General features: G+C 44.0%; 15 protein-coding genes across 21 annotated transcripts in view; 7 read left to right on the top strand and 8 right to left on the bottom strand.

Annotated features, from left to right (window-relative positions):
* smad5 (SMAD family member 5) overlaps nt 1-8,146 on the bottom strand; it is a 9,147-nt gene extending 1,001 nt beyond the window's left edge. The window contains exons 1-7 of one of the 2 annotated variants that reach the window (XM_076162787.1): nt 7,985-8,146; nt 4,022-4,955; nt 2,427-2,744; nt 1,541-1,648; nt 858-1,079; nt 255-511; nt 1-104 (exon numbers count right to left, since the gene is read on the bottom strand). The exon at nt 1-104 is cut by the window's left edge and continues 1,001 nt beyond it. In XM_076162787.1, coding sequence (XP_076018902.1) covers nt 1-104; nt 255-511; nt 858-1,079; nt 1,541-1,648; nt 2,427-2,744; nt 4,022-4,424 — 1,412 coding nt within the window. In that variant the 5' untranslated portion in view covers nt 4,425-4,955; nt 7,985-8,146. The remainder of the gene's footprint in view (nt 105-254; nt 512-857; nt 1,080-1,540; nt 1,649-2,426; nt 2,745-4,021; nt 4,956-7,984) is intronic. The other variant, XM_076162788.1, reaches the window with a different exon arrangement.
* A 1,477-nt stretch (nt 8,147-9,623) lies between these two features.
* ap1ar (adaptor related protein complex 1 associated regulatory protein) lies at nt 9,624-17,388 on the bottom strand. Of its 2 annotated transcripts, none has more exons than XM_076162810.1 (10): nt 17,181-17,388; nt 16,046-16,094; nt 15,936-15,962; nt 15,484-15,509; nt 15,274-15,370; nt 14,901-14,999; nt 14,046-14,110; nt 13,349-13,425; nt 12,735-12,857; nt 9,624-12,188 (listed from the first exon to the last, which is right to left on the bottom strand). In XM_076162810.1, exons 1-10 carry the CDS (start codon nt 17,249-17,251, stop codon nt 11,917-11,919), a joined length of 906 nt encoding a protein of 301 aa, XP_076018925.1. In that variant the 5' UTR covers nt 17,252-17,388; the 3' UTR covers nt 9,624-11,916. The 2 variants fall into 2 exon arrangements, with proteins under 2 accessions (XP_076018925.1, XP_076018926.1); XM_076162811.1 differs by having other exon boundaries at nt 14,046-14,107.
* A 12,834-nt stretch (nt 17,389-30,222) lies between these two features.
* On the top strand, nt 30,223-42,309 carry gabra4 (gamma-aminobutyric acid type A receptor subunit alpha4). The gene is made up of 9 exons (XM_076162707.1): nt 30,223-30,347; nt 30,513-30,631; nt 31,378-31,445; nt 31,524-31,744; nt 32,240-32,322; nt 34,922-35,065; nt 35,829-35,981; nt 38,383-38,639; nt 40,358-42,309. Exons 1-9 carry the CDS (start codon nt 30,259-30,261, stop codon nt 40,889-40,891), a joined length of 1,668 nt encoding a protein of 555 aa, XP_076018822.1. The 5' UTR covers nt 30,223-30,258; the 3' UTR covers nt 40,892-42,309.
* A 7,162-nt stretch (nt 42,310-49,471) lies between these two features.
* Nucleotides 49,472-77,159, top strand: gabra2b (gamma-aminobutyric acid type A receptor subunit alpha2b). Of its 2 annotated transcripts, none has more exons than XM_076162862.1 (10): nt 49,472-49,728; nt 52,672-52,753; nt 54,786-54,901; nt 61,480-61,547; nt 62,695-62,915; nt 63,452-63,534; nt 64,098-64,241; nt 71,313-71,465; nt 72,796-72,998; nt 75,101-77,159. In XM_076162862.1, exons 2-10 carry the CDS (start codon nt 52,686-52,688, stop codon nt 75,401-75,403), a joined length of 1,359 nt encoding a protein of 452 aa, XP_076018977.1. In that variant the 5' UTR covers nt 49,472-49,728; nt 52,672-52,685; the 3' UTR covers nt 75,404-77,159. The 2 variants fall into 2 exon arrangements, with proteins under 2 accessions (XP_076018977.1, XP_076018976.1); XM_076162861.1 differs by lacking the exon at nt 49,472-49,728 and adding an exon at nt 51,732-52,142.
* A 2,374-nt stretch (nt 77,160-79,533) lies between these two features.
* On the top strand, nt 79,534-85,632 carry guf1 (GTP binding elongation factor GUF1). Its single transcript, XM_076162710.1, has 17 exons — nt 79,534-79,909; nt 80,085-80,196; nt 80,679-80,827; nt 80,946-81,026; nt 81,103-81,180; nt 81,263-81,346; nt 81,424-81,488; nt 81,589-81,792; nt 82,011-82,150; nt 82,235-82,358; nt 82,858-82,990; nt 83,542-83,685; nt 83,776-83,909; nt 84,285-84,386; nt 84,917-85,036; nt 85,135-85,171; nt 85,275-85,632. The coding sequence occupies exons 1-17, from the start codon at nt 79,718-79,720 to the stop codon at nt 85,407-85,409; spliced, it is 2,034 nt and encodes a 677-aa protein (XP_076018825.1). The 5' UTR covers nt 79,534-79,717; the 3' UTR covers nt 85,410-85,632.
* Nucleotides 85,633-86,504: 872 nt separating this feature from the next.
* Nucleotides 86,505-127,715, top strand: pigg (phosphatidylinositol glycan anchor biosynthesis class G (EMM blood group)). Of its 2 annotated transcripts, XR_012964801.1 has the most exons (14): nt 86,505-86,950; nt 87,372-87,577; nt 91,517-91,726; nt 92,328-92,516; nt 95,429-95,567; nt 98,607-98,819; nt 101,921-102,138; nt 102,326-102,610; nt 108,831-109,234; nt 110,984-111,175; nt 118,693-119,002; nt 120,482-120,645; nt 123,842-124,134; nt 124,372-127,715. XR_012964801.1 is itself a non-coding variant. In XM_076162771.1 (13 exons), exons 1-13 carry the CDS (start codon nt 86,797-86,799, stop codon nt 124,065-124,067), a joined length of 2,910 nt encoding a protein of 969 aa, XP_076018886.1. In that variant the 5' UTR covers nt 86,505-86,796; the 3' UTR covers nt 124,068-124,324. The 2 variants fall into 2 exon arrangements, 1 of the variants encoding a protein (XP_076018886.1); XM_076162771.1 differs by lacking the exon at nt 124,372-127,715 and having other exon boundaries at nt 123,842-124,324.
* Nucleotides 127,716-135,472: 7,757 nt separating this feature from the next.
* On the bottom strand, nt 135,473-136,264 carry tmem271 (transmembrane protein 271). The gene has a single exon (XM_076162723.1). The coding sequence runs from the start codon at nt 136,262-136,264 to the stop codon at nt 135,473-135,475; it is 792 nt and encodes a 263-aa protein (XP_076018838.1).
* A 5,063-nt stretch (nt 136,265-141,327) lies between these two features.
* fnta (farnesyltransferase, CAAX box, subunit alpha) lies at nt 141,328-285,366 on the bottom strand. The gene is made up of 10 exons (XM_076162884.1): nt 285,356-285,366; nt 144,186-144,341; nt 143,708-143,793; nt 143,446-143,560; nt 143,188-143,292; nt 142,922-143,048; nt 142,675-142,823; nt 142,321-142,383; nt 142,022-142,202; nt 141,328-141,932 (listed from the first exon to the last, which is right to left on the bottom strand). Exons 2-10 carry the CDS (start codon nt 144,311-144,313, stop codon nt 141,786-141,788), a joined length of 1,101 nt encoding a protein of 366 aa, XP_076018999.1. The 5' UTR covers nt 144,314-144,341; nt 285,356-285,366; the 3' UTR covers nt 141,328-141,785.
* On the bottom strand, nt 145,148-149,812 carry aup1 (AUP1 lipid droplet regulating VLDL assembly factor). Its single transcript, XM_076162812.1, has 12 exons — nt 149,559-149,812; nt 148,493-148,630; nt 148,247-148,397; nt 147,915-148,102; nt 147,697-147,769; nt 147,444-147,517; nt 147,168-147,234; nt 146,785-146,887; nt 146,540-146,677; nt 145,990-146,126; nt 145,693-145,781; nt 145,148-145,543 (listed from the first exon to the last, which is right to left on the bottom strand). The coding sequence occupies exons 1-12, from the start codon at nt 149,597-149,599 to the stop codon at nt 145,498-145,500; spliced, it is 1,245 nt and encodes a 414-aa protein (XP_076018927.1). The 5' UTR covers nt 149,600-149,812; the 3' UTR covers nt 145,148-145,497.
* Nucleotides 150,113-151,632, top strand: pin4 (protein (peptidylprolyl cis/trans isomerase) NIMA-interacting, 4 (parvulin)). Its single transcript, XM_076162813.1, has 4 exons — nt 150,113-150,446; nt 150,574-150,641; nt 150,928-151,047; nt 151,254-151,632. The coding sequence occupies exons 1-4, from the start codon at nt 150,401-150,403 to the stop codon at nt 151,410-151,412; spliced, it is 393 nt and encodes a 130-aa protein (XP_076018928.1). The 5' UTR covers nt 150,113-150,400; the 3' UTR covers nt 151,413-151,632.
* faf2 (Fas associated factor family member 2) lies at nt 152,135-155,850 on the top strand. The gene is made up of 11 exons (XM_076162729.1): nt 152,135-152,249; nt 153,495-153,563; nt 153,676-153,810; nt 153,897-153,973; nt 154,061-154,199; nt 154,283-154,368; nt 154,466-154,557; nt 154,711-154,888; nt 154,995-155,166; nt 155,261-155,404; nt 155,495-155,850. Exons 1-11 carry the CDS (start codon nt 152,187-152,189, stop codon nt 155,675-155,677), a joined length of 1,338 nt encoding a protein of 445 aa, XP_076018844.1. The 5' UTR covers nt 152,135-152,186; the 3' UTR covers nt 155,678-155,850.
* rnf44 (ring finger protein 44) lies at nt 157,447-168,484 on the bottom strand. Of its 3 annotated transcripts, none has more exons than XM_076162731.1 (11): nt 167,753-168,484; nt 164,950-165,140; nt 163,754-163,982; nt 163,185-163,352; nt 162,544-162,717; nt 162,234-162,395; nt 162,016-162,131; nt 161,788-161,875; nt 161,267-161,388; nt 161,082-161,181; nt 157,447-160,991 (listed from the first exon to the last, which is right to left on the bottom strand). In XM_076162731.1, exons 2-11 carry the CDS (start codon nt 165,051-165,053, stop codon nt 160,929-160,931), a joined length of 1,326 nt encoding a protein of 441 aa, XP_076018846.1. In that variant the 5' UTR covers nt 165,054-165,140; nt 167,753-168,484; the 3' UTR covers nt 157,447-160,928. The 3 variants fall into 3 exon arrangements, with proteins under 3 accessions (XP_076018846.1, XP_076018845.1, XP_076018847.1); XM_076162730.1 differs by lacking the exon at nt 167,753-168,484 and adding an exon at nt 166,084-166,515; XM_076162732.1 differs by lacking the exon at nt 167,753-168,484 and adding an exon at nt 166,084-166,515 and having other exon boundaries at nt 163,233-163,352.
* On the top strand, nt 170,989-179,950 carry cdhr2 (cadherin related family member 2). Its single transcript, XM_076162737.1, has 30 exons — nt 170,989-171,043; nt 171,129-171,188; nt 171,286-171,422; nt 171,534-171,587; nt 171,673-171,762; nt 171,980-172,063; nt 172,149-172,271; nt 172,474-172,617; nt 172,801-172,876; nt 172,966-173,075; nt 173,243-173,464; nt 173,548-173,697; nt 173,939-174,100; nt 174,186-174,247; nt 174,352-174,595; nt 174,730-174,969; nt 175,079-175,148; nt 175,238-175,825; nt 175,913-175,984; nt 176,069-176,118; nt 176,550-176,701; nt 176,789-176,882; nt 176,976-177,064; nt 177,219-177,281; nt 177,713-177,848; nt 178,261-178,382; nt 178,464-178,577; nt 178,663-178,734; nt 179,022-179,076; nt 179,195-179,950. The coding sequence occupies exons 1-30, from the start codon at nt 170,989-170,991 to the stop codon at nt 179,345-179,347; spliced, it is 3,843 nt and encodes a 1,280-aa protein (XP_076018852.1). The 3' UTR covers nt 179,348-179,950.
* Nucleotides 185,091-185,842, bottom strand: adirf (adipogenesis regulatory factor). The gene is made up of 3 exons (XM_076162736.1): nt 185,755-185,842; nt 185,576-185,629; nt 185,091-185,194 (listed from the first exon to the last, which is right to left on the bottom strand). Exons 1-3 carry the CDS (start codon nt 185,840-185,842, stop codon nt 185,091-185,093), a joined length of 246 nt encoding a protein of 81 aa, XP_076018851.1.
* On the bottom strand, nt 186,790-193,874 carry sncb (synuclein, beta). The gene is made up of 6 exons (XM_076162852.1): nt 193,756-193,874; nt 192,628-192,761; nt 190,094-190,123; nt 189,777-189,862; nt 188,107-188,193; nt 186,790-186,981 (listed from the first exon to the last, which is right to left on the bottom strand). The coding sequence occupies exons 2-6, from the start codon at nt 192,746-192,748 to the stop codon at nt 186,952-186,954; spliced, it is 354 nt and encodes a 117-aa protein (XP_076018967.1). The 5' UTR covers nt 192,749-192,761; nt 193,756-193,874; the 3' UTR covers nt 186,790-186,951.
* Nucleotides 285,367-287,381: the final 2,015 nt, after the last annotated feature.

Genomic DNA, 287,381 nt, shown 5'->3' with positions numbered 1-287,381 from the left:
TGTGTTAGAACCTTATCCAACCACTGGAGGGGTCCATGGAGGTGCACTTCAATCCAGCAGGGGGTGCTAGTGACGTCCTGTCGGTGGTACTCGGCTCCCCAGCCCTGTGAAGAGGCAAAACAAATGACAGGCCATTGAGACTGATGAAGATGACGACGGTAACAAATCTTCAGTTACAAGTGAGTGATGCATTTCAATGGCAAGTGTTAATTTGTTTTAATCCATTTCAGTACGTTTATCTTGAACTAACTTACCTTAACAAAGCTCATTCTGATGGTACACATCTTGGTAAGCTCATAGACGGCCTCAAAGCCATGGTTGACTGATTGAGCCAGAAGCTGCGCAAACTCCTGATTATTGAAGATCTTAAGGCTACAGCCACTAGGGATCTTGCAGACTGTGGTGGGGTGGAAGCCGTGGTGGTAATTGCAGTTACGGCTCTGGACAAAGATGCTGGTGTCACTGAGGCACTCTGCATACACCTCACCACCCACATAGTACAGATGCACTCCTGGATAAGAACAGAGAGACAGTTGATAAATGCTGTGATTGCAAATGATGAAAATTTTGCTGAATGCTAAAGAAGTGTTTGAAAAATTGGAGACTGAATGCCTGAAAAAAGTTTGAATGATTTCTGTGCATAAAAGTATGAAGCAGCTGAATTTTGAGTGTGAAGCTCTCAGGCAATCAGCTTCAACTTGCACTGCAACTTCAACTTCAACTGCACTCTAACATGATGCAATACACACACACACACACATAGGGAAGGCTGAGAAATCTTTAAATGATGAAGTATTTCAAACTTGCGACAGCCGAAAAACCTACAGAAGAACAACACATATTGCAATTAGTCCCACCTTTGCCGATGTGTCGTCGGGTGTGCTCGATTGTTGAGTTGCGGTTGACATTGGACAGCAATCCTAGGCAGAAGCGGTTCTTGTTGTTGGAAGGGTCAGTGAAGCCATCTACAAGCACACTTGTTGACGAGGCATGGTAAGCCTCACCCACACGATTGTTGAGTTCATAGTACACAATAGAGCACCAGTGGCTCGGCTCTTCATACTCCACGGGTTGCACATCTGGGAAATGACCAAATAGGGCAAGATAAGAGCAAAGAAACATTTTGGGGAAATAAATGATGAAAAACTATTGACAGAGCTCACAGCCCTGACCAATCAGCAAACACATATGTCAAATGTGTCAAATTTTGGCTAGCTTCCCTTAATGCAATGCAAACCAAAGGTCAGATTCTAGTGCAGACTCCAGGTGTGAAAACAGTCTATAAGTTACTGAATAGTAACATGCAGTCAACAACAGTGAGCAGTGCTGCTGTGGATCAATACAAATTGACTTGTCTAATCACCACTGAAATGTTCACATGTATAATAGAATTTATGTATCCGATTTTATGTCCTGATGAATATAGAAATTGAATATGCTTCAATGCTTTTCTGAGGATGATTTTTGGCAACCGCGGTTTCAATATGTCACTTTAAACACAAAAATGTCAATGGGACGCGGTCTAACATGTAGAGCTCACCTCCTCTGGGCATGTTCTGAGGCACTAAGCTGCTACTGGTTTCCATGGACTGGCTCTCCTGGCCCAGCTGCTCATCAGGGGGCATGTATGCGGGGGGTGGGGTGTCAGCTGAGAAATCAAGAGAGCAGTTATTGAGGATGAGGCCAGTTGTTGCTGCTGGCAAATGGTCCACACACACACACATACACACACACACACACACACACACACACACACACTTCCCAAGACTGGAACAATCATCACAGGATCTGTACACCGGAAATGGTGTCAGATTTCACGTATCCCTTACTTGCTAAGCGACATGGTAAACCAACCATTCCCGACAGAGATGCAATATGAGCTTTCCAACCCTGTATTGAGGGACTCAGGGAAAAGAGCACCTACTTAAGTGGCATTGAGATAATTAGGTGATCACGATTCCTAATTTTATGACTACAATCGGGGCTTTTCAGCCCAATTAGCTGTGCTTCAACCTCTAATTGCTGTTAAGACTTTTTTCTGCCTGACTGCAGACACCAGATGTGTGTGCACGTGCAGATTTGGACAAGAAGAAAATGCAGAAGCAGCCGCCAAGTACACACAGTCACATCCACACGAAAACACAAAATTAGATAAGGGACTGTTGGACAGGCCAGGCATTCTTGGTTCAGTGCTGTGTGTTCACTTAAATAGAAATGTTTTGTGTTCAAAACACTAAAAATAAACACAAGGAGAAAGGTTGTCCTATCCACTGTATTCACCCATTGTTCTGCATAATTTGCTTTTAAATTGAATCATAATGTCAGCATGCCTCACTGTGGGCAGCAAGACGGGTAAGATAAAGAAAAGCCCAGTAGGTTGGACTCCTGCTGAGGCGTATGAACACGTATGCATGTTTATGGTTTACCTGGGAGCTGGAATGGACTGGAGGGCCCCGAGCTGGCAGGCGAGTTAGGGTAAGTACCACTGCTGGCTGGAGATGGGGGGTAAGGAGAATTGGGCGAGATGGGAAAGGAACCGCCGCCGCCGCCGCCGCCGCCGCCCCCTCCACCACCGCCGCCTCCACCACCGGTGCTGCTTCCACTGTGCGGTTGCTGGAAGGACTCTGGAAAGGTGGCGTTCAGGGGCATGTGTGGCTCATTGTGGGTGAGGTTGCGAAACTGCACCAGTAAGCTGTGTTGGGGGTTGAACTCGCTGTGCCGTGGCACCAGGACGGGAGGCAGCACTGGATGCAGACACAGAAGACAACGGAGGGGAGGGAAGATGATGGTTTAGTGTTAAAGAGAGACAGTCAAGGAGAGAAAAGCAACTATTAAAACTGAAAACTAACTTCAGAATATGGTAAGAGACAAAGAGTGGTTCTCTTTGGTAAGCACGTCATTTCCATCGACAAACAAGGAACGCCAACTTAACTACTGCAGGGCTAAAGAATGCATCATTTCCTTTTAAACAAGTATAGTAATTATTTCTTAATTTGACAAGCGATAGCTTTCCTTCATGTTATCAACACTGCAATCAGCTAATGGCCTATTACGCCCAATTTTGAAGTAATTTTGATGAATATGGCCTCCATCGTTAAGAGATGGGTAAATTATTCGCACTAAGGGAAAAAGTGCAATCTTATTTGGAGGGCTCATTCCAGCACAACACTGAAGCCGCCTTAGACCTTGGTTCAGATACAACCACAGACGTCACTCATATTTATTTTCAATTTTGTCAACAGGATAGTGTGTGTGTTCCCCCAGCCTTGACTTAAACCTACTGGCTTTAAGCGCCGCGTCTCCAAGGCTGTCCCGCTACAACTACCCAGAGAGCATTGCTTTAAATGATATGACACAAAGTCTCTCCTGACCGACACGTGATCCCTCGCCTTGAACGGGTCAATACGGACCTGACAATCCAAAGCAGGCTCGTCTCAGAGGCTCTGCCCGGGCCAGAATCAGGCCCGCCCCATTAGGGTCATCGTTTAGAGTGTATTTAATGTAAGGTTTGAGTGACAGAAAGAAAGACCGTGGGTGGTGGTGGGAAAGTGGTGGAGTTCAGTCGGAGTGGTTTATGCATTTAGCAAGGCACTCTCTGATGCCACACCCCAACTGGAGTGCCTGAGCCATATAATCTAATAAGACTCCAAAAGAGCTAGTGATATTGATTTTCTGTGAAATGGAGGGGGTGGGTGGAACAGTGCTGTATGATGACAGCCTCCTGACCTTTGTGGATTTGTTTACAAGCTCCATGGTCGATTCTGGGTTCAAGCTAGGATGAGCAGAGTTCCACAGTGCACTGAATTATCTTTCATTTGCTTTTAACCCAGAAAGAAATAAAACCACTGTGTGATACAAACGTTCAAACATTTGCAGAACTGGTTAAGCCATTGCCCAATTAGGTAAATTTGCTTATGAAACACATTTCAGAAGGCAGTTTAAATTGGAAGTAAATGTTCAAGTCAACCTATCTGACAGGTGAACAAAACATGCAGCAGTATGGGAGAGGAAGAGTACCTACCAGGACTCTCCACTCGCTTGTAGTGATATGGGTTGATGCAGACCTCCTTCTGTTTGGAGCCAAACGGGTATTCACACACCTCCAGAGGCTTCAGCTCGTGATGTGACTGGAGGTCTGGCCAGCGCCACACACGACAATAGATTACATGTGGCAGGCCTTTCCTGTGGGAAACCTGTAGTCTGCCGTCCAGTGATCTTGGGATGGTAACACACTTACTGGGCTGCCCAGGGCAGCTCAGGGCTTTCTCCAGGTCCTCCATGGCACCCTTCTTCTTCTTCAGCTTTTTAACAAGTGCGTCCACCGCCTTCTCTGCCCATTTCTCCTCCTCATCTCCCTGTTTCCAGCCAAGAAGGCGTTTGACTGCGGGACTTGTGAAAGAGAAAAGACTGGACATGGATGTCATGTTGGAGAATGTAGCGCAGAGAAAAGGGAGGCTCTTTGTGGTGGCTACTCCAGCACAAAGACCGACAACAAGGCTACAAGCAGAGCTCCCTGCCTGAGGATTTTTTTAATCTAGTGTCAGTAGCATAAAATGCTGTGTAAGCATGTGAATATGCTTCCAAGTATGAGAAGCCAGCAGGGATGAGGGGTGGGATAGGGGAGAGGACACTTTAGCCTTGTCTGACCAAGGACAGGAAGTGAGGGGAGGGAGGGGAGTCAGCAAGCAGGACGCAGCTGCTGCTGCTCAGGAAGGGCCCTGCAGCAAGCTGTCCGGAGTTGGGTCACCAGCACTGATGGGGGAGGTGGGGGTACAGTCGAGAGAAGGTGAGATCACGACTGATGTCACACACACTGCAGCAGGTCCCACTGTTGCAAGGTGACAGGTTAGGAAATAAAGATTGGGAGCACTTCTCATCCACTCCCAACTCCTCTGCGTCTTGGCTCACCCACCGATGCAGTCAGTGCTTTAGTCCCCTGGCTTTATGTAGAACAGCTGAAAGAGAGCAGGTATATGTGGAATTTAGCAACACGTTCATTTTTGCTTTAATGCAGTTAAACAGTTTTAAATGCATTTTTAACCTTAACCCAGAATGTGAGCAACACTGCCTTTATCTAGCAGTAGGATTTTTTTCTTCAAATAAGCTATGTGTTCCCTTTGTGGGCATTTCCATAGGGGACTCAATTCTCCATTATCTCCTTGGTGAGGTAATTCATCTTTAAGACAGTAGTGGATATGGAGAGACAAATGTGACACATGTTCAAACAAATGGCACAAAGAACGAGCCAAAAATGTGTCTATCAAAAAACTAAAATTGCTACATATTCCCTTAGGGACGATGGGAGGGGAAAACCCAAACAATTGATTCAGCTATGATTTACTTTTCTATGTATGCCTCTTATTTTCAAATTTGAGGTATAAAATATGTTCACAGGAACGTTCAAACGGGACAAAAACAGAGAAAGCTAAGTGCAATACAGGTATTTGTAAACATCATTAAGCCAAAGTATCAGCTCGTCCTAAAACAAGCTGCAGGTTCAGCTATCTCAGTGCTATCTGGTGATGACCTGCCTGTAAGAATAAACAAGTTAACCTGTTGCTTTATCTCTCTGACCTGCGTTGCACAGTTTATGCTGAAATAACAGAAGTAACACGTCTCTCTTTTGATGTAAAAGAATGCCGATAACACACCAATATAATTCTACAGAATGACATCTCATCCGTGCCAGTTACTGGACAAGTAAGACTCATTATGATGTCACAGCTCTATACAGCTAGAATGATTTCACCATCAGGGCCTTGATGAGTCTTTGTCCTCATCCCAGACCTTCAAAAAGGCGGCCCAAACAGATGTAGACACATGGAGGGCAGTCAGCCTCCAGCAGCTGTTTGGGGGCTCGTGAAAATGGCCCGAACTGAAAAGGATGTGACCACAAAGAACTGCTTCCTCTCTCATCCCATCGCTGCCCCGATCCCTCCCTTTCTGAACACAGCTGTCCAGCAGCACTGCGCCCACTTCCATGGCTCATTGTTCTAAATTCGCATGAAAGCCGTCGGAAACTTCCTTAAAGTAGGACATACGGCCCAACACTAAATTAATCAGCTTGTAACTGTGATGGGTTTTTTTTTTTTTGATGCAACAGACTCCAGCATGTGTTTCCACACAGCCGAATCAGCCAGAGAAACAGATGCAGCTGTGCCTCTGTGACTGCATCAGCAGTGATTCATCAATTCATTTTAGGGGATAAGGAAGGACAAGTAACACATTTCAACATGAAGACACGTCCCACTGCATAAGACAAGTAGAAACACATTGTTAGATCAACACATAAAAGATACTGCTGGTCTCAATGAAGAACCGAAGAAGCCAATTTTTAACAAAATTATCACAACATAAACACTTCACAGTGGGACCTACGCTGAAGGACACCATATTCAGTTTGAGATCATTTAAGAACTTCATTAATCTAAGGAGATGTTAAGGTTCATGCTTTACCACATTGTTCATTTTTTGACAACTTGTGGCGTTAATAGTAAAATATTGGGATCCACACGTCCCTGTAGCATCTCTACATCAGGATCAAAACACTTATATACGGCCCTATGTTGAGGTTTTACAGTGGATCCAGCACCAAAAGTGCTACAGCTGCCAAAATTAACCGATTCTGTGATTTAAGATACACATGAGGTCACTCAACAACAACAACAGCCTCTGCCTGTCCCCCCTGGATCCCTGAACATTAGTGCTGCATGAACATTCGCCTTTATTATGGTTTTCTTTTACTTTTGATACTTCCCTTGACATGTATACATCCCGACTGGCTTGTCATGAACAGATTGTATTACTGCCGCTGGAAATATCCACATACTCATTTAGGACGTCATATACTGCAGTTGCTGTTTACATGTTTGAACAAAGAACTACAACGTTTTTAGTCCAAATCAACAAATAAATGCCACGATCATTACAAGCAAAAACTACCAGAGACGACGCCTCACATAACTGGGTGACAACTTGGTAATGTGACATGATTTCAATCTTTGAAATGGAAGGATTATTTTCCCCACAACATGAAGCCGAGATACACCTCACAGAGCTCAGAGCAAAGCCAACATCCACAGCTCAAACCATCCTTACGAGGTGGAAAAGGAGGGAATCTGAAGAAGAAGACATGTCTCTCCAAACCTCTGATGTTTCGATTAGCTTCATCCCTATTTGGCCTGTTCCCAATCTTAGCAGTCATAACAGCTCTTGTTTTGCGTTAACAAGATATCCAAACCGCGCCAAAACAGAATTTAATAGCACATTATGCTTAAGTATGTTAAAAAGTATGCAGTAGTAAAGCGCTTGCTGACAGACAAGAAGTAGAGAGAGGGAGAGAGAGCAGACAATATGGAAGAACGACTCGATGACTAGTGAGCGAAGCGCCCCTCCACCCAGAGAGAGAAAGGAGATTTGGGAGACGCATCTAACATTACACATTTTCCAAAACAGCTGGAAAAGGCACATACAATTAACAACTTCTTTACGGCGTTAAAAGTAACACGTCAAGAACAACAACACACGGGCGACTTCAAACGCCTCCATGTCCGTAGTGAGCCAAGTATGTAGCTAATGTAGGTGAGGAGAATTGGCTAACTAGCTTAGCTCGCGGACCATACAGCAATTTACATTTGCTTACATTTATCCCGTCGAACAGCTCCTTACGACTCTAACTATACAATTTGGAATGTTTAAAGTTTCCGGCCATGCTTTCAAGTTCGGGACTATTCGTTTGTAAGTCCCAGTGTTCTCCCTCCTGAGTGTCTCCGTGTCTCTCTTCTTCATTCCTCCTCCATTCCACAAACTTTTACAACTTCGCTCAGCTAATGCTAAGTTATGCTAGCTAACTGTTAGCCCAGCCCTCTGAGGGGAAAGTAGCGACCCGAGGTTCCCCTGCTGAAGAAGCTACGAGTAGTTTCAATCCTAACCCCTTTTTAATCGCCATTCTTTACGTTAATCAAGAACGCGCTTAGTCACACACCTTCAGCGGTTGACGGGTGGTACTTCAATCCATTTTCTCGCGGCCACCCGGGCTACAGTTCCTCTTTTCTTCAGGATTGTGAGACTCACTCTCTCTTGGTCTCCGCCGCTCTTGCCCTCCGTCTCCCCGTGCCATGTCCTCCAGAGCCGGAGACAAGTAGACTGAAGAGGCGGAGCGCGTATCCCTCCGCCACACAGACAAAATAGTGCTCGTCTTGGCGTTGATGCCTTTAGTTAGCGACATTTGAACTTTAAAGCTGTGGGCTTTAAAAACAGCGTCTCGTATTTGGTAAAATACTATTTTGAGATAATAAAATAATGGGTTGTTTTCCTAAGATTGAGTCACTATCCTCGCGTACTTACAGGGAATGCTTTGACTTTAAATACTCTTCCTAGTTAGCTCTACGTGATTACAGTCCTACGCCTTAAATCTTTATTAAATTAAAAACAGTTGTAATTGTTGTTTTATACGTTTCTAATGTTTCAGCATAAGAAGTTGGAATTCTTACAGTGGTCGTGATGCGGCTTGTGGAACGTCTCGCAAGTTGATGGCTCCACTCAGTCTGGAGCGCCGCGGCTTTTGTATATTGTAGTCCTTTGTAGTCAATTGTTCGAAGTCTCATCTGTCATCCGCGTCGTCAACTCTAACATGTAATTAATCAAAGAAAATTAGCATTTCAGCCCTATTTTAATGAGAAAAGCCTCTCTCCGACAAGACAAGAGTTCATTCAGCCTTCTTGATTGCGTTAATACATTTCACAGTTTCTGCCACTAGGGGGCGACATACACTCATGCTGTTGGTCTGTCACATGCAGCCTGTGATGTGGTGGTGAATAAAGGTTGCACATACTATGACCTCAACTTGGACATTACAACAGCAGCATCACGAAGATATCATTCATAATCATTGACATACTTAGAACGTAACTAACAAGTTTTACCAGATGGAATTCATACCTGTATACTAAAGACTGGCAATTGACAAATAAATACAGAAAGATAACATAAGGTACCAGCTGAAGTTGTCAATTACAATTAAACACAAAGTGCTACATGCCATTTATATGACATAATGCTGTACCAAAATAAAGTATTGTCTTTGTAAGGAAGAAGTACAGACTGACCATGGAAAACTGGGCATGTATTAGTGTTATATTCCCACTGGTATCTGGTCAACACGTGATCCTTAGCTTCAGGCAAAAAAAAAAAGGAGATAATTTAGGTTCACATTTCTGTTTCTTGCATCATTCTTACTATTCACATATAACCAGCAGATCAACTGCATTGATTCAGTGCCATTTTAATGATATGGTAACATAAGCAGTCGTGAAAATCCTAATGCCATGTTGCCGCAATGCAGCTAAGAATTGATCTAATGAAATATTCACACTACAGATCTAATTCTGGAAATTACACCCAAGACAAAGTATCTTAATGGATTAAACCTCGGCACCACTTAAATAATAATTTACTCACTCCTCCCACATCTTTCTTTCATATTGCAGAAAGATAACTGAAGCTTGGCTATTGGAAAGATAATACAGAAAGGTACAAGCTAAGGTTGTCTGTTGGAATACAGAAGGAGCACAGTGAGGAATCTGACACATTGTCCTTTGAAAAATCAAACAACAATTTAAACATTTGATTGATTTATTTATTGATTTATCAAGTAAAAATGGCAAGCATTTGCTGGTTGAAGCATCTCATACGTGAGGATTTGCTGTTCCAGTTCCATATCATGTAACTTGTATCCTTCACATTTTTAAATTAACTTAATAGATAATAGAAAACACAAACAAACAAAAACCCCAACAATTAGCAGATGATCATCTCTATGGAAATGTTTGTCAGGTATTGGTGACAGTGATTTTCAAATTTCATACTGTAAATGATTAATTCAGTGAACATAATCAATAGGTGACATAACAATAACAATCAATTAATTGCAGCTTGCAATCACAGCAAAACATAATAGTGAGATGGGTTATAAACAATACTCTTTTAAATTATACAAACCCATTTACCTAGAAGTGAATCAACAGTGATGTAGAGTTTCAGCAAACCAGCTCGAGTCGACTCTACAAACTCAAACACTAGTGCACAACGGTCAGATCGGTTTTCTTGTAATACGGAATGTGAAATAAAATCTGCAGACTTCAAACAATATGAACAAACACTATTGTCCCAAGTTAGGCTCAATCCTGTGAAACAAGAACGATATCACAGTAAACAAAAACAAACGTAGGAGTCTTATTTCATGCACACTGGGAACTGCAGACTCTTTGGAGGGAAGCAACGGATCAAACTGGAACAGAACCGTTTGGGCCAGAGAGCTCTGTGGTTTGAATCGGTCATTCTATCCCCTGAACCAGTGATGTCATTATGTGGAGTACACAGCAATCACAAGAACGTTGAACTCTCTTTTGAAAGGATTTATTAATGATATGTTTCTGTATAATCAAAACATTTAACAAAGATTTGTCCCCTTAAAAATCCCACAAACCAAAGAAATGAGCTCTGCTTTATTCTGTCACACCCGCTGAACCGGGGTGAGTTTCATTTCTAGGTGAAGATTGTCTATGGTTATTCTTCACAAATGTTGTAAATAATCCATATTGGTCTCAATAGTAGCCTAATAATTACACCACTAGTATGGAATCATAGCATAAAGTATAGTTATGTATGCAAGTATAGTTGGAGCTGAACAATGTGTAAAAGAGGAAAGAATTTGGGATTTCATGATAATTTTGGTTTCAGATTAATCTTCTAAATTATTTCTCAAGAAAAACAACATTTGCTGTTTACGGCGTATTGAATGCAAGAATTAAAAAATTTCTAAAAATGTTCGCACTTTCCAGGTCCATTGTAAAAGAGAACCATGTGAGGAAAATAATAATAAAAGTTTCAAGAGCAGTCGATCAGCAGATGCTGGAATCTATGGATAAGGCGTTAAAAACACAGAAGTTCTAGAATGACATACTAAGCTAAAATGAAGAGGAGGCTTAGCCTGAGTCATTGTATGTGCTTCTTTGTTTGTGTTGTCCTGTAAAATGTGTTGAATTGTGCATGTTTACAATATATTCGTACTTGTTTTTGAGTCTAGGTGGCATCAAGAAAATTCTGAATACAAATCGTTTAACATTCAGATGAAGAGAAAAAATACAAATGTTCTTTATGCTATCAGGGAGGTGCAGAACTCTTCTTCTGGCTGCTGTGTACAGTAGGAATTGATTGCCATGATGTGTTTTCCTAAAGCCAACGCATATTATCCTGATTTTGGCCATACTGTTGAATTAAATGTAGCACATGGAGAGGTATATTATTAATGTACAGTATACATATAATAGAATGCATTCAATATCAGATTGACCACAACATTTCAGTCGGACATACAGAAGAGTATGTTCATCATCTTTCTCAGAAGGTTTGAGTTGAGTTGAGTTCATTCGTTGCCATGTTGCGATAATTTTACAAAAAACAAAGGGTGTAGCTACAACTACAGTGTGAACAATGTGACTCGTGTCTGCATTAACAAAATGACTGCATTACCAAAAAGTTGCTGACTGCCCGGCCAGTGAAAGTGTTGATTTCTGTTTTAAAGCTTTTCTCATGCGTTTGCAATAGAAGGTTTGAGTTTACAGCAGATTGGCATTGATTCCGTCTTATTTCCTGGGCACTCAAGCAGATGTGAACTGATCTATTCAAAGTTTGAAATCATCATAATTGGTGGACTAATTGAACAAATAAAGGCACTGAAAACATTTTTAAAATGCCATGACACTGTATTGTATCGTAGTGTAGACAAACACTCGCACAGTGGAGTCCCATGAGACAGAAAATGAAGCAATGAAGTAACTTCCGTCTGATGAGACAAAAAGCTGGTGAGCTTTGACATGACGAGGGCACGTGGAACAGATCCTTTGGTGCGGGACACTATCTGTCCTGGGTTTCCAACTTGAGGCCACTGTCTGACGTGTCCTCAGATGGAGTGTCTAGGACGGGATTGACAAACCCTTCGAACTCAGTGTCTGCGTTGTCCTCTGGATGAGTACTCACAAAATCATTCTCCCACTCCAGAGCGTTGGAGTCCTCAGAGGCTGAGGTCGGGCCGCTGTTGATTTGCTTTCCTCCGGGCCTCAAGGCTGCGCGCAGGATGTCCTCCTCTGTCCGAGACCTCTCCCAGGCGGGAAGCGCGCGGTTAATTCCTACACAAGAGAGAATGATCAAAGTCACAACAAGAGAAAAGACACAAACTGGGATGGGAAAGAAAGAGAGAGTTTCCAGACCTCTCTCCTTTATGTTAGATATGAAGAGAAGTTTGTTTAGCTGCTAAGGTGTTATACATGAAACACTCCTTAATAAGTGGAAACCCAACACTAAATAGTAGTAGTCTCTTTAATTTGACAGGAGCTGCAGCATTATGGAACCAGTTTGTTTCCGCATTTGCATAGGACCTTAAATATATGCAATATTACATCATACAGCACAGATGGGCTGCTCTGCTTCCTCCTCCTCCTCCTCCTCTTCACTGCAGTGTCATTGAAAAAATGTAAACAACTTTATCTCGAGAACAACCACAGCTGTTGGAAGGAGGCAGACAAAGAAGCAAAGCAGGTCTCTTGGTGAGATCAAACTACTCAAGAGCAGTCAGAACGTCCCAAGCACCTGTGTTTGATCGGCCATTTGTGACTGATCAAACACAGCCTCATCTGTGCTCATCTGTCTAATCTGAGGAACAGATAGACTCCCACCTTCCTCATCCTCCCACTCCAGATCCAGCGAGGTCCCATCATCATTGGTGGAGCGGGTCTTAGTGGTGAAATCCCAGCTGCACTCTGTGTTGGGAGTCACCACATTCGTGTCGGAGGGCAGCCCTAGGCAACAAACACAGCCTGTTACTGCATGGATGGAACTCATTAACCTCCAATCAGATGTTAACAGTGAATCAGGTGACAGTGTGAAATGTAAACTATCACCCAAAACTACAACTGTGGATAACTCTAAACAATATATAATTATATTTGTTTTTTTTATTTAGTTTCTGTCACTGGCCAAAGTCAAGCATGCACAAGACTAGATATTGTTGACAGGAGTTTGTGGAAAGCAAAATGGAGCTGACAGGCCGGTGAATATTGCATTTACATTCATCAGGCAGACAGAACTATGTCTCCTGTGTTGGCTAATGTTTGCTAATGTTCGCCTATACAACATGATCTGCCTGAGTGGGTCTGGGTTGTGTGTTCATCAGTATATTCTGTGTACTTTTCTGCCCTCTAGTGGCCAGAAAGTTGTAAAGGAATAAAATACACTTCTGGTCACACAAGCGCCTCAAAAACAGTTTGGAGGTAAAAACAGTCCCACTCACTGTTGCTCCTGAAAGCCTCTGATTGAGCTTTTACATTCTGGAGGTAGGCACCAAACTCCTCTCCAGAGGCTTGAGGTCTGAAACAGCCAATCAAAGGCAGAGATGAGAATCAACACAACAATCACAAACATATACAAATACCGCACTCAGCAGGAGCCAGTGTGATGATTGTGACAGGAATGCCTGAACCTAAATCATCAACCACAGCAGTCCCGCTGGGAGAGAAGCTTTGTTAATGTTGCCTCTATGGAGCAGCGAAGGAAAGGGAATCATGAGTTTGTTACAACTAAGTGGGAAAGCAATTAAGGGTTTGGGTTGTGGGATTGCATATCTTGTTGTGCTTGAACATCTGCTCTCCAGCCGACACACAGCACAGCATGGCTGGAGAAACCTCACTGCACGCATCATTAAAGTAATAATTGTATTGAGAACAACAAGAGCAAATATGCAAACCCCCTGTTGCCCCCGACGTCACACCACACCGCATCAACCAGGGGCTGATAGAGTTCCTGATAAATACGACTTATTTAACACATAATTGTCCAGATGCTTCACTGTATCTTCAAACTGAGTTTACTAATGGACTCTCAGAACACACAGCGCTTTAAAGAACATGGTACTATACGTCTACTAAAGCTTCTAGGGGATGTTTGAGCTCCGCAGCTCTACTGGTGTGTGAGGAACTGAAGTGACTCACTTCTTTTGCTGAACTTCCCAACCGGCGCCGTCAGCTTTCCCCCGAATCCTGTGGGCAGGCGGCTGCTGGAATAAGATCACAGTTCAATTTGAGTAAAGGCAGAGACTCCAATTATCTAAATTAATACTTAATAAGTGACCCCCCCTCCCCCCCCTGTTAATAAGAAGTTGTGAGTTCTTAGAAACTTGTTAGTGCAAAAAATAAAGCAATGGCAGAAAAGCAGTGGAATGTGGCACAGGATGGAATAAATGAATCACTGCCACAGCGATGTCATCTGTCTCATCTCAGGTTATGGAGTCACAGGCGTTTACTTACAACACTAATGAAGAGATCATAACGCCGACCTGCTACATCACTGCTGACTACTTAAACAGCACATTAAGTCTCTTCCTTCATCTGTCGGCCGTGTACAATAATGTTGTTTGAAGGAAGGAATCAGCTTGATGAGACGGATACGTTGTTTTGTTTTTGTGCGGACGTGTTGAACACTATTTGGCAAATGAAGTGCTTGCAGTTGTGAGAGGTCAAACTAAAGCAGCACCTTCATGCACCTTTAGGTACATGAAGGTACGTGGCACAAGCTGATCAGAAATGAAGATGAAGATGAGGTGTTGTTATTCAGGCTAACTGTGGTGCTGACACAGAAAACATGCGCCCTGACTGGATGAGAAGAAGAAGAAGAGGGTTAAATGAGGACAAAAAGCAGAGCAAACTTTGGAAATAACAATGTCCCTTTAAGTTAAAGTAGGCCAGGGCCTTGGGAATGCTGGGTAGCTTGAGCACAGGGCCAATAGGTTAGAGGAGAAGTTGTTTAGGCAAGCAGTAAGCAGAAGGGAGCGCTCAGTGCCGCCTCACCTCCGTCAACTTTCGCTCACGTGCCAGCCTGGAAGCCTCACGCTGGGCAGCGTTTCTAGCCTCCTCTTCTAGCCTCAACTTCTCCTCTTGTGCCTCTAACTGAGCAGAAATAACAAAAACCAAACAAACAAAAACACAGAACAGAAATAAATTACAAAACAGAAAACACAATGCAGCAAATGAAAAAAAAAGCAAAGGAAATTGAACTAAATCTAAAATTATAAAAGGAAAACAGTGGTGGCTTGAATCTTTATGACATCACATGTTAATCTAAGCAGGTTCTCAAACTGTAGGTGTGAAATTAGATAAACAAACGTAAGCTACATTCCTCTATTGTTCCCTCTAAAGAAGCTTTTTTGTAATGATCCCTTACCTCAGCTTGGATCTTCTGGTCGATCACGAGCTGTTGGTCAGAGATTGCAGCATAGCGGTGTTCTTTGAGGTGATGGAGCTCATCTTCACTGATGGGCCTGAAGGAGAGAGAAACACGTCAAACTGGCAAGAGAAAATGTTGTATTAACTGAAAGAATACTCTAAACTAATCATCTCCGTTCAATCTGAGACACACCCGTTGGTCACATACCGTGGGCAGGTCTGCGGGCTCTCAGCCTGCAACCAAACAAAGGAGAGCAGTTCACTATACAGCAATGCATTCCAACACAAACACATCTACTACTCTGCTGCACTATTTGTCTGCTTGGCCCCAGACTGGCAGCACTGGAGTCAGTTAATGGAGTTACACCTCCAGAGAAGTGGAATACTGCCAACGTTACAATAAGAGGGTGCACCCATCATTTTCCATCCATCATGGTAAGAGGACGGCTATCAGTGGGAATCTGATGGGTGATGGGTCGAGTGACAGTGAGAAGGATCCTGAGCACAACGCTGCTTTTACTTACACTACACACACCTTCCAAAACAAATAACAGACTCAATATGTCAGAGAGATCAAAGAGAAACGGACGTTTCTCTTAAATCTCTTGACTTTCTTGGATTAACTCATACTAATATAATCAAAGTGACGGTCACACTTACGTCATCGCTTTCCACCAGATTTTCAAACTGGAAAAAAAAAGAAGAAGCCACAATTAGATTAATCAAGCTAAACAACTTTAAAGATGTAAAGAAGGCAAAGCAATCCAGACCTCTATTGTGTAATGTTCCCCTGTGGTGCTGCTCCGGAAATATTTGGACCTGTAAAGAAAACAATAAGAAATAAGAAGAAACAGAGTCAGAAGAGGAGAGCGTGACATCATCCAGACTCACATCCAGCACACGTAATGGCAGTGAGTCACAACAAGGGCCTGTTACCGTGGCAGCCAAACGGGTTGCGGCCATCGTTAATATTATTAGTTACATTTGTGTAAATCTAAATCTCCGGAAGGAAATCAATTGACATAACTGGATGATAGATGAGGGTCAAACCTGAGCGGACACCTTATTTTAATCTATTACATTAAAGCAGTTTGTCCTCTTACATTAATGAGGACGAGATAGAAGACGATCAATTATATTGGCTTATCGTTTTGGGTGATGTCATTAATGTTTCATGCTTTAATGATCCAGTATTTGATGTCTTACTGTCAAGCTGTGGCCTCAGACAAGTTTGTTTGAGTGTCGAGTCGACCTTAACGCCGCCAATCATCAGCTCTAATCTTGTGTTAATGATAAAGATGTTTATCATTTTCCAAGATAAATTCTCAGGGGAGCTTTTTCCACAGAAGTCAAGGAAGATTGCACAAACACAAAGCTTTCTATCCCAGCCTGCTTCACTCCTCTGTATTAACCTGATGTAGTCGTGACAGTGGGGGGGTCACATATGTTTCTGGACCCAGACTGTAGAAGTGACTGAGCTACAGGATGTGGAAGGAAACTTTACCAAAGACACTAAGACTAAATAAAACACCAAATTCGCCTAAAAGCTGGTGACTCTCATTGCGTTATGGACCGGATTAAACACGGATCTGTTGCTGATCTGACAGCAGACAGATCCCAGATGTTGACACTTGGGGTGGGGTCTCTGCTCCCTGGAGCCCAGACAGCCTGTAACAGCTCAGCCACTCGCTTACTGACCGCTTATTATCTTCCAATTACGCAAACACCAGCAGACAAAGTGACAAAGTATTCCTGCCGCATTATGGCTCCAGTTACGGGGCTGAGAAAGCTGTTAGCTGTTAGCAGGAACCGGATCCGACGGCTCGGATGATGCTGCCCCCGGCTAGCTCAACTAGCTCACCTAGCTCACCTAGCTCCCCTAGCTAAGCTTTGTGTCTCACTCACCCGCCGCCTCTCTGGATCCTGCTGGCTTCTTTCCTGAAGAACCCGACGCAGTAGCCCCAGCAGTTACCCATCGCATTGTCAAAGTAATGACTATGATCTCGCTGCCCAGCCGGTGGTCTCCTCCAGGCTGAGGGTGCATGAGAGGAGGCAGAGGAGGCAGATGAGGTAGCTACATCTCTCTGAAGGCTGCTACTTCCTCAAACTACTTCCTCTGCGCCTGCCATGATGGCACCGCGGCCGAGCCTGCTTAACATCGCCCCCTACTGTTCACTGTACGTCAGTTCAGTTATTTAGGTTTATAAATGACAAAAAACTCTGTTTTATTTGACACACAATTTAATACAATATTGGCAACAAAATGTTTGTTGTAAAAACAATACAGCTTTTACGTCAAATCCATTATTCATATATGGATGAACAAGCTGCCTACCCCATTTGTTGATGTTTGTGAACACGTGAAACAACAATAATTCTCTCATGTATTACAAACATTTGACAAAGCTAAAGGAGTAATTGCACTTTGCTCATCACTTCTGTGAACCAGTCACATTAACTCCCCACTAGGGGGCACAGATGGATCACAAAGCTTCTCCCAGTATTGCTCAGAATTTCCTAGATCACCTTGTTCAGCAGAAGAAATGCAGATCTTTCAAAAAGAATGAAAAAAGAAGGTACAGGATGCTAAGATGTGTAGATTTGGAATCTCTGGGTTTTGCAGATAAAGAAGTACTCTGAAATAATGAACTTTCACTCCATGTGAATAACACTGAATCTCCTTAAAACCTGATGTTGTACATTTCCTCCCACAGAAGTAGACATGACCCTGCACATCTCAGCTCAACACACACCCACACACTACTTTTCTACAAGCTTGCTTGTAGGAAATTCCAGTGTCAGATTGTTAAAGTCATGCACACACTCGGGGGAGTGTTGCTCTGACAAAGAGAAAGAGAATCTGACAAAAAATGATGGTGTTGTCTGCAAACTTGATGGAACAGAGAACATAGAGCAAACATAAACATTAGGATTTCTATAATTATACATATTTTCTGATACTTCTAGAATTAATGAGTGGAGAAAATGTGAGTGTTTCGGTTTTGTGCCCCTGTTGTTCTCATTTTGCCGATGTCCCAGCCAGCACTGAGTTTAGATTTCCTCACCTTCATTTATCATGCCAACATGTTCCCATGGAGTGTGGACTTTGCTGGAGAGTTTCTTTATTCTCAGTGCTGCAATGGAACTCATACAGATACAAATATTCAAACAAAGTATTAGAATGAACAAGATGCTTTGGTAGAGTTTAGAGTTTAGAGTTTAGAGATCTATGTATAATTTTCAGGAGATCTTCATGCTTATTGAGAAAAGCTAAATGTGTTTCGGGGCTCATTATCCAGTCTGAAAAAGAGCTGCGTGTCACAATTAATATTAAATATATCTGCACATCTCCAAGGAAGATCTGATGAATCATGAACGTATGGCTGCCCCTCTTTACCTCACCTATCCACTAGAACTGTATGGGGAAAGTTGTAATTGGGGGAAAAGTTTTCTAATCTCTTCTAATGTCTTCTAATGAAATTTGCACCTCAATTTGCTCTTAATAATTGTTTGTTAGGAAAAATGATGAAAGCTGGCAAAGCCTCAGAATGTAATAAGTATTATTCTCAATTGGTTATATTTGGTATTATTAGTCTCCGTTCTTGCTCTTAATATTCAATCCATTTAATTAAACAAAGTGCTGCACTGCGAATTGGGAACTTTGAAAGACATTTGCTAGATTTAGGACACAGAGAAGCATGTCCAATCCCAGTTTACATTGAGTAATTATTTTCTGAATTTCCAGCTTTGCGTAAAAAAACACAGAAACAGAGATATTATTCAAATTATTCAAATCCTTCAAATCCTCGTCTATCAGCACAAGCAGCCAGAGCTCAGAAGGTTCAATTAAAGGTCCCACTGTATTAGCATTTTAATTTTCCTCTCCTCATCCGAATGTTTGATGAAGACTGTTTAAAAAAGGCACAGTTCAAAAATATTTTCAGTTTTTCAAAAGATGATTGACTGCACTGCACTTAGTGTAGATGAGGGGTTGGAATTAAATCTTGCCAAGTCAAGACAAGCAAACCTGTTTAATGTCCTTGGGTAGTTCAGGATGGATGAAAGGTGATTTTGCTCATAAAGTAACTCACAATGATCCATCTGGCTGTGTGGAACATCTGCAACATTCATAATAACAAGCAACATTCACAAGCCACTCCAAACACTGACACATCTGTCAGTGGGAGTTGATTGTGTCTTTATTTAGCAGGTTTGACAGATGAGGACTGAATGGCTTCCTATGTTAAGTGACACACAACGTCGCACTCACGCTGCTTTGCTTCTCACACGCTTCATCTTTAAAGGTCTTTTAGTGTTTTATTTTAAAATGACACATGATTGTCAGAGTACAGAGAAGCAAGAAGTTTCATCAACACGGTTCAAATGGACGAATATACCACCAACTTTTCTTGTTTGTAATGAAATATGACGACGATGCACAGACAGCCGTGCATGAAGAGCTCAGATTCTTTACTTAAATCCTTTAGTTAAGCGCAGTTTTGAGTAAATATACGTAATTACTTGCCATCTCTGCAAACAAGACAATGCAGTCAGATGGAACACGATAAAAACCTTGGATTTAACTTTCCAGTAAATATACATTTCTGTTCTCTCAATGCCAGCTGACAAAGTTTTTAATTATGAACTCTGACCTCACCTTCCTTTCTTCCAAACACAGCGCCCCCAAGCATGAGCTGTTGCCATGCAGTTCATTTGTTTGGACCATCAAGCGTAACTAGTTACAACAAAAGCAAAGCCTATTGTTTTACATTCCTTTTCATGAAAATTAATTGCCATCGATCCTACTGAGACTTCCTGGCTCCACCTCTCAGACCAAACCACTAATGACAAAGGATAATGAGCTCTTTCACCTTGACCCACAAATTCGCTCCATTTGATCTGAGTAATCTCATTGCTTTGCTCAGAGAGGAGGACACTAATCTTTTCTCTTTCCGTATTTGTGTTTCTCCTCGCAGGATTCGGATTTTCCTGTGTTTTGGTAACGTGCTGCTGGAACAAATGCAGCCTCCCTGACATTTGACTTCATTTACCACCTGCTGCCTCCATCAAGTGTTTGTAATGAGTTTTGCTTGGTAGCCACAGGATAGTGCAAAGCAGTGTACCAGCCCCGCCTCGCCTCCTACCTGGATTATTAATGAGGCAGCGGCACTTAGCCTAATTATGCCTGGACTAAAAATGTGTTTAGTTCAACCTCTTCATCTAAAATTGATTTCAGTTAGAGGACTCACGTTAACCTCTGGTTTGTAACAGCCGGCTGGTTTGTCAGCGTCTTGCGGGTGGCATGGTGGTGCGGCTGGCTGTCATCGCTCAGCTGTATGGATTGGAGCTGTACGTCCTCGGGCTCTACTTAAAAAGAGGACTTATAACAAAGACTTTCATCACTGAGGTGTAAAAATAGATTAGGATTTAATCAGAGGACAATTGCATGCAAATCAGTTTCCCTTGAAGTGCTGTGCCACTCAAGGGACGGAAATGAGGGAGATTTGGGTTAGATTCCTTTTCAGCAGCCATTTTCCTCCTCTGATATTGAATTGTTTCCTCGGTCTCTCGTCAGCATCACAGTGACATTGCTGGCAAATTGATTCATCATTAAAACTGTAATTATTATGGATCACTTTGCAAACAGCATCGATATCACTAAATGAAATACTGAAAAATCAAAGCGCCTTTTGTGTTTGTGGTGATAATTTGGTGTGTGTGTGTGTGTGTGTGTGTTTAGCATTGGTGGGCCATTGTAAATTCATTTGACGTGATGATTCTTCACAATGCCTCCGTGTCACACAGGGGCCAGGCAGCGGCACAAACACAGCTGCAAACATGACATCATACATTAGAGTGGACGTGGTCACGCACTGTCACCGTCTCATCAGACTCTGGGCACTTGGATGAGCCGAGCCGTCTCATCAGGTGTCGGATGTGTCTTCAGCTTCAACAGTCGTACAGCACCACGTCTTCCTCCCCTCTAGAGATTTCCTCACTAATAACCGAACATCTACCGCAACCTGTCAAATTAAATTCACGTCACAATCGAGAAGTATCATTGGGAAGAAAAGAAAAAAATGCAAGGCACGTTTGTTTCCTCAGCAGTGATACCCAGGGGTTTGGCCATCAGATATCTGTAAGACATGGCAGGCTCTTGTTCATTCATTAGCGCCTTGCAAAGCTTTGGGGAGAACATGTCTCTTCATGTAAAACATAATGACAACAACATTATTCAAAGCAGGAAAAGAGAAAGGAACAAGGCTGTTAGTAAACAGACCTGATTACGTCAGACTGAGGATGTTTAACAGCCATGGACACGCTGACACACAGGAAATCAGGGCTGGAGTTGTGAATGATGAGTGAATGAAGACATGTTTTGACTGCAGGAGGAAATATTATTTTAGTAACAAACTCATTGTTTAGAATCAGACTCTTTAGGTTTCCTGCTTCAGAGATGTACTGTATCTGCCAGACGTGCTCATTCAAAACAAGACACAGAGGGATTCCACAAATCATGGGTCCAAACGTCTATAATGTTCTGGCCTATATGTAAGAGTGAGGAGCCTGGCCGTGGGTCCGGGCCCTCTCCTGAGAGGCTCCTCTGAGAGTGAAAGGCTATTTCCAGTGAGCCTATTTATACAGCGCCTGCCTCAGAGACGCAAAATGAAGAGAGAGCTTCCCGGCAATCAGGCCAGGAAATCTGTCAAACTAAAGGCTTCAATGGATCCAAATCACCTTTTCAGAGTAAAATGGGAGTGTATTCCCAAATTAGTGCAATCAATGCATGAGTGCAGGTATGGCAAGAGGATAGAGCTCATATACTTACACTTACTTAATGTCCACACTCTAACTCACTGTTAATGATAATCTCCAAACACAGTATTCCATTTTGGCTGAAGGTTAATAATACAGCAGGGTCATTATAAGCAGGATATTTATGTGATTTGGTGGAAAGTTGACAGCTTCAGAAGACGAAAATATACAGAATAATTAGTGTGAGGAAGAATGTTTCTGTTTTGGCTCTATGTCAGTGTACCAGTGGCTCTCAAACTGTCAAACTTCTACCAAGAAAATGTACCACAGGTGGGGGTTTAAACGCCCCCTGGTGGCGGCTAGATTAAAATCGGTTTCACGAAGACGTAGCTGAGTGTTTTGGTTTTTTTATTACTCTTCTTTTTCTGTGGAAAATTGCCAAACCTGTATGCTCTTCTGTTGTATGTGGGCCCCACTTTCACACCCATACTGTGGAGCTTTGATGTTTAGGTTTGCAGACCACTGATCCAAACAGAATTGATGTCATATACTGTATATATTTATGGAGCTGGTGTGTGATTGCGGTTGAAGATTTCACATTAAACGAACGGAGGAAAGATTTAACTGAATTCATTATCCTAATCTGCTGCTCCTTCCACACTGTTTAAGTCTCTAAGTGTTTCATAATATGTTTGCTCCAGGCTGCTGTAGGAATAAAATGCTCAGAAAAATGTGTGTTTGGCTTTTATTCGCAAAATTTGCTTTTAAAAAGGACACTCCAAACGATGTGATGTAAAGAGGTGAATCTGTAACCTGAACTAAACATGTTCACACCTCCATCAAACCACTATTATTTATCTTCCTTTTATTATTAATTGCTTGATTAATTTATTAGGAAAATCTATGTCAATGTCAGATTTTTTATATATTTAGAATGAGCCTATTATTGAATAATGCGGCTTATGTAAGCACCAGAGCCCCCAAATTGGCACCCAGGCTGAGTTTCGTGACTTCATATTGCCAGCTAAGATTAAAATGATGACACAGTTGCCATAGTGACATGCCAAGTTTGTCCTTGTGTGTGTGTGTGGGTATACGCGTGTGTGTTGGGTGTCAGTGATAGCAAGGTTATCTGGTGTCACCCTGTTTCCGTGGCAGTTGTCATGGCTCAGCAAAACAGCTCAGTAAAGTGTTGTGGCTACATCTGCTGCTGCTGGCGGGGGGTCCAGGCTGCCGTGGAGAAGAGTGAGGAGGCGAAGCAGGAGCACACTGGGTCTGTGTTTCCATCATGTCCTCCTCCAGAAGAGGCCATGTGCTTCATCCCCAGAGCCAGATTTGCTCATTTTGCCTGCACAGAGAATAAGATATGCCTTTGGTAGGGTTGAGAGGAAACTAAGGGATGTACTTTTCAGGGAATATTGATTTTTAACTAAATGAACATCCACATGCTCAACACATAAACCGTCTTCTGTTTTATCAAGACATTAAGATTGGCTCCTGTTTGGGGTTCACTGGTATTTGCAGTGGATTCCAGTGATCTGTTATACGACTCAAAGCTTTAACTACTGGAGGTAAAGGTAAAGGTAAAGTAACTAATTGGATGAATGTACAAAAAAAAGTACATTGTTTTCCTCTGAGTAAAATAAAACAAAATAAAATACAAAGTACTAACACCAAATGGAAATTCCCAGATAAAGTAGAAACACAGTGGAGTAATTCTGCTGAGCTCAGGGATTTTCCTCCCTCTGCATTCCACAATTGCTAATGAACTGCAGTAAATTCAGAGCGCCACTCTTTCTCACTCACGCTTACCTGTTTTAAAAGCCTATGGGAGTAAACAAAGGGAATGTGTCTTTAAAATGAATGATAATTATCAAATTTAAGATGTTTTTAATGTCCGTCTCTCCCTAACAGCTGCAGGCCATCGTGGCGTCTTCAGCTCCACTACAGCTGTTTGCAGGGGAAAGTTGAGAAAGATTGTAGGAGGAGTATTTTATTCATGAAGACCATATGCACATGGAAACATGCATGTAGACACACACACACACACACACACACACACATGTGCACACACACCATTAGCTCCAGGGCAAAAATTCTCCCACCAACACTTCCGCCTCTTCTTGCTTCTTGCTCCCACAGGCTTCGTCGCCCTACAGACAGATTTAAAATCATCACCAGAAATGAGCTATAAATGTGTGTACGGCTCATTTCTGCAGCATTTAAGAAATAAATGCTTGCACGCCTACAACAGCTGTGCTCCTCTGTGTGCTGGAAACTGTGTGTATGTTAACACGGCTTTGGTTTGCAGCAAAGTCTAGATAAACATTTAGTCGGGTATTTTCAGATGAATAAACTCTGTGACAGATCAGACTTCATTTGATATCATGGTTATCTTAATTAGCTTGTGACTGATCATTTTTTGGTTTATTTCATTCCCTTCTGTATTCGGGAGAACCACGTTTGAGACACACAATCCAATACAACTCAGTATAACAGCTCTGAAACAGCAGCCAGTGAGTCGATCTGACAGGTTCACAGACGCTCTAAACGACTGGATGAAACATTTGAACCCCAGAGGATTGAAGATGAGACTTTTTGAAAGAAAACACCAGATTACATGATCCCATTATCCTTCTAAACACACATTAGGATCAGTAGCAGCTGTGTTCAAAGGGAAAGTGAGGTTAAGTACCTACGTAGCTTCAAGTTCTGGATTCTTCACCCAAACATGTGAACTCCACGTAGATGAATTCCTCTTCTGGCACTTTTATCCCAGTTAAAGTTTTCCACAGCTTTTTTTCGCTTACTGATTTTTGCAATGTTAACTTAATCAAAAGAATTATACTTGTACTTTATCATGGCGTCTACCGTCTGTCTCCACGGGCTGTTAGTATGATGACGGTAGATAAACCACCTGCTGTCTGACGCTAACAGCCCGCAGCCACAGACGGCAGGCGGCTTTTCTACCGTCAACATGTGAATCCAACATCCATCAAAGCATCGGAGACAATCTGGCAGAGCACAAAGGGAAGTGGTTGGCGTGTAGACGTATACTACAAGGCTGGTGAAGCCATCAGGAACAGGTGGGGGAGTCACGTGACGTAGCAGAGGTGGGAGACTCGTGAGTGACGGCTGGTGGACAGGTGGGGAACAATGAGGCGACTCCAGGCTGATGGGACTTGATTCTGTAGATAAATGTTACTTGAGGTCAATTCTTGGCAGCTTTTGCAAACATTCACTAAACAAGGAGAAGGAAGAAGGAGTCTAACTATTTATGAAAGACGCTTAGAGGAGTTTGATGCAGAACGCTTCAAACTGAAGACCGGAGCTCATACATGAAGATCATCTAAGAGGCAAACTTGTCATCGTGACATCACAGTGTCCTGGAGTACGCAGGACAGGAAGGCATTGGGCAACATCAATCAGACACACAAGGAGTTAATGGCTCTTAACCACGCAACTTCATTTTTCTTCTGCTTGTCGCCAGCAGCAGCACTTACAGCAGAAACGTCCTGCAAATGGAACAATGTGTGAGACTTAAGATGCTTGGGCGCACTTCTCTAAAACACTTCTGCGTCTTAGGATCACACTTTTGATGTTATTATGTCAAGAACGCGAACAAAATGCTCCCCAAAGTTGGAAACGGTGAATCCTCATCTATTATCTCAGGTAAAACTTGATTAGTATGTGTTCCCATTTGTTTCCACATAACTGGAACAATGTGCTAACCAGAGGCCCTGAAGGAAGAATAACAGTCAATATGTTTCCTTCTGAGCAGAGTCGAGAGGAATCTGTTGCTATTTTTGTCGATTCTCATGTCAGTGAATGGGTTTGCTTGTTTCTTATCGATCGACGAGGAGAGATTCTTCCTTTGAGATCAAAGGTCAGGGGTCAGCTGCTGAACAGTCTTCCAGCTGCAGGCTAGAAGAGAAACTGGGACCTCCTTTTTCCTTTTGCGAGACGTGGACCTGGACCTTCTGGGCTTTCAGAGGTCGTGTTCCCCAGCAGTGTAGCAGGAGATGAAAGCTATGGTTCCCTCTCCTGCTTGAGAGAAACTGCCAACTACTAAGAAAGTGTTTCAGTGCTGGTTCCAGTGGTAACGCAGGGCTTTAAATAACAGTGTGAGATGGACCCGTCACACGTGGACAAACCTTAAAACAACACATTTGCTAAATTGCTGAGGGATTTTATTCTCAAAGGCCAAGCGGAGTCTGCGTGCATAAGCAGAGTGTCAGCGGCTTCAGCGTCCTAGTTTCTCACTAAACCATTGTTTGGGACTTTAAGTGTTTCACTGTGGAGCTAGGACTTCATGGAAAGAGGCGGAAGAAATTTGCTTGATCGGAATTCACTTTTGAAATCTGGAATGTCACATCTGAAACAACTGGAGTCCATTTTTAGGCAAGATTACATCAGAACAAGCCGGTGTTGACGTTTGGGGTCATTCTATTAGCCTTCACCAGGTCGCTCCATTAATTCCTTGACCTCCTTCATACCCAAAGAACAATGTAATCCAGACCCAGAGCCGAAGTTTCACCTCGACCTGAGCCGGACTGCTTGCGAGGTGGCAAGAGTTCATTCGATTTCTAGATGGGAAAGTTCATCCATTCACCTCCAGCACGTGAAGGCAAGAAATCTGCTGTATTGTCAGATTAGGGAACCGTAATCCAAAATGTATCTAGTCTCTTAACTGCTATATCAAGTTACTTCCTTTCTGAATGGATTGTGCACTTTTATTTACTCTATCCACCTCCATAGTTCCATATTCCAATGAAAAGTCAGATGGAGATTTGTGCACTGAAATGGAGTTGAGTTGAAATAAAGAACAATCTCTCCTCTCAGTTTGTCTCTGCCTCTGCTTTTGTTTAGAGTTGAAGATGTCACATTGAGCCTTTTTTTTGGTGTGTGTGTGTGTGTGTGTGTGTGTGTGTGTGTGTGTGTGCGATTTCTCGACAGCTTGACTCGTGGTTCTGACTCATTAGCTTCCTGCTCTGCCACAATGAGCCTCATCAATCGTAACCCCCAGCACTAAAGAGTCGCTCGCTCGCTCCCTACCTGGCCATTACATCTCCCTTTGCTCGCTAACACGGGGCAGGAGAAAAGGCTGCACACACACATACACACATACACACACACACACACACACACACACACACACACACACACACATTTCTCTACATTTTGACAACCAAGGGAGTGTGTGTGACTGGAATGTGTGAGTTGTGATTCGTGTCTCATTGTTATTGCTTGTTGATTTATGCCTCGGGCTTCTATAGAATTACAGAGCTTGTGTTACAGTTTCCCGGGTCCAGAATGAACGACCCGGGCTGAAAAACACAACAGAACACACACATACACACACAAACACACAGGTGGATGGTTTAAACTCAAAGCTAAAATCACTGCAGTGCGTTCATGTGGTCTGGTGTTTTGCCTGCAGTTTTCATGTGTGACTGAATCAAACACGCTGTTCTGAGGGATTTAGTGTTTAGTGAATCGATGGGTCTCCAAATGAGTAAGTGTTTCTATTTCTGCTTCCTGCTGAAAAAGAGGCTTAAAAATGAGGCTTAGCTCGCTGTCAATCCAGAACTCACTACCTGCTACGTTCATGAGATCTTCCTCCAACTTTATCTTTCATGTGGGCTGAGCTCCAGCTAACAAGCTCCACTACAGCATCGTATGTGTGTGTGTGTGTGTGTGTGTGTGTGTGTGTGTGTGTGTGTGTGTGTGTGTGTGTGTGTGTGTGTGCTTGGGCTGTCTGAAGCCTGTCAGTGGGTCTTGCTTGGAGCTTCCAGGAGGCAACATAATGACCCTCTACTACTGCCATGCCCCTCAACCCTTTACAACACACACACACACACACACACATGGGCAGAGCAACTCTGCCCGTTTTCCTTCTGCCTGCACACACACAAAAACACACACACACACTCACAACGATACAAAAAAAACTAGGTTATCATAGCAGTTATTTCTGCTGCAGGGCATATAGCTTACAAAGCAGAAGAACATGTTTCAAGGAGTCTCGGGACAAAGTATAGCACAAACACACACACACACACACACACACACACACACACACACACACACACACACACACACACACACACTGTACTCAAAGCCTCAACAGAGTGCAATAACACAAACTTAATTAGACGCCTATAACAGTGAATCTGCCGCCCTGCTCAGTGAGGAGACGTGCCGCGTGTGTGTGGCGTGTGTGTGGTGTGTGTGTGTACTCCATGTGTGTGTGCCGCATGTGTCTGCAGGCCACGGATGTTAACACGACGGTGCATCTTGTAAATGAAACGCAGGGCCGACCCGCTGGGAAAGGTCAGCGTGGCGTGATAAGGTCAATGTGACTTCTCCTAAAACTCTACTTCCGTATTCTGACATTTGAAGACATTCCTCTCCAGGTCTATGCGTCTGATTACAACATCTCTGTACAGTACGCCTTAAGTGCTTCCATTAAAAGAGCAAATTGTATTCAAACGACTAGAATAGGAAAAAACAACAACTTTGGACCGAAGCCTGCCCCCACAAAGAGCACACACACACACACACACACGCACACACACACACACACATTACTCATCCCCCACAGAGCCGCCTTGCTCTAGTGGACTGTGGGTGGACTGTGGTGGGCGGCTGTACAGGGGATTGGGAGCAGCGCTGTACGGCTACAGTACACAGCTCCGGCTTGCATGTAATGCATCTACAGATTGTTTCCTCTCAGCGTGCAGCGAGTACACGGCTCACCTTCTCTCCACACTAAGTGGCTCCTCTAACAGCCAAGGGTGTCTATACTGTATGTGCCTGCGTGGCTGTTTGCACTTCAGAAACTAATCAGGAAAGCCAGTGTGGTGGAACCCAGACATCTTGTTTATCCTGCGAGGTTTACCCGCACTTCACCTTCAGAGCCACACACATGCTGCCACTTATAGAGATGCACGGGCACGCTCACACACACACACACACACACACACACACACACAGACACACACACACACACACACACAAACACTCTCGGTGAAGGTCTTGCGCTTGTCCCAGGTGCAGAGAAATCTGTGAAGCAGCATGTGGCTTGTCCCAGTTCCTCTACAGTACCTGTGAGTGTGTGTGTGTGTATGTGTGTGTGTGTGTGTGTGTGTGTGTGTGTGTGTGTGACTGCGTATTGCGACAAGACTGACCCATTTGAATCTTAACACAGGCGCTCACCAATGCACTCCTGAAACTAGTTCAGCATGTAGGCTAGGCTGCTTATAACAGCGCTCTGCCACTAAGCAGTCTGAGTGATGCAGCGCTGCAGTGATGAACGCTGATTGATGCTGAGGTCAAAGGTCACACCGGGAGTGCCGCTAAATTTCTGTGACACCGCCGCCCGGAAAATAAGCTTTTAGACCACACACTGGAATGTAAAAAAAAGGTTTTGTTCCCTATCATGTGGTTTGGAGAGTCAGGTCAGGTCAGCGTGTCGGCGACCCCAAATGTGGAGACGGGCGTTGAGGCCTGCGCTTCCTGCTGCTGCACTTCCTGCTGCTGCTGTGCTTCCTACTGCTGCACTTCCTGCTGCTGCTGCGCTTCCTGCTGCTGCGCTTCCTGCTGCTGCTGCACATGCTGCTCCTGCGTCCTTCCTTTCCCACTTCTGACAGAAGGTGAAATGGCGAAAGAGGAGATGTGGTGTGACGTTGGAGTCTTTTTCCCGAAGCGGTGCACGTCTGTACCCTGACCGGGCCAGGTGGATGTGTGTGTGAGACGAGAGAGAGAGAGAGGGAGAGACAGAGAGAGAGAAAGAGAGAGAGCGAGGGAGAGAGAGAGGGAGGCAAACAGAGGAAGCCAGGGTGGGAGAGGGAGAGGATTGCTGCTTCTTCTTCTCTCTGACAGGAGTGGGTGCCAACAGCAGCTTGTATCAGTTGGAGAGGTGACCCGAACTGGGCTGAAAGGTGTGCGGGTGAGGGTCTCTCTCTCTCTCCCTCTCTCTCTCTCTCTCTCTATTCCTCTCTCTCTCTTTTCTCACTCTCTCTCTCTGTGCGTGTGTGTGAGAGCGCGTATGTGTGCGTTGTGCGCGCGTCCCCCCGGCGGAGAGACTGCGGGAGGAGAGCGGCTCCACTCCGCGCCGCGCCGCGCTGCGCCTCTCCGTGCCGCCGCGCCTCTCCGTGCCGCGGCGCCGCTGCTCTCCGTGGGACAAGGTGACATGTGAGGAGGCTCGGAAGTATGGCATGCAGACATGGTCTCCGCCAACAAGAAGGACATGGGGACAGCGATGCGTCCCACTTCCATTCTCACTCTCTGCTACTTTTTCTGCTTGGCAACTTGGTGAGTCCCAGAAATGTGTGTGTGTGTGCAGGGGCGCAGAAAACCCGTTCGTCTCCAAATCCCCCTGAACTCCTTGATGGTTTCCTTCTTCATTACCCAGCAGTGGATTTGTGGCTGAAACTGGTCCTGAGTGTGTTTCGGTGTGTTTTGGTTGATCTGTTCCAGCGTGAAGAGAATCTCCGCTCACAGCAGGAAGGATGAGAAGCTCTACCCGGAGAATTTTACGCGCATTCTAGACCGACTACTGGACGGATACGACAACAGGCTGAGACCAGGGTTCGGCGGTATGTTGTGATATGAAACCAAATAAAAAAGATAGAAGAAGAATAAGAGGAAAGAAAGGAAGTTTATTGCTGTGTTTTACTTTTACTTTATGTGAGGGAGATTGAAACGTCACCAAATCTACTTTACATGAAAAGATGAGGTCACTCCATTCAAACACGTTGCCTGTGATATTTCAGACTTGATCCCGGTTAGTTTAACGATGTGAAATCAAGCCTCTAAGCTCGCACGGATGCTGTTATGTAATAGCGTGTGTGTGTGTTTGCGGGAGGAGGGCTTAATGCAGTTTAAGAGGTATGAAAAGTGCAGATTTGGCTTTGGTGTATTAAAAAAACTCAGCCATTTGAAAAGAGTCGTTCTTAAAGAGAAAGCTAATTGGTTTACTGTGCAGCTCTATAACAACAACAACATCAACATCATCATCATCACTGCCCCAGGATACATGAACTTCCCATCTTGCCTCTGTATTCATTAGAACACACAAATTGGATTATATTTCACACCTCTTAAGATATTTGTCCTTTTCATTATGCAAATGCACCCACGGTCCCGGATGAGATCAGCCATCGCATGTCTAAATGTGGGGCTGAGCCTGATGAGCCTCGGCCCTGACAGAGTGTTCGCAATCTGTGACACATGTGATGGGAATAAGGCTGGATTAAGGGAGCGGAATTCGGATGGTTTGACGTGAAGCAGTGAGCAGAATCTGACGAGACTAAGTTTAACTCTTGTTTGATTGAGTCAACAGTTTCGGTGACAGAAGTCAAGACGGACATTTACGTGACGAGCTTTGGGCCTGTGTCAGATGTTGAAATGGTATGGAGCCAAACTATAAACAAGCCGTATTCTCCATCTAAATCGACTATAAATGTCTTTAAACGCATCATCTTTCAGGAGTACACCATGGACGTGTTCTTCCGTCAGACCTGGGTGGACCGGCGGCTGAGGTACGAAGGCCCCATAGAGATTCTGAGGCTCAACAACTTGATGGTGACCAAGGTTTGGACACCAGACACCTTCTTCCGGAACGGCAAGAGGTCTGTGGCCCACAACATGACGGCTCCCAACAAGCTGTTCCGCATCATGAAGAACGGCACCATTCTATACACCATGAGGTATGACATCACCACAGAACTATACACTCCTGTTTAAAAAGGCTGTATGTTGCCTCAGACACCCTTTTTTGCTTTTTCGCACAGGTTTCACATAATCTAAAGTCAATATCTGACAATGGATTATGTGAATATACCAGGAGTAGTCTATATTTTTGTGATTTAGTGAATGCGTTCTCATTTCAGTGTTTGTTTTAAAGTAAATGAACCGTTAAAGAGAGGACAGACTTTACTGGGTACAAAGCCATCCAGCAGATTCCCCATGAAATCCCAGCCAGATGCTCACGAATAAATACAATGCAAAAATAGAAGCAGACTGAGTGCAACCTCAGTGTTTGAGTGTTAATGAAGAAGAGTTGTAAAGATGGAGTTTGCACCTCCCAGCAAAGTAGAGATTCAGTAGACAGAAGAAGACATTTATCAGAAGAATCAATAATAAATGAGGTCACTTCTGCTCATTATGACATGAAGTTGTCTTGTTTCTCCTCCTGGCAACAGATTGACCATCAGTGCTGAATGTCCCATGAAACTCGTCAACTTCCCCATGGACGGACACGCATGCCCCCTCAAGTTTGGAAGCTGTAAGTATGTGTGTGTGTGTGGGAGGTTTCATACTTCATGTACTCACTCAATGGCAGAAACCATCTCAGAAAGATTACATATGCACCATGACTTGACGTCTTGGTAAGCTTCGGCGATGTTGACGAGGAGGTTGGGCCCTGACAGGTTGATGCTCTCCAGCTGTGCTGTTGTAACTGAGCTGATGAGTGGTAACAAACCTTTTGCTGTCCCCTGTGACTGCCACAGCGCCTCCAGACTCTGCAGGGAAGCTCAAAATGCTCCGGGGACCTGTCATGTTTCACTCCGACTGTTTGAGTGTGACGTGAAGTGTCAGTTGTGTTTGTATATGCAGGTACAGGAGAGACAGGCAGGGAAAGCAATTTGCGAAGTATGAAACGGTCAAAATCTTCAAAGGGGCATATTGGATAAATGACTCATGGTCTCACTGAGATATTGTATTTAAATCCATCATTGGATTCAGTGTAAGCAGATGAAACCTTTTGCTGTGGAGACTGGCAGCCTCTTCCTGTCGCCACATTGCATTTTTACATTTCCTGCCACCGGGTGTCATTCCACAGGAGAATCTACTTAGCAAGTGAAAACAAGCAGTTTGGGAAGTCGACCAGGAGCAGAATTCCAACTTCTCATTAGGTTTGCCGGGTGGGAATGCAGATCGGCTCTTATTAAAAGCTGCAATTGGCACATGGAGCCAGACATCACTGAGAGGGCAAGAGGGAATGAAAAGCTGGGCCCTCTTTTGGAAATGTGTTTTGCTATTTTGAGAAACACAAGCAGACTCTGCAATAATCCAGAGAAAGCATACGCTCTCACTGTGTGTGTGTGTGTGTGTGAGTGTGTGTGTGTGTGTGTGTGTGTGTGTGTGTGTGTGTGTGTGTGTGTGTGTGTGTCAACCCATTTAAAGAAAATGCTTTGTGTCGTCCCTTTGAAGGAAAGTTTCAAAAAGTTTGAGATTGAGCGTATCCATCCCTGAGTCGTCCTCTCCTCCGTCACACGGCTGCTCTCTGCTGAAACAGAGCGACAAGGAGCTGAGCACACAGAGCGGCACAGAGCTTAATGAATGCTAATGCTATATAATGAAGGATTTCACTCAGAACAACAAAGTCCTCACTCAGCACGAGTGTGTCTAGTCAGCCCACACTGGTCAGCAGAAATGACTTATCTCAAATAAAGCAGTTTCTCCAATGCAGCAGCTCTGTCTTATCAAAGAGGAACAGAGATTTGCCGATTGCGAGAGAAAGAGAAGGAACGGCGGTTTGGCCTCACACACTCACAACGCTGCTGTCAATTATCCAACGTTTTGACATTGCAGAGGACAAATTTCGCATTTCTGGGTTCTTGTCGTCCCTCCCCTCTGATGAGATGCGTTCCTCCTCGCCCTCCTCCTTTTACCCTCCTGCTGTGCCGCCGCGTGGCCCCGGGCAAAGGAAAGGTCAGCATTCCTTCCTCTGCCTGAGGATACATCAGACCTATGCTGCTACTTTCCATAGCTGGTGCGTGTGAGCGGGTACGTGAGTGTGTGTGTGTGTGTGTGTGTGTGTGTGTGTGTGTGTGTGTGTGTGTGAGTCTGTGTGTGTGTGTGCGTTAATTTCCTATCCGTCTGCTCTGCCTCCGTTTTTCTCTCCATCACTCTCTCTCTCTCTCTCTCTCTCTCTCCCTCTCTCTCTCTCCCTCTCTCCCTCTTTCTCTCTCTCTCTCTCTCTCTCTCTCTCTCTCTCTCTCTCCCTCTCCTTTTCTCTGTCTCCATCTGGACTTGTGTGCACAGGCATTGCGTTCCACTCCATGACACACAAGAGTCATTTTCATTTTCTCCTCACAGTTGGTGCCCCGTCGCTGTAGAGTCCCATAGGGAGTGGCAGGCACAAACAACTGGCTTTTTTTCTCTGCCTCCACAGTCTGGTCACCCTCAGCCATTGACAGCAAATCACCGTGAGGGGTGGATAATAACACCACTCACTATTATTTATCACAAATTGTTGCTCCGTCAGTGCCGCAACGTTTGACTTAGAGGTTGAGATGGCGACGCTGTGACTTTGTGAGGGAGGTCAGAGCGTCCATTACAGATGGCCGGTAGTAAGTAACCATGAGGATATAAAAACACCTTCAAACTCAATTTCCTGGTCCTTTCTTTTCCAGCTCAGTGTTTCCTCTCCTTTATATAGATGTGATGGGTCACTCCAGTTTAAAGACCTGATACCCTGAAAAGCTGTGTCCTGGTTCTTGGCGGTGACACACTGTCTCTCTGCATGTTGGACTCCAGATGGATCCACAGATTAGAGTTTTGAGGTCAGTTTGCTGACCTCAGGGATTTGATCTCTGACCTTTCACGGGAGATGTTGTCCTTGTGGAATGGACTTTGCAGTGGACTGGATTGCAGCAGAATGTTAAGTAGGTGGGATGAGGGTCAGCACCTTTAAATCTGAGGCATTAGCTCCCCGTTGGTTGATTGTCTACCCCGAGTCTGCTCATGAGGGTAAGATGGAGCGTGAGATCGATGCATAAGCGCCGCTTACGTAAACAACATTTGTTGTGCTGCCGTCTGCACATATTGTCTGTTTACATCCTAAATGACTCACATGTGGTGTTTCTGTGCGCCCACAGATGCGTATCCTAAAACAGAGATGATCTATACGTGGACCAAAGGCCCTCAGCATTCTGTGGAGGTCCCCCCCGAGTCCTCCAGCCTGGTTCAGTATGATCTCACCGGCCAGACCGTCTCCAGCGAGACCATTAAATCCATCACAGGTAGGCGGGCTCGTCCTTGTACTATTTTGCATGAGCAATTGAATTATGGGCAGCACTACCGAGCAGAAAGGGAAGGGAGCGGAGTGAAAGCACTGAGTTGAATCAGTAACGTAAACACGGCAGGCTGGAATATTTATATCTCTCCCTTCATTCAGTTTGTGCTATGAATTCATGTAAGTACAACATTAAATCATGACTGTAAATATATTCTCACCCTGCATATTAAACCCTGTGGAGACTCCATGTCTGACTGGCCTCAACCCCATCAAACACCTTTGGGATGAACTAGAACAGAGAGTACGAGCCAGGATCTCTCATCCAACACCAGTGTCTGACCTCACACATGCTCTTCTGGATGAATAGGCAAAAAGTCACACAGACACACTCCAAAAATTAGTAGAAAGCCTTTAGAACAGGAAGTTATAAAGGCTCCTGTAGGTGTAATGTGTAGGTGGCCCAATACTTTTGTCCATAAAGGGTCAATTCCAGCACAGACATGATAATCAGACCACTGGACCTTGATGGACAGAAACCCAACTGGGTAAATATTATAAATCTTACAGGTTAGGTAAACACAGAGGGGAAATGGGATTGGGTGGAGTGACAAACAAGACAGAGATTTGCTGTAACTGCATTGGTTGCTTTGAATTCTTCCTTCTAAATTGTAACAAACGTACCACCAGGTGGTCAAACTGCATTTTCATGTCAGTCTGCGGCTCTTTGCTCATCAAACTAATTGATTGTGTGTCATTTGCGCCTCCAGGTGAATACGTGGTGATGACGGTGTACTTCCACTTGAAACGTAAAATGGGCTACTTCATGATCCAGACGTACATCCCCTGCATCATGACAGTCATCCTCTCCCAAGTGTCCTTCTGGATTAATAAGGAGTCTGTCCCGGCACGCACAGTTTTCGGTGCGTATCTCTCATTCTGCCTCTCAGCTTATTCCATTTGTGTGCGTCTACACATCAAGGTTATGTTGTGACTGTGTAGAATATAAAGAGATATTGTAATATTATGCATGGAATACTGGAGGAATACTGGATGGATGAATGAGGAGCATTTCAGGAGGTATTGTTACGTTTGTTTGCTCTCTGTCTTATAATGAAGTGACACGTTTCTGCTCAGACAGACCTCATGCCTGTTTGTTAATGTTTATATTGGGAAGAATCGTTTTCAAGAAGCAATTATCACTAATGTTAATGAGAGTTCAAAGTAAATGATGAAAGCCAGTGCTGAGAAGACGACGGAGTGTCTCAAAGAGTGAAACAGTGCCCCATGTGTTGATTTAAACAGTGTTAGGAATAATGTGAGATTTTGGAAACGATTTGTGTATCAGCAAAACCAACCAATCAGGCTGCAGCGTCAGTGTGTTTGTAACGCAGTGTGTATCTGTGGTTCAGCCTCTGTGTTGAGTTCTGAGCGTTGTTGTTCCTGCGTGTGGGCTAAGAAAGAAGACGTCATGTAGCGGCCGATGGTTCTGACAGACCGCCTGCGCTGTCCCCCCCCCCCACACACACACACCCAAAGTGTCCTCCATATGACAGCGCTGTCCCTGTTGTCGCACCGGGTTCGGCTTCTGATGCAGCAGATTTTCACGCTGTTATCTGCTGTGTTTGGCGGATGAGCATGTGTAGCTGTGACGGGTGGGTGTGTGTAGGGGGGGGGGGGGAGCTGGCAATAAGGCAGCGGTGGTGGGTGTCATGATTCCTTTTTAACTCCCTGCCAGTAATGCCCTGTTTTTACTTCCTGCCGCGGTGAGTCAGCCACAGGCCCCGGCCTCCTGCTGAGAAGGTGGAAGATGACGACAAACAGATTACAGGCAATGACGAGGCCCTCTAGTGGCTTCAGACGCTGGCAACTGAGGCCAAATGTTTAAATTGAGACGTCTTTCATTTCCCAATATTGTGTTTAAGACCACAACATCCAAATGAAAGTATCACACAGCACATCTCACCTTGAAATATGCACCAACTATGGCCAACTTTGGGTTTAATTACAGGAAAAACAAAAGAACACTGCTGCCATGCTTGTATTGCTGATTGTGATGCATTCAGAGTTGCATGTGAACACGTTGAATGCTTCTATTCATGTTACGGGACAAAGTCACAGCATTCTTGTGTGTGTGACCATATGATTGAGTTGTTGCTGGTGGTGAGATCAGTTTATATAAGAGGTTCTTATCCTCCGCCTGTGGCCTCGAGCCGCACTTCACCTATCAATGTCATCCAGTCATGCCGCTTTTGATTGACAGGTAATTATATGGCGGTCACGTCCACGCGCGAGGGATAAATTTACGTTGTGCAAGGACTCAGCGCAGCACAGATTGTTCTAGATCTCCGACGTAAAGGGGATTTTCTCCAAATCACATTATTGCCAGTGGTTAATAATTCCAAGGACGAGTTGTGAGCCGGGCGCTGATACGTCCCTACCTTCTGTTACTGCGGGAGAACACACACACGTGACCTTGCGTGCAGATTGGTGTCTTGTTTTATTTTTATGATATCTCTCCTGGTAATACGGCAAAGACCGAGGGAGGGGAAGAGACGACATTCAGCCCACAGATGGACTCAAACTCCTGCAAATGTTTAACCTTAATCCAATGTGCCTTTGAGCAAGGCGTCCCTGTCAGGTCCCCCGGTTGATGACATGGAGTCCCTGATGTTAATGTTGGGGAAATGTAAGCAATGCAGAAAATTGGGAGTAGAGAAGCTGGGGCTCATCTTTGGAGATCTATGGAAATTTGTGTATTATTATTAGGAATTTGTACTTTATGATGATTAAAATAATTCTGTGTCCGTTCTGTGTGAGTTTAAGTAAGGTTGGGATCTCATACTGACTGTAATCAATCTTTGTTTCAGACACACTGAGGAGTTCCTTAAACACTGCAGTCATACTTGTATATATTTCCCATTTCCCAGTGCCAAATGTATTTGGTTCATTATCCATCTGCATTCCGATAATGAAATATGCTGATGGAGAGCAGCGTCGCGTACACGGGCGATTGAACACTATGCAAATGAACATCATCATTTATTTGGCAGTGATATGTAGCAGATCCTTTGCAGGGCACCTTTAATCGCTGCTTATTTTACTGTGATTTATGGTGAGATGATGTAGCATGCAGTGCCTGCTGATCTGTGTGAGAGTTCCTTTAAGGCAGACACACACTGTGACTCGCAATTTACTCTCAGTTGTTTCTCCTCAAAACACAAATTGTTATTGTACTGAGTGAAGTGGAGAGTGAAGTGCAGAGACCTCCAACCCAAACAGCAAAAACTAACTGGCTTCTCTTTTTTTTTAAACCCCCTGAAGGCATCACTACTGTGCTAACCATGACGACGCTCAGTATCAGCGCCCGCCACTCCCTCCCTAAAGTCTCCTACGCCACTGCGATGGACTGGTTCATCGCCGTCTGCTTCGCCTTCGTCTTCTCGGCTCTCATCGAGTTCGCTGCTGTTAACTACTTCACCAACGCAGAGATGGAGCGGGCCAAGAAGAAGCCGGCCAAATGTCCCCCGGTGCCCCAAACCACACCTGTCAAGGTCAAGGACGGAGAGGAGGTGCTGCAGGTGATTCTGTCTTCTCTTCTTTAAGTGTCCATGGGGAAGAATAGTATAGGTCTTTACTACACAGCATGTCTCTTATTATGTCCTTACTGCGTTTGTCCTCAAGATCTCAAGCTGGTCTCCTGCTCCTCAGGGCTGAAAGGAACTGAACTGAACTGAAACCAGTTTGGATCTAAATTAGGAGCTATTCTGCCAAAAGAAGTATAGTTTTGGATCTATAACCTTACGTAGCCCATCAGATGAATCAGACTGATATCAGCCCCATATTGTCATCAGGGCTTCATACAGTTCCCTGGTGCCAGACCAGGCAGGTTCTTGAGTTGCTGAACAGGTTCCTGTGGCACAGAGATCCAGTTTATCTTGTGTGTTTGGAATGTTGTCAGTTCATACAAAATGTTAACAAAATATTTGCTCATTATTTGCACAACAATGGCTTCTTGGTATGACTTGTACACACACACACACACACACACACACACACACACACACACACACACACAAGCTTATTGCCTCAGCAGCGTTCATGAATCATGAAGTCATGAATGTTATTTTGAAGCAATGGATGTGTCTGTGTAATTATATGAACATATACCTGCTATTTTGTTGTAATTAATAGCTGTTAAGTGGGCCGATCACAGCGATCCTAGAGTCAGAGTCACATTTCAGTGACTTGCTGATTGAAGATGACACAACCTGCAGCTGAGGTTCATATATCAGCTTTACACTAACGACTTCAACTTGGCCCCCCAGTCCAAACCCCAGTGTGGTGTCATCATGTCTGAATGCAGTATGGTGACAACGGCACTTCAGTGGATTAGAAGGTTGCCACGGAAACGCAGCATGGGCACATCTGTATAGGTTTCGGAGAGACTGTGGCACGGGGGGTGCATGATGGCACAACCAGAGCCTGGCACGGGGGTCAGGATGTGCTGAGGGTTGTTTTTAAACCTTTTACCTTCACCTCATTACATCACACACACACATACACACACTCTGCTGCACATGGGACACAATAACACTGGATCCCTCAGCTCGGGGGGGGGCAGGGGGGTATTATTCTCACAAATGCCTTAGTACCATCATCACACATCTCCCTGCCTGAAACATCAGCTCTGTAAGGATAAGCTCCTTTGACGCTTGGCTGCATTACGGCCCGATGCAGCTCTACCTACTTTCTGTCTTAAGCTTGTGTGAAATGAGTGAAATCCTGGCTAAGTGACATCTGTATGGCACACGCCGCGCCACGCCTACAGATGAGGCGGCCATCTGTGTCAGGAGGACCGTAATCAGATCAATATGACAAGATTTATATGAGCCAGGCCCAAACACACTGAGGGATTCTGTCGGCCCTCTGATACAAACACCTTTAAACGCACAGCGACCACATGAAGAGACATGAGACGGATTGTTAGAAAACACTTTCGTAAAGGATAAATTATTCAGAATGAGTCATTAGACAGTTTTTTACCTTATTAAAAATTTGGATGCATTTTCCTCTTTCCATTACTTAAATAAAAAAATGAAAGAAGGAAAAAAAAATCATAATTAACTGATGAATTTAGTACCATCTTATCTAATCTTATCTTATCTTGTTTTATCTTATCTTATCTTATCTTGTCTTGTCCTGTCTTGTCTTGTCTTGTCTTATCTTATCTTATCTTATCTTAAGTCAATTTGAGTGCTTCCTTTGTATTTTACATAATTTTCTATTTCTTTCACAGCAAAATCCTGATTCCAACGGTAACTTGAGAAAGCGAATGAATTACATTTCCCAACATCAGGCACGTTTCGCCCAGCGAGCCCAGTCCAGCACCAACATCACGGCGGCAGGGGCCAGACACCCGCGGCCCCTCGCCAGCGTCATCAACGGCAGCTCAACCACCCTGTCGCGCTCCACTCCCAAATCTCTCAGCCAGCTCAGCGTGGCCTCTTCCTCGGCACAGCTGGTGAGGAGCATGCCTCAGGCCGCCGTGTCCACGCCAGACGTGATGGCGGGGACGCCGTGCAGACAGAACATCAGCACCTCGTCTCTCCAGCATCTGTTAGGCCCCAAGCTGGAGCGCATCCAGATGAGAGCGAACAAAATGGAGGTGAAGCAGACGCCGTGCTCGCAGCCCACCACCGCCGGGATGGGCGGAACCAGCAAAATTGACAAGTACGCACGGATCCTGTTCCCAGTGTCCTTTGGGGCGTTCAACATGGTCTACTGGGTGGTTTACTTATCAAAGGACACCATGGTGGCTAAAGGGGGCTAGGCTTTTGTGCCGGCGACCCAGTTGAAGAATCATTTCCTCCAACATAGAAGGATTATGGGAGTTTGCAAACAATAAGAAACTATAATCTTTGCCAAACAGATGACGAAAATGTGCTTGCCGAGCACTTCTTGCATCCTGGAGGACAAACTATGAATAAGTTTCTATTTTTCTTAAGATCCTCGGACAGCAAGCACAGGAACAGATCCGCCAAATTAGAACTATCTGACTCAACAAAAGAAGAAGAACACCTGCACTCTGGATTACGCTCCCGTCCTCTTTACATCTCGCTTCTTCTGACTGATAAAGGTCTTCATCGGCTTCCACCGTCTCATGATCCCTTCTGACCTGCAGTCACGATGATTTCTTTTTTTCCTTTCTCCTATTTTTGTATCCTGCACCCGGTGAGATGTTTGGATGTGTATACCAACTCCCTGAACTCAACCCAACCCAAACTTATGTCAATATCGCAATTTACGATAGGATTAATAGATTTATATATAATGATAACAGTATAGTACCATTTAAAGCTAATGTACGGTTTATTATTTGAGCTCTGATTCTGCCGAGACCTCCAGTTTTGTTTTACTGAATTGCAAAAATTCCTGAAAACTGAAGCTGAGAGGAATCAACACATTATGGTAAGAATGAATGTCTGAGCCAAACCAGACTGGGTGAGGCTCCGCCCCCTGGGTGAGGCTCCGCCCAGCACCTCTTCCTGCCCTGAAACATCTCGCTTGTACAGAACCTAAACTCAAAGCATCTTTCTCATACAGAATGGTTTAACCCAGAACAAAATACCCCTGGAAGTACAGAATATGACGTTTGGGGAGCTGTCTAGTAACAAAGTAGTAAAGTCTATAGCAACAGTAGGATTTAAGCTTCTCTCCTGCCATAATGGGTTTTTTCCAAAGAGTACAGACGAAGACTGTTCACGCAACCAGAATGCAGGCCGAGCGTGAAGACATGGAAAAGAAAGCCATGGACACTCGGTCAGTAGATCATTGCAGCAATAAGATAGGGAGTGGATTTGATGGGGGAGGTTTAGGAGTGTGTGTTAAAAACAAATGTGACTGAACTTTTCTTAGGCGCAGCAGTGGACCGATGTCTCACACCTGCACACTAACCTGCTTCAGCTCTCTCTTGCTTTAACGCAACGCTAACGACACATATCACAACCTGTCCACTTCATTTCTTGTTGGAAGTCTGGAGGCCATGACAGGAGAGAGATGAGTGACGGCCCTGCTTTGCGTCCAAGCCTCAACTTCTCTTTTAATTTCTTGAAAACAGACAGCCGCACACATCAGCCGTCCGTCCTCTAATCAGCCACTGTTAGTTAGTAAGCTAGAGTAAGGTTCATGTGGTTTAGTTATTTATTCTCCACACATATTACCAGCAAGAAGAATTCCTAATAAAATGTTTTGAGAGCAGCTTTGACTCCAGCTTTTATGAGTTTGTAACCTGAACCAAAGAAGCAAACCTGTGATCACACACTTACATGCATGATAAGACTTCAATTCTACTCTGAATAAGGAAATACGTCGATTTGTTTTAATTGTCACGCAAATACCACGAAATTGGCATAAATCCATGTTCGTCCAATCCCATTAATGCCATCCTTGCTCCATTTTTGTTAGAAGACCATTTTCACATATAGAGAATTTGTTATAGACGTTCCTCCTATTGTGACAAAAACAAACATAACCGACTAAATAAATACGTAGATTCTATTTTAAACACATTTCCCTATTATCCATTGGAGAGCTGGCTCAACCCAGTTCCACAGTACACCTCTGCAGTGTGTGTGTGTGTGTGTGTGTGTGTGTGTATGGAGACTCTCGATGCAGGAGCTGCCTGGTTTCTTGCTCTAATAGCCGTATCATCCATGCAGTCATGCTTGTTGGCCCTGGCCGCTCTTTTAGTCTAACAGGAGTTATGTTACTGCCAGAGCGGCAACAAACATGCGGGCTGATGGACAGATCAAGACGCCCGCCGCCACTCACCTCTACTAAAGGCACTCATGTGTGAAATTGATTTTGCCGTTATTGCGTCCCTGATGGTCTTGTTTCCCCTCACTCGCCTGTCACAACACACACACACACACACACATACACACACATATTCTGTGCGAGCAAGAAATCTCTCATCATAAAAACACGGGACATCCATGTACTAATGAGGACCTTGTCAGCAACAGATTGATGTGGAGCGTTTACTTGGCTCCTCTGCAGCTCATGATTGATGGAGCTGCCAGAGGAAAGCTGGGGTTTTGTTCCTCCTCCAGTTTGTTTTCTCTGCTCACTCCGGGTGAAAGACAGTTACAGATCCTCCTCGTGCTCAGCTTGACACACGGCAGGTTTATGCAGAGTTCTGCCATAGCCCGGGTTCAGTGAAGGTATCATGTTTGTTCCAGGTGTTAAATTAGTTCAAGAGCTGATTTATCATTTTTAAGATGTGAAACACTTGCTGCAGTGAAAACAGGGCATTTATTGTAGTTTTAGAGCCATTTTGAGATAAAGATTGATCTTAATGCTCCCTCTAGTGGCTCAAATCAAATTATTATGGCAGGGCAACAAATCTAATGGGCCTGTTTGCGGTCATGTATGCAGCTGTAGTCACCCTTTGCTTTACTTATTGGCTGATAAGGAACCAAGACGGTGTAGAAAGTGTTTGCTTCACACTTATCAAAGTGACACACTCTCATATTAGAGGTGCAAGAAGAACCTCTATTTCAGAACTGATTTAATTTGTGGGTCCTGTGGGATTTGAGAGTGAAGGGGACTGGACTGGATCAGGAGCTTCAGCGAGTCACCTTGTTTTTACAGAAATATAGCATTTGTCCTTATAACACAGCGACTTTGCAACCTGTGGGGTTTTTAAATGCGGGAGCACATTTAAATAATGACGTCCTAAAAGAAAGAACTAGGAAGAGTCACTGGGTGTGAGGTGTCTTTAGTACAGTGAAGTAGAAGGGAATCATGAAACCACTAGAGGGAGGCAAACGCTGTGCTGCTTCCTCACACACGCACACACAACACAGCAACATTTCCATCTGGCACGTATTTGAGTGTGTCTGTGATTGTTCATTGACAGAGCTGCTGGTGAGCCTTTTAGTTTGATAGTGTTTTTGCTTGCACTCTGGGGTATCCAGGGCCCTCTGGAGTCCCGGGCAAAAATGAGAAATGGGTTGAATTCACGCTCCTGTGGCTCTCTGGAGAGTTGCACGGTGACAGTATAGAGACCGTATGTAGGTCTATCCTCGGTGCAGATATGGAGTTCTGGAGTTCCTTCAGGCAAACTCTTCCTAATTAGCGTCCCGGGTTATATGCAAACTTTTCTTTCTCCACAACATCAAAAGCATGAGAAATAAAACACAGAGAGCAGCGGGCTTCCCCTGTCCTGCCTCCATTCCATCAGCAATAGACCAGTCTGACCCCGTTTGCTGTGCCGTCATATTTGTAGGCCTACTAATACTTGTGAGATCCTGATTCAGCCAAGATCATTCATATACTGTAGGCTCTTGGCACTTAGAAGGAGAATACACAGTCATTTCCATTGTACAGGACGTTTAGGAGGTTATTAGTTTTGCCAGTAGAGCATTTACTTTGTTAAAGGTCATAACATCTAAAGAATCTAAACATCTACATCTTTGCTACTGATGCAAAGATGTGCAGGGACAAAGACTTCTCCTGATTAAGATCTGATGATTCTCATAATAATAAGTGCAAGTAGGACAAGAGGACAAACTCAAGCAAACACACATTACGCAACCTGATTCCCTGCAGCATTATAGAGTCTAATTATCATGTAAAATCATACGCTTTATATGTCTTTAATATTCATGACCGTTTAATGTATGAAGTGTGTTTCTATCAAAGTGATGCATGATTGTAGCTTCAAACATTTTGTTTCTGAAATGCAAGTTTATTCGGCCCTGCAGAATCAAACATCTTAGATATATTTAGTTTTTGTTATGTAACAGTCAATGGCGTAAGATGAAATGGGTTCTTTGCACTGTGACTGTAGGAAGCCTAGTTACTGTGGTTACGTTTTATTAAATAGAAGCACTCTGATTGGCCAACAGGAACACACACCACCTCAAATCAAATCCTCAGTTTTCCGCATTCAAAATTAACTTTGCAGGAACTGACAGCAAAAATCTTTATTCTATTATCTGCAAAACTGCTGTTAATGTCAGCGAGGATGCTGGCAGCTTGATGTCATCATATGATGAAGCAACCATCACATAAGCTGCTAGCAGCATTTTGCTAAAAGCATGCAAGATAAATAGAGAGCTAATCTGATAAGCTTGCAGAGTCATGAGGAAATACAGAATACAGTGTGTCTATGTGTGTGTGTGTGTGTGTGTGTGTGTGTGTGTGTGTGTGTGTGTGTGTGTGTGTGTGTGTGTGTGTGTGTGTGTGTGTGTGTGTTTTCATGGCCGACACTGCAGAAAAAGCACAGGCAAAAAGTTGAAGAATGGCAGTGATGCAATAAGGTGTGTCAGTGCTCAGGTTGACTCTTTCTATGAGCTTCATGTAATTTTGACATCTGTAGGAAGTTTGGAGGAAGAGAGTAATTCGTGGACTTTGTCTCCCTCTATCGGCAAAGTGTTGAAATTGCTAGACATTTGCTGCTGAATCTGAACAAATCTGAACAAAATAAAAAATACGACAAAGGAAAAAAGGAAAAGCATTTTGCACAATAATATATTCTCATATCGAAAATGAATATAGTTGAAGTTTCCTCTTACAGGAAACCTTTCAACCACTGTGTGCAAGTACCAAAATACAGCTTAATGATGCACTGCAATTTGGGCTTCTTCTTCTTTAATTGTCCCATCTTGTCTGGTTGCAGCAGGTAGTAATGAATAGGAATCACATCCTTTGAAAATAGCCCATAAAATAGTCTCAACCTGGCCAAATAACACAGAGAGGAGCTGCTCCCTGTGAAGTTCAACACAGGAACAAGATGTTTTGGTGCAAACACTAATGTGTGCAAGTGGAGAGAAACCACCGCAGCCCTATAAAGCTGTAATTAAGAGCTGATAAATAATAATCAGGCTCCTAAGATGTGTTTGTTAAATAATGAAGATCCCACTCACCCACAAATAAAACGGAGTGTAATTATAAAACATTTATGGATATGTACTTTTGGTTCCTGTGTGGATCTGAAAATAATGCTGCAGTTTGTATTCAAAGTTCTTAAAAGTGAACACAAGAAACTTCAGATTTATTTTAATATTAAATGGCGATGAGGAAACTAACAAACACATTCGCAATCACAAAACCATAAATATCCTTTTTACTGCACTGGGAAGGGACACACACACACACACACACACACACACACAGTTTACAAGTATTGCTCAGAAACCTGTCGAAGCTAATAGATTATAAGCACATAAGCAGAAATATGATCCACCATTGAACAGATCAGTCACTGTAAGATAGAAGCAGCGATGCATCTAAACAGCACACAAATGCCAATAACAGAGGGATCAAATGTTGTTCTACTTGAATTAATGCTTTAAAGGAATGTGAGACGCTTTCATGTATCAACTCTCAGCAACAATCCTTAGTTTCCCCACAGAGGCAGTGATGCACTCTGGGAATATGTAGTGTAATTACATAATGAACACTGCTGTTACAGGGAGAAAACAAAATAACAGCTGAACCAGGAGCAACTTCAGAGAGGACAGAAGTGTGTGTGTGTGTGTGTGTGTGTGTGTGTGTGTGTGTGTGTGTGTGTTTGTTCCAGTCCCCTGCTCATTCCATACTTTCTGAAGTAGATTTGTTTCAGTCATCAGTTCATCCTCATTTGCTCACAACAGAGACGACTGTTAGAGTTAACCTCGTTTCTCTGCTGCCCCCTTGTGGCTGTTTGGATTTTGCAGCAGGAGTTCTCACTATATGCCCTCAGTGTCACCAGATTAATTTAGTGATATTTAGATTCAAACACCTCCAAAACAATGTATCCATAAATTCCAGTCTTACAGGGGGGCCGGGAATAAATGGATTTTGCTCCAGATCTGGATTAAATTATACTTCTATCTGGGTCCACGTGTTGAGAATGAGGATACTACTTGATTTACTCATGTGTGTGTATAACTATTACACTAATAGTATTCTAGTAATTCTGCCACATTCAGTGCTGGCACCGTAGAGCCGCTATCCTCAAATGTCAAAAGCTGACAGCAGCAGCGTCTCATCAAAGCAGAAATGTTGAAAACAGAGGACGAGAGAGTGAATCAGAGGAAGCAGTCGACTTCAAACACTTACTCACTCATCGGCTCGGGAGGAAGAGTGGAAGAGTTCACACCGCATGTGTTATTTATGTGGAAGTATGCGGCTTTGGGAGCTTCGCGGTTTTAGTTCCAGTTGACATCCACAAGTTCAGAATCTAAAATCTCAGTTGTCTTTACAGTCTGTACAGCATGTTGTTCTCTTTTTAAGGAATAATCTGTGTGTTTATGTGAGGCTGAAGTGTTTTCAGAGAGAGAGAGAGCGTCCATGTTTAGCTCTCTGGTGTGTGATCAAGCTTAGACGATGAATTTGGTCGTGGATAAAAACAAAATTATAGTTATAACTCTGGAGATGAGGAAGACTTTTACAACACACCCATTCATCTGTTTGGCCTTATAAGATAGATGCGGAGGTGCAACTTTAACAATCTGTTACTGTGAGATCCTCATGAACTCTAAGTGAACTTGTGTGTGCTTCCATCTGTGGCGCTCTTGGCGCTCTGGGCCGTAGTCCGTCTGATCCCCCATCAGTCACTATGATGTCTGTCTGCTTTGAGTCACATTCAAGCCTTTCTTTTATTTATTCAGAGCTAAAATGGAATCATGTACTTCCAGCCAAACAAACCCACAGCATGAGCAGGATCACATCATGCATTTCTTTGAATACAACATTATATATCACATTTTATGATGTTTCTTAAAGTTGATGAGATAATTAACAACGTTCTAAAACAAAAATCTGTCTTCCCAATAAAAATGTGAAACAAACAAACAAACATAAGACCTCAGTCGACCATTAATGTGTTATTTTCTACATCTTCACTGTCTCTCAGTCGTTTAGAGGCAGATTAAAGCCACACTCAGCATAATTATATTTAATGTGAGGGCTTGGATCAGGTTCATCTCAGCCTCGTTTCCTTTACATCCACTTACCGAATGAACCGAGCCTTTATTTTGTAGGATCTCACCTGTGTCATGTAAGAGTTAATGCCCGTGTTTTCCTGGTTTTCACCCTGGATGTGAGTGTGTAGTGTTGATGAAGCCCGAGCAGGGATGTGGAGGGGCGACCTATCACTTTAAGAGTGTCAAAGCCCCTCGACAGGATCCTCATCTTTTCTCTCCCACAACATATTCCTTCTGCCATGCATGGCTTGTTGCCGAGGTAACAGGCCTGAGAATGGTTTAGCATTTCCAGCATTGCCTGGTGAATCAACTCACGCTGACACGCCGCTGACAACCACGTCTGACTGGCTCAGGTATTTTCTCCCCCCTAAAATGTCACCAGAGTCAATAAATAATCCCTCTGTTGTTTTTAAAGCCACATTCCAACAGGTGGTGAAGCGTTGGAGGCGTCGTCTGCACGGCTTCTGATTGGCTGCCGGAGCTGCTGACGCCCGGTGACAACAGCAAAGACGCTGGCTTTCAAAAATCAATCCTGCCGCTGGAAATAAGTGTGTGTGTTTGCTGCCACTGTCACTTCCATCCATCTTCTCCCTGTTTTGTCTCTGAGGAGCGATTTAAAACATTACTGTGATTCTCCAGCAGAGGACACTGTTTATAATATGTGTGTGTGTGTGTGTGTGTGTGTGTGTGTGTGTGTGTGTGTGTGTGTGTGTGTGCAAGGGGATATCTAGATAATCAAATAAATAAACTAAGAAGGTAGATGTTAGATTGTTGTCTGAATGCGCTGCAGCTTGTGTTTCTGTTCTCATTTGTAAGCTGATGTTTGAGCGGCTTAATCATCGACCTGCTGCTGCTCACTTCCTGCCTGTTTGAATCACTCCCCTGGCATTTCTGTTATCGACACACACACTCGCGTTAGCAATCTAGTTTCAGGTTAACAAACCGTCCATATCGATTATTTTCTTTATTTTGATCACAGTGTTCCTGCTCGGTGTGTGGCGTTAAAGGAAATGACATAATTCAATTACAGCCGCGTTAGTGTGTGACGTGTTTGAATGCCACTTAAAGAGCTGGAGCGCTGTTTCTCGCCTGATCATCACAAAAAAACTACACACAAACATGAACGTTAATCTCCTGGCTGGAAGGATTCTCCTCATAAAGATGCACGGCTCCTCCTTTTGAACTTGAAAGGACTTGCTTCACATTTTCCACGTGGAGTTGATGAATATGCATTGTCACTCATTTGACTCAACTGGGACACACTCAGGCCTGGCAGCATGCTGGGTATGATGCAACACCTTGTAATAAACACCGGTGCTGTAAGAGGATGTAACCCACAGACAGCCGGCGAGAGCCCAATTCAAGGAATTCTACAAGGAAAGAAAAATAAGGGGAAGGAACGCAAACACAAAAGCATCATCAGAGCAGATTAAAGGAACACACTGAGCAGATTCTGTCCTCTTTGACTTTGCTCTTTGTTTCTCCTCTACCTGTCTGTTTAGTTGTGCCTGGGTGACCCGGCCCCCCCCGAGGGTCGCGGCTATTGAGATGACCTACCTAATCGATCACCTGTCACCGGTATGGATTAGAGCGGGGATCAATAAAGCTGCCTTCTGGTCTGAAGAAGCAATAGGAGGCAGTAAATGTGCTTGATGATGGTCTGACCCCTTAAAGGTACAGAAGGAAGTCGCAGGTAAGTAAACTCATCGCCTGCTGCTGCTCCGACCTCTAAACTGTCACGTCTTCATAAACTCAGTACCTTAACGCCAGAAATATAAATAAAGGTGAGATGTATTAACTGTATGATGATGTTCAAGTTCTTGTCTTGTAGGTCTGATTGAAGCCAGATGAGATCAATCCAGGCCCAATGCTCCTCTGATGTCACAGTTTCAGACTTTACCATTGAACTCAGAGGTGTAAAAGCAGATTGACTGATGCAGCAGCAGTGTGGCCTTCGTCTTCTGCCGCTGTATTCATCACACAATGCTGGTAATTGCATATTTCATCAGCTGTTTATGTGCTGCCCTGCCGTATATGGGACCCTTGGCTGTGTTGAGTACATACTGTATATTTCAACCCGACCCGATGCGGATCAATATCTGCATCGGGGCTAAACTACAAGAAATCCTGGACATTTGCTTCCTTATCTCATTACTTTCTCTCTTTTTTATCCTTGTAATAAACACACTGACACTTCATCTGCTTGGTGGTGGCACAAAAAAAAGGCAAAGGTATAACTGATGACAACAGATAGGAAACGTGGCACACACTCCTATAGATGACATCACACCCCCCTCTCTCCCTTGATAACTCAGCCTCTTCCTTTTCTCATTTGCTGGATAATGAACTGGTGGTTACTCGAGTCCTCGCCTACCTGGTTGTTATTGAACCAACCGGGGCCAAATTGAACAAACCCTCCAATCAGATCAGTCACACCAGCTCATCCTTCACAACAGGCATGGAAGATGGCGTCTCCAGCAGGGGGGTTTATCCTATATGAGGGACCTTCATCTTCATCTTCCATCTATGTCTCCTCACAAACACAACCATCTGCTGGCTCACCACGGCAAATTATGCGAAGCGATTTTGAAATACGGCACGTTTCTCTTTTGTTTCTCAGCTTTTCTCATTGTTATTCTGATTTATTATTGAGTTTTTGATTTGAGGTGAGCCACAGAGAGAGAGAGAGAGAGAGAGAGAGAGAGAGAGAGAGAGAGAGAGAGAGAGAGAGAGAGAGAGAGAACACCTACAGACTGTAAACACTCTAACTGCAATAGATGTTTGGAAAAGCGGCAGGCTATTCCTAAACACAATACACAATCCAAGCTACAGCGGCGTGTCAAGAGGGCCATCCAATCTCTCTCTCTCCCACACACACACACACACTAAAACATAAACACACACACATCCAATTTATGCTGCACCCTATTTGTATTTGGTGACATATCGGATCAATACCGCTACATTATAGATACCTGCAGAGTGCAACAGAACGTTTTAAGGTTCTACACGTTTCTCTGCAGTGTAACAGAAACATTAAACTGTAAATTGATGTCATTACTCTGTATTTTTGATGGAGTTTGGAGAATTTGCGGTGATTTGCTGTCGTGAAAGAAAAGAAAAGAAAAAGCCAAATGCGGACCAGCAGGGAATTAAGCAGAGGTCAGGGAGGTCAGGTCATTATCTCAGAGGGGAAAATAAAAATGGGCTTTATAACTGCATAAATCAAGGGGGATGAACATGTCTCATTTGAGAGTCTGCCTGGCAGCTGTGTGTGTGTGTGTGTGTGTGTGTGTAGTCCATAGATTACACCGATGTTCACAGAAAGGTAATAAGTGTGTTTGTAGGTGTTGTTGTTCTTCAAAAGGTTTTAAATTGCCCAGAAATACAGTAAATTAACATAAATAACCTTAAATTTCTCCAACATGATGGTGTGTGTGTGTGTGTGTGTGGTGGGGGAAGGAGGGGGGTGGTTGAAGTGGGGGGGTCTCCGTTTCCTCCATATCGTCTCAATCCCTGGCTGCGTCCCTGCATACCAGCACATCACCTTCTTCCCTACCCAGAGTGATGAAGCCATATCTGCGTAATCAATACGAGTCCATTTATCGACTGAAGGGAGAGTGGAGACAATATTCATTAACGCGCGCGTCTATTCCTGAGAGTGTGTGTGTGTGTGTGATTGAATACCAAGCTGCCTTTAGGACCCGGAGCGCCTCCTCTTCCTCCTCCTCCTCCTCCTCCTCTTCCTCCTCAGCCTTTGTAGTTTGGTGTGAGATGAGGGAGACTGAGATGTGCTTCTTGCTTATCACGACTCACATCGAGCAGCTGAGCGGATCCCTGTCAGCTCTCACTTCTTCCTCTTTATTAAGCTTGATTTCATTTCACTTCGCCTCATTCCTGTTTTCTTTTTTTCTCCCATTTTTTTGTATTTTATTGTATGAACTATGACAGCATTTGGGGTGCATTCCATTCAGCTGGAGGGACTCTGATGTATCAATGCTGTGCAGCTTTGTTCTCATGACACACTTGCGCTCATTTGGTGAATTGCGCTTAACTTTCTTGCATCTTCGACGATTCCAGCAGCAGCAGGTACTTTCTGCACTTGAGGTGAGTCTTCCCCCCCCTCCTCCTCCTCCCTCCTCCCTCTTCACACACACACACACACACTCACACGCACACACAGAATGGCTGCGTTTGTTTTATTGTTAGTTATTCCCTGAGGAGACGCTGCTGGGAGAGAAGATGCGCTTCTCCTGTGCGTTTTTCTCCGGAATATTTTCGTTTTTACGCAGGATTTTCTTCTTTTTGTTTGAATCCTTCGTCTTTGTTGCTGCAGCTCCGGATCTGTGGATTGACTTGAGCAAATATTTATTTGCTAACAGCACTGTTCAGAGAGTGTGTGGAGGCGTGGGACGTGTCAGTGAATACTAATTATTGTCAGTTGCTCCCTCCGTTTCTTCTGCTTCTTCTTCTTTCTCTCCGTCCTCCTTTGCGCGCCCCTGAAGGGAATCCCCCCCCCCCCTCCTCCTCCTCCTCCCCCCGATCCAGGCGCACATGGAGACGGATCCAAATGTGCGCATCGGTCGCATAAAAAGACCCAAATGACGGCCTTGCCTTTGTGTTGTGCTGTGTGTAGGTGTTGAAGCAGCCATGTGGAGCAGAGAGAGCGCGTCTCTACTTGTGATCTGCTTGGCGCTGGCAGCTCTCTGCACAACCAGGTAAGAGAAGCAGGAGCGTCTGTGGGAAGATGGGAGACGCCTCGAAGCGATGACATGAGCTCAGATCACTCAGCCTCTCCGCGGAGAGCTGGGGAATGATTGATTCCTTTATCAGACTGGACTCTTAATCCTGCCCTGTATGCAAAGTGAAGACACGAGGCGCATGATGTATGGCAGCTTCCCGCCCTGAGTCACACCGGGGATGTAAATAATTAGGCAGCGGCAGGGAAGTACAGTGAGAGTGAAGGTTTGATGGAGCAAATAAGAGAATATTGAAGAATTCGTGACATTATTCCATCTGTGAGAGAGGAAACATCCACATGATCCCACATTCAGATGATTCAGACAATCAGGTAAAGCCACACTGAGGAATATTCTCCTATGGCCAAATACACTTCTTATCTATATAATAAAATAAAAAATATTATCTTATCACGGAATTTTGCCCATTAATGAGCCTTAAAACATAAATTTACTGGAATTAAGAGTCAATACTCCTTGATTTCATGCAGGGATTTCCAGAGAATTCTTAAAACTATTTGAAACGTGACACTGGCAGATTTTTACCTTGTAAATAAGACTTTTTGGTGTCAGCTATAAAGACTAAAGGGACTTTTGCGATGTGTCCTGGGAGATGGCATGTATGGATTTGGGAAAGATATAATCATGTAGACTTTTAAGCCTGAACTGAGGCCAAGTGCTCACTGGAGAACATTTAACATGATCTACCATAAATTCTCCTCTGAGTTTGGCCTGAGACTCTGGATCGGGGCTTGACCACTCACACTAAGAGTACCGATGACATCAAGCATGTTTGATAATGATCGGGACGTCTCAGACAAGGTCAGCAGAGGCACAGGAGGGCAATTAAACAGGGGCATAGCCACAGTAGGGAGGGATCATGCTGATTAGCAGAGAGCCTGAGCAGTTATCTGGGCGGTTACATCAGCTGTCTCCTCTACCAGCGGGCGCCTGGCCTCTGTGCTGGCATCTCATCAGCTGGTGTCAATGTTATATGTAATATTGTTATTGCCTTCATAAATCTGTGTCCCTACTTTCCCTTTTCAGCTACAATTTGATATTTAAATTATTGATAATCCCATTACAGCACCAACACATTAATGAATGGATCTCACTGGCTGCTATTGTCAGCCTGAGCTTGATGTCACTTATTCCTCTATTTCCTCCAATGTATTCCAAAAACTATTAAAAACACATAAAGGAGCCACACCATTGCGCCAGGCGACACACTCCTTCATCACACTGGAGCACTTCAGCATGCAGGCAGACTGTATTTCTTACTCAGATTCAAATTCATTGCTGATTTGAGTGTTTTCATGGGATTTATTGATGTTATACAAATAATACTCCAACATAGCCTTGTTAAGTATTCAAACCAACCATGCAAGAGCTGGATGGGTGCGAATCAATCAACATTAATGGTCAGAAAAGTACAATTAATGAACAAATCCTGATTGCCTTATCATCGGTCAGTTTAATCTGCAGTCTTGAACATTGTTAATTAAAGGAAAGACCTCCAGAGATTTACTGTAATACCCAGATATGATATGAAAAAAGACCTTTAGGATGATTTATCGCACACTATTGTACATTCATAATGATGATAAAAAAATCCATAACCCGTAGTGGAGTTGGAGAAAAGCAGCGCTATAATGTAACACTTTATCTGAGTTTATTTACCATGAATCTCCAGCTCTGATTACATTTGCATATTCAGTTGTGTTTTGGCTCCAAGATCAGATGGCTCACAAATGTTCAGCTTTGAACTGGGTCATCCATGTGGATGAGAAATGATGGTGTGCGTGCGTGTGTGTGTGTGTTTGCGTGTGTGTGTGTGTGTGTGTGGGCATGTATGGAATCTCTGCCAGATTATAATGACCCCCTTTTCTCTGTAAATCAAGCCTCCAAGGAAAACAGAATTATGAGTCGAACACATTAAAATTTAATCAGATTCCTCTTTGTTGACGGGCCCCTTAGCCGGCCATGTTATGATTGTTTGTCTGTCGACTAGATCTGTGAATGCTGATGCCGCATCTGATGCCTTTCAAACCAATATAACCCTGTTCACGCGGATCCTGGACAGACTGCTGGATGGCTACGATAACCGACTACGACCTGGACTTGGGGGTAAGGGAGACATTTGGCTTTGTTAAGTTCATCAACAACATCTGATTGAGGGTAAAAAAAAATTGAGGAAACACACACAGGTTGTGTAACATTTGATTCCCTGGACAGTAAGAGAAGTCAAACTGTCCACATGCATGCTGAGAGGTGTGTTGTGTGTTTAATCATCTCGCTTGAGTGTGTCTGTAATACGGACGCTGAGTCTGGACCACAGGGATGCGACCACACGTAGAACGTCACAGCACACTGCTCCTTAGCACATGAAACATGATTAATCATGCTTGAGCGTGGAGATGTGCTGTGTTGTCTGTAACGCTTGTGTGGCTTTAATGGACACGGTAACAGAGCCAGAGTGACACGGGAACGCCTGACTGGGAATTTAGATGGAGAATTCATTCATTCACCATATTGCTGTATATTCTTCTGCAGATTTTTTCAGCTTCTTCATTCATTTATACACACACACACATCACATATAATGTCACAATGCATCACATCCATGCGTTGCGGTGTTGAGTCCTCCTGAGCTTCAGAGAGGTTTCTCTGTCACGCTATAATCACACCAGGCTTGGATCCTTCAGGAATCTTTTCACTTCCTGCTCTCTGGATTTTTGGGGGATTTTGCTTGTTGAGACGGAAGCATTACATCTTCTCCTATAGCCTCAATGCAAATGCCAGGGCTTCTCCATCCATCCCCACCTCTGCGATCATCCTCCATGTTTGGCATCTCATTTCCAGCTGGCCCCTCACCCCAAAGCCGAGCGCCTCCCTCAGGATTTGGTGCCATTTGAAATTCAAATTCATGGGCCATCAGGCCGAGAGCTGCCATATGGGGAACAGACCTCCTTTAGCTTGGCAAGCTTCAGTCTGTACAACTGGACCTCCAGTAATAGGGCTTCAATCCAGTGTGATTTATAGACCTTTCAAGCCGTCTTATAAACATGCAGTATGGATCTATGCAGTATGGATCTATGCGTTGACATTTTTAAAGTGTGCTTAAAATTTACGTTTTTCAATTATATTTAGCTTTTAAAATATACATTCACTCAAAGAAAAGGGCAAACAAATCTGTGATGCGAAGAATTGTTCAAACATTGTCTTTTAATAAAACATTGAAATCAAATTGGACACTTTTACACATTTTGATTTGGTGGGACTTGAGTTTAAAGTGTCCCTTACTCCCCCCATTCATGTCTACCACTGTAAGCTTATGGTGCATTATGGGACATCAGATGGAATTTTCCACATTGTAGAGACATTAGATCTGTACTGTTTGTCTCATCTGTGAGGCAAACATGTCAGCGCCTCACAGGCTTTTGCTTTATAACACATTCATGATGCCTCGTCACAGCTGCATGAGTGTGTTCATTCATACATAGATTCACAGATACACATTTAGCTCCTTTAACGGCTTTCGGGATTCAAACAGATTGGCAATTTTAAGAGAAACTGTCTAAATGTTATTGTATTTTTGTGTGTTTGAATCATTTAGACCTTCACCAACACCATATCTATGGCAGAGCTACATGGTGTGTATTTTTAATAGATAAAACACAGTTTGAGTTAGAGTGTTATTATTACTTCTAAGATGTTAAGTTTTCAGCTTTATCTGTTGGCATGGCAACGGGAAAAACATTTGACCAATTGATTGTGCCTGGCAACCTACAATACATGCTCACACACTAATGTAAATGCTGTATTTGGTATGAAACGACAATCACTAATGTGTAACTGAGACCCTTTCGCTATCTTTAACAGGAACAGAAGTATATCCAGAAAAATTAAACATTTACTGTTGCCTCTTCGTCTAAGGGCCAGAATATTATTAGAACAAGACACATGTGACCTTGCCACCCCTGTATTTTGTATGCATTTCTAAAGCTCTTGGTTAGCTTCATCTGCATCTAGTCTGAGCATTCTACTGTGTCACTGATAATCAGATGATGAAGATGAAAAAGATGAATCTAGGACAGGAGGTTTTTGAAATGAACCCATGCGTCCCCTTGGGGGCTACTAGAAGGTTTCACAGGAGGGAGAAAAAACAACTATAATCGTTCTATCTTTGAATGAGTTATTGCATGGATGTGTGCTGCACATATTTCTCTCCTCTTTATTTATAGCATGTGCAGCATAACCGCAGCCTGTTCGCCGGCTGAATCAGTCTAATGCTTTTATCATAGAAAGAACCCAAACTGCTTTTTGCCCCCCTAATACACAGCCGATAAAATAACTATTGTTGACTTTAGATTTTACGCGCAACTGCAAACTGTATTTATTTTCCACACTGCTCCTCTGTTTCAAGTGCCGAGGCGACATCAGGCCTTTTTTCAATTGCTTTGTGTCAGATTCGCTGAAATCAAGCTGGGCTGCAAACAGTGAATGCAGAAAGCACAGTTGCTCCCACATCATCATTAGTGTGACTGGGAGGCAGCTCACTTCTGTTCATATTCACACTTCTGCCGCTAATTTGTTTTCCAACCAAAATTTGTCATCTAACTATGACTTTTGGCATCGGGCTATATGTTTTGATTCAGCTGTAAAGCTTTAAGCAGGTTTATATGTCAGAATCTACCTGTTTTTCAACTTCAACATGGAGTCGTAACATTCAAACCACAAGAGCAAAAATAAGCCATCCATCCATCCATCCATACACTCAAGCCTTCTTCACTGCTCTTAAACGGTCTTCCTCCCCATGACTGTGGTTGTATTACAGTTGTTGCATTGTTCAGACGCATAGACCAATTCAGAGAGGAGATAAAGGTGACAACAATCGATCTTTACCAGAAAATCAGTTTACAGCAGTACTCAAAGACAGGCAGAGATGGCAAACTCCTCTGAAAACCAGGCAGAAGGCAGCCTGGCAAACAAATCCCCAAAAAAAGAGGGCAGCGGCAGACACTCAGAGGACAGAAGTACAGGTGAAGGTCAGTAACAGCAGGCAGGCTGGCAAATTTACATAAAGAAGACAAGGACGTCTGTGCTGCAAAGACAACCGGGCAGAGGATTAGGGAACCTGGCTGGTGTGTAAAGTGGGGAACTGTTGAATCTGTGCTATTTCCAGAGAGAGGGGAGCAGCAGATGATGCATGAACCTCCCATTGTGATCCGATCTCCATCACATCTATCCAGGTGTAAATGCAATCTGCCAACAGGTCGCCCTCCCAGCTCGACTTGCACTGATTCACAAGTTATTTTGAATACGAGTCTCATCACAAAGGGCTACCTGCACCAGATTGTCCTCTGCGTCTAGCTGAAGATGTTTGGGGATATGGATCATGTTGCACACATGTGTAATTTAGGAAGTGGATTGAACGCTGATGTTTTTCCTTCTTGGCTCTTTGGGTGCCATGGTAACTATTGCTGCCTCTGTTGTACCCAGAATCATAAAACCCATGGCAGCCCTAGAGATGCATTATCCAGACACCAGGTGAATTGAAAAGCCGTCATGAACTTCATTGAATCCCTATTATGTTGGAGTAATCGCTAATATAGCGAGAGGTGAAATGGATCTTTACTTCTATGGAAATTTCACAGGTTGTTAATTTAAATGCTTCTCATAAACCCCATGGCTCTCCTGCGATAATTATGCTAATGATTCCATTGTGCCCGGCTCACAAAGATGGCAGCCTCCTGACGTCATCCGCTCCCCCCGGCCCGTCTCGCAGCATTTGGTGTATTTTTATTTATCTATTTATTCTCAGCAAACTGGCAAGAGTTAAGATGACATTTGGGTAGCGGCACAGCAGGACGCACAGGCCCCGAACGCAGGCAGGTTGCATCTCACCAATTAAACATGGTTCACCAGCCCCATCTGCACCAAATGATTCAGATTATAGTAAAAGTGTGTGTTTATGACTGCTCTTCCTGAATAAATGAACTTTAGGTATTGTCCTATAAATAAGTGTCCTAGCATCCCCGAGCGTTAAAGGCACTCTGGTTATTTTTGAATAGTAAACAAGTATTTTCCCAGGGGGCTGTTCTCTTCTGCGAGGAAGCTTCGTATGTACGTCACGACAACTCTGTTCATGCTATGCAAACGGGCTGCAGCTCGTCCCATTTATTGTTCATTTGTGCTATGATAATAAAAAAAATGTTCAGGCCGAAATCTTTATTTAGCACATATTTTGAAATATATATCCTTTTTGGGGGATTTTAAACATCAAATTCAGCTTATTGTTCTGGTTCAGCTGGAGATCACGACTGCATGCGGGCCTTCAGAGTGAGCTGTGCGAAGGGGAAATGTCCTCCATCTATGACATCAAAAGGTTGTTGTTAATCAAGGGCATTTGTAGTTGGAGATAGATCAGAATCTAAGCAATATTGCCTCTAAAAGCCACTTGATACACATGTAGAAGAGCTCCACATGGATGGTCAGGTGCTCCCCTGTGTAATCACGCTCCCCTGACACAAACACTCAGCAGATGTTTGTATCATGCATCGTCTGCTTTTTTCCAATCTAAGACTGAATTTTTGCCGTGAAATCACGTCAACTGACATTCATGTTTTACACGACAGCTGGAACGTCAATTTAACTGACCTGGTCTTAACTTACCAACAAGAAGTGACCCTTGCGAGTCATTAAGTCAGCTACCCAGACTGTGCAGAGCGCCCCCTACAGCCACAAAAGCCCCCATATATCTGGTTTCGGCATGCAGAATACATTTTGGTGGAGTCCCCCTTTTTAAAGTGCAACTTGCAGGTGGGAATTTTTCTGGAATTTATTCTTCACGGTTCATGAAAATGATCATTTCAAAAGAAAACAGATGTTTATATGTTTTACAAGCCACAAGGTCAGAGATAGAGAGAGAAATACGCCTTTTGTTTGCCTTCGCTGCCATTAAAGCTATTTTGTTTAACAGTATTTCCTTTATAGAGCAAATGTGGAGAGAGTGGAGACGTCGTTCTGGCTAATGAGTCTGAAACTTTTATCTTGCAAGTTGCACTTTAAATAAATTAAACTAATGGAAGCTTCTGTGAATTGCTTTCCGGTAAATTGTGATTGTACCTGGTTTACATACATAAATGCAGCTCACTGTATGTTCCACTAAATGGATTTCAGCTCTTACAGCAACCTGCCACCTCCTGCCGATTTACATTAGCTCATCAATAAGAGAGCGTATCCATCATGCTGCATGTGTTGTTGCTTGTTAGAGCGATGTGGGCGGCAGCTTGCTTTGCCATGCATGAGAGCGCTTTACTTTTAGAGCAATGATCTCTTTACATTATATGCGAGACGCCGTTTGCTGTGTAGTACAGAGCGTGGAGTAAAACGTAAAAGCTTTCTGAATTGGCCGAGCATGAGAGATCGAGCTTCAGTAATTATTGAAACAGACAGAGTGAAGAGAGAGCAAATGGACCTGATGCAACCTGCCGGCACATTATGGCTTCAGCAGGAGGCTTTGCTTCTCGCTGTCTGTCACGTCACTGTGAACATTTAGGACGGATTTCATACGCTCAACATCATGCCGGACATGTCTTGCTTAAAATGAATGTTTGGAGAGATGCTTTGAGATGGGCCACACACACATTCAGGTCACACAGTGCTGAGGTTCAACCAGAATGGCAAACGGGGGGAAAGAAAAGATGATGAACCCTTTCATATCTGTGATCGTAACCTTACATACTGGTCATGGCGTTTTTAGATCTGATATTTAGTCTTTCTCAACCACAAATCCATTTTATATCCATTTGTTATTGGTGAAGTTATTCTTAAATGCTGTTTCAGGGAGTGGGGAGGGTGTAAATAATTTACTGTCCCAATCCCAGCATTCTATTTACCTTTATATTTTTCTTTCTGTGTGTCTGCAATTTGGGTCAATTTAGGTTAGAAACAGTTTAATTCTACCTGTTGGGTGGTTTTGGTTTGCTTGGTGTATATTTGGTGCCTGGAAGGTAGAATTAACTTCAGCGTTCCTGACACACTTTGCACTTGCACTCATAATTAGACGCAGACACTTGGTTGCATTTTAGGCTCTGGTGTGTGTCATGAAGTACAACATCAACAACAGCCACATTTCCCTGTTACTTGTCCTCGAGGTGCAGCTATGTGCAGCATGTCGGCCAACTCATCCATCAGGTGTGATTCTTTGCATTTTAATCATGTTACTTGTACCTGAGTCCTCCATGACAGCACAGGGCTCTAAACACTCCCTGCTCTTTAATGGTTGCTTTGTGAGCCACTGCCAGTGGGTAATCGTGTTCAGCATGTCGCCATTAGCGTACGGCACACGTGTCGAGCAATGTTTACATCCAGCTATTTTATTCACATTTACCCCCCTTGCTGCAGCTGCAGTTCATTCCAAATCCACAGTGGTCCCGTTCACCTCCCACTCCCAGTCGTCAAGTCACCGAACATGCTTGTGTACTGAACCAAGACAACTGCAGTACACATGTGACTGTACCCGTCCCTCTGACCTACATGTATCACTGAGAGGACTGCTACTTTTAAAGTCTAGACAATATGTCATCTGTGACCAATGTTAAAATCCCATGTTAGTGCACAATCAGGATGAAACATTCACACATTCATAAATGATATAAAACGTGATATATGTCTTATTTATTTTCTTATTGTATTTCCAGACAGAGTGACTGAGGTGAAGACAAACATCTACGTCACCAGCTTCGGCCCAGTTTCGGACACAGACATGGTGAGAAGAGGCAGCCGATCTTTATTTATTCCATTTTCCATTGTTCATGCAGATCTTCATTTTTTCAGCACACCTATACTCCAGAGGGTATCCATGCATCATTTCCTGTTACATTATTTGTTCTCTCTCACACACACACACACACACACACACACACACACACACACACACACACACACACCACACCTCAGTGCCTGAGCTGAGCCAGGTATTCCACACTACAGCATGATCGGTCTATTCATCTGACAATTTTCACCTTATAAATTATGGAAAGTCCGCTTGTCATTCCAGTCACTGCTTTGTTTATCCGGGGCTTTTCCTCTTTATCATTCAGAAACACGCGCCCGCCTTCACATCCTATCATCGGCATCTCTCCTATTTTCGAAAGGCCCATTTTCCAAGTCATTGATCTAATGATTGTTACAGTTATGGTGTTAGAGTTCAACGCAGAGGCCTGTGAGTGATACATTAACGAGAGCGGCTGCTGCTGCCTAGAACATAAAGCGACATTTACAAATAATAACGCCATTAAATGTCAGAATGTCTATATTCAGGTCGGCTCCCTAATGGAATCAAGCACGACATTCAACAATCTGGACAAATTATTTAGGTCAAACATACAATCTGCTTTAGATTCGGAGTGATTTATAGAAAGTAGCAGAGTTGTAGTTTAGGTGTTTGGCCTGAATTTAAGGTTCCCAGATCTTAAAAGGATTTTCAACCCTCACGTCCCTTTTTGTTAGTCCTCCTCGCCGTCTGTAGCTTCACACTCGTGCACACACATTTTCCAGTGCGTTGCTCTCTGCCCTAAATCCCGTTTTGTGTGCGAGTTTCCTTTGACAAGAGGGGTTTGTAGGTCAAGGAGTTGTTGTGGCCTCAGAGCCAGCTTAGGAAAACACACGCTCTGAGAGTTAATAAGAGCATACAGAGCTCGGATGGAGCTTTTACAAATAGAAAAGCCCTCAAGCTGCCTCAAGAGGCCAAGGAAGTCAGTCGGGAAGATCTTCCACGTTGAAATTGGACTCATTGACATTCATACATTAAAAAAGAAGAAATATGTTAACAGAATCCTGCATAAAAACTAACAAAGTTTTCAGACTGTGCTTGTTGTTTGAGTCATGGGCTCGTTTATCTCTCGTGCCTGCAGGAATACACTATAGACGTCTTCTTCAGGCAAAGCTGGAAGGACGAGAGGTTGACATTTCATGGCCCCATGAATATCTTGCCCTTGAACAATCTGATGGCGAGTAAAATCTGGACGCCGGATACGTTCTTCCACAACGGGAAGAAGTCCGTGGCCCATAATATGACCATGCCTAACAAGCTGTTGCGTATTCAAGACGACGGGACGCTGCTTTACACCATGAGGTAAGCTGGAGCTGCGAGAAGACCACCCTGAAGACAAAGTCACACAGGGTTTTGTTTATTTATGCATGTTTGATGGTTATCTGAGATGGATTTGAACGGTTGGAAATGAACAGAGCACGTATCCAGGGGCAACACAGACAAACTCATATTTGTGCAAATGTCTGATACATGCAATCTATTTTTATGCAACTATGCATGAAAATCTATTTGAATATTAAAGCGTTGCCAAGTTACTTTTGCTACGCCAGCCACAATGCAATTTCTTATCAGGGAGCTAAACTGCAATATCGCCAAGGACATAAAGCAGCGTTTGGATTTCTGCTGCTTTCGGCGTCACCTTGTTTACTTTGCTACGGTGAAGATGAATTATTTTCTGTGTGGAGGCTTTACAGATGGAGAGGATGTCATAGTGCACGAGGCTTATGTGGTTGTTGGTTTGTTTTTTTTAGACCGTGCCTAATCTGTACTGTTTGCTTTTCATGCATTTGTAGTGGGTTTTTTTTTTTTTTAAACCACTTTGTGTGAATTGGATGCAGGTTAACTGTGCATGCGGAGTGTCCAATGCATCTGGAGGATTTCCCCATGGACTTTCATTCCTGTCCGCTAAAATTTGGAAGCTGTGAGTAACTTTGATGATGATAGTGCCTGCAGGACACTTTGAGTAAATGTTACTTTACCCCACACACAGTGGCATGAGAGCAGTCTAGACTCCAGAGTGGTGTTCATGTATGAAACAGCAACATTTTGATTTGATGATTGAATATAGTTCCTTATTTATTGACAACAATCCTGTATATCCATAACCATAACACTAAAATGGGCCTTCAGGATGGCAGGATTGGCAGAAAACTTCTCAAATCCACTGTACTGGCTGACAAACGTGATGAAAACATCTCCATTCTCATGCTAGCAAACAGGCTTTCAGATTTCATATTCTGTGGATGCTGTGACGGGCTGAAAAGGCCAAAATGTCACTGTGCATCGATTGCTAGTTGAGACATTTTACAAATCAAATGGACAATCACAGAGAGTTTTTCACTCAACCAACATCAAACACATTGTAATGAGCTCTATTCATTTGGGTCAGAGAAATGATTTCTTGAACATCGTCAGTTAGCAGCCACTGGCCCACATTCGTCCCCTAAAGGTTTACCCCCTTGTCTGTTTTATTTATTTATTCAGATGCCTACACAATTTCAGAAGTGACTTATTCTTGGACCCGAAACGCTTCAGACTCTGTGGTGGTGGAAGGAGAAAGCTCACGTCTCAACCAGTACGACCTGCTTGGACAAACGGTCGGGCAGGAAACTATCAAATCAAGCACAGGTACGTTTTTGAACATCCAATAATATACATATATGTTGAAGTCCATCAGATCCAGAGTTCGTTTTGGAAAGATACGTTTCTGATATTTTATTTCCGCCTGATATGGACAAAACTATGGATATGGAACATTGAGTGGGCTCTTCTCTGGACCATGTAACATCCTTTTGTCAAGTTTTGTCCCAATCAGTTCATCATAATTGCTTCATTTTTCTGAAGCCAGGAATCCAAATATATGCACATCACCATGCTTTACCACTCAGCCGCATCATGCTGTGAGATTATTTTGTTTGGGTGGATGCCGAAATTGACCACCTCCTACACATCGGAGGAGGCAGCCATTGCTTGCTGTCAGATACTTTGTTTTTTTGTCATTTTGTTATTGGCTTCATAAGGCTGCAAAGCACAAAGGGAATTTTGTCCTGCTGTCCCGACAAACAGGGATTTTTGTCCTTCATGAATCTTGAATTTGCTGCTTTGTTTCATGTTTATGTTCGGTGTGGAAACCAAAAACGAGACAGCATGACAGGTGAGCTGCTGCTGAGCCTTTACAAGCTCTCTTTGGAGAACACAGGCAGCTCAGAGGCAGGATGGAGACCATTTGGCATCTGACAAAAAGGAATTTATGAAGATGAAGAATGAAGAATGACAGAAAGAGAGGGAGAGGATGGGAGATGTTGAAGCACACCTGGACATAAGGGAGCACATCTGTGTGCTGTAGCTGTCAGAGACACAAACAGAGGAGCTGGAGGAGGAACGAAAGCTGCTGTAGTCTTCAGTGATTCACGTTTGTGTTACGTTGGTGTTCAAAGACAGAAGCATGTCTCCCCAAAGTGCAGTGGGCTGTGAAATGACAAAGAAAATGTACGTTCTGAGCTCAGGATTGGAATAACTTAGTGCGCGTTGGAAAACGGCACATTTTGCTCAAATGGAGCTGGAAAGGAAACATTAGCGAGTGAATTCAATAGTGGCAACCTCATTAGTTGACAGTATAATGAACTCAGGTATGACTTAGAGGAGGGGGGAGAAGAAAGGAAGGTGTCACTTTAGAGCACTGAAAAGCCGTCCATGTTGTTTTTCTGTCATTTGTAACAGGAAGCGCAAAAGCCAACAAAGACAAAAATGTGTACAAACTGGTTTCATAGGACGAGAGGCAACCTCATAACTCAGAAAAAGAAACGTGAATGTAATAATACGTGTCGCCTGGAAGCTTCGCTGCCTCTATTAGAGGCCTGCACAGAAACAGAAACGTGGTCTATCAAAGCAAGTTGTCAGTTGTCATTACAAAGAATACTGTCACAAAGTTCAATGCAGAAAAACAAAGGCTGCTCAAGAACGCGCCAAAAATAGAGCCCACACACACACACACACACACACTGATACAGATGCCAATGATCTATACTATAAGTGTTTCTGTGTGTGTGGCTGTGAGAGGGCTGAATGGCACCTGATTTCCAATGACAGAGAAAAGGTATCAATGAAGAGGAAAAGCTGGAAAGGTGAGATAAAATTTAGGCTCTAAGCTGCAGCAAATAAATGGATCTGGAGTCTGGATGTAAATGGAGAGACGGCGCGATCGTCTGAGGCCAGGCGGCTTGTTCTTAAGAGACAAGGAGAAGGCTGACAGCTGTATTCACTCACACGCCGGGAGTGACAAGCAATCTGACATCCTGCGACTGAAGATTATATGGCGGGGGGTAAGCAAATCACCGAGGTTTCATGACACAAGGGCCTGTGATACTTTGGGAGTCAGAAAGGAGACGTCATAATCAATACGCACATTTACAGAAAGCCACTGGAGGCCAGAGTGCGGCGCCCGTGATGGGCTCCTTCCTCTTTCCTCGCGGCTTATTCGAGCACGAGGACCTTTGAGATAGAATTCACTGGATAGCTCAGAGAGTGTAGATGGATTCCGCTGAAGTGCTCAGCAGTATGGAAACGCTTTGTCTTTTGGAAAATAAAAGTGTAGATCACAGACAAATACAAAGTTGTTGTTTTCAAGTGTAATTTAGGCAGGAAACCTTTATAAAAATGGCCATCTGTGGTCCATCTATAGAGGAGACCCTGTGTATTCTTCCAGTGGTTGTGTAATTTTAGGAGGAGATTCCCATCAAACAAAACCCAAAGGTCCACTGGGTTGAGGCTCTGAACTTTGCAGCCTCCGAAATCAGAGCGAGATGGTAACGAGTTCTTTATTGCGAGGGAGAAGAAAATTGTCGCCCACCTTGAGCTGTCTAGCATTCATTTCCCATTTCTATCTGCTTTATTATCAAATTCTACTCTGTGAGGAAAGCCCGTGTCACAGAGATGGAAATTGAGATGGAAATACAAATTAACTCCTGGATGTGGTTGTGGTCTCGGGGATGCTCCCTGCTGTGATGATACAGCACAGCAGCATGCAGCACGTAGCAGTGTGATAAATAACATGCAGGGAGCATTGCAAATAATCCCCCATTGGTTATTAACTTAGAAATAAACCCCCTCCAGGGTGCAAACGGAGCAGAACCAAAGCAGGTGGAGGCTGGGATGGAGGAGGCTTTTGTCAAGCAGCGGCAACAGCGGCAAAGCAAACATCAGCATATAGAGTGAATAGGAACGCCGAGCCCTTTAAATAGGCCGCCAGATCAATATGAAGAGATGTGGCGGGAGTGTTTGTGGACGGTTTTACTCTCGGCTGACGCAGCAGAGGTGGCCGCCTTAAAATCGCCCATTAGAAGTGGTTTATGTTAGGACGATACATGACAAAGATCTCCTGAAACGCCACAATGCCAGTGTGGCGTTTCCTCCCTCCTGTCAGAACGTCTTGGAGTGTATTCTTACTCTCATGCTGTGATCTGTGTCATCCATTTTAAAAAAAGGGACATATTTTTCTCATAAAATAGTGTAAAACATGTTGAAAGTTGTCAATTTGCAAAATTTTAAGTAGTGTAAAATGCATGGTTCGGTCTGCGTTAGAAATTAGCTCTGTGATATCAAACACACCCACAAATTATAAGCGGAGTGAGTGAGTGTTTAGCCAATGTCCACAACATTACAGCTGGCCAATAATAAAGACCTGCAACACACTGTTTCCACTCAGGTGTGCACAGCGGTCTTGTCAGGGAAAGTAATTTCCGAAAGTTTCAAAATAAAACGCCTAAATAAAAGTGACAAGATGGAAATCTGCCTAACATCTCCACATTAAAGCGCGCTTCTCATCCATTAAACCCCGATCTGTTTCACCAGTGAGATTTACTTGGAGCATGGCAAGTAGCAGATGTTTCGTTGCTATGGATACCTGGCATTTGATATACCTGCGCATTGATTTCCATTTGTGTTTAAGCTGTTGATCAATCAAGGGGTTTGTTTGTGGTATAAATGATGTGTGTGTAGTAACACAGTGGTAGTACAGTGAAAGACAAGGACCCCAAAATACACCTGAGAGATTCGCCAAATAGAACAAACACCCACACCCGAGTCACCTCGCTACATGTTACCATGGTAACACAATCCTGATCACAAACTATTTATACAGCTCTTTTTAAATAGATGTGATTAGCAAGCATGATGTAAAAAGAAACGATGGCTCGAGACGTGGTAAAGAAAGTGTGTGAAGGAGCCAGGAACGAGGCCTCGGTGAGTCAAGATGAGAAGATAGGAAAACATGCACGAGTCTCTGCACTCCGAGAGACAAGGCTGATCTAATTTTAGTCATACTTCTAATTTGGAGAGAACAGTATTGAAATAGATTTTTGAAAGACAATACGATCACACAACCATCATAATCGAGAGGGCAACACCAGGTGCTTTTGTCGTCCATTCACTTTGTGTTTTCTTTCCCAGCCATTGGTTTTCAGTCTTTACAGATTTTAGTCACCTTCTAAGTGACTTCAACGTGTATGTGAAAATACATAAAATAAAGTTTTATGAAAGGGGCGTGTAAGTTTGGTAGCCTCTCCCTCTAAAAAGCTTGCATGTTGGGAGTTTCCTACAGGCATTTGAATGCATCACCAGGAGAACTGCATTACCGGCAGCATTTCTTCTGAGGCGTTTTAAGGCCAAATCCAAAGAATGAGGGGCATTAGATGTTGCTGAGAGACACCAAGAGTTGTAGAAGTTTGAGGCTGGTGGAGAACACTGACCTGGGGTTATCGCCTCCACTCTTTACCTCTAAGTAGAAGGCGGAGTGGGTGGTTTGTGAAGCACGCTGTGGCGTTTGAGGTGTTCTTTTTGTGCCTGAGCGCGCACAGAGTCACACTTTCTCACATGCTGCTCCAATTTTCATCCTCAGAACTTGTTTTTTAGTACCTCTGTATGTAATGGTAGATCGGGTGAAAGCATCCAATGTGTCAAATCTAGACCCTTTTTTTGTACCACGGAAATCTTTCAAACACCACATTCATGAAATGAAAAGTGTGATTTTCCCCCCTGTAGCATCTCATCTCTTAATAAGAAAAAGCTTTACCGTCAGATCTAAAGCTTCATTTGGGTCCACAGAGACTGAAAACTCTGCAAATAAAACCTATAGGTTGAGTACAAGTGAGTGTTGTCATCGCAACTGCAAAATCATCTCTGAATCCAAAATACATGGAAAAGGTTTAAACGATAACAAGGATCTTTATCAGATACATTTTATTTTGTACTCGTTTGGCTTTCGCAGTCTAGGCTGCCTTTTGAAAAACTGGCCATTTATAACTGCACCCCTGAGCGTAGTGCACCACCAGTATTCCCAGTAGGTTGAGATTCCAAGTGAAATATCTCCCCAATGGGTGCATCCCACTATCAAGGGAACCCCTGCTTCAGTTTCATTGAGTCAGAATATCCTTTCATCTGCACTAAATGTTCCTATCTAGGTTAAGTGCTGTATGATGTCTGAATAGAAGACAGAATGGCTGTTTCTCATGTTTAACTGGTCTACATGGCCAGATTGGCTGACTGTAAATTAATCATTCATTATTACTGTGTCAGTGTTTGGTGTAGCATTCTGGCAAACTGGGTCATGAATGAATGTGCTCTCAGGCTCCACGTCTTACATCAGCACATCAACACAGTGTTAGAGAAATTCTCCGATTGAACAATGTACACATTTCAACATTAATATCCAACTTAAAGTAAGAAGCATAGAAAAGTAAAATAAGATAAAAATGCTAGTAGTCTTTTTTCTTGCTTTTTTCGCTGTTAAAAATCGGGTGTATTTAGATGCAAAAACCCTGTAATATATTTAGTATTTACGCTCTTCATCAAATATATACGCATTTTAATGTTATATAAAATACTCATATAATTTATATAATATATATTAATGTGTATAATTTCTTAGTGTTTTCACCCCAAAAAATCAATACTGAAAAAAATACATCTTCAAGACCAGCACATCATTTTTCCAGTTCACTTCTGAAACAAAAAAAAACAAACTAAAAACATTTAGCCTAGTTATCTTGGTACAGGTACTTAGTACAGAGATGAAGCTGTATACATCTTGTGAATTCCAGCCTGATGATATGATGACAGATTGACTCCATATGACATGTGTGAAAAGAAGGATTTAATCCCTTTTCAATTCAGCTGTGCTCAGGCTAGCGTCAAGATAAAACAGTGCATGACATTTCAGTGTTTGCTTTACAATGATATCACAGACATGCATCAGGTATTCATAACAATGAATAGTGTCTAGCGGGCAGAAGCTGTTATAGGCGATGTATGAGTGAATGTGGTTCCCCATGAAGGCTCTATTTGCAGAGCTTGCTGTCTGCTGAGAGTCTGTGCCCCCTGTTGGACAGCTCATGCTGTGCAGTAAATCCCGTGAGGCTGAGGTACTCCAGTGGTCTTAGCAGGAAACTGAGTTTCCTACATCTGTGACCGTGACGCGATTATCATCTCCATGCTGTAATTACTGTCTTCCCTCTCAGTGAAGTGACCACAGGCTTCTCTGGAGAAAATTCAGCTTCATCTCATGCATTCTGCTTGTACATCCTTCTCCCCCATCCACAACACAGGCATTGGGGCTGGCATGCAAATTGAATTACAGAAGATATAGAGCTCCATAGGGTACTGAGAGTGCACTCGCTTAATTTATCTGAATTCCAGCGCCTGGGAGATTGTGTGTGTGTTTGTGCAACTGACTGTTTGTATGTATGGTGTGAGAGAGAGAGAAACAGTCCACATAGCTGTTAAAGATGAAGGCAATACCACTACAGCGCTAAAAAAAAAAGAGGGAATGAAGAATCTTTCGGGATTAGTCCTCAGAATTGACACCCCACCCCCACCCACGGCTGAAAAGGACTTTCCTTTTGCCAAGTGACAGCAGTGTGTATCAGGGCCTTCGTTTCAGAATAGCAGCAAATGAGCTATGTTTCTGTGTTCTGTTGCCATGGGTAACACATATTTTTCTGCTTGTATCTAATCTTGGCTTCTCTTTGAGATATCTTCCATTTGGAAGGCCTGACTGCAGTATTGACACTGTCAGGTATTCTACTTGTTTTTAGGTTGGAATATTGTAAAAAAGAAAAAGAAAAAAAAGAAGAATAAGTATTTTTACCAGGACTGTTCTAATTTCATCTGAAAACTGGTCAAAATGACAAAACTACGAAACACGCTCAATTACAGGAAAGTCATTGTTCTAGCTTTAAGTATATTTGAGTCAAAGGGGTTTTGAAACTCTGCTTTTTTGTGGCATGTCAGTGTATATCAGGCTAACTGGACGGCAATAAGGTTTCCTCTTAAAGAGCAGAAATTGTGTGAATGGCACAGAAAAGAAGAATGATCTGTTTCTATGAACAAACCCTCAACATGCTAGAGAGAAGGCCATGCAACATTATATGCTGGATGAATCATGGTGATGTAACATGAAAGAGTTGTTTCTGAACAAAGTCTTGAATGGGATTTTTCAACCTTTCATGTGTATTTAGATTCCAGTTCCTGACAGCTTCAGGCCACTATCAGTACTGATATGACTTGAAAACATAACTTGGATAAGGGGAGGATTGTAAGAAACAAAAATTGCTTTAATTCAATGCACAGCAACTACAAATAGTCAGATGTCAAATCTTATGAGGTTGTGTTGCTTTAACGGGACCCTGGCTCTTGTCTCCGCAGGTGAATATACAGTCATGACAGCTCATTTCCATCTGAAGAGGAAGATTGGATATTTTGTCATCCAGACATACCTCCCCTGCATCATGACTGTTATTCTTTCCCAAGTGTCCTTCTGGTTGAATAGGGAATCGGTGCCAGCCAGGACTGTATTTGGTAAGTATCTACCTTTTCTCTGCCTGTGACTAACTAAGCACCAACCTAAATTTCAAGCAGGTAATAAACCTGGATCATATTCGCTCCTACCAGAACTTAACAGAATTATGAACATTCACCCCTTTTTTGTTGTTGTCAAAATCAGTTTAGTCAGCATGGGGCCTGAAAATGGATGACAAATGGTGTGTGCATGAGGGAACACGGCTAAAGAGAAAAAGAGAACGTTTCGTTTAGGCTTCAGTGGTTTTTCAATCCACTTGGACAAGCTATAGCTGAACCTGTTTGTAAGCCAAGTGGAACTAATAACAGAGACCCCAGAGTGGTCAGCTTGAGGGGATAAACACAGGCACAGAAGACGAGAATAGCCTGTCATTTTGGGCAGAAGAATAACTCAAGCATTACCGAAGATCAGTGGAGTAACAGAACGCAACTCGAGATGATTTCACTGTTTTGCCATTTTAAAGCCATACTTCTACTATCATTACAATGAATTCTGATGTGTATCTGATGTGTATGCACCAATGTCTGGCCTAATTTACACCAGTTTGCGTTCCAACGCCGAGCCAGAAAAACATAGAAAACACCCAAATCAAAATATGACTCCCAAAACATACAGTCTGCAGCCTGGAACAGTTTCAAAACTTGAGTAGGACTGAACTGGTAGGCTTGAGAAATGGGAAGGCAACCCGAGAGAAAAGGAGAGGGAGACAATACCTGTTTCATCCAAAGTGACATCACATGTATACAAACATAACGACTGGTGAAAAACTCTTTGGTGGATGTCATGAAGACACAAAATGTATCAGAGGCATCTTAACAAAAAATTTGTTTTGTCACTGGAGAGCTTTTCATTAGCTCCATCTGATGAATCACATGTATAATTTTAAACAAAGTAAAAACACAGACTCGTGGAGATGCTAAATGATGAAAGCTCTTCAGGGCCCTTCTAAGGAGATACACTGGTCTGAAAGCATAAACGGTTCCCATGGTTTCAATATAGAAACATCTGCACCCATTTTGCTAGAAACCCTTGACGCATCACTCTGTACTCGACCATTAAGCAGAGTAGCCCCTACTAGTAATCATGCCTTTGTTGCCCCTTGCTCTGTTCGCTTCATTACAGTTTTTAATTTCCCCAGTGAAACACAAACAGATGGACAGCACAACTGAGAAAAAGAGTTTTATTACACACAAAATGTAACAATTCCCAGCTGGTATTATGTGTAGTGTTCAGCATTCATGTTGCGTACACAGTAACCACCTTGAGCCCAGAGTCATTCAATGTTTTAAAAGCCGACTAACTGAATGTTTTCTTCCTCTGTGTTTTCAGGCGTGACCACAGTTCTCACGATGACAACACTGAGTATTAGCGCGCGAAACTCCCTCCCTAAAGTTGCTTACGCCACTGCCATGGACTGGTTCATCGCCGTCTGCTACGCCTTTGTCTTCTCCGCTCTGATCGAGTTTGCCACTGTCAATTACTTCACAAAGCGCGGCTGGGCTTGGGATGGCAAGAGTATAGTGAATGACAAGGTAATGAGGAAAAAAGCAAGTCTTTTTGACAGGATGCATTTTCGTAGAGAAGCCATTAGCATTGTACTGTATGTTAAAGAAGGCAGCGCTTGCAGAGTGGAGCTTTAGTTGTTACACGCACTCGTCGGAGGCACGGCCATAATGGAAGCAGTGACAATCTTAATGGCTAAGTTATCACTCCAAAGAGCCGAAGAGCAACAATTATCTTTGAAGCTACTTAGCTGACTGGCAGGTCATTGTGCCAAAAATAGGTAAAAATCTGAAAAGTACAAATTGGCACAGCTCTCCCTCTGTTGAGAATGTCTTTTATTTGGTCCCATTTGTTAAAAAATATCTATGCGTCAGCCCTTTTTATAAACCTTCATCAAAGCGTGTTACAGCTTTCAGGCTGCATATTCTTATTTAATTAACAACAGCTGAATCCAATCAAGCATGAGGAGCCAAGGCTTTCTCTCTCAATGCCGCAATTTGCTTCATGGGAAACAGCCTCTCTGACTCCACCAGAGCCCCAGTTGGATGGTAAACGCAGTTGAATGCATGGGAAGGTGGAGCGAAAAGTCTCCCGTCTGTGTGCGTCCTTGTCTTTGTAGCCAAATCGTGATTAATCATTTAAACGAGGGAAAATTTTCACTTTAGGAGAGGGGATGGGTTCTTTACAGGAATTCTGTGTCTCCAAGCCATAATAAACGGCGCATCAACCAAGTATAATGGCACACTCTCAGTTTCACTGCTCTCTGTGGACAGAGTGTTGGAGAGCTGGAAAGAGAAGTTGAACCCTATTTAACATTCACAAGCAGCCATGTCATTAAAAAACATTTAAAATAGAGCATAAACAGAACAATGGTGATGGGTAAAATAAACAAAATAAGATAAAAATGCATTCCTTCATTCTTCATTCGTCCCAAATTAATATTCCCCCTGTATCTTCTTTGTCCTGAAATGATTCCTACAACAACTCTGTGGGAAGACAAAAAAAAGATTTTCTGCCTCCAGAGCAGCTGCTCCTCCGAGAAATTTTGTTACACCTTAAACTCCAACCTGTGCGCCAGTGTTTATGTATTGCTGGCCATGGGAATATGGCAGTCATGACAGGCTGGAGGCAAGCTTGAGACCGGAGATAGGAAAGCCAATGATTAGACCTCCAGTTCTGGTAAAGAAAATTTGTTTTAGGCCTGAAAGCGGCTGTGGAAGTGTCAGCTACGCACTCTTCATATAAATAACTGTGATGTGGCTCGGAGCAAAGCACTTAACCCGACGACTGCTCCAGGGGGGTGACTCAGTGTCAGACGCTGCCTTAAATACAGACACAGATTTCAAACATGGACGCATAAACCAAGCAAAAAGTAGAACAAGCTACAGGACCACAGAGTAATGTAGAGAATAGCAATGATTTCAGTCATTGTTACTGCTTATTTTAGGGTTATTGTATGGCTCTCAGTAATGTAACTTCTAACTAATCTTAACGTGGTAACAGAGCGGTCATTCAGGCAGTGTGTGCTCCTCTTTTACATAACTGTGCTACTTTGTATCACTACACAAAGAGACTTATTCCCGGCTAGCCATGAAGTAGCGTGGCCTTCTGGTCATTACCCAACAAGAACATGCGTCAGGCTTTCAATCTGAAAAGGGACAAGATGTCAACAATGTCATGTTGACTACATTGCATTTGACAGTTAATGGAACTGCAACGTAACTAACTCTGAATAGGCTGCTATTGTGTAGCTAGCTAGTAGGTTTGACTCTGCTGTTCTTGCTTACATAGCAAAGCAGTTGCTAGGCTAGCACGGAGTGACAACAGTAGGACTATTTTTCTTGGTGGAAGCTTGTAGTGAGTGACTCCAGTCAAAGTTTATGTCTTGTATGATATTACCTTTTTCTTTGGTAGTGGCAGTATAATAAGTGAACCCCGATAAAGTGATCAGGACACAGAGGAGCAGCCGATACGTCATCCCTTACATACCTGTAGCTATGGATATACTTATTCTGCATCCTGTCCCTTACTGTCTACCAGTAAGATACATTTAAAGATACATTCACATGTGTCTTTAAATTTGGCTAGATAGTGCTGAGTAATCCTCCTAATCCTTGTCCTCTTTTAACAGAAAAAAGAGAGAGCATCTGTCATGAAGAAGAATAATGCCTATGCCGTAGCCGTTGCCAGCTACGCGCCAAACATTTCCAAGGACTCCGGCACACTTCCAACCATAGCCAAAGGTGGCACTCTAGAGCTCAACAAGGCCAATGGCAAAGCCCAAGAAGCCAAGAAGACATTCAACAGCGTCAGCAAAATTGACAGGATGTCAAGGATTTTGTTTCCGGTTCTGTTTGGCAGCTTCAACCTTGTCTACTGGGCCACCTACTTAAACAGAGAACCTGTCATAAAGGATATGGTCCCATCTAATTAGAAGCCGGTTTCAATGGGTTCTGGTGTGGGGACTAAAAGACATACCAAATACCTCCAGCAGCTGCATACATGTTCTTTTGCAGAGTCAAGCCCTGGACAGTCTGATCCTGTATCCTCCTGTTTTCTACATTGCTGCCTGCAGCACTTTTGGAAAGCCTGGCATTTGTAAATGTGTATGTATATTTATATTCATGGTTTCATGGTGACATATTGTGTGATTACTTCTATTAGAGTGCATATTTCCTTGAAAGTATGTTTCCAATGATGTGACCACTGTACATATGAATCAAATGAAGACTTCATCAGCATCAGCATTACCACACAAATGTTATTTCAGATTATTTCTATCTGTGTTGACTTTTGCTGGTTAATTCCCACTCTCTTGATATTGCATTATGACGTTTTCTTTTTAAAGGAAGGGGACTGACTGTATCATATCATATTTCTTTACCATTTAAGTGCAGCCTGACTCTTTTCCTGTCCAAGCCAATGCAAAAATACATATGTATAATATTGTGTAGAAGTTGGTTTATATGTGACTGTGGATATGGGGCTGTATGTACCACTTTTGCCAAACCTGTCAAGACACAAAAATCCTACCAGTTTCACTCAGCATATCTTAAAGAAATATGTAAGATTTAATTACAATTTTAATTGACAAAAGTCAATGCATTAAGAAATCAGGTGTTAACAATTACATATGATGAATGTAATCTCATGATGGGTGATGCACCCACCCAGGTGTTTTCAATCATTCCAGCTGATTAGAGCTCTTCTAAGGAGGGTATAAACTGACATCTCTCCGCCTCGCCTAATAGGTTATGGTCGTGTTAATGCAGGCAAACTCAAACCAGGTGTGCACCACCTTGATTTAATGCTTTAACTATTGAAGCGGAAACTTTGATATTGGCTCCGAAAACCCTCACAACTTTTTCACACCATGTGCAGCATAAAAATGAAACATTCCTTGCTTAGTTTAACCTGTGAAGGAACAGAAAATAAAGAATAAATAAATGGGAGTTTTCGTACTGTATGAGTTATGCAGGAACACGTAAGGGTTTAGTCTTCCAAAATATTGATTGATTATTTTTTACATAAAAAGCATCATAACAGAATTAAAGAGCATTTGACTTAATGTGTTTCAAAGCTCTGTGTTAGTCATTACATGATCAATTGAAATAATATATTTCTAGACAAAGTACTAATCCAACCAAAATAAGTTTGTTTTGAAAAGATAAAAGGAGTGCTTCCTGAGTTAAATAATAATTGTTAGTAAAATAATTGATTCGAATAACACACATAATTGCTCTGTGACAGTCTGGTGACTTGTCTAGAGAATATCCTGTCTCTACTATTATGTGACATGGAAACGGCCTATTTGTAGATGTTCAACCCATAGTCATGATTGTTTTACAGGCACATCCTGGGTAAACCATTACAAACTACAAAACTGTGAATTATGATGAAAGTAGTTTGGAGATGGTTGCAAAACTGAATGATATTCAGCCCCATATCAGCAAACACGTGTTCTATTACGTGAGATGATTTTGCTTCACGTCTGTATTTTTGTTGAATCAGATCTTGCATGGAGATTAAAATCTAGCTCTTGTTTTTTTTACAGGTTACTTTTTGGAAAATTCTTTATTTTTAATTGAAATTTTCTCCAACATCATACAATATCTTAAACATTCCAAATAAAATGATTGTTCACAAAGTGGATGCTTGATTTGGTGCACAGTTTTTAATAAAAACATGTTATTTCAGTTCTTTACATCTAGTGTGTTTCTTAGAGTTGTTGATTGTAACTACATTCATCTAATGCAACATTAGTTTGTTGTGATTCTGAGTTTCAGAGCTGCCATGCATCAGCAAGGGCTAATGAAGCAATGTTGCCATTACTGTTAATATTCTCAGGACCTGCTCGGAAATCTTTGTTTTAACTTAAGAATAAAGAGGATTTTTTAGGATTGTATTTTTTAGGGAAAAAAGATAAAGTTACAGAAGATTTCCCCTTGCCAAATTACAATCACAATGCTGCAATGACATTCAAGCAGTATTCCAATTACCGTCCAATAAAAACAATAATTAATTTCCTGATATCAGTTCCATGTTTGTAAGATGGTATTCCGAACATTCCAGTGTTCAGGTGTGACCGAACAAGTGAACAAGTTGTTGACTGAAGAAAAGTAAAATGTTGGAGTTTAAATTCCCTCTTGTTACAAACTAGCCTGCATTCATGGTCATAAATGCCATGTTCATGGATGTATGTGTGTTTCTGTGGTCATTACTATATTTGGTCAGAGATTTTATTATGGCATTTAAGTTTTACAGTAGCTGTGCATAACATATAACGTTTAACACAACCAAAACTCCACTCTGCAACTGCACAGTAAAATCATAGGAGCCATGAGTGAAGAGGTTTAGCAGTTATTCTCCTTTTTCAGCAAGGGTGGATGTGATTTTAAAGCTGTCAAGCATCGTCCCAGGCTGCCAGTGACTAACATTATGACTGGCCTGGTAGATCCCATGAAAACTGCGTGGCACTGTGTGCAAAGCTCACTGAGGTTTAATTTCCTGGCCTGCTCTCTACCACTGAACGGCTGTACAAACCCAGTGTAAGCTCCAGCTCCTCAAAGCTCCACAGCTATTCCCTATTCATACCCCCCCCCCCCCCCCCGCCCCAAGACTGTAACCTGACAGAAATCAATACTGATGGATGTGAGGTATCTGCTGGTTGGAAGAGCTGCCATGATGTCTGCAATCATCATACCATCATGATCCTGAGATGATCATGAATATCATTAGAATTTATTTCAACGGTAGATTGGAGCAAGAAGTCTACATGTTTCTCCCATGATCCTCCGTTTTACAATCTGATCTGATGCTGCTTAAACAAAGAAAAGCCTTCAAGCCACTGCTTCAAATGAGACAGTGACATAGAGCCCTTACATCTTAATGTGATTTGTTTGATTGCAATGCAATAACGCAAGAAATGCCTCTGCGCTCATGTAGAATCACCCTGGGAACAGCTTGCATCAAGCCCACAAAGGAACATTGTGGACTTAACGGTACATGATTTGGACCTCCCTCTCAAATTATAATTCTAAAAACTAAGCGACAAGAAATCTATAAAATGTAAACCACGTGTCTCTACTTGAGACCAAATTGTTTTGATACCTATGTAAGATAATAAAGGCTTAATCTCTGGTTGCAGGGGGAGAGAAGCAGTGATCTATTCTTGTACATGAGGCAGCTTCGTTGTCATAGTAACCAGCCTGGACCCATTTTTACCCATCATCTGACAGGTTCAGTAGGCGGGACTTCTGGCTGTCTAGGCATTTCCAAAGATTATGATACGACAAGATGATACATTCCACTTGATGTCTTTGTGTTGCCCTTTGCCAAAACTGTATAATAAACTGTATAAACTATTCATGTTTTCATCTAACAGCGTGTGTGCTTATGAGGTGAGCGATTATAGGAGATGTACTGTGCTCCAATGATCAATGAAGTAGGATTTCACTGGAACAAAACATGTTCAACAGAAGAGGCGTGGGGGCGACGGATGGCAGCCTACATTAATTACTGTGGCTGTGACTCTGAATCTGAATTTTAAGTGGTCGTGGCCAGGTGTTCTTTTTTATTACAACAGAATGTTTCCGCTTTCAAAACCGTTTCACTATATTTGCTTAATTGAAATAGTTAGTAATCTAGGCCAGTGGAACATGGATAATAATTTCTTACACACCATACGTTATAATGAATTCACTTGTGAGTTCTGTACAGTTTGTGAACACGTTGTTATCATCTCATTAATTATTGTGTCATATCAGCCCCCAGGTCAATATTGTAAACCAAACATAATTGTTACACTGACAAATTAAAGACTGTCAATAAATTAAATTCTGCCTTTTGCAATTGGTTTAAATAAAAGCGTCTTTTAAAAATCAAATTACTGTAATTGCAGCAGACGTCAGGGTAAATTCGATCTTAATTGTCATCCTATTTTTGTCATCTCTTTTCGAACGGTTGACATCGGAAGTTAGAGTATCATTTTTCTTGTTTATTTTGTCATCTCCGATTTGATTTGATTCAACTACATTTCCCAGAAGTCGTTGCGGTTAACCTGTCACCCCAAAATGGCAGCGCTGTAGCGGCTCATGGACTCAGGATTCTTCTAGGACTTTTCGTGTTTTCTGCATCTTTTTGACAGTCACTTTATGTGCTACATTAAATCGTTGACTGATGTCTTGACAGTACAGCCTTCAAGTTCTTTCCGACAACAGTTAACGTCTTCTAACATTGATTCGTAAACATGTCGCTCTCTCTGGTCGGAAGGTGGTGCGACACGCCGATGGTTAGACGCCTTTTACAGTTCAAAGCGTACAGAAGAAAGATACAAAATGCAAATATGATTCATAGCGTGACAGTGTTAAGACACCGCTGGATGAAAAGGCTGCCTGTGTTCTCCAGCTTCTCCACAATGTACAGCACACAAAGGGACAAGGTAAATAACAATGAGCTCAACTGCTACACTCACAAGTCCACCAAAACAAACCAGGAGCTCAAACTAGCACATAAAAAAAGAAACCAAACTTATGTGTCCATAAAGTCGTAACATGTCATTCACAAATAGACAAAGCAGTTCATAATTTGTGGAATTCTCTCCTTTTGTTTTGAAGGACACTGTTGATATGTCCAAGTTCCCTGTGGAAAGAATCAGGAATTTCTCCATCATCGCTCATATTGATCACGGAAAAAGCACTCTGGCTGACAGGCTGCTGGAGATTACAGGTATGATGCATGTTCAGTAGAAAGGATACAGTGGGAAAGCTTGTACATGTGTAGCTATGTGAAAGTGAAAAGACAAGTGGATGTAGGCTTTATCACAGAGTTGTAACAGAACTGTACTGTAACCGCTGTTGTTCCCACATTCTGCATTTGTAGCCAGACTGATCATAGTTTAGACTCTTGATTGATGTAAACAAACTCAGCCTTCTTCAGAGTTCTGTCTACGATCAACACACAAGACCAATGAACAACATAACATTAAAATAAATAACCATTGGAATTAGTTTGTGATCTGTGACTCTTGTTATCCAAATAGTTGTAGTTTTTGGTGTCTGAATCTTTTCCTTTCTCACTCAAATAGGCAAAAAAAAAGTGTTTGGATTAATGTTGTGGATCAAAATAGACAGATTTACTGTTCTGAGTAAACCGCCAATAACTTTAAATCACACGAATAAGGCTGAGGTAAGACTTTTTAAATGTCACAGGTGCCATAGCAAAGACTGAGAAGAACAAGCAGGTGCTGGACAAGCTTCAGGTGGAGCGAGAGAGGGGGATAACGGTGAAAGCCCAGACAGCCTCCTTGTTTTACAACCACCAGGGGCAGCAGTATCTGCTGAACCTCATCGACACCCCAGTAAGTCACTGACTATCTGAAGTTGGGTGGAGTGTTTGGAATTGTTTTGAACAGATATTGCACAGCTCCCGTGTTGCAAATTCTGTTTTGTTAATCAATTGCTTTTCCTTGTCCCCAGGGTCACGTTGACTTCAGTTATGAGGTGTCTCGATCAATTTCTGCATGCCAGGGAGTTCTGTTGATTGTGGATGCCAATCAGGTACTTAAACAGATTCACCGTCTTTCTTACACGCATCTCTGCACAATGTAACCGCTAATATTTGATCAATGTTAAGGGAATTCAAGCACAGACGATGGCAAACTTCTACTTGGCTTTTGAAGCTCAGCTCGCGATCATCCCTGTCATCAACAAGGTACATTCAGATGTTTTCTTGTTTGGTGTTATGATGTCTGATTGTCTGGCGAGTGATTCCAGTCTGTCATGTTCTCCTATAGATTGATTTGAAAAATGCTGATCCTGACAGAGTGGAGGCACAGATCGAAAAGGTGTTCGATATTCCCCGGGAAGAATGCATTCGGGTGAGTTGGAGCACACCCGAGCCTCTTTTTGTGGTACAGTAGAACGTTTCTGAGAAATGTCTCTTCATCTCTTTCAGATTTCAGCTAAACTCGGAACAAATGTTGAAACAGTTCTCCAAGAGGTTGTGAGCAGAATTCCACCGTAAGTTCACTCAGTGGTTTTTCATTTCTTCTGTGAGAGATGTTTGACTTTGATACATGAATTTGACATTTCTTTGTTGTTGCTTTCTTCACATTCTCAGGCCCATGGCTTCGGTCGATGATCCATTTAAAGCTCTGGTGTTTGATTCCAATTTCGACCACTACAGAGGAGTGGTGACCAACATCGCCGTGTTTGGAGGCCAAGTCAAAAAAGGGGACAAGATTGTGTCAGCCCACCTCGGCAAAACCTACGAGGTCAACGAGCTGGGGCTACTGCGGCCACATGAGCACCCAACACAGAGGCTGTACGTGACGTTTATCCTGATCTAATCTCCTTTTGGTATCTCAACTTATTCACAGTTATATGTTTAATGATTCAAAGAGGACCAAATTCCTTCTCTATAAATTGGCATTTGTAATGTAATATATCCATACACTCTGAATCTAATTGTTCAGCTGTTCATGGAGAGATGATTGTCCTCATTGCATGTAGTGTAACCGCCTGAGTTGGTGTGATGTGTAGGTATGCAGGCCAAGTGGGTTACATGGTAGCAGGGATGAAGGATGTGAAGGAGGCTCAGATTGGTGACACGCTGTATCTCCATCAGCGCCCAGTGGATCCACTTCCAGGGTTCAAACGTGCCAAACCCATGGTCTTTGCTGGTAAGGGGGTCGTCATTGCTTTGATTGCTTTTTCAGATATCGTGACTGAGAGACATGAGATATGTGTGCACTCTTTTCCCTCAGGTATGTATCCCATGGACCAGTCAGAATACGTGGGCCTCCGCAGTGCCATTGAGAGGCTGACGCTGAATGACTCCAGTGTCACATTGCAGAGAGACAGCAGCATGGCTCTAGGAGCAGGCTGGAGGTAAGGAGAACTCCCTCAGGTTGAATTTAAATACAGTCATCAATATTCATCATATGCTCATGTTGCAGTGAATAGAAAACAATGTATGCATTTGCAAGAACGCTAGTGGTGTTGGAAAGTTTGTGTACATACCAGAATCTACAATCCAAGACTTCCCTGAGTGATTTGCTGCTGCAGAACAGCTCCCCACTTTTTGATAAATGTCTTTGATTCCTATGATGTATTTTCATCTTACCTTGTTAATCATTATTCTTTTGGTGTATCTTGCCAAGATGCACAGCCAAGTAAGAGTTTATTGCCAGTTTGTTTTATACACTTTATTCAATTACCAATGCAGGTCGTATTTTCATTCCAGTCAATGCAAATTTGATTCCACTACTGTAGCTTAGTTGGGAGAGGAAGAAGTGCACTGGGGACAGGAGTTAGTCCCTAAACTGCCTCTTTGTAATTAAAAACATGGTTATCAATTGTGAAGTCTGTTGAACCTGTCGCTGTGCAGACTTGGCTTCCTGGGTCTTCTTCACATGGAAGTGTTCAATCAGAGGCTGGAGCAGGAATACAATGCGTCAGTTATCGTAACAGCGCCCACGGTGCCCTACAAGGCCGTCCTCTCCTCAGCCAAACTCATTAAGGTAAGAGCCGTTCCTGCTCACATATTTCTTAAGGTAGAGCTGGACTCCTGCAGTCATTTCAGCAGTGAGGAAAAGTTTAGACTGACTTGGAAATTTGATGATAAATGAGTGTTTTCAGCTTGTGCTCGTGTCGCTGGCATGCATTCTGGCAAAGTGAAAGGAGCTACTTAGAGGACAATTGTCACAAGGTGTTCCAGCGGCACAGCCAGTTTCATTCCCTGATGGATGATGAGTTTTCTTGTAAACATTTCTAGTGTTTGTTCACTAAATTACTGCGTGTAAAATAATAAATAAGTTAAATTCTAACCATCTTTTTTTAAACTAATAGAAAACTCTGTATACTGAAACTTGAGTTTGCGAGACTGTTATTGCTTTCCTGTGAAGGAAATCAATACTTTGACCTGACAAAATCTTTTCACCTGCCATCCCGGGCATTTCAAGGCTGTGAGTTTGTACTGTGGGCATTCCATTAGTATTGAATTAAATCCCTATCCCTGAAACTATGAAAGCTTTTGGAAAGCTCTACCAATTCCATCTGCCTGTCATTCCAGGAGCACGGCAGGGAGGAGATCACCATTGTGAATCCCGCTCAGTTCCCTGACAGATCGGTTGTGTCTGAGTATTTGGAGCCCATGGTGTTGGGCACCATTCTTGCTCCAGACAGCTTCACTGGCAAGATCATGAGTCTCTGCTTGGTAAGATCTCCCCTTTATTCATGTTCCTAATAGCAGCTCTTCATAGATTGTTGATGCAGTTGATAAAACCAAGACTTTGTGTTTCTACAGGACCGCAGAGCCGTCCAGAAGAACATGGCGTACATTGATGACCAACGTGTTATGATGAAGTTTCTCTTCCCTTTAAATGAAATTGTTGTAGATTTCTATGACCTCCTCAAATCAATGTCTTCTGGGTATGCCAGGTAGGAAGCAGCTTGTGCTTTGCAACCATAGAGTAATTCACAAATAATGAATTTGCGGTGTGATTATTATTATTATCATCCTGCTCTTTTGCAGAAGCTTTGAATATTGTATTCAACAAATATTTTTCTATGCATTAATGGAATAAAAATGCAGTTTACCAAAGTCAGTTTCAGTGGATAAATAGCTCAGGGACTTAAATGTCAGGGAATCAGATAAACCAAGATACACAGTCCAGTTCAATCGTTTTCCTTCTTTGCTCAGTCGTTCACAATTTTTAGATGTCAGATAAAAGATTTATGAATACTAAATGTTATTTTACACCCAATATTAAACTTTTGGCACATTCAAATGTTTATAATTATATCTTCCCACAGCTTTGATTATGAGAATGCTGGCTACCAAACTGCTGATTTGATAAAGATGGACTTTCTTCTTAATGGGCGACCTGTGGAAGAACTCACCACAATTGTACACAGGCAAGTTGAATCATCAAACGTATTCAACACTCAGGATACCATTTAAAGACAAGGCCTTTGGCAACAGTGTTAACATTATCTATTGCAATGACTCCACACACTAGACAAGGACTTCATTCAATTTGCGACAAGGACAGAAGAGTAAGACGTAGGCAAAACTTGACCAACGGTAAATTTGTACTTAATGTACTCACCAAAGCCAACGCTGTCCTGGGTAATTGAAGGGCGTTGTGCTTCACCACCGATGGACGCTCTCTTACCATTTATACCGCAGGCCTTGGAGTCTGGCCGAGCACAGCTGCAGTCTATTGTTTTCTAAAAGGCATTGCATTTACAGCAAAGCAGGTCATATTAAGGTTGATCTCCAGATCAGTTAGTGCCTTGCTCGATTTACTTCCTCGCTGAAGGGCTCAGGAATGTGGCCCTTCAGTGACCTTGATGAGTCTGTTCCCATTCAAACTTTTCTACTTTCTGGCAATCTTCTTGTAGTTTGTGTTTTTGGTTGAGTTACTCCTGTTTTTTCATCACAGAGACCGGGCATACAGTGCAGGCAAAGCCATGTGTGAGCAGCTCCAAGACTCCATACCAAGGCAGATGTTTGAAATTGCTGTACAAGCGGCCATTGGGAGCAAGGTGATTGCAAGAGAAACGTAAGTACGAAATATGGACTGAGGTCAAAGTTTATGCATGGATTCATGTTTCAGTCTACAGTGAATAGGAACATGATATGAATATGTGCCTCTTTCAGAATAAAGGCGTACAGGAAGAATGTGCTCGCAAAATGTGTAAGTAAATGTTTTGTGTTCCTCATTTTTGTTGTGAGTCCAGAAATGTACCACAAAACCTGAGAACTAACTTTGTCTTTTTTCTTTTATTTCGTCTTCTTAGTATGGAGGTGACATAACACGGAAGATGAAGCTACTCAAGAAACAGGCAGAGGGTAAAAAAAAGATGCGGCGCATCGGCAATGTGGAAGTCCCTAAAGATACCTTCATCAATGTTCTGAGGAGAAAGAATAAATAGGCAGGTATTCTTGTTATTAAATTATTATAAAATGTACAGTTAGTGCTCAACATGTCTTTGTTTTGAGGCTGTGAGTTCTAAATAATAAAGTTGCCCTTGGTGCAAACTGTAATAGTAGCAATGATGTAATTTAATCACTCTGTTACATTAAATGAATTATATGTCAAGTGAAGAATAAAGATACAATGTGCTCAGTTCCATATTTATGAACCAATAAATAAATCGTTTTGAAGGTTAAATCAATACATCTGCGTGTTGTGGTGATTCACATTCATTTTTTGAACTCAGTTGCCTTATATTTATTTATATTTTGTACAGTATCAGTCAACAATAAGCAATATTTAGTAATAGTGGAAAAGTAATTTGGCACTGTGCTGTATTTAATGTTGCCAATAGATGGCAGCAGCAGTTGAAACGCCACAGAGCTGAAAGTGAGTTAAGTTCCTTCCTTGGCCAATTTCCAATGAGACCGCATCAACCTCCGGCCAAATAAATGTCAGAGGTTTAAATCATGTGAAATGTGTTCACATATCCTCCACCGAGCAGTTTATAGCTGCTTGATAAAATGTTTCATTCTTCCTGTGTGCTGCCCTGTGCACCTGGAATATCTGGTCAGGGCCTAAACCATTTTTATCTCTTGTCATCAGATGTCATATAACCATCAGATCGGACACGCTGTTATGTTTCCTTTACCTAAATTTGAGGTGGATATTGATGTGGACAACGTAAACAAAGGCACATGGCTACTACATATTCATAGCTACTGGAACCTTTCTGTTCAACAGCCATAAACAACAAATAATAGCTTAACCATCATGAGTCACACTGATCCCCAACTCCTGTTCTACTGATCTTCTCCTTACATACCGTATATACGTTGCCATTTGTTATTTAAAACAAAAATGATTTTTAGGACGACAGAATCTTTATTCACTTTTGTTTTTTTTGTGATGCATGAATGTCAGTTATAATTTTATTTATCGAAATCTCTTCATTATTTGTGTTGTTTCAGAGTAAAACCGTGGTTTCTCCAATCAACATAGGGTTGTGTATAAACGCGGTTTGGTTATGTTTGATCCTCCGTGCTACCCGTAGTTGAACACAATCAACCCGGAAGCCTCGTCCCCTGTCAACTGGATATTTATTTTCTTACGCATAATTACGGGCTTTAAACAATGTTTATGAAATTACCCATCTAATATAATGATATGTGGCTTCGGGACATATTGTGTAGCGGTGCGTCCATCTGAAACGGGGTGTTATTATGGGGTTTTTTCGTCTCATATTTTGTCATATTTGTGTCAGAAGCTCCAGGTCTGTTGCTAGCTAACGAGTTTGAGATCTCAATTCGTGTTCCTTAAATATTTTGTGTTTGTCTACTAGCAAGATGAAAGTCCGTTCTTCTGTTTTTGTTTCGTTTATTTTAATATTTGAAGTCATTGGCATTGCCCTCTTCCTTCGGGGATTTTTTCCTGTACCCATCAAGTCCTCTGTGTCATCGAACAACAAGCTGTCAGATGTACCTGCGGAGCCGCTGGCAGGTGAGGTTCAGGATCACCGGGTGTCTGTGTTCAATGGAGACCGGAACCCGCTCGCGCTGTCAACGGCTTAGTATCGTCGTCCATTTACTAAACATGTTAGCTTTAATACAACCGTGAGACATAATGACGACAGCTGTGCTTCAAACTTTCCTGAACCAGGTCATGTTGTAATATCAAAGCGAACAATAACATTTGTCACCACAACCATTGACCCATGGGTTCACTGGATAAGCTCTGGAAATCCATATGTCAATGAATTAAAACTATCATTATCATTACTATTTACTTATCTGTTATTGTCGCAAATTATGCACATATAGAATAATTGATAATTGTACGTGCGTTGTTTTCATACCAATTTCCATTTTCCTTGTCCTTTTATAATCTGTTCTAACCCCTACATTGTTTTCTTAACTTCCAGGGAGCTCTCCAAACTCCTCTCACCTACCCCAGCCTCTGTTTAAAAGGCTGGTTATCATGGTAGTCGATGCTCTCCGGGAGGATTTTGTGTTTGGTCCCAATGGGCACATGAATATGCCTTACACCAGGCATCTGGTTGAAAAGGGCTCAACCCACAGCTTTGTGGCTAAAGCAAGACCTCCAACAGTCACCATGCCAAGGCTTAAGGTAAGATGCTGCTCATTTATCATTGATGTAATGTCTGTCCGTCATGCTGTGTTAGCATCCTGTCATCAGTCTGCTTAACAGACCTTATATTGGAGGGGTGAGTTATGAGTTGTGGAATCATTTTTATAGAGGAGAGTCAGCAGCTCGTAAAAATATAGAAAATTTTGCTATGTCACTTAATACTTAGAAGGGGAAACGGTTGGATATGTCAGACCCCTAAATGAGGAATTACCTTCACATTACCTTCAAAAACACACATTTGTGAGTGTTAAACTGTGCAAAGAAAATGTGAACATGAACTGAACTACATAACTGAAGATGTTGTTCTTGAGAGGACAGTGAAGAGAGACACAGTACTAACGTCTTGTGAGTTTTGCGTGTAACGTCGCAGAGGGAAAAATATATAAAAAGATCAGGTTATTCAAGCTCAAATGACTGATGGGTTTGTACTCAACTGAAGGTGTCAGGTAGGAATATTTTCAGCCGTGATGTCAGAGGGCAGAATAAAGATGATCACTGAGTGCCATCATGCTGTTAACAGTGCTGGGAGAAACTGGGATGTGCTGACAGAGTGGAGTCATCTCTTGTACAGGCAGAAGAAGAGCGGAGCCTAAACTTGGCCCTAGAGAACTGTCCATAACTCCTTAACGATATCAAGTAATTGCGGTCAGACAAGTGGAATGTGTACCATGAGTTAAGACTCTCATGGTTGTTCAGGTCAGCACGGGTGGGAATAGCATGTGGTGGATGTCAGAAAATTAGTGCACAAGAGGAAGAAGCAGTTTTCATGAAGGACAAGATTCATTAACAAGGAGAAGACTCTCAATAAAAAAAGGCTGTGCTGAAGCTGACCTAGGTAGGATCCCGAGCAACGCATCCTGAATGTCAACTTTCTCAATTGTTCCGGTTGGTAAGGGAACGCAGGAGGAACTGATGAGAGAGGAGAAGGTAAAATAGGGTCTGTCTGAGTTCAGCAGCATGGGCCTGAAGGGTTGACGTGGACACAGAGATGGATAAGGGGGAGGAGAGAGATGGAAAATAGGAGAGGTCATCGGGCAGCCTGGACCTGAGCAATTTCCTCCCTGCTGTCCAAAGACTTGTACATTTGATTTGCAAGGTTGTGTGCAGCCAAAGGGATGGCAGAGGCAGACAAGCACATCTGTAAGCCCTGTAGAAGGGCCGGTTAATCACATTTGCGGGTCGTTGGGCAGTTACAGTAGATTCAGAGCACAACACCTTCAGTTTTGTTGCCTGTACTACACAGCGAGAGTGCACTGTGTAGTTATGGCATTTGCAAAGCACTGTGACAGCCGAGTGCTGCTGTTGAGTTGCTGGACTCACTCAGAACTAATGACATTGTAATATTTCATTCGGAGGATGTTGTTATCAACTGGAACGTTTTCTGACCCGTACCAGAAAATAAGAGAGTTGGTGTTACACACACTACTTGATATTCTATACTCAACAGAGTCCTTGTAATAGAGTTTGGAATTGGAGGAGAGAGTTACAATATCAAGGGACTGACATCGACCATTTAATCATAAACATTTGTATTTTTTGGCAAGCTGTCGCACTGCGGCTGGCGCATAGAAACGTGAAGAAGCGTGTGATCATGAGGTTGAGAGAAGAGACGCTGTTCTATCTGTAGTATCAGTACAGGTTACTCTATACCTACAAGTACTTAGGAATTAGTGATCCACGGAGCCTTTGTAACATCAGAATGGAGCAGTTGAATCGTTCCATTCCAAGTGTTGAGATGCTGTGATGTACCAGTAGGTGGCAGTACACAACAACTGACCACCATCACTGCATTGCACCCAATTAACTGGTGTGACAGAGCCAACTAACCTATATCATCTCTCTCAGTGGCCCAACCATTCATTTACAGACATTACATTTACCTTTCCTTGTACTTCATACAAAAAGTTACAAGCTTCATACAGACATAGTTGGTGTTGGGAGTTTTTTTGTTACTTTTAAATGCAACCAGACAAGTGAGAGCTCCTGTATTGGAAATGCTTCACTCTGGTCTTCTAAACTTTCTTGTCCGAACTAGATGTTCTGTTGTCCGGTTCTTCTGTATTCTCTTGTGACCAGCTGAACAGAGGTCTCAAACTGACAGCTAAGTAAGTACACATCACTGATAAACTGGGCTTTAACAACAGTTCACTTCATCATGATCACAATTGTAGCAGACACAACACAGAAAGTGGAGCCAAGCCTGCCAGGGAAATGTCAGCACAGCAACCCAATATATTCATTGATCTTCTGGATGTATAAGATGAGATAGAACATAAAGGAATCCTAGAAATATCTTGTGTCAGAACGCAAAATGCAAAGGAAATGAGAGATGCTTTTCCCAAGGAGTCTTCAACTGATTTTGGTGCGAGTTTTAATCACTGTGCCAGCGAGCATCTGTAACCCATTAATACAGTATATAACACTTCAGCAGTGGTACATCACAAAGCATAGACATACTGTGGGCTTGTAATTAGTTTGTTGATGAGTCGCTGATTCATGTGGGCAGGAGCCTACTGTTTACTCTGCGTCTGGGGAAATTTTAGGCTTTTGCATTTTTAAACAATTTATATTTCAGTCTGTGCCCCGTGTCGCGCACACAAAGGTTTCCCTCCTCTGTGAAATATATATCTGAGCAGTTTATAATATGTTTATTATAGTACAAGACGGAGGTGTGCTTCCATTTTGGCAAAGGCTCATTTTCTTTCAAACTGCTGGTTTCATTACTCAGACTGTGTCTAACAATAGAGCGAGGAACCTCACTGTGTCTGAAGCAGGCAGGGCGAGAGGCTGAACCAGCTGTAGCCTGAAACGGGCATCTCCATTGGTCAAAGCAAAAACAGTTTGAAGATGTTTTAGGAGGCGGTAATATTCTGGGGCTTGTGAATGAGTGGGCAGAGGAGAACTTTGTGTCAGGGGGAAAAAAGTATTTTAAAAATCAGTGCTTGCACATAAAGACAGTGAAAACTAATTCTTTGTATAAGATTGCAGCAGTTAATCGAGTGTCCTCATGTGTTTGTTGTGGAGTGTTTGGCTTTATTGCTATCTGTGGATGGAGCCTTATGGCAATCATGAAAACATTTCTCCCTACAGTGCTTTGCCCATCATAAAACACCAATAGGAGAGCAAAAACAAACAAAGAAGATGTGAATGGAAAAAGCAGGGTTACATGAGGACAACGCGGGCAAATAAAACAGATAAAATTGTGTTTTAACAGCTGATTTAAAAGATGACTTTGAATTTGCCAGTGCAGTTCCCCAGGCTGGATATTCTAACGCCTCTGCTCTCAGACAATAAAAGGCGGTCACCTCTGATTCCAACCTGGTCTCTTGAATGTCCTGCAGGACTTTGCATCTTCCATCTCAGGCTGTGCTGACGCTCATATGGGCTTTAAATAACAGTGTTTCCTGCCAGCAGCTTCAATCTCACGTCTCCTTCAGCGCATTAAGATGAGGCCTTTGTATCTTCCCTTCGCCATGCACCAGACTCTCTCCAGACTTAGGAAATAGGCTGCATTTTTCTTGTCAGTCAAACAGGGGCTCTGTGTTATTTGCTTTCAGATTTCCATGATAAAATTGGTAGAAACTGCACTTCATAGATATCATCTGTGTACCTGATTTATCTCTCCGTCCCCGTATGTGGCGGCAGGTCTAGCTTTGGGGAATGTATAATCCTTAAAGGATGGAGAATCAAGGCATTGCTCGTTCCATATATGGATCACTGACCGCTCTGTGTGCTACAGCTGAAACTGTTTGTGTTGTTGTGAATATTATCAATACATAAAAACTTTTTATTGACTTCTGTGTTACAAGCACAGGAGCTAGTCAGCTGAATTAATAAGATGAAACTGTGAGGTTGTATGGGACCATTAAAAGACAATTATTGTTCAAAGGACAATGACACCAACGTATTCCTCCCCAGGCTCTTACCACTGGCAGTATCCCAGGCTTCATTGATGTGGTAATGAACCTGAATTCTCCTGCACTGCTGGAGGACAACCTCATCTGGCAGGCCAAAACAGCTGGGAAGAGGATCATCTTCTACGGAGACGACACCTGGGTACGCCTCTTCCCCAAACACTTCATGGAGTACGACGGCACAACGTCCTTCTTTGTATCGGACTACACTGAGGTATGTACGAGTAAAAGACGCTGGTGACTGATGGGTAACATGGTTGGCAACTTGTTACTCTCTGCCAAGGTTGTTTTGGATTGTTTATTTAAGTTTAACCTGGGTAAATATGGGCCAGGGTTGGTTATAAACATCCTACACAGTGATAAATGAGATTCATTTTGTAACCATTCGCAGTATCAGGATTTAAAAGTGCATTTTGAGTTTTTGCAGCACTTCTTAGAGATGCTAAACACGATGTCGTATACCTGGTGACGCATCATCGCACTCAAGGATGTTATATTCCCGTAAGCGGATACGTGATGTATCAAAGGCCGCCTTTTCTCACACAGAGGGAAATGTGCAGAGGTTTTTGTCCCTTTTCTTGTATTATTAGAAAACAGACTATGAATCTATAAAACACATCTAGTCCTTTGTGGGCAAATGACAATGAATGACAGAACAATAGATCCTGCATCCCCGGTTCCTGAAATAGTCATTTGCACGCGCTGTCGCCATATTGTGAAATGTAGTTGCATGCATATTCATACACACGTATACAATAGAACAAAGACAGCAGATACTTTCTCTCTCATCCTCCATGCACCTTCTCTCTATTCAGGTCGACAATAATGTGACCCGTCACTTAGACAGCACCCTTAAAAGAGACGACTGGGACGTTTTGATCCTCCACTACTTGGGCCTGGACCACATCGGCCACATCAGCGGACCACACAGTTCTCTCACCCAGCCCAAGCTGCTGGAGATGGACGACGTCGTCAAGAAGATCCACAGCTCCCTCATTTCAAAGGTAAATACACAGCTGCATCTCTGTTTATACACCGAGTTGTGATGTTGTGGGAATTTTAGAATGATGATGTCATGATTCTCAAGAAGAAGCTGTTAACACTCTAAACATTACCAGGCACTCACATTACACACATTCTCAGCCATTGTATCAAATTGTGTGTGTTTTTTTTGGCTGTTGCATTGCCTTTGAGGTTCATCAGACCCATTTTGCCGAACGTCTCGTGCTCAGTCAGCTGTTGTGTGATTGAACTGTCTCTCAAACTTACAACAGGTGTTTTGTATTAGATGGCCCCCCCCTCATGATTACTTCAGGTTACCTTTTCATCAGCCTTCTGCTTTGTCTGTCAGGATGTCTGAGAAGGTAATGGACAAATGTTTACGAAATGTTGTGAGGCAGAGTTGATGAGGTTTGTGGGGGAGATTCTGCACAGGATTATTTTTGCTCCCTTTCTTCAAAATTGCCGGGGTATTTGTTGACATTTTTCCCTGGAAAGATAGAGCCCCAGTGTCATTGTTATTATAAATAGATTATGCAATCTACCTAATGATTTTGATTGGGTTGGGTTGCAACAGCCCAAGAACTTTAACAACCTTTGCAAAACAAGCTTGTTATCTAGCTGTTATGTCTAATTTAGTCTTTGATCTGAGTATTTGTGGCCTCTCTTTCCCTCTGCGTACTCCGAGAATGTTGTGCATGTTGTGTATTCCCTGTGTGCCCCGGTGCGTGGGTGCTGGGGCTGTGTCTTGGCTTTGTTGTAACTCTGTATTGAGCCGGTGAAGTCATGTCTCCCTGAGCCTGCAGCCCCTCTCTCTCTCACCCTAGGTACCTTTCTGGGAACGATGGGGGCAGCGTTTTCCTGACTCCCCGCACTGTTCTCCTGTCGATATTCGTCTCGTCGATGATTTGCGTTTGAAAGTCTCACTTCGGCTTACGTTAGCGAACGCTGAGGCGGTTACGGCAGCAGCGCGGCCTAAATATAGAGACGGCCCGGTGCTTCCTCCAGGAGCTTTTAGAGCTTCAAACAAATACAAAACAGTTTTTACACAACAGTTTTGTCAGATCGCTACATGCTTTTAACATGTTGGCAGGTGTAGTGACGCTCAGCACTCTCTCTTTGTTTGGAGCTGCGTACCAAAATCAAAGAGGGAACGATGAGCGCCAGAGCAGAAAAGCGGAGTTGGCATTCAAATGACAGCTCTCAACGTTTCCCTTTGTGATGTGATACGAGTAACCCCATTTCCTGTGAGCTCGTATTAAGGGCAGGTTCTTGCTCGACCTGCTGAGCTGACAGAGGTAACGCTCTCCATTAAAATGTGATTGGAAAGTAGGACACGATGTTTAGAAGGACCTTCTGCAGACCTTTGCGTTAATGGAGAGCACACCGCCTCAATCTTCTTTTGGAGATGTTTTACATTTCAAGGTCAGGACGCTGATTTTGCTGTTTTGAGGGGCAAAATGTTTTAAACTGAACTCACCAAGCCAGAATTTAATTGGAGAAACTCATTTAATCTGATTAAATTCTAAGGGAGTGTAATTATTGCAAATGTTTGGACCGTTTTGTTTCTTTTTCTTGTGTTCTTAGCTGGTTCACTGGCAGAGAGAAAGAGAGCGATGACTTACCACCTGAATCAGCACAGTGCCTTTTGTGTGCCGGTTAAAAAAAGGTTTCTCATGAAGTGGAGGAAAAGGTCTCCCAAAAGTGTCTCCTTGTTCTCATCCTCAAAAGGTGGAGAAAGCTGTGAGCTTATTCAAGAGGGAATAGAGGCTCGCTGTGTGTGTGTGTGTGTGTGTGAGCGCGCGCGGCTCGGTGGTGTTCACTTGGTGCTTGACTTGATGTGTTTTTGCCTCTCTTGTGTCTACTGTAGTGCCATTTGCAAATATTCAAGAAGGAAATGTAGGACAAGGGGTTGACTTTGTTCCTTTTTGTTGTGCGTGAATAGCAAATATAACTCCTCAGCTTAGTACATGGCTCTGTATGGACTCACATGATGTTCTCATTAAGAGGTTAAACAGTCGTCTGAAGCGACACTGAAAATTGGATTGATGTGGCCTCTCAAATGCAGAACACAGACTTTATTCCAACAAGTTAAGTAAACTTTGCTGTCACTTTGACTTTCTTTCAGTGTCGCTGTTGTTTGATGGTTGATGAATGCAGCTTTCAGGCACAACAATGTACCTGTATGTCTTGAGAGTGGAATAAAGTTTATGTTAGAACATATACTGTATCTCCTCTTTCGTACTTCAGTCTCATTTTCCGGATGCTGTTCATCCACGTATGCGGCTTTAGTCCTGTGCAGTTGAGCATGGCACCTTTTGTGTTCAGAGCTCATACGCTACACAATAGTCTTTTGAGGGTCTCGTAGTGCGTAGTAGGATTTGGCTTTGCATTGTTAACATCTGTAGTCGCACTCTGAATCAGCCCCTGTTGCATTTCCTCCGAAGGGGTCCCTGTCAAGTGCATCATCCGTGGCAGGTTCTCCCGAGTGGAGTTGAAAGGGAATCGCTTAAGGAAGAAGCCAAGCTTGATCAAAGTGTCCCATCTTTCACAAATGTTTCATCCCCTGTGTTTGTTTACTGTCACTATTGAATTAATTTAAGCAGGAGATGAGAAGGAGCAAAAGTCTTTACAGGAAGTACTTTGAGTAGAGGAAGGACTTCCTCTTCACTGGTGACAGTTTCATGCCGGTATTAAAATCACCTCTCAGTGTCAGGAATTCCACTGAGATTGGAGACACATCAGCTGATTTATCCTTTTACTCACAGTCATCAGTTTATATGATTGTTCTGTTCTGATTTCACTTGCTCATATCTGGTCTGATGCCAAACTTCAATCTTTCACAGCTTTCCGCACCGTAGGGGTTCATAAAGTCTGTGGCCCTGAGTCCATTAACCTCTGTGTCTGCTTCCCTCAGGAGGCTGAGGGATCCTTGCCCTACCTGCTGGTGCTGTGCGGAGATCACGGCATGTCGGAGACCGGCAGCCACGGAGGCTCATCAGAGGCTGAAGTCAATACAGCGCTGGTGCTCATAAGCCCCACCTTCAGGAGGAAAGGTACTGTCTAGTAGGTTGGCTGAGGGCAGAAGCATTTTTATTAGTGGTGAGATAGTCTCACCTCTGCTTTTTTTTGCAATTTGTTTTTATTGAAGCAGACATTGTACATGACATTGTGCATACAGGTGTAGGATATTGTGGAGATCGTTTTTTTATAGAGAAAGAGGGGAAAGAGGAGAGAGAGAGAGCTAGAGAGAAGGGAGGAAAGGTTGTGATATCCCTACTATTGTTGTTGACCTTTATACGTAGATCCTGAGGTAGAGTACAAGTGGACTGGAGTTGCAATGATGTCATAGGGTACATACAGAACTTACAGGATGATGTCAAACAGCGATGTAGGCTAGTACATATCGCATCATAGGTAGTGATGGAGAGAGAGAGAGATAGGGGAGAAACAAACAGGAAAGAAAAGATCCAGAGAGAGGATGTCCCACCCGAAACCCCACCCAACCCCACAGTCACACAACCCCGCATTCACACAACCCCGTCCTGGACTGCCTGAAATGCAAAATAAAATGATAAAATAAAAATGAACTGGTCTGTGTTCTGGTAATCAGTCACCTCTGCTTGGTCTGACAAATCCCACCAGAGCAGGCAGTAAAAAGGTGTTTGTGTTTTTGTGAAGGCTGTGTCGGTAAATTGCTCCACTCTACTTGAGAGGATGTGCCTGTTGACTGAAAGTTGTGAATGAACAACATCATTCAAATCGATAAAGCCATTAAATATCAACCGTTATCGACAAATGGTGTTCTTCTATGCACACACGCATAGAAGAACACCATTAGCCTCACTTTGAGCAACACTGCGGTGTTGGAAGGCCTCAGATTTGAAGCCCTTGATCGGAGCTTGATGTCGGTGTGATGAATTCGGATCAGTGTGAACCTGTGAACGTGATAATTGCTTCTTTCTCAGCCACGACTATTTTTGAAATCTTTTCTAGCGTTGATTTATTTTTAAACCATTCATGTTAATTAATCATTTACAGTGCAGTGAGTTGTTGCTACAGAATTCGTGGCATTTCTTAGAGGTTAGATCTTTCACTTTTGAAAGAGGCTGAATAGCAGCAGTAGTACTTTTCTTAATGAAATTCACTTAAAGCCTGTTGCATAAATGATGTGTTATGGTGAAGATTTCACTCTGTGGATGTGAGAGACGGCCGTAGATGAGCTGAGGCAGAGTATTGATCTAATGCAGATGCACCAGGTCTGAGTTTCTTATCCAAACAGAAGTAGGGGCAGTTGCACTTCTTCTAACAAGTTATCCCACGCTAACCATCCATCCAAGGCCAGAAAGAGAAGTCTCCACTGCAGGGGACAGACCAGATGTAAATGCTTTGAGGCACTGAATTATTACTCTATATATGAATTATTACTCCAAAAGGGAAGCAAACAAAGCAATGGGCTCCAGTGGGGGAAATATTTAGAAAATCTGCTCCCTAAAGTTCTTTAAGGGACTTCGGTTGCTCTCTTTACGAAGGCCCATCAATCCAGATATTTGTCTGAATAATGGCCTTTTTGCCCAGAAACTTAACTCCCAACATCACAAGTGAGGCGGTTTTAAACTTGGTTACTATAGAAATGAGTGATGAACCTTGTGTGTTCTCTCGTTGTTGTAATTGCAGCAACTAAATCTATAGATGAAGCATTTGTATTTGTGTTCATCTCCAAGTATGATATTGTACCAAGCCTGGAACATCTAGGAATCTTCCTAACATTATTGAAAATCGCTGTGGGGACAATACAGCAAAATAATAATCTTTGTCTCCTTTTAAGATAAAAGGGAAAACTGTAGCTCGTTTAATTGTGTCCAATTTTCAAATTAGCTCATAGCTCAGGGTTTTGGCCAAGTCTTCATTAGTGTGCAACTGTCTCACTTCCCCACACATCTAAGTTGTATTGTTCCATTAAAGACAAAGGCGGGTTCATTTCTGAATGTATTATACATCAGTGTAGGCTATTATTACAAACTGAATCATTCACACACAGAGACATTTCTGGGAATGATTCCCACTCTCTGCCTGCGTTCTGGAAAGCTCTCGATAAGAGCCGAAGCGTCAACACATAAATGCCAGTTTACTTTTGAGGAGGCAAGCTTTGAAAAAACGGAAGCGTACATTTCACACGATAACTTAATTCATGAATATCTTGTGTTGTTGTGTTGTGACATCTTTCCCTGTAGTCTTACCCATAGGCATTAATTAAAAAGTAATAGTGAGGCTTATTAGTGAGGCTTTTATGTTCAGATGCAGTCTTTGTATGTTATATTTACAAATACTGCCCTGAGTTTCAACAGCAGAAGTGCCACGAGTGCACTCTGCCGTGATTAGAAATAAAATCTAGAAACGACTCGACCACAGAAGGGTTCCAGCTTCTATTATTACTATATAATGTTCCTCTTCACTGTCTCATCTCCCCATGGCCACAGTTTGTGTGTCTTCAGGGGAATGTGAGGCAGGACTGAGATGTTGTAGCTGCTCTCTTTATACTGTCCAAGTAGAATATGTTTAATTTCATTTGACTGCTAACTTCTAACAGGAGGAGGGAAACAGATTGTTGGGGATTCTGAAATTATTTGCGATTATATTGTGGCACTCAGTGAATTGCTTTTGCGTTTGAAGTCACATTTTTCCCTCTTCGGATACATAAACAGTCAATTTGCTGCACTCTATCACTAATTGATATAACGTAATTGCAAATCAATACGGACGCACGTCCTGAAAGCTTTTCTTTGTTTTCTAGTCGTAATTTCCAGGAAAAAATCCTCCAGCACAGAGACAGTAGTCTGGTTTAAGTTTCTGATATTTTTTAATTCAGTGAAGAACCTGTTAGTTGCTTAATGGTGACCATAGCAACCATAGCTGAACTACTTTGCACTTCTTTATACAGTAATTTCACAGTCCCCCATTCAATAAATAGATTTACTGATTCTAAACAAATGCATTCATTCTTCTACTGTACTGAAATGCTTAATTCACATTTACCACATTTTGCAGGTCCAGTGGATGATTCTTCTGCATGTGTTTGTGTATTCATACGGCAGGGGGGATGGAGACGCCCGGTGTAGTGGAGCAGGTCGACCTGACTCCGACACTTGCCCTGGGACTCGGCCTCCCCATATCTCAGAACAGCGTGGGTCAGGTCATCCCCGGCGTCTTGGAGGAAACTTCACTCAGAGACCAGCTGCGCTTTTTGCATCTCAATGGACATCAGCTCAGCTGCCTGCTCAAAGACAGCATGGCTGAATATCAGAAAGGTATGTTATACATTTTCTGAGTCACTCCTCTAGAGCCCGTAGAGCCTGGATTGCCAGGGTCCGCAGTTACGCTAACAGCAATGTGATTACTACCAATTGTAACATAATGGGCCATTTAAAGGAATAGATGAAAATGTAGTCATTATCTCCCCGTGCCTATATCCATGGAGTTGAAGGTAAAATCAGGCCCCATTATGCCTTCTCAGCCCTCTCACAGACAATTGAAGTCAATGAGCCTGTTGTGTTAATGTTCCCAAAAATAGCAATCCGTGTCCAGCACATAGAACATATTCTAAATGTTGTAGTCGATATTCAGATTAGTATCAGTGATGATTCCCTCACAGTTTGTCTCCAGATTACTTTGATAACGGATCCAAGTAGTAGTAGTAATAGTAGTAATTCTGAAGCCAATACCAATTCTGTGGTATGTGGCACTTCAACTTCAACCACCCAGGTGATTCAGGAGATTTGTACAGGATTTAACTTGACTTTTAAAAAGTAAAACGCTGAAGTATTCACAAGTTGCTGAACAAGTCAAAGGAGCTTTATTTAAAGCATTTAATCTAAAGCATTTCACAAGTTCAAAAGATTTATCACCTAATTCATCAGCATAAATCCTTTACTTGAATGCAGGTTTCTGTAATGTCATTCTAAACCAGGTGATACAAACATTATGTCTTCTTTTGGTCATTTGTTGGTTGTAACAGAAGCCTGGCACTCGTGTTCCTTCCATAAAGTTCTCTTATGAACCCATTGGTGTGTATTGTAACTCATGGTTAGTCAGTGAATGACGTTTCACTTGTGAAAAATCAGTATGACAGAATCATAAACACTACATACTATCTCACATAAAACCCGGTCTTTGTGTAAATGTGTGTGCAGCATATCCTGTACATACACACTTTTGTTTCCCATGTAATCTCATGGTCACACTCAGGTTTTTCCATTTTCCTGCTTCTACAATTAATTCTTATGTCTCATCCTGTCTCCATCTCAGTGATTGTCCTTCACTTTCACAAACATTTGCTTTACGTTAGCCTGCAGTTCCCATTGCTGAAGCTCAATTGGTTCTCCGTCTTATTTTAAGCGAGAGAAAAGGAAGGAGCCGACAGAGAAAACGCCTTGATTACCAGCTTACTTGCCAAATAATTTGACGTGTCACATTTGATTTAAGAATTCATGATCCACACAAGAGGCTGTTTCCCCAGAAAAAGCAATCACTTTTAAACTGTGGTGCTATGAAAACGGAATGCTCTCCAGTGTGCAGACAATGGTGCTAAAACAGCTTTAACAAATTTGATGGACCATCAGAAAATGAGACGATGCAAGCCCTCATGTTCAAGCAATCCATAACAAGCTTTCAGAACTGAATTACAATTATCATCACACTCTGTAAGAATACAACTCCATTCTAAATGTAACAGTCAGAAAAACTAGAAATAGTAACGACAATGAAGCTATTGTCAACACATTTATATGCAGTTCCACTTCTTATAGCCTCATACTTCATGTTGATGGCAATGGCGCTGAACATTGATGGCAGTCAACATGGACACAGGTGTTATGGTGTGTATCTTAAGTTGAAATGTAACACAAATGTCATCCAAAAGAAGACATACAGGCGTCAACCCATAATCAAGTTCAGCAAATACTGCAATTACAAAACTTGATTAGAAAATAAACTACTTCCTTGCATATTACAACTTAGCGCTTTGGCAGCACATTTTCACTCTATTTTGGTCTCTAGTTTCCATAGTGATGTGGATGAAATGGAAATAATTTCTTCAGACCTACATTTGGACGTGTTGATTTTTGAATCTGTCCACTTGGGTAATCATGAGGCTGTTATGCAGTAGAATATATTAGTTGTCGCTGCTGGGAAATGAACCAGGAATGAAATTTTAAGGGCGGTGATTCTTGGGCACCTGTTGGGGGCAATGTTCAGATTTCAAATATGTTTTTTTTATCACCGAAGGGAAACGGGGGGAAAGAAAGGAAAAAGGCAAAACAGTAAAGTTGTGTGAACCTCATCACTATGTCTCAAATGAAAGATAAGATACAAAACAATGAAAATTTCACATTTAAAATCTGAAAAGTGATATTTTCCCTTTGTATAATCTTGCTTACCTCACTCTCGCTTTCCTTCCATCTCTGTGCCGCACTGTCTCCCTTCTTTCAATCTTCATTTTGTGTTTCTGTTGTGCTTTAACCTCAGGCGTCTTGGACAGCCATTAACCAATCCCTGTTCTTTCAGACAGATGAAACACGGTCACGGCCATCGATATTGTATGATTCATGCCTGTGGCTTGAGGTTCTAATATTTCTTCAGACTCCTCTGTCTGGCAAAGCTGGAGTCACTATTTATCACCTCAATGCCTATGCTGCTGAGATAGGTGTTACACTGCAAAATATTGTTTTTAGAAGTGTGTGTGTGTGTGTGTGTGTGTGTGTGTGTGTGTGCAGTCACGAATCAAAGCTCAACATTGCTTTGTCCTTGAACAAGCTCCTAAAGCACTGAAGTAAATTGAAAACAGGAATCATTTGAGCTGCTTTCAGTAAACATGTAAATCGATCATGGTGCAGATCCTGACAAACTACAGTGTGTTTCAGCTCTACACATCTGTTGCAATGGAATATAATTGAATTTCAACACAGGAGGCCAAAAAAGAAAATGTCAACATCGGAGTACAGTGATTGAAAGTCAATAACAGGATTACCTTACAGCTGTTCATGAACACATGCATCTTTTCTCCCTAAGATGCAGCAGGATAGGCAGGCTGGAGCACTGGTCTGCTCAAACTTTCTCTGAGATGAGATGCTGAACCTGTCCAACTGCCCTTCTGCAGTCCCTCCAGGATGCTTCAGTCAATAGAACGAAATGGGCAGACTGTGATTAGCTTTGCACAGCAGAGAGAGAGATTTCACAACCAAGCAGAGAGCTCAAATGGTCCAGTTTCATTAGAACATTTAATAGTCTCACCATCAGTATGTAATAAATGTATGAAGAATCTTCACCAGTAGGCCTATAAGCTGCAATATTCATCATATAATGCAACTTCTAGATACAACTGACCCTTCCCATCTCTATCTGATCCTTATAGAGACTGGATTTGAGCAGTTTCGTGTGGCAGAAAAGGCTCATGGGAACTGGATGAAGCTCTACCTGGAGGGTAACACCTCCGAGGTGTTGACCAACATGGGCAAGAAGGTCCTGAAGCAGTACCTGGAGGCCCTGGCTGCCATGAGCTCTGCCCTCAGCAAGCAGCTGGGCAAGTACGACATGTACTCCATGATCGCAGGCATGGTGTTTGTATTTCAGGTGAGCTCTCAAGTGGTTGATGCTGCTGGGTAGATACTAGTCCCTGGATGACGGTTGAGAATGTTTGAGTGTTGTATGTGACCAATAAAGTGGCCACTGAGTTCATGGTGGAGTTTGGTAGATTGAAAGTTTGAAACACCTTCCACACTCACCTTTACCTGCCTCTCCTGTCTCTCGCCCCCTCCAGCTCCTTGTGGTCTTACTCCTGGCGATGCCCGAAGCCCTCAGTGGCGCAGCAGAAGTGGACCTCCCTGTCCTCTCATCCCTGCTCTCCCTGCCTTTCTACCTCCTGTGCCTGCTGCTCGCCTCCGTGCACGTCTTAGTGTGCACATCTGCTGAGAGCTCCTGTTACTTCTGCAGCCTCTCCTGGGGTCTGGTGTTTGCTGCTGTAGCCTTTTCCTCAGCAATGTTCTGTGTCCTTATCTCCATGGTAGCAAGACGACTCCCCTGGGAAACACAGATCCATGGCAAGGTGAGCAGTACACATAGTATTTACCCACCAAGCACTGTGACACATTGCAATTTGATCTCATACAGTAGATGTCCACGTCTAAGTGCTTTAGCTTTGAGTTGCGTGTTGCTGAGTGTGCTTGTTTACCGGTGGGGGCCATTCTGTTCTTGCTTGACAACAAAGGATACAGACGATGTAGTTAAGGACGGATACTCTCTGTATTCAACTGTGTCGGCACGATCGCGAGGAGGTGGGGAGGTGGGGGTGTGACTAGTTGTTGTAAAAAAAACGCCAGGGGACAAAACCTTGCAGACCTGTCTAAGCGCTGGCTCGGGCTGCCACATGAGGATAAATGCTGTTAGACTTTCCCCACACTAGTTAGGAGTGAAGATGCCTTTCAGTTGAGCAGTGACATGTGTTCAATCTAAATAATTTAGTCCAGTGATTCCACTTTACCTCCCAGGCAAAACATCTAATTAGGTAAATCCAGTGTTCTCTGTAAACAATAATAACTCACTGCTGGTTAGCGAACGGACACTTTTATTTGTCACTTTCTGCGGGTAGAGAAATGTTCATATAAGACATAACAACTTCAGGCAAAGTCGTCGAGTCTACTGGGCACACGTTGTGATTCAGCAACATTGACTTTTCCCAACGCATCTTTGATTCAGTTGAATGTAACTGCATTGTGAAATAAGACCTGAGACCTGAGAAAACAAAATCTCCGCCAACGCATGAAGCATCGTCCTGGAGGAGCAAGTGCCTCTTATTCAAATGGAAACATTGAGCCCATTTATATTACTCTAACACTATTTGGCTGTGTGCATGCAGAGCATGTCATGCGTTAGACTCGGTAATGAAGGGTTTCAATGAGCCTCCTCATTTAGCCTGCAGTGATGGATTATAAAAGATACTCCTGTATTCCCCATGTAGTGTAGACTCATTTTTTTTAATGTTGACATATTGTCGTAATAAAGGCTTCTATGTTAAAATCCCCAATCAATAATGATTTAATGTTAAACCATATAAAAATGGTAGTTAAGGATTGTCCACTGTGGCTGTGAGGTGGTTGCCAGGTTTCCATCCTGAGCTCACCTGTTAATGCTCCACACATTGAACCTGTCCAGTATAGTTTTATTTCTGCCACACATACTTTTACTGTCTGCTGCACTGCAGATGTCCCAGAAGGCTCAGATTTCCATCAAACTCGGCTCCTGTTTGTAAGGCACAGTGCATTTATTAATGTAATTCATCATTTCAAATAGCTCAGGTGTAGCATTCACACCGCTCCACAATGCAGCCATCGTCTCTCCATCATACCCAACGGAACCTCAGCAAATCATTTTGTGTGTCCAGCTAGATGGACACACACAGTAGCTGTGTGTGTAGACAATAGTCGGCCTTTACAATATAAGATAGTAGAACTAAACATGGTACTATTATGCTAAAGTTAAAACTATACTATAAAACTATTCTATTAAAACTGCATTGTTAATTAAAACTGCAGTGCGAGTTTCTATTTAGCATGAAGTCCTGAAGTAGTCACTGTGGGGCAATCACTGAACATTCAACATTTAAAAAAGCCTATCTACACATACATCCTTTGTTTAAATGGGAATAAGCGAAGAATGTACTTGCAAATAATCGCCCAATAAATAGCCAGCAGATGCAGAGCAACATTAGTAAGCCAGTGGATGGATGTTTCTGCACAGCTGCTGATGATTTACTCTCTTGTTGTGGTCCACCATCTTCCGAGATGTTTGACTTTCTCCTGTAGTTGGTTGTTTACTTCATGTCTCTGTAGGATGAACTCATCTCGTCTGAGCTCAGACAGCTCTATGGCGGGGGGGGGTTGGGAAACTTAAGGTCAGGTTTAAAGATTCATAGACAGATAGATATCATCAGTGCTCGCCTGCGTTTCACATTGCACTGAGTCATTTGTTTTGTAGCGATTATGATATGCTTAATCTAGCTTACTGTGTAATAATGCCGTAACAATTGCAAACGCTGCAACAAAGGCAGGACATATTATGTTACATTCTCAAACCAACAGCGAGGCAAACTAAATCCTCCGTGCACAAACTGCTGGTGGACAAATAAACTTCAAAATGATTCTGCACAATTTAGGGATAAATGGAGGAAACCATGACAGCATATGCTAGACAGATGCAAAGAATAGCAGGGATTACAAACAAGAAAAGGGTTCAAATAGGACAGTATATAGGCTGCTGCTGCTGAATACTGCCGACCCACTATTGTCATTATTCTGTCTACCTCCTCTATTAGCTATATTGGGATTCAGCTTAGCAAATAAAAGCAAATGCCAGCTATATTTACATTGCACTTCTGCTTTCACTCTTTGTAGAAATATGCCTATATGTATGGGTTCTTTTACTTTTGCGTACTGTACTTGAGAAGGTGCTGATAGGGTGAAAAGACAGGAAACCCGTTCAGACCTTTTTTTTGAAGGGCTAAGAAATAAAGGGAGACAATCCTCATATGTACACTGAGGCATGAAGACGTACAAAAACGTCCGCCGCCCCTTAAGTAATGAAGAAGCGTGGTATAGTTATTTTTGATTGATTTATTTAGATGTCACAGGTTTCAACACATGTACACATTCAGCTGATGGGGTGGGACTGGATTTGGAGTGAGAAGTGTCTCATCTCATCCAATTTAAGATTCTGAAGAGTTGTGTGTGTGTAGTTGCTGTAGCTGGAAAGGCCACATTCATAGATGGAAGCATATCAATGTATTTTACATGAACATCATTTAAAAACATTTCCAAAGCAGCGCTACATCCAGAAAGCATAATGAAAAAAGAAGAATCCCAGCGTTGGATCCTAATTGGGAGTGAAGAGTAGCGGCCCGATCATTCAAAGGACACAAAAAAACTCTGTTTACTTGCAGAATGTGCAATTTAATGCTGCAGTCGCTCCTGCCCGGTAGACAGCGTTTCAACAGCTGATTAGAGTGCAGCTGCAGATCCGACAGTGCCATGTTGTGATGCATTACAAGACGATAATGTTAACTGCCTGGAAGAATGAATGCATTTTTTATCTAATATGAAAAGTCCCAGTCTTTACCCACAGGCTCCCTAAGTCACTTAATATAGATTTATTGACAATTAACTCCGACTGTAGTCTCTCCTCAGCTTTAAAAGGTCATTTGATTCATGTTCATCTAGTTCAGGATGCAGCAGCTGTATTTTAACTAGAACTAGAGGGATCACATAAAACACCACTTTCAGCTTCCTGATATTGGTTCCCAGTAGAAGCTGGAATCAATTTTAAAATCTTATTGATTACTTTTAAAGTAATAAATGGATTTGCCCCATTTGCACTAATAGGGCTTATAAGTCCCCATGTACAGAAGAGCTGTCTTACTGTCACACTGTCTTACTGTCTTACTGTATGTGATGATGTCATGTTTGATATCATTCCACTGTTCCAAAATATAGGGATTGGGCTTCTTCACTCCCAATCTATATCCATCTCTGCATTATCCTGCATGGCTGAACATAATTAGTTTCATAATTCATTTCTGCTTAGTCGAGCAAGAAAACTAATTTTGAACAGAATGATTGATGATGAACATGTGTGAACTTTCATTTTTATTATTGTGGGACGTCCATGTTTATTTTTTAACTTTTCCTCTGTCTGGGCTAAAACAAATCTTGTTTTGCCATTGAAGGTTCGATGGGAAGAATTTAGAGCTGCATTTTCTTTAAGAGATGCGGTGCTGCTATATGATGTCACTTAAAAAGTTGGGATGAGTCTAAGTGCAAAGCTGCGCTTGGCTTGGCTTGACAAATGACTGCATTATGGGAGGCATCCAAATATGTTATTAGAGGTATCCTGATTAGTTTCTCTGCCAGCTAGGGCAAGGTGGAGAAAATAGAAGATTTAACACAATGAACGAGAAACGTACAAAGGACTCCAGTTCACCGGTCAAACAAATATGTGATTTGAAATTCAGTCGGAGTCATTTTAATACTTTAAAACTGTGTGTGCTTCATCAAGAGTCATTTCTGTGAATGAAGGAATAGATGGGAACAGAAACTAGCGAAAATGGAAATGCCCTAAAGTCTCACAGAACAATGGGAATTGATCAAATGTCTCTGTTTCATTTAATTTAACTACATTTAATTTCTACTCTGGTGATAAAATATTGAATACTTCAAATTAGCAGGTTAGAAAGTGCCAAGGTTCATAATTCAGACGAGAGAGAGAGAGAGAATGAGAGAGAGGGAGAGAGAGAGAGAGGCTATTTCCCTGCATGAGTGAGAGTTGGCTATATGAGACGCAAGAAATGCTGAAGTTTTTCCAGCATTGCAACTATTTTTGTTTCATTTAAAATGGTCCATCAGCACCGGTGCCTCATACCCACAGAAACATTATCAGTGTGAACGGCGTGGATGTGGAGATGCTATTAGACCGTTTCTCTCTATGGTGATAATTAAATAGGAAATTAGACCCTGTGTTATTTGTGGTAATTGTGAATCCAGGAGTCTAACCAATAAGTTCTGGTAAATTGATTCAAAAGCCGGCACCGACCCTCTCTCTCCCTGCACTTTATATTTAAGCAGAGACGGCCTTTGACAGGGCAGAAGAGCAATATCTTTAATGCATCTTCAGCACTTTTGGCTTCACTTCAGGTTTTGACAGAGGGATTGATGTTCTGTATAACGGCCCCCAGGCAGCCTTGGAGAAAGAGAATTCTTTGGCCTATCAAATTTGACACAACACAGGGTCCTATCTTTCTTTCATTATTTGGTTGTCTTGCTTGCTGTTTAGGGAGGTAACGTCTTAAATGGCACAGGGAGCTGCTGTTTTATATGGAGATGGTATTTTGCAACTTCATTCCATAGAATCTCCCCTGTTTTGCCATTGTTGTGCCCTTTAAGTTCAGATAATGCTAACATAATTCAGATCTCCTTGATGTGTGGCTCTCCTTGTAAATGGGCAAATTAAATATTTAAAGTATATCAACAGAGACTGATTCATTCAGCAAAACTGTTTCTTGAGCTATTTCAGTAATGACTTGTGTGTTTACCCCATTCATTTTTAAGCAATGTCCAGAATAGAAATTAATCTGCGTACAATTTATCCGCTAAAGCAAAGTCTGAGAAGTTGTGGCTTTTGAGATTTCCAGATTGGCCAACCAGTGGAGCACAGAGAGACCAAAGCAGAGAGCACTGAAGCTAAAAAACATGTAACTGCTTTCTTCTCAGCCTTGACATGTTTCATCTTAAGAACAAAGATGTTTTGAGCATATTGGAAATCAATCTTATACTTCAAGTCTTCAAATGTGACTTACTGAAAATGTATGCCCCGGAAATATGCATGGGAAAGTGTCGGCGGATGTCGGGGGAGAAAATTATTAACATTATTTAACCTAAGAGACACGAGTTTGATGAACTAATAGAACCTTGATGATAATATATTGAAATCTATGCAGCCTAGAGGTGTGTATCCTAAATTTGTACTTGTGAGTTTTTTTCCATTCTTTCTTTAAACCAATATCATTTAATCTCACTGAATATTTAGAAAGTCTACATGGTTATCGGCGAAAGCTTTGGAGAGTAATGGCCGACTCTCTCAGTAGAGACGAGCATGAACTTGTCTCGTCTCACATTGTGTCAATAGACACTGTACAATATGTCGTCAAGGTGAAGAGCTGAGATGCATGGGCTTATTTTCTGGGTTGATGTGTTAGACTGGAACATTCCTCTTTCAACAAAAGGTGAGACACAATTTTCTCAAGTGCCTTTCAAAGCCTTGAGACGATACAGCAGCCACACTCTTCTGTAAATCACAATGTTTTATGATGAAGTATTTGTGTTATACAATGAGTGCAGCCAAGGTTTTTCATTATGAAATCAAGTTGGTATGAATCTCTAAAGTGGTCATTTGATCGCACTAATTATCCTATAGAATTCAACAATGAAACCATAGCTACTGATGCATCCACGCCACAGTGATGCTCGAGCTAAAATGAGGTCGAGGTTTTTAGGTTGAGGCTCCTGAGGCTTTGCTGATTGTGATCAATAGATTCTTGAACTGAATCAGTTCACCATCTTTTGGAGATCTCTTGTTTCAGGCCCTCAAGCTGACAGACAGTCCAAATAACTTTCAAACTTTTTTGAGGTATTGACATATTTTGTAGAAAGTAAAAAATGAAGTCCAAACAAAACACATTTGACGCTTTAGTAAACTTTCTTTGTTGAATTCTTTCACAGTCGCCATCGAGTAGTTGGGGCAGTGAGTGGGATCTGTCCGAGCTGGATGTTTTGCTGCTGGCCGGCACGGTCGGCCACACACTCAGCCTGGCAGCCAGCAGCTTCGTAGAGGAAGAGCACCAGACCTGGTACTTCCTGCTCAACACCCTCTGCCTCGCCGTCTTCCAAGATGTCTGCCGGAAATACTTCAGAGAACGCAGAGGCTCCGGAGACGAGGAAGAGCATATGCTCCCGTCTAAAGATGGTCATCCCTCTGCTTCTCCCAAGGCAGAGATTTACTCAGAGAAGTGGCTCGCATTAGCCACTCCACCCTTCACTCTGGTCTGCTGTCGGATCATGCGCTCCCTCAACCAGACTGGGGTGCAGTGGGCTCATCTTCCTGATGTTGGACATTGGCTGAACAGGTAGATCAGTTTTCTAAAGTGCTACACTAAACCAAATAAGATATGCATTCAGTAAAAGCTCTTTACAGGATGAAAGCTGTGTTGCTGAGCCATTCGTCTGTGTTAGCAGGTGACAAGCCAGTGAAGGTTCCTGTCCTCGTAGCTGCAGCAGTGACACTTATTGGTTGGTGGAAGCACCGAGGATAGCATGATTCTCCTACGCACTACTCCCTCCTGGTGAAACAAAATAGTGGCAGGTGAAAAGAGGAGAGGTGGCTCTGTGTGTCACAGAGGTGGCAGGTAGACCCTCCTAAGGCCAACAGGGTAGTGACACGGACTGCAAGAGCACTGGGAATTACATGGTCCAAATCAGGAGAAGTGGAAAAACCTAGCATGAAAGTGTGAAGTCTACAAAAAAGTGCTATACATACACATTCATACGACAATAATGTGTAGCCTCACAAGGGGTAAGACACTAGAAGGAATCACAATATATTCTGCATGTTTGAGGTTTTTTGGTATAGTTCAGAGGGCTTTCATATTTCCAACTGTAATGAATACAGGAGCAGAAAACAAGGTAGAATTAAAGGGAATCAGCATCTTCCCTGGTTCCTACGTCAACATTCAGCTGTCACACAGGGAGCTATCTGTTGTAGAAAAGACAAAAAAGGCACTCAATTGACAGAAGCCCCTGTAGACTGACAGAATGCAGTTCAGTGACAAGATTTTCACTCCGATTGGTCTCGCCTCCCACACATACAGTAAGAGCAGCAGCTGAATCTAACAAGTTCACTCCTGTTTGCTGGCGACCCTGAAAGCCACACTGTGAAATATAGGGTATCACTAACTGAAGTACACGTCGGACACGGCAGGTGAATAAATTCTGATCACATAACAGCTTTTAAACTTGTTTCCCTGCGAGAGCAATAGACACAATTCACTTCTTTGTTTTGATGTGATTGAAAATCTGAAATGAGTCCTTTGTGGTTAGTCAGGCTGTAGAAGAAAAGCACTTTATTGGCGAGGCGATGGCTGTTTCAAGGTCATTAACATTCTGTCAACACCACAGGTCAGGGAATCGTGTTGTTCTTTAACATGCATCACATTGTGGAATAGAGATGCGGACACTGACCTTTTCCCTGTCCAATCTCGCCCTTTCTCCCTACATCCACTTCCCCAGCTTGGATAATGAGTGCTGGTAGCGTTCCTCTTCATTTTGCCTCAAACTACTCGACTGCTTTGCTGTCTTACCCAGCTAACAGTAAATGCCAGACAGCAATTTAACTTTGATATGTCCTCTGGGCTCTTATTTTCTGTTTGTTCCAGTTTTAGAAATCTTATAGTCTTAAAACCAGTGACTATTGGAGATTTGTGTCTGTGGTGTTGAAGGATACCGAATGCTTTTCTTTATCCCATCAAAATGTTCTGTGGTTCAGTCTGTAGTCATCTTTAAACCGATTATAGTGCAGAATGCAATTTGTAGTAAACTTTGGGAAAAAAAGCCCTGAAAATGGGCTTCAATGCTGCTTTACTTCTGTTTCAATGCTTACAATGTATTTCAGATGTTAAATAGGATTCCTTAAAGCTGCAGTCCTGCCTCCATAGCTCCTCCCACATGAGAACATGATTGACAGCGGAGGCAGCGATGAGGGCTTCAGCAACTTCTACAAAAACTTGTGTCGAAATAGTTACTTACTGTAGCTGTAATATAACAATGCTTGGTATTTAGTTGAACCCATGTCTGCCTGTCTGTGTGTTTTCTCTCGTCAGCTCGGAGCACAAGCTCGTCCTCTCCCTGCTGGCTGCTTTCTGCTTGGTTCTGATCTATCTCCTGATTCAAAGACACTGCTCCTGGGTGTCGAAGATTGCCCTCGCCCTCGGACTTTTGGGTGTCTACAGCTACCGGGCAGCCGTCGGCAATGTGGCGTTTCCTTGGCAACACTCTGTTGGAAATATGTCAAAGTAAGTTTTTGTGAACCCCTCGTGACCGTGCCTTCATCTGACTGTATCGGCTTGCAAATTACTGTTTTTGTTTAAGGATCAGCAGTACTGTGTGTGCACTCTGATCCAGGCGAGTGTGGACTGTGCAGTACTGCTCGTGTCTTCTTTCATTTATTTGGCTTTCCGCTGCCTGAATGCCCCGACTCCAGGTTAACCCAGGGCACCTTGAAGAATCTTGACAGTGTCTTAATTTAATTACATTTAATGGGATCTTACACAATCTATAACGTTTGTTGACTTTGTTTGGCATCCAGAAGGAATTGTAATATCAACACTCCTATTCGCCTCCAACATAGTTCTCTGGCACAGTCGCTCTGCTCCACCTCACTCCTCCCTCCATTATCTATGGTGGCCAATAAACGAGACCAGCATCGTTTTCAGGCCTCCAGGCTTCTTTCAGGTTTCCTTCAGCATTTGCAGCCACAGTGCTTTTTCTTTGAGAAATGCATTTGTAGTTTGAAAATAATGTTGCGTCCTTTTTCCAAACATTTCTATTGACATCCCCTTTGCAAATCCATTAACGGACAGCAGAACGCATTCTCATCCAAAACAAAACAAAAAGTTAATGTGATGCACAGCCCTTGACTGCGGACTTCTGTTAGTCTCTTTAATCTGATTATTCAAACAAAAACTTGAACAATCACAAGACGTTGCCTCTTCTTTCTCTCCCTCAAACTGAATAATGAAAAATAATGCATTGTGTTTACCATAGAATATTCAATTAGATCCATGCCTCTTTCCAGTGTAAACACAAAATCCTTTAGCACAATCTGTTTTTAACAACCGCATTTACCTTTGTCCAAGGAAATCGACTACCGTGAGACCTCCTAACTATGGTAATTTTTCATCTTGTAGCCTGTAACTTGGCACAAAGTTATGTGCTACTAATCCCTGTCACAAAATAATGAGTGTGCAGGGCTGCACACAGTTCTGCTGTCTCGTTTCCCTGACCTCTCCTCGTCTAGCACCCGTACCTGGCCTTCCCTGACCTTCCCTGTTCTCCTTGGCAGTCTCTCCTACTTGCTCACCTAATTAAAAGCTGAACCTCTCACCCATGTCCGTACAAAGGCATCCGACTAATGTCTCACAGGAACCTGGTTTCTTTTGACGGACCGCGTGACTGACAAGGTTGATGGTTGACCCAAGGGTTCGTGGCTGTTTCCTCAGACCTCAAGGAGTGGATCATTACTGGTCCTCCAGTGTTATTTTAGAAATGCCCCACTCTATGAATTAGTGGCCAAGGAATTCAGACTAAGCTGATCCCTTGTCTTGAGCCTAACGGCGGTAATGTGCCGTCCATCTGAGGTCTTCCATCTGAATAATAAGAACCATTTGCCATAGGCCTCATTATTTGCATTTATATTTTTTTATAAGGAGTTATTCTTCATTATTATACATCCAGTACACAATCAGCCCTTTTACATGCTCTTTCCTATGAACTCTAATTTAAATGCAGGGTTCATTTACTTCTAATGATCCTTTTTTTTCAGTCCGATCCACACCTGCTGCTCTTTTGGATAGTTTTACCCGAGCAGAACCCTGATAACTCCTTGCTCACACCCGTCTCCTCTTCGTGCCAGCTACCTAATTGGACAGTCGTGAGCTCAAAACGGTTAATGGGGTTGAGAACAGCCAACACTGCTCACTTTAAGTGATTCAAAGCGTTGCTTGGATATAATGTCACCATATATACAGTTTATCTCTCTTTTTCTCTCTCTCTCTCTCTTTTTTTTTTGCCTGTTCGCACCTTTTCTTATGTGTCATCTGAAATGAACCTAAAAATAGAGAACCAGTCAACCAACATGGCAGTACGCTTTTTAAACAGAATCCCGGTGCAATATTAAGCAGCATCACAAATAACATGTTGTGAATATTTGTATCTTTAAAATTGTTTATTTCAAGATACAACTTCTTTCAGTGCTGTTGTGCGATTCTACTTAATTTGTTACTGCACAGCAATTCCAATAAGGTGTCCTCTGTCCAACCACTGCACATATTAATCCAGATAAACAGCGAGGACTCGTCTCTCATGGGATAAATATACTGGATATGAGAGATCGACACAGATATTGTAAAACACCCTGTTCAGAATTCCCTTTAAATGTCCCTGCACCGGCCCCATGGGTCCAAATCTGCACCTAAATGGGTTTCTTCCCTAGGCGACGCTCCACCCTTCCACTGGGTTTTGTCAAAATCACACCTGAACTTTTTTGCATACTCCCCACTCACACACAAACAAACACAACCTGTTTGATGGCGGTAAGGAAGCAGAGCGACATCAAAGCATCGGGCTAAGGGCCAAATACCGATCACAGCCAAAGTTTGCTGCCGTCACAACAATTATGGCATGTTTTCAGACAAATACAAACCACGGGTGAAAATGTTTACGTTTGATTCTGCCTGCGCTTCCCACCTGCACAAAACAAAACTCATTCCTTTGCTCCTTTACCTAAGAAGGGCTGTTGTGCAGGTTTCCTATTTAAAAATATTCATGCATTCAGATTCTGCTTAAAAATGGAAATGTATTCAGACTCCTCTCAAAACACCTGTGAACCCCTGCCACACACGCAAACACACACACACACACACACACACACACACACACACACACACACACACAGCATTCAGTTTTCAAGTTTATTACCCTAGAGGTAAAGCATTTTATAACCTCTTTTTCAAAGGCAAACCGGCGTAGGTACAATATATCTAAGGGCTGAAATTTAACAAATGATTATCCTCCAATGACTTCAGTGCACTGTTCATAAAAGTGCATTTCTCTGTGTTTTATCTTTCCACCTAAAATCATGCAACTCCATCAGGAATATCAGGTAAAGGTTGACTTTTAACCAAATAAAGCTTCTGTTACCAGTGCGGCGACCAGCAGGAGCAGGTGTGTGTGTGTGTGTGTGTGTGTGTGTGTGTGTGTGTGTGTGTGTGTGTGTGTGTGTGTGTGTGTGTGTGTGTGTGTGTGTGTGTGTGTGTGTGTGTGTGTGTGTGTGTGTGTGTGTGTGTGTGTGTGTGTGTGTGTGTGTGTGTGTGTGTGTGTTTGGGGGTGTGTGTGTGGGGGTGTGTGTGTGTCTGGGTGCTGGTGTCACGTCTGCAGTGATGTGTTAGGGGTTGAATAGATCACTGTGGCTTGCGAACATAATTCCCCCAAGTGGGACAATAAATTGGAAAGCAAAAGTTAAGGAAGTGCGCAGGGAGGAAAGCCGACATTTACCAGGCTTCCAACTGGAGCTGTAAGTGAAGGAGTGGATGACCTTGTGGCTCACTGGGTAATTAGGAGCTTTGTTCTTAGTCGGTTTTAATGTCTCCAATTTAGAGGCAGTGACATTTCAAAGGTGGCGACTTCAGGCGTGCTTTACGTTTACCCACAGCGTAGCAGAGGCTGAGACGGTGTCGGCTGGCGTTTCTAATCCCCCGGTGTCTTTGCTTTATAGCTTTCCTCGCCACTGAACTACCTGTTGTGGTTGATTAAAGTGCTCACCTGATGCAGGTGATGGAGTGGCTGTACTGAAAATGTTGAGGGGATTGGCCGCAGGCTTACCTTTCCTCACTCGCTCGCTGGAACACCAGAGCTTGTTTCCAAGGTAACACGCAATCCAGGGAGCTCTTCTGTACAGCAGCTTGACAAGAAGATGACGTTTTCTGTCTGCTGTTCCTGACATTCAGAATAGATCAGGTTGATGTGGTTAGTCGTTCTTCCTCGCCGAGCAGTATGAATCCGTAATCCACCTCTTTCACATACTTTGATGAAAGTCTGTGAAAGTCAGTGTTGGAGTAATGCTGTATGGACTTATAATAGATACTTGTTTAATAATCTCCATAGTAACATCGTCTTACCAAAGTCACAATATATGTCTGCTCTTCTCAGTGGTTAAGTTATTTTCTCCTTCTCAACCCTGATTTTAAGATCAGGATATTTTCCTCTTTGACTCAAAAAGTAAGATCAACAAATGATGCTGAAAATAACAAAATGCACTGTTTGCATTGTTCCTTATGATAAATCTGCTCCTCTGAAAGCCACAGTGGAAAAACCATGATCAGAACTTCGGCCTCTATTTTGTTACTCAGGAGTAAGCATATAAATAATAAAATTCAGAAATCTTCACTAATTTTCACCTTCACGTTGTTGTATACTCTGTGCTGAAATCTGCAGTTATATTTGTACATTACATTACCTTGTACCTTAATGAGATTACTTTTTATCACATTGGCAAGACTTTCAGGGTTTGTAACATTTTTCCCTAATTGTTACCTACAACACTAAACCAGGAGACATTTGTAATAACAACCTCTAATCCTGAGTCTTACAGATGCATAATATTGTTGGAAATTATATAAATGCTAATTTCCTCTGCAGCTTAGACAAGCTTTTCGCAATTTAGAGTTTGCGTTAGGGTCTTAAAATGTGAAATTAGGTAGAAATTAGTCGTAAATAAATGGTTAAACTTCAGGTTAATTCAATGCCAAAGCTCTTCTCAATTGAAGCTTCTGTTGTGTGAAATTGTGCACCAGCATCACATTACCCACGTGTTATTGTGAGGTGTGGTCTGGGTAACAACTACAAAAACCCACATGCTAATTATCCTCAACAAGCATTACCGCCTCCTGGTAGAAAAATGGAGACGTCAAAGCAGCAAAGCAAATATACGGTTCCTTGGAGCTCTGCATTTTAAGAGAGGAGGTACAGACTGCTTGGCAGAAACGCTGCAACGGCAAAACAAAGACAAATATATATCTGAAATATAAATCAGAGGTGTCAGAAACCAGTAAACAGCACCAGTGCTAACGAGAAGCCTGGCATCCAGACACCTCCAGGACTTACTAAGTTACTAATGCACCGAGTGGACTTTATCAAAATTAACTTATAACTAATTTGTGGATTGAATATTATCCAGATTTCACATCGGTTACATTTACACTCCATTTTTTTAGTGTTAGCAGCTTTGCCTGCTTGCAAATGAACAAATGCTGGAACCATCTCTACACAAATGGTTAAAAATCTGGCCTTGCCAGCTGTCACTCAAGTGAACAACTAAGCCTGCAAGCTCAAACCTCACCGTCCAGCCCGTCGAGTGCGATCCAGGCCAGGATTTCCACTTTTCCTTTGCATGAAATAATGATGAATACTATCCATGCAATATTGTTAGGGGAGTAGTGAATAATTAAGAATAGTGCTGGATGGCGCATATTACTGTGTTCTTCTGTTGGAACAGGTTTCCATAAAACACTCTGATTAATAATACATGTTCTATACTCGCTCAGCTCCTTCAGGGTCAGCTATTATCCTGTCGTACTCCCTCAGCTTTGACAACATCCTGCCGCAAAAAGAAACGCCCCTGTAGCCTGTGATGTGAGCTCCTAACGCCGCGCTCCTGATTCCCTAAATGTATGAATTGTTTTAGAGCTGTTGTGTTGTACAAATACGCCCCGAGGCTCACTGCAAACGCGTCTGATCCCGTCCCGAAAAGGATCTTAATGGGATAAAGTGCTCAATAGTGGAGTCTATAAAGCATTGCTGTCTTAATTACAGGGGGTACTTTCCATATGTTTGCTGGAATTATTACTGAAAGCTTATCTCCTCCAGCAGCGACGCCTCGGAAATTCAGAACCTCCCCAAACTCCATTACCTCTTAATGGGCTCTATATCCAATTTTTCATCATCAAATAGAGTAAAGCAGCCCTACCCCTCGCTCAATGATGGCTGGGATGAGATCCAGCGCCCCTGCGACCCTGAATAGCGGCTGTAGAGAATGGATGGATGGATGGAACTCTGTTTGGTCCAGGTTTCTTGCCACTGACTTGTCTCTTTATTATATTGAGGTTAATTTACTTTTTTTGACTCGTTTTTTACAATATAAGTCAATGGTAAGTTAACCAAAGAGCAGATTTGACAAAATGTTTCTAATGTAATGTTTCCTGGTTGAGAGCATATGCTCAATGCCTGGAATGGAAATGAGTCTAAATGGAATTTCCCTCATAATAAAAGTACTTTTCCTCTAAAACCTCAATTTTGGACTTTTTAAGCCAATATTGTTGGCAGATAGAAAAGGATTTTTGTGGAGGAAACCATTCAGATGGAAAAGTGGAAACTTCTTTTGAAGCTTCAGACTTCAGGGCCAAGTGTCAATCCATCCATTTATCCCACAGGCACCATACAGATGTAGTACACTGGAATAGAACATCGCCTGTGTGTGTGTGTGTGACCTGTAGACCTGCAGGACTCCGTGACTTTATGTTAAATGGAGCAGAACGTCTTCACACAATCTCCTGTTGTTTCCTTTTATTTTGAAGACATAGAAAGTCAGCAACGGATAAACAGGAGGTTGACTTCAGACATTCCTGTCAGCCGGAAAAAAAGTCCTATTTCACCGGGGTAATCCATTTCATATTCCAAATCAGTGGTGAAATCCCCTGGTGGCCCTGAGGAGGCTTACGCAGGTGGAGTTGCTCTCTCCTTCACTGTCTGCAAACATTTTTTTCTTTACTTTAAACATAGCGATGCATTGTTTCTCCAACCGCAGAAAGCACAACAGGCTGAGGGAGAGGTGTGAAAGAGCTTGTTTTCCTCAGGCGCTTCATCCGTCTTTGAGTCTCATACTTTAAATATTTATGTTGCATCGACACGCTGCATACTGAATGAAAGAAGGGTTATGAATTACCAGAAATGTAATGCACGCTGTCTAACAAGGGATTGGAGTTGGGAATTCATTATTCTGTGACCTTTGTCTGTTTTATTATGAAGAAGGATCTGCAATGGTCGTCACAGTATTGTTGCTTCATGTGTTGCATCATCAAATGGCTTGAGTCTCAGTGTTGTGTGCAATTTATGGTTCAATGTGTTTTTGTCACGCATAAATGTCACAAAGTCGGTGTACCTGTCAGGACACCTGGTCAGATGAAGTTCGAATTTAGTTGGCCTTAAAGAGACAGTACCTGAAATAACCTATTTTCACTCAATGTACACAGTTGTGCTGCAACAAGGGAGATTAAAGTTGATCAATGTGCTTTTTTTCACATTAAAGCACTGCAAAGATGTGGAAAAAATGTAAATAAGAACATAAATATCTGTCTATCTGCTATAATTTTGGACAAATTGTTCATCAAATAGTTTCCGATGAGTTACAAGCTACATCTGAACATTTTATGTGCTTTTATTTTTGATTTACCGAAAATCTAATGTGGATTTTCAGGATTGCTGGGATGTTTTTGTTTGACAGAAAATATAATTTATTCTCCCTTTGTCTGAGCTGTGTGCTCTCCTTTAAATTTAATTTTCTCTAGTTATTGTTTTGATTGTGTTTAATTATACTCCCCTCCATATGAGCAATAACTCAAAAGCAAAAGCAACAAAAGAGCCACACAGTTCATTGCAGGTTCTTTGAGCTGCAGTACTGCACCAAAAAGAAGTAAAGAAGAAATAATCTGCATAATGCCAGCGTGTCACGTTCCCATACACTCTTTGTCTTTTTTAGGGGCACTCTGGAGGCACGCTTTGTTTACGTCTTCGTCTTGGGGATCCTCTTCACCGGCACTAAGGACCTGTTGCGCTCCCAAATCATCACGGCTGATGCGAGGTTGAAGAGCAGGGGCTTGTGGGAGATTTACAGCGGCCTGGTTCTGTTGGTGTCCCTCTTGTTCCGCGCTCACAATCTGCCAGTTCTGTGCTGCTGCCTGTTGATTCAGACGCTCATGGCTCAGTTCATCTGGAAGAAACTCCACTACGACGCGGCCCAGACCACCATCATGCACTACTGGTTTGGTCAAGCCTTCTTCTACTTCCAGGTAAGGAACCCGTTAAACGGGTGTTAGGTTATTAACAAGACTGGCTATTTATGAATCAGGTACTTAGTTAGGACCTGAGCACGTCGTCATCAACACTAAACTTCCAGAAGACTAACGCTTTAATAACTGTCATCACCCTCAGGTCATTAATACCTCGACGGGCTCGGGTCCAAACCACCGCCGCACAATTTCCAGTTTAGGCACCCAGGCATGTAATTACAGCCCTGTGAGGAATATTCTCAACAAAGCTGTGACCATAATAGCAGAGATGTATGTGATTTCAATTTGTCGCGCCGAGACAAACGCAGCTGCCAAGAGAATCCAAACCGGTGTGTAATCAGCATTTTCAAAGTGAGGATTCTGTGCATTGATCTGTGAGCTCCGTCATTGCAAAATTGATCAACCAAAGCAGTGTAGGATGCAGACGCATATTCACTGTACACTGTAGAGGGTTTATATTATCAAACCTGGCACGAGGCTGTTGTTTTCAAAGTGTCCTTGCTGTGTTAACCTATTTTGTCTTTGGCAACCAAATGCACAGAAACTCAGGGGGAAGCATTATGGGAAATATTCCAGGTAGCTTCAGCTGCAGATATACGGCACTGACAAAGAAGAAGTGTTAAATTGAATCACATGATGAATGAACTGTCCCAGAGGGAGAGAGAAGGTTTGGCCGCCCGTATCTTCATCTGGAGTGATAGATGAGTTTAGACGCTGCGGTTGATTTTCTCTGGATTTCCCCAAAAACAGATGGTCAATAATGAAGCGATGAGACGGTCGTTCCTCTGAAATGAAATGCTTTGTGCAAGAGGCTGCTCAGTGTGAAGTCACTGTGCAACTTAGCTGCCTGCTGTAGAAAATATTAATCATAATAATGAGGATGATGATGAGGCTTTGATCTGTTTGTGTTCTGAGCTGTATTAAATGTTATAAACCTGAAAAGAGACTGGTTTTCCCAACAAATTAAGACAATTAAAATGTATATTGTGGATATTTAATAGGTAGATAAATGAGATGAAGAGGAAATGTCTGAAGAAGAGAGAATAGAATGTGTCTCTGTGTTTCACCTGTGTCCGCAATGCTGCAAGACATTTTCAAAGTAAAATAAGCCACAAACCTTCCAAAAATAAGGTTTTATAATGATGGCACAGGCTGAACACAGGTGTGCGTGATCGTACACACACAGACACACACACACACACACACAGACATACGCTGAAGCTCGTGTGGCTATAACAAGTCTGGCTCTTGTCTTCTGGTGCGGGGAATAGAAAGTATAAACAACTGGGCCGCTGGGAAGTTGCCACAAACTCAGTGTAACGATGACAAAGCGAAGGAGCTCTTCAGAACGGCAATAAAATGCTTACCAAGCTTCACGCGCAGATCTTTGTGTACCAGCTTTTTTATCTTTGTATTGGGGCTTAGTTATTCCTGTGCCCTTGGCTGTGCTCGAGTGAAAGTGTCTCTGTGTTCCTGCAGGGGAACTCCAACAACATCGCCACCGTGGACATTTCGGTCGGCTTCATCGGGCTGGAAAGTTACGTGGAAGCACCTGCTGTCGTCTTGACGGCCCTCAACACTTACGCCGGCCCCCTGCTGTGGGCGTGTCACCTCGTCTGCCACCTCAGCTCAGAGAGGGACAGGTTAGTTATCAAGGACCTGTTCTTTTATCTACCTTTGTTGAACACACTTATTGTAAGTCGCTTTGGATAAAAGCGTCTGCTAAATGACCGTAATGTAATGTAATGTAATGTAATGTAATGTAATGTAATGTTAGTAGCAGCGTAGCGTGGAACACAAAAATCTCTACTTTCGCTGCAGGCACGGAAGCGTCATTGCTCTCTTTCTTTGAGTGATGTTTACGTCTTCATTTTCATACTTTTGGAAACTTTGCGTTTGCGTGTATTCTGTTAATCCTACGCAGGGCAGCGGGGGTGCGTTGAAACAGTTTAACCTTATACAGACCTTAACTGGATGGTGGCCAGCAGCTCAGTTAATGTGTCCGTGTTAAAGCAGCCAGTTGGTTCGGCTTCAGTGCAGCCTCAGAAACCCTGTGCAGTCTGGAACAATGAGGTGTGTGCCCGGCTGTGTGAGAGGTTAAACTGCAGACTGAGCCAAAGCTACAGTACATTCTCTTTTTCCTGCTAATTATCTCATTTTCCTACTTTCGCAGTATGTACACTAAAGCAGTGATAATGTAATCAGTGTCATCAGGCTTGGTGGGAAATGGGATTGCAGAGGTTGGTGTTGATGCACAAACATGATTGATAAGCTTAATAATCTTTTATTTCACATTAGAATATAACCTGTTAAACGTTTTAAACCTCACATCAATGTCTATCCAGACCAGGAAGCCTCCACACCAGCTGGGGCGGATTGTCTGGAGATTTGGTTTTGAACCTTTCTGGTTGTGTCAGAATGAGTCCTAATGAAGCCGTTAACCCCCTCAGCTTTCACAGCGTTCCTTCCATCAACACCTAGAGTCGTCACAGGCTGTCTGGAAAATGGGCTGAATGAAATTAAATTTGCTCTGGATAATCGAGGCCTTCAGAGAATGACGCTGTAGCTTGGGCGCCAACATCAGACCAAATACACACACGTATTAGAATCTCATCCGCAGAGCATTGAATGAGCACACTCGGGACAAACCGGGACATGAGCTCTCCTTCAGCGTCACACTCGTGCCGAATTATGAACTTCACACAAAATATCGAGTCATATCAAGGACCTGTTCCATTCTAAGGTCTGAGTGCCGCCCCTGAGCGCTAAGTGTACATTTATAGCTCCTATACTGTAAAGGCTGTTTGCTCTACTTGTGATGAGCACGACGTCACCGGGCCTCTAGCAGAGCTTCACTCCTGTCTTACGGAGCCCTTTGATCTAATCCCTGCATCCATTCTATATTCCCGCTTATGCTGCAGTAGCAGGGGGGTGGAGTTTCTCCCAGAATGCTTCAGATGAAAGGCCCGGGTTCTCCCTGGGACGGTCCCTTCCAGCTAATATATAACATTCCTTGTAACACATTACGCACTGCATTACGGTGCGAGACACTTGAGCATCTTTCCTCCTTCTCTTTTTTTTTCATGGCACGGTGCTCTCCCCGCTAATGCTTTCCACAGAAACCCCTCCTGTAATATGCACTCAGAGACAATGTGATAAATCAAATTCTAAAATTGTCTCCCACAGCTTAGCTCCTTTAAAATGCACTCTGCACTATTAGGAGCTCGACCACAAGGTGAGTACTGGAAATGGGAGTTTGATCAATACCTATTCAACTGGTCCCTATTGACAAGGCTTTGCTGAAGTTAAAGCAGCATTATAATTGTGTTTTTATTGTTTTTAGTGCAGAGAATCACAGCAGGACTTCCTGGGGACCCCCCACCTGTACTCAAGTACCTTTATAATGAAAAACTTTATGAAAAAAAGAGCAGATCTCTATTTCTCTTTAGATTTGTTGATACTTTTCCAGAAGCCGGTCGGGCTCTTTGGAACGAACGTTATTTATAGCTGAAACAAAGCAAAGTGGTGATAGTGGATCAGTTGATCTGCTGTGTGAGCTGAAACGTGAAATGGTTTACTGAAGGGCATCCGGCTGAAGGACATCCCATGGAGAATAGCTCCGGACTTCAATCAAACTCTTATTTCAGAAGTTAAGTTGTGAAATTAGCAAGGCGAGGCGAGGCAAATTTATTTATACAGCAGAGTTCAGACTGAGGCCATTCAAAGGGCTTTACACACGATGACAAGAGGGGAACACACACTTTGGCTTTTGTACCTTTGTTGGTAGCAGAGCTCAGATTAGTCGACTTCTCTCTTAGTTTGCTTTTTCCTGTTCTTTGTAACTCAAGAGTGCCGTTATAGTTCGACGTGACACGAACCTCAATGTCTCCAATTCGAATCCAATCGTGGAGGAGCGACTTCACATCATTCACTGTAACGCAACAAACTCCTATCAGACTCACCCAAACCTGATGCAGTAAATCAACAGGGACGACAGAATAACAAAGGCAAACTCAAAGCTGTCCTTGCCCCGGTGTTGAACGGTCGTATTCAAAAATCTGTTTCTGTGAAACCCAGTCAGGACTGAATGGGATGTGATTCATCTCTCACCTCGTCCTGGCCCCTGTTTTTTATCCATCACATCCCGGCCCTTGCTTGAAGCACACTTCACCTGCACCTGTGTGTTTGTGTGTCATTCACAGCATTAAAAAGAGACTCGGGCAAGTGCTGTGTGTGTGTGTGTTTATATGTATGAAAGTCCAGGTTGTTGTTAAATGGCCATCTGATTGAATTTCTACCAAGCTGGATGATTTCCCACATCTCCTACTTCGTCAGCTCGTCTTTGGATAAGATTGCTTTCCCTCGACATGAAGTTCCTCGGCCACAGCTGTTAGAATTCACACATGCCTGTACTCATTTACGGCTGTTTACATACGTCAGAGTCTTGGTGCGTGTGTGGGTTCGCTTCTCCATCATCGTCTTCAGCACTTCTCTCCTCCCTTTACATTGGTTTGGGTATTTTAAGGTCGTTAGCGCCTTTATCAGAATTTGCCAGCAATCCATATTATTAGGGTTAGGAGAAGTAAATTAGATCGGACTGCTCTTCTGGATAAATGAGCAAAGTGATCTCATGCAGAGACGACTATGAACTTTGAGCCTGTGGTGAAATGAATCTTTAGTCAGACAGAATCTGGCCTCACTTTCCTAAGGACCTGCTGCTCTACCAGCTTCACATCATCACGTATGAGTCAGACGGGTTAGTATGACCTTGTTTCACGTGTGCTTCCTCGACATGTAGCGGTTCTCTTCCTCTCTGATTCATTGTCTTCCTCTCTGCAGGAGCCCGGTCGCAATCAGCCACGGCTGCTACTGCCTGGCCCTGCTGCGGTCGGTGCCAGCTGCTGCCTACATCGTGCTGGTCACCGTCCTGCGCTACCATCTCTTCATCTGGAGCGTCTTCTCGCCCAAGTTACTTTACGAGTCCATGCACGTGCTGCTGACCGCCGGAGTCTGCCTGTTCTTTCACACCATGGAGCAAAGCCACAGTTCCAGCTCCAAGTCCTAGGGAGCTAAAGACTGAGGACCCTCACCCACTACCACCGGTCACCGATCAGACACAGTTTTGAAATACTGTGAGTAGGTAACACTCATCTACACACTCCCCCCTGCAGTGTGTTTCTCTCTCTTCACACTGTGTGAGCAGATTGATAAAGTGTCCATCCTCTGGACCCAACTTCAGATTGCACTCGTTGTATTTTTCTGAGCAAGCTATTCAAATATTTAAGTCAAATAAGTGAAGGTTTGCAAACCAATAAAAGTGAATTCTTGGAAAGATGATTTTTGATAACTTTGTTTTACACATCCTGTAGATAAACGACCTCAGGGAGCGACGCACGATGAGCGGCAGAGCTGCTTTACACAACAACACGGTGTTTGATGTTCCGGCTTCATACTGTGTAAATGTTACATTCAGTGAGATGCGACTTAATGACTGAGAGGGAGAGGAGAATGTCGTGTTCATGTTGAGCAGGATGGGACCACGTGATATGTGGGTGCTCGCAAAGCTTCAACTCTTCTGAAAATTACGGTTTGCCCGTTGAGCTAAAATGTTATAGTGATTTTCTTTTTGCCCTTTAATCCCTCGTTTGCTTGTGATGTCTCTGAGGTCGACACAGAGCTTTACTAACAGCGACGTAACAACTTCGCCTGTGTGGCTGCAGACATGAAAACCAGTCGGTAATGTAAGATCCTGTTCCTTTAAAGCATCAATCGCCCTGTGGAAAACATGTCAGGGCAGGAAACAACCACATAAAAGCTGAGGAACAACCCAAACAACACAACATATTCAGTAGAAGATGAAGTCCTGAGCCGCTGCAGCAGGAAGAGAACATAACCCACAGGGTCCTCTTTAGTTCAGTTGGTAACAAAGAGGATTTAATTATTACTCTGATTTAAAAAGCTTCAAAATTGCCATAAATACTTGAACAATGTGTTCTCTCTGCTACAATTCTACTGAGGCCAGGAAGAGCAGGCAAAGAATGAAAATATGAAATTATATAACACAACTGGAAGTATTTAAAGTGACACAGTAAGTCAGAAAGTTTAAATTGAGGAGCCTGGCACCGTCGGCACACTGCAGACTCTGAGACGTCTAACTAATGCTCCAGTTGTCCATTCAATATCGCAGAATATCACCAAAGTAAAGCTGGCAAGCACTCAAAGAGTTTAAGAGCCAAAGGAACAAACAATGCACAGCCATCCAACTATTTATGGAACACACTGAATTAGTACAGCATCTCACCCGTTACTTAGGCTCCATTTTGAAAGTCGAATCAGAGAATGAAAGCATCCATGAACAACTCTTACTGCAGCGCTACGACCCTGGTTGGTGTCTGTGACGTCTCCTTTAAAGATCTGTGATGATAGTTATTTGTCCTGAAAAAGCCGAAACTGACAGAATTTGTGTAAAAGCCACAGAGTGCAACTTTTCACCCTGGAAGTAGTGAAGTGAGTTGCATGTTTTTCCGCCCCCCCCCCCCCCAAACACGTGTCACTCACTTTGATGAGCTGTCGAGCTTTAAAAAAACAGCGTCTCGCCCCAGGCTGAGATAACTGACATCCTCCAAAGCTGCCACAGGTGTCGAAGACGCAAGCTGGCAAAAAAATGAAAGGGAGAGTTGATGTTTGCTCGTTTTTGTTCCAGGTTTTCTCTGATGGAAGACGAGCTTCATTGTTCTTCCTTTTCTTTTTATCTGGCACCGTTGTTGCTGCGGTGACTTCCCCTGCTTGCTTCACCTTGATAAGCAACAACAGCAGGAAATAGTTTATGCGCCTAAATGTCCTGAATATCATTGGAATGTGAGGTTTATGCAGCAACAAAAAGGATCCAGGATCTCTGAAACTAGTTGTTCGCGCCTTGGTCCAGGGTGAAGCACATGACTCCTGTGTGACTCAAGGCATCGTATTAGTCCAGGGTGAGAACAGGTCTCCGTCAATGCTGGACACTCAACTGACATTCTGAGAGTCGTTCACACCTCAGGCCAGGAGACTCCTTCCTTTGGTCACATGGGAGGGTACGTTTCATTCACAGTCAACTCCCATGTGAGTCAAGGTGAGACCTGGCTCCAGTCGTGAACGCCTCTCAGAGGACCGTGCCACACATTGACTCAGAACAGGAGGATCCTCTTAGATGAGTGGTGAGTCATCCTTAGGTCTGAATGGCAAATCTGTTACCTTGAACTACGATGAGACAGAGAACGCTCCATATGTTTTGGTGCTGACCGGGCTCAGAGCTCCACTGACCTGTGTTACAGTGACAGCATGCTGTCCGCTGCCTCCTCCCCCCCCCCCCCTCTGAATCTCCCTCTAAGGGCGGTCTGGTAGAAATGGTTTATGAAGCAGATAACTCCATCTTCATCTCTCATGAGGATTATTCTGTCAGTGTTTGTCACGTTTCACAGCTCGGTGCTTGTAGAGCTCCCTCATCCACAAATCATCGTGTCCCTGCAAATTGATAGCAAGGCAGAGAAAACGCTGGCCCATAAACTATGTGGCCACCATGGGCTACATCAGCTCTGATGTATTTAATGTTGCGACTGGCTGTGTTTTCTCATCAGTATCATAGAACTCTGCTGTTTGAAGGCTCTTGTGTTTTTGGAACATAGATTGAGATGCGGTACATCAACTCTGACGGAGATGGATTTTCCGAGCTAGAATGAATGTTGTTGTTCTGGAGGGCTCAGTAGGCTTTTATGCTGCGGAGGATAAATTACGTTTGATGCCTGAGCAACGTCCAGCTGCATCTCATCAGCTTCCAGACACTGAAAATGAAAACTGGGCCTGGAGCTGCTTCACTTTCGGCCAAAATATGACAAAGTCCCCCAGCATAGTTTGGGACAAGTATGGCACCTTAACTCCCGGTGACGAAGGCTGTGACGTTTTGCTGCCGACGGAGCTGGAACGTTTCTCCTCCTGTGCGTCTGTATGTTTGCTCTAAACTCCAAAATGCAGAATGTTGTATCGACCCAGAGGGTTGTGAACACTAGCCAGTCCTCAGGCGTGACGTTAAAGCACAAAAAGTACAATAACCCAACACCGGAGGGCGCCAAAACTTCATCTCCGACTTTACAGCTTCCTCCAGTTTCCATGTACGCTACATTTGAGTGAGTTCTCCAACTTTTCAGCGGTGAGAGACTTTGACCTGAATGAATGTCGTTTGTTCTGTCACAGTGACACAGCAAATCCTCGAGTGTCTGTCCCGTACGCTGTCTGTCCTGTGGCACTAATGGACTCAGACGGCCATTTTATCCTTTTTGTTTCTTTGCGTTGTTTCTTGTTCCTCCGTGTTGAAACATGTCAGTAAATTGCTCTTCCTCTTTATGACTGTAATTAGCCATTTCTTGCTTTAATCATCTTTTTATCGTCCCACAGTGGCTCTCGTACTTTAACGGTGCCGTTTATCCCCTTTATTGTTGTTCACGTCTCTGTGATCTGATGTTGTTTATTCGAACCAAATCACTACAGAAAAGCTAATGAGTGGTTTTTCTTTTTTATGATCCGTTCTTTTGTTATTTAATGTAGTATAGACACTGTAGGTTCTAAATGGGTTTGGGCTTTTTCTGCTTTATTTTTCTTTTGACAGATATGAAACAAGTAAAGGTGATGATTTGAAGGATTTAATTTACTGCATTATTTATGTTTCTAATGAAATAAACTCATCGAATTTGCAGTTTTTGGATGATTTTTTGCTGGTTGTGTGTATTGGAGAGAAGATTCCCAGGCCATTTCTGGACATTTTCTTATTTTGAAGTAGTTTAATATGAATTTGTGAAGAGTGTCCCTTGTATCTGTCATAATCTGTCTATTAAATCCTTCCTTGCAGCTGAGTGAGGGCCGTGCTTGTGTGGAGGCCCAGGCTGCTGTGGAGGATGGATGACATGTGATGATGATGATGATGACGCTTCCACTCCGGTTTCTCCCTGTCAAAGTTTCCCACTGACTTAGTGAGATTGGGACAAGAAACCATCTGTGAAAGCGAACCTCATATCTGCACGCCGAGCGGTGGGAGGACGATAATTTAGTAGCTGCTACCCACTCACTTAATAATTACTTTACGCCTTCAGGAGCTGGAATTCAGTGTCATTATTAAAGGAACGACACATTTCACACTGTGTCATATCTGAGTGGGAGTTCCTCCCTCTTAAAGCCTCCAAAGTGTGACGCACCCAGGCTGTATTGTTGTCTTCTCGCATCCGAAAACGCTGCATGGTGAGAAAAGGCCAAGTTAATGGAAACTCTTCAAGGCCAGAAACTTTACTGAGAGATCTGAGGAGTGTGTGGTTTCAGACTCAGGGAAGATGATGTCTCCGTTTGTACTCTCTCATAGTTTTTGAATTTTACGACTATACTGCAGATCTTATTAACCTGCTCATCTCCAATTTTAGTTCTTATTCATTCTCTTGCATAACAACAAAACTTGTGCCTCGCTGTTCTCGGCTGACTCTTTTACTGTGCTGTTTTTATTTGTACTTTAATCTCTCTGCTTTAAATATTCATAAGATCGGGCTCCGGAATATTATAAGCAAACCTACAGGTACTTGGAATTTTATCTATGAAGCACTTTTGTCAACATGGAGCTGAAAATAAAGATAGGAAAGATTTTTACAGATAAGGAAGAAGGTAAACTGAGCCATAAATTAACATATTTGTGTCTTAACAGCTCTGTGCTCATCTTAATATTCCTTCAATTAAGATCGGTGGAAGCACAGCGGCATTGTGGGAATTTTCTCTGAGCACATAATCATTTTTGCCCTTTTTTCCCAGGCAGATGTTTTTTCCGGTGACACTGATGAGACCTGACCCAAGGCACATCTGCAGCATCCGGCAGATTAGTTTAGTTTGCTTTCATAACGGCGCTCCTCCACTCTCATCTCACACACCTGAGTTTTCAATCTGTTCTCAAAGCTCCGCTCTGTTGATCTGCAAATCATTCCTGGGAGAGGATTTCTTTTTTTTCTTCACAGATTACCAGATCAAAACAAGTTGGCTCCTATTCTAATATCTGATATTAAAAGATGGAAACATCCCTGAAGAAAAACGAGCGAGAAGGAAAGAAAGGGAGGGAGATGACATTTCCTTTTACTGTCCCCGGCACCGTGACGTCTCTCTAAATCATCGGCCCCGTCTCCGCGTCAGATCGTCAATCACGTTTGTCATCAATCATTGTGCGCATCGACGCTTGTGTGTGTGGTCCTCGTATCCCTTTCATGTGAAATAAGGACGGACGGTGCGAGACCAGAACACTCACCTAATGAGAGGGAAAAGAGCAGCTGGGCAACTAAATTGAAGTTGCGCCTTTTGAGTCGGAGCTTCTCCCAGAGAAAGCAGCCTTTACCTCAGCTGCACCACTCCAGCCTTCTGATGCTCTGGGAGTTTGTCTGCTAAGTGGCAGGTGGCGACAGGCCAAAAGAAAAAAAGGGTTATTGCAAGTTTGGAGCTGGCTGGCTGATGGAAAGAAAAAGGAAACCGAACCCACAGCCACTGCAGGAGCTATTGATGGACACGCCGCTCATTCAGAAGCTGCTCCCTCTGCCAGGATTCCCCCTCTTCTCTGTCCATGCTTCCCTGTTCCAAGCGGCTCAGGCGACTCCAGCTCGCTAAAACTCGATTGCCGAACGAGCCCGCAGGGAAACGCTTTGCCTGCACGCATAAAATTACCACCGGCGTCATTTGCACACAATTGGGAGAATCCAGCTCGAGCAGATTTGAAGATCCAAGTCCAAAGTCGGAGTGAGAGTGTGGACGTGACAAAGAATGACAAGCTGGAGTCTTCTCCTGCTCTGTAAATGTCAGGGATGTGTTCAGAACCTTCCTCCCCGGCTTATATAACAACTATATATCCAGAATAATACAGCGATGGGAAGTTTGGAGAGAGAGGAATGTGGCACTCAGCAGGTCCATTAACAGCACGGAGGTTTGTCAGTGTTAAGAACCAACAGAAGAAAGTAGGAAGCCAAACACCTTGTCAGCAAATAGTGCTCATTAGTAAGGGACAGGCGCGAGCAGAGAGAGAAGTTTAGGTCTGTGTCTGAGCGTAAGTGATCGTTACAGAGCAATAGTATGAGATTCTGTTTATTCAGAGGCCAGTGGGTTCTAATCCCCCCAGCAAGTCAGCATGGGTGCAGTCCAAAATTGGATGTTGAAGGGTCATTAAGTAATCCGCGACCCTCATCGACCCCCTTTTGGGCCGACTAGTAGGGAGCGCGGCAACATCAATACAGATTATTTGGGTTGACCGGAGCGGCAGAAGTCCCAGTTCTAAATCTGAAAGGTAAAACTCGATGGGGGAGACTTTGTTCTAAAAACAGCTCCGCCTGCAGAACCCGGCTCTGAAATCTCACTTCTTGGCAGGTAATCGTTGGATCGATGGCATTGATGGAAGCGTCCCGCTGTGTCAATTTGTGCACTGAAGTTGAAGAGCTGCGCCTGTTGCACCTTTAACTCTTTGTTCCCGAGTCTTGGATGCAACCCCAGCAGGTTCACGTTCGCGGTTATGTGAAGTATTTTTGTATCAAGCAGTCAATTTCATCTGAAAACTTCAAAATGACCAAAGTTGGAGACGTGGCGTGTTCGCGAATAGACGCCAGGCAACTACAGTGAATAATGTGGCACTTAAGGGTCCATTACACTTCAAGAGGCGTAAAACTAAATGGTGAAGGAGCAGGCGGGTGATCAGTACCAAGGTGGGACCCTTAAGAGCTTTCTTTTGCCTTTTTGTGCTTCTCTTATTGCCCCCTGGCTGTGCTTAGACCAGAGATAGAGTGGCTTGAAGCATCACCAGTGAAGGAGCTCAACCAGCCATCTGATATTCAGAGGTAGTTGCACCTAAAAGAACCTGAACCGCCACTCTTTCTACCTTAAAAGTTGTAGAATGTATGAAGTATACCAGAGCCATCATGGTTCCATATTGGTAGTAAGGGGACGGATACGGTTCCAGACCATAATAAGGACAGTTGGAGGTCTAAGACCCAAGAAGAAGTTACCAACGGTTTGGAAGAGAGCGCAGCTTTAGAGATATGGTTAAAGAGAGTCTAATGGCTCAGGGGCCCACACACACACACACACACGGGTAATGAGCCACGTTTTTGTCAGGAAAGACCCAGTGTTTGGCTTTTAAAAGCCACTGGAGCTTTTCCAGAAGCAGCCTTCCCTGGCAGCTCCACACACACAAATGGATATGTGTCTAATGAAAGGCTTTTAGGGGGTATTGATTTTTTTTGTGCCATAAGTATGGCCAGCAGTTTTGTCCTTGACACACATTCATACAAGTATGCAGATGCTGTGGAGGGATGTAACATGAAGTAGGTGTGTGTGTGTGTGTGAACTCGTGTGACTCTTTCCCCCGCCGTGCTCTACAACATCTTAAGCGTTCCTGCACACAGCGGCGGAGCTAATTGTCATCAGATCTCAAGTGGCGGCTGAGAGATATCTGCGACGTCTCCCGCCTCGCCCAGGGGCTCGGCCCGGCCCACCCTAAGCGCCGGCCCACCCTAAGCTGTCCGCCAACATCACTCATCCCCATATCTGCAGTGTAATCATTTGTGCCGAAACCCGGCCTTATATTCCTCTGAGTGAGGGGGGGGGGGGGGGGGGGGGGGGCTTTCAGATGCAAGTCAGCGTTTTTTACTTTGTGTGACCGGAGCTGGAGGCTGTCATTACACTAATGCAGCACAGCTATCCAACAAAGGATCTGCCACCAGAAAGAAAGGGGAAAAAACAGAAAAGGAACAAACTTCAGGACGTCAGAGAGCAGAGATCCTCAGATAATACAGCGTCTCACATTAAGTCCTGACATGTCTCCGCCTGCGTCAACGGGCAATTACTCGTCATTATACCTGGGAAACAGCAGGGAATTGTTTTATAATGTAGACAAGAGATCAGCAGCCGTCCACAAAGGCGCCGCTCATGCATTTATGGAGCAAATCCCTTTCAGATTCAAACCGCGCTGACAACTTAAAGCAATTTTGGACTTTGCTTGAACGATAATGGCCGTAAAAACAAATTTGTCGCCTTTACAGAGTCCCCGACACGCTGAGAGGGGTTTCCCCTCAGGAGGGATTGAGGATGTTTCAAGTGAAAGTACATTTGAAGTTGTGAAGTTCAAATCCCAGGATCAACAAAGGAAATGTGAGAGGGGAAGAGCTTCGCTAAAACTCTCTCCTCTTCTGTACAGGTGCCCATGAGCAAGGATGCTTGAGCGGTGTGGCGGCTGCTCAGTCTGTCTCTGAGTGTGTGCTTGTGTGTGAGAGTGTGTGAGTGATGGAGCAAGAGGGCAGCTCGGCTCGGTCAGACTCAGCGTTCCCGTGTGAGTGATGGCTGAAGAATAGATTTAGTGAGGAATCTGAGCGAGCAGGCAGGTGATGAATGAGGTGAGACAGCAAAAACTCAGCCGCTCTTATTTTTCTATTATTCACTCATAAGTCTTATTAATGTGAAGCCATCACATCAAATCATCCTGTTTTCCTACTGATGTGTCTATATCCAGAGGGATGAGAAAATGGTGACACGTTTTAGTAAAGTTTGCATTGGAAACTGCCTTGAAATGACATCATTGTTTTGGCAGTTTGTTTGTTTGTTTGTCAGCAGCATAACTCAAACAATGATGAACCAATCGAGACAAATTTTAAGAAACTAACTCTCAACATTGCAGGATACATTTCTTGATTAAATTTGTCAAATTGTTCCTCACCTAAACAACAAGAAGGAGAACAAACTGCAGATCCTTTGTTTACTTCAGCGTCTTAATTTCAGATCAGTTTCCGCCGCGCTGAGTCTCGGATCTCTTTCAGGCTCAGTCAGGTGAAACCAAAACCAGGCCTGTTTACTTTGATTTCATCTCCGTCTTAACTTGAGTTTCTAAAACACCTCGGGGCTCCTTCACACACGTTACACATGTGGAACAGAAGCAGAATGCATCAGCCGAGTTCTCACCACGCCTCACAGAAGGTGACACTTTATAAGATCCGCCCCCCTGCTGCTTTCTCTGGGGGCAAATTGGTCTCATGTCTGCTCCAAGCCGACTCTTCCTAGGCCTGAGAGAAGTAATGAGGCTAAGAGGAACCACGAGATGAGGAAGATTGAAGGGGGAGATTTAGGTAGAAGTCAAACTCTCTCCTAAATGAGCAGGGGGGGATTTGAGCAGGACTGCAGCTCAGTGTGAGACGGAGAAACTCTCTGTCTGCCTGTCTGTCTGGTTCAATCGGGAAATTAGTCTTCCATGTGCATACAACAAAATCAGACACAACAAACCACCTAAAACACACACAGGTCATTCAGCTGTGTGTGACCCCTGCTGGACCTCTGTGCTGCAGGGTGGAGAGTTGCCGCAGGCTCCGGATTTGAGCCAGGAACTTTTTTGTTTCTTAAGGTTTTGAACTTTTCTGCTGGTGGACTTTGCCTTTGTCTGGGATTTCCATCGTCTTTGCTCTCATCCTTCCTTCCTCTAGACGCTCAGCCGTAAACCTTTGTGGACACCCGCTCCCCAAAGAGCCCCTTTGTTCTTTGAGGTTGGTTGTTAATCCCATCTCAGGTTAGAGTTTTAGATTTAGAGCCGGCAACACGCTTCAGAGGGAAGAGATAGATTTTTGTTGTTGCCGTATCATGTATTCCATTCTTCCAAACAAAAAGCTCAGCCTGCGTGGAATGAGTGATTGGAAAAGCATCGTGACAGAGTTTGAATAGGATAAGTGGAGGATTAGCATACTGAGCCAGTAAACTACTTCTCAATGTGCTCCTGTCAAAGCATCTCTTAAGAGACGTTTGTGCGTTGACGCTTATTTGGGCAACAAATTTGAGCACAAAATGACAAATCTGCCATCACAGCTACTGCGTTTTCCCTTCAAGAGAAATTAGAAGCAGTGAGGTTGAAAAGGTTTTGTCGTCTTGGGAACATGAGGAGGATCCACGCTGAGAGGCGATGTGGGAACTCGTGTGTGGTGAAGTTAATAAATCATTCCAAGTCACATCAAATAGAACAATAGGGAAAGCGGCACTGCACAGTTTGAGGCTTTTAAATTGGAAGCGGTGCGAGACCGCCGTCAGCTGGTATCGTACCCACACACACACGCACACACGCACACACTGGCCCGTTTGGGAGTTCAGTACAGGGTCCCCAGACTTTAGGGATTTTTTGGATGGTTCCCCCTCCTGCTGTCAAATTAGTTACCGTGCAATCCGACTCAGCAGCGTCAGACAGAATGACAGAATGTCCTACGTCACCGCAAACAAAGCTCCTCCTCCTCCTCCTCCTCCTCCTCAGCCACCCCGATGACTCCCAGTGTGATCATTGGCACTCATATGGAAATGAATGACCACTTTTGCAGGCCTGTGTGTGTGTTTTTGCGTGTGTGTGTGTGTGTGTCATCCTTTGTGTCATTGCAACAAAAACATCACACTCTGTCTTTTTATCAACATGATGATGATGATGATGGCGATGATGATGGTTCAGGACCAGAAAGCGGATCACAACTTTATGAGCACTTAAGCCTGAGCGGATTTTGCGTTTTTTGATTGGCCTACAATATAAATGATAAGGATAAACAGGTGAAAATGGATGATTAAGGGGACTTCCAGGTAGACTTCCGTCAACATGAAAGTCAATGTTTGCCTGCTAAATCTAAGCCTAGGGCGCAATCTTCACTGCTAATGTCTCAAATTTAATACCGACGGTCCCCCCAGGAAAATGAAAATGTATTATATTCGATGCTGACTGCCAGAATGAGCTCAATGGAACAAGAAATATGCCGACAGTGTCAAAGTATCACTTTCCCCTCCGGGCTTAAGTGCATAAGCTAGTTAGACTGTGGGGACATTAGGGGAGTGAGGACCCAAACCTAATTCTAAATGAAAACAGAAAGAGTAATTGGATAAAGCACACACACGCAGCAGCAGCACTCAAACACTCTGCAACACAGCTGCAGGGCAAGTTGTCTAAACCCCTTTGAAATGAAGTTTTGATAAAAGCAGCAGCAGCATCAACCGCATCTCCACCAGCCTCTGCCAGCACTACCAAGTCAAATGAGGGTTAAATGCACTTATTTTTTATTATTCACATGTAAAAATGTTTAACAGCAAACATTCAAAACACAAACCGCTTTTTGTTTATATGAAGCAAGCTGTTGCCTCCACAGGCCCCGGGTCTGCCTGCTCCGGGCCTCTAATGTTCTCACTTTCCTCTGTTCATCAGTCTGACAAGAAGCTACCAGGCACAGGTAAGAAAATAGCATCGTGACAAGGAATCAAGATGGATTAAAATTCACTGTTATTGTCCTCCTGGTGTGTAACTTACTGGTTTGGAGAAGAGGAGGAAGAGGAAGAGGAAGAGGGGGGTATTTGTTTAAGCACAAAGTCATTGATTGTCACAGCAGAGGGGGAAGAGGGGAGGGGGGTGCACTGCTGGGGGCTCCAGAGCGGCTATGTGTTGCATGCCTCGGCGGGGAAAATGTCTTCATATGCGGGCGGTAGTTCACTGGGGAGCGGGTAGGAGAAGGGGAAGCAGTGGTTGAGCTCCGGGTCCATGGGCGAGTATCCCGGCAGCTCGATGGACGGGTGTCCCCCGCACTGCACTTCGGCACCTGTCTCATCAAATACGTGAAAAACACCCAAATTGATGTAAGACACCGGCTGGAACTCCGCGGAGGAACAGTCCCGCTCCTCGCTGAAGATGATCGGCCCGGTGCTCTGCCGCTGAGACTGCCTGTTCCGGGCAAACTGCGCCGCTTTGTACCGTTTGATCACCACCAGGTTGAGGAGCCCGAGGAGGCACTCCAAGGTGCTGAGGACAGTGGAGATGACCAGAGTCCGCTGGTACTCCCGCAGCTGCTCGCAGGCTGGGTTCACAACCACCGAGTGGAGGCAGTAATGGGAGTATTTCCTCTCCACCAGAGACGCCGTGTCCCCGTCCACAACTGCCCCGGAGAAGGCGGTGAGGACCCCCAACAGGAAGACCACAACACCGAGGAGGAGGAAATTCCTGCAGCCGGGCTTCTCCATGCAGCACAGCAGCGCGGAGCCCAGCAGGACCTGGCCGATGCCCACAAGTAGCCCGGAGTAGAAAGCTCCGGCCGCGGCGCCGAGGTGGAAATGCGCTCTGACCGTGGATCCCAGAGAGACGCATCTTAATCCAACGACAACTTCGCTCAGGGCGCACACGAAGAGGAGGATGCTGGAGAAGACGGTGCACAGTCCTTTCCCACTCAACTTCATTATATTCCACCTCTGCCGCGCTCGATCCCTCTCCCTCCTTCTTCATCCTCCCTCGTCCTCCTCGTCTCCTCTCTCACGTCGGGACATCGTCTTTGCCGGGTGCTCGGAGTTCCTCCCGGGGGTTGTCAGAGCGGACGGTCCTCGCCGCTGTTGCGTCTCTCTCGCATCCCCGCCGCTTGACTGGAAATGAGATAAATAATTAATAAGCCAGAGAGAGCGCGCGCGTTCCTCCTCGCAGTTTGCTGCTTTATCGATAATCCATAATCCCCAACCGGACTGGTACTGATCACTAAACCCGACACCCACCACCCCACCCCGATCAACTCTCACCGCCCATCCGCAGTCTCGCACCGGAGGAGGAGTAAGAAGAAGAAGAAGAGGAATGAAGGAGAAGAAGCTGCTGCGCTCTCCTGAACCAAAAGTTTCTTCTGTCTTTGTCCGCCTGGTGGACAGACAGAGAGATTGAGTGGTGGGGGGTGTGTGTGTGGAGGGAGGGAGAAGGTGTAAGATGTTTGATGAGCTCGCGCAGTGACCCACAAGCCTTCAGATCTCTGCTGGACCCCCCGCTGAGACTGTGGTGCTGTTGGATAGGAAGCAGGGTGAACTCCTCTGCGCCTTAACGCCTGAACGACCCTGACAACCACGTGATTCAGATGACTCAAGCCCTTTGTTTCTCTTTAAAGTGATGATTTTTCAGGTCGTTTCCTTCCCAAACTGAGTCACTGACGTGTTTCTTTTGTAAATTGTAGTCTGAAAGCTCCTCTACATGAAGTTATGAAACAAATATGTTCTTTATTACCCCTAGAAAGTGTTTCCTTTCGACGTATGACCCTGAAAGATCTATTTCCATCTCTCTCCTGACTTCTAGTAACCTACAGAGGAAGCTCCCTTCTCACTCACTTCTGTATGGGAACAGACCAGCATCCATTCAAAGCCTTACACACCCGGTAAGTGAACGCCACATAGCTGCAATTTGCTGCAATTTAAATGCAAAACAACAACGTCAGTGAGCACGTTTGGGCGTAACTTGACTAAAAACCATGAAAACAAACTGCATTGAAACGGATCTCTCCATGTTACAGCACATAAAGGGTGGATAAACTGAGCCGGAGTGAGATCATCATCATTATATAAATGATACGACATTATGTCTCCCGTGGTAGAATATCCGCAGGAGTGTTACAGCTCCTCTTTCTGCGGTGCCTGGCTTTGTTACGTGAGGGCTCGCTTGCTGCGCGGTGGATCATTCTGGGAAAATAAAAGCATTAATAATGGAGAACGGCTGAGGATTGTGGAGGCAACGCCGCTGTCCATGGTGCTGAAAAACATCCAGCCCAGGCCAGATGGCAGCTGACTGGATTCCTCAACAGCTTTCCCCTCTCACACACAACCTCCAGAACACACCACCGCCTCTGATACTTCACTGAGCTCAGCGACACAATAAGGCGTTGAAGTGAGGACATGTGTTGTGATGTGTTGTGATGTGTTGTGATCCCCCCAAAACGGCCTTAATGTGACGAAGGAGTAACGAGAGAGAAAGACAAAGAGAGACAAATTATTATCCTGCTTAAAGACGTTGAATTTGGTCTCCAAACACATTAAGAAGGACATATGAGTCATCCAAAGCTGAGGCTGTAATGCCAAACAAAGCAGCTGATGCAGCCCACAGTCTAAAGTGAGTGTTTCATTTGGAGTTCAGTTTTATGTCTCATCTTAGAAGAGAGACAGAAAAGATACAAATTAAATCACACATTCAATATGGAACAGGAATTTTCAGTGGACAATTTAAAGGTGGCGCTGATTTTCTTACCTTCCAGCGTCCACAGATTGCTTAAGAAGTCACATTTTCATCTCTCCCATGAACTCCAGAGTGGTTAGATGGCCTGGAAAATGAGTTTGGGGTGTAGCCCATTAGGAAAATGTCAGAGTGAATTCCAAAGCCATGAGGTTACTCAGCCATGGCGAGGCGAACCACTTTGTAGAGTTTGTTGGTCTCCGTCTCACCAAAAGTTTCCCCGAGGATGAGAACAATTTGGTTTGACGAAATCAAGCAAAGCGAAGATGGTTGCAGAGGAAGAGGACGACATCAGGGGAAACCCTCACTCATCCATTCATCACAATCAGCCACCTCATTGACTTCACCGTGCAGCTGCCAGTGTGTGTGTGTGTGTGTGTGTGTGTGTGTGGGCGAGCGAGCGAGCGAGAGTCTAATTGGGTCATTACTGCTTTGCATAGGTTTGCAGATAAGAGAACGATGTGTTGATGATCTGCTGATCGGCTTGATTGATTGGCAGTGGTGCTTCTTGGCAGCGGGGTGTTTCTGTCTGTGCTGGTCTTCATTCTGGCTGCAGGGTCGATTCCCCTCCTCCTCCTCGCTCCGTTGTTGTCACTCCCCACAGCAAGAGTGAGACACACTGGAACCAGTTTACCGCCTTTGACCTGAAGCCAGGCAGCAGCCAAGCCCAGACTCCCAGCCCTCAGCCTCTCCTTCTGTTGGAGGATTGTGTAATGCTGCACATTGTTGATCAGCAGTTACAAACCCATTTCACATTTGTTGTCTCATCCTGTGGGCGTTGTGAGTACTTTGGAGACTGTAACTGTGATCAAGAGCTAAACAAATAAACCAGACCAGCTTACTGCCGGCTTAGGAAAGGGCAGACGTGACTCCCAGTGGGTGCTGAGGCAGGTGTGACGCCCCTATTCCACTCTAGACCCCGTAGGTTCTGACAAACATGATGAGGCAGAACTTGTTCACCTCCCCAACGCCGCCAGTTTTCCATCAACAGGAAGACGCTGCTATGGAAGAGGAGAGTATACTTCACATCCTGATCTGTGAGATGAAGTCCTGTGTGATCGCTCGCTTCACACACCTTATTAACCTCCTTACACATTTAGTCTGCAGATCAACATCTTAACGCCTCAACATCTTAAGAGAAATCTTGACACAAACACGAATCTTGGCCAATTCAGCGAGACAAAGAAAGATTCCTCGTCCTCTCACCCACTCTGGTCAATAGCGGCTCTTTTCAAGTTAAATTACTACAGCTCGGTGTGTGCGTATGTGTGTGTGTGTACGTGTGTGTGCATCCTTTACATCAGCTGTGCCAAGAGTCAGCTGCAAAGAGGCTGCCTCGGCATCTCAAATGCAGTTTTACAGCTGCAGTTACGAGAGCAGTGACAGGTCAGCCCTGTAAAATCCTGTGTTGGCTCATAAATATGAATGAATCTGGAGTCGGCTTCATTGTTTTTGGCAGGAAATGTAAGGGTTCACACCAGTGTTTGTCCTAAAGAAGGCGCCTCTCAGGCCCCCGTCGGGAAAGGGAGCGGGGTCAGTATGCTGGGAAACGGGAGCGTGAACATGGAGTCCCAGTGATCAGGAGTGTGTTGTAGCATATATGAAGCCAGTATTGCTCTCTTCTGTATAATAAGATATCAGCCAATGTGTTCAGGAGATAATGGATGTTTGTCTTCTGACTGCGGCTTTGTGAGAAGCAAATCAAACCTGTGATAATATCTACTTTTCTTTCCCTTTCTTTTTTTGTTAATTGGCTGACAAACGTTCCAATGTTTATTCCTGTTCAACGGCCAAATTTGTCGTTTCTCCGAATGTGGCCCCAGAACAGAACGGACATATGGGCTGAGAATATAAACAATGCTGAGGAATGTAATATCATTTAATTAAGCTGTGTTTGGTGCAGCTTATGTTATTATGTTAAAGACTGCACACCCACACCAGCGAGTCCACGTATTTAGGCTGATTAGACCGTGTGGGGGTGTGCAGACTGGGCAGGATTGACACCGTCCTGACTCTTCTGCTTGGTTTGGTTTACATTTTGGTGTAGAATAAACACTTATTTAAATGTGTGTCCTTCTTTTATGATCCCAGCATCGTTCTATCTACCCAACTTCAACCTTAGGAGGACTAACAAGCTTATAGGACTGAAGACATCCATGTGGACAATGAGACAATGGACCTCAACAAGAAGTACAGGAGTTTTCAGCAGCTTCCTAAAGTGTTGGATCTTTGTAAACCTAAACAGCGCCGCCACTAGAGAGCGCTGTCCTTACAACCCAGCTCTAAAAGCATTGCAGCGGGTGCCTGATGTGGTTCAGTACTGTACAGACTCTTGTATTCTTTACGTCCTGTTACACTGCCACCTCGCAATTATGACGTCATAATCAAGTCCACTCACACGCGCGTTCTCGTCCAAGATCTCGTTGGCCGCTCGGTTCCTTTCACGCCGAGGAGGAAAAGCAAAGAAAGCCTGCAGTGTTACTCCAGCTTGAAGTGTCCAGAGGAGCTGTAATTAGTTTTTCAGCTCGTACTGTTGGCGCTCTGGCTGCTTACTTAGAAACAGGAGATGTACAAGTAGAAACAGCTGCATCTGGTGGAGTAAATCCATTCTGTAGCTCCAAGGGAATCCAGGACTTTGTGAATGCTGATGTGTGTGTGCGGTTCGTTCACTTTCATCTGGGAACGCGAGACAGAAATAACAACCCATCATATAGATAACTGATAAAAGAGAGAGACTAGGAGGAGGGGGATGGATGGATGAATGTAGACAAAGGTGAAGGTTGAAGGTTATTGATCAGACGAGCCGAGGCTTCATTACCCAGGGCTCAGACTCTCGCCCTGTCAGCCCCGTCATGATGAGTCTGAGGCCTCAGGATGCCGGAGCTCCATGCTGAGGAATTCAAGGTTTCTTTCTTTGTCATTCCTCATTTGAAATGTGTCAAAATAGCTTCACCGGTTTGCAGGATGACCTGATGATCCTTTGTTCCTAAGATAATATCACTACATCACTACAAATGCCTTTACTGAAGGAAATGCACTGGGATTGCAATTGCTGATAATTCTCCAGCTGAAAAATAAACACTGGGCCAGAGGAGGAAACTTCAGGAATAGTTTTCGCTGAAAGGCAGAAAAGGTTTCTCTGCCTGGAAGTATGAAGATGAAGAATGTGTTTCAATGGGGATTTTAAGCCTGAAAGTTCTGAACAGGTTGAAGTCAGAATGTGTGTAGGAAGTCAAGTGACAAAGAAACACACATTCAATACAAAAGCTTCTTTAGTTTGTTACGATTCTTTATTCACACATCACAATGTTCTGATATCTGATTGGTCGTACAGGTGAACACAGTTCCGACACATTTGTTCTCAGGTGGTCGAGTGGAGGAGGCGGGGCTTGGGCCGGAGCGCCAGCAGCAGGTAGGAAGTTTTTCCCATGGTTTTACGCACTGCTTTAACAAATATAAATAAGTTGGTCTTATCTGATATGAAGTCACTGATTCATGTTGAGGAGGAAGGGAAACCGATGCTGTTCGTCGTCGTGGAACAATGATCAGCTAAGTGTGTACAAACTGATTCAGATAAAGTTGAAGCTGACAGAATCATAATAACATCTGTATAAATATTTACATGGGGAAAGATCTGACTTTAAGGTTCCGTCTTCTGTGGGTTTGATGTCAGTCTCGTGTTGATGAAGCAGTAACCGTGGAGACGCTGTAAGGTCTCCAGCACGTTTAGCTCAGCTCCTCCTGACCGCCGGCTGAAGGTTCGGCCTCGTTTGTGTCGCCGCCGGCTCCGAATCTGCTCTGTAAAGATCTTCCCAGAAACAGCCAGTACTCTTTACGGATGGTGTCCTTCTCCTGCGCCAGGAGCTGGCAGACCTACGGGGAAACACAGAGGAGGATCAGTAATCAACATCCGACTCTCTGAGCTTCACCGAGTCTCTTAGGTTCATCCCATCTTATCGTACGTCTAAGGCCTTTTGTAAGGTTTCTTTCTGGTCGCCGCTCTCTTGGCTGCCGCTCTCCAGCGCGTCCTCGTAGCAGTCGAACAGAAACGCCAGAAGGTACGGGGAGCAGTGCGTCTCCTTCAGCTCCACCACCTTCTGCAGGAGGCCGGGCAGAGACGACAGACCTCCATCCTGCAGGGTCCTTGGAGGCGGGAGAGGGAAGGAAGAGAGAGAGAGAGAGAGAGAGAGAGAGAGAGAGAAGCTTTAATCCTTCATTCAGATCTTTACACGCTGGGCTCTGATGTCTGCTGCTGTTTTACCCTTTCAAGTAGTTCCATGCACTTTCATTGTGTGGAGCCTTTCTGATCTGGCTGAGACAATACCTACGCCAAGAGGAGAGAGAGAGAGAGAGAGAGAGGGTCAACTGGGATGCATGTTACATTACATTACATTACGAGCATTTGGCAGACGCTTTTATCCAAAGCGACTTACATTACCACCCTTCGCAGAGGGGGGAGCAATTGAGGGTTTGGTGCCTTGCTCAGGGGCACCTCGGCAGGGGCTCGAACCGGCGCCCCTCCGGTTCCCAAGCGGAAGCTCTACCCACTGAGTTACTACCTCCCCTACTATGTTAGTGACGCCCGGACAGTGAAGCTTTGTGTTCCTGTACTTACTGAACCTCTCTCTCCTGCACCGCCGGGTCGGAGAAGCCGGTGGTGTGAGAGATGACAAAGTGCCTCTGGTTCCAGGCCGAGTTGTTCCTCAGGTCCTCCTCCAGAAGACGCTCCACAAACTCCAGCTCGTCGTCCCACAGTTTGTACTCCTGCACGGCCAACAAGAGAAACGTGTGAGACAAACCAAACCCGAGCACTCTCAGTGGGCGGAGCTCTGAGTGGGCGGAGCTCTGGGCCTGTCTCTCACCTGGATGACCCACTGTCGGTGCTGCCAGGCATGGTAATTCTTGGCGTCCTCGCTGAGAATGTCTGCGATGAACTCCAGCTCCTCTGTGGGATCCTTCAGCCACTCCACCACCATGCGCCTGTGATGCCTGCAGGAGGGGAAACCTTCGTGTGTGAGACAGCGCCACCTGAGGTCTGCATGAAGCTCCACAATGAGGTGAGACTCATCTGCACACAATCACAGAATCCATATGGAGAACAATCAAACTAAACTCTGCTGCTGCTCACCACACTTGGTAGTTCTTGGGTTGATCCCTGATGATGTCAGTGATGTAGCGCATCTCCTCCCTGAGATCTTTGGCCAGAGCCTGCAGGAGAACTCGCCTGTAGTGCCTGCAGAACACACACACACAAGACTCCTGTAATTTGAGACAGTAAACTGGATGTTTACAAGTCTTACCTCCTCTCTAAACAGTAACAGATGCATTTGTGCTGATGCGTGTGAATATAAAGGTGTAGCTCCGCCCTCTGCCTGTTTTCACTCACCACACGGTGTAGTTTGCAGCGTTTAGGTCGATGGCGTCGGCCGTCAGGGCAAAAGCTCGGTCGCTTTTCTCATCATTCTTAAGCAGCGCGCGGAAATAATCGTAAACGTCTGTGACTGTGGGGAGAGAAACACACACACACACACACACCCAAACACACACACACACACACACACACACACACATACACATCACATCAGGCTGTTTTCATTGGAGTTGGAGTCCTCTATGGACTGTGTGTGTGTGTGTGTGTGTGTTCTTACACTTCTCAGAGTAGGCGATCTTCACCACAGGGTTCGGTCCATCATCCTGCGGTACCGGCTCCAGGTCGGCCCACTCCTTCCGCTCTCTGACACACAAACACACACACACACACCTTTTACTTTGTGTGTGTTACCTGGGTGCTGCTGTCAGAACATGTCTGACCATGATGAACCAGATCAAGCGGTGTGACGTTCACGGTACTACAACTCAATAATAAGCTTTAATACGTTAATAACTCGTCTATATGCGCGACAAATCTCAACGTCCAACGCTTTAAATGTGGACTGGAACACCAATGTTACAGTTAGACATGTACTGTTGTTTGAGGTGACATGTATGAGGCACTAAACACGTTTATAACCCTGTAAACTTTGGTTAGTTTCCATGTTGTTACTGTGAGCGAGGCGGTGTTTTAACTGTAGCACCCGAGCTAGCAGCTAGCCGCCCAAACGTTCATGGAAAACCGAGCTTTCTTACCTGTAAAGTGAATATCGCGACGGGTCGGCACCATATTCAGATCCGAGGTGTCCGTCCGCCTCCACGTCATAGTCTGTGTTCTCTTTCACTCCTACGGATTCGCTTGAAATGTCTTCAACAGCCGACATTGCTAAGCTGTGCTAGCTCCACCAGCGACACTTAGAGTTAGAGCAAGCGTCGTTTCAGGCGCGACGCAAAGCTGCGTTCACGCGCAGTGGGAAATTATGGGGTTGCTCGGATCTCACGCTCGGTTCTGTGGGTTTCGACTCAGTGTTGTTATAGTAACTGCTTCACATTTACCTATTTTCTTTTTTGTTGTAGTAGCCTATTGTCGCTGTGTTTAATAACATGTCTTACATTTGGGGGGCCTTGGCTGGAACCTAAGGTATAGGGGGGCTTATCATGGAACCCCTGTTATACAAGTTTTGGTTTAAAGGCACAATAATTCAAATGTGAAGGAAACAAACTTCAATTACTAGAAGACGGGAAAAACAGAGTGCCCGTTTGTTTGTAATTATATTTAGAATTTATTGGTCGCTACTTAAACATATCACACTAAATAGTTCGACATTATGATCTTCTGGACCTTTAGTTCAAGAAATGTTTTCTAACTCGACCTCTTTACATTTGAATTGAACGTAACACTGCTGCTCATTAATTTGAGTGTGTCGTGGAATGGAAGGAAAGACTGATTGAGCTTCTAAGCCGAGTAAGAATCTGATCTCTTGCGCTCTCTTGTGGCTGGATTTCGTTGTGTTGCATTTATAGGAAAGCAGGCAGAAACTAAAAAGAAATATGACAAAACACACGTCGAGTTCATGCGCCTGCCGTTGCCTTTGATCAAGGCACTAGGCTGTGGACCTGGATTTGGTCCGTCTGGCCACTGCTAACAGCTGGGACAGGTTTATTAAATGAATTTACTAGGATCAATAAAGTACAACTGACTGAGAATAAAATTGAAATAATTTCTTAAAAGCAGGTCAAGCTGAACTTTATTTTCATTGACAACTCTGGACATTATAAAAATAAATAGATGATTTACAGTCAGTGAATCATAATACAAATTGTTATCAAAATGATGTATCAGCCAGAATGAGGAACTGAATACATGCATAATCACATCGCACTGACTTACACATGTTCAGAAGACTTCCTACAGATTTGCAATTTTAAAAAAAAAGAAAAAAAAAACTTTTTCTCAACAAAACCTTGTGACAGAAAGTGAAATCTCCATTCAAATTAGACAGCTATGCAAGTTGGATGAACTTTTCTTTCTGATAAGTTTCCAATGACGGCTTGACCCAAAGTGTGTTCACTGAATGTTCTCTTCATCCAATCCGTGTTTCTCGATATAGCGTCTGGATGAGAAAGAGACAAAAGCACAAAGTTACTGTTTCTCCTACAGCAGATAGGACTGAACAGGACTATAGGTCAGTTCAGTACAGATCAGTTTGGAATTTAGTTTACACTTCATTATCTGGCAGTGCTAATGGACGGAACATCTCACCTTCTTGCAAAATTATACAGAGCTTCTTTCCTCTCTTGGAGAGACAAATGTCTGTCAGTTGGTGATTTCCCAAAGGACTTGGCAGCCGGCTGTGGGAGGAAAGTGAAGCCTTTGTAAATTTAGTGAAACCATAAAGCTTGATGGTCGACATTTGGACGTGATCCAATCAAACGTATCCAATCCCATCCAAGCTACTCTTCTCTGCAGATTAAACTCTCCCAAAATGTTTTAATCGAATGTTTATTTTGTCCACGTTGAGACTGGAAACTGTCCTTTAAAGCAGAGAGCCTGATCTACCTTTATAGTGGGAGCAGGACCGGATGAGTAAGTGTTCGTCGAAAGCCCAAACGTAGACGTCCCAGAATCTTCCATCTGAGGTTCCTCCTTGTTCTCCAGGAGATTGGTTATAGTGGTGTCCACACAGTTGGTTTTCTCTGTGTGGGAGACACAACTGTTCAGTTTTGGAGCTCAAATACACGAAAACCAAATCTTTAAGCCTTGAAAACCTTGAAGACCTAAATCAATTCCCTTGAAAATGAAAACACGCAATCACAAAGTCAAGTGTGCGTCCTATTATGCTGTCACAAAACTGTTGCTTCCACCAGCTGATATAAATCTACTTAGAGAAACGATGTTGATGCCATCAAATGAACAAAGTGTTATTACCCAATAAACAAAGTTACAACTGTGATGCCATCCAGACTCACAAAGTTTACAGCAATGATGTCACATTAACACACACTGAAAAACCAATCAATGGGTTCACCTCTGGCCGTTACAAAGACCCTGTGTGTGTGTGTGTGTGTGTGTGTGTGTGTGTGTGTGTGTGTGTGTGTGTGTTCCATACCTAAGTCCTTTGTGATGACATTCAGTGGCACATGAGGCAGCACATCCTTCACCTGCTGGGCCATCCGACTGATCCTGTGCTCCTCTGCTGCAGAGCTCTGCACCATGAAGCCGAGGCGGATGGATCCTGGTCTGACAGCTAGTTAGGGGGGGAAACCACAGCTCCACGTGAGAATCCCCCACAAAGCAACAAACAAGTTCATCAAACCCCATTAGCTGGAGTGGGATGTGAGAGGATTTGCTTACCTGCAGGCGTCTGTGGCACCGCGTGTCGTTTCCTTTTGATGTGCTCAGCTTTATCGGCTTTAGTGATTTTGGTGGAGACCAAGCCGAGCTCACAGGCCAGCAGCTGGAAAGACAACCAATTACCACGGTGACTAAAGTGAGAAATGGAACCAGACGTAATGAGAGCTGTTTGTCTGCTCAGACTGCTGCCATTAGACTGTAAGAGCCGCCTCAATACAGGGAAAACACACAGACTGAACCGTCTTCAGTTCTGTTTCATCCACATTCATTTCTAATCAGAATTTCATGGGAAGGTTGTGTGTGTTTCTGATAGTGGAAAGTACATTGTAAACACACATTTATGAATTTGAGCCTAATGTGAATCTAACAAGTTGCGGTTTTACCTCCTGGACTTTGTTGGCAAACTCCTGGTCGGACTCGGTGTCTTGCCTGGACACTGCTGGGAGCCAACTGGGAGGAAGAGCCAAAGAAAAACAAACACAAAGGGAACATCAGCCTGCATCCAGCCACAGGCTCTCAGAATGACATCACTGAACTCTCCACTAAACCCTCTCAGTTTGAGGAAAAACAAATGACAATGAGTTTGGGTCTGAGTTATCTGTCTGTCTGTCTGTCTGATCTTCTTGCTGATAGAAATAATGATAGAAATTATGTAGTACCTTACATGATACACTGTACAGGGAGCAAAGAAGGTCCACAAGAGCTCCGTCAGCCAACTGGAATCAGGTGTGCTCTGTGTGCGGAGAGAACACACACACACACACGTCAATGCTGTTACTGCAGGAGAACAGAGACTCAACTCAACTACAAGTCATCAAGCTGTCAGAGGGACTCATCTCCATACCCATGTATACTGTATATTCAGGGCTACTATCTAGTGACGGAGAACATGTTTGATGTTAACATTATTACCAAAGCAATCAGGGGTCTGGTCACTCGTAAGGCCACAGGCTGAATGGACTCCATCAGTGAGAAAGGCCAGGAGCTGAGAGAGAAGAGGGTCAGCGTTAACCTCCAGGGAGCGGAGCAGTGGGAAACATCTGCTAGAGTCCTTCACCGTGAGCTCACAGCCCCGGGGGATGAAGGGCAACTGGCCAAGGGGCTCTGCTGCTTCTTATGTTCCCACCAACCTGAACTTGAGCAGGCCGACGCGGCCGTTAGTGGTGTCCTCCTCAGGGAACAGCAACAGAGGCAGCGTCCCCTCGGTGGAGCAGTAACTCTGGAGAGACTCTCCCACCGCTCCACGGCCCGACGCTGCAGGCATCTCCATGAAGCCTCTGGCCCAACACACAAAGCCTGTGGAGCCCTCCAGCTGGGGCTGCAAGGAGAGACACGGGTCAGAAAACACCAACCGGCTCCCTTTGCCGTTAACTCATCATTCTGTACCAAAACAACTAACTTTAAAATGGCCTCAGACTAGAGTCAGACCAGCTGTGAAGAGAAACAAAGGGCCATTGCTCACCGTGTTGCAGGGGGTTAGGAGGTTGATGATGTTGTGGTCAAACTCTGTCACATGGTTACATATGTAGAGCTTGGCGTTTACGTCTCTGGAGCGAGGGTTCTGCTGTCTTACATGCATGCCGAGCACCGAACACATCGTCCGAACAATAAACCTGAATATCAGAAAAAAGGAGAAATAGATTCATGAGTTTGAGACGCTTGTGTCATCATTACCTTTAATAAAAATGTGAAATGTGTGAACTCTCACCTTCTGACAAAACATTCTGGAAGTGCACAGCTGACCAGGAACACGTGAACGCCAACAAAGATCCGGATTAACATCAAACAAAGGCCGACTGGGAAGTAAATCAGCAAAAGCAGGAAAACTAGGCCATCTTTGGGAAGCCTGCAGAGAGGAGACACACACATACAGACACACACATCTGTACTGAGCAACAACTCCACATTCAGTGTTCACATCTGTTTTCTGGCTCATTCTTCAACTTTGATCTTCCCTGTGTCTCTAAATAAAAACAACAATTTCCACTTTTTACTCTTGACACTCCTGAGTTTTGCCGTCTCTGTCCCTTGTCAGTTTGAAGATTGAACCTGGTTTAATACTGAACTGAATCCTGATGTGACGGATTGCAAAGATAAAAGACATTAATGCCAAATTCTCAAGTTCCCTCGGGACATTTATCTTTGTGTATTTACATTTATACGAGGGGAAACATGAGCAGCAGCAGCAGAAACATGCGACTTCTTTGGGGGAAACCTGCCTCATCTTTCCTATCAGACAAACTACTCACCTCTTCGCTTGCCTTCGCTGTGACTCCACCATCACACACTCGCTTTCTCTCTCCACCCGTTACTACGTGTGGGTTGACGTAACGAAATAAGAAGTTAAGATGGTGGAGAGTCTCCTATTAGAGTCTTAGACCATCTGTGAGGGTCTTATTCTGAGTCTTTTTGGGTTTGTTTGCACTAATTCAGCCACGCGGTCGTTAACTATCACCTAAAGTTGGCTGAATAGCGGAATCGCGTCCAGAACACGACAAAGATGACGTCACAGCTGCAGTAGCACGAAACCAAACATTAGCTTATTAACGTCATCATCACAGTCCGCTAACAAGCCACAAAAATGTTGCAGAATTGACGGCGCCAGCGGGACGGTAGTTACTTCGAGCGATGCACGAATGATTCACCGGGACATTATTATGACATTATGTAGAGTTTAAGCTCTTTAACACGAAGCACGGTCCGTTCTGAGTATTGTCATTAGCTTCGGGTTAGCTCGGCGGCTAACAGTAGCTAGCTGACGTTAGCTGACTTACCGACGAAAGTCAAACATGTCTTCGATCCCCCGAGTCTCCATGTCTGCCTGTCTGTCCGTCCGTCCGTCGGTCGGTCTGCCGTCTGCTCGGAGGCGAACGCTAAGAACACACACACGGTCTGCTCCGTGAGGATAAATGAGACATAACTTTCACGGCGGCATCAGGCGCTAAACGGGCAGCTAAAGTCTGGATGTTGGACGGCGGAGCGCCCGAGTCTCAACAGCTGTTTGTGCTGCTAGCTGCTCGCGTGGAGCCACTTCCGGCCGTTTTTTTTCTAGATAAAGACGTTAGAAATTACAAAAACAAGTGGCACGACAAAGGCGTCGCCCCCTAGCGGTTGTATTTGGCACTGTGTTTCAGTTTTGTTTCACTGTAATAACAACTTCCATCAGTTATTCTTCAGACACCACTTGGCATTTTTTCGATATATAAAAGAAATTCCAACATTATCAATAAGATGCATTACATTCAATGTTAAGTTTGGAAGTCTCAAATGATTCCAAAAACTCGTTAAGGCTTTATTTTCTTTTCTTTACGAGAAGAAGAAAAGTAGGTTCACGGGGATTGAACACATTAAATAGGCCGCGGGTGGAACTTGTAACGGCCAAAAACGAACTTGAGATTAATTATATGAGGAGTCACACTATTTAAAGTGTTTTTAACGAAACAAAGACAATAAGATGCTATAACACGCTGGTACACTAGGTGACAGCATACACGTCAGGCGCCGGTTAATAATACTGCAAATAACCCAAAGAAGAAGAACCGCTGCGCATGTTATTCCAATACAGCATCGTTTCTGTTTGCAGTATTGCTTGAATTTTATTAAACGTTCATTTAAAATGCCACCCAAGGGGAAAGGTGGAAAAGGCGCTAAAGGTGGTAAAGGTTAGTGCTGTTTACCTTCACCCACCTGTGAAAAAATACACTTGAATTAAAAGTTAACAACAGTTGCTAGCTCGTAGCTTACCAGTAGCTCAAATGTAGCGTCTGTTATTTTACCATTCCTGTGCAGGAGCTGCGACAGGAGGTGAAGACGCTGACAAGAAAGAAAAGACACAAAAAGGAGGCACTGCTGTGAAGGTCTGTCACGTCAATCAAATGCATTCTTCTGCCGTAAAACGGCTCTGAAAGGCGTAAAGGGATAAACAACCGTCTTATCTGTTTTAACTAGCTTGTGCGTCCTTTACTAATGGGAGACAAACATGTTAGACATCAGCTTTGGAGCACAGAGGAAATAAAAATGTACCACTGGGAATCATGACTGAGATTTGTCCTTAAAGAAAATCTATAACCTATATTTCATCTCCTTACACATCTTCATCTTGCCTGTGTGTATTTTTTTGGTGCTGTGTGTGTCTCTCTTCAGGTTCGACACATCCTCTGTGAAAAGCACGGAAAGAGCATGGAGGCAATGGAGAAGCTGAAAGCCGGAGTCCGATTCAGTGAAGTAGCGACGCAGTTCAGTGAAGACAAAGCTCGACAAGGAGTAAGAACACACACACACACACACACACACACTATTAACAAAGTCAACCTACCTATCCCTCCCTCCGGCATGTGGTGGCACAAGCCTTTATGTTGAGGATCTGTTCACAAATGTAGCAGCAGGTTGAAGAACATCGATGAACATCTTCATGTGTACCTCCTGCTGTTCATGTGTGTGTTACCTTCATGGCTGTTCCTTCCTGACAGGGTGATCTGGGCTGGATGACGCGAGGGTCGATGGTAGGACCTTTCCAGGATGCAGCCTTCGCCCTGTCGGTCAGCTCCATGGATAAACCCGTCTACACAGACCCTCCTGTCAAGACCAAGTTTGGGTACCACATCATCATGGTGGAGGGGAAGAAGTGAACATGGACGACTCAGTGCTTTAAACCTGGACATGGCCCTCACATATTGCTTCTTATTATTATTAATGCTTCTATTTCTCATGAGATAATAGAGAAAAAAATGTCAATGAGCTCTGATGATTTTAATTCATCCCACTCAATTCACTGGATCGTTCTTTGTATGCTGGTATGATTTGTTGGATTCAAAACTCAGTTGGCCCAATAAATGCTTTTTCACATCACGTCTTTCTCCACTGTTCAGAAAGGAATCAGCTTAGAAGTCCACTTGATCCTCTCTGGATAACACACACACACACACACACACACACACACACACACACACATACATACATATATATGACGGGGTGTAATATTCATCTTTTTTGCAATTGTTTTTTTATTGAGGCAAACATTGTACATGACATTGTGCATACAGTTATAGGATATTTTGGAGATAATTTTTTATACAGAAAGAGGGGAAAGAGGAGAGAGAGAGATAGAGAGATGGAAGGCTGTATTATCACTACCATTGTTGTTGAACTATATACATAGACCCTGAGGTAGAGTACAAGTAGATTGGATATGCAATGATGTCATAGGGTATATACATATATATATATATATATAATATTTATCTTAACTGCTCGGGTGGTTCTGTTCATGTACACGTTGCCTCAGGCCGTCATGTTCACATCCAGGCCGCTAGGTGTCAGCAGCGCGCAGAGGCGTCACAGAAGCAGAAGCAGAAGCAGAAAGCCGACGTCCTTACGCCTGACTAGATGATTGGCGAGGTAAGATGGCGGCGCCAGAGGAGCCAGAATTATCTCAGGCGCAGACCGAGAAACTCCTTCAATTCCAGGTATAAAGCCTAAATCCAACTCTCACTCATGTCCGCTATGAGCCCCGTGTGTTCGGCGGCTGTTGATACTGAATCAGTGTGATCGATGGACTCCTCGAGTCTTACACGTCTTTTTGCAGAGTCAACTCTGAAGCTCTGCCTCCCTCCGAGTCACAGCGGCGCTAACGGAAGCTGCGCGAGCTACCACTAGCTATACGAGCTAACGAGTTAGCGGACCTTAAAAGCTACTACTACTACTACTGTGTCGTTATTCTACCTCGAGACACACAACATGTCCAACTTTGTCACGTTACATTACACATATTGTGGTTTTACCGTGGACATTGACATCCATATGTACTTGTTTATGACGTTCATTACTAAACACTCGCTGAGTTCTCATTAGCACGGCGGTCATGGTGGAGCTGTCAGATGAGTTGGACACCACTGTTGGGCTGTAAACTCATAACAAGATGGAACCGATAAACATCTGCTACTCAGTGTGTGTGTGTGTGTGTGTGTGTGTGTGGGTGTGCGTGTGTGTATTCTGCAATGTATACCTCCGCCCTGGCCGCGTAACTCGCTGTGGCTTTGTCACGAGACGCCATCTGTGCTGCTGGCTTGTAGCGTATTGTGTTTAGCTCTGGTTATTGTAGTTATAAAGCGACATTACTCCTCAACTAACGCTGCAGCTGAGAGCCAACTCTGTCCACTGAGCTGATGTCGGTGCTTTAACTTTACTACGAGCTGACACAGCAAATCAACAGCCGAAGCTACAGCTTAGCTAGGACACATTAGATCTTATTTATTTATTTATGTACACATATTGAAGAGTGTGTATCTATGTACGTCAATACAATGAGCACCATTGATTCTTCCAAACTCGCCTGAAGCATTGTTCAGGGGTCCGGGGTGAAACATCGGGTGCTTTACATTTAGTTTACATTTTTCAGGATTGTTTTTTACGTGCCTTACTAAAAGATAGAAGTGGGAGACCTGAACGCACCACTAGTTAGTAATGACAACAGGCATAACACGCCATAATTGAATTTGGGTGATGAGGGGGATCAGCGGTCATATTATCGGATGGTCAACAAGAGAAATTGTTGCCAGTGTTCGCTCATGGCCAGCTCTACATACACACACACAGCCATCACCAGGGGAAACAGAAGCCGTAGCTTGAACGATTTCATTGACGGTGATTAAGAAACGCCCAAAGTTCACATTAAAGAAACAATTCTTCTGTTTTTCTTACTCGTCCAATAGGACCTGACCGGTTTGGAATCTATGGACCAATGTCGCCGAACATTAGAGCAACATAATTGGAACATCGAGGTGAGTTCACTTCGCACAGTTACAAACTGACCGTCATGAGGTTCCCTTGCTTTGATTAATCCCTCATCCTCCCTTTCTTCATCCTCCTTAACCTGTGTCTTCTCTTCTTCAGGCTGCAGTACAAGACAGACTTAATGAACAGGAAGGAGTGCCCAGTGTGTTTAACCCTCCACCGCCCAGACCACTACAGGTCAACACAGCAGACCATAGAGTTTATAGTTACATCGTCTCAAGGCCACAACCAAGGGTAGGTCCAGAGCTCCATGGTTCCCCTCTGGCCTCACTGCTCTGGCTGTGCAGATGATGAATGACGGTGTCTGTTCTGTTTTTCAGGGATTAATAGGATGGAGTTACTACTTGATAATGCTACCATTCAGATTTACATATTACACACTCCTGGACATATTCAGGTAACTCAGGCTCATTGAATTACACCTTTACAGCCATTGGATAGATGAGGGTGATAAATTGCGCAGTGTCTTTTTTCCTCACCCAAGGTTTGCCCTGAGGTTCGTCAGGCCAGATCCTCGCGGTCGCGTCACAGACCCTGTTGGAGACGTCGTGGCGTTCATCCATAGTTTTGAGGAGAAGTACGGTCGGTCACACCCTGTGTTTTACCAGGGAACATACAGCCAGGTGAGCTGAGACCGAGCAGATCCACTATTTCAAGTCTGACCTGATGTCGTATCTCACTTTAGTTCTTTGTCTGAAACCTTTAGGCTCTGAACGATGCCAAACGGGAGCTCCGCTACCTACTAGTGTACCTTCATGGGGACGATCACCAAGACACCGACGAGTTCTGCCGGTACGTCATTAGATTAACAATAACCGTGCAAATGAATTAGCTTGTACCGTTAAACTGGCTGTTTTGTGCTACTGACGTCTGTTTCTCTCTTTTCTAGCTCCACGTTATGTACAGAAGAGGTCTTGACCTTCCTCAACACACGAACGCTCTTCTGGGCCTGCTCCACCAGCAAGCCTGAGGGCTACAGAGGTACACACACACACACACACGCGCGTTCACTGCTACTCCCAGATCTTTGGTTGCCAGGCAGCTGTAATTGTAAAGTGGCTTAATAGTGTTTCAGGCGGATCGCCTTTCACTGAGAGTTGAGTAACGGCTCCTCCCGTGTTGGGTTTGTTTCAGTGTCCCAAGCTTTGCGGGAGAACACCTACCCATTCCTGGCCATGATCATGTTGAAGGACCGCAGGATGACGGTGGTGGGCAGACTGGAGGGCCTGATGCAGCCGGAGGACTTCATCAATCAGCTCAACTTCATCATGGAGGCCAATCAAACATATCTAATGTCCGAGCGCCTTGAACGGTAGGGGACAGACTGGCCTAGTTAGACACCAATCGGGCCAACTTCAGCCTCAGCATCAAAGCATAGATTAGTTAGGTGTCGGTTATAATCGTTGGGTTTGTTACAGAGAGGAGAGGAGCCAGACCCAAGTGCTCAGGCAGCAGCAGGATGAGGCCTACCAGGCCTCGCTCCTCGCTGACCAGGAGAAGGACCGAAAGAAAAGGGAGGAAGAGGAGCAGAAGAGGCAAGAAGAGGAGAAAGTCATACAGACTGCTCTTGCTGAGGAGCGAAGACGAAGAGTGAGCCTTCTTCCCTCATTTCAGTCTCGTGCTGCACTCACTAACCAATACATGGAGACTTAAATAAAGATATTCATTCTCTCTTTGTGATTAGACACTTGTGGAGGAGAAGGAGAGGAAATCAGAATGTCTTCCTCCAGAGCCGAACGCAGACGATCCAGAAAGTGTCAAAATACTGTTTAAGTTGCCCAATGACACACGAGTAGAGAGACGATTTCTCTTTGGACAGTCTCTGACGGTGAGCAACACACAAATCACTCAACACTTAGTATATTTACTCTTATCTCTCTTACTCTATCAGCTAAACTGTCCATTTGTTTCTTCCCAGGTAATATACGACTTCCTCTTCTCCTTGAAAGAAACCCCCGAGAAGTTTCAGATAGTTACAAACTTCCCTCGCCGCGTCTTGCCCTGCCTGCCGACTGAAGAGCAGCCTAACCCACCCACGCTGAAGGAGGCGGGACTCAGCCGCTCCGAGGTCGTTTTTGTTCAGGACCTTACAGACGATTAAACGATGACATACCTCCTTTATGTGGGAAAACGTTTTCCCTCCAACCCCATTGATCCATTTTTTTTCCTCTTCTTTTGTAAATGGCCATTCTGCACAAGGGATCATTAAGATAAAATCCTAACCTGGATAAATTGAACCCCCGCCCCTGCATTCAGTCCCTATTTGGTTGTGCTGACAGGGTTCCCAATAGCCTGGAAAGTCTTGAATTTTATTGAATAAATATTATTCCTCGAAGCCTTCTTGACCTCATCTTTGTATCCATTACGTCAAAGAAGTCGTTGAAGAAGTTCTGTACCCGGCTACCTGTTAATTCTTTGTGCCAGTTGTCTTTCCTTTTCCATAACTGTTGCAGCAAGGATTAATAGTCTGCTGACATGTATTGCAAACCACAACTGTATTCCAAATTAAATCATACCTGGGTTACTGTGATAGGCAAGTACAGTTTCTGATGGATGCTTGTCATTTTTGACCATTTGTCCTAATTCAGCACCCATTTGCCTTCAGTTGACATGTTCTCCACAGTGACTGATGCAAACAGGCTGCGACTGTGGAGAGGAAATGTAAAAGCTTTGGGCACCAGGTTGATGTATTTGGACATAAAGGAAATGTGGGAACCCTGTTGTTTGAGCCATGCCCTGTATATAGGTTAGTTATTTAAGAACCTGAAATTCAGTTTTTTGTTTTTTTATTCAAACGTGACATGAAATGACCATGCAGGTCGGTTACTATGTAAGAAGCAGACTTAAGTTTAAAATCCAACATTTAACAAAAGGCCACAGCTTTTTCTAAGTGGCTTTATATAGTATAGTATGAGTCTGCCCATAGTGTGCCTGTGGGTCATAGATGCCTATTTTGCCTGTCTAACATCTAAAGGGGCTCATCGTGTAAGGATGTAATTTTCCAAATATAAATTAAAAACATTTTAAAAACATGTATTCAATGAGGATGTACAGCGCTTGGTTGTTGTTGATCAGATAAGCACATTTTGTTTTAACACATGGATAAATACTGTGATACCCATAACATCTTGAAAATAAACTAACTTTTATGAATAAGATGGAGGAAGAAATAATGGAAATTAATTTTGACATACTGCAATTTTACATTTAATATGTGGAGTGACTGATTTAAGTGTCAATCTGTTTTACTTCTGAATTACCTGAGACAAACTCTTGTGTGATATTGGTATACATCATACATTTATTAGTGAACAACCCTCTCAAATCAGCCACAACAATTAAAAAAAAATATGATTGCACTACTTGGTAAAGCATAACTAGCAACTTTCATTTAAAAAAAGTACAAATCTTAAAAATTTCAAACAGTATACAGATGTATATAATACACTAACTAGTTATGTTAAATGCTACAAACAATATGATTCCAATGGAATGAAAAATTATAACATTAATAAGAACCATTTCCTATATATAATATATATTAGTTTTCTCCCCCCACCCTCCAATACAAACATGGAAAAAATGAGGTAACTGTAAATGTGCAAGTACCAAAGCAAAATATCTGCCTAACACAGAACACATGCCCCTGGCTCTGTTGGCGGGTGGGTAGTCTGGTGTTCAGGCAAGGACCCCTAGAGGCCAGGGAGAGTAAGAACAGTAAACCACTATCCCACCACAGCAAAAAATCATTGGTAAACAATAAATGGCATCTACGGAGCAATCAATCACAAATCCTAAATAAATTTTAGCTGCTTATTGGAACACATTTTTGCACCACACAAGCTGTGAGATTATTAAATAACTCAACAGAAAGACTACAAGACTCTATTCTCAGTTGGCATTAAAAGAAAAAAAGATAGAAAACAAATCCAAAGTCATTACCTATAGGCCTTAATGGGAGGTTCTCTTTGTGTTATTTCATAGAGTAGCTGGATACTGTCAAATATTTACTCCAAAAATAATAGTGCTAACATTTACATGAATTAAGTCATCTATATGTGAACAATACATTTTAAGATATTGATACACTGAGAGCAAGAGCCTGATAAGCAGGTACAGTACTACACTGAAATAAGTATGACAACATTTTATTTTTTAAATCCCTTAAACTATATAGATTTTCACTGACATTGTTTAGGGGTATTAGTATAACATGCTTTAAGAATACATGGGATCCATGACAAACTATTGCATTCACGCAAGTGAGTTATCATACCTAAAGCAGAACATCTAGCACCTTTTCACTATGGCTTTTGATAAACTACAGTAGTTTCAGAGCGTGTAATTTTCAGTTGTTAGGGCAATAACAGTAACACAATGTATGTAAGAAGTTTCAAATCCTGGATACAAGACCATTTTTTTCCCCTAGAAAATGAAGTTAGCGCAATAAAATCTTGTAGTCATTCAGTTCTATTACAAATGTGTGCAGTACAATGCATGGCAGTTATCAGCTGAGCGTTAAGATCCAAACCCCAGAACCCCGAAGCCAACTAGAGCTAAAAATCAGTTGGGATCTGGTCGACGAGCATGCATATTGTGCACCGTTAAATAGGTCCCCGCCAGATTTGGAGTTACCGTCCGTCAGGAACACACTTGTTTTCCTTTTTTAAAGTCATGCAAAAACACCTCTGAAGTAGATTTGGGAGTGTCTTAGGTAGGATAGAGTGCGCCGGGGCACGTTTAGAAGTCGGGGGTCGCAACCGCTATGGTTGAAATGTGGTCGGAGTACAAGAACAGAAGTCAAACAGGTTTGAATAATACTCTCGTAATGAGCTGCAGTGTATACATTGCCTCTTTTCCGTGATTATTAATAACATATTTACTGATTTTTTTTCTCGCATGCCTGTCTTTAAATGATGTAATAACTACTATTTTGGACAAACAATATTATATTTGAGTACATTAAATCATTTATGGTCTGAGGAACATGACCAAACTAAATTCAGATATACCCTTTCCATGGCAAACTTTCCATTTGAAATAGACTGTTCTTTATTTTCTTTTTCTTTTCTTTTCTTATACCGAGAGGCCCTGAGTGTTTTTTTTTTAAACTTACAATATATGCCAGCGAATAGATATGTACACATAGGTTAATTCTCAAAGCTGTGGGTGTAACTCATTAAATGGCTTCTTTTTTTCTCTCAAAGGTGGCACACACGTCAAAGACTCACATTCACTTAAGGATTAAAGTAAAAAGTAAAAATAAAAAAAGGCAAGATCCCTTAACACATGAGAGCAAAGGTTTACAACTGCCTGTTAGTGCTTACTGGGCAGTTAAGAGACAAGAGTGAATTCAGAGCAACAAAAAAAAAAAAAAGTTCATTTGTATCTCTTTAGCCCCGCCCGCAAACACTATACTGTTTTTTTTAAGTGTGAACACAAGCAGGAGGGAACTAGAAGTCTAACAGTGTTCCTACACTACTGACCACTCCAGTCCTGTCCTTTGTTACCCCTTTTTTTGGATCACTGCGGGGACGCCGCGGACAGCTGGCGTGACGTGGAGTGTGTCACCAGTGACTTCTACAAGAGAACCTCGACATTCTTCTGTCTTCAAAAAACGTTTTTAACCCTAAAGCATTCGCACTGAAGCTATACATACAGTTTCTCTTTTACAACAACCGTCGCCGCGGTCTAAGACGACGACCACCGGGCCCAGTTACTAGAATATAACACACACCGTACACAAACATGGTTAGTGCTCCCACCGTCTCCTTCAATGTATATTTTCTCAAGAAGAATAAAACCAATAAATAAACCTTTTTTTTTTTTCTCTTCTGAAAAAACCGGCATACTTTAAAAACAAGTGGAAATGACAGTTATTATCAGGATTAGTAATAGGTTTGTGCTTGTCATAAGAAGGCAAATCTGAAATTCTTGAACAGTAGGCTATATCTGTATATTGGATATTTGGCTCACAAAGAAATAAAAAGCCTCGTCTTCCTGAACAGGGAAGAAAAAAGTCCATTTAAAACCCCCGCCACTCACTGCACATATTGCTTTCTGCACAGGCCTCCGTCCGGAACGCCGTGGCGTCGGATGCGCGGCCTTTCCGATGAGGACGTCCTTAAATGCTGTCGGGGGTGGAACCACATGCTAGTCTTCCCTCGCGGCGCTTTCTGAGTAAGCAAGCAGTTCTTTTAGTATGCTCCTTTGTCTTTTCTTTTTCTGGAAATTGGATAATTTTGGTGGCAATGCTTTGATTAAAATATTGCTAGTCTGAATCAACAGTTCATGCAAATCCTAGCATGCTGCCCTGTATCCAGTGGTTACACAATGCATTGGCTCTGTTAACAGGACAAACATACACACAATATGCGCGCGCGCACACACACGCACACACACACACACACGCGCGCTCACACACGCTCACACACGCTCACACTCGCACACTTGCCAGAGGAACAATGCTGACGTGGAGGATGGATGTAGCACTTGTGCAGTTATGCCAGATGACCTCGAAAAAGATGCAGTCCATTAATCCATGACCGCTTTTGTACAGATCTGTGTTCCAGAGTGGATTATCTGGGCTGGAGGATAACCCCACGATTGCATGTGCCATCTTTGCAGTCCATTGCCTCAGGCTTAACAGGATCTGTATTTAACTACAGCAAGTCACACTTTCACAAAAGCATTGGCAAGTCGAAAAAGAAAGAAGGGGGGGGGCGAGGGGGGGGGGTCAAACTATTTGAAATGATCAATACGTTATTGCAGAACATACATTACTAACAAGTCACTTTGCCCAACACCTACACAAACATGCATCTATGATGGTCAGGCATCGCCTCCAAACACAGATACCCATGTTGAAGTATTCCTATTATTTTTCTGCTAATTGCACGAGGTGTCCAGCCCATCATCATCATCATCCTCATCCTCCAGGCTCCTGCCTCACCTAGCCTCTCCCACTGCAGGACCCTCCGCTACTCATGAACACCACAACCCAAACCACTAGGTAAAAATGAAACCCTGTAAACAAAAGCAGCAAATAATGCATTGTAGGGAGAAATCTTTGGAATCTGCGACAAGGGGGCAGAGATAGAAGTGGCTGGCGATCCCAGAACTCTGGCTATAGGCTGCGATAGGCAGTGGGTTTCGTGAGACAATGAAGCACAGCAGAGGTACAACAGGCTCCAGAGACGATCCTGGATGACTTATTATTTAGGACGGGGCAGGAGTAGTGGGCTGGTAAGCTATATTTACTGGAGGACGCGGGTTAGGTGGCAGGGGTCCCCAGCTTTGGGACAGACTCTTGATGTGTGCAGCTTTCCCGTCAAGCGCTCCCGAGTCACTTCTCACTCCGCCTCCCGGTGCACGTCCGACGCGTCGGCTCGGCAGATGGGACAAGTGCGATTGGTCTGCAAGTGGAGAAGAGACGACACGAGATGAAGCTGAGCTGCAGACAACCGGACTTGGCATGTGAAGTGTTAACAGTGGCGTGGACTCACCTTTAACCATTTATCCACACACTTGGCATGGAATTCGTGGTTACAAGGTAATACCCGAAGTAGCTGCCTACACTCAAAGTCACTAAAGCACACAACACACCTGAGGGGAAGAGAGGGAGGATGTTAGCACACACACGCATCGGTACACAAACTATTAGGATGGTTTTGGACGGATGAGAGCTCACAGCGTTTGTTCAGATAGATGATTCTCTGAGTTGAATCTGTAGGACGGAAGTTGTTCTATATCTGCCTTGGTGAGTCCGCGTGGTTTGGCTTCACCCAGCCGCTCTGCCAGGTTTAGTAATGCCTGCAGGGTGAGACAGGAGACGGTCACAGTGATGATGATGATGGTGTGGCTGCAGATTAGTTTGGATGGGAAACATCACAACAATGACAAAAAGCTGAAAAAAGATCTCTGAATATGAGTCTGGTGTCTTGTCCAGCTTTGACCACTTGTGAAAAAGCACTATGTTCATCGCCATGGCGACTCTTACACCATTTACGTTTAATGGATATACGTTTTCAAAAGTAAAGCTGACCATAAGCACTTCCAACACAGCTTTCATTACGTCATTCCCACAGAACACAAAGAACACGCCTGATGGAAACACTAACAGCACTCTGAGGTCCTTTACTGGTCTGAAGCTGAAGCAGCTGAAGCGCTCTGCTGCTTTCTGACTGCTTTTGCTTCATTATTAACAGTTACCTCATAATTCTCCATCTCTACATCGTCCACGTCCAGGTCTAGACTGATGGCTGGGCCCACTGCTGTTGGAGGCACAGGAAGCATTGACCTGAACACAGAGATGGGACACCTGGTCAGCAAGCGTCCACGCCATCATTCAGACGGCACCGGGGCGGTCAGGGTCACATCAACGTGCATAAAGAGGTTACAAAGCTGTTCCAGAGACTGCTCATGGTCGTAGGTACTCACAGGAAATAAGGGAGAAAGCCTGGGTAGTAAGATGGAGGGGGCGGCGGCGGGGGGAGAGGCTGCTGTAACCGGTATCTCTGTCCATTCACTCGCCGGGGCAGCATGTGTGGATATGGCTGAGGAGAGGAACAGAAGTTAATGGAGTTGTGTGACTCAAATGCACCATAAAGCTGAGATGATGTCATCACTTTCAGGAAAAGTCTGAGATGTCGTCGTACCACTCCGAAGGGAAGCTCCTGATGCAGAGGCTCTTGAGGAAGATACTGTAGGGGCAGAGAAGGAGGCAGCGCTGGTGGGTGATGAGAGGGAGGGTAGGAGAAGGTCCCTAATGGGTGCTGGTCCCCTCTAAGGTCAACTTCATTCTCTACCCTCTGTAGAGGCTGCGAGGAGAGAACATGCACCATGACAACAGTTTCCGTGCCGCTTTTATATGGATACTACTATATGCAAACAGGCGAACACGCTCGACTCCCAGCGGAGCCACAAATCCACTGACGAGCCGGCCGACGTGCGGCGAGGAAGACTCACCATGCGTGGGTGCTGAGGCTGTAAAGGGACAAACTGGCTCAGAGGAGTAAGGTGCGGTGGCTGGTGGGGGGGCACAGATGGGGTCGGGTGCAATATAAAATGTTCGCTGGAGATCAGGGGTGGAAATGCTTGATAAGACACTGGCATGTGCTGCATGGTACACGCCTGTATGAGCTGAGAGAGAGAGGGAGAGGGAGAAGAAGACAAGAACGTACGTCAACCTGAGGAAAGCAGAAGTCGCCTTTATCAGATCTCATTTCTATCACTTGGCTTATGCTTCAATCAAAGAAAGGAGGTTCATTAGTTATTGTTAACGTTGTAAGTCAAGCAGTTAGAGTGAAAGCATGTAGTGAACCAAAGCATGAATCACATAAACACACAGCTAAACAACAAACTAACCAATACTTTAAATGTGTAAGCAACATCAAAACTAATGAACTCAAAGTACTAATTGAATCGATAACAAATCTGAATTTTCAATGACTTATTGTTGTGAACAGCTGCGCTAAGATCAAGAAGTAACCACAAATCCTGTTCAGTAACAGCATCAGCGTATTAGTGAGTCATGAACAGATTGCATGGCTGCTATGGTGTGCTAGATGAATGCCACTGACATTTGGGCTCTTCCTTTTCAAACTCACAGGAGGAGGAAGGCAGCAGAGCAGAGAGAGCTGTCCGCTGAACATTACCGAGCATGCTGGGAGCTGCTGAGTGTTGCACCCTGGAAGGGGCTGCCCGGCGTGGATGGGGAACCCGTGGGTCGTCACCGTCGTAACTGTGTACGAGATTGGAACGGATCCCTGGTGCATCTTTGAGGGGGAGAGTGAGGGAACACGGCGTTACGTTACACTCAGAGAAAGCTTTCCACCTAAATGCAATCCTCGGGCAAAGAACAACCTGCACAGCATTAAACACGCTGCCAGGTCATACATGTGGGAAGAGGCGACAGCAGACAATGGCATTAAAAAACAGACTTTGTGTCATAGGCAACATATCCCACTAAACTTCCTGTAGAGCAGCGTTTAGAGGCTGTAGCTCCACATTCACAGGCCTGGTAAGTGAACTCTAAATACATCACATCCTCAATGCTACAACTTACAAAACAGGAGAGCAGTGACCGACACACAAAGTCACAGAGATTTCCTGAAAAAGCCTGAATTTCGGTCGCTGCTTTAGCCTGAAGTCCAGCGAGCGCTCCTGCGTCTGTTACCTGGTCGTGTAGATCCACCATGATGGGATTCTGCTGAGGCAGGTGAGCAGCAGCAGCAGGGTGAAGCATGCGTGGCGGTGTGCTGGTGTGGCTGTATTGTCTGGATTCATCTAAAGGGACCTGTTGGTGATGCTGGGAGAAAAGCAGGTGGTGGAAGTTCTCATCCTGGACGAGGGAAGTGTGCAGTACAGGTCTGTCTCGTCGGCCCCACTGGCGTCTCACTGGTGGGCTGTGAGGTGAGGAGAGGAGAGGAGAGGAAAGAGAAGCAGATTAGCACAAATAGTTCAAGACATTTTCCCTTTCCCCAGCACATAATTAGGGGTTTGAACAGAGTGGGAAGAAAGGACCATGTTCAGTCATTTATACCTTCGTCAGAACACAATGCTTATTCTCTCCTCTCTCTCTGATAATGGCAGCAATAGAAATCCAGCTCAAACACGACGATGAGCCGGCTGTGTACTGGATTAAGACGACCAAGGTGCAGTAAGTTTATTTTATTTTGATGTCTGTGGCAAAAATTGTGCTTGATGCTTGAAAATCTCCCTCCTTTAAGAGGAGTCGAGTCCATATAACTTAATTATAGGGCAGGGGAACATGTTGCATGCTGCAATATCCCCAGGGGCTCCTAACACTCCTGCTGAAGCAGCAGCCACTGGAAACCCTTAAACATCAACCTATACACAAGTTATTTCACATAATAGTGATAGGCAAAGCTTTAAACTCCGGGCCGATATCACCATGTCAGCATTTTTAAACACGTCTTCAGGAGCGTAATGCTGCATCAATCCTCTGACGCGGTGAAGGTACAACTTTGAAAAGACATCTAACCCCACACACTGCTGAGCTGCAGGATTTGTTCTAACTCTATTGTGTTAGTTGTAAATGTGTTGTGTTCCATTACGCTGACAAATTTCTAAAAATCACACAGGCAACGTTTGCAGAGGCAAACAGGAGAATGTATGATGTGATTACAATGGAGCGCTGCCAAACTGCTGCTCTGTCCTCCGCTCAAACAGATGTGGCCACTTTAATTTACAATCAAGAAAATGGAGCGATCTGCTGATGTGAGAGTCGTGTGACTTGGTGCACAGCAGAAGACGACGTTTGAAAGCATTGCACCTCTCGTTTCCATACTCCACTGAAATAACTACATTCTGCTTCTTCTGCATGAAGGAGAGCGAGGGCAGCGTTCTTACCTTCTCCTGAGATGCACTGGGGTGTTGCAGGGCTCTCCGAGGAACCTCCGGGGGTTTAAGGGGGCTGTTGGCAGCCTATTTACTGCTATTTCCCATGGTCGCATTGGTGACGTCGTGCAGACGAGTCACGCTCTGGGAAAGGAAACCGAACAGTGGAGGCACTTGGATTTGGCCTCTGATTGTCTTTAACCCTGAGAAAACACAGCCAAGGGAAAAGCATCAACAGTGCTTCTTATAGACACAGAATTATAATTAGTACATACAAAATAAATAAATTACTGTATTGGTCAAAGAATTGAGCAGTTACAGGCTGACAGGCGGTAAATACAGCAGCAGATTGGACTACTAACTCAGATTTGACTCCCATAACTATGATTATTTTAAAATTGTGTTATTCACGGAAGGTACAACGGAAATATCAACCACTCATATCTATAAATATTGAAAACAGTGTGTTGCATGATGTAAGTCTGAATTAGAATGTGACAGATGAAGACACGGGGCATCCCTGATTACAACGCATGCACACTTACAAACATCCCTTTGTTAAGTCTGATTTAAGTGTTTACGATCACCTCTTGAGATTAAGACAAAAAGCTAAATTAGAGGGTGATACACAATCGTTGGAGCGTGCGTGTGTGTGTTTCTGCCGTAGCAGGGAGTAAACAGGGGTCGCTGTCGTCTGCCTGAACAAAAACATGGAGAGCCATGTGCTCGGGAGACAAAGCAACAACAAAAGATGCGGCTGGTAAGCGGGATCGCTCGCTACAAAGCAGCCCGACAGGCCGAAGAACCGACCCACGGTGTGAGACAAGAAGCCGCGAACGCATCACCGCGGCCGTGAGGATCAGATCAGCCGAGGCGTTTGTGTTTTAATTCCAGATAAACTCCACCGAGCCTACCTGACGGAGGAGGAGGAGGAGCGCTAACGTTAGCCAGGCTAGTAACGCTTTGTCCCGCAGCAGGAGCCCCAGACTTCACTGTTAGCAGCGTGTTTATCCAGCCTCCTTCTATTTGACACAGAGGGATCAGTGTGTGATCAGCACACACACTTCACAGGCTGAACTCGCAGTAAACATTGTCAACGCTACACTTATCTCGCCATGTAAGCTAACAACACAACCCACAGCTTACTTTGTTAGCTAGTCGCTCGTTGACAAGGGGAGACAGCAGGTGCTTCAGCTTCATAAATGCCGAGTCCCGTCCACTTATCCCCGCATAGAGTCGGCTCGGCTGGAGAGACGTTCTCCGGTAGAAAGCAGCGGACGTACAGAGCAGACTCCTCGGGTGATTCGCTGTTTGCTCCCCGATAGATTTCCCACAACGTCCCGGTGGTGTTACCGTTAGCTCGCTTACGTTAGCCAGCTAACAATTGCTCCCCCAACTGCATTAGGTTCGGTTCGGTTCCGTTAGACGCGGATGCTCGATGGCGCCGCAGCTCACTCCGGAGTTCACTCGATACGGTTTGAGCGTCAGAACGCGTAGAAAACGAGCGTCCGTTAGCAAAACACAGCCACAGTTTAGCTCTAATTGGAAACACTAGTTGGCGCGTGCATGTCCCTTGAAGTGCATTGTTGTGGCGAAACCACGCCTACTCTCATACCTCGACCAATCACCGCGCCGCCTTCACAGACAGCAGACAGAGAGACAGAGACAGTCTGGATCAAAACAAGCGCTCTCCTCTTATCTAAATACATATTTATAAAAACAAAACTGACGCAGTATCTTTCTTGACAGCAACAGCGAGCGAAATACAGCTGTGTATAGCTGTTGCACCCGCCCTGTTACACAGTTACACAGTCCTGACACAAGGTTCTTAACGAGAAGATAACGAGCTCCTCTGCATGAAGAAGTTTGACAAACGGCTTAATGAATAGTAAACACGATTCTCTCAATACACTGCGTTATTGTGCATCTGTAAGATTCTGCTCGGATAACTTCCTTTATTCCTGCTTTCTAATCACGCTTAAACACAGTATATATGATAGGTAAGTTGACTTTTTAAGTTTATATGCTGAGCGTGTACCAACTATTTAACTGCGCCCCCCAGAAATGTTGCAAAGAGTTGCAAAAAATGTAGTATAGATGAAATGCTTTTTGTGCGTTCTCGGCGACATTAAGCAGTTTTAAGAAGGATTAACCAACTAACAGACTGACATCCGTTATCCGTTTATCGACTCCGACCCAAAAAGCAAACTCATTTAGATTAACTCCTCTGAACACACACACACACACACACACACTCACACGCGTCCTTTCTCTCTGTCGTCCCTCTGTGTTGACTGGCACTGTGTCCCCACTAGAGACCATCCGGTTATGTAATAAGCACTTGCAGGATCAAGTGAGGAAACATCCTTCATCAGCTTTAACGCGAGTATCCTTCACTTATAGTTTCTCCAAATGCTTCTGTTGGCCAACGACGACATTTGCTAAAACAAGATCTGTGCTATAAAAGAAGATTATCAGACATTATTAGGCCATTACCAGGCTACCTAACGGGCCCGATCTATCCAGTGAGAGTTCATAAATAATTCCTTCGCCTGTTCTGTGAAACATTTGGGCAGATCTGCTGCTTTGAACACATCTCCAGGCAGGAGTGTGGAGCGGAGAGCAGACTGAATGTAAACATTACACCATCGCCCTCGGTATCAGCAGAATAAGGAGGGGCGGGATGGAGGCTGAGCTGAGCTGGAGGATGACAGCCTGAATAACCTGCAAACAAACACACCGCGTAAACATGCACCGCTCACCTCACACACTCACCCGGGGCCGACACGACAACAAAAACAGGCCTGCGGTTTACCTGATTGTTAATATGGCGACATCCGATCGGTAATATTTTCCTTGAAATGTTCACATCTCGTTAGGCTAAGTGCGGCATCCTATGGTCAGCTGTCTCCGTGTGGAACATTCCGTGGATTTCACCACTCGTGTAGAAAAAGGTGCGATTCATTACACCCCCCCTTGTTACCAGCTCCGTCTCTTAGTGCATCGCGTGGGTTAATGGCTTTGAGAAGACGAATTTCTTTCCGTGTTAGCTAATTTTTCGTGTTTGCAACATGAATCCAGGCCCTCCGCTGTTTCTGGTCTCTGCAGTTCCCCGTTACACCCCCATTTCTGCGTATTTGCAGAGCACAGAGCGCAGGCCATGCTGCCATGTTTACCGTAATGGACAGATAAAGTGCGACAGCTTCAAATCTACGGTCAGATCCGTACAACGTTCACTTGGACTGTGGGAACTTCTGAGGAGAGAGCAGACAGACTGATCCTCCTGAAGAAATCATTAATGTTATATTAACATAAAGCTCAGCAGCATGTTGTGTGAAGAAAAAGCAGCCAATGTCAATGCATTATTGATTGATGAATTTTGTTGAATAGGGATTTACACATCCAATTCATTTTATAAATCTTGTGGAACTCTATTCAGCATAAAACCATAGCATTTAGCTTTTGTGTCTCTAGAGGGCGCAGTGCAGAGTTAACCCTTTATCGGGCAAGTGACTGGATATTGACCTCTATGACATCACAAAGGTCAGTGCTTCTGACAGAACAACGCATGAGTTTCAATCATAAAATCCCTGAGGTCAGTTGAGCTGATTCAGCACAGCGCCGCCTACAGCCACAAAACCTTCAGACCGATACTGAATAGTTCTTCTTGTCACTTGTTTGTAAAAATCCCCCGCATTAGACACAAGAACTTTCTGTGTCACAGCTTTGATTTCACTCAGCGATGTCATCAAGTGCAGTAAATCCATAAATGAATCAAGAACTCTTTACCATTATCATGAGTCCAATAATGTGTTTGTTTTTAATGGTTTACTTTTACTGGAACTGCTGTGCTGGTGTTTTATTGTGTCACCACCCTCCCTGTATATCTCCAACTGTGGCATCATTATAAAACAAATAAGAAGTCATAAACCAAAGTCTGATTGGATAAGATTATAGGCCAGCACATTGAATTCTTACTGAACTTACATATGTGAGCGGTGGATTTGAGTATTGTTGTGGTTTATTTGTTTTGTTTTTGTCATCTCAAAAGACCTCATATTCATATGGATAAAGGTTCTAAAGTCTAATTTTTTTATAAAGTTTCATGAATCTGTATTTCCTGTTAGCATACTCCTCTGACCCACTTTTAGATATGTACAGATAAATTGTATATTTCCAACAAATGCCATGGAGACTCTTATTTCCTTTCCCTGTTGGTATATTTCTATTTTGTTCTTTAACACAAGTTTCTTCTTTTTCTCACCTTTAAAAAACACACAGCATTTGCTCAATTGAACCAAATATTCTGAAAGATTCCCCCTCTCCCTTTGAAAGTACAATGCTTAAATAATAACTTTAATAACTTAAACTACTCAACAGCAAACTTGTGTAAAGTCTGGAAGCTTTCCTAGTCTGTTCTCACATGTAGGACTCCATTCTCAAGCAGCAGAGTTAAATTATATGCGCTGTTTGGTCTGTTTTCCGTCAAAGTAAAGAAGGTAGTGTCACGCTTTTGTTTTGAGGCCAGTGTCTGATTATGAATGAAGCCAGTGAGCATGAGAGAACAGACTGTAATCCTTTGTGTGGAGCCCTTTCATTATCAGGACCGGCGGCGGGGGGGAGGAGGGTGCTTACTGGGAAGAGCTCATGAGGGAGGTAGATGGATGTGAGCTTCTTGAGAGAGGCACCGGCCCACTGCCTGGTTCTGATGAGATACGATTTAGAAAGACGCCTGGTCATATCACATTCTCTCAGTGGAGGAGGAAGTGATCGCTGTTATTTCTATGACAACAAAAACACCTCCAATACAAAAGAGTGTTTGAGATGCTGCAGGGGTGCTGGTATGTCTCATCCCCTCCTGGGATGGACAAAGCTGATCCATTTGGCCCAGTGCCAAACAGACCCAGTAAAGGGGACTGGCCAGCCAATGATTGAATGAGGTGCTTACTGTCTTTCCTCACTATCCAGGCGTGCACGGCCATGTTGTGTTCACACGAATACAGTACCAGAGGAGTTTTTCTATCTATATGGATTTTTGCAAACTGGTGTCACGTACCATGTTACTTAAAATACCAAACTCTCTCCCGCTTACTTTAGAGCAATGGATCCGGTGACACAGTCAGTAAGCAGCTTTGGTCTGGCTTTTTTTTAAGCACACACTGGCACAGTGAGGGAGGAGGTTTAGTGCTGTGTTATTGGCCGTGCGTGTTTCTTGTGCGTGTTAATCATTCATGTTTACAGCTGGGAGACGATAAGGAAGATCAGGAGAAAAAAGTGTCAAAGGTCTCATCGACTCATCAGTAAGAGAGACGCACCTGTGTGAAAGTCCTCCGGTAAGTCTGACTGCTGCTTTTCCATGCAGATTTACATCAGATTTACACTATTTGAAAGTAATCTGAGAATTTTTATAATTAATGGAAGATGTGTTGTAATTGTACTAATAGATTGGGGTTGAAAACTTCTTGGCTCTTAGGTGATAGAACACTGTACTGTTGCTTCTACTGTATAGCTGACTTTTATCAATAATAGAATGGAACTGGATCATTTAAGGAAAACTCCAGGGATACATTTGATATGAACATTTTTTGCACTAACTACCATGAGCTTCCCTGCTTTGCTGCACTTTGGCTCAAAACTTCATGACGTCGTGAGATCGATAACAAACATATTATATATTATATTTGTACATAATATCTCGTCACATTCTACCTTTACTCCACTAACTAAATGCTATAATGTGTAACTTTATCAGAGTAAAGCGATGCTAAATCACATAAAGCTGCTTCCTGTATATTTCCCTTCTGTCCACACCCTTGACAGTGACATCACAACAGGCATTTCCTTTTGTTTGTGTTGGGTTTTCATCGCTATGAAACATCGTAACTGTCTCATAAATTACTTGATTGACGTTGATGGCATTTGCCTGACCTATGACTGCGATTGATAGCGGCTTTGTGTTTCACTCAAAATTATGTACAAAATCTCACATTTCACTTTTAATGTATTTGAAGTTGTAAAGAATTGTAATGTTTTGTTTTTAAAATTACAGAAATGGGGAAGCCTACAGGGAGTATATTACTATTGTGCCTGATTAGTGTGACTAATGGTGAGTATAGGCAGTTTACCTTTCCTGTTGTAATATCTCCATGCTTTTACAACACTACTGAATATGCATCTTTCTATTGTTACAGCAAACCTCGCTCCTGTGATATCAAATGTTGTTGAACGTGTGTGTGAGGAAATCGACCTAGGTATATTGCTGCACATTATCTGCGATCTCTGGTGATTGACTTTTAGATTTTTAGCAACATTCAAATCATTTTTTGTCCCTTTGTTTTTGTTGTGTAGGTGCTCAGGCATTTACTATAAGTGCAACAGATCCAGAAAATGACAAGCTGAATTATGCAATCACACCTCCATCCAACTTCTTTGAAGCTAACGCAGACACTGGGGTGGTAACAGTGAAGCGCCTGCTAGATCGAGACGTATGCTGTGATATCTCCTTTCCTTTGCTGAATTTGAATGATAGAGCCGCTGAAACCTCTTCAGTTATCATCAATGTGATTCTGTCTGTGTGATGTGTTTGTATTTCTCAGGCCTCAGACTCCAGTTTAAGACTTACACTTTTTGTCTCTGATGGGCGCAATGATGTAAGTAAAAGGCTCATTCATCTACTTCATACCAGTTTGTTCTGTTATTTTCATTGAGGTTTTGTGCTTTATGAAAATCTTTCAGGTTACACAGACTATAACCGTATTATTAGGAGACGCTAATGACAACGCCCCCATATTTGATCCGTCGACATATGATGTTAATGTCCTTGAGGTACGTTTTATTTTCATTTCTTATCCTTGTGTACATCCACTTTAAGAGCCCCCTGCTGACATGTTATGAAGAACCTCAATCTGCCTGAAATGAGCAAACAAGGAGTTTGATACAAATTAAAATACAGATGATTTACCCAGGTAGTCTGTTTTATGCTGTATGTATTTTAGCATGATGTGGGCAGGTATTATTGTTCTTTTTCCATCCAACCATTCAGAATACAACAATAGGCACCCCACTGTTCTCTGTGTTGGCCTCAGATTTGGACTCTACTTCTATTCTCACCTACAGCATTCAAGAGGTACATGTGTTTCATAAATCATGCATCTCCAAATTATTATATTCTAATGACATTTATTGAAGCTGATTGTTATTGTCATTTCTAGGTTATTCCAAAAGAAGGAAAAGACCTGTTCACCATAGTTCCTGGAACAGGTGAAGTTGGCCTAGCTGGAAGTCTGAATTATAACGCTCTGAGCACATTCTATCGTCTGAGGATACTTGTGACCGTAAGTGTTTTGCTCATGATTTGTATTAGTATTGGACAGTTTTTCACAAACATTTCAAAGTTATAACATCATACTGTATCTCTTAATGCATCTATTTATGAAGACATGGTGGTTTGCTAGTCGATACGTATTAGTATGACACACAAACGCCTCTGATTCATGTTGCCTAACAGTTTGAATGCTCTTGTGTGATCCTGAACAGGACGGTGGAGGTGGTTGCGGTAAAGAGGAAGTAGCAAAATCAGGCGCTGCCTTGGCCTATATCACGGTTGTGGATGTCCCAAACCTGGCCCCAGTGTTCTTAAGGGTTCCTTACACGGCCAGAGTGGAGGAGAATTCGCCTGTGGTGAGTGTGCAGGATATAGTGTGTTTGCAAACGTTTTTTTATTCAAAATGAATATGTGGCTTACCCATGTGTGTGTGTGCGTGCGTGCGTGCGTGCGTGCGTGCGTGCGTGCGTGCGTGCGTGCGTGCGTGCGTGCGTGCGTGCGTGCGTGCGTGCGTATGTGTGTGTGTGTGTGTGTGCCAGGGCAAGTCTGTGCTCACAGTAACGGCCATTGACCAAGACACAGGAATCAACGACGACATCACCTATAGCATTGAACGTGAGCTTCAACGAGAATACTGGAAATGTGTTTGCTGCGATTCACTAGGAGAATAAAGTTGTGAATACGTTTGAATTGTGATCGAACAGCTTCCACAGCAGACGACCTGTTCAGTATCTCCAGTACCAGCGGTGTGATATCTGTTCTGGCGAACATTGACCGAGAACTTGTTGGTGATTCTGTTATCCTGACTGTCAAGGTATAGTTCTGTGTGTGTGTGTGTTTGTATCAGCAAGTATAGTATACTGTATATAATAACAATGCTTATGTATGAACAGTATGTATGGTGACTTAGTGTTGTAGGTCACCTTGAGAGACAACCTGAAGAGTTTGTATGGTAATGCCTTGTATCACACTCTGTTCTAGGCCACAGAAGTCAAGCAAGACGTCAATGGGCTTTACGCGAACACCACTACAACAGTGGACATCACCATCGATGACTTCAATGACAACAGGCCTGAGTTTTGGAGATGTGCAGGTGCAGGAGAGGAGCCCTCATGTGAGCTTCAGAGTATCTTCACAGGGGAGATCGTGGAGCACTCACTGGGGTCTGTTATCATCGCCATGACGGTCAAAGACGCAGATACGGTCAGAGAAGTCACTCAAATGGGACGTTCTTCACATTAGACGACTTACTTCATGTTAGAAATGATCTTTCTGTGCTTTCTCAGAATTCAAAAATTGCACTGAGCCTGGACGGAGCCGACAAGGCCGTGTTCTCTGTGGAGCCCAAGTCGGTCACGTCACAAAGCGCAGTTCAACTCAATGTCGTGGAGCCCCAAAATCTGGACTTTGAGAAAAAGCAGCAAATGATTCTGCAGGTAAGGAGAGTTCAAGTGCTAGATCAAACATTGTGCAAGGACTAATGCTGCAGTGATCCCAGCTTAGAAGGTAGAAGGAAAAAGCCTTTAAGATCTGTGACACCAAAGCTCATTAACAGCATTAAGAAGGGAAGATTGGCGTCATGACCAAGGTGGTGAGGCGGGAGGGTGTGTATAAACTGTGGAGGGTACGAATCACTCAAGAAGCCTGGTGTGTTTGTTCACCTTCTTTATGATGTAGGTGATTGCAATAGATGAAGAAAACGACAGCCTCCGCTCCACTGCTACGGTTACTGTACGTATCCAGGACGCTAACGACAACAGGCCCGAGTTCCCACAGGACACATACAAGATCAATGTGGCTGAACACACTCCTGACGGCACTATAATCAAAACCATTGTTGTAAGTCTGTCACAGTCTTCAAGCTATTTCAACTGGATCTCGTCACAACACGTTTCCACAGCACACACTGCTTTTGTTCCTTTAGGCAGCGGATCCGGACACAATGGATCAGGGCAAACTCAACTACACACTCCTTCCTGAGAGCATGTATGTCTAACCTTCAACGGCACCTTTGGTATTGTCTTGACTGATTGAGCACTGAATAGACTGAATAGTAACTGTTGTTTCGGAATCGTATTCTGTGATTTCAGCCTAAAATATTTTGGTGTGGATTTAAGTAACGGCAGTGTTTACGTGAAAGACGGCACTTTGCTGGACCGTGAAGGCAGATCTCTGTATTCAGCGACTCTGCAAGCCAGAGACACAGATGGCAAACCTGGCAGCACAGTGCTCGAGATCACTCTGACCGACATCAACGACCAGGCCCCCATCTTCAACAGAGAGTCCTACCAGGATTTCCTACCAGAGGGAGGACAGGTCAACATAAAAATAGAGGTAACTGTCAACAGGAGGATGTCAAAGCAATAAACTGTGGAGATTTCTATCACATAAATATTTGTTTCAGTAAACTGTTAACGAAAATCTGACAAATCTGAATGATTTCTTATGGCGGTGTTTCTGTTTGACAGGCTACTGATGGGGACGACCCAGACACTGCAAACAGCCAAATTGTATACACAATCGATCCAAGCAAGTACAGCAACAACTTCACCATTGACCCCAACACAGGTGTGTTGAGAAACAAAATTAAACTGGACCGCGAGACCATAGATCCGACGCTCGATGGGAAAATTGAGCTGAACGTAACTGCCACTGACAAGGGAATCCCTGCTTTGTCTTCCACCGTCACGGTTACCATCAATGTTCAGGTATGTATCGAGTAATCTCTACGAAATGATTGGGTCACCTGGTTGCTTGTGGATGTTAACTCCCCTAGTGAGGCTAATAGCTGCTTTGTTCCCTCATGATGTCACCCAGGATGTGAATGACAACGCTCCACAGTTTAATGCAAGCTCTTACAAATTCTCTGTTAATGAAGGAGAGAAAGGTAATCATCTCACCTCATGCAGGCCCGAAAATTCTCTACGTGTTGGAAGCATTTGACACAGCTGGATTACATTTCTTTTAACCAAACAGGTGTATATGTGGGATCAGTGGAGGCCCACGACTTGGACCAAACATCAGACTTTAACCGCATCACGTTCAGTATCACTGAGGGAAGCTTTGGCAGCTTCGCCATTCGCACCTCCCCAGAGACGCACGGGTTCATAGGCAAGATCTCAGTGGACCAGGGCATCGAACTAGACTACGAGAGCGAGCGCAAGAGCTTCAAACTGCGGGTGGAGGCAGAAGATTTGGACCAGAAAACAGCCTTTGTGATGGTGGACGTGGAGGTGTTGGATGTGAATGATGAGAGGCCGGAGTTCCAACCCACCACACCTGTGGCGGTGAAGGAGAACACTACCAGCACCGATCCTATCGGGAAATTCACAGCTCATGACAAAGACGCAAACAATTCGCTGATCTATGCGCTGGAATCCCTTAAGTGTCGATGCAACGGCACCGAGTGGAAACCCTGCGACTGGTTCACCTTGGAGCCCACAGGAGATATCATAGTCAACCCGGAGGAAACTGTGGATTATGAGCTGTGTGACCAGGCAGTCATGACGGCTCAGGTGGTGGATCAGTTCACAGAAAAAGGAGAGAACAACAGTGTCACACCAGGTCAGCACTGGATCACTCACTGATACTAAAGGCTTCAGTATTCACACTCACACCTATTAATAATCCTTTTCCCATTAATTCATTCAGGAGAAATAGTGATTAACATCGAAGACATCAACGACAACGTTCCAGAATTCATTTTGTCAAATTCTGTGTTTGGTAAGTGACGACCGACGTCAACAACCTTGAGTTGACTGTAATAATATTCACTATTCACACGACATTGATTCTTTTTTCTCTCAGTTGTGGTGTCAGAAAGTGCAAGTGCGGGGACATCAGTCGCAGCGGTCACTGTAAGTATGAGTGAAAAAAAAAAAAAAGATTAAAGTAAACATTTGATGAAGTGATAATCCTTCATTTTTGCTTTTATTTTGGACTGGCAACCACAATTCCATTCTAAAACTCAACCACCTGATGTCACTTGTTGACATACACAAACAAATCAACGTGAACGTTCTTCTCTGCGGCTTCTTAGGTTTAAATGAAAAGAATACATATAAAATGAATGTTGAATAAACTAAATATAAATAGTTTCCTTTTTAAGCCTAAATAGTGCCACCTATTGGGCGTTCGCAGTAACTATCATTACACTCACTGGCCTACTTCCTTTTCCATGGAATCGGCCAAATTTGTGTTAGGTTGGTGCTAATATGTTAAAAGTGAAGGATTATCACTTTAAGGAGCAATGTGATATGTGATCATTGACATACTTGTGTGTTTTAAGGCTGAAGACCGCGACTCTGGAAAAAACAGTGAAATCAAGTTTAAAGTACCATTAGTACAGTTTCAAGACACCAACAGCCAGATAATGGGCATGCCGACCCTCTTTGAGGCCGTCACCACGCAGCAAAATAATATTTATATCGGAATTATTCAGTAAGTACCCAATCGTTCCCTTTTGGGTCTCTCCACAAGCAGGAGTTTATAGGATTTACACATGTGGGTTTCTTCCACTTTCAACAGATCTATGGACAAGCTTGACGCTAAACTGAACGGAAAGTATTTGGTAACGGTAACTGCAACTGACGGCGTCCATTCCACAAGCACCGTGCTGGATGTGAGTGAAAGCGTGAGATTGTGAGTGTTGAAGAACCCGGCAGATGGTAAGACTGTGCTTGCCTTAAACACGTCTGCTCTTGTTCTTTTCCAGATTTTCACAGTTGACGAATCATTTAGAATTGAGCTCCGGTTTGCATCTTCCAAGAGTCAAGTTTTGGAAGACAAGGACGGGATCGTTTTGTAAGTAGACGTGACGTCTGTATGTGAAAATCCTGAGTCTGACGGCATGCATGGACAATTCAGAGAATATTCATCCCTGTCTTATTTTTATCTATCTGACTCTTAAACCGGACTTTTGCTCACAATGCACTTTTACCAATTTCTCCTTTTGCAGGGCACTTACAATTGCCACCAAAGCTGCTGTCCGAGTCGTTTCGATTGAGGCTGCAACTCCAGAGCCATTAGGACCACCCAGGCAAGTTTAATATCAGCCCATCAATGTTAACAACAACAACAACAACAATAATACTAATAACAAAACTACTACTACTACTACTACTACTACTACTACTACTACTACTTATTATAATAATAATAATAATAATAATGATAGTAATAATAATAATAATAATAATAATAATAATAATAATAATAATAATAATATGGTGTTGCTTTGGTAGGAAATGCAACATGATATTTATCTTTTCACTTGTATGTATTTAATTTGTCCACTAGGTGGTGACCTTGTCCCTATAAATAAACACATCAGTCATAAACTGTATTTATTTACTGATATAGTTGGTGATTACATCCATACATCATGACTTGAGGTCAGATTATTCACAGCTAAGCCATGTTTATCTTTTCATGCCTGTGTGCTTCTCTCAGGGCTTCAGTTGAAACTGTAATGGAGCTGTATTTCATCTATCCCAATGGCACGGCCCTGTCCTCTGAAACTGTGGGAAAAAAGATCTCAGAACCTGAATACTTACTCACCCTGAGCAACTTAGGCCTCATCTCCATTGTAAGTACATCATCATATCGTCTTTTTATAAGAAACATATTTCCTGTCACGTTTTGAAGGTAAGAAATGAGCGGCAATATTTGGAACTGTGTGAAGAATTGAATCACATTGATAACATTCTTACAATTGAGACTATTTTTCACAACATTAATGATCTTTTCATACATTAATGCAGATAAATTACAAATGCAAAATATACTTCACTTTTTTATCATGTGAGGTAAAATAAAAGTATGTTATGAGAACAAGCCTCATTCAATATCTTAAATTAGGAGGATTAAACGAAATCTCACTCATCTTGTACTTGTATGTACTGTAAAGCTTGTGATGGATACTTACCAATGCGTCACAACAGTTGGAGCAGTGTAGTGTTGTAAACATATTAAAGACAGACCTGATGGCGATTTTTCAGGGGACCGTCCCTGGGGAACCTGAGAAACCCCAGACACTGAGGTACATCCTTCTGGGGATGGTGGCGGGTCTCGTCATCGTACTGACGGTCCTCACGACCTCCCTGATCTGCACTCGGAGAAAGTAAGCAAAAACTTGTGGAGAAGGACAAGCGCACAAACAGTGAGAGGACATATTTACTAATGAAATGACTTTACACTTTAGCTACAGGAGGAAGCTGAAGGCGGCTAAAGCCATGAACACAGCAGAGTTGGTGGCTTCTGTAAACCAGAAAAGTGGGCCTATGGTGCCTGGAACCAACAAATACACCATGGAGGGGTGAGAGGACCACGTCATGTAAAGAACTCACTGCAGGACCGAATTCTGACTCAGTGTTTACATACATGTGATTGTTTACTGACAGAGCTAACCCCGTGCTGAACCTCCACATCGACACAGCCATGGACGAGCAGAGCTCAGATGTAGACAAAATCAGGTAAAGTCAAACCGGCTGCACAGAACCCCGCTCTCCTCTTTGCTGCTTGATAAACTGGGATGGTTTCCAGTTGAACATTTTGTCACAGTGTGAGTCCTGTGTTGTGATGGCGACCTGGCTTTCTGCTGATCACTCTGGCGTGTGGCCTTCATTGTGAACAAAGACCTAAACGCTGATTTGAGAGAAGAACATTTTACATAGTAGAACATTTAGAAGACTTGATCTGATTATACTTTCTTAATTATTGTGCATACAGAGATCATGTTTGTTTTGATTTTTCCATTAAGCCTCAATTCTCTGGACTACAGTGATGATATGGGGAAGGATACATCGCCTATCATGGTAAGGTTACACTATTAAACCAAAATCAACACAATTTGAACTAAATATCATTTCTCTGCACTGATCTGCCTGAGCTGCTCACACAACATGACTGAATCTTCGCTAATTACCTCATTAGAACAAGATCCAAGAGGAGGACGAAGACCAGGGGCCACCAGAGTACATTGAGCCTTTGGGTGCTGCTCTGGCCCAGCGGGGCAGGAAGACGGACCCTGGCAGTAGTCCCCTCGCATATAGCAACCCCGCACTCAGCCTCACCTCAGACCTGTGATGGATGTGAGCAGACGCCTCACAAAGACACAAGTCTCTGAAATCCCACCAATCAAATAGCCTTGGTTGAAAACATTGTGTGTTCCGTACACGCCAGTAACAATGCAATTCTGAAATCCTATTTATGGCCGTGGCTCCTGATTGAAGATGCTCAACTTCTATTATCACCTAAACGTTCAAATTAACTGAAGAGACGAAGCGAAACCTATTCTCGTATCCAATCCTTGATAGAAATATAACAGGTGCACATCTGAGGGATCTTGCATAATTTGGCTGGGTTGTTGAATCACAGTCTGTTTTTGGGCCAGAGAGTTCTCACATTGTTGCTGTGTGCACATAAAACAACATCTGCACAATCTGCACAACCGGCAACAGCTCAAGCAAACAAGACAATGGTTTGGTTGTTGCACACGTCAATCACTTTATTTTTCTTCATGTATTAAGCCATGGTTTAAACTGCATTCTGATTTCTGTTGGCACATTTTGTCAGCACACAATGTTAAGTTTGTGTCGCAGCTGACGCGTCTCCTTAAAGCAAAATCAGTGGAATATTACCAATGGTGAGAAATGCGTATTGCATATTATTGTATGAACGCGATCACTCTTTTTAATGCCTTCAGCCAATAAATGAACTATTTTTTAAAGTACGCTGATATCTCAAAGAATGTACCACAAGTGCAATTTTTAAATAAAATCGATTTCTTGATATGTGTTGAGAAATGAAAGTATAAGCACAGACATCACACACACTTTCACGACACATTAGAAATCATTGTGATCACATAATCACACAACTCCAATCACTAATCATGGAGCCGGATAGTAACTCATAAAAACCCTCGTCCTTCTTACAACAGGAATAATTAGGATTGTGCTATTTTCATTAGTACACTTGATACTTTTCACAATACAAAATATGCATATCTGAAGGTAAAACATCGCGCCAAATCTAAATGCAGAATAAATGACGTACAAAAGCTCGCAATCATAGCAGGGGTTGGTTCCTCTCACACACGGAGCAGGGAAACATTAAGCTCAATCTGAATTGAATATTTCCATCCATCCTCAACACGATGACCTCCAGCTTTAGGCCCTTAAAGATAAAGGTTGTGCTCAATGCAGTAAATCACAATCACAAACTGTCACTCAGCTATTAACATTATCAGTAAAAGCTATATGTTAGACCAGGAAAATAATGAAACTGGTTGCCATGGCTTCTTATCGTCTCGGGTGCAAAAAAAAACCCCAAACGAGAAAAACAGCTAAAATTGATTCAGCGAACGTTCGACTGATCCAATGTGAAAAACTCGAAAAGGGGAGGAGTTAAAGACACACACATCTTTCTCCTTTACTCAACTGTCCATTCACGTATCTCTGTTGCTTGTCCATGCACTGTAGAAGTCACAGGAAGTGTGTGAGAAAGAGATATGACAGAAGAACATCACATCCTCGTGTGGCTCCTCCTCAGTGATCTCCAGCGTTCCACCTTCCAAGTCTCATGTGAAAAGCTTTTTGTGCTTTTTGTCGAGTCTACAGAGGAGATTTCTCCCTCTTAAAGACTCTGAGATGAATCTGTATCACAGCCATGGCAGATCAGAGGTGGATGTCATGGCGTTTGTCTGGTGCGTCACTCAGCTGTGTGAGCTTTGGAGCAGCAGTGTGGCTGCTGCATGTTCTGCATCAGCAAGCGGAAAGGGTTCCGCCTGCGTCGGTTCGCCTTCCCGTCGCGCTCTCCTCTCTTTCCCGCCCGACCCTTTCCCGTATCCTCCTGGCTGGAGTCTGAGGGGAGGAGCGCGTCCGAGGGGCTGAGCGGAGAAGGGGGAGGGGCCGACTGCTCCCTCTTCTTCACCTGTTTCTCCAGGTGTTTCTGGATGGCCGAGCCCAACACGGCCACTTCCACCACCGCCCCGTACACCTCCCAGGTCATCCCCTTCTCATCCCAGCTCACCTCCTGCACCGGCTCCTCGCTTTGCTCCTCCTTATCCTCCTCATCCTCCTCTTCATCCTCTTTTTCCTCAGCGGTCTGTTCTTCAGTTAACTTCTCTTCTTCTGCAGTCTCCACCTTCTTTACGTCTTTTGCCGTCTTCTCGTCTACGCTCTCTTCCTTCTTGATCTCTGGGAAACATGTGGCGGTGGGCGTTCTCGGGGTCATGGGTGCCGTCGCCACGTTGCGAAACTCCACCTGACGACCCACCTGCAGCTCAGCGTCTTTAGTCTCCGTGGCCACAGCACTTGGCCTCCCGGAGATGCTAGGGAAGTAGAAGGCCTGGTCCCCCTCAGGAGGGGTCATGGGGCTTGTGGCTGCTGATTGACACTGAACCACCTCCAGGCTGACCTGCGTGCGGATGTTATGGAATCCGAACGGAGCTGGGGATTCTGGGAGATTACATTTTTTCAGGGAGTCGTCCAACTGGCAGATGTGTTCGCTAAAGGATACGCCTTTATTTTCTTTAACCTGAGATTTTGTACCCTCCTCTGTTTTAGGTTGTTTACTGGCAGGAAGAGAAGGTTCCTCAGCTGGGATCTGCTGATTGTTTGTATTTGAAGCATCAGACTCAGAGTTGTTCCCGCTGTTGTTGGTTTCTGAGATCTTTTCCAGGGCGTCGTCGCTCTTTTCTTCGTCGTATTCATCAATCTTGACCATCTCTGGTTTAATGGGATACATGGCTGACTCTGTGTTCTCACCTTCTCCTTCCTCCTCCTCCTCCTCCTCCTCCTCATCTGTCTCAAAGTTGTCATGGTGGGTGACCAGGATTGTAATATCTTGATCCATACTTCCCATCCTCTGCTGCTTACACTGTTGATATCTGTCCACCTGTGAATCTGCCGTGCCCGGATCACGACAGTCGGACTTCTCTAGAGATGCAGTTGATCCCTCAGCTCGATCCACCTGTGTCGTAAATATCAAAACTGGGACAGTCTCCGCTGGACTCTTCTTCACCTTCTCCTCCATTTGCACCTCCTTCCCAACCATCTCTGCAAAGGCTGTGCTGTAGGGTGTCTTCGGGGTCATGGGCGATGTTGCGACAGAGCAGAACTCCACCTGGTGCTCCACCTGCAGCTCGGCGTCTTTAGTCTCCGCACCCACAGCCCCAAGTCTCCCAAAGGAGTTAGGGAAGAAGAAGGACTGCCCCCCATCAGGAGGCGTCATGGGGCTGGTCGCCACTGACTGACACTGGACCACTTCCAGGCTGACCTGTGTTCGCATGTGGTGCTGGCCAAAAGGAGCCGGGGTGGACGGTCCTGGAGTACAGGGCACGACAACCGTTATGTTCTCACATCCTGCATCCATCTCCGCGTCCTGATCCACAGACTTTCCTGAGGGAGTTTCAGCGCTTCTGTGTGGTGAGAGGTCAGACTGGAGCTCATCGGGCATTGATTGAGTTACGATTGTCACGTCATTATTCACATCCGATGAGTTCATTGTTGATGTCTTATCTGCTTCGTGTTGTTGTTTCAGAGGGCTGGTGTCCTTTTCAGTTACAGAGTCTGGATTATCAGTATTTTCACAAACTGCGGCTAAAAACGCAGAATCTTTGGATGCTGGATCTCCGGCGCTCTCCTCAACATAGCCGGTGTTCATTTGGAGTTTTGTCTGATTGTGCTCTTCATTTGTTGGCTCTTCACTGGTATTGACTTGAGTTTCCTCAGGAGCAGAGATGTCTTCTGGGCTGCCTGGATGCTCTCCATTATCTGTCTTCTCACAAGGCTGGCGATCGTCTCGGAGACCCTTCATCTCGTCTTTAAGACTTCCCATTCTGTCTCAGTGTCAAAGTGGCAGTGGAACCTACAGGGCATAACAAACACACTGACACACTGTTTGCTCAAATTCTCACAACAACTATCCAAGCATAGCCCCGGCATGGAGAAAAGGTAAAATGGCTGGAATACACTGTAGGTATGTTGTTACAAAAGCTGTGCACATTGAAAAACTACATTCCATGCAAAAGATTTCTACAGCTAGTTTGATCATATCTCACATTTTAACCCTCTCATTTTACCCTGAAACGTTTCTCCATTCCAGTCCTGTACATGAAACCGTAAGCATGCAAGCAAATTCAGTGCTGGCTCAATTTTAGCTATGAAAACAAACGGGCAGACGATTCTGCATGAAATGAAGCCACACACACATACCTTAGCCGTCCAAATCAGACTGAAGTCTCTGCATTCCTGACTCCCAGATGGAGCTCAAACATTGCAATTGTGTTGCTGGAGACTCATATCTGTCCGTATATCTCCTCTGTTGACTGATACTGATTGCAGTGGCTACAGGTTTGCCTCTAGAAGAATCTATCTTAGGCAATCCTCACTCTTAAGCTGTGGCTGTGTCTATTGAAAAGCTTCAGATTTCCAGTTTCCCTGGAAACCACAGTCGGGTACTGGCAGTGAGTGGTAATGTAATGACAAAATCTCTGTTCGGCTCTCTAATCATCTCTAAATCATAGTAATTAACTCCAGGTTCTCATAGCAACACAATGGCAACTGTGTGCATGAAGATAAACCTGTGAACTGATATATCGGCTTTACGGAGGAAATATTAGATCAGGCATAAATCATAAAAGCTTTCATGTTACTACACGTGCTCGGCGTGAGGGCTTCCTGAGGGAGGGTACAGCATGCGGCACACAGATTTCATCCATATATAATTGATTATTAAGAGTAAAATGTACAATGTCTTATGAATGCTGCATTTGTTTGAACAGTCAGTAGGACAAAATCAATGAGGAATTTTTAGTAGAAGCAGACTGAGAGTATATGAGAGACACTCCCCCTACCAAATTATGTTAAATATTGATGGTTAAATGATCTTGCAGAGAATTTTGCGAAATATTACATTGCGTTATTTATTTAGGTGTGTATATACTGTATATGTGATGAAGAGAAAGGGCATTGTGCTTATCAAAGAAGAAGAACCGCAGAAGCCTGGAGGTGGAGACTCCCACACAAACAAACACTTGTAAACCATCACGTCTTGCATCTTCCCCCCTTCCTTGTGTGCACTAACACACATATTCTTCACGATTCTACTAGCCTGAAGAGAATGTGTGGGACAGAGAGGTTTCTATTTCTCTCCTTGTAAGACCCTCCCCTTTCTTAGGAGACAGTAGCAGTGGTTTGCAGCCTGGCCAGAACACTGTGTACTGACAACTATTCTCACCATTAATTCAAAGGCACCAACCAATCCCTGGTCGCCACAGAGTTCTGTTGCCTAGCAACGTGTAGTGTGGTGGAGGGAGGTGTGCGAGTGAGAGCCAAGGTAGACAGCGCTCATCACACTCTCATCGGTAACTATCAGCCTGCCAAAGGCCGTCTCAGCAATGTGCTGCTAATAATGACGGCCGTGATTCATTGAGAAGTGCTGACGCACACACACACACTCACACACACACACACACGCGCGCGCGCACACACAGCACTGAACAGGGCCCCTCTCCACACAGTAACACTGTTTAGTGCACTGTGGGTTGAGTGATGTGACATTTTACAAACCACAACGGAAGTTACTATTTTATTTATTTTCCAAAGGTTACACACAGTGAAATTTGTATTAAATGAACAAATACGTGAAGCAAATAACAAAACAATATGGGAAAGAAGGAAAAATAGACAATTTCCCATGAAGCTTTGTGTTCATCTGGAGCTATAGAATGCTGGGAGAGATGAACATGTTGTGTTCTCCATGTTCATCTCTCCCCACATGTTAACTAGTCCAGATCACAAAGGTTCAATTTTCATATTTTTGATTATTTGTTCTCCAGTTTCTGTCCAAACTCCTTGATGGTGTCTGTGGTCTTGTCTGCAGCTTTTTCGATGGCTGCGTGAGTCTTTTTGCTGGCTTCTTGAGTAGCTTCAAGTAATCAGTCAAGTAAAGAAATCAAATGAAAGAAACATTTAGTAACTACACAGTCTAACAATTGCTATTAGATTATGTACAAGTACATATATGTCCATATGCCAGGGACCTTAACACATAAGGAAAATGTAGGAAAAAGTAGTGAGAACTTAAAGCCTAATTGAGCAGCAGACAGATTCTGCTTTTAAAACATTTCTTCATCTCATATTTAAGAGATAATATATCACCAAATGTTTCATAACTTAAATCAAACTAATACATGTGGATATTCACTTATGAGGCTTAAGAGATAGATAGATAGAGAGAGAGAGAGAGAGAGAGAGAGAGAGAGAGAGAGAGAGAGAGAGAGAGAGAGAGAGAGAGTCTTGGCTGTACCTGTGTCAGCTGTTTCTTTGAGGGACTCTGCCACCTGCTGCACGGCTTCCTGAGCTGCCAGCACTGAACACACCATCACACACAGTTACACACAGCTTCAGCCCATTGTGTTGTAAAAGATCTTGAGCAATAACAAAGAAATGTGTCGTCCCAAATGCCTTTCCTCTGTCACGTTAAGCTCTGTGACACTTGCGTACCTGTGACTCCCTTTGCTGCCGAGTGGCTCGAGTCTTTCAGACCCTCGAAGGACTTCTTGAACGAGGCCATGGCTGCTGTCTTGGTCCTGTGTGTTGCGCTCACACGTCTGTCTGAGCAGCCCGAGTGGCGTGGGGCGGCTGTTTAATACCCGGGCATCCGCTGAGCCCGCCTGTTTCAGATGGATTACCCAAACAAAACCCACCCAAACAGACATGATCAGACTGGAATCCCAGCTATGTCTGAGTCCAGACATGGACCGGTGCCCAATCAGTCCCAACTCAGCAGATTCTGCACATCCTGCTCTGTCTGAGGGCTCAGGACTGAAACCTATTCAGCCCAACAACACAACACAAAAACACAGACATCAAGAAACATTTACCAACAAATAGCTTCCTTTCTTTTTTTTTTTTACTTTTTATTTACAGAGGATTTGTTGTCTGGCTTGACACATAAACCTTTATATTGACAAGTCCTGCAATTTAAAGCACATATTGATATGACAACCATTATGATTTCAAGACAGAATATATCGACTTCAACTCCTTAAAATCTTCAGTACACACAAACACACGCACACGCACACACACACACACACACACAAACATGTATACTCTGTTCATTTCTAACAGATAAATTACTGGAATGATTTCACAAGCAACTATAAAGATACAATGTAAAAAACTCTTACTTCAAAAACATTAAACAAATCTCCAAATAAAACGCGAAAAGAAAATACCCACATACAGGCATTGTAGACACTTAGAGGATATTATTGTATTCATATCTGCTTGCAACCGGACTTTTTTCCATCCCAATGGCTCATTGGAAGATGATGAACATCTATTGCACATTTCTAAATACAGATACACACGGGTACAAATTCACGAGCCCTGATTGTGGTCTCATTTCATTGGGAGGGAATCAAGGAAATGAGACCGAGAGGACGTTCCTACATCTCAATAAATACCTACACCCAACACATTACATTAAGAACATGACATTTACAATATACTGTATCATAATAAAAGATTTGTCTTGAAGGAAGAACATTTTTCATTGGGAATGCTTTTTGTAGATTTTTTGCCACAGGGGTATAATTGTAGTAGTTTTATTTGTCCTTTTTATTATTAGAAATATTATTGTGCTGCTGGTTGGATGGTTAGCTTGGAATGTTGCTTTTACGCCTCTGGTTCGTAGTCCTGGCTCTCCTGGGTTAGAGAAGGAGAGATAACAGAGACAAGCATGTCACGTCTGCACACACACTCGGATTTCAATGTTATCACATAAAATTCAATCGCTTCACAAATGCACATGAGCCATGATAACGGGCTGCAGCTCTGTGCTGAAGGCAATGATGTCACTCTTAAACAGACACGCTCTCCTGCTGTGTCAGTGCCCCTCTCCGCCCTGTAGAGGGCAGCACGTGTCAACGCCAGCCTCAAGGACGCATAGTCTCTGTAAAACCTGCACACACACCTCCTCCACACATGATAAGAAAAAAATGAAACACACTCCTGGGCTGTGCAATGCGCCCAGGCCAGCTGCTGTACTGGCTAAGACATGTGTGATATCAGCTCTGATGGATTTATGTGCCAACAAGGTGAGAACTGCACTGAGACTCCATATTTACAGCAATGCGGGGAGACCCTGACACTACCCACAATGCATAGAGGCAGTGAGCGTCATCACCACACCCATTCAGACTGAGCTGGTGTAGCAAAGGATGGGGGAGGGGAAAAGATGCGGAGGAGAGGAAGAGGGAGATGGAGGAGGACGAGGATGGAAGATGCTCCCGCCTTGCAGGCTTTCACTTTCCATTTGTAACTTAATGCTTCTGATTTTGTCCTTCAACAGAAAATTATTGAACATCATATAGATTCTCAATATTTTGTGCCTGGCAGTAGAAATTTTGATTTAAGATTTAAAGAAATGTGGTTAAATCCTGATCTGTCCCATTCATCATTACGTGTGTTTATCTGAGAGAAGAGGTTTGACGTGGTTTATCTCTCTTGGCCAAATGCCAAAAATAACCATGTGTATCAGACTCTTATCAGTCCTCAACACACACACGCAAGCACACACTCCATTTCAAATGTAGGCAGTGCTATTCTCAGTGTACGCTGTGTGTGTTAACTGCCGGGGTTAAATCCTCTCTATTCACTTACAGAGAGAAAGATGAATCACCTGCATGTGTGGAGTGTTTGCGTGGGACAGTGGGGGGCACTTTGGAAATGTATCACAAATAAAACGTGTAACCCTGCAGGGCCTGAATGGACTCTTATATAAAGCATATAGACGTATTGTAGATGTACGGCTTCATGTGGGCTGCGTACCTGCTGGGTCTCATCATATGTCTCCCCCTCTGGCTCCAGCATTGCTTCTCCCTGGCCCTCCATGGCTTCTTGCCCGTACTCCTCAGGCTGCCAAGAGAGTAGAGAGAGAGAGAGAGGTGAAGGAGAAGACACAGACAAGGTGACAGGTTAATGGAGAAAAACAACAAAAAGCGTCTTAGTGAGGCTCTGAGCCGGCACAGAACATATTTATATAACCCCAAAGGTGCAGGATCATTCAGGGCTGTAACCACAGCAGGTAGAGATGTGTTTCTCTCTTCTAACGCAGAGAGCACCGCGGCGTCGCTCCACCTGACGCAGCCAGCCCTGAAAACAGAGCTAGTGGGTCGCCACGTTTATTTTTAACCAAACACTAATCAAGTCAATTAGGTCAGAAGAAGAACAGAGCATAATCCTGTCTGCTGTATCAAGACGGTGTTAAAGCTGGATGCCCACCGACGTGATTAGAAAGGCTGTTAGTGTAAGAACACACACACATACACACAGACACACGTTAGGGTGTGTGTACATAAAGGAAGTTTATGGTATTATAAGAGAGAAGGATGAGTTCACCGATCACCGACGGCACGCAAAAGCAGCATTTTTCAATATTATGAGCTGTAGTTGTATTTACATCTTTAAACATAATGGAAAATATAGAGCTGTTAAATAGAGTGAATGGCTCTGTGGCAGCAACAATGAAGAGCAGAGCTGCATGTCTGATTACTGTATCAGCAGTTCACTGGTGTTTTGTCAGGGTGTCGACACGACTGGTTTTATCACAGACAGAAGCGTCAGGAGGCCTATTACAGCAGGCTGTTAGAGTTATTAGATTAGTGCGTCAGCGGTCCAACTCTGGAGGACGAAGGCTTAGGAGGAAGACTTCACTGTGAGACTGACAGGAACACAGCCAAGGTCTAGCTGCAAATCAGCTCCATGACAGGGGAACAAAGTCTAAAGCAGCAGGGAAAGTGTAATTCTGAGGTAGTTGTGCTTTCTTGAATATTTAAATGATTCTCTGTTAGATTCAAAGGGACATATTGTGCTTCATGTGACTTTAGATTCATATTACAGATGCAGATTTGATATCCAAAACAAATCAGCTGATAGGACCCAATGTTGTCTCTATGATTTAATATATTGATATATTTTCATTCAGAACAAAACGTTCTAGCACTTATTGAAACAGGAGAACATGATATGCTTTTACTTAAGCTACTTTTACTGCCTGGGATATTGTTAATTAAAGCATTTGGATCCAGGCACTGCTGATACAAAGCAACCTGATCTCCTCATCTCCACCTCTGTCCTCAGAGCTGGAGCTGAGAGTGACCAGAGGGTGTGGCGACCTTGGTTGAGATCTATATGAGGGGGTCAGGGTGCATTAATAGAACGGTGGAGGAGAGCTGATATTCCCACAGAGAGATCCTGTAGGTTTAGGTAGCAGACTGGTTAAACAGGATGTGAACCAAAGACAGGGCTTCATCTGCTGCACTCTGCTGACTGATCGTTCAACCTCAGGGCGCCTATAACCTGATCCAATATTAGATATTATATTGAAACATAAAGTCTCATGATCACACACACACACACACACACACACACACACACACACACACACACACACACACACTGCTGTGTATTAGGACAGACCACGGTCATAAAGCACATACGTTCATGTCAGCAGGGAACTCGTCCTTCTTCACCAGGCCAGTGGCAGCCACGATATTCCCCATGGCTCCATGGGTTTTCTCGGCCACTGCAAGGACAGACACACACACAGACACACACACACAGACGCACAACATTATCTCAAGGGATTTTGATTACAACACACATTAGATTAGATTACATGAACTGTCCTCCTGTTTCTCTGTTTTGTCTAGATCACCCAGTTGGACATGCACCCTCTACACACACACATACACACACACAGAGCAGAGAGAGAGAGAGAGAGAGAGAGAGAGAGAGAGAGAGAAAGAGAGCTCACCTGTGCCAACGCTGTCCTTAGCCTTGCTGCCTGAGTTGAGAAAGAAAGAAGGAAGAAGTCAGAGCAGGTTCAGGTCCTTTTGTCCTTGTGCTGCTCACTTCATTTGACATTTGGAGTTCAGTTGGTTCACAGGCGGTGTAGCTACAGCAGAACTTCACTCTACCTGGCTCCTCTCACATAGCCAGTGTGAAAGCAGAGGTCTGTTCGAGCACGACGCTGAAAGGTCAGCTATCATCTATCCGGCAGTGCCAACATGATGCAGGAGCCCATTAATTCACAGCCACAGCACTGCGGCCTCTTGTCCATGACAGCTCACTAAATGTAATCTGTCATTACCTACTTGACCCACTTTAGACAATGAGCTGATCAAAAGAGAAACTTGACATTCATGCGTGTGGTTGTGCGATCTCAGTAGGCTGCTGTGTAATCTAATGATCTTTGGTTTATCTTCTGTTGATTGTTCTCAGCCCAGAGCTGGAGGAGCAGTAATGGCACTCGGGTTGTGTGGTTCCTTTATAGCAAAGAGTTATTGAACCTTCGGGTTGGTTGAGACCATAAACACCGCATTGTTCAATCCTCTCACCTCTGACAGATCTCATTTATCTGCACTCTACTCCCCACTCTACACTTCGCCCACTGCTGCCCATCACTCAAACCTTGTCATCCTCTCTATTGTGCTGCAGTGGCATCTCTTATTGGTCCCTTAGGACCGTCAGAAAGCAGCTGAGGCAGGACAAAAAGACTGACAACTGTGTCTACAATCACACAAATGAATGTAAACACTAGTAAGAGAGCTAATTGTGTAAATTCTAAAAGTGTAGAATGAAGCTGTCAAACGATGATGTCGTGTGACAACAATCTTTCACTTTTGTAAGGAGGAAATGAGTTCATATTGTATAGAAAAAAGCCTTTGCTCTTTGAATGGGTGCTGACATTGAATGGCATCTTGCACAGGAGGTTTTCTCCTCACTCGGGCCGACTGCTCAGCTCAGCTGGGTGGGCGGTCTGCAGTAGCAGCAGCTGCCTAAAGGTGGGCCATAGGCCTATCAGATCACTCTTGCCCCTCCTCCACGAGGGGAGTTCAAGCGAATCATACGCAGCTTTCTAGGCCACCACCACCACCACGCTCAACAAGCAGGGCACAGAGGCACAGAGATCCACCACAGGCAAAGACAAGACGCAGCAGAACATGAACTGGCTCGCTCACACTGACGCGTTCGCCCTCAGCTGATTGAGTGACAGGGATGTGGTGATAAAAACCCGAGCTAATTCCATCTCCAGAGACATGTGCTCCCAGAATAGCCAGCATCTCTGAAACTGACTGATCACTCAAAACAAAACACGCCAGTACCACATAAATAGTTTGAGGTGGCGACTGTAGACACGGATGACAGCGTAACTACAGCTCTGACACAACAAATTTCTATCATCCCTGCATCTCTCGGGCAGCGCTGTCCATCCACCACACCCACCTGTAATCGCACCCTCACTGCTAGACTACACAGCTAGAGTCACGGCTGGGCTGCATGGGAAATATTAACGCTAGAAATATGGGCAACATGGTCAATATTAGAATATTTCACAGTAAGTTTGATACTAAATCAGACAAATGATCAGCAAATTATTGATTATGGATTTAATTTTATTTATTTTCCTAACAAATACTGATCAATCACCTACCACACATATTTACTCATTCTTTAGCGAAAGTGAAATAGACATAGAAATAAACTTTGCCACTCAAAGATAGAGCAGGATGAGGAGAATGGAATCTGTTTCCATGCTGTCAGCCTGAGCTAAAATGGAAAAATGCAAGTCTGTGGCCTTTCTGTCTCCAGGATAAGACCACAAGCAGAGACCGTTTTATAGTCTGCTGCTGTCCAATAAACAGACGTGTGGTAAGAAGCGCTCCCCCCATCCTGCTGCCCCACCCCCCCTTCTGCCCGCTCGCCCAGGCAAGCCAGGCGAGCGGGCAGGAGAACACTCGCTCATCCAAACCACATCCGTGTTAAATGAAAATAAAACCTCTGACCCAATGGCTTCTCCACAAAACAAGTTATATTAACCATCACATACAGAACAGTGTATTGCTATTTATCATGCATGAGCCTTTCTATGAACAACTAAAATATGGATCATCTGTCAGAATGATTTATTGGCTCATCAGCTCTAATACATTGCTCTGTATTTACCTAAAGAGAGGATTCAGTCCTTCTTTATTAAGCTCTGCACAGTGAAAACTGGGTCACTGCAACTGAACTCGTATGAAACCAGGCGATTGTGACATAATCCAAGTGAGCAACGAGGGGAAAGGATGCGGCCTGCTGGTTTCTTTCACGCACAAAAAGGGGATCAGACGCTGGCCTTTATCTGGGCCGAAGAGGAGAATATAGATCAGTTTCAGGGCTGACGTATACTCACTGCTGCTTTGTCGCCTCCTACATGTAATAGGCACATTTCCAATATCGGTGTGACTGGACTGCATGTGATGGGGCGTGGAAGGAAGCTGCGGCTGAATTCTTTGATCCTCTTACCTACAAACATGACTCCTTCTTTAGTCTTTTCAGCAGCGACAGCGACACCTTCCTTGGTCTTCTCGGCGGCCACGGCCATCCCCTCCTTTGCTTTAGACAACCCCTTCATGAACACGTCCATCTTGGCCCAGCTACTGTGGAGAGATGGATCATAGAGCTGACGGTCACTGCTCTGTGCAGATTGCAGATTGCACTATCTAACACCTATACATTTACACAAATATCAATGGGATCTCAAGCATAAGGCCCCATAGGTTATGAAAATGGAGGCAACGCCCCTTGTGGTCGATCCTTATGGCTGCAGGTCGACCATCAGCTTGTAGTAAACCCCCCCCCCCCCCTCTCCTCCTGTTCACTCATGCGATCACCTCATCCTGGTCAATGCATGAAATATTCAAAGGCGAAAAGATTTCAATGAAATGGTTAATTGTGGTGGAGGCTCTCATTAATTATTGCTCGGCTGTGATGCTTCTCTCAGATAACAGCACCGCGCCTGGGAGCGACTCGGGCTCAGGCCTCCCTCAGCCTCCACAGCTCCGGATCGGAATCATGACATTTAACGCCACAAAAAAAAAAGAGCGCTCGATGGAGCTGCTGGAGGGGGAGGGAGGGAAGGAGGGAGGAAGAGGAGTTCGATCTACACTCTGATATCTAACTATGCATCTCTGTCTGATCGCTGCATAAAGCTGATCGTGATCACTCGGGTTGTAAGATATGGAACCACGGGTTATCTGATTACACACACATGCAGGCACCATTTTGTTGATTTGAGCTGTGATAGATGCTGACAGAAGCCCTGACAGTCTGGCTGATTTTTCCTGAGTCTGATCCATCCAGAGGTCCTGGAACCTGGATGCTGCAGATGGGATTTTTAATGATGAAGCGCACCACATTATGAGACATCACTTCACACGCATGCCTCCATCTCTTGCTGGCTTCCATCGCCTTTGCAATATCACGCAACCGCAATTTGATTCAAAACTATCATTCATGTCACATCTACACCAATATGGGTCGACGGTTTTCCTTTAACGACGCGTAAACGCTCGATCCTCAGCCGCCGATGACCTTTACGCGCTTAAATACGTGAAATTGTAAATTGTAAACGAGCATGGGAATGTTCCTTACCTGTACAAATAGCCTTCGACTCGTCCCCTTCTGCTTCAGCCGCGCAGTCGATTCAGAATTCAGCGTAAGTGAGTGCTATCTTCTCTCTGATCGCTCGGTGGGCCTTCCTCGGGGCTGATCTCCACACACAGGGACGGCCCCCTTCACCGTGCGGCTCAGACTATCACGTACAGCCCCCCCCCCCCTCCCCCCTCTCACCCCCCTCCTCCTCCTCCTCCCTCCGCTCCACCGCTGATCACCCCCAACATGTCAGCTGGTACTCTTGGAGGAAAATGTGGATTTTAAGTGTCACATCACGTCAGTTTGTCTTTAATTTAGGTTATTTTTAGTTTATTGCAGCAGCTGATGTCAGAAATGTGGACACAAACATATAACGAACGGGGGATATTACGTAAAAAGAACATAAAATACAAAGACAAAATCTATTTTTATGATATTATTTCAATGCATCTCTCTGTTAGTACCATTTTCATTCACTCTTTCTTTATCCTGCCCATACAGGATTCATGTGTTCAACCAGATGGGATCCTGCCAGACCCCATTTTGAATTTATCTACGACTGTTGCAGCAGAAATACTATCATTTTCCAGGCTATTATTAACAGGCAGAACCACCATCTTGTAGCCTACATGCAGGAATGGAGGTGTGTTATAATTCACTGCGCTCAGACAAATTAGAAATAGTGACTTTGATGCTGTCATTAGAGATTCTGTTCCATTCCAGCCCCGTGTAATGTTCCAACACTGACATGCTAAGACCTGCATTGACCAAATAAGGGTAATCCGAGGATGATACCATTCTGAGTGAGGGATGGGGGGTTGATGTTGCAGTGAGCCACAAGAGGCCGCGGTGTATTGATTTGAGATGAATTAATTGTTTGTTGCGTTGAGAAAAAACACGCAAAACACAAACGGGCAATTCTGCAACTATCTTTGAATTAAAAACAATTGAGAACTCAAACGTGTTGCGTGTTTATTCTCCCGCAGTCCTCGGATAGACGCCGGGTCGTTCCATTCTGCGTGTGTGAAACGTAACATGCAGTCACGACCATATGGGTTTCTCATGTACAACGACACTGAACGACCAATCAGAGCAGAGGATTCTTCCATGGGAGCGGCGTTCACGTGTATGTCCTCTAGAGGTCACATATGTTTGATTTGTAAATACTTTGTTTCGCCTCAATGCCTCATTCAGGTGATTTACAGTCAGACTGAAGGGTTAACTGCATTTACCCCATCCGCCTCCTTTCCCCTTGCCTGACGTGTGTAAAGTGACGTCATTCCTCTTATAGTGGGCACATGATTACGAGTCCTGTCCCCCTCCTCCCCCTCTCCCGTTTGAGGAAATCCCCTATAGCCCACATCTCCCTGCATTGTCCCGTCCTTCACCCATGTGGTTTCTGCTGGCAGTAGCATGAAGGCAACACGTTAAAGTAAAGCACAGTGAGCCGAGGGCCACATGTGCCATTAGATACTGTACTCACCTTCCTCCTTTCAGTGCATTCTCCTCCTCCTCCGCTTCTTTGGAGGAGTTACTGGAGCGAATCAGCACCACGGACAGAGACTGACTTCAGCACCATGGACAGCAAAGAGCTCCGTGTTCCCTAAGCAGACATCAAAGCTTTTATGGGTTGAATTTGTGGCGGCTCACAAAGTTTTATTGAGCGCAATCAAACTCAGCAGGGATTCATTTTTGTTGTCTAGAAACTTTAAGAGCCTGTGGCCAATCCGTCCCACCGTACGGAGAGTCTATGATTAACCACACACACAACTCCCAGGTGAGTCGTGAATACAAAGATACAAAAGTGGCAGTAATGCAAAAAACCAACAGTTGTGTGTCATGTCCTGCAAATAATGATGTCGGTACATCAGCACAATCTGATCTGCACTGTGCCACTGAGTATTGGGACAGTGCAGTATTAATTGTCCGACTTTCATTGTGTTAAGAAATGGACAATACCTAACACAAACAAACATCGAGACATGGAAAAGTTACATAAGATGAGCCGTCGTTTTCCATCAAGTCAACAGTACAGAGTAGGATTTGTGGCTCCTTACGGCCTCGTTAGTTTAGAATTGTTTAAAAGTGGGAATAGTACTGACAGACCAAAACCCTCAAACGTTTTAATTGTGATTCTCTCAAAACTGTAAAAGAGATGATGTACAATAAACTTTTACACAGCTGGTTAAGTGTTATTTTAAAGATGTTATAAACTCAGGGGTGAGGTCAAGGATCACTTCATTGACTGCTTTTAAGAGCCAGCTGATACTGCCCTCTTGTGGCCATTCAAAACAATGACACACTCACGCCACCTTTGCAGACACTGCACCTTTCAGGATTATTATTAAATGTAAGAACGTAATAATGAGAGCAGGTCCTGGTGTTAACACAATAACAGAGGCTCTCTAACTCTCTCAGCTCGTCCAATTGCTTCCAACAATCTGCAGCCCAAACCTTTTTGACCAATACAAATCACAACATTGATGGTGAGAATGCTTTGTCCACAGTAAACACAGCCTGGACATATCAAACTTTTGAAGATGTCAAAGGGGACAAAGCCTTTGCTGAGCTTTGTGTAGTGTGTAATTAGTGTTGTCACATCATGTAAGGTAGTTGGCGAACCATACTCCTGCTGGGCCCATGTTAGTTACTGGCTGACATTACGCTTCCTAAAATCAATAATCATCTCTTTGGTTTTGTCTGTGAGTTGTTGTTCTTGCAGCACAGTGACAGCTCCCTCGCCTCTCTCCTCTCTCTTGAAGGCTTTCTTGTTGCTGTCACGGATCAAGCCCGTCACCGCTGTGCCATCTGCAAACTTGACAATATGATTATTATGATGTTTAGCATCACAGTCATGAGTAAACTGTAAACTGTAGGGCAAAAGACTTTCCAGAGGCAGAATCCCTGTGAAGAATCTGTGTGGAGGATTGGAGTAGACGGGTGTCATACTCCCAGCTTCTTCATTTACAGTCTACCGTCGCAAAAATCAGACAACCAAGCAGAGGCACAGGCACTTTTATGGTGCAGGAACAATAGGGCTTCAGGTCGTGACTAAATCACAATGGAACCTGATAGGATATCAGAAAAAAACAGCATATAAATGTCTAGACTGACAAGAATTCCATCAGGGCCGGCAGCTTCACCTCTTTTCACCGCTTCACCTGCAGACTAATGTCACAGATTTGGTCTATCACTCCCATCGGTGGGTCACACACTCTACCAGCCTTCATAAAAGCCGTTCAGACCATCAGATAGAGAGATGTGCTGCTCTGGCTCTGAGGCTGAAGTCTGTAATTTCCTGTAAAACAACACAACAGAGATTATTTGTCTGTATTTTCAATGAGTGAGATAAAACATCTTTCACTTTTTTTCATCTGATAAAAATTTCCCAAAAAGCTCAAATCTAAATCATATACAGGTACATCCTCCCTCATATTACTGCTGCTGTCATATATGAGGTTATCACACACACACACACACACACACACACACACACACACAGGTAACACACTGTGATGACACCTAAAGTAAAATAATATCAGCCATAATCACAAACCTTTTGTTTGAACGGTTGAATCCTGATGTCTTCAAAATTAATAAATATAGCAACATTTCAGGATATCAGACTAAATCAAGTCAACAAATTATAGTTGGATCTGAGCCTGATTGCCTCCTGAGGAATGCAGTAATTTATGAAAGGAAGGAGATAAGATCACAGAAAACAATTACCAATCACGTTCCAATTTAGCAAGTCCCGCCTCAAACTTTGACTGACAGCCTCCTTGTTGCTATTGCACATGTGTGACTGTGGAAACTTGCAACGTGCACTTGTTTGTACCTTTTGATGGAGAAGCAGCAGGCGTCTCTTCTGTCTCTGTGAACTTCCAGAGCGCCTGACAGTGATTGATGCTGCTCCACGTTCATGCTGTATCGTCTTTACTGAGTTCAAGACTGATTTATGACCGTCTGAAACAAAACCACAGACGTTTTATCCTGTCTGGATGCATTTTTTGTGCATATTTACTACTATTATTGTGTTATTTTTTGATGAAATGCTACTGTCTATTGATCAAACGCACTTCATTGGCTGCACCTTTACGACACGGTCTCTCCTGAGCCAGATAATGTTTGTTGCGATTGTGTCAGAGAGGTGTTGCTTTAAATCGATGGTAGTTGTTCATAGTGTTTGTAATATTTTGCCCCCTTCATGTGTGTGACTGTGTTGGAAACATTCTCACACAGTCCTGACTGAACTCAGGAATATAGAGTAATGTGTGATGTTTAATTTACAATTTCTACAAACATATATCCTCATGACTTAATGTTATGACTGTCCAGTTGTGGACATATGAAGGAGTAGCAGGCAACACGTGAACTAGAATAATGTGTGCAGCTTCAGAAAACCGCTCCAGGCCCACAATAAAGCCACCATTCGTTATACAGTGAGAAATAATTTGTGAAATAAAACATTCCCCTAGGCTCCATTTGAAAATTGCCAACACAGTCAGATTTCTCACCTTCAGTGGGCAGCGATCATTCCGACCCCAATGAACCGACCCCTTATCTATCACGGCTTCTTTACAACCTCAGCTGCAGCCTGATGCTTTTCCTTTTACACAGCCATTGAGTGCAGCCAGTCAGTCACTGCGGGAAAAGCATTCTATAATTTCAATCAATCTGAGTTATAAAAACTTGACATATGTGGCCAGGCTACAGCTGAAATTTACAGTTGTTTGGATTGCAAGTCATTTTTCAGTGGCGTGCGCATACAAATTGCATCTGCTTTCCCGAGCCCAGGGCAAATAAAACCCAGCCTCTGACAGCTTTCAGATCTGAATTTTACTTCCACTTTGAAGCAATCGCCCACATGAATGATTAGGTGCGTCTACTGCATTAAAATGTGCAAATGGCATGATTTTCTCAAGTCTACCATAGCTTTCAGAAAGGTGAATGTGTGTATGTGTGTGTGTGTGTGGTGTTGGAGCGCTTTTAATCATTGGGATTGTAGAAATGTTTATGAGTGATGACTGGAGCAGCACGTTTCAGCACCACCAGGGGGCAGCAGAGACCATTTGTCCTTTCAAAGGGTGTGATTATTATTCACAGCACTCGCCAGGAAACATATCAACCCTGAGACATGCATGAATCGATTGGGTTTAATGTACATCCACACTTGCACAGAATGAAATATTTACCTGTATGTGACACTTCTCCACAGCACCAGTGTCACTGTATCAGGCTTAGCAGGGTGCTGCTGTCATCACACTGAACACTCTTAGGTCCTGGGCACATTTGCATGTTTATAACATCGCGTTTAACATCCATATGCATACTGAAGATGGATATGGATGAACTCAGGCTACAGATGGGAAGGAGAAATCAAAAGAGCCATCGATTCTTTCACACAAGAGCCTGGTTTCCTTCACACATAGCTTAACAATAACCAAACCTACTGTGACCAGACGACTGGAGAAATGTCTTTTTACGCGCAATCTGTTTTGCTGCTGTAGTTTTTACTGCGAGTCTCTGCTGCATGAAGTTGTAGAGAAAGAAAACTTCTCCTACCATTAAGAACACACCCACACACACTTGATAATGTGTGTTAATTTATGTAACAATGGGTGTTAACATATTTGTTTAAGCAATCTCTTAGCCACTGTTTGCATTGAACATATAGCAGACGTGTATACAGTCTGCTGATGGAACTGTCCTTTGGGTATTATACTAATAATAATAGATGTAGTAAAAATTAAAGGCATTATGCAAATTGTACACACAAAGTGCTTAAAGCTATTCTCCATCTTCTTTATGCATGCAGGCTTAATTCAATGAGCGTGTGTGAGAGCACTTTCACCAATGACTGAACTCAATACGGCAAGCCAATGTAAGCCAAGCTGTACAGATGAACAATGTGATATACTGGAAGCAATATTGCAATTATGTCATACCAATTTGTTAAACTGTCTGGAGGCTTACCACATGAGCACAACGATAACTTAGAATGCTTGTGTGTGTGCGTGTAAGTTGTGTGTGTGTACAAATGTGCTCCTTACAGCAAAGGTTGCCCATCTTTCTTTTTTTCCTGTCACATTTTGGCACTTATATAAACTCATTCCAGCTGGCTGCCTGCCTACACAATTGCCTGCTATTAATGTTGATGCATAATTGCATTACATAATGTGTTGTGCTGTCTTTTAGAGAAGTCAACCAGCTGTGGCTACTGGCTGTCTCTGTGGATGTGTGTGTGTGTGTGTGTGTGTGTGTGCAGAGTTAAGCACTCTTCGCCGGTACACTAGCAGACAACACCACGTCATAAGTGGGACGTGTCACAGGTCAAAGCCGGTTTTAAACGCTTTGAATGGAGCTTTTGTGTTCAGCACTTTGATGTATTTTGTCAATGAATAAAATGGTAAGGTTTTTATATTCGGGGAGATTTGATATATTTATATTCATTTATCAGAGTGCTGCAAATTTAAACGCAGCAGTCATACAATGTCATCGACGGCGGGGAGAGAAATCAATCTTTGTTACAGAAAGGACGAAGGAGAAGTGGAGCTTTTTTGCCGTGACCGCCTCCGTCTGTTGCTTCCCCACCAGATGGTAGTGCAGCATCGCAGAGGAGCGTCTCTCAGCACAGAGGCAAAATGGTGCAGGAGACCAGCCGGCAGGAAAATGAACGCTGCAGATTGTGAGGTAGGAAGCGTAATGGGATAATAGGGTAATATCTTACCTACACCATCATCGTGCACGGCAGAACATTGAAAAAAAGATGACAGATTCAGAAATGACAGCAGTATATCTCTCACCCATCTCCCATACGGTGGACCCAGAGGGACGATTAAAAGTGGAGCACATTGATAGCTGGGGTGCAGTGGATGTGTGTAGGAACGGCTGCAGTTGTGAATCCAGTCACTTAGGGAAATGAATCCAGGATGGAGTGCACAATCATAATTTTCAAAACTACAGACTGAATATTGGATATGGCAGCGGCCCAGGCTCCACGTTTGGTTTACAAAAGCAAACGGTAAATATGTCTGAACAAGCTGCATCAAAAGTGAATTTGTTGCCTCAGCTGCAAAGAGGACAGTTGGATGGAGGATTTGTGAGATTCACGTCATCAAACATTCCTTTGTTGTCCCTTTTTTCCTGCCGTGACATTATCGGTATTCTCCTCCTAAAGCCCCTCTCTTCCTCCTGAACCAGGCTGGAAACACGTCGCCTTTCCAGATTTCTCTTTCTAAGGTTGGCCACACAGTAAGAGCACATCGAAGGAAGATTTAAACAGGCCGACTCATCCAAATTTCCTATTTCTGCTGCACCTAAACACAAAGTCGAGTATTGTTTCAGCTCCGTATCTATCGTGGGCCATTTGGGAAATATCCGGGCTGTCTTTTGGCTATATATTGCGCCGCCACAGATACGATTCACACTCTCAGAAGTGCTTGAAGGAGGAGAGGAGAGGGAAGTTTTGTCTCACAGTCGCAAAGGCACCAAATAGGCTGCAAACAGCAACAGTCCATACATAATAATGCCTCATTTTCTCTGCTTGCCAAGATGGAAGTGGGAGGCAGGATGTCAGGAGTTGGTCAGAAAGTTTGCGGCAAAGTGATCGAGTAAGAGACGAGGGACGGCGTTTAAGGTGGAACTTAAAGCTTTTTTCTCTTAAACTTGTTCCAGCAAAATATATCAGGGTAGGAAACGTCAGCTGGAACGTCTGAAGTTGAAGTGTAGATCCTTTGAAGTGGAGCGAAACGGCTCTAATCAGATGCGAGCTACGCACTTCTGAGATACCCAGCATATTAAAAAAAAAGGCTCTGATTGGGAAAACTGGTGTGAGCTAATGAGTTTGCACTTCTATCTTCTTCAATTTGTACAGGCTTTTGTGCCAAGGCCTTTGAGGCTTTTCTCTGCCAAGTCTAGTAATAGTGTTCTCATTGTTCGCCTGAGATTCAGACTCTTTGACTGGGAACTTGGGGAATCCATCTCTGAAATTTTTCACATGGGAAAGACGAGGAAGCCGGGGAAATTGCTGTGAATCAGGGATATTGCCGCAGTGAAATTTAGATGACAATGACGGAGGAGGGGAAAAAAAGAAGGATCTGGCCTTAAAGGGCTCCAAAGGGTGAATATCTCAGCACTCTGAGCTGCAATGCGGCGGAACAACTCATAAGTAATTCTTGCTAAAGACTTATGAAGCCATATTGCTCATTCCCTCTACGGCCTGTCGACTTCAGGAACTGGATTTATGGAAGCGTTTTGGCAATAACCATCTGTAACTATTACCCATTGACTCCTCAAATAATGTGTGGATTGAGTTTCCACTTCCTGTCCCCGTTGCTGCTGTACCCTATAGAAGTGGGGTTATTTAAGGCTGTTTGTCTGATTGTCATCTCTTCCTGTCTCTTTGTTTTGCCGCCGCTTTAACAAACTATCTAACTGATCTCCGTCTTACATCAGAGAAAAGGTTTTGCTCTTGGGGAGCAGTGCAAATTATTGGCCGGGCAATGACCACAGTGCTTATTTGAGCTTAAGATGCAGGCTGTCAAGATTTGCTAGAAGCAAATCTAGAGGCTGGTTGAGTCTTCAGGCTTGTCCAATTCTATCCATTCAACCATTAATGCCCCAGAGTCGACCGGAGGAAACATTACAGCCCTCAGATGAAGTTTGAGGCGGTGAGAGTAAGAATCCTTCGCTTCCTACGCCCGGCTCGGGTGAAAACTCAGTGATTCTTGCACATGACATCATCGCACACGCTCCATCGCCTCCTTGCTATTTTCAAATTGCCGTACAGTCAGCCATTCAGTTTACAACGAGAGCTGCTTTTGATCTAATATTCAGCTGTTTGGGGAGTTTGGGGGAGTAAACAGAGAGGATTCAGCGCTGAACAACATGTGAAGCAAAATGTGCATAAGTAATGTGTGTAATAACCTACAAATACTCAAAGGGTCAAACTGAAGAGACGGAACAGGAAGGATTTAATGAGACACTGAGATTAAAGAAGAAAAACAGGTTCCTGCAGTATAAAGGTAGGAATTCCTCTGCTGTACAATATAAACACGCCCCCTTCCTCTGTCTAATTCACACACACACACACACACACACACATATAGTAATTCTATGGGACTCAAGGTTGTCGTGCTTATTGAATGTATCAACTTAACCGCTCATGTCATTGATCAAAAAGCCCATTCCAGTTCTATTATTGTGTTAGAGGGTAAAACAATTGCCAAATGACTTTGTAAGGTGCACTCACTTGGTAAACAGATCTGAGATCCATTAAAGGCTCGGAGATTATCAAGCCTCAGTCCAACAATTTGTGCAGATTGCTCCACACACCTTGCTGCTACCTGACCTTCCTCGTCCAGTTGAAAGTCAATGGGAAACGTGGCAAGGAGCCTGTCGATGGCTCCCGCTGCACTTTAATTACACCGCGCCGCCATTCCTCTGTCTCCTGGCCTGCGTCTCATGCGTACCTATCAATACCTCCCACCGCTTATATAGTCCAGATGTGCTTCAAGCTTAATGGCGCCACAATACCGTCGGCCACACTTAATCAGGCTATCTTTGCTCCATCATGGCTACGGCGCAGCATGAACTCAATCTCATCAATATTAATGTCAGGAGTTTTTGCGCCAGACTCTTCTTTGTGGTTTACTGTGGCCGCCTCCCTCTGACCTCTGAGTGAGGAACGTGGATGTTTTCCATGTGCTTAATCATAATGCACAGTGCCTACTGCATTGATAGGTTAATGTACCCTGGAGGATCAATGCAGTCTCGAGGACGTCTAGTACAACAGACATTTAGAGGTTCGGGAAAAAGCTTTACAATGACTGCAGTCTGTCTACGTTAGGATCTCCATCCAGCTTAATTAAATGAGGTTATGTGGGGTCTGGTGACTGCTGCGATGTCTTATAAGAGATAATTGGCTAAAGCCTCCGTTCTAAAGAATGCAAATTGAACTAAGCGCTCATTAGCAGCACATAAACAATATGTTCTACTGATTTTTCGAGAAGCAGTAAAGATCATGGCGTGTTCTGCGTTTTCTGAGGAATCGCTGCTATAATGAATGTTTGCAACCTGTGAGGTGCCAAATCTGAAACTCAAAGCAGCCTTGATGTGGTTGCTGTTCTACTTATATGATGCTGGAGGATATTTGAAAGTAGCTGAGCACAATGCCTGACAATAACACCGACTGGCCAGGGATCAGCAGTCAAAGTATTCCTTTGGTGCTAATCTGCATAGAACTTTATGCAAATGCGTGGAAAAAAGCAGGAGCGTTCAGCCTCGCATGGAAAACTCTACAGAGCTGGGGAAAAACAACTCGGAGACAATTTTGATCCCCCAGCATCGAGATAATGTTTCCAATCTGCTGCTGGTACGGAGGATACATGCAGGACAAACATGTGAAAGGGATTCTTGATGCTTCTTCTTTTGTAGAATGGCACCTTGGTTACCGTCACGCCTCTGAAGCAGAAAGTAAAGTAAAGGCCGCTGCATGCTCAGAAAAACATTTGCTTCCAATGAATAAATAATGAAAAGGAAAGAGGTGCTGGCATTAATTTGCCAAACATAAAATGCAGAAACATTCTGACTTCTAAGCCCAGTTTGTGGGGAATAATTATCCCACGGCGCGGAGTTCCAGTCTGCAGCCAAACATGGCAGCACAGCGCCGAGGAAACTTTAGAAACGCAGACGTAAGCTTTCATTTTAAAAGGAGGCGTCCTCAGTACTTGTTGCCTGGAATGTGTCTGGGCACGGCTTTGGTGAAATGTGTGCAGTTTTTCCTGAAAATGAAACTCTTGTAAGTCTCTGAAACTTTGACACTTTAACCGTTGAGTAACTCTCTAGCATAACAGCTTGGGAGATAACGCCGTGCTTACTGCAGAGACGGGGCCTTGTTCTGCAAATCACATCGGACTTAGGACTTAAGTGCTTCCATAATCTTAGTTCATGAGTCTGTATATGTGTTCTGACTGTACTACACATCTGCTCATACATATTATTCTAACACTGCTGATGGAGACAGGACTCTCCTCTCACACACGCTGAAGTCTCCTGAGTATCTTACGGACCAACTGGCTCTTTTGTGTCTCAGACTTTGGCAGGCACAGCGGAACTTCACGCTCCAACAACTGTAAAGCTGCCGCCGCCGCTGCCGCCGTGTCTTTCTAGGGAGGAAAACCTGAACGCAAACCCAACGGGTGCCAGCGCCGGTTGCCACACGGTCATTTATCTGTAGAGGACAAGCCCTACTGTAAATATGATTACGATGATGTTGAATTGGATCTCGCACTAGGAGCTGTGCGGAGGAATAATTAATAAGTCGCTCTTGGCTTGGTCGCTCGGTAGCCCGGCAACCCCCTGTGGTGCTAAGGCAGGCGTGCTCTCAGCAGGCCTGAGGTCACAACCACTTCATTTACCTCCCTTACTGCATTATCTTAATCTCAACAAGGAGCCATTACACAGCAGCTTCCTTCTCTGCACTTTGTTTCCCTGCAATGACTGGAAAATGAAAAGTCAACATTTAACATCCGCTATTCTGGGCAGGGATTTGAGCGAGCAAACTAAGAGCACTTGTGGAGAGTAATTTGTGACTGAGACATATGACATCACTTAATGGTAAGAAGAAGAAGAAAAAAAAAAGAGACGGAAAAACTTAATTGGCGCCTCCAGAGAGCACAGGCGGCTCCAAGATCTGAAGGAGAACGCAGCCAAAATCTCAGCCAATGTTTTATCTCTCACATTAAGTTGTAACCCGGGCGCTCTTCATTTTGGGACAATATGGCAAATATGGCAGGTGGCGATTAATAAATCTGAAACCACGGCTTTAAGCTCAAATATGTCACGTGTTTAATTAACCACCCTGCTCTCCAGCTGCTCCTGCTCCTCCCTCTGCTGGACCGGCCTCTTACGAGGATCGGAGCTCCATCATCGCCGCCCTTACGCGTTTCACACCAAGAAGGCTGAAACACGAAAGGAAGAAAGCATTCACGGAATTTCTCCTCGCTCATTTTCCTCCCCTGCTATTTGTAAAAGGGATGAAATGATACGCTTGGTAATAACCTTTCACACAGGGATATGGAGTGGAAGCTTTTGAAATATGAGCTATACTGGTCTGGTAGGAGTCCAAAGTCCTTAATTGGCATGTGATGGCCTGTCATGAGTCATCACAGCAGGACGCTGGATGTTTCTCACCGTGTGCAAACACACGCCGCCAACAGATGGCAACATTGTTCCTCCTCCGGCAGACGAACAGGTTACTTGGCCGTCTGCCAGCGAGGTACGGGCGCATCGACAAACCCTCCAAAATAAAAACAGCCATCAAATACAAGTGTGGGCGATGACGATATGACTAATTGTTGCCATGGCGATGTGGTCTTTGAGATATCGTCTGACGGCACGGAGAGAGGAGACTACCAAAGAGAGGGAGGGAGGGAGCGGGGAGCCGAGGAGAGAAAATAAGAAAGGAGGGAGAGGAAGAGAAAGAGAATTGACGTTTCATGTGAAAAGGGAAAGGAGAGGAGTGACCCTCCATCACAGGTCCAAAGTGACGTCCTTCACTCCATTCAGAGCTGTAAACACCTTTTGATTCCTTTATTCAGCGACCGGTCCTCATCCTGTGAGAGGACCCTCACAAGGAAAAGTTCAAATTCTACAATTACAAACGCGGTGAGAGGGATTTGAACCTAACTGCGGTAACCATCACCAAGGTTACCGTTAGTGAGAGGCTTTCTGGTTTGTCACTCTGCGTCCCACGGGGCTCTTTGCATATCGACGCTGTCACAAATTGTTCACATGAAAGCGACAAAGGTGCTGTGAGACACCTGTTACTGTGTGAAAATGTGGGGCCTATCCCCGATGATTACGCTGCCGGACACGATGGCTTCTCACACGACTCTTCTAAGAGTCAGAGATGACACGCTCGGCTCTCTCCGCCCCGTGGAAATGGATTCTACCTGCCGTGAGCCCGGGTTTGAAGATGTATTTATCTTTTCAATCACTTCCACAATCCTTTCATCAGGCTTTCGTCTGTGATCACGGCGGCACAGCTGGCGTGTTTGTGTGTGTGTGTCGTATGCCCGGGCAGCGTTACCCCACAGTGAGTGAACCGAGCCTGTGTGTGTGTGTGTGTGTGTGTGTGTGTGTGTGTGTGTGTGTGTGTGTGTCGGCTGTGCTTTTGCTGTGCCGCGGCATAGATGATTGGCCACAGACTGTTGTATCAGCCCTGGTGTTTGTTTAACAGGACAATGCAGCGTCTGAACACAGTATACTTGTAGACGCCAGCGAGCAAGGGAGCGAGGGAGGAAGGGAGGGAAGGAGGGAGGGAGGGAAAGAGAGCCAGCGTGAATAGAAAGGGGGCTCTTCATTTCCCAGCGTAAGATCGGCCTGCCTGCTTTGTTAGAAATCACAGACTAATCCTGTTTTCCCCACGGTCAAGGTCAGCTCTTTAATAAGGCAGATATAAATCACCTCTGGGTTTTTATATTTCCCCTCGGCGCTATCTGAGACTCTGCAGTGCTGTTGTGTTACGTATTATCACATGGGAACTGCCGGTAGCGGTGTGGCAAAGTGTGCCGAGCCGCCGTGTGTCACAGCCCCTGCGTGTCATATGACAACCTTCTACCTGGCAATGCTTTCCACTGGGGCTGAGTGATAAGAGGGGAGCTGCAGATAAGATGTCTCCCGTTCTGGATGTGCCAGGGGCCTCGTACCATTTACAAGGGAGGAGCCCATCATTTTTTAAAAGGCGCTCAGGCTGTTAGAGTCTCACGGCACCAAGATCTGCTTTTTTTCCTCATGCCACAGACCAAAATGTCATCAAACACACAGAATCTAGTCGTGCTGCCTCTTGACATTTTTTGTAACCGGTGACTGGTAAATATCAGCAACAACTGCACATGACTAATTTTTCGTTTGGCACCTCACACACACACACACACACACGGCTGAGAGCCTGGTTGACGCAGAGATGTGGATTTTGTCTCCTCTCCCACACAGGCGGCTGGTAAATGACAGTGAAGTGACGAGTCTTGACGATTCTGACATGATACACTCTCTCGTCTCTCAGACAGCGGGATTCAGTCGGTTAACGCTCGTCACCGCGCTCCACATACTCATTCGTCACTGCGATGATACAACAGAACCGATACCTCCGTTCCCTCCCTGCTCTCCTGGATGGGAAAACAAAAAAACGGATAAACACACACCCTCCTGCCAAATGTGTGTGTTCTGTGACGGCATAAGTGAATCTCATTTTGTGCAATATTTTTATCTGAAGGCACTTGTTGCAAATGTTTCCCCGCCTGAGTGTGTGTTTGTCATGTAACGCACCCCGGGTGTCCTCGCTGCTCTGGATGTGTTCCTATGTTTACAGGACAATTTGTTTCCACCAGAACCTCTCAGCAGGAGTGTGTTAGATTAGTTCTGTCCTGCAGGCCTGCATGTGCATGTGTCTCACACTGTTTGTCCAAGCCCATGTGTGTGTGTGTGTGCGTGCTTGTGTGCTTTACGTAAACTAGGCAGTTGCGAGATAACTCTGCGCAACAGCAATCAGCTAAAGCTTCATTAAAATGTAAATTCAAGCCGAGCCTCATGTGAGTCTGCTAACACAACCGAGCGAAGCCTCTCTGGAGACTTCACATGTGATCTAATCTGTGTGTTATTTGAAAACTCCACTGTCTTCTCCCTCGGCGAGCAGAATTGGAGCTCCCCACCTGATTTGGGGAGTGTGTGTGTGTGTGTGTGTGTGAGGGGAGAAGGGGGGCAGAACACTTAGAACTGATGCCTGGCCGCCTTTCAGACTGTCCCGCTTTCACTGTTTGTTTGCTTTTCAAGAGCAGCACAAAGCTAATTAGACAGCTGGTGTTGCGCCAATTTGTGTCCCTCAGTCTGTTGTTTACCCGCTTTTTGCATAATGCAGACGCGATTGTTGACATTGTATGACGGCGCTACACGGTCACAAGTGGCCATTTGGTTGCTTTTTTGGCTGAGTGGAAGGAAGCGGCGCCTTTTCCTGGTCTGCTCGCTGATTGTGTCTTTGTGTCCTTGGCACTCATCAATTTGCAATTAACAGCAATATACAATTAACCACCATCCGAGGAGATTACTCCCTTATTTGAGATCAAGCAGGATGACCAGCCACACACTCCAACACGGCACCAATTCACTTTCTAAATGAGCTGTGTGTACACTCAAATCACAACCCACTAAACATCAAGGAAGCGCTCACCGCCGTTTATTGTGTTCAAGAGTTTTCACCGCTAACAAGCAGCTTCTGCTGTTGACGGTTGACCACTTATCTGAACGTGAGCAGTGAATTACGTGTGACACAAAGCATGAGAAGCAAGAAAAGAGCCAGCTAGCTTGGATAGATACACGTTTGTAGCTGTAGCGAACAAGCTACATGAACAAGCTACATTTGTAAAGATGATATGAACAGTTTGCTTCATTCTTCAGAGGTTTTGTGGCTAAAAAGAACATCCAGTTTATTTAGTTTAATACGCCGTTTACTTCATTTCAGACAAGCTTCACCTTTTCCAACATCTCTGATATTTAATCTCTTTTTTTATATATTAAATTACTATCAGTCAAATATTGTAAAAGATTATACATTTTTGGTAGAAACACTTTATTTGACCTTTTCCAACTTTCATCAAAAATCTCCCCGGTTGCTGCACGGATCTCAATGCTTTCATTCGGAGTGTACGCCAGAAATAACAGACTCGTAATGAAAAAGAGAGCTTGAGTGGGCGTGTGGAATATTTTCTTTACCTTAGGTTTGATCTTATGCACCTGCAACAACAAACTCATCAAGCAGTAATGTACTTTTCAACTTCAGCTTTCTGCCGACACTGAAGTATAACTGCTGTAAATCTGTTCAATTACTTTCAGAAATCATCTTAGTTGGAAGGAAATGAAAGTCTGAGAATAACATGGTTTAGCCACAAATAAACTATATTCCTGCATGGATTTAATAGCCATCTATCAGCCGAGTTGAATAAGTAAAGTGTCTCCTGTGTGTGTGTTGGAGGTCATAGCCTGATGAAGCTGATGGAAGCTCATCCTCCACGAGAGCAGAAACTCAACCCTGAGCATCACTGGACTCTTTATTCTCCATCTTTGGCTCCACCTGTGACATTGGCACCGTGGAAAATCATGAACCGAATCGGTGTTGAGCAGCAGCCGGGGGGAGGAGAGGGGGGAAAGACGCACATGACCTAGAATGCAGAGGCGCTTTAGTTATACAGGAAAGGGACAGCCTCGTAACAAATGTCCCGCCGGCCCTATATTCCCTACAGAACTGCCCACACGCCGCCACGAGGGAAACGCTTATATAAGATCCCTCCCAATCCACAAAACAAAGATAGACGCAGCAGACGGAAGAGGAATTCCTCCAGCTATGGGACAGACATCCGCCCTCACCACCATTAGGGTTTACCTTGTTTATCAAGCGGAGTCGCCCACTTCAGGGCAGAGTCAAAGCCGATCCGGTGCATTTTTCATGGCTACGTTTTTCTCTCAGTCGATAAGCTCTTACACGTTACAAAGTCTCTCAGAACAAACGCTTACAGTGACTCGCTGCCTCTGAGGTCTTTCTCTGACACCATCTTTTGATTCCATGTTTTTAGGTTTCATTGATCGTATAAAGCTCACAGTGTGTGGTAGGCAGGTGTGTGTGTTTGTGTGTGTGGAGGGGGGGGCATTACTGATCATGTTCCATCATATCAACTCTTTGTGATTTACTTCAGACGATGCATTCCCTCTTTACGTACTCCGAGAGGACCGAGTGTGTGTGATCCACTTATTAAGCTTTGATGATCACAGATGAAAAGAACAAAACCACACACATTTCCAGGTTGGGTTGGAATGTTGGAATGTTCCGCCCCGGAATGATGAAACCCAGGATGTGAACAGAAGATGTAGTAACTAGGACTTAGAGGGAACATGAAGATAGGAGAGGACGGAGTTATCAGGATAATTAAGTAATATAGAAATGTTAAGAATGTTTCAGTACAAATACACATTTAATATAAACTGAACTAAAATATTGGGCATTAATGTCTTCAGTCATTAAGCGATGTAATCTAATTAGTTACCATGTGGCCCCATATGAGCCAGAGGTTATAGAAGAGTTCAACTAAGCACTTTGTTCATTACTATCAAATCCAGTGAATTATTTTAATGCTTTTCCAGTTTGTGCTCCGCATGAAGCCTGTAGAGAATAAAATGAAAGGAATGAATGATGGAGATCTGAGCCTGAGTGGGCGAGTGGAATATTTCCTTCACCTTATGTTTCTTCCACAACGGAATCATCCAAGCGCAATTTGATGTCATAGTTGTCAGCCTACACTGGAATCTAACTGCTGTAAATGTGTCAAATGGCTCTGTAGGAAGGAAAATGACAGCCTAGAAATAACATTACTTAGCTATAAAGACACTATATCGCCCCAAAAACAACGCAGAGAAGTATCAAATTGGCAGCAAAACAACATTTCTCCCTGGTGAATAGCTGAGTTGAATCCAAAGGGAACGAGAAGTTATTGTGTCTGAAACAGTTTAATTCTGCAGCTTAGCAAACGTGCACAAAGGCAATAAAACATATTTTATACACTCTTATAGGCCTTTATTTGGTGTAGCGGACTATAGTAGATATTTTATGCCACCATTACACGTCAAAATGTTCTTGAATTGAGTATAACTGTGATTAATGAAGCACTGCGGCACTGCTGGACTCACCATCCCATTATACAGTGGCACTGCATGAATGTATGAGAGCCGTATATAGATATATACTGCATGTAGGGCTACAGTACAGCTTCATGTCTATTGAATGTGATGCCGAGCCCCTCTTTGCACCGCAGTGGGGGTCCTTCCAATCCTTCTAACCGGCTCAGCCTCCTCTCTCAGTCTCTGTTTGTCTCCGTGTCCCAAAATGCAAATTTCCTGCAGATTCTTTTACTGCACTTGGCAAATGGCTCAGCGTCCTAATGGTCTATTATTTCCCCAAATTCTGTTGTGCATGAAGGGATTTATCTTGTCAGCACAAAAAGTTAATCTAACTGCTACAACAGATGAGTAGGATTTTTAAAAAATGCTATAAATTGTGAAGAAGGACTGGCGGGCCATGAAAGCTGGGGGATGAGAGCCGGGGTATCAGGGCTGTGGAGAGACTTCAGACAAGGGAGTAATTGGTTTCTTTGGGACATTTGGCAGGGTGTCAAGTGAAAAGGTTACAAGAGGCCAATGTGACAGCTCCCCAGATCACCACACCACTGTCACCCCCTTAAAGAGACCCTCATCATCTCCAATTCACATCATATTTGTCATTTACTCGACTTCAGGGGAATTCAAGTTTCCCTTTGCGTTCCGTTTCCCTGTCTTACATTATAGACCGGCGCCGCGTGGCAACAGAACCAAATCAAAGGAAAACTTGAGTGCATCGTGGGGGTGGGTGGTGTGTGTTTGTGTGTGTGTGTGTGTGTGTGTGAAGGGTGGGGGGGGCTCAGAGGCCATCCTGGTTAAGGGAAAAAACCAATAACCTGAAAGTAATAAAGGATGCAGAGCACTAAAAGGGTGTGCACTGATTTGTTTGCCTGTGCTTGGTGTGTGTGTGCGTGTGTGTGTAGGTGCGTGGCTGTGTGTTTTCCTTTCATGCTTCTCATGGATTCGATGAGATGAAAGCTGTTTGGATGGGGGAGCTCGGTGTTTAAAATGCGATTCTTTATTTCCTTTGTTGGGGGGAAGTGGGATCGGAACCCGGCTCTCCTGTCACTCATCCGTCGGCCCGTAGGGGACCAGCCTGTCTCCATCACGCAGACCCTCCATCCACCGCTGTCCTTTTGTTTTAGACTCCATTCAGAGATAATGAAAAGTGGCTCGTCTCTCACATCTCTTGCTCTCCCTCCTTCTCTCCCTCTTCAATCCTATTTTGGTCTGTACAGCTTGATTAAGTTGTCATGTCCCGGGTTCCATCGTCTTCTTTTCCCTCTTCCTCTTCTTGTAGAGCCTAATTATCAGGATGAAAGCTTCTCTGACACACACGTCCACGCGAGTCAGCCCCCGGGGCGGCCTGCAGGTGGCGCCACCCATATGGACTGGAGCAGTAATCCAAACTTCACGTAAATCGGTCATGAATCAACATTCTAACAAGATAAAGTCGACTTAGTTCAACATGTAAACAAACCAACCAAGGATTCTACACTTCTCCCTCAATCAAACTGCGAGTTGTACAGTTTGCAAACAATGGGGGAAAGACTTCAGCCTTTTGTAGTCAATAATTTCAATTAACTCTCACAATATGTAAGCTATGTGAGAGCATTATATAATACAGCACACACACATGAACCTGAGCAGAGCTTGACACTGTGATGAAGAATAGATAGAAAAGATTCAGTTAAGGAATCGATTCAGTGGTTGATTCTTAAGCCTTATGTAACATGAAGCCTATTGAAATGGTTTCCCTTATGTGTGTGAATAACAGTTCAACCTGAGTAACAGCTTTTATGTTATTTAGGCCACAGCAACATCACCACTCGCCTATAAATGACTCAGAACCTCCAAAGTCGATCAAACCAACATTCTCTGACGCAACACAGAAAAATACAAAGATTTAGATTTTTTTGCATTGGATTGCACGATACTGTACAGACGCATCAAACAAACAGCTGAGCGAGTGTATGTGTGTGTGTGTGAGCCCTGTACAGTATCTGCTCTCAGAGTACTTAGCCAGAGAAGCTGTCTGCTGTTTGAATAAGGGCAGTCAGTCAGCGGCACTAAAGAGCACATTCATCAGGCACTTTCACAGCTTACACCTGTTTCTGCAGCCTAAGACAGACAAGCTGTGACGGCTGTGGCGCCACAACACACTCGGCGCTCCCCCGGCGTGTTCCTGAGGGGGAGACGCCCGCATTACCGGGACTGATGCTTTCCACATTAGCTCCCCACTACGGTTGTTTTATAGGTAAACCAAAGCCGACCTGCCGCGGCGCCACAGGGACAAGCAAACGAAGACGAGCTCGTTACAGAAGGTCCTTATACTGAACTTTACCTGCGTGTCATTACAATACATTACATTACATTGTCAGCGGCTGTTGTTGACTTCCAGCGGGCGGGATGTGACCCCAATGACGCTGCCAGCGGTGGATAGAGACCCCTCACGGCGAGCGTGGACGCCTGCTGCTCGGCCCTGCGGAAAACTCATCTGAACCATAATGCGGCTTAATTAGCGGCTGATATGACAGCGGTGATGTAATGGTGATGAAGGGCCAGTGTGATGTGCAGGGGGGGGTGGACTGGTGGCATCTCCTTAGTGCTCAAAGCGCTGCGTCCATTTCTGTGCTCGGCGCCGCGTCAAACATAATTGCCTGACTCCATCCTGACATGGCCACTCAGTGAAATTGGGCCTTTGCAGCCTTTCACGTGTCACACTTTTTTTGGTGAGGTCTGTGTATGTGTGTGCGAGTGTGTGTTTGGTGTGTGACTTGTGTGTGTCCTGTCACGTCTTGTCAGTGGCTACTTGAGTCTAAATTTCCGTACACAGACACTAAAGTGACATTAGCGGTGTGATCTTTGGGAGGATAGGCGTCGCTCCCCTGTACGCCTCTTCCTCCCGCCTCAGGTTTTGATATTAAAAGGCTCTTATCTTGCTCCTGCGGTGCGTCTGCTATAGGGCAGAGGGAAGAGAAAGCCCTCCACTCCTCTCATATGCAGCACACATTCACCGCTTTATCGATTTCCTTCAAAATTGTATTTGCAGAAAACAGGAAGAACGTGGGCTTTAATATTTCCTACCCTCTGCAACACCTGGTCTGGTGTTGCTAGGTAACACGTCGCGCTGCAGCGTTTGATGTGTGTGTACGTGTGTGTGTGCGCGCTCTCTAAATGGCTTTGATCCTTAGCACGTTGACAGACTCTCCGCTGAGTTGCCTTCCCCTGGTACTTTTGGCACGCCATCACACCGCCGAGACTAAAACGTATGTGAAGGCTCCAAAGTGAAATGTAATACCAGCCTTGTTAGGCAAAGTACAAAAGGGAAGCTGTCTAGAAAAGTTTTATGCATTAAACTCCTATTTGTATCGGGAAAACTGAAGGACAAAGCAAACAGCTCCCTCAAATTATGGAGTTTATCAAGAGACACAAAAGACGGTCGAGGTCTCAAAGCAAAAGACTGCAGGATCCTTTCTTCACAAGTCACTTGGCAGCACTTCACAACCATGAAAAGCTTGTTTAATATAATTGGCGTTAGAGGAGTAAAGAAAATGCACTTTAATACGCTTCCATTCAAGTGAGTCAAAGGGAGCACATCCTTTAAATGTAATGGAAATTGGGACCTTCAGAATGAGACTTCCTAATAGCCCCACTGCAAGGAAATCACTAAACAAACGCTTCCAAAACAATTTTTGTGTGACATTTTACGTCTACACCGTGACATTTTGTATCAGCGATAGAGTGAGGCGTCATTCAGGTGAAAGGGAAAAGGAAACGCTTTGTTAGGGACTGACTGGGAAATCAGTGGGATTTATTGCGATATAGCATCTGTTTGGAAGATAAAGTTGAGTGAAAACCCTACGGCGTGCTTAAAGGAAATGATTCCCTGCAGAAGTATACACACAGGCACAGGAAAGAGCCCCAGAATAAGACTTAACACCGTCCCTGCTGCAGTTACAACTCACCATACAGCATGACTGCAAGTTAGTAAAAGATCATTTAACCCGATCCCTAAAGTCTCATCCCCGTGTTACGCTTTCATGTAATTGCAAGAAATGGCGAGACACACCGACGTGGAGCCGAGCCGTGTGAGCCAAAGCGAGGAGCGCTCATCCTGATGGGCATATTCCAAAATCAAAAAAGGGAATATGGATTTAATCAGCAATGTGATTTGGGCAAAAAATGCGGACGAGAAGACGGAGAAAGAGAGATGAAAGCGAGACGGGCTTTACACACGGCTGAGTTTGAGGTGGGTTTGATGTTATTACAGGTTTGATTATTGGGTTCTATGGGGCAATTGGCTCAAATGAAGGCTGACAGCTTTGGAGGGCAGCAAACAGCTGGAGAGCTCATAGCTGCCAGCAGCCACATTAAGACCAGTGCACTCCCAGGTGCATCGGCTGCTATGATCTCTGATTAAAGCATAACTAATGGACGGCTGATGAAAGTAATCAGGTGCCACCGCCGCCGCCCCTGCAAACGCACCCAAGATGCTGGAGCTGCATCATCACAGCTTTAAAGAAAGACAGAAAGGAGAATCTATCAGTTGTGTAATCAGCGTGTTGTGAAGCCATTAGGTCGTTTTGGATACGGCTTGTTTTGGCCGGTCTGAGCACTCAGGCGTGGACCTAGACGACCTAAATGAGACCCTTTGGAGGAAGATGTCTTCGTCTAGAACGGCTCGTTTGTGGCGCAAACATGATCTGAACGAGTGTGAGTATAGAACCAGAAGAAGCAGAGAGAGAACGTAACATTTATTAATATTTATGTGAATGCTTGCATAGTTTAAAATGGGATATGAACCAAATGTCGATTTTGTCCGTTTCGCCCTCAGACGATTCCTGACCAATGAGAGACATTTGTTATAGTGATATATTCAAATTGAAGCAAGGGTACAGCCAAGAGAAATAATAAGTCATACACTGATTCAGATTGGAATGGATTATAGATTAATTTGTCACTTATTACATCCCGGGCGATAACTCAAAGGGCTTTTATTGGATTTGGATCAAACGTGGCAGGTTGGTCGGGGTTAGGACCTTCGCTGTCAATTTGTTTTCAAATCGGTCACACAGCAAGGTCAAACTTTCAGCCCAATGATAATGCAAGAGGATTATATTAAAGGGATATATTATGGAAATGACAGAAATACATTTATTGGACATTTTGTGACCTTCATATTACAATATTAGTTATTTTCTATCTGCTCCCAGGCCCCATTTTCAGACACTAGGCTGTAAAGTTTTCCCTCTTTAATCCGGCCGAGTTCTTACAACTTCGGACTTTTTGAAATGTTAAACCCATAAATTTTTTTAAAATCCAAAAATAACCCCACAAGGACACAAAGTGTCCTTCAGTGACAAGCTTTCTGTGCTTTACTCATTTTTCTACAAAATGCCAGATAGAACATTTCCTGATATTTATTGAATTAGCGTGTGGGTGTTATTGGATGAGGTCGCCGTGCAGGCAGCGGTGCGGGCAAAGCATCTCCCTACGTTCCTACTTTATAATTATATGTGAATACGTTTCATACTACAATTAAGTCTGAGCTTGCGTTGCGTTTCGCTTAAGGGCATTTTAATAACTGGCAGCTGCATTTATCATCTTTGCCGTGATCACATCTTCACACATGACATTTACCTTCTCATACCTGTAATCTAGAAAACCTCCGAGCAGCCGAACAAGCTTCATCATCTGTGCAAACATCCAAAGCTATCGTGTAATATTACATAACTTCCACTACATAACTACAGAGGGATCGTGCAAATATCACAGGAGTACTGATGAGGAATTTGGTGGGAATCCAGGTGTGATGTTTTGTGACTTTTCAAGGATGTCAAATCTTTGTGGAAAAGAATTGACATAATCTCCGCTTAGTGCAGCTTCTCACTGTGGCAAAAGGAAGATTTGGCTCCTCGTAATGCACGTCGTGGGTGTTTGGACCCCCAGAGCAACTCACTTGTAATTGGGCTTTCTAATGGTTGTTTCTCGCTCCTTACATTCTTCCTCTGCAGTATGGGAGGTGATTAGGCTCTGCATAGGTAGAAAATTATAAAGCGTGTAAACAGTTTCTGTTTACCAGCTCATGTACTCTCCTCAGACTTTGATTCTTTCATTTGTGAGGCAGAAAACCTTTGCTGACAGACCGATCATAACGTTAGGTTTCATCTGTCTCTAACTGTAATTCTTTTGAAGTGTTTCCTCGGCCTGCTGCCCGTTGTGCTGGAAACAAAAACAAGAAGGAGAGATGGATTACAGGTGACAAACATCCGTCAACACTGCGAGTTAGACCATTTGCAGTTCTAATTCTGTGAATCCGGCTTGTAGGCTCGCTGAATCCATCCGCCCCTCCTGTTGACAAATGCTTCATTATTGCAGGAGACGAATTGCATCTCAAGGCTGTTTCCATGTAATATTCATTGTCGTCTGAGCGCGGCAGCCTCAAGTTTTAGATCAAAGGCGTTTCTATGCAGCAACAAGGGAAAGTACTTGAGTGTGGAGGAGGAATTCACAGAACACCTCTGCCTGCCTTTGATATTTGGTTTTGAGTTGGACCCTGGCCACTGAAAGAGTCCATGGGTCTGTCATACACAGACGTAAGATCTTTTCTATAGTTGCTGTACCGACTGGAACGCAAGAGTAATGTAGTATCAGAGTAATTGAGGACAGGCGTGTTACAGATAAGTGCCTTGCTTTGTACACAGTTGTACAGTATGAATACATAAAGAATCTGTGCACTCTGGGGCTAATGCTTTTCCTTCACCAGAACTTGAAGTTAACATTCTAAAATGAATTAAAATATAAAATCAACCCTATACGGCGACAATTTCGTCTTCTACAGAGCCCATTCTGGTAGTCAGCATCACATATAATACTTCCTTTTATCCAGTTGAGCCACAGCCCTCCCCCCCCCCCCCCCCCCCCCCCTCCTATTGAGCCATTCACTTATGGATAGCGCAGGTAATGGTCTATAATTCAATGGGGAACCTGGAAGTCCTCTGAATTATGTTTCCATCTTCATACAGATGAATTCTGTTACAGAGGAATAGGAATAGATTGTGTTTTGTGTGGGTGTGATGTGTGGGCGGAAAGTAAATAAAGCTTATGAAGACATTTGAAGACATAGACCCCGTGGCAACAATCTCTTATGCCACTGAAGGGCCCAGTTCATCTGAAATGGAGCATTTAGGGCACAAAGACAGCCTGCACAGCTCCACACAAGGCCATTATGGCTTTTTTTGTGCATTGGTTAATTTACCGTTTTCTCTGCTTTTAGAGCAACATGTCCAAACTGTAAACTGCAATCAAACACAGAAAATTCTTCCTTCTGCCTCAGATTTGGAGAACGAACATCACATGTCCTTCTCTGTCGACTCCGCTGTCTTTTCATCGTTTAATAATCCATAGCCTCCCCTCACTCTCCCTCTCTCTTTCTCTCTCTTCTCCGATTGAAAGCCTCTCTCAATGCCACTGCACTTACAGCCACTTGTGATCAGTGGAGACTTTCAGACCTTCACTTTTTCAGGGCCATGCTGCAGGTGGGGATCTAGGAAACGTTCACACCAGCCATCATTTTCTCTGCCTATTTCCTCTTCAGGGGTTTTGAGGCGTGCAAGATAAAATTGAAGCTTCCCTGTAACAAATCATAGAATATTTGTTTCTGGGAGCTTTTTATTCCATTTTTGCATCATTAAAACATGCAGGTCTGTTGTGTGCACGGTCTCAAGTCAGTTCCTCCTTGTCAGCTGTCAGTGTTGCTATCAGCCCTCAGACTTTCGCTCTGTGACATCTCAGTGAATCTCTTGCCTCCAGCTTTAGAAAAGTAATGTCTAAAAATTGGAAAATGTGTGAATTTGGATTTGGAAGAATTGTTTCTTTCACACTTGTTGGCTAAAGGTCAAATTTATTTATTTCTATCTCCATACAGGCACTGGTGTCTCTGGGCAGCACATTATACGGGTGCTTGATCATCTAATTTAAGCCTGCAGTAATGAGATAAGGCACTTTTCTTCTCTTGACCAGCAGGATGTGCCTTCCAAACTCATCTTTTCCACCCACATACTATGTGTGTGTGTAGAAGTGATATATTGAAGTCCAACCAGTTCATTAAATATCCATTCGTAATTTCCTGAGAGTGCCTATTACATATTTAGTCGAGTCTGCTGCTGCAAAACACAGAAATCAATCTGCAGGGTCGTACCGAGCGCCGCAGTCAATGTGGAGAACTCATTCCTTCGTTTGTCTATGTTTTATTAAATTTCTCTCACAATTGATCAGGAGCTCTTGTGATTGGCTCTGAGAAGACGGCGCTTTTTTACGACTTTTCTCAAACCACTTGCACCAAAGATGAATAGATTCTGATGTGTCAAAAAGATAAATGAGTACAGGCTCAAAGCTTAGTTTGAAGTCTCAATAGTTTTATAAATCTATGCAGGCATGAGTCTGGACAGCCAGCAGCCTTTATACACTCAGAGCAGAATATACTTGTGTCTGATTCGCTGACAGGTGGTGTTTAAAATTAAAAAGTTTAAGCAAAATGTATGTAATTATTCCTTAAATGAGCACACAGAGAAGACAAAACCTTTCTTTCTCTGATATTCTGCACCAAAGTGAAAGAAATGAATCCAGTGCACATGTTTCTCTAGTTTTATGGCTTTATACGTATTAAAAATACATCAAAACTACTTTCAAGCTATTGAACCAGACTTAATCTAATATTTAAACCAAACTTCATGAGTTCTTCTCTCTGACCCGTCCCTCGTCCCTCCAAACAAACTTCTCTCATATATTCATTCATTACGATGTGTAGGAGAGCACTGCAGCCATGTTATCAACCGTGTGCTAAAATGAATACAAATGAAGGAAAAAGGAGGAGTTGGCCATAATATAGCACAGAAACACACCCGGGATATGGAAGATGACAGATGGAGCAAATAAACTCCACCCTGCTTCCATGTCACTCTTATTTATGGCAGCATGTCGGCAGCGTGCGGAGTCATATGTGGTGTAGATCACAGGCCAGAGAGGGAGAGAGAGAAGGAAAGTGGAGCAGACAGCCTTTTCTTTAATTATGCATCCAGCACAAAGACTAATGTGCTGATGCAATGCTGGTCTTTATCAGAGTCTGGGGAAGACGTGCACGTTGCGTCAAATCTGTACATTACATAGAGAATGGAAACTAAATGAGGATGAAAGCTGTGATAACATTTATCTGCAGTTTCCTTCTGGACTTAAATACCCACAGACTTGAGATGTACACCGATTTGTTTTTCATTTACTCCTACTTATGTGTGTGTTTAGCTCACGGAGCGACTCATCACGCATGCATTATTCACTTCATCCCCGCAGTGATGATGTAAACATTGTTACCGAGGTCAACAAATACTACAAAACCACCAGATATTCCACACTGGAATACTCCGGAGCGAGCAGCCTGATAGCGTCTTTACAAACACGCGTTTGAGCTGGAGAGGCGCACACACACACACACACACATGCAGAAGCGCACACACACACACACACACACACACACCCTCCCCTCTGTCGTGTGATCGCAGTGGTGGATTCCCGCCTTACACATTTCATCTTTTGTTTTTGCAGGGATTTGCATTTCAAAGGAGAAATATTTATTTTGAGATGCGACAGTAAACAGATTCCACCGCAGTAAACACCACATTTAGCTTTTTCCCGAAACAGCAGCACGGAAAATCGCACATAAATTAAAGGTTTAAACACTGTGTGGTGGTGCAGAACTACACACGCTCGTCAACGCTATGCTACAGCGGTGTGTGAGGCAGCATAAAGCCACAGGAGCAGGTTCTGAGGAGGGTCTGTGCTGTATGGGCCTCATGAAATAAAATTAACTGAGGGTGAACAAATAGAAGAGAAATAAGAACGATTATTATGACTTAGCCGGGGGGAGAAGACAGCCAATTCCTTTCCCCTCCCAAGCACACCAAGGTCTAAAGTGGTGCTGATGGTGTAAAGTGTTAGATTGATAGGATACCTGGGCCCTGAGTGAAACGCACCATTTATAACAGGCCGGGCCCTGGAAACGTCCCTGACAACACAAACCGGCCTAATAATCCTTGAAACCCAGAACAAACCAACTCCCTGGGCTTTGATGTCAAACCAAAACGTTTTTTACAGGATTTTAGATGAAATACTTCTCATCCATTTTCTACATCATTTACTGTATAAACTACAAGGAGCCAACTTGTGGGATTGAGTGCAGTATGAGTGAGAGCATCCCTGGCACTGATGCAGATGGAGGCCCTGTGCCTTTTTGCAGTCCCATAATTATTTAATGTAACATGCTTATTCCCTGAGTTTCATTCAGTACCGTGCCGAGCCCTCGGGGGATAATGGAGGCCAACTGTTGTCGCACCTCATGTCATTTTCTCTGGGAAGCGGAGTTATGTAGATAAGCTCGCGTTCTGCTTTGCATCCCATGTAATGCGAACTGTGCGGAGAATATAAAGTAACGCTGGCAGGTCAGCTCGGAGGAAGAAGTTGTTTTGGAATCCGCATGCAGGATTTAATGGGCCACACTGGGAACCCTTTTATTCATAAGGTAGACTCTAAGAAATGTGTTAAAAGAGTTATTGTATATTTTGTATAACAGTGTTTTGTTTTTATTTTTAGAGAAATGTATTTAAAGAATTTCCGAGATGCAGGATTGTGTGAGCGGGACCAGGCGTTCCTCAGAGTGGAAGCTCAGGTAATAAGATGCACGGTCCGCTGTCTCCCTGCAGGACAGCCAAACAGCTGATTGCGTGCGTGGAAAGACCGGAGCCGGACGCTATAAATAAGTGTAATGTGTGCGCGGGGCCCTTTGTCTCCTCAAAAGATGGAATCAGACGTCCAGCGCCATCACCTCAGAGCTTCACGAGAGCAGCTAAGAGCTTTACGTGCACATAAACAAAATCACTGCGCAAACTAACATTTACAAGCAGCCGAGGTGAGATGGAGCAGCAGGGGTGAGTCCACGGTGCATGAGAGGCAAATATTACCCTGTCAGAGCGAAGAAGAGGAGAGGTTTTACAATGAGAGGCGAAGAGCTCAATCTGCTAATACCAACAAATCCCCACCAGCGCCTCAGCCAGTGTGTGTGTTTGTGTCTGTCTCTCTCATCCACCATGTGACCCGGGTGACTTCCCATCAATACCACTGAAGGATACGGGGAGAGCTGCCAATACACACTGATGGAAGAAGCTGGTAACCACAAGTTCACAAATACATTATTGGCTGATAGTCTGTCGCAAACAAGATGTAAACGTCTCGCCAAGTTACGGGCCTTTTATATGGGATGCATCGGCCAAAAGGCGAGTTCCACCAGCCGGCCCCGGTCCCTCCTGAGCGCTACGTGCCAGAATGATTGTATTTGTACAACAACTCAGCTTGTTAATTAGAGGAAACTCGGCCTTATGAGGGAGAGACATTTCACAATATTAAGATTTGCTTTTTAAACTAAAACACGACAGCTTGGTGTTTTTACAAAACATTAACCGTGCTGTGGAATCTACAGCATGTAATATTACTACACTCCAATGCTATATGCTGCTTTGGATAACATCTTCAGAAAGAGCGGAATAGATTCCCCACTTGCCAGACGTGTTGCTGAATAAAAAAGACATGTTGGTTCCTAGTTCGTCTGGTTTAGTTTCCCACTGTGTGCAGCCGAGCAGCTGGAATCCACCCTGAGCCTTTCCCCCACCGCCACGTTACACCAGAGACCTAGTGGAATGTTGAAATGTGATAATAGAGTTCTGTTCTGCTAACATCTGTACCTGATGGGCCCAGATGCTGGTGTTTGTGTTCAGGGCTCCAGTAATAATGCATGGTTCCTACATCTGCCGCCATGGAAACGTCTGAAAGGTTTGCTAAATTTGACTTAACTAGGCCAAAAGAGGGATATCAGGAACATGACAGATTTCAGTTTGTAGTTGAAGCTGAAGTTCTGCGGAGTTATAGAAAGAGTGATGTGAAAAAATGAGGAGAAGGAGGAGGAGGAGGAGGAGGAAGAGAGTATGATTGATGCTGTGTGTGGAGGGGCAGCAGGCCAAGTTACCTTGAGGGAATTCATGTCTCTGCAGCACAATGAGGAGATGGCGACTAATCTGCCCGCTGCTACTTACAAGGAGTGCCAGGCGCTTCATTGATTTTGAGGGTTAAAGCTCATCATCAACAGGATCAGAACCCCGATGCTGAGCGAGAGCGAGAGAAACAGGTGGGCTAGGGTCTGCTGGTCAAAAGAGCCGAGCGTAATCCCGTCCAACGTTGAAGAAGCAGGAAATCTTGCTCTTTTGTGCCTCGACGGCATTCAGCACAGACGCCGACGCCAGCTGCGCTATTTGGTGCATTAGTGAGAATTTTCAAAGCGCTGCTATAGGTTTCAGGGGGCTTCTTTCCCTGCGAGGGGGCAGCGGCAGCGAGGAAGAGGAGGAGGATGAGGGGGAGGAGGAGGAGGAGGAGGAGGAGGAGGAGGAGGAGGAGGAGGAGTCCTGCACAGCTTGTTGGGCGTTAGCCAAGCTGAGACAGACTAAAGCAGATGGAGTTTGTGCCCGATGAGGAGAGGTAGTAACAACCTGAAAACAAGCTGCCCAAACTTACTCGCGCTGCCTTCAAGGGACGTCGTACAAAATGACACAGCAAAATAAACAGCAGGGTAAATCAGACTGGGGCTTTCCAAACACAGAAACTAAGGTAGCAACTGATTATAAAACACTGCACCTGCATCTGATCTATGGGAGCCTCTCAGGTTTGCATACACTCATACACACACACACACCGCCAGACAATAACAAACAATCGGTCAGAGGTGTGCACAACATGGCAATACGGTGTGTTTGACCCTGAGGGAGGGAGCGAGACGACGATAGCCAACATCAACAACAACAACAACAACAACAACAAAGGCTGTCAGTCAGTGGGAACGGGAGGCTTTGATGACACACAGTATGCTGCTGTTTGTAGCAGTGACCTACATGCTCTCCATAAGCCCACACACCAGCGTCACACAGGGCAGCGGGGAGCCTGAGACACCCCTGTCCACCGCAGCTTCATCACACGTGGATGAAACCTGCACCACGTCGGCATCACAGGGTTTTTTTTTTTTTTTTACATCTACCAGCTAATACAGAGCAGCAGATCCAGGTTGGTTGCCAGCTAACGCCTACACGTGTAAAGTAAATGAACTTACTTTGAAGTTTAACTATAAATATCAGGAGACCAGTGGATACTTTAGCATGTGGGATCTGCTCAGCGTTACAGCGACACGATGATGACACTTTGGAGGTGGGGCTGACATCCTTATTGAATTTGCTGTGTGTGAACGTGTCTAAGCGGAGACATCTCGTCTGCTGTGACAGGAAGAGAAGGCAGCACATCAGAGACGCCATCAACAATTAGCAGCCGTAATTAAAGCGTTAATTGAACCGATCAAACTGTGAAACAAAAGTGAAACAATTTAAAATCAGATGGGAGTGGGATTATTTATTTGCCATCATTATCAAAGAGTTCTTCAGTGGAAATATTATTTTTGTGTGAGTTTACTCCAGAGCTCTGCTGTTTTTGAACTATTTCTTTTTAACAAGTTTAACTTTTCACTGAAGTTCAGTCTGGAAGTCGAGCACAAGCATCTGTTCGGGACTTTAATCAGAGGCAGAGGAGGCAGAGCGATGTCAACACTGTGGGAGGAAGAAACACAACCCTCTGATTCCTGATTCAAAATCACCGATAAGATTACTCAAAGATGAAATGTCAAACCGTCTGTGTCACTTTATTCATTGTTCACTTCCAATCAGACACAACAGCATGGTGTCATTAATCTCTCATTGTCTTCTTCATCGTCTTTGTATTTGCTGGAGCTATATTGTTCCTCTAATAAACAAAGAGGACGTTGATACGGATTAGAGACGTGACTTTGCCGTACGCCTACATGAAGTTCATTGCCTCTTGTGTTTCCCCTACATAGGCCGTGCGCACACATGCATGTATGATGCTCACGTGTGGATTGTTTACATGACCTGGATTATGAGGATGTTAGCGGATGTTTAGCCTGAAAACAGGGTCTAGTTCAGCTGAGCTATTTAGCCTTTGGTAGCTGTCAACTGTGCTTCTAATAAGCTAAATAGACGTCTGCCACAATCTACTCACTTTATAGACTCCGCAGGCGGCGTATTGAAGTGAGAGCGCTGACTTTGACAGATGGAGGACTGGAGGGGGAGGGGGGGAATTAGAGGAACCTCTCTTGGGGACATCTTAAGGGGATTCATTTCATTTTTAGACTACATTTACAAACAGACGAGCGCTGCCAGCTGACATATCATGGCAAGTTTAAAGTGTGGTTAAGCTGTTTGCTTTAAACCCTTTCACTCCCTTCACTTACTGTACATTTTGAAGTGACTGTTATGTCAAATAAACGCCGTCTGTCTGGCTCTTTAGATGGAACGTGACGCTCTTGAGTTTATCAGAGGTTTTACATTTTTAAGGCCGTGCCCTCCTAAAGCACCTTTATTTATCAGTTGGTTAATCTTGATTTGTAACAGGATCCTCGCCGTGGATATCAATCAGTCACTCTGGACTAATAACTGCTGCAGCATTTATCTCCTTGTCAGAGAAGTGAGGAGAGCGGGATGATGAAGGTAGCCGGCCTCCGCTGCCGTTCACGTGCCCACCCGCCTGGACTTCCACAGCCCTCGGGCAACACGGGAATGTCAAGCGGCAAAGCGTTCCCCGGGGAATTGGATACGGAAGGGAGAAACCACGCTGAGGTCCTGAGTCGCTATGTCAAACACACACAGGGGGGGTGAAGAGAGAAGAGTCCAGACCTTTTTGAAAAGTGGAACAGTTTACGCCTGAGTGATGCACTTCGTCTCCATCAGCTTTGTTTATTTATGTGGCAGATGGGTTGCATAAATCCCATTGTGGACCTCACCATTATAACCCCAACTCAATTAGCCAGCCGGGGTGTTAGCAGACACTTAGCCAGGCCCATCCGTGCAAATCACAACGGGCAGATGGGTGGTATTTTTCATTTTTGGTGGCTAAGGCTCAAGCACATTATCTTTGCCTGTTTGTGCAAGAGCCTGACTCATTGAATAATCAGTTTGATTAATAAAAGTCATCCCACATAATGTTTTTGGCACACAGGGTGGCACAGAACCCACAGGGTGAGACGGAGTGAGTCCGGGCGGTACGGCGTGACGCTGCGAGATACAGCGGCGGATCCCTCAGTTCTTTATCTTCCAGCGGATAACGCGGCGACACATTCATCATTAATGCGCCCGAGCTGGAATTCGAAATAACTTGGCTCATCTGCTCGTGTTTCTTCTGCCTTTCGTCTCCTCATTCCAACGCCTCCCTAGCCTCTCACAGCTTCCTTATTCCCCTCCCCTTGTCTGCCTACCTGTATCTTCTTTAATCGATCTCTTTCACTCTCCATCATCCCTTTCTCCCCTCCATTTTAAATATTTCTCACGTCCCCCCGTTTCATCTACATAGCAGCCTCCCTCTGCCCGCCTCCTCATCCATCGCTCACTTCATATCTCCCTGCTTCTCTCTCTCCTGCCTCACCGGCCCACCCTAGCAGCCTTGGCCCTCTTAAATGCATCATTTCTTCCAAGAGATATCCTTCTGCACTGACCTCTGTGCTAGCTGGCTGCCTGCCATCTCCACTCAATGGACTCATCAATCCATCTTGGTTCTTGGATGGCCTTGATTTTATTGTCTCACACAGCCCTCTGTCATCCTGTTCATCTCTCATCCTTAATGTCATCCTTTCAGATTTTAACATGTCTGCATTTTCCCCAGCGCGCAGCGTTTGATCACGCTCAGGCTGAATGGCAGAGTCCAGGTGCACCTATTGTTGTCAAGTCCTTGCCGGGACAATGGATGCAGCGGCATGGCTGTGCCAGTTTAGCAGGGTTAATCACTTGGGTGTAAAATTGCAAAAAAGCACCTGCTGCTTTGAAATTAGATTTTTCGATTTGTTTTTACAGATCTTGATGTTGATGATAGGTTGGGCCTGTTCTGTAATCACGTTAGAAACAAACATAACAGTGCTGATTTGATGTTTTAAAGCAACACACCTCCATGAATCACTGCTGGATTTTTACACAATGGTCTGATTTTTCGAGATATAATGTCTGAACTAGGTCGCCGATATTGTTTTTGTTGTAATTTGGAGAGTTTCTGGCGGCGGCGAAGATCTAGTCTTTGCATAATTTCACCCAAAAGAAGCAAAGACTCAGCCTCCGCATTCACTCTTCATTACCCAGCTTTATTATGAATCCTCCACTAATAGCTGAGAAGAAACGACTCGGCAGAAAAAAAAGCACAGGTAGGAAAAGTCTCCGTCGGAGTGTCAAGTGTTTTACATTCAGCCTGAAAGCAACACTCCCACAAGATCGGCACTCCAACTCATCTCCTTGTGCACCCGACAATTTTCTATCTATTTGATTTTGGATACTTTGATCAAAGGCGCTCTTTACTCTCATCTGAGTAGGGTCATGAGGAGAATGAATAAATGCATGACCACTTGATGCCTTGTTTCTTATTTGCTGAGAAATGCCTTTATGAGGCAATTGCAGATCAATAAATAGTCTGCTGTGCAACCCTAGACTTTATTATGGGATGAATGCGGCTTCACGTCTGGGAGTTTTCTGTTATATATGGACATGCTAAATGTCAGTCATGCCTGCCAAGCTCTCCAAAGCCATTATGAACGTTCACTCGGCACTATTTATAGAGAGCATCAGCATGTTTAGGCAGGAAACACCTGACCCTTCAAATCAAAACCCACTGAGCTGAGCACCGCAAACTTGCTTATGTCATAATTTCCTACCCTGGAAAAAACAACACAAGGTGAGTAAAGAGCAACCAAACGTCCACCCTGATTAAACTGGGAGCCCAATCATCTTTTATGTGTGTACTCCTTTCTTTTCTGCTTCCCTAAACGCTCGTTCTATAGACCTGCATTAAGTTGGCCGGGGCAGAGTCTTTCTTCTCTGCTGCCCTCCTCCCACTCGTACAAATGTTCCTCTCTCGTATGAAATCATAAAACAAGAAGACAGACGTGTCACCGTAACCTTCACCTTTATCTTGTCAGCCTTTCAGCCACATCCTTCTTCGCCCCTGTTCTCCTTCAAGTACACCTATTTCCCCAAAGGTTCCCCGGCTCCTGGCAGCGCTACTTCACAGCTACGAGTCAAGTCAGCAGCTCACACACACACACACACAGACACACACACACGCGCGGGGGCTCGTGTTTGTGTTTCTGCACCCCGGGGTTCAGAACCTGCAATCCACTTATTCATTTTTTTTCAGCCACCCACCGCGCTGAGCCAACTTCACAGACAAGAGACAGGGATGAAGGGTGCATGCAGACTCAGAGCAGGATCCCCTCTCACATTAGCATGCCCTTTCATGTGAGTTCTCTCCTCATACAATTATTCTGATTGCTCTCCCTGCATTTTAAAGCCCAGGCTCTAATCAGGATTTCTAAAATGCGCTTTGCTGGAAATCGATAATGACAATAAAACCCCTGTATTATCAGCAACACAAATGGGTTTGTTTGAGAGCTGCATGGGAACTCGCTGAAACTCGCCTCGTTGTTTAAAATGAAATGACTGTGCACAGCGGATGCATTGAGACGCTTTCGTAATCATTGTGATTTGGATTTTTATGCAGCCTACAAAGTCAAAATGGCATTTAATTGCTATTCCAAATGTACATCTGTGTGACTGTGAATATCAATGAGACTGCCAGGCCTCTTGTTCTCATGGTAACACAAGTAGGATGTGATGTGCTGATTGACCTTGGGGGTGTGCCACTTCCTTTTTTGAACATCTACGTAGCCAACTAAGTCCTCCCTCCGTGTCAGCGCCGCAACAATCGGCACGTTTGTGATGGCAGAATGTCAAATATTGCTGTTTTTGCTGCCTCATTTTCCTTGACTGGGCGTAAATCAATTCGGAGTCTCTGTAGTTTATGGAGGAGAAAACAACTCTGTCAGAAAGCAGAAATGCATTCATGGCACTGATCACATTAGGAACCGCCTGCAGCCTTACAGGTGATCATTGTGTAATGTTTCAATTTACTGAGACAATGCTTTACAATGACGCATGGAGCAGTGAGTGACGCTGCGGCGCTACGCCAGCAGGCCTGTAGGGGGCACTGCAGCACTTCCCCCTCTTTCTTCCCTGTCTGCTGCTCTCTTCCTTCCATCTTTACTTTTTTTCCTCAGCAGTTCCCTCCCCGTTTTCTGTCCTCCTTTTGTTCTGTGACTCTATCACTCTTCATTCTCTCTCTTGCTCTCTCTCTCTCTCTCTCTCTCTCTCTCTCTCTCTCTCTCTCTCTCTCCCTCCCTCCCTCTCTCTCGCCCTCTCTCTTGCCCTCTCCCTCTCAAATATTCTACTTCTGCTGGACACCCATTTTCTGTAATTCTCACCCACTTTCTTGCCCGTCCCTCATTTTTCATTTTTCATCTGCCGGACTCTTTCCTGTTTATGGAATCCTTCGCCTCCCCTCACATCCGAATGAGAAAAAGGGAAGCGAAGACATTAGGGTACACTATCTTGACCTTTTCCTGTTGTGCCCATTTCCATTCCCTGCGCCTCCACACTGCAGCATGGAGCCACGATCACGTTGCTGTTAGATGGAAGAAAATAATAGCAGGAGTGCGATTTTTCCCCGCCTGGTGATTTTCCAGTGAGCAATAGTGAGTTTGACGTCACCTCATCAGTCATTCTCCAGACCCTTGCTCATTCATTGGGTTTAATCATTGGATGTCTCTGAAACGATAACTGCTCGTTAAATGAAAGTTTATGTTGAGCTGTCAGAAACGGGAGAAGATCGTAGGATTTGAAGATATGAAAGAAGCCAACTAGAGGCAAAAGCACGGAGGCGGACAGAAGTACTTCATCATATTGTTTTCATTCCAAATCATTTGCAGATTCACAAACGATACGCCCGCAATTTCATCTTGTCGGAGCTCCAGGTTTGACAGCATCGTCTCCAGTAGATGGATATTTATCTTAAAGAATGTCACAGTGCCAAGTGTACTCATTCATGCCAGCAGTTGTAATCGAGTTGACAACATCTGCACTCAAGGGATTACGCAAAAGAAAAAAAAGAACGGCGAAATGTTGGGACAGATTGAGCGAATCCCATTCAATCACGCCGCCTATGGAGAAAGTTTCCATGTGACTTTGCTTTGTGCGAAGGAACGGCCGGCTACACCTTCCAGCGCAGAATTGATTTCATTAAAACATTATTGATTTCTCCTTTGTCACAAATTATAATAAAAAGCAGGCAATGTCAGGAGATGGTAATTAATGATTAGCCCTTATATGTATTACTTTGTCAGGAAATGACTGATGGCCGCTTGATGGCTGATGGTTGCGACCTTGACTGGGGAAATTACCACCAAGGGGACAAGACCAAGGATCGCATGAAGGAGCCCATTCTTAATGGCTGAATTATATCAGATTAGTTTCATAGTTTATGGATTCGTGTCACGCCGACGCAATGAAACCCAACTTCAAACCTTTTTGCAGATTCCTCCCCAACCTCTGCAAATACCTTTAGGTTCCTCCAAATAAATGAATCTGTGCACGAGGCGGTGTGTTTGGGTGAAGAAATGGTTGAATGAGACTGCTGACGGCTAGATGTGCTCACAGCAGCGGAGGATCATTCCATCCAAATATCTCAGCCTGTTCCGCCACTCCGGAGACACTTGTGTTGTGTCAGCAGTTTGGGGTCCGGTTAGTAGGATAATTTATAATGTACACAATTGTTCATGCAATTAAGGACAAGACAGGAGAAGTCATTTAGAGATTTTACTCCTCTGCTCATTTAGACAAAGTCACGATGGGCTTGTCGTTTAATTAATGAGATACTTATTCTAATCTGTAACTGATGATTTGATACACACGGGTCTATCATCAATCTGTTTCTACTTGCAGAGGAAAAACAGAAAAGAATGGGAATGTTCATCATTTATGATATGTAAACTATCGTTAACCACATGCAAGGCTCAATTTGCAGAGAAAGGAAGTGACAGAGGGGCAACGCTGCTCTGTGGTTAAGGTGGAAGGGTCCCCGAGTATGGATCATCTGGTGAAAACAATGGAGCATCAGCGGGGGATGATGTCTGCTATGCAAAGAGGGATTATTGTGTCAAAGCCTAGGATCGGCTGCCAATACACGGGGCTGATGCCTAAACGGTGCGGCGGCGAGACAATAGCACAGAAACATTATTTTCAGGTTAGCGACGTGTCTAATTCTGGGTTGAGACAAGAAAGTGCCAGCTGAAATTACTGCATCGTATATTTAAAACAGCTTACAAAGCAGAGAGACGTTTCTCACCCTGATGAGCTGAGAGTTCATCACAGAAAACAACTTCACTCTCACATAAAGGTCCTTCTACTCCTCCTGTTTACATTTGATGTGGATCAGATCTGTGATCCAGATTAGGAAAATGCATGTTAATGAATTCCACACACACATAGAGTGTAATTCAACCTGCCAGAACACACACACACACACACACACACACACACACACACACACACACACACACTCCCCTCTGCCTCGCCTCCATCTTGTTATTGAAGATACTTAGAATCCAGAGCTGTTTGCTTTCTGTCCTCACATGGAACTGCACTGAAGTTTAGACGGTTCTTTCACATCCAAAGAGGAAACCCAGGCGTTAATGGCATCTCGACACTCTGAGGCAACGATTATCAACCATGTGTGAATGTAAGTTCATCTGCCATCAGATGGATCTGTCAGGATAATGTATCCAGAGTCCCAGATCACATGTCCTCACTCTCTATGTCACACAGAGCACAAGATGTTTCCTTTTGAGGTTAACAACATTTAGCATATGCAGCTTTTTCCACATTTAAATCCGAGCTGGATGAAGAGCAACATCGCTGTTCAGCTGCAGCGAACAGAGGAGAGCTATTTATTAACATATAACGTTCTCTTATTCCAGTTAGTAATTAATTTCCTCCCTGAGATGATGTATGTTTGTACTGCATATGATCATGAGCAACCATACATCTAGTCTGCACTTACACACATATAGCACCGTGCAAACAACAAGTGTTTCTAAAAATACATCCCTCTCTCCCTCTCGCACACACACACACACACACACACACACACACATTTCCGATGGGATAGTGGCGGTACAGACTCTCCAGCAGAGAAGTATAATCTCTTCTATAAATCTGTATCATTGCAGCGTATCCACAGTCGTGCAGCTTTATGAGTAGGAGGCTCTTCCGCCGCAAAATACTCCAAAGAAAACATCGCATTTACGGAAACGCCGCTTTCCTCATCGTAGCGTTTCGGTGCCATTACATGCAATTTATGTAGGAGTTGACATTACGGAAGCAACTGAGGTCAACAGAACCCTCATTAAAGGAATGACAGTTGTGGTAATATAAACGCGAGCAGGAGCCGGCGGCTGTAGAAACTCTCCTGGGGCTTTTTGACGCAGCGTCTTATGTATCAAACCACTTACAGTGAAATGGAACAGATTCTTAAAACTATAGGACTTCCTTGTGAAGATTCTAAAAGCTTGTTTAGCTTTAAATCTGATTACAACTCTGGATTTCCCCGCTTTTCCTTCCTCATTTAGATCACGGCGCTGGAATCAAAGCTCCTCCATCGCTCTGCATTTGCTTTGCACTCCTTCAGAAACATGTGAACGCATCGACTGTTGGACTAATTGATCTATATTGGTACAAGGATCTCTGTCTCATGCGCTCTAATCAAACCAAATCAATCATCTGTGATTAAAGCAGCAGATCTCAATCCTTGAGGCAGGAGGTGATTTAGACTCGTCTGTCAGTCATGTTAAAGACGTGGCAGAGCGCCATCCTGCCTGTGGCGAGGAATATTACATCTGCATGGAATACTGGTGAGGAAGAGAGGGAGACGATACAGAGGAAGGTTAGAATCTAAATGTCATTTTAAATGTAAGACTGATAACAGTAACGCACTTGGAGGCACATATGAGGATATTTATACGCATTTGTAAACAACAATTATCACAATTTTGGAACAAACACCGCTCAAAGTGCCTTTCAGAGGCATTTTACAAAAACAGATTCCTGATAATATAATGATATCCTGCAATGTCAGAGAAGATGAATAGGTAGAAGAATAACAGAAGAAGAAATGAAATGAAAGAGTAAAAGGACAATAATAGGGAAATTGAATCAAATCCCACTTCACCTGCTTCAATCATGTAATACTGTGCTATAAAGTATTTGGTTGTGAATGTATGGTGGTTGATGTGAAGTGTGAGCGTATTTGTGCGTCACAGCAGCGAGCGGCTGGTCTGCTGGGCGGTCGATGGCGAGGTCAGCGCTGACGTATGTGCTGTGTTCTCTCTCCCCTCGCTGTGAAATGAACCTGTTTGAGTTCATCTGTCACAAAGCGATTCTCTCCGCTACAAAAGGTTGACCCTCCTCGTTCTCATCCTCATTCTCACCCTCGTCACCAAAATTGCAGCGGCTATACGCTGTCATTGGTAGCTCGCGCTGAGACAAAGAGGCTTCTGGGTAGCTTTGTTCCGACGCTGCCGACTCAAACGGACGCCGGGCACCCAGAGAGCCGATCTGACAGCCAGACCTCATTACTGTGCCGTACTGAGCGGCTCCAAATGGCCCAAACTCTCTGCAGACCCTCGCAGCGTCGTCAATCAACGCCGTTGCCGTGGCAAAGTACATAAAATTCGTGTCTTAGCACAAATCAAAGCTTTATGGTTTCATATCAACAAGTCGTCTGATCTAAATTGCTTTCTGGAGCCTCGCAAACTTTGAAGAAGTTGGCGGCTTAGATTTTCAAACTAACTCACCACGCAAACAAGCACTTCATTTGATGTACAGCTGAGAAAACTGCCAGCACAAAATATGATTAGATGCTAATTATTCCGAACACAGAGTACGTGCTAAATAAATCAGAAATCTTTAGTCATCTTTGCTTTGTCATCTAGAAAACAACAAACCTGTTATTGTTCAGGATCTTAACTCAGCAATGCATCAGAGAGGAGAGAGGGAAGGGAAGGAAGCGCTCACGTGTCTGCTATGGGGTTGTGTGTGTGTGTATGTGTGTGTGTGTGTGTGTGTGTGTGTGTGTTTGTGTGTGTGTGTGTGTGTGTGTGTGTGTGTGCGCTGCAGCCATCAGGTAGACTGGAGCCCCTCTGATGGGCCGCTCATTAGCTAAGCTGCCGCAGCCTGACAGAGCTGAAAACACGCCAAAGTGACTTTACTGGCATCTGGTTCTTACGTTGTTGTGTGTGTTCTAGCCACCGCGTTTGGCTCAGACTGGGCCAGTGTGTGTGTGTGTGTGTGTGTGTGTGTCTGATTCACACCTACAGAAGCGGCGACAGCTTCCATGCTGCATTGCCAGACTGAGGTATGTGACTAAGCCTACGATTAACTCAAGACGTAAAGGATCTGTTATCTGATGAGGCCAATACACTGCAGACTGATTCCCTCTAAGAGCATTTTAATCTGAATCTATCAGTCCGATCACATGAACGTGTGCAGCTGACTCTGATTCAGATTCTGCTAAAGAAAGGAGGATCATTTGTTAAGAAATTAGATTTTCTCTTTGGTCAAGACGGAGCTGACTACAAAAGTTCTATAATAAGAGAATAACACAGAGATAGTTTCTCAATTAAGTGGAAAAGGAGAATGACGGAGTGTTTAATAGAAACGCTTTTCCCGCCTTGTTTTGCTCGGACACAAAGAGATTTGTTACACGGAATCTAATTTATTTCAAATGTGAACCTTACGAGGACTAGACGCGCCAAAACAATTATAACCCACGCCGCTGACATCTTTTATTGACCGGCGTTAATGAATATCCTGCGTCCACAGCTTTGCTAGCTTGAACCCGACACGCAGCAGATCAGCTTCTCTGACCGACACACTGATCGGCACCGGATATCTTTTTCCCCTCTTCAATTACGAGATAGAAATAAATTCCACGAGTGACATCATAAAGTGTCAGGCGGCGAGGAAGTACAGCTAAGAGTGGTGCGACTTGATTTTAACAAGATGTGGTAATTTGTCCAGCAGCTGGGAATGGTAGCAATTTGCTGGCTCTCTTAATTAACTTCATTCATCGAGCAATTTAACAAGGTGAGGTTTCCGTCGCTGCTTTCAATTTAGAAAACATGTTGAAGTCTCATTACTTGTGCAGCAGCTTTACACTTGATATTCTTCAGATTTGCCGTCTGTAGACGTTCAGACGTGGGCTGTCTGACCCGTGGATCAGCCTGGACAGTAACAAGGCTGCCGGGGCGGAGGAGCCGCACACACACACAGACTTTGTGCTGTATCTCATTATCGAATTGGCTCGTCTTCCTCCTCGCTCAAATTTCACAGCTCTTTGCGTGATCCTAGAATGTCAGCGGTCATGAGGGGGAGCCACTTACGCCGCAGGGCAAGGGGAACCCGGTACTTCCTATAGCATAATAATGCTTCAAGTGAATCACAAAAGGCCAGCGAATAAACATTTCATGTCGCGGATGTTTCGAGACAAAAGCTTTGAAAGCGGTGACTCACTCCCACACTGTGAAAAGGCGAGACATGATTACAATGCCCACCTCTTCTCTCCTGGCACAGACCGGAGGAAGGCGCCCGCCGGGATCCGAGGCTCTCTGCCCGCAGACGCCACAGACTGAAGGAAGAGTCTCCATCACTGAACGCCTTTGCTCTGTCAAAACAAAAACCCAAAAAATGATGAAATGTAAGAGGGCGAAAAATAACAACAGCCACCCCTGAGAAGATGGAACATTATGAGAAGAGAACAGCTCATTAGCTGCCACGGTTTGGGCTGTTCAAAACAATGTGTCACAATGCGTGTCAGAGTGAGATCCCGCTGAGAGAAACAGCCAACGTTCCCCTCCTGTCTCCATGCCGATGTCACAAGAAACATAAAGCCGGAGAGAGACGGAATAATCTCACAACTTCAGCATCTCTCTCTCCTCTCTGAAGTCGGTTTTGAAATGATGGAAAGCTTTTATTTATATGTGTATAAGCACTGCGGGGTCGAACGAGGAGCCGGGATAGATGAGGTGACCTCCGTTTCGAATCAGACTGAGACGGAAGCCGCCGCCGCCGCTGCCGCCGCCGCCGTCGTTGTTAGTTGGACAAACAGGAATGAATAGACGGCATTAGAGCGGCTCCTCCACAAAGCTTTCCAACCTGGCCGCGCTCACGGAGGAACAGGAGAAGCGGCCTCAGGGGACGGAGCTTTTCACATACCAGCGTGATTTATGGTCCACCATAACAAATCAACAAGTTTAACTTTAATTGTTTTCTTTGCGATGGGAGGCGGGGTAGTTAATACCGAGGCATGATTGATGGCACAGGGCACCGTGTTTGGCTCGGCACTTTGTCTTTCCCACTGCAGCTCAGGAATTGAACCGGTTGATAGAAGCAATTAATTTGAGGGAGAATTTTTTTTTTTTTTTTTTTTGATTTAGGAAATATACAGGAGCTAAAAATAAGCCGCACATTGCAACGGCGCCGTCTTGCCTAACAGCTAAACGGCCCGGCAGGAAATCAGTTTGAGGGATGACCTGTAAAGAATAAAGCTTCAAGAAAAATAAAGCCTCGGGTCCTTAAAACTCAGATGGATCTGGATGATATTTCCTATATTTTAATAAAGTTAGCTTCTGGTTCAGCTACATTAGTTTGCTAAGTAATTGAGACAACCATTTAATTAAATGCTTTGCTGATGATGCTTCTCTTGGAATAGTGGCCGTTAACCATTAATCAGTGGTGCACACCTAATTTACAAGGACAACAGTGCAGGGATGGAGTCGGCGCAGGAGAGGGGATTGTCGTGCCATTCCATTAAATCACCATTAGTAATTAGTGAAGCACCAGTCGCACTCAGGATATATACTGTGATCACACCGCGTCGCAGTGTAAATAAATCCATATGCCATATCGCGGCTGATGGGCGCCGGGCTGGCCGCTTTAAACCGCCTCTGCCTGGCATCGTCGCAGCCGTGCGTTTGAGATAAAGGTGTTTCCCAGAGAAACCTTGCAGCTCCTGCCAGTAACTCAGCCCATGCCAGACTTCATTCTTTGCATTTGTTCCAGCCTGCGGGCGACTGATGCAATAGCCTGTAGAAGATTTACTTCTGTTGATTATTGAATCATGGGAGGAGAAGAAGAAGAAAGAAAGAAAAAAAAGGAAGCTTTGGCCAGAATACTGCAGCTGGGTTTTAACTAAGTTTGAAACTAAAACTGCTCTTTTCCTCAGTCAATTCATAAAAATGACCTTCAGTGTGTGTTATAATAATGAAACAGGACGGGCACAGCTGGAGAGTGTGGATTCAGAGCCAGGCTGAGGAATGCTTACGGTTCGACAAGTGTGGGGGCCGGCAAAGAAGTTCCCGTTGTTTCAGTTTGGGTTACACACTGCAAACGGAAGCAGCAAAAGACAATAAATCAAACATACTTGATTGCAGCACCGTCCTGCAGTGTTGCTGTTAACATCAATCACATTAACAAGGAATTACAAGGGCCAGAGAGACAAACACTGGTGCTGCTGAGCAAACCAAGATGGGCTCGGTAACACAAACTAACTGTGTGTGTGTGTGAGTGTGTGTGTGTGTGTGTGTGTGTGTGGTGCAGAGTTCAGATTAAATGAATAAAATTAAATGCACAATAAAATGAAACTCGCTCTGTTTCCTGGAAGCAACATGATTCTGATGAAAACGTCTGAAGGCAAAAACTGAAAATGTATTAAATGAGTACAAGAAATATAAATAAGGTCTCATGTTACAATCCATATTGATTTGAAATGCACAAAACATTTTTAGGTCTTCTAAAGGAAAATGAGTTCTCTCTCTCTTGGTCCCAGCCTGATCTAATACAGGGACCTGGACCCAGAACCCCTGCACCACAACCTGTGTCTTCTCTTCTCCTCTTTCTCCTCTTTGCTTCCTGTTGTTTTTGAGCCCCTGCACTCCCGGTTATGTCGCTTATTGTTATACTACTAACACCAAAGTACAAGGAACGTGTGCCAAGCATGATGCTGCCTTGACTGGATCTCTTGTTCTGTTTGTTCTCTGGACCAGTGTGTAAACGTAAACACAGCTAATTAATCTTCACCTTCATCCAAACTCGCTTAGTACCTTGGATGTATTTCTCTGATTATCTCATGTGTTGTTGTTTTTCTGCAGATATACTGTGGTAGTCCAATTCAAACACATTGTTGCTGGAATAGGCTGTGTGTGTGTGTGTCACATTACCAAAAGAGCAAAGAATTCAGATATATAATAAAAGTATACCGATGAAGCGTTTCTGTTGCGGTTGGATTGCCAGCTGCAGAGCTGCAACACTTCAAAGATAAAGATACTATTTCTATGAAAATACTTCTTCTTTATGCAAAGTTTCCCCAAAAACCACAAGAAGGTTTGTGTGTGTATGTGTGTGTATGTGTGTGTGTGTGTGTGTGTGTGGATTCTGTCAGCGAAATCCAAGAAGGCAAAAACAAAGGGGGAAAAAGACTGGAGCATACAATCAGAGAGGATCTGCAACCAGCGAGCGGCGTGATCCATTTCCTCTCTGCCTGACTGAGAGTGTGAGCCACTGGAAGGCAACAAATCCCCTTCGTCGGCTGCGTGAGTGATGGAGGAAATTAAATCTGTCTGATATGGCTTCATTCACTAACGAGCTGGAAAGCCTTTGCTTCCTCTTTCTTCCTCCTTTGATGTATGTCGGAGCAGAAATGCAGTGTGAGATTATAAGAGCGACTCCCCCTAAAGTCAGTTCCCCTTTATGGTCGTGATGCTGTGCAGAGAACACCTGGGACTGAAGGTGTGGAGGTGTGGACATCACTCTCTAAAGCTGGATCTCATCTCATCCACTTTATTCTTTAAGACTGTCTGAGCTCGAACGTTTTGGCTGGAGACGATCCAGCTGCACGAAAAAAGGACCAAGTTCCATTAATCCATCACAGGAACCTTTTCAGGAACCGGAGTGTTCCAGGCACAGATCCCTCAGCAGGTTGTGTCCTCGCTGCAGGGTTCACAAACTGCAGAAGTCTTAACGCTACCTGATCAGACCCCAGCTTCCTCAGAGGGGACAATCACACACTCTCTCCCCTTGTTTTCGTGCACTGTGACTCTCGGGAAAGCGAGATTACGCGTAATGCTAAGCTCCACGGCGACAGTACCGAAAGTTCAGTAATGAAACTAAGTCTAAAAAACAGTGATTGCAATAATTGAAGCAGCTCTGAAAGATGGGGCAGTAATGGTACAACACAATGGATTCTATTCTGGGATACAGATCAGCATGTTACGCCGGCACCATTAATGTGAGAAACTATGTCTTAGTTGGAGACATTAGAGGATATCAGGGTTCCAATAGGGACGGGGGACTGGAATGAATGAGTCAGACTTAATTCTGAATCTTTAGTACGATATCAATTTGGTACAATGGAGTCACATATCTGTAAAATGTTCCTATTCTACGGATGTTTAGGGAGCGATTTGTATCATGATGTCACACTTTTGCCGCCACAAATTACGTACCTATAGGTGTCCCGTAAGTTCGGGCCAAATTTTGTTCTAATCTGGCCTTTGTTTGTAAAGTTATAGCTCTCTCTTTATAGCAACCTTGTCCAGAGCAGAGCATTCCCTCAGTGCTCAATTATGCAGCGTTGAAAGCGTTCCATCTCCCTCCCCTGCCCGAGCCTTAGAACCATAGACCTGCTCTGTGGTACAGCTGCTCCCAGATGAATCCTCAACAGGATCCACTTGGTCTCTAAGCACATGTCAATTGTCCTTCAACAATCCATTGTCACAAGGACCGTGGGATCGCAGTCTCAGGAGAGCAGGAGGGCTAAACGAGGCGTACGTGTGTGAAAGCTGCTCAGTGGGTGCACAGCGAGGACACGGAGTGAAGCTCCTGATGCATAATTAGGCTGATGGCTGTTTTTTTTTCTGTAGACAATCTGTGGTTTGGAACAATGATAACGGCAAAGTCTAAATTACAAAAGACATTAAATCCATCCTCAATAGGAAGGAGAGGGCACAGAATGGAGACGTGGTTAAGTCTGCCCGCAGGGAGGAACGCCTGTGAGGGACGGACTGATAATCACAGGCTGGGAAAGAATGTAAGTGGGTTATAAAGTGGCATCATCGGGAAGATTGTGAGATAAAAGCCAAATGTGGAAATGAGCTGAACTCCAACAGGCAAGAATGAAGTGAGAGTGTTTACCTGGAGGAACAGATCTTAGAGTAAAGTTAGATTCTGACATGGTGCATTCTGTCAGACTGAAAACAGTTTGAAAGATCTAGACTAGACTGTGACAAACGTTACAAAACTACTTTCCAAAGTTATTGTCAAAATATAGCTGTCCTATTTCGGAATCTTGGGATTCTCTTTTTAGCAGAAAGGGAAATGTACCTTTGCAGAATTTTGCATTTCACCTCCTTTGTCAGCACTGTTGGATGTAGTTTTTGTGATTTTACAGCGTGCTGCGAAACGTAAAGTAGCTCCAACTAACATTATAACAGCAGAAGAAGACTGGAGCAGAATCAGGCTCGGTACGTAAGTGCGGTGATAAGTGAAGCTCATCGGTGCAGCTTCCCCTCTACATTGATTAGCACAACAGTGTCCCATTCCCCCAGCCAATGAACATCAGCGTGTTAATGAGCTGCCACACACACTTTACACCGCCATCTCTGGCATCAAAACAGACGGAAAGGAAAAAGCCTAAATCACTGCTTTAGAGCTTTAGAGTTACTGAATTGAAGAAGAGGCTCAGTGTCACTCGCATGTCAGCCAGATCAGATCAAAACTTGCCATTTACATAAATTGACTATTCAGCTGTGTGGGCTGAGATATCAATGTTTTTGATACACACACGCGGGGTAAATACACTTTTAGGATATTACGGAGAAATGCTGCTGTCAGACTGAAACGCGGCGGGGAATTGATGCTTTTCTCTCCTCTGCTCCAGATGAACCAACATGTGAACCCTGCAGAAAAAAGACGTTTATGAATGAGGCAGGAAAGTGCTGCACGTTAAATCTGCTGCCGTGTTTTACGAGTTACTTCCTGTATGTTGACGCTTGGCGGGTCTTTTATACCAAAAAAGGGGGGTGTCCCGAGACCCTTGTTGCCATGACGTCACCCTGCCCCACCCCCTCCCCTACATTTTACGTTTACAAAAGTTGTTATGCCGCTGCAGCACAGGCCTCTTGTTTACCTTTGTCTATCCATCGTTACCATACCAACCATACCATCGTTGAAGATGAAATTTGTCGTCCCTTTGATGATCACTTCTATGCATTATTTAGTTTAAAATGCAAAGATGAGAGTAAAGAAGTGGCTCTGTTCTTTCCTGGCTTTCCTGTGATGCTGGCTGCGATCCCAAGCATTCTCTTCCCCTCCTTCCTTCCCTCGTCTAATCCCTCTACCTCTGTATCTCCCCTCTTCTTCGCCCCGAGACTCACTGAAGCTCCTTTGTGGAGTGACTAATTGTGCGCACAAATAAAACATTAAACATCTCTGAATATTGTGTCCTGCAGCTCCGAGGTATGAAGGGGAAAAAGGAGGAAAAAAGAGAATTTTCCTCCTTCTAGAAAATCATTTCAACCCTTATCCACTGGTCGGAAGAATACATACATAAAATCAGTGCAGCAGCAGAAAGCAATTACCCCTCCCTCACCCATTCATCTGTACAACAAACTCTTTTATTGATCTGGTGATAATTACCTCAGTCACATCATAAAGCACCTGGAACAGATTGGTGGCTCAAATTATTGATTACCCCCGGGCTACCCTTCGCCATTCATTGTATAGCCGCTATACATTACTTGATGAGATGTGCTATGCTGTTCTGTACCCTATAGCCATCGCTCTTTGGTACAGTGAGCGGATACATTGACAAAAACGTTTGGTGGTCAAACGCACATTCTCAAAGTCATCCGTCATGGTTACTTTGTGGAGTCTTTAGGTTGTTCTGTGTGCGACGCCGATCCAAGGTTAATCTGCCGGGCGGGCGCCGTCCCTCCTCCACAGGACGGCAATCACGCTATTTTAATCCCAAACAGTTTTGGGTGAAAAAGCAGTGACCTCCTGTTTGGGATAGTAACTCGGGGTCTGCCCTGGCAAGCACCAGCTGGGTCTAATGCCTCATTACACACTTTCCTTCAGGCTCGTCAGTGTGTGACCCTGGACCCTCTGCCCACCGGTCGCTCCTACGCATGTCCGCCAGCCGCATTAGACTGTGCGAGTCGCCCCGCTGCAGTCACAACAGTGGCCTGACCTCCAGTGAGCCCCGTGCATTTCCCCCGTGTCTGAATAATGAGCCGGCGTGTTTGGTTTCCAGCGATTACTTTGTCTTTCAGTCTTTGATGCCTTTTTTCCGACAAGCCTCATGAAAGGTTGCCTGTGTTAGTTACAAGGCTTAATTTTTATAGATCACTTGGCAGCTCGTCATACGTCTGCCTCAGCTCTTTATTTATCAGAGAACAACAAACAGGCTCACACGAGAGGCTCAGCTTTGTTATCGAGTTCTCAGCCTTGTGCTTGGCTGTTATTAGAGGAATGACGACGCTTGGATTTCTTTTTCCTATAACGCAATGGAAACACAATTTGTTCCCGGAAATACTACAATTTATGAAGTCTATGAATATAAATGAATACATTTTTTGAGTGGGTTAGGAGCTCGGAGGAGAACCGCCGCTCCTTCGCCCTGAGAGGAACCAGTCGGGGGGGCTCAGGCATCTAATCGAGACGGCTCTTGGCCGGCTGGCTCCCTTGGAGGTGAGCCAGGTGCGTCCAACTGGGAGGCGGACCCAGAATATGCTGGAGGGATTAGAGATCCCATCTGGCTCGGGAACATCTTGGAATACCAGGGAGAGGGAAATCTGGCTGTTTTGCTTTGCTGCAGATACGCGCTAGAAAAGGGACGGTTGGATACTTTTCATGTCCTCCCACTTTTTTGGCTTTCCCTCCATCACTGTTGATGCCAATCTCTAAGAATTGTTGATCTGCACCATAATCAGCTCTGATGAGTAGTAATAGAATCATTAAGTCTATCAGTCTGCAGGTCAACAATAGGGAACAGTGTTTAATTAGACATGGAATAGAATTTTGCATCTATAAAAAGGTCAAGAATGAAAACTAGTTCAAGAATAACTCATTAATTAGCTAAGTGTTTTGGGAAGATCAATTGAAACAAAGCTCCGCTTAAAGATAATGATCGCTATAATGCAATCTCTTGTTTACAGTGGAGAGCTCATCAGATAAATGGTTTATAATAAGTAGCCGCCTGTCTTTCTGATCCATTAATGTCATTTTGATAAGTGTCTTAATTAGGCCACTGAAAGATAATGATTTTCACTGTGAAGGCATTATACTTAACAGATTGGGAAGTGCCGCATAATATACAAAAAATACATAATTGGCCAGAGCGAGAATGGAAGCCACCTCAGAGGAAACTCATTCATTAATGTAAATAAGTAAGGGAATGAAATTTGGCTGGAAAAAAGATGCAAAACTGTATTCCTACGCATTATAATGCAAATGATAATAGGATTTTTATTACACAACACTTAAACAATATTGGGCAACATTTCTATTAGATCAGATGTGCAGCATGCATGCACCGAACGCTGCTGATGAATCCAGCATCCTCCATTCATCCACTCTAATTCAATTTACTCCTTTGACTCTGCAGCTTCTCATATTCAATACAGGGAGAAGTTAATATCAGAGGGCAGGAATGAAAGCGTGGCTGCTGTGAATAGATGCTGCTGCTGCTGCCGCCACTCTGTGCACGGGGGAGACGCTCGCAGGAAACGCACGGAAGCTCGCCGCAGCCGTCTGCACTCAACCAAACGGGCTCTGGGCAGGTGTTCAACACGGCCAGGTGGGTAGCAGCTGACACAGACACTACTCCCTACACCATTTGTCACTATAGGTAACAGTTGGGTTTATTTAAATAATTGGAATTGAAAAGTCGTTCGTTTCTAATTTAGGCCGTAAAATGGAAAGGTCACGTTCGAAAACAGATGTGGGAAACTTTAACTGTGCGGCGAGTCTGCAGGCTGGAAAAGACCACCGGCGTTTTAGACACACACACACATGCACACACACGCGCACACACACGCTCAAGTTCGTTTAACTTTCACTAGAAGCAAGATAGTGAACAGCTCTCCAAAGTTGGAACCCGGTGAGGGGCTCTGCACTTGCTATTGATTATCTGCCCAGAGACTGCAGATGGAAATCACCCGATGCAGACATCTACTACAAGCATCTCCTGTCATTGTTTGAGATTAATGCATTTTACACTCGGCCCTTGACAAAATAAATAAACCAAACGAGCTAAGCAGGATCCTCTTGTAAACAAGCAATGGAGACCTTCTGAGTTTACAATATGTTACAGCAGGGGTTCTCAAAATATGGGGCGTGTTGCAATAACTGGAATAACTGGAATAACTGGAGAAGAAATACAATTAAATATGATGTAAATTCTGCTATTTTGGCCTGAATAAATAGTTGAGTTGTTGTTTTTGTGCACATACTTGCAACTTCTTTCCGTGTGGGAGTCTGAAACTTAGGACATTTCAAAAGTCTTGGGTTTTTAAACTTATACTTAGTCATGGGAAAGTTTAATTTGCATTTACATCAATAACGGAAAGCTTTTCTTAAATCACTAACATCCTTGCGAGCCAAAGATGAGGCGCTGCCAGACACAATATCAAAACGTTTTCCAAGGCGGCGTCCTCCTCCTAAATCATCTGCTGCAGAGGGAACCTGTGCAGCCTATGCAAATTAAAAACACAACTATAAAACCAACTGAGAGTGCATCTGGGAGACCAAAGGATCCACCCGGTGTGCTGGGGGACAGGAAAATTAAAGTAAAACAAAGTCTACTGAAGTTAGAACAGCCCGACGAGCCTCCCCAGAGTGGCACAGGAAGCCGGTGAAGGCAGTAAGGTGGGGAGGAGCGGCAAACGCGGCGGCGCTGTCACACTTACACTCCCAGCGGAGACCAACGCTAAAGGGACGGGACACGTGGATCTGGTAACAGTACAGTACAGTACATTGCCTCCAGCTCCTGTTATTATCCACCACGTTGTTTGCAAAGTTCCTGCTGATGAGCTCATCGTACTGTAACATACTGCATCAGCTTGATTTAGGCACTGAAGTCGACACGTCTTAATTTAGCAAAAGAAAGTTAATTGTTCGGCCTTTTTGTGTTGGAAACAGACCGGCGTGATGTCGTTTAGCAGTGGGATTTGTTTGGATTTATGAAAAGTGTGTGTGTGTGTGTGTGTGTGTTTGTGTGTGTTTCATTCCAATATCTGACCCCATTGTACATACAGGCGCACTGGGCAAACTGTATTTGCTGGAGAGATTGTATGGGTAAAGGCCGTTGAACCAACATCCGCTGTCCATTGTTGTTAAGGTTCAGTGAACCTTTGGAGGTGAACTGGGCCGTGTGTACGCGCTGTGAAAGGCAATTTAGTTTCAACACGCCGATCATTTCACCTCATAACACCGCTGCAGCTTGATGGCCGTGAGATCAAAGTGTTCTCCGTACTTCAAAACCTCCTCCAATACTATATCTGTATTTTTAATGATTAAGATCCTAGGAAAAGTCTTTCACTCCGGCTTATGAAAGCTTTCCAGACGTGCCTTTGGTTGAATGTTAAATTTAATAGTTTGTGGAGCATCTGAGGACATTTACTGGCAGTTCCAGCTATGTTTCTAATTCAAGGTGCCACATGGGTGCTTATGCAGTGAGTAGGACAGCAACATCTGCCTCTGTCTGTGTGTGTGTGTGTGTGTGTGTTTGTGTGTGTTTGTGTGTGTGGGAGGGGGGGTTTATGAGGGTGAGAGTGTGTGTTGACACTAATTTCAATAAACAAGCCACAAGTTGCCATGAGTGCGGCAATAAATGCATCTGTCCGCTTGCCAAAATTGATTATAGCATCGCTCTGTACAAATGAGCAGACAGGACAAATTCTCCTGTCAAAAATTCTCCGTAAAACTGTTTGTGCAACTGTTGGAGCCTTAAGAGGGAGATAATTTTCAAAATGTGTCTCTCAAGTGAAAGAGATGAAGAATCAATGTAACCATAGAGAAGCAGCCCACAGTCGTTTCAACACTCCAGACATTACAAAGTTAAATCGTCTCCACCCACAGAAAGATAAACACATTTTATCTTTACTGGGTCAAATCCTGTGTGATCCCTTAAAATGTGAACCGTGATCGAGCGCATTTATCAGAGCCGCAGCCTGCAACCATCAGCTGGCCTCCATTTACATAGAGACGGTTCCAGTAGGACAAACTCATTACCGAGCCATTGACCTTTAATGGAGCTTGTTAGTACACAGTATATAAACTCTGTCTTCTCTACATCTTATGCTATGTAAGCAACTTCCCCCGTGCAGCTCTGCCTCGCTCTCACCGCTCTCTCCTTCGCTAATACGCGTGAACAAATTATCTTGATGTTTTCAGAACACTGTATTAGCTGATCAAGGTGCAGCGGTGCATCCAGATCCATCACCTCTGCAGGTAATGCGGAGGGGGCAAATAGTGAGATCACTCAAGGTAAAGCTAATGGGATTTCAATAAATACAGTATATAAATATTAGAACAGGGAAATGTGTGTTCCTTAGAACTTGAAGCCAAAAGGCATATTTCTCTAAATCATCACCTCTAGAGCGACGGCCGCAATACAAAAGTGTTAAATTGCAATAACAGAGGCAGTGGCACTTTGTCACCATGAAGTACGCACTTCATTGTGGGTATAAATTTTTTTTATTGATAAAAGTTCAGGCTCACGGGAGAATAGTGGAGCAAAACAAAACCAAAAATGAAGAAGCAGAGGATAAGGGCAAGCTAACGGTACTAAATGTGACGTCTGTATTTATTTATTAAGGAGAGCAAACGTCAATAAGAGGAGAGGGATGGGATTCACAAAGAGAAAAAGTTTGAGTGATATTTCTGATTTCTAATAACGGAAATGCAGAAGAGCCAACTCTGCCAACTTTACACAACACACTGAAAGGTCTGTGTGTGTGTGTGTGTGTGTGTGTGTGTGTGTGTGTGTGTGTGTCTGGAAAGTCACAACTTCTGATTCAAAGTAACTTTACTGACAGAGGCCAGTAAATTGACCGTGCCAGTCACTCAGAGGCCGCTGGGCTCCAGGCTCCGCCCCCCATGTTAATCCAAATGGTGCATGCATATCCGTTACTGATCTCTGATGTCTTAATCTTATTCAGTTCAAGTTTTGGCTCATTGGCATTGGGTCCTTATCTGATTTTGGACACTGGGGCTTTTTATTATTCCCCAAATCCTGAACTGTGCCCAGTTTGCTAAATTAGAAGACAGCTGACAACTGTCTGCGTCTCCATTTTTAACCGGAGCCACACTGAATCTTAATTAAAATAGGAATGAAACGGCAGATCCAGGGGCTATAAAGAATGACACCCTCTGATAATATGTGGGCATTACTCTTACAGTTAGAGAAAGTCATTTGGGAGAGTAGTTTATTAGCCCTCTGCCCTCTAAGACAGATATGACCTTGCGAAACCCTCCTAACAGCTGCAATCCATGATTCATTTAACACCTTCTGGGCCCGGAGAAGCACTCCAAGCACATGCACTGTTGATTAAACGCTTTGTGGGAGAATTCATATTTAAAGCATACGCCACATGAAAATTAATGATAAGCAGCCAAGCAGCAGCACAGCACAGAAGAGTCACAACGGGCAATTTATGAGCGATTCACTCCAATTTACAATTTATTCAGCAATCATCACAATGCTTCTTCCAAATACAGCATAATGTAATGCACGTTGTGGAGTGGGTGGAATTGGGAGGGATATGAGTCGACTTCTCACAAAATGATATAAATGTCATTACAGCGCATTCAAGCAGGAAATCTAGCGCGGGGAGCTTGAGATTAGCCTCCGGGTGGGAACGCTGCTCCACATATGGCCAGGAGAGGCTCAGGGAGTCCGACGGCTGATTGGACAAACGGCTGAAGTTTTTGTGTGTGTGTGTGTGTGTCTCTGGACCCAGTCTGAGGGACGGCGCGTGTCTGAACTAGGTCACTGCAGATTTCAAAGGAATTTGAAAGGCCCAGCATAGCCTTGAGATAAAACAGACAGCGCTGTGTAACTTTAATTATGTAAAAAATAAGAAGAAGAAGAAGAGGAACTTCTATGTATTTACAACTCTGTTCTCTGTGGTCTGGCCCCTGCTCGCTGTATTCTGGAAAACATCCTCCGTCATGTACGCCGCTCGTGCTTGCAGGGACGAGCTGCTTGCACATTTGGGTCCGGCAGCAGCTGCAGCGGCTTGTTGACTGAATCCATTCGTCACCCAGAGTTCAAAGGTCACGCACAGGTCACTGCTTCACGGCCATGCACCCAGCTCTGCCACCCTGAACCCCCCCTCCCCTCCCCTCCCCCATCCCCCCTCCATCTGTCCTGGAAGTGTCACTTTGCATCTGGCTGACTGGTGGCTGTTTATCAAACTGCTGTTTAAGGTCTTTTAAAGGGGAATTTCTGTTTGTTTATGACCCAGGACCATTCCATCTGTTATTGTGAGCCTTCATTACTGTACTCCATTACCACAGACGCTGTGGAACTCCACCCAAATTACCTGCAAAGTTGAAAAAGCATCAGGGGGTGTTTAAAGAGGTGTGCAGGCGTGTGTGTCTACATCATTACCACCTCCCATTAAAATAAAACTCATCTGAGTGTGAAAGTTCAAACAAATCGCGCACAAGTCCACAACTCACAGTTGTGTTTACTGACAATACAGCGGCGTAGAGCAGCCGTTTGTAATCATCAGCACGGTTTCTTGACTTTGGTAATGTGGCCCTCACACAGAGTCTGACATTTACTGACTGTGCTCGCTTTGTTTTCACACTGAGAGTTTGTGTTTAATACTGTGAGCTTGAATATATGGATATTTAAAGGCGTCTCCTTTTGTCTTCAATGTAAAGGAGCTCTTATTCGCACATTGTATAAAGTTTTTGCCCTTATCCTCTGAGGTCGGACTGCCGCTGTGTCAGCTCTTTCTCCACCTCAGCTGTGAATCTGGCGTTAGAGGAACACATGTGAAATACATCTCCCAGTGTGTTTGGATACATATTCACACATGCCAGAGTGCGTATGTGTTTACTTTGGCATGTATCAGAATGTGACTGTAAACACCGCCTACCTGCGCTTTACAACAATGTGCTGCTACGCTGGAAACCTAAATCTCAATGGAAAACAAATCAGTTTTTGCATCATGTTTTATACATTGTATTCACAAGTGCGTGCGTGTGTGTGTGTGTGTGCATGCACGTGTGCGTTTGCGTAAATGTGTGATAGCCGGCGTGGCGCTGGTCACACACCTGAGAGCTGCAAGCCTTTGTGTTTACTTTTCCTATTGGGTCTCTATGAGAATCGCGGATGCAAACACACCGATTCTGTCAGCAAACACACACGGAGATCAGAGAGTTTACTACGGGATGATGTCATTTCTTTGCCCTTTATTGACAGTATTGAATGAACACATTGTGATAATATCAATTGTGTGGGCGGAAAATGAAGAGAGAGATTACATTATTGTTATATCATTCTATATTCAGATCCTCCTGAGGTCTGAATTAGACAGTATGACACACACACCATGTTGCATCAAAATAGGTCAAAACAGAGAGTAGGCCTGTGAGATATGGGAAAATGTACTGACTGGCAGAAATAGCGCCCCTTCCCCTTATTAGAAAGTGTGTGGGTGTGCAGTAATGAAATACGCTTGAAGGAAATGTTGCTAAATAGCTGCGCGTTTCAGTCTATTTAAAGGGCCAGTACGCCCACACAGCTGTTTGCACTTATTTTGGCTGATTAAACCTCCTCTCGAGGTGCACTCACACCGGAATTGGCAGGCGGAAATGTAACTCGCACGGCGTGGTTGGAAAAAGCAAGCATCACAGGAAATGAGGAAGTTGTAAACTCGCGCTGATGGATGTTAGCAGGCTCGCGGGAAAATGTTGCATAGGTCGGGAATAAGTTGGCGTTTTAATCGAACACGTGATTGTTGCCGTCTTTAGACTCACTGCGGCACAATCAGGCTGAACTCGGCGTGAGGAAAAGTCACAACCGTCTTTTGGAATGCTGTGTGCCAGTGTGACAGTGACTGCGTGGGCGTACACGTACACGTACACACACACATACACACACCGTACTTGAGTGACATCTCTCCAACTCCGACTCCAACTTTGGCAACTCTCACTTTTACAATTCTTGGCAAGTACATGTGGAGTTCGGTGACCTCAGCAAGCAGCTCGATGCCCGAGTTCAACCTGGAAATAGCCTAACGTTGGTGGGGGCGTGCAGGGCCGCCATGTCAGGTGACCGCTGACCCCTAAAGGTTTTATTCAGGCGTCTATCTTGAATTATTTGCAATGGAATCTGCCCAAAAAAAAAAACATAAAGATTCCATCCCTGCTCCTCTTACTGCTGAGGACAGAGCATTTTTGTGTACTGTCTCTTTAAACAAAAACAACCCCCCTGCTCTGTTCTGATTGGCCCTCAGGTCTGTGGGACGGATCACAGAGCACAGATGTTGACCAAACACTCATTACCTTGGCTCATACTTTGTGGGCGTGTCTAATCAAGTGTGTAGAGGTACATAGATGAAGTTACACACACACACACACACACACACACACACACACACACACCCACACACACCCACCCACCCACCCACACACACACACACACACACACACACACACACACACACACACACACACACACACACACACACACACACACACACACACACACACACACACACACACACACACACACACACACACTTGCTCTCTCAGACCTCTGCTCTACTTTCTATTCCCTGCACTCCCGTGTCCTCCATGGGTGCCAGATCATTTAATGCCTCTGGCCCCAGTGTCTCACCCCAGAGTCTCACCCTGTTGTCTCACCCCCGTGTCTCACCCCAGTGTCTCACCCCAGTGTCTCACCCCAGGGCTTCACCCCAGAGCACCTCTGTGAGTGCTCATCTTTTCACTCTCCCCTCTCCTCCACTTGTTTCTTTGGGGTCTTCATGTTTTCGCCGTCTTGTTTTATCTTCAACCTCTTCATGTTTGTGATTTATCCTAAATGTGCTGTTTCATCATCGTGCTTTATGATTGCGCCAATCTTGTAAAGCGACTTTGGGGCGAGAGAGAGCCGCTGTTTAAAATAAATGTATTATTATTACCACTACACAATATAAAAGAGGGGAAATATGTCCCCTGTAAAAAGCTGCCATATAAACTGAGACTCCCAGTGGCTGGAAACTGAAAACTGCTGCTTCACTGCGTTTAGATCCACTTAGGAAATGCGATTAGTCCTTGCTTTTGCTTTTGCTTTTGCTTTTGGCACTAACCTGATTTTGGAAACTTGATTTTCTTTATCAGGATTGAGAGAATGCTGATTAAAACACATCTGCAGGATGAAGCAGGTTCCTCCTCAGCTGGCTTTGTGCTGCAGCAGTGTGATCTCTATGTGGAAGCACAACGGAATCAGGGGACAAATGTGATTACCGACCAATTTCAAAGAGATATCGCAATCAAATTAAGGAGCGTTGCAGCACGTGAAGGTGTTATCTGATGTCCTGACTTTGATTTCTATCAGTAACCGCAGCTCTCGTGTGCATGTTAACTTTCTGACATAGACGCCGAGCAGATGTGGGTTCACACTCCGCCGACCGAAGCTCCCAGCATGCACGGCAGAGATGCTGCACAATCAAACGCCAATAAATGAACTAATATACGGTGCGATATTAAATCATGCTGATAGGTGATGTGAACTTTTAATGCCTTATGTGGCCGCCCAGCGAGTTCATTACACTTGAGCAGCTGAGGTTTTATGGGTGTGTGTGCGCCTGTGTGTGTGTGTGTGTGTGGAGGGGGAATAAGATGTAGGGGAGGAATTTGCAATTAGGCAGGGAGAAGTTGCGGATCAGGCCAAAAACACATCTCCCCGTTGTAGTTCCAGCTACTTGACTATTGACAGTATTGACCGGAGGTTTGTCGGCTACAAGGGATTAGCTGGTTTCAGCTGATTGTATGTGTGTGTTGCAGCGAGAAATAATTTGCCATCTATAAATTACAGTGTAATCAGCGGGGTGTCACTGTCCACTCGTGCATCTTCGCCCCGGCCGCCTGGATTTGCCTCAAAGCCGAGCGGTTCAAAGCCGAGCGGTGTTGAAAGCTTCTCTCTCTGCCTGGTCCATTCCAAATGGCTCCAGGCGAGTGTTCATTTCTGTGTGTGTTTGTGTGTGTGTGCAGTGGGGTTAATGGGGGTTTTGTTTGCTTTTATCTTCTACTGTAGTAAATTATTGGGAAACTTTTATGTCCGCTTAATAAACTCGACTAATTAAAGCCCGTTTATTTGGCAGCTTCACTGTTGATTCAGGTGGCGAGCTTTAAAATTATAACACAACCTTTTTCCCTGTTTTAGTCGTTTAAAAGCAGTTATTTAAAGTTTTTCTTTTGAGAGATGGACATGTTAGAGGATGTGAAAACAGTCTGAGGAGTCATTTGATCAGGCGTAATGTAATTAGGAAGCTAGAAACGACCGCAAACTTTTGAGCCACTGATTTAAAGTTACCCACAGAAATATCAAAAGAAAGAAGATGAGAAGTTTAAATCTGCAGCGTAGAACTTTAACAATCAAAGAGCAAACAAGGGAGCTGTCACATCCTAACACTCTGTGACAACGTGTGTGCAGATACAGCCACTAAGCTCCACTTCCTGTCTGCAGTGGGCTTTCTGAAGAGCTCGGGGAGTAAACAGATTGGCATGGACGCGTCTGGGATTGGCGCCGCAGCAGCAGATGAAGATCAAGAAGAAGAAGAAGGTTTTCTCCTCCTGTTCACTCTTCCTCCCGGCGTCCCGCGGTGGCACAATGGTTACCTCTGCCTCGGGCGCTATGTGGTTTTAACAGCTCATCAGAATGAGTGACAAGTGCCGGCAAGTTAAGTTGATCACCCGGGGGGGAAAATACACGACTCCCAATGTCCCTTTGTTGCCTCCAGGCAGGAAAATATTCCGATGGCCGCCGTCGGGGAATGTTATAGTTTTTGTGTCTGTTAAGAGTTTAGATTTAGAGTTACAGGACCTGGTGTACTGGTGTGTGATACCATTTAACATCATATTTACGTAGTGTGTGTGTGTGCGCGTGCTCGTGCGCGTGCGTGTGTGTGTACGGGCCATCAGCATACGAAAAAAAAACATTACTACACTTCAATTGGAATCACATAAAGAACTAACAAGCAGGAATACTGTAGCTGTCTGTTCTGTGCCACTGAACTCCCTCCTCAACACACACACACACACACACACACATCTGTATTGTGCTCAGATTCATTTCCACCAGATTCCGGTGTGTGAGCACACACAGCTGATAAGCATTTTTGTTCCTGGCCATCCAAATGTAAATTGGTTTTCATGCGTGCGGTCAAATGTCGATCTGATTTGTTCTTATTGTACTTTTCAGAGGCAGTTTCTCTATTTGGGGAGGGAAAAAAAACCCACAATTAAATTAATGGTTGCTATTTTTCTTACATCTAAAGTTCAAACCAATTTTCTTTCGGGATTTTATGCGTTTCCACTCAGGGAAAGTGTTTTTAGTGTTTCTCAGTGAGGAGATGGAGCCGTCATTAAGGGAGAGCCAATCAGCAGCATTACAGCACGGAGACATTTTAATCATTTAAACCTCTAATCACCCAGAATAATTAAACAGATAATAATGGCACTTTGTAATCTGGGCAAAATGAAAAGTAAGAGCTTATCTCTCCCAGCAGGAAACATCTTAATGAAATTATGAAGAAGTATTCGATCAATCTGAGAGTGCAGGTTAGAGAAACACACACACACACACAACCTCCATACGCCGCCTCGCCTCGCCCCGCCTCGCCTCGTCTGTCCGGACAAAGATCTGATTCTGTTGGGCTTTATTAGGTTCCTGTGAATATGGAGATAATCTGAGTCTCTTGTTAACACGGTAACAATGACTTCATTAACCTGTGTTATTGTGGCTGCCTCCATCTGTAATAATGAAAGTCTTAGTATAGTGAGTAAAGTGTCACTCTTACACACCTGGGACACCTGTGAGACGCCGTTATTAGCCTTATTTTCTCATAATAAGTGTGTTTGTGTCGTTGTATTCCTTTTGTACCTCAGTCTGGTTGATGGAAACTATTGCGACATACTTTAGTGACACAACTTCTAAGCTCCATATCTCCCAAACAAACTGTGCTTCATCCTCTTTTAGACAATTTGCCCCCAAAATGGATTTATTTCCCACGCAGGTTTCTGGATTTCCTCCGTACTGAATCCCATTTCTGCTGATGGAAGGATTTAAAACCCAAACTTAAACTAAAGCGATTAAAGGGTTGGATTGATGTCGTGCTTAGTTTAACTCTCCTTTAGGACAAAAAAGGTTGTAATGAGCCCGATGGAGCCGTCACGCGTCTCTCTAACGAGTCGTTTGCCTCGTCTCCTCCATTTTCCAGTCTCCTGCCTCCTCTGAATGCTCAAACACCATGTTGGATCGTTTAATGCTGGGGAGTCTCAGATCAGCAGCTACTTTTGGAGTGTGAATGCGTTTCATGCTAATTATTGGTCTGTTTTCACACCCACAGAAAGTGTTTAATGCGTTTAGCGTCACATTGATCAAGCCTATAAAGTGGGCGGCTCATTGGTTGCATCTTAGATACTTAAATAAATATTAGGAAAGGATTTTTTTTGAATGAATTTTCCCATTAAACGACAGAATGCACAGAAATTAGAGCTGCAAAAGCTGAAATTAATGAAATATCTCTTGATTCCAGTCAGTTTGATAGCAGATAAGCTCCCAAAAATTATTCTGAAAAGTAAAGAGCTGGTTGTTTTCTCAGTCTAATGTGGAAAGTAACCGTTTTCTTTTCATTTCATTCCAAATAGTTTAATCTTTCCATTTTATTCCAGAGCTGATTTAACGGTAACACAGGAAATTGAACCCTCAGTCAGGACACGTCTCACCGCAAGCACACTTATCCCTTCATTTCACCATGGCAACTGCCCCACTCTCTGGGGTACTTAGTGTAGAGTAATGCAATAAAAAGCTGTGGAAAACAGTTGGACCTCAGATCCTCCCACTTAAGCCTGGAAAAGGTTCCCCTAATTAATTCTATTTCATGATCAAAGTGCAACTGGAGAGACCCAGAACCTGCTCAGCACAGAATCATGGACCAGGATTTTGTATTTGGAGAGCGTATTGTCGGAGAGGCCACACACACACACACACACACACACACACACACACACACACACACACACACACACACACACACACACACACCTATTGGATCTTCCTCTAGCGTGTTTATAGAAACGTGATTCAAGGACAATTTGAGTTTCGCTACTTTGCTCGATTTCAGTCTTAACTAGATTAGATCAGCCACGACTTTAACAGAGCAGGAAGCAGATCAGCGCGGCGCCGAATGATTCAGCGTCATAGTGGAAGACATCCAGTGGGCGGGAACTGTAAGATTGTAAAACGGCGACAACATATTTTGTTACTCACGCCTGTGGTAATTTGACACGGCGGGGTGGCAGGTTGGTGCGTCTGATCCCGACCGGGGCCTCTTCCTCTTCTTCTTCCTCTCTGTGGCGTTCCCGTTGCTCCCCCCCGGCGTCTGGGCGCCAGTTTACTCCCACAACGCAAACAGTAAATTCTAAATGAGCCGGTAGGTGTGAACGAGGGTGTGAATGAGCTCGTCTGTACCGCGTCTCTCACCCCGTGAATGCTGGGAAAGGCTCCAGCCCGTCCTGATCCCTATAGAGAACCGAACGGATGCTCTCGTATGTCAGACGAAAACTATACGACTTTAAGATATTCATTAACAGCTGGTCTCTGCCTGCATGCACCTGCGTCTGCGTCCCTTTGTTAAATCACATCATGTTCCGGTAGATTGAGCGTGGACTCTGCGGATTTCTGCCGTTTCGCCACCTTCCTCCGCATCGTTCTCTTCTCAGAAATGGTGATCTCAATGTCGGCCACTACACATCCAACATTCAAGTATACGCCGGGCAAATCGGTTCCCCTCAGGGAACGGCGCCTGGGGGAAATTGCCTCCGGGGGGGAAGTGTACAGAATTGTTATTCCTGTCTGTCTCCATTATGTGTGATTGAAAGCTGCTGTGTCTTGTTTACAACACTATCAAACGTACAGCTGCCGTGTGTGTGTGTCCTCTCAAAATATTGGTGAGAGAGCGGCCTGAGCGGCGTTTGTGCTGTGTTGTGTTGTTGTGTTGTGCGCTGGTGTCGTTTGAGTAATCTCATGCCAGCAGCAGAAGCATTGAAACAAGCCTTTTGTGTTGCTCCGTCTTTGAGCAATTAAGAGTCGACTGCTTTCCGGTAAAGAAGGACCTTGAACAGATGTATAACTGGAGATGAATTGTTACCAAACTGGATGTAAATCTCAAAAGGCTTAAGTGACATTATGCGCACCAGCAGATGAGACGCACGAGTCCCACAGGACGGGACTGCGTTGACATTTCATAACTGATAGATGAGAGTAACAGCCTGAGCGTTATCCTACCCTCCATTAAGTATTCACAGAGTAACAGCACATCTTTGTACCCTGATGAAAGACGTGGGACAGGAATGTGTGAGTGTGTGTTTCCTCTTGATGCCGACTGATCATATGCTCGTGCGTCATGCCTGGCTCACATGTTGTCTTGGCTTTGAAGCTGTCATGCATGCTTGATCTTAGAGGAAAACACACACTCCTCGCAACTCGCACAGTCGTTGTAAACCCGCTCAATTAGCGTGCGGGCATGCTGACCCGCCTCGGTGTTAGATCTCCATCCTCGTCCCTTTCCTGTGCTGGTGTCCTCGCTTGCAATCGGCCAAACGCACCTCCAGAACGAGGCCAAAGGCGCCCGGGCTCCTCCTCAACATCTGCTCTCTCCCTCTCTCAAAGGCTCTCTGGAGAGTTTTTGTGAAAGATTAGCTCCTTTACTTCCTTCCTCCCCTCAATATTAATTTATAGGCCAACGATTTGAGGAGTAAGTTGTCATGGTAACAAGTGTGGAGACGGTCTAGAGTTCTAAAATGACAAACCGTTGGGTAACGCCGGAGCCAACGGCGCCACAGTCAGAGTCTGAGGAAGGCAAACGTCATCTGTGGTGACTCAACGTGGAATTAATGAACCGTGCAAAGAAACATGGATGTTGTGTAAATATGAGCGTAATGGCTTCTTGCATAAGAGGTTCAACAGGAAACGGCTCATCTTTGCTGTATGAGCTTCTTGCCATGAATACGCCGGATCAACAGACGTTGTTTCTTCATCTTCCTCATACAAGAGTTCACTGTTAGAAGGAGCAACAAAACAAATAGTAGTCAAACTCTATTTCCTGTCGTATTTATTTGTGCATCCAGAGTCTGGATTGACTTTCCTCCTCACAGACTTCCTTCCTCCTGGATCAGATGAGCTGATGTGATTGGTAATGATTGAAACCCGGCCCGACTCCACCTGCTGATCCTGCATTCCTCCCACTAATAATCTATTCATTCTGCTCCCTGCCTCCAGCCCAAAATACACAAATACTCTTGGTCACCTTCCACATAGACCCAGGGATCTCACACACAGCACCACCGCACCCATCTATACTCAATTACAGGCCAAAGTTTCACTCCTCTGCAGGTCTATGACATCACTTTAAATGACCCCCGATATACTCCACAACATGCAAACCCTAGTAAATATAGAATGTTGTTATGGAACACTGTTAAGCAGAGAGAGAGAGGTGAATGGCATGCATGGTTGTAATAGTGAGAGTGAATCATATTTGGAGCTTATTAATGGACTCCTGCCCTCTATTTATACGCCGCCTGTGTTTAAATATAATGTCTGGCAGATGCTTCCTGTCACTCCTGTCAGGACCTTCTTGACTGAACACTTGACCCTCTGTCAGTCACGGCTCTTTCATGCCAACAGACCTATTGAAGCTGGATTCCTCTGCCAGAAAATCCTAAAACTTGGAGAGAGAGAGGGAGAGAGAAAAGCTCCTTTTTCTTTTGAACTTGATTGCAGGTTGAATCTGGCCAGGAGCGCCGCTGACTTATTAGCTTCCTTCAAGGTTGTGTTTTCAGTCACATTCATCACTCTGTTTGTTTGCAGAATATCTTTAAAAACACCATCAAATTGTTACCCGAGATACCAATTAATCTGTCCCTTTACACTTTGTCTCCTAACCTCCAAATTACAAGCGAATCACTGTTTCTGCCGCCGGAGTTTTTCCACTGATTTGTTTTTTTTTCAACACTTCAAGAAATATAATTCAATCTTCACCTGATGTGGTACATAAATATTAATGAAAAAGTAAACAAAAGGCTGAAACTCTTTGCTCTCCTGCATGTTCAGGATGGACTCTGACACATAAGGACGTTCACAAGCAGCATCACACAGGAAAAGGCAACAATTCAGAGTTCTGCCACCCTGAAACCTCCAGATCGTTTGCGTTATATGTGGCGTTTTATGGCTTAAGCTGAGTTTGTAGCATCAGTCCTTTTATATGATCCCTGTGCTCACTGGGAGACTTATTTTTAATTTCCTACTTTGACACAATATTCACAATTGCTTGATGTTAACAGCTGCAGGTTTGAAATCCGTTCATCCGATGAAACCCAAGGATACCTGCGTCTTGTTTTGTTTTTCAGAAATTGATTCGATTTAAAGTACATCGTCGGATTTTCCCTGCAGCGTGCAATCAGGTTCATCCTTGAAAAAAAAATACAATAAGCGAGAGTGACGACAAAGCGCACAAAACACTCTCTGATAGAGATTAAGCCACTTTGTGTTTGCATGTGGTGAAGTTGTTTGGAAGTGTGTTTCTTTGTGGAAGTGCAATACAGCACAGCACAGTGAGAGGAGCAGGGCGGTGTAATGTAATGTTGCCTGACAGACACCGGTAATGGATAATAAATCTGGGGTTCAGGTGCTGTTTGTTCATAAATCACGCTGAGACTGTTGGCCAAAGTCAAATCCATCAAGCGGCGGTGCAACAGGGATCACTGGCCCGGAGAAGTGCAAGGAAAACCTATTTGGGGCCAGATAATGGTTTGTCTTCCAAACTGTCTCAGTGTACAGCGGAATATATAGAAAAACAACTCGGGCTGATATCTACAACATATTTGGCTAAAACTGTAAAGTAAACGTTATGAAAGAGAAAAGTTTGCTCCTCTGATATGTATTTTTTATGTCCATCCAAATTCATGAGTCAAGGGCAGGGGGAGGGGGTCCAGCGAATCAGAATGTTTCATCTGCTTCTGTGGCTCAAACCCCAGCAGTGGGCCGCAGTTGAAAGCTTCACTAATATGATGTTTTGCTGCTTGTTTCTTTTACTGCAAAGTCATCATAAAGATAAAAATAATCCCCCGTGACAAATTTGTTTTCAAAAGGTTTCACTCTCCTTCTCTATCATCGCTGAGAAACACTGCCCCAATAGTGCTGACTCCAATAGAACGCTTTGATCGGGCCCTGATGAATTACCCTGTCTTTCCTGTAATTCAAATGCCTCCACCACTTGTTTTGGAGGAAGAACGCGGGAGGGTGAAATGCTCCTTTGGGATTCCGACTGAGCGGGAGCTTCTTTATTCGCAGACACATGTTGAAGCATGTCGGGTTTCTAATCGGATGGACTTTCTCTCTCTCTCTCTCTCTCTCTCTCGCTTGCAAACACCTGCCAACCCGAGGTAATTGCGCAAATGCAAATCCAGTCCGCGGCCCACTGGTAGGAGGGAGCGATTTATCAACGCGGCTTTATGTTGCAGGCAGCGATTTGCTTGTTCTGGCCAGGATTCAAAATGAGATGAATATTCTGGCTTTGATGCTTCAAGTTGTTGATAAATCTGTACAGAATGTGGTTGTTGCATATTTAAGATACGGGGGAACAAAAATCATCCACTCACTGAGATTTAACGACTTGATGGGTCTTCTGTTTCTCTGACGGTGCTTTGAACAGAGCAACATTTTTCCATTTTGTCCGTCTGACTAAACTGAGAAACGTCATTAGGACAAACTACAGTATATAAAATGTGTGTTCACAGAACTTGGTCATCATTAAAAACGTCCAACTCCTTCCTCTGCAATTTGCTCCAGAGAGCTGATTTATAACAGAACCTGTTACAGAAAGGCCAATTATGCTGCATGGCTGTAAGACACACGGTTATAAGGAACACGCATCAGCACAGATAGGAGGCTAAACCTGATTTATACATTATGTGAGCACTAACAAGCTGTCGCTGTGCTGCACCTACTGGAGATGTATTCAGAAATCATATTGGACACAATGTCTCTGTGTTTGTGTGTTGGCTTTATTTGGTTACACTGTTTATACATGTATTTGTGTGCATGAGTGGGAGTTCAAGCTAAAGCAATTTGGTGACAAAGGAGATGATTGGAAGAAAAGCACAGCACAATGTCTGACAAAATACACAAATATAACATGGCCTCCCTCTGTCTTCCTCTGTGAGCCACAATCCCAGCACTGATGCAACCTTAATGGCCTCCACAGTGAATTAGACGTCCTTCCTACCTACGCCATAACACTGAAGACGATTGATCTTAAAAGCTCCGTTTGACGCAGTCTCTTAGTTGATCAATAGGATAAAAGGAATTAAAGTCACTTCCTCTGAAATGGGCGAATGGCTGAGGTCAGTGAAGTATCAAAACATTTGCACTGGAGATTTTTCTTGGAAGGGAACTCGCAAATCTGAGGAAGTAGGAAGGAAAAAGTCTGCAGACGCTCGACTCACTTAACCTAAAATACAACAACTGCAAATCTTGTCTCGGGGCAAAAGTCAAACGTTTTTACATTCAGATTAAGACTTCATAGAGAATTTGTCATAACCCGCAGCTTATATTTACAATCCTCCACCTTTAATGTTTCCCTTGTAGTTACTACGCTGCAGAAACTTCCATCTATCTGTCCATTGTGCAGCACTTATCTAGGTCTGGTCACCGAGGCAACAGGCTCCATCCCGAGGCTCCTGCTGGGGGATCCTGAGGCGCCTCAGGTCAGACGGGATACGGTCCCAGGAAAAAGAATTAATCAATCCCTTGGAATTAACCGGATTTCTTTATTAATTACTCAGTGGATGGATGTGAAAATTCTCAGCAAAAGTTTGACCGAGCTTCTGATTCAATAACTTTTTGCCACATTCTGCTCTCAAGAAATATTCTGTCCCTATTAACCACCGTCCAATTAGAACAGATTTCAGGAGGACCTTGGAGGAATTGTGGAGATGCACACTGCAAAGAAAGGCTATTGATTACTGAAGAGTGGGCTGTTCCTCAATCCACGGCAGCAGAAATTGTCAATTTGAAATGTTACAAATGGAGGAACATTGTTACTGTTGCCTCTTATCCTAGGAGTGGGTGTCCTGCAAAGACTCCACTCTAAGCAGAATGTGCAGTGATGAAGGAGGAAGAAAAGAACAGTCAAACACCTACAGGAGTGTTTAGAACTCGCTGAGGGTCTCTGTACATGCATCCAGGGTAAGAATAACACTGAACAAAAAGGATGAAGGAGGAAGGACACCGCAGAGACCACTTGGATGTAACGTATGGCTACCGTGACAATACTCTGTGGACGGATGAGACAAAGGATGAACTTTTCCTGTCAGAAACGCACAATAGTACGGTCTGTCTCCTGCCGCTCTGCAACCTCTGGGCCTGGGAAGCTCGCGGTCATTGAGAGGAAAAATGAATTCACAACTTTGTCAGGGAGGCCGTCTGTCACCCGAGGATGAATACAAGCTGGATGATGCAAGAGGAGAATAACTCCAAACTGAACAGAGCAGCAGGTCATTTGTGTTTTGGAATGGGCAGTAGACCTGCTGTTACCTGAGCGGAAACGGGCCGTTCATGCAGGAAATCTCAGGAATATTGGAAGTGAATCGGTTTCATGGCGAGGGAATGGTCTGAAATATGGCAGATATTGCTGCTAAAGGAAGTTCTACCTGTTATTCAATTCAAGGTTCATACACTTGGAATATAGAGTGGACTGTAAGTGTTTTTGAGGCAGAATGTGTTTGTGTTGTTGGGACGTGGATGAAGATAAGATGGCATTTGAAGCAGAAATCCATGTAATTCCAAAGGATTCACTATCTTTCTTTATACAGTGTATATATATATATATATATATATATATATGATGTATTTAATCCATCTGGGGTCTGCACTCCCACTCTGAAGGTGTGCAGGAGATCTCATGGCTGAAGCTCCTCTGATGTCTCCTCTCTATTCACAGGGGCAGCAGCACTTCTAACTCTGCTCTCCTCACCCTGAACCTACAAAACCTGTGTGTGTGATTTCCATCAATCCATCTTTGGATCGATGCCTTCAAGTATTTGACTTTGATATTCAGAACTTTGCGAACGGAACATTTTCAAGGCAAAGCGTCAAAACGTAAACCCTCCTTGTACAATCTAACATTTCTCTCGTCCCTATGAATTCTGCAGAAAACACACATTTCATCATGAAAACAGAACACACACATATTGTTACTTGCAGCCGTGGGTCAAACCACTTGAACCACCGGCCTATTGTGTGTGATTTCCCACGTTGCACACATAACCTCAAGAGCAGATCTGAAACATCGAGATCCATTGATTGAAGACACAAGAGGGTTGAGTAAAAGGAATAATGTGCTTCTGTTTGCTGCAGACTTTATTGTCTCATTGTGTGTATTTTCCTACTGTGTGGTCATTAATGTGGCCTGCAAACCCCTGCACGTTACACCCGAGTGTGTGTATTATAATCACGTCTGTCTGTCTGTCACAGAGATAACTTGGCTGCTTGTAATCCCATTTGGATCAAATAAAGGTCAGGACCTTCGCTATCGATTTCTTCTGTTTTCGTTCAGCCCTGGTGTTGATGCTGTAATGGCCACTTTGTTTATTTATATCTATTATGTTGTAATTCTGAAGCATAAAGGCCACGCCCATTTGCACCTGATTAGATTCTCCTGAAACAGTTTGTCTGGTCCAAGTCAGATCATATTTTGAACAGGATTTGTTGATATTTGCTGCTGAGTGGGCGTCGCTCATTCTTCCAAACCTACGACATCATCTCACTATTGCACAGAAACATTAGTTGACCTGATGGTGGCGCTAAAACAAACGTCAACAAATTCTAAACCTGCCACAATAAACCTACAAAGCTTGTGGATTGTTTGTTTTTCTTTTATTGAACCAATGTCTCTATGTTCTTATATAAGTGATTATGAGCATGTTTAGTGCGACTTTAGCACAGAGACAGTTGGACAAAAGACCAAGAAGAAAGCAGCAGAGCTCCAGCATCCTAAGCACCAAGCACACAGCAGCATCTGTATCATCCATCCTGTCCTTCACTGAGACAATATATTCATTCACACACTTCTCTGGGGCAGGATTGAAAATGTGCAGGATCAGGGTTCATTTAGCCCTGAAATGGCCCCCGAGGGGAGGCAGGGCCCCTCCTGTCCCTCTGCTGTGACACTCCCTGGCACAATGGAACGGTGAAGCGGCTAAATGAATGTACAATGTGCACACACGCTCCTCCGAGGGAAAAAGCGTAACCCCCTAATCCATACGCAGTTTTGCTTAGGTAAGCACGGCTCCACTTTGGAAAACAAACAACTAGGAACAGGAAAGCTACACTTGTATGACAGGGAAACATTGATGCCTGCTGGAGTGATGGCAGCTTGGCCATGTAGACATATTGCAAAGGCAAGCTTTTTGAGCAGGGCGTTGCATGGAGCTAAATGGTTTTCACTCTGCTGAGCGTCGACACAATGGCTATTTGAGACGCACGACGTTTTACTGACCGCCCTGTTTGGATTGCACCTGCAGCAAACAGCAGTAACAGTCAGCTGAGAAGTTCACTGCATGTCACAGTGGAGAGAATAAAACCTTTAGTGTAGTAATAGGTGTCATAAAATGGCTCATATAAAATCTTAGTCATAATGTGGATGACATCACGTTTCATACATGTCAGATCTGCACAGCCAGCACACAACACACACCCACACACACTCACACACACACTCAACATGTCACAGGCTGGGGTTTGGTCGTAAATATTTCATCACAAGCCTTACCCTTCTTTTATGTTGCATATTGTCAGACGGGCTATCAAATGTTTTAAGTGATAATACTTCAGTTTTCCATCTCGGGGGTCATAACAGTATGTTGGCAATCAAAAGTGCCTATTATTCCATGCAGGCGCAACTGTGAACTACTGGATTTTTGAGCATCTAAGACTAAATACAAACTAATGAATATAAACTTAATGGAATATCCACTAATTATGAAGGAATTAGTTCAAAAAGTAATCCCGTCTCCATTAGGTGAAGGTAGAGCTTTAGTTTGTTGGTTTTGGTCTCTTTCTTTACGTTACCCTGACGATTCTTACTGAACCTTGTGGTTGTTTGTGAGAGACTCCAGCCTCCACAGTTTTTTATTCCCTTTTCTTGTCTCTTTATCTTGGTTGACCCAAAAACGTCTCTTCTTCTTCTTCTTCTTCTTCTTCTGCAGCATTTGTGGCCTGCGGGCTTGCACCAAAAGTTGGTGGTGATGTTGTCATGTGACACAGCGCTGCCTGCATCATTATCCTGGGAATGTCAGGTTCACTACGGGTTCTGAAGAAGCCGATACAGAGATGCGTGTAAAAACAACATAAACCCACCCGTCGTGTCGTCTTCCAAGTGGAGTTCTGTCCTGTTCTCCCTGCACAACTGTGTCACGACGCAATTCTAGATCTGTCTGTCCTAGAAAGGTCACCATGCAGGGGAAAAAGGTCACAGGCAACTCCGGAGAAAAAGGTTTGTAAAACCACCGGAAATATTGATGGACTCATTGAATCAATAATGCATCAGTACGTCTTCTGATTCCACAGAAGTGTCGCCCTGCTACGCTTGACCCTCTTGGCGGAAGAAGATATAACTTTCTAATTTGAGAATGTTCTATTAAAAGTAACACTGCATGAGCTGCCATAATCTAATTAATTAACAAACACCATATTTATAATTTAAATGTTTGGAGTTTTGCTGTGGCTGTTATCTGCAGCGACTTATGCTAAGTGAGCAGACTGAGCAGAGCATTCAGGCATCTCAGCTCGCTCTGACAGCAGCCATGCCTAATGCATAATGGCTCTCGCAAAGACCAAATGAATGACCTTTCAGTAACGAGTTGCTCTATCTAACCGCTAAGCCCCTCTGCCGCGGCAACGAGCATAAACCGCCGCGGTCGAGGAATTTCCAGCTCAGTGAGCGAGCGATCAAAAGTGCACGAGATGGCAAAGGTTAGAAAAACGACAGCATCGCAAGAAGCCCCCCCTTAGAACATGCAGTGGCGTCAATAATGCGTCTCGGTGGATTTGACAGCGCCGTAGTTATTTCAGAAGACGTCGCAACGAGCACAGATAACAGACTCCGGTTCTGTCCTCGTTTTCCAGTACATTTTTCATTTCCCCCCCTTTCACTCCCCTTCTCCATCCTCCCCTTCCCAGCAGCAGGCTGGATTGTTGAAGTTCCCCTCCTCGAGCTATCAGCCTCTGTGAGTTGGCAGAATTTTTCACACAGCTTTTTGCCTGAGATCACTGGAGCACCTTGGGCACAGAACAAAATTTAGAAGCGGGGACACAGAGAGACAGACGCAGCCTCCCGCAGCAATCTCCTCCCAAGCAATTTTGATAGCAGGCGAGGCAGTGTGGGTTATTCCCTCTGTAACACACTGTGAGGCCCTGAGCCTGTTCCCCGCACAGTTAGACAGCACTCACCTCCCTCTGCACGACTCTCTTCATACTCAGACAAACACACAGCCAATCTCCTGTTTGGATGATTACACCGCTATTGAGCGTGACCTTATCAATCAGGTGTAATATAAGCCAGATACATCACTTGCAAAAAGTTGGACCCCAGAAGTTGACACCAGAACTTTTCAACGCTGCTGATCTGAAGGCAAACCGGCTCATCTGTAATCAAACGCAGCTTTTGTTTTGAGCCTGATTCCCGTTTGTGTTTTATGGCCGGTGAGTCATTGTATTGATCAGATTGATAATAACGGCAGGCCTTTTGTGATATATGAAGTAGCAGCCGGAGCCTCTTAGCCCTGCCATTATTAGAACCTTTCAGCATCCATCTATGCCGCCTGAGCCGAGGCCTGGTATCGACGGGGTTATCTACTCCTTTGACGGTCGTATTTATTATTATTTCTAATCTTATCGGTTTATTTCCTATGTCGGACCAACCTCCGACTCATTGATGTGTTATCCCTCTGCGGCCCACACACTCAGGCCACACACTCCGCTCCCAATCTGGACTCAAATTGAATTTAATCTGGATTTGCAATGAAAACAAACGTGTCACTTCTGCCATTAATGCATGAATGATGACCGTGTTCATACATAGTTTAGATTTCTGTGCATTTTATTACGTTACCCACCTTTCCTGGACCTTTGACACCATGAGTGTTAGTGTCAAACTCCTGTGAAGTATTCAAAGCAGCAGTGAAGCATAAAGGTTCTCCTCTGCATAGGAGCATATACTCTCTGTTCTCATTTACATTTGGACATCTTCCATTGTGAACTGAAGTAATTACAAATAGACTGTGATCCCCGAACAAAATGGAGTTTCTCTGTAGCAGCCAAAAAAAAAGGGGATGAGTTTCACAGAGTTATTGTTTCAAACAGAGGCTCTCAATCTGCGCGGCTGAATGCTAATGAGCGCCTTTGAAGTGCAGTGATCTTAGAAAATTCAGGATATCAGTTTTGCGAATCAATAAACCTGCTGACGGCAAAGTTGCCATAACGTGACCTGAGATAATGAAAAAGAGACGGCGTTTTTTTGTTCAAGCAACCACTGAGAGTCTTCTGAACTGCTCAGACAAAGCAAACTGAAGAGCCCGTGAGTACTGTCTGTCTTTTTCTTTTTTTATTGCATTAAAGAGCATATTTTTGTTATTGAAGTCGGACCTCTATCAGGGATGTGCAGGCAATTACACCAAATGCTCCCATGCGTGAAATCCCAGCTGGCTGTTATTGATAAATTTCCAAACACCTCCAAAGACTTTTCAAATTACCTCTTTCCCTTATTAAAACTTTACTCATGCATTTCATATTTTTTTTCATCCCTTTTTTCCCCCTCCCCTCCTTCCAAGGGTGTGTGTGTGTGTGTGTGTCAGAGCGTGTTTGTGTGATAGTGCAAGAGCAAGCAAGAAAATATGCTTGAAAAATATGAGAGAGGGAGGGAGGAGGAGGAGGAGAGATATGGTGAGAGAGAGAGAGGAGGAGAGATATGGTGAGAGAGAGAGTGTGTGTGTGTGTGTGTGTGTGTGTGTGTGTGTGTGTGTGTGTGTGTGAGCTTGGCATACGTATATATGTAGAATTGGAGTGCTGGACATATGAACAGACTGCAACCATTTATCTCTTGCTGAAGTACCATTGGCCGGGGCTTCATTATTAGGGAAGCCATAAGCTGAACATATTTTGCGTCTGCTCTGTATTCACGCTGCATACCTCTGCATTAACACAAGCCATTTCTCTTTACATGGCTGAATGAGATTCCTCTTTAAAACCCCTCTGAAGGTCAAATGAATTGCTATACTCCAAGGGTAGAAGAAATCAAAAGTCCTCCTCCCTAAACATTCCCTGGCTTCCTTGTCATCCCTCACGGAGAGATCTGCTTATTTAAAATGACATCGTAATTGTGCTGAGTGGAGATGAAGGATGGCATGAATGCAAATGAATAAGTAAGAACAGTAGTTAAGTTATTTATTTCCTCCGGAGCAAAATACCCTTCAGCAGCGTGTGAGGTGTTCTTTCACAATCTGAACGCCACTTAGTGCCTCTTGTATTCCAAACATTAAAAAAACACAAATCAATTAGCAGACAATTGCCACACGCGCGCTCTCTCATCTGTAATCACACAACACATTTGCTCCAAAAGCGATGACAGGATGCTTTTACAGGCCCTTTCAACTCTTATTTCAATAAAGCAATTATCTATAGCACCATGAGAGGGGTTTGTCTTTGCTCTGCCCAAACAGTGAAACCCTTGTCCCGCAAGTGTGTAAACAACAGAACTCGGGCAGGGATACAGATACAGACCCCCAGGTTTGGTTTGACGACCCCCTGCACAGAGGTCCTACACACCAACCGCATGTGTTGTCTCTGCTCTTGCCCTCTAACCTAAAGCCCAGGAGATAAGAACATCCAGCCGATGAGCACTTTAAATGTAAATGTAGCTCCACGTGGAGGCCTTCATGAATAAAGACACAGTTCCAACTCCAACCTCCAACAAGCCTTTATTACACCATAATTAATCATCTCATTGGGTTAGAGATTAATAGTGAGGGGAAAATTAAATGCATCTTTGCACACTCTGCACAGATTGATTTTTGTAAGCCTCAGAAAAATAATGAAAGGTGCTATATGATTAGAATGAATGGCGCCGCATGTTGTTCGGCCCTCAAATATTTACAGGGCGTAAATATTTATCAGCCGAGCGTTGAAGGACGGAGAATATTTGCTATCCGGGCTCCTTTAGAACATATTTTACTCTGATGGATGCAAACCCTTTTTCCCCTGAAAGCTCAATAGTGCCACATGCTTTGATGTCAGCGCACTCCACATAAAACAGCAGTCCTTCTTTTTTTTAACACTTCCTATATGTGTCAGAAAGATGTCCACACACATCCATACAAGGCCCCGGTGGGTAGGAATTACACATTCACTCCCATGCTCCCTCCGTCCAGTCCTCTGAGAAGCAGACATAAACCCAAAGCTATAAAGTAAATACACGGAGAAATCTTTCACCCCTATAGCATATAGGCCACTGGGGGCCACAGGAAACACACACACACGTGCACACAAACAGGCAGCATACTGGTGCCGTGCAGCAACACAAGGAGGCAGGCTGCCACTTCTGACTGCTGTCTGGCTGCAGAGGTATGAGATGCCGAATTAGCATGCATGGGCCGTCTGAGTCATGGTGGGGCACAATGTCTATCCTGACAAAGCACAGGTGGAGAGAGAGAGAGCGGGGGAAAGAGAGAGAGAGAGAGAGAGAGAGAGAGAGAGAGAGAGAGAGAGAGAGAGAGAGAGAGAGAGAGAGAGAGAGAGAGAGAGAGAGAGAGAGAGAGAGAGAGAGAGAGAGAGAGAGAGAGAGAGAGAGGGAGAGAGAAAGAGAGAGAGAGAGAGAGAGAGAGAGAGAGAGAGAGAGGGGATGCTAACAAAAAGGAAGGTTTCCTTGGATGCAATAACACTCAACCTGTCATCTAAACAACATGTCACTTGCTCTTTCATTCCCTCCCTTTCCCTTTGCTTTGTTTGATTTTGTCGTCGGCATGGGGACTGTGGTGATTCTTGAGTGAGATGTTAAAAGGAGCATCTGTTAAGCAACATCAGACTAGGAGACGCAAACATGACAGGCAGCCCTTTAAAATGTTTGGAGTTCAGGGAGAACACATCACAGAAGCAGGAGCCCCCCCCCCCCCGCCGCCGCACGGAGAACAGGTGCTCTAAGTGGTCGCATCCCCAGTCACTGAGGCAGATTCAGATAATGAGAACGACAATGGTTGTTAGTTTGGTTTGGTTAGGGTATTATTACTGTTATAAAAAGTATTACAGCTCCCAATAGCCAGTAGCAATACTGCAAACAGTATTCTTGGCTTTTGCCCATAACTTTAACAGCCTCTCCTGCTGGCTGCTTTGAGGCAATATTTTTATATTAGAGGACTGCTCTGATTCATGTTTGACCTCTCTGCCACGCGACCCCTTTGAATGCAGCGCTGGCAGAATAATAAATGCTCTTGTTGGTATAAAATGGAGGAATTTCATGACTGTGAGGATTAGGAAGTAAATTCATAAGATGTTTGCTCAGATGTGCTGTAAAAAGGCACTGAGGTGTAGGCCGCCACCGCCGCCGCCGCCGCCGCCGCCGGGTTTGACAGTTAATGCCTCAACACCAGGCTGAGGTGAATGTAAAAAGGAGGACTGTGCGTATTTCGGCTGATTTGCATGGATTACAGCGTTTGCATTCTGTCATTACAGCCTGTAGCGACACCGGAGAGGAGTGCGTGTGTGTGTGTTGATGCTCGATAGGATTTCCAGCTTTGTAATTCACCGGATACGTATCAGCCATGCATCTATCAGAGAAAATGGAATTACTTATTGCACAATATTTAATATCCTTGAAGGTCATTTTTGACATTTGCTCGACAACTACGCGGGCGAAACATTGGATGATCGGCTGCGCGTTCTCGCCCACTTTCACCGTCCCTAAAATGCACGCCATCTATGGAATCTATGTTAACTGTCACGCCTGATGAGAGAGCGTGCGGCGGTAACAAAAGCAGACACCAGATTGTATGTCTCATCAACGGTGCACTCCATTTAACATGAGCTGACAGACAGATTGCAATTTGTTTTACACACATCCTTTATGACGGCGCCCTTTACCATCCAACAAACATAATATCATGTAGGTACTTAGTGCCGTGTTTGTGCCGCATATATTTCCCTTTTGACCTTGAATCAAGGTATCGTATATTACTATGTTAACCCCCACAAAAATTAAATATCTGCCCTTTGTGTGTGTGTGTGTGTGTGTGTGTGTGTGTGTGTGTGTGTGTGTGTGTGTGTGTGTGTGTGTGTGTGTGCGTGCGTGCGCGTGCGTGTGTGTGTGTGTCCTTGTATGGGTGATTAAAGTTACAGCTGCTGGTGTTCTGTTGTTCAATTTACGTGGTTGAAATTAATTCTATAGCACCATTCATGATTCCGCTGCTTGTAAAAATTTAAAGGACACATTTGCAAACAGCATAGCATGCTGCAGTGCATGGCTATGTTTATATGATAAGGTCTCTGTAGCCCCCTGGCACCATCCGGCCCGGCGGTCCCTGGCGCTCCGCTGTTGATTCATGTGAGCGGGGTGACATCTCCAGGCGCAGACACCTGCTGTGTGCTGCTGCTTTCATTCACCATACTTCCCTCTGTCTATATATACAATCCCGCGTTGTCGAGTTACATCAAGCTGTACGACTTCAGCCGCCTATTCCTGCCGTGCGTGGACGCGAGTATACAACTTATCCTTATCCCATTACAAAAGCGCTGTGTTGGGTTGTCAGATCACATTACGGCGGGCATATGCAGTCATACATTAGTTACACAGGGGGCCGGAGCATCTCGGTTTGTGCTTCGCTTTGATTCCTACAGCTGCTCGCATCTCCCTAGGAGCCACTCGTGCTCTCTAAGCAAGTGTGACCTGCTGTGGGTAAACATCAAGGGCAAGCAGAGGGATTCTTTCAAGCGCTAACTTTTTGTTTTTCAGGCGTTCTATGTATGAAAACAGAACACTAATGGCTTCTTTCAGTGATCCAGTTACAGCTTTCAAGCCTTCTGCAAAATGTTCTTTGTTAAAATGATACTAATAAAGCCATTTTACAACATTTTGTGTATTTTAGATTAGTTTATACCCGAGCTAGGTCCCTGACTTTTTTGTAAGTTGAAGTGTTCTGGAGATACACTATGTGGTGTTCACATACCAGGTTCACAGGCCTCTGAGTGAACCCGTGTGCTGCATCTCTAAAAGCTACTTCGACTTGGAGACGCCAGTATGTTCACCGGCGTCTCAGAGTGACATTTTGTACCCTGAATTGTCTGCATTGTTGAGGTGAAGTAGCTGAGAGATTTTTGCTAGAGATGCGCATGCAGGAGAAATAGCACCCAAAAGAAATGTGAGTTTACAAGGTGTTAGAGTCAGTAAAGCAGAACGGCTCTGTTTGGAAATCCACATAATACGTTTAACTTTTATAGCGGCGTTGATAATCTCGTTATTTGCGGCGTTGAGATAAAAGCAAAGGATCCATTCAAAGGCCTATGGACCCGGTAAACGAACAACACTGTCAGTCTAATCCAGGAGAGCGTTACTCCCATTTAAACATCAAACAATTGTCTAGATTCTAACCAATCTTAAACCAATACAGGCTCGTACCTCTCTAATCTGTAAACTAGGTCCAAACACACATCAAGCACTTACAGTAAAGTCAAAGACGATCACTTACACCTTTGAAGGTTGAGGCAAAACACACATCGACTATGAATGAGCAACGTCTCCCTTTTGAACTTCCATATTGCCCTTGAAAAGCAACACTGGGTTCCTTGTTCTGCTGATTGTAGATTCAGCGACGCCCCCCCGGGACAGTGGCTCCCCCTCTGAATCTGCCTTCATCTAAAAGAGTCCCAAGTGTAAACTCCTGACATGATGAAAGAAAAGCTCCTCTAAAGTAGACAGATGTCGCACTCACTTTCAGCGGGGGGAATTGTTAGACAGTTCACTCCTCCATTTAAGAACATATATGCGGTACAAAGATGCATCCCTGAACGACTTGGCTTACTGTAGATGCACTTTGATGATAAGATGGGACGTGTGTATGGGGCAAAAAAGCTTGGTGGAGAGAACAGCGGTACAGTCCCCGAGCTGTGTTCTATAATATATGCTCCTGCAAACACACTGCTTATGCATAGCTCCAGCCTGCAAGATCACCACCAGGCAAACAAGCCATGCGGGGAGGAAAGGGTTACGCCATCAGAGAATGACAACCTCACCTTCAATTAGGGCCATGGCGTAACACAAAGTGTCACCTACTTACGTAAAGCCACAGAGCAAAGCCAGTGTGCAGACTTCCCCTCGTTTATTCCTGCGATAGGCTCATTTTGTCCAGCACCTGATCCCACACTACTGCACTCTGCCTCCAAAAAAACTTAGCCAGCCATTAACCCCATTCTGTTTCCTTGGAGAAGAGGGAAACGGCTACAACCAGCAGGAAAACACAGCCTCATGTTTGATTGGTGAAGGGAGCTCAGCGTGGGTGCCACAAACACACACACACACACACACACATACAGTATACACACACAAGCACAGCTCAACAGTCCCTGTTTCGGAATTGTTCAAGCATACAAGGCTTGAAAAATATATGGAAATCAGGTCTAAATCTGAGGAGAACTTTTAATATCATAGCCAAATGTCAGAAGCCAGAATGCTGAGAGAGACGCGGCTCTGTTAGGGAGGTGAAAGCCCATCGTTTACCTCCACTGTGACTGCAGGCAGGTGGAATCGCTCTCTTCTCTTCTCTTCTGGCCTTCTTAGCCTGCCTGAGATAAAGAGTCCAAAGCCGATCTGCCACCACTGATCAGGGACTCAAAGCTGCTTTCATCCTCTCTCAAGTGACCAGGAATCTGAATCAAAAGAGCTCAAAGAAGAGAAACTAAACTAAGCTGCAAGCGTATCTCAACTCTGCAACGTTGACGTATTCAAGCTGCGGTAAAATGGAAACTGCTAATTCATTGATCTGACATGATGCTTATTTTGGAATACGCTAAATTCCAAATGAGCCTCTTCTCCATCTGTGTCATGTTTGACGATCTTTATCCATCTTTTGTCTGCCACCAATGCAGTGCATCTCAAAAACTAAAGACAGCTTTGGAGTGACATTCTCTATGCACATTCACATTGCCAGCAGGGAGTCAAATATTGATTTTGGTGACCAGCGACCTTTCATCGAGTGCCACCGTCGGGTTTGGACTTGGCTCACGCCGGTGGCACAGTGATTTAACGGTTCAAACTGTTGTCTCACAGCAAGGATGTCCACAGTCGGTCCACCACCGAGGTTTAATGATGCATTTCTGTTTGCATGCTCTCTCCATTTGCCTCTTTTCTCTTCAGACGCCTGTGTTTCCGATCCCAAACACCAAGATATGCAGTTACAAATACGCCTGCCCTTACCTTTAAGCATGGTATTGCCCTTTAGATTGATCAAAAGCTGATGACAAGTCTCAAGAGGATCAATAAGGTATGATTGAAGATATCTTCATGGAATCTATTGAGTACAGTGAAGGCCGAAGACTTAAAAGGTAACTTGAAGAGGACTTTGGAGGTCTAAACTATAGATTTAAAAGACATGACCACTAACAGGTTGATGTCCTGCATGTCTAGTTTGTTTCAAAGCAGGTGGTCAAAGATTGGATAAGGTTGTGTTTGGACATAAAGGGACAAACTCAGATTGTTAGACAGCGGGTGGTGTGCTAGCATCGATCCAAAGCTGCTGATCTTGTAGCATGGAGACAGATGACCTTTGATGTGTTTCACCGGTGTGGTGTATGGCTCCCCTTAGGAAGAGCGTACAACATTGTTTTTCATGTCAGGGCCCATTCATGGATTCTGCAGGACCTTGAATCTTGTCACCTGTGGGTCACCAGCGCAAAACAACAAGATCCATCCACTGTAATCAGCAGTGATTTCTCTCAAATGGTCTCCCAGCTTTCCCGTAAAGTGTTCTTTAAACCATACTGTACTGTAATGACCTAGCTGTGCTTAAGATGGAGGAGGTGTGTGCTTAGTATGGACCAGGGTCTCATCTCAAAGGTAGACCTCAGGTGACCTCGCTCCCCTGCTGGGATGAAGTCAGCATGCAGAGATTCGTCCCAGTGGTCCAGGTAGGAAGATGTCACCGGATTAACATTTTAAGATTGAAGACTTTTAAGCCATTCATCCAAAAGAGTACCACCCACTGTGAGATGTGTGTGTGTGTTTAGGGGGGGGGGGGGTCCTGTTAGTTTCAGAAGTGTGAGGAATTATGCATATTTATGTGTTTGGCATTTCAATTCGTGGCTCCATAATCAAGCATGGAGGGAAAGTGTGTTGCTTGAAAGAAAAAAAAGGTGGAAAATGCAGTTATGCAGAACATACGCTGTTACTGTCGTCGACTCAGCTCAGCTCTGATCTGACCCCGCCCCCGCTTGATCTGCTTGTCCATCATGTTCCATACTGAAAGATTTATTAAAAGAATAATAGATTGTTCATCAAACACGGGCTGCCAGTTTGGTATGTTTAATCACGGCGGTGAAAGGCGTCGTTCAATCAACAGGGCCGTTCCTTCACCCCTCGCCCGTGAATCCAGGCAGCCTCTTGTTTTTGCTGACGCACCGAAGGTTGCGTTAAGACGGATTAGTGTTAAGGATAATGGCTCCATCAATTATGCGACTTTGACGCTGCACAGTGTGTATCAAGCTTTGCAACTTAATGCGAGAAACATTGCCTCGGAAATTGCTCGCCAAATATTTTCTGACGGCCTAATGGTGTCGCCTCCTCGCAAAGTTCAAATCATTTCAGGTGTGTTTCCACCCAATCAACCTTGATGAACTTTGTAATTCAGTTTAATAAAGTTTTGGGTGTTTGGTTCAAGCTCCCGGACTATCATCGTTCTAATTTCCTCATCCCTCTACTACTCGGCCAATCAATGACCTAATCAACTCTGGGATAGTTCACAGGCGTCCATGTCAGCCAGTAATCATCCAGGTGGGGGGATATGATATTTAAAACACCTACATATCTTTACCATCACTATAGTTCGACATAATAGAATGTTAGACTGATGCTGCCAGTTTGTAAAATTTGAATATAAATTGATTTCAGCAGAGGGGTCAACTTATAAAGCACAACTTCCTCACTGAACGGAAACGGGTAAATGAGTCTATGAGGACTTTCCAGTTCTGTTATGTGAACTTCCCTCAGTCCTTGGACCTTCCAATTCTCACAATTCTGACGAGGCTTCCTGGAGGAGGCCAGAGAGACTAGAGCCTGCAGTCTGAATCAAGAAGGGTGTCAAATTACTCCCATTGTTTTACAATTACCCAATGTGTTAAGTGCTCATCTAAATGATACAAGGACCATAAAACAGTGTTCACTCTGCTGGACTCATTTACAGACTTCACAGCTCGGTGTTGTGCATATGCAGAGAAACAGTTTTATTGTTCTATTATTCTATTGTTGTAAATAGTGTTGGAAAAATCACTGAGTTAATATTTCACATTCTGTGTTGTGTATTTGGGAATATAGATCTAATCCCTCTACAGAGCCGGCCCAGGCACAGGAAGAGCCGCTCCCACTGTTCTGCCGTCATCAGTGAGTGACTCAGATGACGTTTCCCTGCTTGAAATACGTCTCTTCAATCTCTCTTTCCTCACATCTACTCCTCCGTCATGATTGCGAGGCACAAAAATATGAGTAAAAGATGCAAGTGAGGGAAATGCAAAGACAATTAAGGGAATTGGAATGAATCCACCCTATGAATCATACACACTCACACACACCGTATGCTGCTGGAAGAAGCGCCGTCTTCAATCGAATGAGTCAACACTCTCATAATCAACGATGTGCAGTGTTATGAGCGCTGTGATCAAATGGAAAACTCCTCAGACTGAAGTGTATTTTTCCAGAAGTGTTGTTGTAATTAGGAGTGGGCAGCATGCAGCCACACCAAAACCACATGGCGACCATAAGAATGCTGAAAGCTCGGAGCAAAGTTATTACAATTCCAATTAGTACCTCTGCAAAACAAAAGCCCAGGTCCCACCTCCATACATTTAGCCGGGCAAAGTGTGTGAATGCCACAGAGAGCGGATCAACACGGGTAATAAAACATGAAAAGCCGGGATAAGATGAATCTACGGTATTAACCAAGAGTCTTTCTGGACACTAAGTGAGAACCTGCTTTATTTTATTAAAGCAGTCCATCAAAAACACTCCTCCTGTCAGCTCAGACTGTAAACACACTCACACACACACGCACACACACAGCCTCATCTAACTTCTCCTTAAAGTGTGTTGCTGAGTATGTAGGGCCAAACTTTCAGGGCAGAAATATGTCTTGCAGAGGCTGAGCTGAACTTTTTTCCTTGTTTTCTTCTCACAGCTCTCCCATGACGTCACGTGACTGCTCGTGTCACCGGCTGACGGCTCAGCGAGCGAGATCCTGACTCTTGTTCTGCTTCAGTTATCGCCGTTTGCCGAAGGAGAGACGCGGAGCCGAGTCCATCAACATCATATTCATGCTTATCGATCCGCAGCAGTTTGAAGGTCTCTGAGATGAGTTCAACCATCTAGACTTCTGCAAACCCACGTCGAGAAACAGTCATGAGAACTCCAAAAGTTAGGGAAAGATTGAAGAGTGTCAAGCTGTGTCTTGTCAAGCAGCGTTTGCAGGGGCAGGATGGCATCAAAAGCCAAAGTCTTGAGGAGAACACTGCACACGGTGTTCTAGGACGTGTTCACCAGGTTTCCTTGGGTTGTGCCGCCTTAAATTCCCATCTTAAGCTTGAAAACGCACCAAGCCAACCTGAAGAATAGACTCAGTAACCCATAGATCCTACTCTCGCCATAATTCCATGAAGACAATACATCAGTGTGTGGACATTCAGTGTAAATAAATTGGCCTGTGCCGTAGATCACATCACTGGTGGCTCTGTGTTCTTACTGTAAATCTCAGATATCCAGGGTCCTAAAGTTCCCCAAACCAGGAATAGAGGTGAAATATTACCTACAAAAAAAAAAAATTCACAACATTTTCTTTTGCAACTGCTTTGCTGTTCTTCCTCACACTGATGCGTTAAAGACGTTCCCCGGGCAACGGTTGTTTTTGTGGTTTACATTTGTTTTATCTTATAAAATGAACGGTGAAATCCCTCCTTTAATAGAAGTCATAAAGCGATCGTCACACACACACAAAGAGGAAAGTTTGATGCAGTTTCTCAGGTGGTTCAGTAAGCGTGATAAACTTTCTTCTGTAGACGACATTTAATTGGTGTTCTTCCTCCGGCGTCTATCTAAACAAAGGTGTCACAGAGATCTATCTGCCTCCAACTCCTCCTTATCCACCCCCTATGCTTCTCCCAGCTTATTTTAAGAGGGAATTCATAATGCACTCACAAAGTCACATATTTATTTTGGATTCTTTCTCCTCTTCACTTATTCTGATTGAACATACTGGTGCATAAACTTAACAAGTAAATACTACATAGATTAGTGTGGAGAAAAGAAACGCTACGGATGGCCAAGAAAGTTTATGTAACAGACAGAGCCAACGCTGGCACTATTTAGGCAGCAAGCCCAGCACATTGGGAGAGCTGGTGCACGAATCAGCGCTTAATACACTCGCTTTTGTGCCCACAGCATCAGAGGAAGAACTCTCCATTAACAACAGAAAGTCACTACAGACTCTGTGGGGGTGGTTTAGGATGGAGTTCAGTTTAGCTCTCGCCTTTGGGTATAATGCTTGTTATGCCAGTCAGTTGATGTGCACCTAAGATACTCAAAGGAAGGCGTAACCTTAACCTCCTCACCCCCGGAACGCTGCTTGTTTCTTCCTGTTGCTGATCTTAGGATGTAAGGTGATTCCCACCACATCTCCAAGTTTGCAAGCTTTAATATGAGACTTTGTAAAGAAATAAGCCAATCTGAAGTTCAAACTTAGGCTACCAGTAACTCTCGTCTGCTTAAATCCACGTTTTTGTGAACATACACTGCAGGATCAAACTATTCATCTATTGGACGTTTATTCATAGGGTCAATGAGATCATGGTCATGAAAAAACAATGGAGGGTTTCACTTCTTAACCTGAAGCAAAAGCTGTGATTTATCTGACAGTTGATCTATCACACACTGCAGGGGTTCAGAATGTGTCAGTGCTGTACGCAAAGGAATCGGAAATGCTGAAAAGACAATGATTGGTAAAGAGGAACGTCGGCTCTGAGACATTTAAGGACCGAGCTTGTGTGCTAAATAGTCATAAATCTGCACTATTTGGATCCAACAAAGAGCGTGACTGGATGGATTCGTGGCTCAGGATCCTGGTATATGTGCTCACACTTTAGATTAGGAGTGTAGGAGTGTAGGTATGGCCCCTCTTTACAGCCCTGCACAACTCTGCAGCATGTCGGACAATCTGATCTCTAAACAAACAAACCGTGCCCTGTCCTTGACGTCTCTAATCCACGAATCCACAACCGCTATCCTCCTGCATTGCTGAGCCTGCGGGCAGAGCCAGACGCTTATACAGGCTCTAAAGACAATAATAAGGCTGGAAAAATGCCACGCGTCTCTTAAACATCCACATGCCAGGCGCCAGGTCGCTTCAAACAAACAGGATTTTGACACTTGGTGCTCTTTAAGCTATTTTGAACTCTGCTTCAATTATTTCCCTCCGCCACATTCCCAGTTTTAATGCAAGTGGCCCTGCACAAACACTGAAGCTGATGTTATTTTTGTGTAATGCCACTTCTGGCAGAGCCTCAGTCCTCAGCACGGCCTCGCTGCGGCTCCTCATCAGTTTGACATACTGCACATGTTTACATGGGCGCTTCTGCCTCAAGTTATAAGATTACTGATGTAATGAATGTGTAATGCAGTAGTGCAGTCAGCCGTTTTGTCAAGGTGATGGGCAGTAATAGGTGGCGTCCCATTAGGCGGGCCTGTCACTGCTCACTATATGAAATAGTGCCATATATTGGGCCGTAAATGCATCAGCCCGGGCTAGGATGTAAACAACAATGACTATAAACAATTGACTTTCAGATTACATCACCTAACATGACAAGACTCCCACTATCTGTCACCTCACACTTGTTGGAGGCCCTGTGGTGCAACCGCGGTGTAGAGTACCGGTCAGTGTGTGGGGCCTGGAAAACCAGACAATATCAAGTAAGGACAGGACAGGACAGGACAGGACAGGAGGATTGCTCAGTTGTAAACACGGTCGTGTCACAGCCAGATGCTCCAGACTGCGTCGCTGCCTTCTGCTCTCTACGTGACGAGGGGACGGTGCCGCAGCATCGCCATGGCCCAGAACAAGAGTAAGAAGGCTTTGGAGATAAGACTCCTGAAATGTTCCACTCCAATAATCCTCAAAGAAAATGTTGTCAGCTTCTTTGGCAGCGAGCACCTTCGCCGCGCCGTTTCAAAGAAGCAGAGATGCGGACGGCGCTCGGCTGTGTGCAAATCTCTCCCGTAGACGTTACAAAACCCAGCAGGCAAACATACTGAGGTGGAATTGGAGAGGAAGTACTCATAAGGGGAACACACTGAGGGGCCGTTTCAGCTTTACGTCTCATCTCTTCACCAATCATGCTTAGTTCAGATAATCATGGTGTCAAACATTTAATTACAAGTCTTTGCAATGAACTGAAATGATTTTTAGTGTTATTTCTAATGCGTTATTAGAAATAGAACCCTTGGGATGAACCGTTTCCTTCCAAACTGTACAGCGCCAACATAAGAGGAGGACAAACAGGCTTAGGAACAGCAGTCTGAATAAATGGCAGTTAATGGGACATATGCACATAAACGCACAGTACAAACACCAAATAAAAAAATGTAATAAAGCAATAATTGCCACCACAAAGCGACGGCTAATTGTCTCTGTCATTGTACAAATTTGGATCACAGAAAGCAATTACGGTTTGACATAAAAAGGGAAGACGACGCGTTCTTGAACATACGGAATGAATGGATGAATTATAATTGGATGAAAAAAAAAGGGACTAAATGCTGTTATAAATAATGTGTAATGACACTGATTGACACAGACGCTGATATTCTTTCAAATAAATACAATTTTGCTGGTTTAAAATGTTGAAATCTTCCATCTCTAATGTGGGAAAGATCATGAAGTCCCTCTGGTGTGTTGCAGCAGTGAGTGGCTCGGCCGTGTGAGTGACACCCGGGGAGTGAACAGTTCAAACCCTTTGGCATAACTCTGGTAACAATAGTAAGGACGTGGCTTCATTCCAGCAGCAGGATGTGATAAGCTAAATGCTGCATTACAGGAAATGGCCGTCTGCAGATGAGTGATGGACAAAATGGCAGGGTTAAGTCTACTTGATAGTTTCTCTCTCTCTCTCTCTCTCTCTCTCTCTCTCTCTCTCTCTCTCTCTCTCTCTCTCTCTCTCTCTCTCTCTCTCTCTCTCTCTCTCTCTGTGTGTGGGGCCAGGATTCCATGTTCTCTGCAGCGCGCCGACATTAAGACGCGGCCCATTTTAAAATGCAACGTCGGTATCGAACCTTCCTGTCAAGAATATCATATTAATAAAGCCGTCTGTTCAAGAATGTCACGATCATTCCTAGTCTAATTGGATTTACCAGATGCTGTTTCTGGTGCCAGATCCGAAGCAGCTGCTTTACCGGTGCCAGTATTGAACTTTGCTTTGACAAATGTGAAGACCTGTTAACCTTTTATGGGCGTAAAAATGTGTAATATTGGAATACAAATCACTTCTGCTGCTCAGGACGTATTCATCCACACACAGATTACTGCCACGCTACATTCACTTCATGTTGTCTCTGCACACAATACATACGGATCAATACCTTTGCCAACAGGAGGCTGGTTAGTGGCTTTGATATTGGGCCCTGTAAACATGTTGAAGTCTCAGAAATGACCTGCCAATGTCATTTAATCAACTTTATGAGCTGTGTATTATGTTTCAGAGAGAGAAACAAAAGCAAACCTAATCTTCTGTAATTCTCCATCATCCTGTTAGTTTCAGTTTGTCATTTCTATTTGACACACATGGTTGTGATGTTTGTTTTTTGTTTCATATTTAACAACTTCTCATGATGATGATCTGGTCTCTATGCAGCCGCACTAACTAACCGATCTTAATTGATTTGTGCTTGTGGGCTGAGCCTGATTGAAAGAAAGCGCTGGCTTACGCACCGTTTTATTTTCTTCTTGGCGTACTCTCCATCTAGTGAATTAGATAGAGGTTGGTTGTGAAAGGTTTGGCTTACTGATGCTTCACCTCTGCCAGGGGAGGAAGAGGAGGAGGAGGAGGAGAAGGAGGAAGATGGGCAATCTGGAGAAGTGTGAGTGTTTCTTGTGCAATTCCATGACGTCACATTAATCTTTCTCTCAGAGTCGACTCATGCTCCTTTCACACGTCGCCGCTTGCTGCTCGGTTCGGCCAAGTTAGGTCAGGATCTGAAAAAGGACCGGGAGGAGGGAGGAGTGTATTTTCCCCACTTTCCACTTTCCTGCTGCAAGCTGAATGTGGCAAAAAGCATTTCTCGGACATATATACAGACTGAACGAGCGTTTTCGGGACATCCACTATCATTACAGCTCCCTATAGGTGACCAACCACACTTTAAACACACAGGAGCAACAGGATGCATTGCATAAGGTGTAAATACAGAATCTCTGCGGTTCGGTTCACAACTTGCACCGTGGAAATTAAAGCCAGTGACAATTGCAAAAGACAATATGGCATGGAAATGTGAGCAGTGCAGCCGCTCTGCCCCCTAGCAGCGACGCTCCCAGTGGGAAAGACAAACACACTCCAGCTGCAGCGCCGCCTCTCCAGTGTGATGGTCATCAATATTGGAAACAGATATTCATGCCGGCTCACTTTCATTTCACTTCTGTGTTCTGCCTAGATTGGAAGCAGTGGACATTTTGTTGCCTTCTGTTGCTGTCAGAACAACTAGAATTGGATGTTAGGCATGCATGAATGATGATGACAGTGAAGAACTTCTGTGATCCCCGAGCTGTCCAAATGATCAGAGTGCATGGAATCTTTCTCAACAACAATTGATTTTCCAAAATCCACTGGATCACTTCTCATTCTGCTCTCTCAGACCTTCGCTCTGGATTCTCAGGGTTTCATTTACATTCGTCCTTACTGAGCCGTGACCTTCACAAACTTTACTAGGAAGAGAAAATAAATCTTGTAGGCTGCGCTGTCTCTTTAATTCAACACTGTGTATGTTTACAGGGAAAAGAGAGTAGAAAACAAAAAGCCTGTTAGTGCTGCTCAGAGGCGCCCCCTTAGGGCACTTTGGGGAATGCTCAGCGGTGTGTGTATTACAGTCAGGACTTCCACAAAGATTCGGAGATACTAAACAGCCACAAGGAATTGAGCAATTTGCAAACTTGTTTAGTTACAGCATTGTTTTCATCCTTATGTTTGCTTTCACTACACAAAATCTCTGCAGCTCAAAATGTTCCATTGTTGTCTGAATCACAGAGGCAGAAAAGCAACGTATAGAGCCTCAAAACATAAACATGCAGGGCACGATGAGGCGTTTAGAAGTACAGTAGGTAATAATTGGTTGAGATGGATGGGCAGAATGGTGCGGCGCTGCAGAGACTGTGCCAGAGCCGAGCCAAAAGGGGAACATCCCAATTTACCGCTCCATCAAGTTCTAGCCCTAACCTGGTCATGAGCTCTGGGTAATGACTGAAAGAATGAGATCACAGATACAAGTGGCCCAAATGTGAGCCAACCCCTTAATGGCCTTTCAGACAGGGAGACTGTTGCATTTCAGGGTTGTTTACAGTAGCGACAGCATGTTTACACTGCTGGGGATGTTAATGCACCTCTTTGAACAAAGAGTAAGGAACAATATTTCTTTATTTTGTAAATTTGGAACCATTGTTGGGTGAAATGGGAAAGGTAGAATAATAACAACAGGCAGGTAAACAAAGATCCACCACCGCTCGGATCTGAACAGCATGAAGCATGAACATGTGAAGCTTTGATGAAACAAGTGAAGTACAATTATTCTTTAAATTCCATCTTAAGTGTCCTGCAGTCTTTTGTTATTCCCATTGGTCATCAACTCTTCATTTATATTTAACATTCGCTTGGAGAACGATTCTTTGTAAATTCAGGTGGAATAACAACGTGCAGCAAAGAATAATACATAGAAGAAATGGAACCAATTTCACAATGATTATCCATAATTCAGGGGTAACAATGTGGACAAACAACAATGCAGACTAAGTAGTCATTAGCTATTAGAAAATCATTCATTCAATAGTGATTGTAAAAACCTTTTGTTGTTATTTATTACACAGCATCCAGGTTGGCCTAATTTGTATGAAGCACCTTTTTGCTTTCACTGTAAAACATACAAGTGTGTGTCCCACATCCTTTTCAACGACGAGCACTCAGACAATGCAACAGCTCTCTGTCTCTGTGCAGGAGGACAACACTGAGTGTAACGCAGCCGCGTGAGAGAGCCAAAACTGGATGAAAATGACTTTGTGGCTATTTGTTAGAGTGTAAGTAATGAAAAGGCAACACAATCAATTGCCATGTGGTTAGAGTGTCACAGCAGCATGTGAACACACACAAGAGCAAACACTGATGTCTGTTCATCATACTGCGGTTTAAAAATTGAGAAATCTCCCGAGTTTGTTTTGCTAAATCATCTTCTCTGGCTCACTGTTGTGTCCTTAACACAGCAGTCACTTTGGATTGTAAATGAATGATGAATAATCAATAGGAGTCTTTGTTGTTTCATGCGAGGTAACGTCAGGACACGGTGAAGTTCTTTCACGGATGAATGTGTGTGTTAGAAAGATGCAGTTAGGCTGAACACATGACGTTACCAAACTAACTCACATACAATCCGGAATCTTCCACTAAGCTTCTATGGCTGCTTTGATTCCCTCTCTCTTCCTCGCCACCACATTACATGGCTCATACACTCCCATAATGCAGCGTGTGTGTGTGTGTGTGTGTGTGTGTGTGTGTGTGTGTGTGTGTGTGTGTGTGTGTGTGTGTGAGCTTTACCTTTGAATGACACTTTAATCTGAAGCATTTTATACACCGCGCAAATGCAAAATCCTATTTTTGCACATCATCACCTGACTTCTGATCCGCCCGGCGCCTCCTCCCATAATGAGATGACAAAACCTTCATGTAGTTGTCAAAGGTAACTGGGGTTTAGACGCTCTGTCTCTAGCCCAATCACAGCACACACACTGTCTTAATCCAGCACAATCAAGCCGGGAAACCCAAGAAAAACAAAGCATTCCTTACAGTAGACTGAGCGTTGTATAATGTAGGATGTTTTCTCATGAAGTCTTAAGATGACACAAGCTATTAGGTTTAGAGTTTTTGATATGACAGTTGTCCGTGAAGAGGGATTTAGACAGCGTATTACCTTTGAGTGTCCTTGCAGAGGACGACAGTGAGGGACGGGCCAGCTTCACACTGTGCAGACACATTCTTAGCAGATCTAGCAGTCTAATGTGGAACTTTTCAAACACATTCAAGTGTAAAGAAGTGGCAAAGATTGAAACAATAAGAATCAATGAGGCTAATGTATCCATTCACACGTTTTAGAGACGTAAATCATGAGGCGCTGAATGTATCGCTAATGAAGCCAATTAGAAGTGTTCAACCTCTGTATTAGTCTGTTTTTCAAACCAGCGCCTGCTAATAACATAACACACAACCCACTACACAGTGCACACAAAACATGACGCCGCTCAGATGAACTATGGATTGGATATTTTGAGAGTTAATGACAGTACTTGTGCCTCTGGCCTAAAAAGAGCATAAAGTTAACTCTTGACGTCAATTGAACATAGAGGACTTAGCAAAACAACAAACATATGCCGTCCCTGTGGATGCGATCCTTTGGGAGACTCCAGGCTAATTGCCTCTCGGAGTTTCGCACCCTGGGATACAAGGGATAGTCTTGGGAATTCCGTTTTTTCCCCCCTGAAACAAAGAAAATCTGTCGGTGAAAGCCAGTGTGTGTGTAATTGGCGGCAGAGATGTCCCCTCTGTTTTCCAGGGGGAATGCCCCCGGTGCCATCATCCTCAATCAAAAAGTCATAATGAGTGTGGTCATCATGAAGAATGTGGGAGATTTCAGCCGTAAGCGTTTCCCTCCACCTTTTGTGGCTCTCATTAACATTCATTAAAAACCTTTATGTAAGCTTATGAGCCATATCTAACATCGCAGCCCTCCACAGCGCTGACACACAGCCAAACGCACACAACAAAACCCTTCACATGCTGCTGGATACAGGGCATCCCAGGTAAAATGTGAAACATAAAGAACGGAGCAGGAACGCCGCGTACATCTGAGGCTGAACTTGGTCTCGCAACATATTTCTGGATCTATAAATGATTAAAGATACAACAACATGGCCCGCATACTCCTGATTCAGCAGCGACTCTACAACACGTTAGTGGCTGTTGCATGTTTCTGCCCTGATTGTTCCTGCACAGCACTTCCATTTCCTGTGCCCATGCATACTGTATAGTGTATATGTTATGCACGCCTGCCAGATATGCATCCTCACCCAGATCTGTGCCAAAACGCCCCTATAGAACTTCTATTATGGGGTAAATACATGTTTTCATTGATATTGGTGTTACTTTTGAAGAACTTGATGGTATAGAATCCACACCTCCATCCGGCTACACAAGAAAATTGAACTTGATGGAGGCAATAATGTTAAATAATTGATCTTCTCAAATCAGGGTCAAACTTTGTTCCCACAGAGTTCCTATACAGAACATTTTGTCTTGCAGTAATGCTGATTTTAAACATTTTTGTCAAGTGTGTTTTGACGGTGTGACAGCAGGCCAAGCACAGGTCTAACTAACATCATTTTGGCGTTAAGCGGCCGTGCGGTGAACCAGCGATGCAGGATGGCGAGGCTCTAACACCAGGACAGCCGAAATTGAAATAAACACCTAAATAGAAAGCAGCCATTACTAATGTTATTAGCTCCACCCGTGTTTGATAAGTGAAGATGACCGGCCTGAGACTGATTCTATTACGGGAGTGTGCAATGTTCCATTTGGAGATGGATAATCACATTTCAGACTTATTTCATAATTTGCAAATGGAAGCTATTTTCCGTGCAAGTGTGCAAATATCTGAGCAATATTCCTCAAACAAACCCAGAGTCACTCCTTCCTTTGGATCTCACACACCCACTATGTCTCCCAACGATTGGATTCCAGTTCCCTAAAACAAGTCTCCTCTTCTCTCCATCCTATGGCCCCATTATAAATTGCAAATGTGTGTTTTCTTGTTTTGGGACAGAACGTGGGGCAATTTAGCCCGACACAGCCAATTAGTGAGGATGTCAGGAGGGAGGAAGATACAGTAAACACACCGCCAGCATTGATCATCACAGGGCTGCCTGTTTAAATGACAGCAT

Source organism: Genypterus blacodes, unplaced genomic scaffold (genome assembly GCF_046128005.1).
Source record: "Genypterus blacodes isolate CSIRO-AG114 ecotype Tasmania unplaced genomic scaffold, CSIRO-AGI_Gbla_v1 ptg000128l_1, whole genome shotgun sequence".
Taxonomy (NCBI): Eukaryota; Metazoa; Chordata; class Actinopteri; order Ophidiiformes; family Ophidiidae; genus Genypterus; species Genypterus blacodes.
Note: the sequence above shows the minus strand (reverse complement) of the source record. Positions and strands in the feature narration are given on the sequence as shown.

Coding starts and splice junctions, on each gene's coding strand:
- tmem271 (XM_076162723.1), bottom strand. CDS start 136,264: ATGAAGTTGAGTGGGAAAGGACTGTGCACCGTCTTCTCCAGCATCCTC.
- pin4 (XM_076162813.1), top strand. CDS start 150,401: ATGCCACCCAAGGGGAAAGGTGGAAAAGGCGCTAAAGGTGGTAAAG. Junction 150,447..150,573: donor AGGCGCTAAAGGTGGTAAAG/GTTAGTGCTGTT, acceptor ATTCCTGTGCAG/GAGCTGCGACAGGAGGTGAA. Junction 151,048..151,253: donor AAGACAAAGCTCGACAAGGA/GTAAGAACACAC, acceptor CCTTCCTGACAG/GGTGATCTGGGCTGGATGAC.
- cdhr2 (XM_076162737.1), top strand. CDS start 170,989: ATGGGGAAGCCTACAGGGAGTATATTACTATTGTGCCTGATTAGTGTG. Junction 177,065..177,218: donor GACAAGGACGGGATCGTTTT/GTAAGTAGACGT, acceptor CTCCTTTTGCAG/GGCACTTACAATTGCCACCA. Junction 178,578..178,662: donor AACAAATACACCATGGAGGG/GTGAGAGGACCA, acceptor GTTTACTGACAG/AGCTAACCCCGTGCTGAACC.
- pigg (XM_076162771.1), top strand. CDS start 86,797: ATGAAAGTCCGTTCTTCTGTTTTTGTTTCGTTTATTTTAATATTTGAA. Junction 98,820..101,920: donor CATGGCTGAATATCAGAAAG/GTATGTTATACA, acceptor TGATCCTTATAG/AGACTGGATTTGAGCAGTTT. Junction 109,235..110,983: donor GTTGGACATTGGCTGAACAG/GTAGATCAGTTT, acceptor TTCTCTCGTCAG/CTCGGAGCACAAGCTCGTCC.
- adirf (XM_076162736.1), bottom strand. CDS start 185,842: ATGGCCTCGTTCAAGAAGTCCTTCGAGGGTCTGAAAGACTCGAGCCAC. Junction 185,630..185,754: donor AGGTACGCAAGTGTCACAGA/GCTTAACGTGAC, acceptor CAGTGCTGGCAG/CTCAGGAAGCCGTGCAGCAG. Junction 185,195..185,575: donor CAAAGAAACAGCTGACACAG/GTACAGCCAAGA, acceptor GATTACTTGAAG/CTACTCAAGAAGCCAGCAAA.
- faf2 (XM_076162729.1), top strand. CDS start 152,187: ATGGCGGCGCCAGAGGAGCCAGAATTATCTCAGGCGCAGACCGAGAAA. Junction 153,974..154,060: donor ACACTCCTGGACATATTCAG/GTAACTCAGGCT, acceptor TCCTCACCCAAG/GTTTGCCCTGAGGTTCGTCA. Junction 154,200..154,282: donor ACCAGGGAACATACAGCCAG/GTGAGCTGAGAC, acceptor TGAAACCTTTAG/GCTCTGAACGATGCCAAACG.
- gabra2b (XM_076162862.1), top strand. CDS start 52,686: ATGTGGAGCAGAGAGAGCGCGTCTCTACTTGTGATCTGCTTGGCGCTG. Junction 63,535..64,097: donor TCCGCTAAAATTTGGAAGCT/GTGAGTAACTTT, acceptor TTATTTATTCAG/ATGCCTACACAATTTCAGAA. Junction 71,466..72,795: donor GCCAGCCAGGACTGTATTTG/GTAAGTATCTAC, acceptor CTGTGTTTTCAG/GCGTGACCACAGTTCTCACG.
- sncb (XM_076162852.1), bottom strand. CDS start 192,748: ATGGACGTGTTCATGAAGGGGTTGTCTAAAGCAAAGGAGGGGATGGCC. Junction 189,863..190,093: donor TAAGGACAGCGTTGGCACAG/GTGAGCTCTCTT, acceptor CTGTCCTTGCAG/TGGCCGAGAAAACCCATGGA. Junction 186,982..188,106: donor CATATGATGAGACCCAGCAG/GTACGCAGCCCA, acceptor TCTCTAACCCAG/GAGAGCCAGGACTACGAACC.
- gabra4 (XM_076162707.1), top strand. CDS start 30,259: ATGGTCTCCGCCAACAAGAAGGACATGGGGACAGCGATGCGTCCCACT. Junction 32,323..34,921: donor CCCCCTCAAGTTTGGAAGCT/GTAAGTATGTGT, acceptor GTGCGCCCACAG/ATGCGTATCCTAAAACAGAG. Junction 35,982..38,382: donor CCCGGCACGCACAGTTTTCG/GTGCGTATCTCT, acceptor AACCCCCTGAAG/GCATCACTACTGTGCTAACC.
- aup1 (XM_076162812.1), bottom strand. CDS start 149,599: ATGGAGACTCGGGGGATCGAAGACATGTTTGACTTTCGTCG. Junction 146,678..146,784: donor GGTGCCACAGACGCCTGCAG/GTAAGCAAATCC, acceptor CCCCCTAACTAG/CTGTCAGACCAGGATCCATC. Junction 145,544..145,692: donor CTGTATAATTTTGCAAGAAG/GTGAGATGTTCC, acceptor TTTCTCATCCAG/ACGCTATATCGAGAAACACG.
- guf1 (XM_076162710.1), top strand. CDS start 79,718: ATGTCGCTCTCTCTGGTCGGAAGGTGGTGCGACACGCCGATGGTTAGA. Junction 81,181..81,262: donor TCATCCCTGTCATCAACAAG/GTACATTCAGAT, acceptor GTTCTCCTATAG/ATTGATTTGAAAAATGCTGA. Junction 85,172..85,274: donor AGAATGTGCTCGCAAAATGT/GTAAGTAAATGT, acceptor TCGTCTTCTTAG/TATGGAGGTGACATAACACG.
- fnta (XM_076162884.1), bottom strand. CDS start 144,313: ATGTCGGCTGTTGAAGACATTTCAAGCGAATCCGTAGGAGTGAAAGAG. Junction 142,203..142,320: donor GCATGGAACTACTTGAAAGG/GTAAAACAGCAG, acceptor CCCGCCTCCAAG/GACCCTGCAGGATGGAGGTC. Junction 141,933..142,021: donor CCTTACAAAAGGCCTTAGAC/GTACGATAAGAT, acceptor GTTTCCCCGTAG/GTCTGCCAGCTCCTGGCGCA.
- ap1ar (XM_076162810.1), bottom strand. CDS start 17,251: ATGGGTAACTGCTGGGGCTACTGCGTCGGGTTCTTCAGGAAAGAAGCC. Junction 15,963..16,045: donor GGGAACATTACACAATAGAG/GTCTGGATTGCT, acceptor TTTTTTTTCCAG/TTTGAAAATCTGGTGGAAAG. Junction 14,111..14,900: donor GTGAGCGAAAGTTGACGGAG/GTGAGGCGGCAC, acceptor ATCTTATTCCAG/CAGCCGCCTGCCCACAGGAT.
- rnf44 (XM_076162731.1), bottom strand. CDS start 165,053: ATGCGACCATGGGAAATAGCAGTAAATAGGCTGCCAACAGCCCCCTTA. Junction 162,396..162,543: donor AGCCTCAGCACCCACGCATG/GTGAGTCTTCCT, acceptor CTCTCCTCGCAG/CCTCTACAGAGGGTAGAGAA. Junction 162,132..162,233: donor AGGAGCTTCCCTTCGGAGTG/GTACGACGACAT, acceptor TCCTCTCCTCAG/CCATATCCACACATGCTGCC.